Source organism: Carya illinoinensis, chromosome 8 (assembly GCF_018687715.1).
Source record: "Carya illinoinensis cultivar Pawnee chromosome 8, C.illinoinensisPawnee_v1, whole genome shotgun sequence".
NCBI classification, from domain to species: domain Eukaryota; kingdom Viridiplantae; phylum Streptophyta; class Magnoliopsida; order Fagales; family Juglandaceae; genus Carya; species Carya illinoinensis.
The window spans coordinates 9,302,775-9,591,132 of record NC_056759.1 but is presented as its reverse complement, the minus strand read 5'-3'; the positions used below and the strand labels follow the sequence as shown (position 1 = coordinate 9,591,132).

Here is a 288,358-nt window from a genome sequence, read left to right as displayed (position 1 = left end):
GGAGGATATTACAAGTAGAAGGATCATTGCTTCAAAGGGTGTATAAAGCCCAATACTTCCCAAAAAGTGGTCTATTTGAAGCTGGCTTGGGGAACAATCCCTCTTATGCATGGAGAGGAATATGGGAAGCTAAGAAGTGGTTAAAATCTAGTTGTAGGTGGAGGATAAGGGATGGAAAAACAGTTAAAATCCAGAAGGATCAATGGATACCTGGGCATAAAATTCTATTTACTACTTCTAATGAGATGCGAGTAGCTGATGATGAAACAGTGGATAAGCTGTTGAATGGCCAAACTAGGTGGTGGGATGTTGAAAAAGTCAGAGCTCTATTCAATCTAAAGATAGCATAGGCTTTCTGAAAATTGTGGTATGTCCAGATGCTCAAACAGATAAATGGATCTAGTTTCCAGAGAAAAGTGGATGCTTTAGTGTGAAGAGTGCATACAGGGTGTTTAGAGACAGAAGTATTGATAAGTCAAGGGAGAGCTCGAGTTTCTCTAGACACAAGACTCTTTGGAAAGCTGTTTGGAAGATGCCTTTACCCACTAAAATTAAGGTGTTTGCATGGAGAGCATTTAAGGAGGGACTTCCTACACAACTTAACCTTGAGAAGAGAAGAGTCAAAACAAAAGGGAGTTACTGTTTTTGCAAGGAAGTGTTGGAAGATACTTCTCATGCTCTTTTCTTTTGTCTTGAGATCAGAAACTACTAGAAAAAAATATGTTCCAATTGTGCAAGATTTGGATCATAAGATGCCTGTTGTGGAAGTTGCAGCTGCTGTAAAGGAAAAACTACTTTGTTTTTACTGGCATGGAGTTTCTGGTATAGGAGAAACAAGATGGAGATAGAAAAAAGTTGCTCTAATCCTAAGCAAGCAACTGATTATGCTTTAACTGTGTAGTTTATGTTCAAGGGGGCCCAAGAGTTGCAAAACTCGAAAGTCAAGGAACTATGCTGCTGGAAACTACCTTTTATTGGCTTCTTAAAGTTGAATGTAGATGGAGCCATGTTCTTTGACAAGCACAAAGCAGGAATTGGGGCTGTTTTGAGGACTGAAAAGGGAGATGTTTTCTTGGCAGCTAGCAAAATTGAACATGAAGTAAATAAGCCAGAAGACAATGAACTCTTGGCCATGTTTAGAGGCCTTCAAATATGTGCAAACATGGGAATCCAAAGATTGATCTTGGAAAGCGATAGCCTGCTGATGGTCAATGAAGTGAATGCAAGCAAGGCCTCCTTCTCTGTTTTAGGGAATCTAGTTAGGGAGGTAAAAAAGCCCAGGGCTCTATTTGAGGTATGCTTGGTTCAACATGTAAATAGGGCAGGAAATGAGGTGGCACACAAATTAGCTAGGAATGCTTGGAATGTAGAGAATATAGATATGTGGTGGGAGAGTGTTCCTGAGTAGCAACACAATCAAGTCATGATGATGTCCTTTAAGGACTATTAAGAGTATAATCAAATGCTTAACTTTATATTATTCTGGTAGTTTAACATGATATTAGAGCAATGATCTATCTAAAGCTTGAAGCCTAGCTCCACTCTCTACTTATTTATATGTGTATGTTGTTCCTGATTAATTTATACAATGTAATCATGGCCACTTGGCCGGGGCTCTTGCTTTGACAATGTAAATGACTATAAATGGAGTAACTTTAAGAGATGGATCATATTAAGATCACTCATTTTTTGGAGTAGACACATTAACTAGGACACTTTAAATGGTGTGTTTGTCTAGATTTATGCTATGTTATCATAAATCTAGACAGTTTACTAACAAGCTTCAATTTGCTATGTTATCATGAGTTACTTGGCTCGAATTGCATCTTAAGGCAGGCATAATAGGGGACAACAATAGAGTTGAGATCATGTGACTTGAAGTGGTGAACTAATCACCGTGCATCCTTTCATTTCCTCAGAAAGAGTATCATTGATATCTTCCTTTTCAGACCATAGATTTGCAACACATTTTCATATCATTGATATCTACCTTTCTCTTTATTTGTGTTTCATTGCATTTCAACAATTCTGTAATTTCGCCAGTTGGGCACAGCCAACTTGTAATGATGCTCTTGTGGAGATGTTTCAGATTGAATATGTGGGAACTCTTCCTTATGTCAGCTGCATTCCTTCCCTTCTTCACCACCGACTTTCCTTCCTCAAGTGATCAATTCCTGGTACTCTCCTCTGATGGACTGTACCAGTACATTAAAAATGAAGAGGTAGTTGCCCATGTCTCTTGGTTCATGGAAAATGTTCCTGAGGGTGATCCTGCACAATACCTCATCACGGAGCTTCTCTTCCGTGCTGCCAAGAAGAATGGTAAATTGATTAACTTACCAGACCTTTTCATTTTGTTAGCACTCCATGAAAGCTTAAAACTGGATTATACTTATTTTGAAAAAGAAAAATGTAAAGTGTTCGGCAGGACGACCGGAATGGAATGTACTCCCCTTCAGTTTAACAAGCATGCATTGCAAGGTAACACCTTGCTTTTGTGTGACCCACAAAGCACATTATTTGAGAGATAGAGGTGATACACCATTTGAAGGGAGCAGAGAACATTGACTATCAACAACTTTGTATGTTAACAATACAAGACCTTCCTCAAATTGTGCCACGAAAGAGACTAATTGCGGGAAAATGCCAGGAAAGAGAATCTAAATTGTAGAATGGTAGAAATCATAACCTACCTGCATTCTCTTTCTCATTATGATAAGTCTTCTGATGATTGTCTGCAGGAATGGATTTTCATGAACTACTGGATATTCCGCATGGGGATCGACGCAAATATCACGATGATGTTTCTGTAATGGTGGTTTCACTTGAAGGAAGAATCTGGAGATCATCTGGATGGTTGTTTAAAAATTACACACACACACACACACAACACTCTTTTGGTTCCTGTCTGTCTCGCTGATGCAGATGGACAGCACCATAATTATCACCTTCAAGTACTTCGAATTGTTTGTGTACAAATCAAGACCCAAATTTGTAGCTGAAAGAATACCAACGGTGATCGGATAGTTCATAGATGGTGGCGATAGCTGAGTTGCATAATCATAAGTACAAGGGTCCAAATGGGATAAATTCTACTAAAAAAATGTAAGAATTACACAGCTTTCAGGCCTTTTTTCACTTTTATATAGGATGAATAAGGTGAGAAGGAAGAAGACGGAAAAAATGTTAGAAAAGTTTCATTCTTTATAATAGCTGCACCTTTCCCTTGGAGCATTCTCCTTGGAATAGCCATACATAAATAAAATGCTTCAAATGGCTATTAGGAACAAAAAAATAGGCTGCATTGAATTAGTCGAATTGTAACTAGAGTTAATTTTAGCTACACTATATCCAAAACAAAAGTCATATTTGACTGATACTTTAGAATGATCAAATCTATATTTTATTACTTTTTCGGAACCCGCTCTCTCTTTCTCTCAATATTCTCTCAACCAACTACTTCCGGTTTCTTTCCCTCTAAATTTCTTCAGTCTTCATCTACTCCATTGTTTTGTTGTCCATCTAAATTTTGCTGTCCATTCTCTCTATCAAATCTATATTTCGTTGTCCATTTTCAGCCTTCATCTGCTCCATCCTTTCTTTCCCTCTCATTATCTAAAATGGTAAAATATAATAAAATTAAATAAATTTAAATTTAAAAAATTAAATTAATAATATTTTATTATTATATAATGAATAAATAGATAATCTAATGTGAAGATTTGACGTGAATGGAATAGCCAAAACCAAATTCATCTCATATTATTATATTCTTATATAATAAATAAATTGATGATCCAACATGGAGATTTGATGTAAATGAAATAGCTAAAACTAAATCCATCTTATATTAGCTTAAACAAGAATTTGGCTTTGGCTATTCTAACCAAAATGCTCTAATATAATAAATTTTGAAAACAATAGATATACAATCCTTTTTACAATTTTTTATATAACTACGTTTTGAAAAAGAGGTATTTTTATAAATAACTTATAAAATAATATCACTTTATATAAATATTTTTTATTTTATACCATAATTATATAAAGAGTTGTAAAAATAGTGTATACTCCTAATTTTTCTCCAACTGCCTTTTCTCTTTAGTGGGTAGTGTGCATTATTTAATTGATGTAGCAGTTGGCATGGCACCGAGTCTCATCGTTATAGCCTTTAGTGTATATTAAAAGTAATGCTTTGCTAATCTCTACATTTTTGGACTTTAGAGGTCTGTTTTCATCGTTATAGATATTCGTCACATTTTCACCGACTCTCTCTCTCTCTCTCTCTCAAAAGAATCTCCCATGTTATTCGTCACATTTTTTCTTCACCTCTATTTTATCTAATTATCACTTTTTACATTTTTCTTCTTCATAGGTATGATATTTTGGAATGCTATGATGCTATATCCAGGTGGAGTAATGATGCAAATTACATTCCTATCCATTCTCATTCCACTCTCCTATAAATGATATTTACGAAGTGTGTAAATTACAATTGCTGATCAATTCATTTAAAAAAAGTTAGTAAATACAGAATTTACATTAATTAAAAAAAATTAATTTTTTCATATATAGCGAACTTTACATTTTTTAAAAAAGATTGTGCATACGATGCACACTCTACGACTGTATGTAGCATTACACATTTATGATATCTCACATAGAATTTTTACAAAAAAGTCCAGTAAATTATCACCATGGTTATGTTTATGCCTCTCTCTGTGAGCTCACTTCCAACAATTGCAGAAAAGGGGATCGACCCCATTTAACAAATCTGTTGGCTTGATTAAACACTAAAGTTAAATCCAGTGGGGAAACTTAGGTGAACTAAAAGCATCCGGTTTGGATCTTTTAAAAGTTTCTATACAGCTTGGAGTGAAGAGAGATAAATTCAACAGACGAGCCTCTAACATTTATAACTGCTCGATTGAATTTTTAGAACAAAATTAAATGCTAAATAAATAACGTACAACCCATCTTATGTGTATATCTTTTTCTCTACACCCTAGAGAAGAACCATCTAAGTTGGTAATAGTTTTGTCCATCTGAAAATCTCACATACTGTATATAAATTTCACATAGATTTTTTCTCTAGTGTATACAACCATCTTCGGCAAGTTGGGCAGGAGCTTTTGAAATTTGCTATCTGTTTTTGTGACCTTACCATCAATCTGCAACCCCATCTCATTGAATTGGAAAAGATGTGTTTGGTTTCAAGTTATGTCTCACTTTAAAGTTGTGTCTTGAATAGCGAGAAATGTACGCTATTTAGCCAGCCAGGCATGCAGCTTTTCCAAGCTCCATTGGTTTGATTTGTGTGTTAGTTTGACAAACACACATCTACAGGCCGTAACAGGAAAAAAAAAAAAAAGCCCAAAAGTGTAAATATCTAGTGACTTTCTTCTTCACCAACTTCTTTCACCCATTCAAACTATGAGAAAATAGTTTCTGTTTGCGTGTTCATTTGGAAATTGCTTGGAATTTAAGTTGAAACCCTGTTATTTATGATCACCAGTGTTAGATGTGTATATAAATAGAGCAGCAGGCTGTTCTTTCTCCATATTCGAACCAAGCATTCTACTCACTTTCTTATCTTAGTTTAACCAATACCTCAGTCTCCTTTCAAGTCATTTCCAATCATGGTGGCAAACGTTCTTGCATGTCTGTTCATCTTTGCTGCAATCTCCAGCTCTGTGGCTTACGATCCTGACCCCCTTCAGGATCTCTGCGTTGCCGATCTAAAGTCAAGTATGTGATTCATTTTAAGTTCCTAGACCAACTGTACATATTGTCGGGATGGTTCTTTTCATGAAATGCTATCTTATTGTCCTTGTCATTCGTGCAACAGAGATAAAGGTGAACGGGTTTGTATGCAAGGACGATGCAGAAGTCACGGCAGCAGATTTCACCTTCGCTGGCCTGGCTAAGCCAATGCTCATCAACAACTCGTTTGGTTCAGTCGTAACGACAGCCAATGTTATGCAGGTTCTGTTCATTTAAAGTTTAGACAATTTTTATTTAATGCAAAATGTGGAAATTACAATTTGCTTTCACTACAACAAAAGCAGCTTTTTGCCATGGTTGAGAGTTGTCGAAAAAGGCTACCATCCAGTCGCAATCAGTTTTATCCCACCAAATTATATTCGTGGGAGGTTGGTGGCATATAATAAGTGGGGAAAATTTTATTCTCACCCTAAAAAACTTTCGTGGAAAAAGACTAATATTTCCCACGAAAACAGTTGGTGGAAAAATTAGTATGGTGTGGTGGCAAACGCTATTTGGATTTATTTACCGGTGGTAAGTTAAATTCTTTTTTTCACAACGTGTGTTGGTCAGGATATATCTATCTCCCACGAGATCTTTCATGGAAATAATGGTGGCAAAAAGATATATGTAATTATATTTTCTAGTTACAGTTAGATAATTGCGACTAGCTTCGTGGTGCCTATACAATCAGAACTTGGTTTCTGATTGTGAAACTCCACTTTTTTCCACCACACGATATGATGGGTAATATATGTTTAGTGTCAAAACCAGTAGTCCGAAAAAGGTATGTGCCATGTTTGACAATCGTGGAACATAATATGGCAAAAAATACTTCCCCATTGGATGCTATAATGACAAAAATCTATTTTAGACAACTAGTTTTGGTGGCAATATATTCACTACCCATTCAGTTATGTTTTGTCAAAATATTATTGGCCATTGGATGCTATAATGACAAAATTCTGTTTCGGACAAGTCGTTTTTCTGGCAATATATTATTACCCATTCTGTGATGTTTTGGCAAAATAGCTTGTGCCCACCACTTGAATTCATTGGAAATAACTCCATTCCATATATGAATTTAGTTTCGAATACGCTACATCCATACACACTGGTGGTGGGAAAAGGTGAACATGGTGGAAACTAGGCATAAAGACCCCAGTCAAAACTCGTGGCAAGAAATTATTATCCATCTGTCATGTTGTGCAATTAAATCTTTTCACATCAATTATCCAACATGGGAAAATCATTTTCTAGCTAAGTTTGCCATCCCTGCAAAATGGTGGCAAAACCGAGTATTATATATACCTACTTTTTGTGACGAAATGGGAATATGGGAATAACCTGTTTACATGTTGAATATATAAATTTTACAATTCATAATAACCATCACTTATTATCAAAACCCCATTCACAAAATCCTGTTATCCCAACACATTCAGAATCCAAGTATATACCAAAATCATGTTCCCTATTCAGAATCCAAGTATTTGGCAATTTCTTGCAAAGAAACACATACAAATCATACACTTATCCATTAACTTCCATAATAACCTGTCAATATACTATATATGAGCACATTCCCAAGATATGGAAGAAATGCAAACATCCATAGAGACACAAAAGGAGGCATGCAATCTCCCAACTGAATTACAGTACCAAATGGGTTCAACCTGAAACCTTAATGTTAATTCATCACAAATGAATTCAAGGCCATGAAACCTACAGTTTGCTTTACAACTGATATTCTAAGTACATCAGTTTAATGACTCTTTTAAGGATGGGATGAAGGACATATTCACGGATCGTCTAAGCATGAATCTGATCTGCATTTCAGATTGTCGTGGAACCAACATGAGGGCATTCTGCCTGTTGCTCCAGAAATTATCAGTTCTGTTGTCACCTATTACAATGAAATAGATAAACATTTTATTGTCAAACAATATTATATATACTGCATGCATATTACATGACATTACTTCAATGTCATGTCATAAACAAATATATCAGTTTCCCATATACATTATGAAAGCCTGCATCATTTAATAATGATGCCCCATTCAGCCACAGATTGTACAAATGTATCATCTACCTATAATTAATCATGAATGTGTTGCCAATATTATTAAGTTGATATTCCCATACATGTACACTATATTATTATTAGCATTACAAATTTGCTAATACTTAATATACTGCAGTAGAATATTCTGGTATATATGCAGCTGCTATAGCTGAAACCACACCAATATTATAAGGTTTAAACTGATGTTTAAACCTTCAAATGCAGAACAAAGTTGCTGGATTAGAGTAATGTACTATGTGCAGCTAAACTGGTCTATAATACCAACACATCTATAGGTATTCCCATCTACCATCTCCTACATATTAGGATATGCAAGTATATCCTAATTTTCTTGGGCCTGAACAAACAAATTGAAAGGTCATCACAACGTTGCACAAATTTCAACTTTGATTGCCTTCACGGCATTTTTTTTTTCACTTTTTCCCCACAACCCAACTCTGAAATGTAGTGATTTCAGACCCACCCACAGGTTTTGTTCCCATATATTATGACATACTGAATTAGTTGACATACACTACTGAAATTTACAGAAACTGTAAACATTTATATTACATATTATATAAATCACTAGTCCTATGAGTACTTTATTAGGATATGATCTGTAAACTGTCCATTCACCATTTTCCATTAGGAAACTGATGACTCCATTATACATAATATACTGGAAAATGTTTACCGAGTTTCCTTATAACCCACTCTGTTTCATGAATTGTAAAACCTGAGTTAACAAATTTCATTTCTATTTTCCTGTACATTAAGATGTTGCCCTGTTTATGGTGTCCCTTCCAGGACTCTTGCTTTTTGTTAAATAATCTCCAAGTATTACTAGGCAATTTCTAGCTACATTAGGCTGAATCCCAAGAAATTACCTTTCATCTGAAAATGTGTTAAGATCATGAACCATCCCCCTGCTCTACCATCGACAATCCCTGAGGCTGAAATCCCAGCCTATCATCACTGCTATTGAGCCTGTAATTTAGAATGGAAGGGACAACCAATCAGCATATATATATATATATATTCTGTTTACTCCCATATATGCAAAGCAAAGAAAATACATGTACCTTTTGTACCATATTTGTTTCAGAACTGAACCCTTGAACACTAGACAAAATACCAAGCAAGTCAAAAAGTTTACCCATCATGCAACCTTTCCTGTAACTATGTTATAAGATAGGCAGCCTAACTATTATGTTACTTGACTAAAATAACAGTACCTTAGGTATGTCTTAGCTTCGAATTTAGGAAGTTACATTATAGTGCTCTAAACTATCCACAAAATTAGTTAATGCACAAAAAACCCCCTCCACAAAAAATTGATGGTATAAATCCAGCTAATCATCCAGCTGAGTCTCTCTATGAGACTCAGTACCGGAGGGTAAATCAGTGTTCCGATAGCTCATCAATAGCTTCTCATGCTCTGAAAAATTCCTCCTCAATTCTAGGATATCAGCCATCATTCCATCCAGTTTACTTTTGTACATTTCAGCATTGCTCTTGTTCCTTTGATTCTCCTCCGAGAGACGAATGAAAGCTCTACTCTTCTGCATTGAAGGAGATGGTTCTGGAATCACCATGTGCCCCATACCAGACGTGTATCCAGATTTGTTGCCCAATACTTCTTTGAAGATGGTGGAAGCTGCTTCTTCAAGATCCTCGTCTGACTCTTTCTCAGCTAACCTCTCCATCATTAAATTCTGTTAATGGCACGGGAAGAAGGAAAATTATCAGCAATTGACACCTATTGTTGATCCAGCATATATAAATATCATAATTACTTGAAGAACCATCAGCTTACGTAATTGAGTTCAGTAGCTTCATTTATGAATTTTCCTTTCCGTGTTGACCAGTGGGTATCCTTATAGAAGGCCACCATATTTTGCTGCGTCGGTCGCTGAAAATCGAAGAATGTTAGTCATGAAAATTTGTTGCTACACTATTAAATACGTATAACTTTGTTATAGTTGAGTATCACAAACCTTCTCCTCTAATATTCGAATAAAGGATTTGCGACCACCGGTATGAGCAACCTTCAGCTTTTGCCTATTTGAAATGTTTCTCTTGGACTTCTCCTGCATTTGGTTTTGTGAATATTAGTTTTCCTCCTCAAAATTGTACATCACTTTCCTCAAAATCAGACATAAGCAACAAATTGAAAGTAGATTCCCTGAATGTAGCAATATTGAGTGCCTAAGCTGAACTTATAATTAATTTCATGGCTGCAATTATATTTATAACCTGAAAGTTAAACAAAAGTCCAATACCTTGAATGCAGGACTTGCCCACCTTTCACATAGTTTTTCCCATACTTGTTTGTCCACCTTGTCTGTCCCACCACGTAGTGCCTCTTCATGTGAGGCATATTTATTATACACTTTGTGTAATGCATAATGGAATGCATTATACTTGTCGGCCAAATGGTTTACAACCATCTCCCGGTGGTTGTCTTTTGTCCAATCCAGTAGAAAATCTGCCTGCATTAAATATCGAAAGTGTTACATGAGTTTGATAACCATCATTTGAAGAATAATCTAATAGAGTCAGCAGCCAACTTAATTGCATGATGTTTATTAAAAATTAAACTCCTACCCTGACACGGTCAATCAGCTCTTGCTTTTCAGCTTCGGGTACATAACTCCAACTATTATGCCTCATGTCAGCATGTATTTTAATGATGTCTGTTAGCCGGCCAGTGAATATGGATGCATTCTCGCAAGATGGCCCTCGATGACCATCTTGAATTACCAGAGGTATCTTGCCCACTTTCCTCATTCTTTCAAATAGTGTTCCCTTCGCAGGCCCTCGGCCTCTTTTCTTCCTAGGTGGATCTACATCACGTCCTCAATTGATTAGGATAAATAAGACATTAATTCAGGTGTCGTTTATATATTGAATGTTTAATGTCGTTGAAAATGATTTGATAACACATATATTCAGTTAATCGTTTATTTATTAATGACATACCTGTATTAGTTTGCCCCTCTCCAACGACATCTCCACCCATAGCCTCTTGTGCGGCTATGGCTCCTATATCCTGAGTTTCATCATTTGTATCCGGTTCGTCCCGCAACATGGTTTGAGGAGGCAAGGGCGCTTCTGTTATTGGACTGCGACATATCTCTACTCTACCTTGTCTGATTCGGCCCCCACGAAACTTAATAGCTCTCACCATCCTTGCCTTCTCTGCTAGGTGGAAAAAGCTTCTGTAACATGAAAACACAACCAGACTAATACACATAAGTTTCCATTATTTAATACTGTCCCACAGCTCAACAAGTTGTAACAGCTCATAGTTCAGGCTATGAGCTTGAATGCTGGAGGGAATTAATTTTTACTACCATCTAGCCATCATGATGGTAGTATATCCAGCCTAATCACAGGGCTCTAAATAAACCAATTCCTACTAACTAGAAGTAGGAATTAAACCACCCTTTGGAATGTGTAACACACATCTGAAATAACATCATCAATGACATTTGTTAAAATGCCCCTGACCATGTTCTCCCACCTGCAGAACCCACATAATTATTATCAACAACACCCCTTAGAACATGTTCAAGCATTAACTCTTACACACAAAAAGAGTGGTTGTCACTCTTTTTGTTATTCACATCAAAGTGCAGTGTTGGCCTTTTAATGGGAACTAGAAGGCCAACTTCCTATATTCTGAAGTTTGGACTTCTATCCCAGCCTTACGCCAAAATGTACCCCCTGGTTTACATTTTAACTGTATAGTTATGTTATTTAGTGTGGAAAAATTACCTAGATGCAGTGTTTAAATGGGCTTATTCCAACTGCTGTAGGTGGAGGAGAAGCTGCTTAGTTGTGGCAACTTGTATGGTATCCACTATACCCACCAGTAGCGACTAGTGGGCCTTGAAAAATTTAGGGATCACTGGCATTTTTTTAAAAACAAAGCTGAACCACATGGACTAACTACAGCTTTGGATATTGTGTTAGTCATATCCAACAACAAACATCTTACAGCCACAAAGTCTTGTGCATGTGTATTTTACAATCCTAAAAACAATACCCCAAGCCACTATCACTTATAACCCCAACACTATTTCTGCACTCATGTGTATTTCTGGGAATTTTGGACCCAAACCCTGGGGGTACAATATTGATGGATATTGTGAAGTATTCACAAATGATTTACCTTCTTAAAGTTTCTGCTGATTAATGGTAAGTGCCTTTCATCACAGATCTGGAATTTTTTTTCTTAACAGAACATTGCATACTAAAAGTCATCTCTACTTTACAATGTAGAGATGACTCATGGAATAGGTAAAACACCTTGACCTATATTAAGCTGATTTTCCTTTGATAAACTGTTGTACGAGGAGAAAACAGAATACTAACATCCAGGTTGTCTGGCATCTGTAACCACATCCATAGAAACACTCAAGCTGCCACGATGGTATGAAGAATATATGCATATATGACACTATTATTCCCTGCCGTACTGGACAGTATATTTACTGTCTTTTGACATCCTGGCAGTAAAACAAATCCCACTCTAACATTTTACCCTTAAAAACTCACTCAACCTAAAAATGCTTAGTACATTTACCCATGTCTTGACATGCTAGCCTTAAACCAAAACCCACTCTAACATCACCATACTTTTGTGCTCAAGTGGAATGGTAACACGTCAACAGGTTACCATTGAGTGTGTAAAACAACCATTACAAGAAGTAAGTGTTGACCTTTGTTAAAATCATTTTGAAGTAGTAGAAGTAGTTAAAAAGGCAGTGTTGGCCTTTGTTAAAAGCCAACAGAAGTAGTAGAAGCAGTAATCTGAAACTTTTTATGTACCTGGTTGCAGCTCCAACTTCCTTGCGTGGCAGAGAATGCTTTTGTGCTAGAAAACACTCACTTTTACACGGTGTGCTGTTTTTCTTCTGCAGTTATTCCAAGGTTTGCCAATGTTGTAAGGAGTTGGTTAGCAGCTCCACGAGAAGAATATCTCGTCCCCAACCACAGTTTGAGTTGTATCCTGTAAATCAGTTACCTCTCTGCTGGGTGTGTTAAGATATGGGAGGGAAGGGGTACGGGCAAATGTTTTAAGTATCTCTGTAGAGTCCTACTGCTGATACACAGTTTCCAAATTTATTACCACGTGTAAACCCCATGTTTTTTGGACTTCTGCACACAAAGCCTTGCTGTGGACCCCAGCTTTGTTCTCTGGCGCCATTTCCCACTCAAACCAGTCCCCCCACCCAATTTTATCCCGCCCAAAAGTTTCAGGATAATGTTCGAAAGCCACTGCAGCCAACTTTTTGTCCTGACCATATATCGTGTGGTCTACCACCTACTTGATAACCATCACGTACGCTATATATATAATATATATATATAACATATGGTATATACACCATATTTTTACAGGCTTATCAGGCATGAATGCCACCTATTATTTACAAAGTACGCACGATATATAATATGAAGTTGCATATTATATATATATATATATATATATATATATATGGCAATAGTAAATTAAAACAGATTATATCATAGTTAATTATATCATAGATTATATATGGCAATAGTAAATAGTAAATTATATCATATTATATATATATATATATATATATATATAAATCATAGATTATATATGGCAATATATATTGCCATAAACCTTCTTCTCCATAAAACAGATTATATCAAGGTAAATTAAAATCCATGTAGCAAATTGGTAGGCTACCATCCCACACAATTATATATTACACAATGTGAGAAACGGATACTTCCTGCTGATGCATCACCTAACATGCCATATATATATATACACTCTCAAATAGAAGGTATATTGCATGTATCCATATTTACATCTCAACTGTGAGTGGCCGACTTGGACTCCTTCTAGTGGAGGGTCCATATTTTGTGGTAGAATTATTTTATGGAGCATTAAAAATGACAATCATTTGCTACCTCAATCAACATGCTGCATAAGTAGATTTGATATTTTCGTGGCCAGGTGTTAGTGCCTCCTGACACTTTATCAATATATCATCATTGTCCCCCCATTCTCGAGACAATTCAGTTTACATCCCAAATATACCTATACTGTTATATATATAGGTATATATATATTTATATAACTGAATGCATATTGGTTAATGCATGAAAATTACCAGCCCTACTATATGACATTCTTAATCAGGTCGGATGTACATGTTCTTATCCTGGGCTCTACTCATTATACAGCAGGAGTGGATGGGCATAACCCTTGAAGCCTATATGTGAGAAAACAGAAACTCATCAATTTCATATGTGGACTCTAAAAGCTGGATTGTAGAATGTTGCAGTGAACTTAAATCTTTTTAAGTTCAGTTGTTGTGTTCCTAATTTATAAATTAGGAATCCCCATCAATCTTCCAACATGCACATACCCTACATGAGCTAAAAAACCAAGTTGAATTCCCAATGTATTGATCAACCTCTGGGCAATTATTAAGTACATACCATCGGGCCTTGAACTTTATCGAGTCGGCTAATATGTGCGAGTGCGGTGTCCCCAATGGTCTAACCTTTTGTGAGAAAACAGATAAACTTTCCACATTTCCCGTCTCAACCGAACCAATAAGTACATCACTATTGCGTTCGTCCCGATTATATTTCGTTTCTATATCATGGAGGTACATTGAGCAAAATGTTAGGCACTCGAGATGCACATATGCCTCCGCAATTGAGCCTTCAGGACGGGCTCTGTTGCGGACGTAACGCTTGAACTTCCCTAAATACCTCTCAAAGGGATACATCCATCTGTATTGCACGGGTCCTGCTAGTAGAGCCTCCTCTGGCAAGTGAATAGAAAGGTGCAGCATTATATCAAAAAAAGCTGGAGGGAATATCATTTCTAGTTTGCATAGAATGATGGGAATATTAGCTTTAAGACGATCCAATACAAATATGTTCAAAGTCCGAGAACATAACTCTTTGAAGAACCCACTCAACTCTATCAATGCTTGACGCACATCGGCCCGTAAGAACCCACCAATCACAACCGGCAGCAGTGCTTGCAAAAAGACATGACAGTCATGGCTCTTCATTCCACTGATCTTTCCGTCACTAGCATTTACACACCGGCCAATATTCGAGGCAAACCCATCAGGGAATTTAACTTTTGACAACCATGCACAAAAAGCCTTTCGCTCATTTACATTTAACATGTAGCAACCAAGGCCCATAGTTACACGATCGCCTTCATGTTGTAAGTGCAACTCTTTCCTTATTCCAAGGTTTGCCAAATCCCTACGCGCATTGGCAGAGTCCTTAGTTTTCCCTTCAATATTCAATAACGTTCCCAAGACATTATCGCATATGTTTTTCTCAATATGCATAACATCCAGGTTATGTCTCAAACCCAAGGATAACCAATAGGGAAGTTCAAAAAATATAGATTTTTTTGTCCAATTAAGCTGATTGGGCGTTCGTTTCCTCTTCGAAGTAGATTTACCAAACTCAACATGTGACAAAAGACTTAGTTGTTCAAGCAATTCCTCTCCATCGACTCTTGATGGTTGGAGTCTGTGCTCTTCAAACCCATTAAAAGCATTTTTCCTGCGTCTCCATGTGTGCCCTACGGGCAACCATCGTCGATGACCCATGTAGCAATGTTTGCGACCATATACCAACCATTGTGAATTTGTGTCAGATGTACAATATGGGCATGCCATCTTGCCTTTTGTGCTCCACCCGGAAAGATTGGCGTATGCAGGGAAGTCATTGATAGTCCAAAGTAGAGCTGCATGCATAGTAAAGTTTTGCCCACTGTACGCATCATAGGTACGAACACCCTCTTCCCATAACTCCTTCAACTCATCTATCAGAGGACGCAAGAACACGTCAATATCATTACCTGGTGACTTAGGCCCTGGGATTAGCAACGACAACATGGTGTATGGATCTTTCATGCATGACCATGGGGGCAAGTTGTAAGGTACAAGCAGTACGGGCCAAATGCTGTATGGTCTACTCATGTTATTGAAAGGATTAAACCCATCACTGGCCAAACCAAGTCTAACATTCCGAGGATCTTGGGAAAACATATGATGTTTGATATCAAAGTCCTTCCAAACCCTAGAATCTGATGGATGTCGCATGCATGTCGGATCGTCAACACGTCCATCTACATGCCATCTCATGGCCTGGGCTGTCTTCTTTGACATATATAGCCTCTGCAACCGCGGCTTCAGCGGAAAATATCGGAGAACTTTTTTCGGTATCTTTCGAGCGGAACTTGTGCTTTGCTCCCACCTAGATGCTTGACATTTCGGGCATTCATTGTAGGTGGCATTTTCCTTCCAAAACAAAGCACAATCATTCGGGCACACATGTATCTTTTCGTAACTAAACCCCAAGCCACGCTCCAAGCGACGAGCATCGGCATATGAATCAGGGAATAGAGCTTCCGGAAATGCCTCTTGCAAAAGCTTTATGACCATATCGAAGGACTTCATAGTCCAACTACCAATGCTTTTGATGTGAAGCAACTTCACGATGAATGACAACTTCGAGAACTGCTTACATGAAGGATAAAGTGGACGTTGTGCATCAGCGACCAACTCCTCGAAGGTAAAGTTTGTTTGAGTATTATAGGTGGATGGTTGATCATCCACATTCACATCTCCGTCCCTTTGCCAGTGACTTCCCATATACGAGCCATGACGAATGTCATCTAACATCTCGTCCAGATCATCTGGATATTCACTGAAATCGAAGGTGTCATCTGCTTCTTCATCAGACAAAGGAGTGGAAAGGAAAGGATCATCTTCTCCATGGAATATCCAGCATTGATAAGTTGGATCAAACCCTCTAAGAAACAAATGATCTTCGACAGTACGAATGGAATGGAAAACTCTATTCCGACATCTTCTACATGGACACCTAATCTGATCAGTGGTTGGAGTGTGCGCTACGGCCATAGCGAGGAATTGTCTAACACCTTCTTCATACTCACGGGAATGCAATCTATCATCAATATGCATCCAAGCCTTATCCATCTTATGTAGCTGACCAGATAGTAGAAAAGAGTTTGTTAGGTACATGAGGGAATTGTAGTGGAATAACAATGGTTACGAAACATATTATAGTTACATCTCATGTTTAGTGAGAGGAGTAACCATGAATGGCCTAATTTAGATGGAGCTAAATATCCAACATTAACCACACTACTAGACATCATCAATTTTCAGTATAAAGTCACAGAACAAAGAGCCTATATACACTCTCAACGAGTAGGCCGGTATTGCATGGAGGGAAGGGAACATGGGAAGAAGAAGATACCGTAGCACAATAGTCAGGTCTAACACTGCATGAACTAAATTCTAAATAAGTATAATGAGTGGAAGTAAAATATTTGAGAATAAAAGACTTCCAATTTATTGGTAGAATTTTGGGTTGGTAGGTCAAAGTGCAAGTATATTTTAATGGGTTACGAGGCTGAAATAGGCTACATCATTTACATGTTAGAAAGTCCCTTGGCGTAAATGTTTACTTCATAGCAATTTGACTGGGTTAAAAAGCTGAACCCAGATTAGGATTTTTACAAGGTTGGTGATTCAGCCACAGATATATTATATTCAGCAGAGGAACAAGATCAGCACAGATGCATGACTAGTGAATATATGTTGACAAGATAACTATGGGCACGACAGGAGAATCATATATGGGAATCTGGAATTGTATATATCAGTCCTTGACAAGGATTAATTTTCTCATGACTGATTTTTGTGTGTCCAGCACAACCACAGATTGAATATGTGTATGATAATCACCTAATCATACACATAGGCCGGTGAAAATAATGAGTAAGATTTAGGAAGAAATTTCAAATGGCTAACCCGGTTAAACCATCTAGTTTAACTGTATATTTTCAAATACAGGAGGGCAGGAAATGATAGTAAAGATATGTCCTCCAACTAGATGTCTTCAAATCCACCCAATAAAAAATTAAACGATGGCTCTGAAAAAGCAAGTAAAGCCAAGAAGAGGACAACAAAGACACAGAATACATAATATAACATATGTAACACAAATAAGTTTCATGAAAAAATTCAATGCCAAAGAGGCCCCTAATCCAAAACCTCAAAAGAAAACGCAAAAAACATCATGTACGTGTTACAACAGGATGTTTAAACTGGTCCATATAATTGCATCATAATATATATACTATGATTTAAAACAGCTACACATTGAACAGGGAACTAAACAGTTAGGCTGAATTAACAATACTGATGGGTATAAAATCACTCGAAATAAGATACAAGTATGTAAGCATAAACATATATGAGCAAAGAACCAATAAGTTTTGTGTGGTGGTTATATTATATACTTTCATAATGTACAAATGATAGAAAAGGCATACCATGATATATGCTTTGGGGCATATAGACCAGAGGTATTTGCTTTGGGGCATGGGGGTAATTAGTGACAAATATCATAATTTGTCCTGTCCAGACGCGTCAATCTTCCTCAAAAAGGGGCATGGATATATATGATATAATATTACAACTCTCAGCTGTTAGGTTCACTTGAAATAGTGGTCTTTTGGTGGGGGGAATTTGTCCTAAGAATAAGTGAGTAGTGGAATATGTTGTTATCAGCAATTTGAATACTTCCTAACTTTTGGTTCAAATAATTATATATCCATTGCTCAAATAATTACAGATCCATTGCTCTATCTAAATGCTCATGCACAGTAATTTTTCCACAGTTTGAACCTGAGATCAGTTGAACTTTGATTGCCTTCTTACATGCCCCCACACACACATATATGTTGGTTATATGTTGGTTGATATCAAACGCATTCTATATGGGGTAAAAGGTTAGTTATTATATGTGAAAGAAGCTCAAAAAGAAAAGGAAAACATAATGGAATATTCACGTCCGGACTATTCCAAGTACTGCACTAGTACGAGCTAGCTCAAGTCAAATAGCCAGAACTTAAGCAAAATAAATTGAATTTTGTGTATATATGGATCATGATCTTAGGGTAATAGTCGTTGCATGGTGGGGGCCCCATGGGTTTGACATTTCTTATATACTTGATATAGATGATGATCTAGCTAATCTATTAATTTATCTTTTAAGTGTTGGATGCAAATTCATGCTAGCACAATTTGCATTTGTGCTAAACCGTAAATATGAAGATAGCCTAACAATAATGGTAACCAATCTTGTTGGATAGAATCTTTTGACATACTAGATTGCCCACATTTCTTGGTCTCTTCACCTTACAGTGACGAACCCTAAATCGAGGCGGCCAGCTAGGTGGATGTGTGAGTCAGAAGAAGAAGATAAGAGAGCCATTGTATAATAACTGTTACCTATCTACAGAAATACATTATGGAGCGTGCATGGTATGTTTCAATGCAGATACTGCATAATGCTTTAGTACCTTCAGCATTTTGACTTCCTTTCTTTTAATGGGAAACAAAGGTCCGTCCATATTATATATTATATATAATATGGATTTCTGTCTCATTTACTTTTTGTTATTATTTATGTCATGGCTGCACATTTTCTAAAACTGCATCATCAGCAGGACATAGATATAAATAAACATTTTATTGACATCAACATCCCTAGGATTTAAGTTATGTGCTTATGTTTGGATTCAAAGGTATTACCAGACCCATATATATCCTGGGCCTGAACAACAGCCCGCTTAAATCAAAGATTTGAGCCGACCCGTTGTGACCCGTGTCCCAGCGCCATAGTAGTTCGTGACCCGACCCGACCTGATTCATTCGGGTCGATTTAAATCTGGGTTTAATTTTTGTTTTTTTGTTTTTTTTTTAACTTGTATACATCATTTTTTACTCTTTTAATACTCCTATTTCCAGCCCCTTTCTCAATAAATATTATATTCCATAGGCCACCATATCCCGTTTCCAGCCCTTTCTCAATAAACATTACATCCCAAGCCATCTATCCACTACATTACATTCCATTTACATAGGCCATATATAACATAAACAATAAAAATTAAACACGAATGCCCATATATATTATGATCCATTGAAAATATTCCAGCCCTTGTTAAATATATTCATGAACTAGAAATAAATGTGAATATAACAGCCAGCTGGTCTCACAAATCCCTAAACCAAATTGAATATTCTTAAAGAGAAATGAATCATGCTAAGTTTGTCATTCTTAAAGACAAAATGGAGAAATGGGTAGCTCCCTGTTCATGGCAGAAATAAGGAGCAAAAACACATACATGGACACATTTCCTTCTCAGAACTTTGCAACCCCCGAGTTCATATGCATAACAGTAATACATTATTATACATACCTAAAAATATGAATTTCTGTCTCCGCAAACGTAGAATCTGAGTTTTCCTAATTGTACTTGAGAATCATGTTATTCATACTGAATTTTATTACTCTTAGTTATTAATCGATGTGTGGTATTTTAAATCACTCAAAATTTAAGTGATTGACTTATGAAATCATTTGAAATGTTTTAACTCGGTCGGTGTAACGTTGATTATCTATGATTTCATCAGGGCTCCGTAAAATCATTGAATAAATCAGATAAAGAATCGTTTTGTGCACAAAGTAAGAGATAGTCAAGAGCGTGGCAGATGTAATTCACAGAGCATTTGCCATTTTATAATCAACTTCAGGGACAAAAATCTGCTCTTTGCAAATGCCATACAAAGATGAAATGAAATCCCCTACAATAAACACAAACCATAAATGAGCTAATGAAGGACTGGGGATGCATTCCATTCAACAATTTCCAAATAACCTCCCAGCTGAAATATTGCTGTCAACAAAACATGGTAACACAGAGAAACCATGTCCAGCAGCAGATCTACATATGCCCCCCCAAAATTCTCTGTTAATTCAAAATACAATTAACATCACAAAGTGTTCTAGAAACTTTTAGAATTGCCCACTGCATGCAGGGCTTTTTGCTTAATCAAAGTAGCTACTCTGATTAAGAGTAATCTGCCCTACACTGAAGCTCAATATTAGGTTTTTTTTTTTAACGCTAATCAGTTTACCCACCAGTAGAAGGATATTTGCAATATATGCAGCAGAGTAATTTTTCATGTTGGAATTTATAAACACTATCATTCTTCCATCACAGGGCAAATTACATTACACAGATTTAAAGTAAATATAAAAATTTACAAAATGCCAGAAACGGTAAGCATTTATATATATATATATAATTTTTTTTACATCATCAGACCACTTCATAGAGGAAGAAAACGAAGGGAGAATGGAAAAGGCTTACCGTGGCTTTTCTTTGGCTCCGTGAGACGCACACACTGCGGACTGATGAACTGGGTTCTGGAGGCTAGGGCAAACCGAGGGTGTATTTCTGGGAAATGGCTGAGTCGGTGAGCTTCAGGGTGGTTGGGGCTTCCGGGGATCTAATGAGCGGCGACGAGGGTGAGCTACGGCTGTGACGAAAGGAGGCCAAATTGTCTCAATTTGCTTATCACGAGTTTGGGGGACGGGGGTGGGAAAGGGGGTAAACGGCAATTGATGGCTTGCAAAATTTCATATTGCAGATTTTACAAGTTCGCTCGAGCGGAGGCTTTTGGCCGCTCGAGCGAATTCAGGCAGATTCAAACGCTCGACTGCCGCTCGACAGGGAGCTCGAGCAAGTTGCTGAAAAACGAAGATCGCTCGAGCGGAGACATTGGCCGCTCGAGCGAAATCAGGCAGAGTCGAACGCTCGATGTGCGCTCGATAGGACGCTCGAGCGAAATCAGGCAGAGTCGAACGCTCGACGCGCGCTCGACACCCCGCTCGAGCGAACATCGTATTTTGACAGATTTTAGGTTTTCCGCCGTGGGACCATATAAAAGGCCATTCTTCACTCTAGAGCCGCGGGTTTTGACTGGAGAACACTCTTTGGGAGAGAAAAACATAGCTAGAGGGATTCAAATCATTTGTTTTGGAGACGGAATTCCAATTTATTGCACGTACGTTGGATTCATACACGAGCACGGACGGGAGAAAGGCGTTGAATCGTTCTCTTGAGCTTTTGACGACCAGTTGAGGCTGCAAGGAGGATTTTTCAGTGTTTATTTTCTTCTTCCCATCTTCTCAGAACAATTATGGTGAATTCGTTTATGTTGAATTCCAATTCTAGTATGAGCTAAATTTTCTTCTTTCTAGGAAAACGATGTAACCTAATTCCGAACTATGCTTGTTTGTCCATGCTAATTTAATGCTTCTCTCTTTGTTTATCTGATTTATTCTGAGTTTAATGCTTCTAATTAACTGGTCATTGATTAGATGATTATTAATCTTGTGATTTGCTATCGAAAGAGGGAATCATAGGGTAGATCTTGGATATTTCAGCATAGGTAAGTATAGAGATCGAAAGACTTGTATGAACCTGTGTAGTAATTAAATCATTGGTCTTATTGCGTTCTTGATTATTTAATTTGCATACTCTTGTGTGAATTGATAAACTAGAATCACTTCCAATTGACTATCAAAAGAGGCTTTTGGATGAATTAGAGATTTGCTAATAGACAAAAGAGGTTTAATTTAAATTAGCTGGATGAGAAAAGCGTAGTGACGAATTATGGTGAAATCGATTTCCTAGAAGTTTTCTTCCCTATTGAATTTGATCTTCAAACATCAGTTTTACTTTCTTTGCTTATTTCTCTTGAGTTGATCTAGTTTTAATTGCTACTACAAAAACCTTAGTGATTCCTCTAGATAAAATTGAGATTAGCATAATTTTGGTATTTGGCAAGAGTAAGATACCAATCCCTGAGGACGATACTCTTCTTATTACTTTACTATAAAACTACGATACTGTGCACTTGCAGTTTTGCACCGGTCAGCAATCCAAGAAATGAAAAAAGTCTGCAAAATAAAACAGAGCTGTTATCCCAACGTGCGTAAAGTTAGTTTCATTAATCAGGTTTTGCGGCAACATCAACTCGTGGGAAAAGCCTCATACAAATGGTGGCAAATAACTTGTACTCACAGATTCATGTGCCTATCACCACGTGCAAAATAGCGATGATGTTTATCTGGTGGAAAAAGACTAAATTCTGACGTTAAAAGTTTTAAGCCACGAAGTTGAATAATTATTGGATTCTTTTTCCCGTTACAAGAAAATCGTGGCATTAAATGATGAAATTCGTGGAAAAAAATATTATTGCCAATAAAATATTTGTGACCACTGTCATCTCATGGTAAATGACATGTTTCGCTCCCATGGATTACTCTGGTGACAAATACACCACTGATTGCCACGATATTGTGTCGTGGAACAAGAACTCGTGGCATAAAGGTGCTTTTCTTGTAGTGTTTTACGGCATATTCCCGACAGGTTCCAGGCCTTAACACGCTCGGCGTGTCGCTGGCGCGCATTGACTATGCACCCGGCGGACTCAACCCTCCACACACTCACCCGCGAGCTACCGAGACCATATTCACTCTGGAAGGCGAGCTGTTTGTAGGCTTCATCACCACAGCAGACAAGCTCATCTCCAAGACCATCAAGCAAGGTGAGATCTTTGTGTTCCCCAGGGGACTCGTCCATTTTCAGAAGAACGTTGGCGACAAGCCTGCTTCTGTGATCTCGGGCTTCAATGGCCAACTGCCGGGCACCCAAGTCATTGCCACATCACTTTTCGCTGCATCACCACCGGTGCCAGACGATGTGTTGGAGATAGCCTTCCAGGTGGATGCCAAGGTGGTTGACGAAATCAAAGCAAACCTTGCTCCCAAGAAGAAGTAGTGAAAGAACTACGAGTATGGCCGCCCGTACTCTCTATATATATATACTGTGGACGGTCCCGTGAATAAGATATGTAATGGTATGCTATGATCTACCAATATGAGCAAGATATGTGACGGTCCTATGAATAAGAGACTATATTCAAATGCTATCTTGATTTGGCAACTTCGTTCATCAGGTTTTCAATGATTTCAGATTCAATAGTTGTTGTGGGATTAAGCCCTCTTTAGATTTGGAAATCATCTCATTTTATCTCATTATTATAAATTTTTTAAATTCACATATAAAATATAATAAACAATTCAACTTTTTTAAATTTTAAAATAATAATAATATTATTAAAAAGTAATATTCTAATAATATGTTATTTAATTTTTATCTAAAAATATCTTATCTTATCTCAATTGAATACAAACCAGTCAAATCCCCTCGTATCCAAACAAGAAATTGAGAATTTTAAGTTTAAAAGATTAAAATATGAGGGAAAATGCTATTTATATTTATAATTTTACTTATAAAACTATACGTGCTGATGCGTAAAGTTGTGAAAATCTTAAAAGTTAAGAAAAATCTTAAAATTGAAATTAAAAAGAAAAAATAATGATAAAATAATAATGTAACTCAATACATATAATATTATATATGAAATTGTATGCGCTTAAATATATATATTTTTCTACATTTGTGAACTTTAAATATATATTTGGTGGGTGATTTGATTGGACAATAATGACTTTAGCCTTTTTCTTAGATAAACCAATTGATAACTTGATGAAAGCTATCTAATTAAGAAACTATAGTTATTTTTGCCCTTTTAGTGTCATGTCAGATAAATCAGAATATTTTGAATTATAGGTTAGATATGCGCAAGTTCATGAATAAGAGGATTTCAATATCCAGTAACAACATTTAAATTAAAATTAATGATCTTAATCTCTCTAATGGACATATATAGAATAGTTTTACAAATTAGAGATATATGTGTGTATAAAAGACAAGTATCACTGCTAAAAGCCTAATGAGTTAATGGCATATGACTCAATCCTCTAAATTAAAAACCTAGATTCGAAAGAATCGAAACCTCATCTCTTTTATTAGCAAAAAAAAAAAAAAAATTACCCCTTGATCTACGGTTGTGATGTCGCTTGTCGGGGATAATTGAGAAAAGTTATAGTAGATAAAGTGGGCCTGCATTAGATATTGCAGCCAGCCGAGATCCTTTGAAAGTTCAAAGGTATGGCCGGTCTGGAGTGCCCAAGTTCTTTTTCTCTTTGTTTTTAATTTTTTATTTTATTTATGTTTTTTGTTTTTTTCTATTTTTTTTTTTTTTCCATTTAAAGTTTTATGTTCAGATTTTATTATGTTTATTCATCCCATGCTGGACTCTTCTAACGACTGAATTCTTTTTCTTTTATAGATCACTTCAACTTACTTCAGAAGGTGGTTATTGAGATCGGAAACTATACTAACATTAATGTATAAATGAAGATCACAACTTTCCATTAATATATATATATATATATGGTTGGGTTTTCACTTATCAGGGGTTTAAAACAAGTTATGGTAGGTGAAATGGACGAGCTCTTGCAACTTAAAATCTTTGAAAGTTCCGGTACTCTTAACTGAGTTATGTTTGGATCACGTCAATGTCACTTCAACTCATCTTAAATTAATTATTAATGAAATATATTATTTTTTTAACTTCGTATAAAAAATTTAAATTTATGTCAACATATATATTTCATATATTCAAACACACATCTTAACCTATTTATATATAAACACATGCATTTCAATATAAAACAGTATCATCGATGTTGAGACCGCTGGCTTTTACCATAGTCCAATCTGCACCTACTCTTAATAAATAAAAAATTAAAAAAACAGGGTGTTAGACAGCTAGCGTGTCTTTTACTTGGCATCCGGAAAAGGACCACTTGGAATATCCAACATCCTTGTACATATCTTGAACCTAACAGTCTATGATCACACGTTGCTGCTACATCTGTAAAAGAGTTTTATAAAAATAAAATTATAAATTATAAATTAATGTGTCTCTCTGATATATTTTATAATGAAATGAAATTAACAATGTTTTATGAATTTATTTTTAAATCAAACAAGTCTCATGTCCTCAACATTTAAGGCCTAATGTGGCATTATATATAACCTAAAAGGTAGTTGGAGGGTATAGTTAAAAAGTGGAGTTTCTTTTTGAATTTCTTGCCATGGAAAATAAAAGGAGTAGTGCTAGCGTATCGCTCAACTTTGACTGCAGGGCGTGTTCGTTAGCACAAATTTGTCTTCTTCTTATTTTTTTTTTCTTTTTTTTATTTTTTTACATTTTTTAATATATTTAAATATTTTGAAAAAATAAGAAAAATCTATCAATGTACTAAAAAACGTTTTCTTAATCATTAAATAAAAAATTAAATTAAAAAATTTATATACATGAACGATAAAAATGAGAGGATAAATTCAAATAACATACTAGCATTTTTCAAATAAAAAATAGTAGAAAATTAAACGCGACATTAAGTATGAATATGACTGTATTATACATACGCAATGCATGTACGTCTCAAATTAAGTAGCATACAATATTCTACTCTTTTCGGCGTACAACTCGGTGGGCTTCACAGCAAAACTCAGCCACAACCCAGCCAGAATTCTTTATTTTTTTTTTTTTTTTTTCCCTTCCTTCTGAACTAAAAGGGGAAGGAAATGTAATACATAGGGAGGAAATTAACAGCTAGCAGAGAAAATCAAACAAATAGGGAAGGATATATATATATATGCTTTTGTACCAATCATCTAGAATTGAACGTTGCTGGTGAAGGACTGCCCAAACTGCCAATTGGAAGGCACCACGTTGAGAGCTGTGCGAGTTTGTCCATTGCTGGTTTGGACTCTAAACGACAAGCTCTGACCATTAAGATAAATCAGGCTCTGCCAATTGACGCCCCAGTTTCTTGACATGGTTTCCCATTTGTTGGTTTTAGACCCTTTGATCCAAACATTAGAGATATCTCCAGCTCCCCCTACGTTGGATATCAGCACTAATTCGAAGTAATCTCTTCCATTGATAGTAAATCTGATGCCTCCACTTCTCCTGCATCCCACTCTGGTAAACCCAAATAACCAAAAATTAATGATATTTACATTATATTTTTAATGCTACTATTCATCCTAATTTATCTTGTCATCTTCGGCTGCACTTGTGGATATGACACATGCATGGCAGCGTGATTCGAGATGACAAAATTATATATACAAGAAAGAGAACATTCAAGGTATAAAAATAGTACTTTCTCAAACAAATTAAGATGGCGCATACTTCCTATACAAAATGGGTACGATCCCAGCCTTGTATATGGCAATAGTCTCGAAGGCAGGCTGAGACATGTCGAAGTGTGGCAGTGGAGGGTTGCACCAGCCGCCATTGTCGCTGGGGAGGTCATAGTTTGGAGGACAGAAGTTTGTGCCGGTGATGGTAATGGAAGTACCCCTGAGACACCACTGGGGAACCTTGGTTGCGTCGCACACTATCTGATAGCACCCGCCGCATGACTTCCCATCGTTGAACAAAGCCGTGCTAAGAGCTGCAGTTTTTATGCCATAACCATCGGTGTTGAGATTTCCATAACCGCAGGCACCTCCTGATTATCATATTAATATATAAAGAGAATTGAAAACAATAAGCTAGCTGATTTTTAAGCTCTAAAATGATGGGAAACAGAGAATTAGAAAGCAGTTCATTTCTCAATATATATATATAAATATATATATTTATATATATTCACGTTCGTACCCATTGTTCCTGAAGCATCACTTCCGCCGTAGAAAGTTGCATGGGCTTGCAGCCAAGCAGCCATTGTTGATGTGAATTTTGTGGCGAATATACCCAGAAACAGTAGAAAACTAGCCAATACATGGAGCCTTTCCATTCTCTCTCTCTGATCTCTCTGAAAGAATTAAGCACCAGCTTTGATGCTGAAGATGCCAGAGTCCTTCCTTATTTATAATCGATGTACGTTTAGGGACGGCTAACTGAGAAGAAGTCGTTATTATTGGGGGAATAATTTAGAATCATGCATGCGTTGACTGAAAGCAGTAATACTCCATTGATTTAAAAATGTTGCATATATTCCTTTCATATAATAAATAAATAAATAAAGTGAGACGATCATCCAAATTCAACAAATATTGCTAGCTGCTAATGCAATACTCCCGTCGGTGTTCATGCCTGTGTACATCTTTTTAGAGGGATTTATCGACGAATTCTGACAGTTACAATTGATGGGTACGTTAATTCTCGTTACACTTTACCATTAGTACTGATTATTAGGTTGGGTTTAGATGTTGAGAAGTATTAAGATATGTTATGAATAGTAATAAAAAAAATAAGTGAAAAATAATAATATATTCAATAGTAATAAAATGTAATGAATTGTAGTAAAAAGTAAGAGAAAATTAATAATAAAGTAATGAATAGTAGTTGAGTAAGTTGAAAAGGATTGAGATACTCTCAACACCCAAACACACCTGATCAATCTATGTCGGCATGAATGAAAGCTAGAATATTTGAAATTATTATGATTAGGAGAAAGTAAACTCAAATGTTCAAACGCGAAGAAATGAAATCTGAACCCTTTTCATATGATCGTTGGCTTCTACTTTCGGCCTGTGCATGCATTTACTCGTACGTGATCATGTCAACGTTTATCGAGGCACCAAGCACCAGTACTACGCGGGGGACAGCCCTACAAAACTTGACACCGACACCGAGCACATGCATGAGCTGTTGCTTTTTTTTTCCCTTAATTTGTGTCGGACTCGAACATGCATACAGAGAATATTCGTGCGTGCTTTCGATCGGAAATAACTCTTAAAGTACAGCTGTTGATCAGGATCATCCGTGGTACGTCAATCGTACCTTTGAGGTGCAAAAAGAAATGCAAATTTCCAAGCATTAATATATTATATTAAAACTGTTCAAAAACAAAGTCAGAATTTGTATGCTTCCTTTTAATTATGGTTGTAGGGAACATGCATATGTAGCTAATCCACATGCAACTGCCGTGTCTTGTTTATCAAGAAATTGCATTTCAAATGAATAAAAGTGCATGTGAATGCGGAGGATCGAAGAGAATTTAGGAAAAAAATGGAAGTCAGCTCTTATACGTAGATGTGGGATCAAAACTTTGACATGTGTAGAGTACCCATATGTTATGGCATGTCTTATGGGGTGGACTTCCACCCACATATACATGGCACATGGGTGATGCAATCAATCCCTGATGATCATCACGATATACATTGACATGATTTATGCACATTTATATAATCGTAAAGTACTCTTTCTAATTTTATGACTTTTCTTTAAAAAGAAAATTCTATACACTACATTGTCATCATATTTTCATTCTATTAAGAAAGATGCGACGTATTTATTACTATTGAATGATCATTTATTGGATGCTTTTTTATTATTAATGGTGATAAATGTGACACATCTTATTTAGTGAGATGAAAATAAAATGGTAGTGTGGTATATATATAGTATTACTCGTCAGATATTTCAATTCACCACTAATATAGGAAGAATAATGAAATTAAATGAAAATGATGCAGCCCGTTCTTAAGTTTTCTTTTAAAATTTTGTTGTAAATAAATTATTTAACATGATATATCAAAACATACAATAATCCTTATTCGTTTGCTTATTAAGGCAAGTCTAATATTCCACGCATGAGAGAAAACATTAGCATAGAAATCAAATGACTAAGTTTAAATCATCTTATCAACTTAAAGTTTTCAAGTTACAAAATAGTAATTCCCTTTCAAAAAAAAAGTTATAATATTTCAATTATATCAATATTTTCTTAGAAAACCGCAAGTCTTGTAATGTTGGTATCAATAATATTTCGACACGTTATTTACCATGCCTCGTGTAAAATTTAGTAAATTTGATTTTTTTAAAACACTTCAAAACAAAAACAAATGATCCTTGAAGAATAAGATGACTTGGGTACGTAAAACAGTTACATACAGCTAGCCTCAGGATAAACTCTTACTCCGCCATTTGGATTGCCAATTTTACCCACCAAAATCAGTAAAGTTGTACGCGTGATTTGGAAGAAGCCAACAAGAGGGAAACTAAAGCTGTGTTTGGATGTTAAGCTGAGTTCTTTATAAATAGTAATGAGTTGAGTAAGTAAAGTGAATTATGTGGAACCCATCTAAAATAAGTTTAGATATGTTTGGATATTAAGATGAGTTTATTACTATTTATGAAAAAATTAAAAAGATTGTAAATCTCACGTATAAAGATGTATTAAGTTGAAAAAAAGTTATAAGTCCCACGTGTAAGGAAGTTTTGAGTTGAGATGAGTATAATAATTTGAGAGTTGAATATTTGAATGTTAGACTCAGATTAAAATTAGACTGAACTGAATTAATCTCAGCTAAATCTTGCAACCAAACGGGACCTAAAGTTAAAAACATAGATGGAAGTAGCTTTAGGAAACTCAAGACAGCATGGTTGAGGCTTGATAATTAGAGATGACAAATGATCGTTTATGGCCGTAGTCTCAACCATTTATGGAGTGGGAACTAACACATCATATTTTACTCGATGGTTTAAATTTGTGCATATATTTACACGTTAGTCAGCTGGAAGTTGAAACTTGAAACAGATTCCTTATTGGTTGCAAATTGGAAGGAGAAACTATGATCCCTTGAAAAGTTAAAAAATGTATGGGAAAGGTGATAGAGATAATGGGGTCTCTTGATATTGAATGTTGCCACGTATTTAGAGAGGCAAATTAAGTTGCAGATTGGTTAGCTAAGAATGGAGCACGAGTAACGACAGGAGTACCACAGCTTTCGGTCAGCCCCTTGAGAATTCAAATGTCTAATGAACATAGATCAGGCTGGATTTCTTGCTTTTGGAGTTCACTAAAGTTTGGATTTGTTTGTAACCTGTTTTTGCTATAGGACAGAAATTAGTTTTTATGATGCCTTGGTTTTGGATTGTTCCATTTGTAGCCGCCAAGGTGTCCTTATAGAGACTAATGTCTTTACGACTCAGTAGATTTTGGTTTTAATGTTACTGCTAAAAGGTCCTTAGTTGTAACCACTGTATTCATTTGTCATAAGTGAAGATTTGTTAATAAATTAAGGGGTGCCACCTCTTTTTGAAAAAAAAAAAAAAAAAAAAAACCTCCCCCTCCCACCGGAAGAGGATAGAACGTAGATGTTTGTTTTACTGGTAAGTTGGTGCAGCCAACTTACATGAATCTAAAATATCAGCATTATTGCTATAAGCGTGAAAATCATTTGTCTATTCTAAGGTTATTACATAGATGTCCAAGTTCAGGTCTTGCATCCATCCATGACGTGAATTCTATCTCGGCCGAAGAAGTGCTGTAAAGGTAGGACCTGAAGGTGATGAGTAAAAAATAACGCCTGCAGGATGGAGGAAAGCACACAAATCATGCAGCAACACTAGGAGAAAATACAACAAAAGAATTCGTTTAACCATAACAACATTATAAGAAAAGAAAAAGAAAATTATCAGTATATAAGCTAACACAAACATTAAATTATATCCATTCTTGCACTCAAAGTACTATACCAGAGACATTTTCTACTCATCCCTAACATGACCTAGGGAGGGTGGAAAATTAGAAGCTATACCCCTCAGATAAAACGTGGACAATTTGTGACTGTCGATGGAAAGTGAGGATAACTAGATATCATTCCACTTGAAGTGCTTTTGGATTGAAGACCACAGATTTTTTTCTGATATGTTAAAAATTGGGTATAAAATCCACCATGGAAGGTGAGGAGCCTTAAACATATGTGTGGTAACAGGTAAGCCTGGAGTTCCCGTCCCTGTCAGGGGAGATGCCAACCATCTCTTCTTTCTACGAACATGAAGACCACAGATACTGCTAACCACATCTAGTAGTCAAACCAACAAAACACATCTCAAATACTCAACAAAATTTCTACTGTATCCAAACATAGCAGCACTAAAAACCGATGCTCACTCTTGAGAAAAGTCATCAGGTGCTGCCATGCAAGATAAGCAAACCATATCCGCAAACCACACACTCAATTAATGATAATTAATAATGAGTTCTATGATCTAAATAAGCACAATGTACCCAAAGAAAGGGCTGTTAGTGAAAGGGGAATAGTTCACAGAAAGTGGAATAGAACGAGCCAGCCAGTGAATGCCGTTAGACACAATTGCTGAGGTTTATCGCTATTGAAGTTCGTCGTGTTTCAAAATCAGCTTCAAACAGAGATGGGAACTAAGAAGACTCAAATGTCCTATTAAGTATGATGCAAAGGAGGGGAGTGACAGAAGGGACATATTGAAAGGGAGGGGGCCTCCTTTTGCTCATGAAGCCTAAGACCCTATCTTGGAATGTGAGGGGGCTTAATGATTGTAACAAGCACCTTCACATAAAATCTTTATTGCGGACATGGAAGATTGATATTGTGTGTTTTCAAGAAACAAAGTTACGTTTTATCGCTAGAAGCATCATTCGGAGTCTATGGGGGTGTCCTTTCATGGGATGGTCTTACTTGGCATCTTTGGGAACTTCAGGTGGTGTTCTTCTAACGTGGGATAGAAGAGTGGTGGAGTTTGTCGAGGAGCGTATTGAGAATTTCTCAATTTCTAGTGTATTTAAAAATGTTGAGGATGGGTAGGAGTGGTCTTATGCAGGCACTTATGGGCCAAATTGGGATAGTGATAAGAGACTTCTTTGGGAGGAGCTGGTGGGTTTATATTATCTATGGGATGTGTCGGGGTATATGAGTGGGGATTTCAATATTACTCGCTTTCCTAGGGAGCGATCAAGGCAACCTCAAATTTCCTTGGCTATGGAGGAGTTTTTTGAGTTCATCTTTGACTTGGATCTCATGGATCTCCCTCTTGTTGGGGGCAAGTTCACGTGGTCCAGTAGTCGGGTTGGTCGCGATTGGATAGATTTCTTGTCTCTCCTTCTTGGGAGGCTCACTTTCCAGAGCTGTGTCAACAGCATTTGCCTCGAGTTTGTTCAGATCACTTTCCTAGTTTGCTGGATTGTCGATAGGGCTGCAAACAAACCAAGTTGAGTCAAATTTGAACAAGGGTACTCGAGCTCAATTAACGTTTTTGCTCATTTGAACTCACCTAGAACTTAAATAAAACTCGAATATCCTTGTTTGAACTTGGTTCATTAATCATTAATGTTGTTCGAATTCGACTCGAGCTTGAACTCGATTTTTTATTTTGAAATTTCTGGATCTTATCTTTTGATTAAAAATTAATTAATTAATTTTACCAAAAAAAAAAATCAAGACATGTTTTGAGTTTTTTTTTTTTTTTTAATAAGAGAAAAAATATTATTGATCTAAAAGAAATATGCATAGACCGCATACACAAGAAGTATACATAGTACACCTAATATAATCTAAGAGCGATAAATTAAAGAGAGGAAATCATGAACGTCGTCCCCGTTTAGTACAATAGCAGAAAACCAAAGCATTAAAGTGTGTAGAAAAAAGTTCTTTAGCTCCACCCTAGTGCGTTCCTTGTCCTCAAAGCAACGCGCATTCCTTTCCAACCAAATACACCACATGATGCACAACGGGATCATCTTCCATACAACTGCTACTTGATGACAACCTTATATCTTCCTCTAGCAACCCAACAGATCCACCACCCTTGCAGGCATAACCCAAGCTACTTCAACCCTGTGAAAGATCTCATCCCACAACTCCCTTGTTACCTCACAATACAATAAGAGGTAGTCCACAGATTCTCCATTTTTTTTATATAAATAACACCAATCCATAACTACACAACCTCTCTTCCTCAGATTGTCTGTGGTCAAGATCTTCCCAAGAGCGGCGTTCCATACAAAGAAAGCAACTTTGGAAGGCACACATGTCCTCCAAATGTTCTTCCAGGGGAACTTTGGATGATCTTGTGTTGTCAAAATTTGATAGTACCCCCTAACAGTACATTTCTTGTGGTTATTAGACCTCCACTTCAGTTGATCATGTTGTGTCACAAAGGGCCCCATGGAGTATAAGAGGCTGAAAAAATATGCAACAATAGGTACTTCCCAATCATGGAGGTCCCTATTAACAAGGATATTCCACTGATGAGAATCATGAGAAAGTAGTAGCATAATCTGCTACTGAAGCCTCCCTATTAGTGGCAATACGATAGAGAACCGAAAAGGCTCTTTCCAAGGCATGCTCTCCACACCACACGTCCAGCCAAAAACTAATTCGGTTTCCCTCTCCTGCTACAAAACGAATGTGTGTTTCAAAGCAAGACCACCCCCTCCTTATAAACTTCCATAAACCCACTCCATACCCCCCCTCTCACTTCATTGGAGTACCAACCACCCCAAGCAACTCCAAGCCTCCATGTCTAGCATCGATAACTTCCTTCCACAGTGAACCCCCTCCAAATGATATCTCCATAGCCATTTGCCCAGTAAAGCTTTATTAAAAGTTTTCAAGTCACACACTCCCAACCCCCCATGAAGCCACTGGATCACAAACTGTCTTCCATCTAACCAGGTGGAATTTCTTCTCTTCCCCCAAACCTCCCCATAAAAATGTCCTAAAGAGTTTTTTAATCCTGTTCCCCACCCTTACCTGCAAAGGAAACAAAGATAAAAAATACATGGGTAGGTTAGTGAGAGTGCTCTTAATAAGCCTGAGGTTGCCCCCTTTCGATAAATACACCCGTTTCCAACTAGCCAATCTTTTTTCTATCTTCTCCACCACCCCGTCCCAAATAGCTCTAGCCTTAAAAGTTGCTCCCAACAGGAGACCCAGATACTTCAGAGGCAAGGAAGACACCTTACAATCTAGTAGACTTGCTAAATTGAGTATGTTCAAAACCACACCCACCGGTACCAACTCAGACTTGTCAAGATTCACCTTAAGCCCCGACACTGCTTCAAAGCAAAGTAACAATGCATGTAAAGTTTGGATCTGGCTAGTGTCTGCTTCACAAAACAATAGAGTATCATCTGCAAATAAAAGGTGTGAAAGGGTAATCGAGCCACCAGAACCATGACCCACTTGAAAGCCAGATATGAGCCCTCCCCTCACCGCAGCCTGTACCATCTGGCTAAGGGCCTCCATAACTATAACAAATAGGAAAGGAGATAGAGGATCTCCTTGCCGCAAACCCCGAGAACTATCAAAAAAACCAGCAGGTGTACCATTGACTAGAACTGAAAACCGGGCGGTAGAAATACAATGACGCATCCAAGCAATCCATCTATCACCAAAACCGCACCTCCTAAGTAGATGTAGGAGGAATTCCCAGTTCACATGATCATATGCCTTTTCCATGTCGAGCTTGCACAGAATCCCTGATCTTCCCTCTCTCAATCTATGATCCAAACACTCGTTTGCAATAAGTACCGAATCAAGAATTTGCCTCCCACGAATGAATGCATTCTGAGGTTTAGAAATAATAAGATCCAAAACCGGGCTTAACCGGTTGGCTAGCACCTTCGAAATAATTTTATAGATTCCATTAACCAAGCTTATCGAGCGAAAATCCTCTATGATCGAAGCCCCGTGTTTCTTGGGAATGAGAGCAATAAACGTTGCATTAAGAGATTTTTCAAACTTTTGAAAAGTGTGAAATTCCTTAAAGACTTGCATAACATCCTTTTTTACAATGTCCCAACAGGTATAAAAGAAGCCCATAGAAAAACCGTCCGGTCTAGGCGCTTTATCCTTGGCCGTACCAGAGATGACCTTGTAAATCTCTTCTTCCTCAAAAGGTCTCTCCAAGACACATGCATTCTGAGAATCAATAGCCTCAAAAGATAAGCCATCCAACTTTGGCCTCCAATTAGCCGATTCTGTGAGAAGAGACTCATAATAATCCACAATGTGATTTTCTAACTCAGGAGGAGAGGATAGCACCTGGGAACCTGAATGTAGAACCTCAATAGTGTTACTGCATCGATGTGAATTGGCCACTTTATGAAAGAACTTTGTACACTTATCTCCTTCTTTCAGCCAAAGGGCTTTGGATTTTTGACGCCAAGAAATCTCCTCCGACAACAAGACTCTCTCCAAATTTGCCATAGTCGTGCCCTTCCTCACACGCACCTCCTCTGAAGTATCTCCCAATAATTCCCTTCCCTCTAACTCTTGCAATTCCTCCAACAGGTTATTCTTCTGGTTGTCAATGTGGCTATAAACTTTGAAGTTCCACTTCTTCAGGTCTAATTTCAAAGCTTTCAACTTACATGCAAGAATAAAACTTGGAGTACCAATGAACTGATATGATGACCACCAAGCATGCACCATCTCTGCAAAACCCTCCGCAACAAGCTACATGTTTTCAAACTTGAAGTACCGGCGTCCATTGTGAATGCCCCCACAATCCAATAATATAGGAAAATGATCTGAACTGACTCGAGCTAACCGTTTCTGGCATACCTCTGGAAAGTGGGCTTCCCAAGAAGGGGACAACAAAAATCTATCCAGTTTTGACCAAACCCGTCCGTTTGACCACGTAAAGTCTCTTCCAACTAGTGGGAGATCCATGAGATCTAAATCAAAAATGAACTCTGAGAACTCCTCCATAGCCCCAGAATTCCGATAAAGTCCAGATCGCTCACTAGGAAAGCGAGTAATGTTAAAATCACCACCCATACACCACGGCACCTCTCAAAAAGAAAATAGTCCTGACAACTCCTCCCATAGCCTCCTCCTATCCCTATCCACATTAGGACCATAAATGCCCACAAATCCCCATTCCCACCCGTCAACGACATTTTTAAATAAAGACGCTACCGTGTATTCCCCAATACATTCCTCACTCGCCTCTACTACTCTTTTGTCCCACATCAATAACACTCCACATGAGGCACCCAGAGAGGCCAAGTATGTCCAGCCCACGTATGGACATCCCCATAAACTCCGCACAATTTTCCTATCAATGTACCGCAACTTTGTTTCTTGTAAACACACCAAATCACCCTTCCACATCTGCAACAATGATATGATACGAAGGCGCTTATTGCACTCATTAAGCCCTCGCACATTCCAGGTAATGATTTTAGGCTGCATGTAAACGACTATTGCCCCTCCCTTTCGATCTATGCCTTCAACCGCTCCCTTCCTTCACATCATACTTTATAGAACAAGTTAAGCCTTTTAAGTTCCCTATCCCGCTTTGTGGCTGACTTCGAATGGCTATCTTCGATTGCCACTAGGAGAGCCCTGAACTGTTCTGTGTAGCCTCCAATAGAGATGCCAACAATGGCTTGTATTTCCTCCACCTTCTTAAACACCCAAGAAGAGGAACCACTTCCATAAACTGGATTGGGGGGAAGAGTACATAAAGGGGTTATCTCAGCCCCATCCCCGCTGGAAAAGTCACTGTCTGTTAAAGCCAATTGCATATTCAAGGTAGAATCTGAGACTGAAGAACCAGATTCACCTCTATGTGCAAGCAGAATTTTGGCTTCCCTACTGCCATCGCTCAAACTTTTCCCCTCAACTCCACCTAGTTCACGGACTAAAAGCCCATCCCCCACCCCCCCCCCCCCCCCCTTTTCCCCTCAAAACCACCTATATCAATATATACAGGCTCTGTCAACAACCCAGAGAGCAAAGGGCTCCCCTCCGACACATCAAATGGCCCAGAGGGGATGACAATGCCTTCATCCACCTCCGGCGACATTTTCTGTGCTATTTCTGACAATAGAGAACTCGCCAGCGACAAGTCGACCCTACCCAGGCTCGATTCTAGACCTCTAGGCTCTTCCGGCACACTGTACGACGTCCCAAAACTCACCGGCGACGCTACCCCCTTCGGAAAAATCTCCTCATCCAACTCCGGCAAAGTCAAAGTGGTCCCTCACGAATCTGAACCGCTAGAGCCACTCGGATCTAACCCACAAACCCTCCCCGCCGCACCATCCTCCATCCCACAGCTCGTCGGTGGCACCATTTCCTTCGCTGGTGACCCTAACCCATTGCCGACGGTGGTCGCTGAGGCCCACTCGACGATGAAGGGTCATCTGTGCACGAAACGATGGCTCGGTGACTCAGCCCCGCGTGGATCTGTTAAGGCTGGGGCATGTGCGATAAGCTGGGCCTGTCGCTCAGGCCGCTTGTTCCCTTCAGCCATTTGCAGCCAAGCCCTTCCCTTTAAGAACTATCTCCCGGCGAGCCAGCCCACTACACGGGCCTTCTAAATGACCTAGAAAAGCATCACACCTCCCACGCATCACAACGCAACATTTTAATAAGGCCATATTAGACTGTAGCGAGCTTACTTGTTTCTCCATCTCTGCAACTACTTGTAGTAGCGTTTCCATATTTTGCCTCGACATACCCCTGCCATCTTCTGCACAAAACTGATCTTTTCCCATAAGAGAAGATCTCCTGCCATCTCTGCATTTTTTGGAGCTCGAGACAGCACCTCCTTGTACGATAGGGGTGGGTAACCCTGCGACGGAGGAAACGATGGCTCTGCTTGTCTTCCTCTGTTTTACCCCCCCGAACCAGAGGTTGTTGCCGATAGCTCCTGCAGTAAATCCCCAAAGTTCTTCCATCCTACCCCATTTCTCCCTTCTGGTATCACTATCAAACCCTGACGCTTTACTTGACCAAACTCTGATAAGGAGAAAAATCTCCCAAAGGCAATTTGCTGCTTCTACATCACCAAAACCTTATGCCCATTTCTTCGTGTTCTGGCAAACTTTGAAGGCCCCCCGTCAGTTATACCTTCCCTAACCATGGCAGCCATCCACCCCAGAGATACTTGGTCGAAAGAGATGTAGTTCACTGCTCGACAGCTACTCTCTGTGCATCTCCACCACCTCTCATTAACCTTCTTAAACTCGAAGCACTTCTGCTCTATAATAATGTTCCTAATCAGCCTCATCACTAAAACAACTAATTCTAATTCAGAAACACCAACTGGACTTACAACTACAGAACACCAACCAACGTTAACATGATTTTAGCACCTTCTGAACTAAACCTTGTTTTTTCTCAAAGTGTACGCTTCGAATTTATTTAAGGAGTGGAAAGGTGAAATCATTTGTATTCGAGAATGAACTAGAAGAGATGACCACTGACCCCTCAAACATTTAACTATTCAACCAAATAATTTTGATTCAAAATTCTTATGGTCTAACTTTTTTTATAAAAATAACTTATAGTTATAAATTAAAAGAATAATACACAAGATAAATGTAATAAACTAAACTATTTAATACATATAGATAATATAATAAATCAATAGTTGTAGTTGAATAATATATTATTATACAAATTATCATACACACATTTTGGGAACTTAACATATATATATTAAATAAGGTAAACTATAAATAAATTAATAATATATAATTAAGTATATAAAATATAACTAACATGTAATATATATAACACATACATATATAAAACATATTACAAGCTTCAAAACAAGCTCAAACGAGTCAAATTGAGCTTATACGAGTTTTGTTCACAAGTCTAAACCGACTCGAGTCAAGTTTATACGAGTTTTTCTCATTTAATATTCGAACCTATATTAGTGTTTACGAACATCTCGTTTATTAAATAAACCGAGTTCGAACTGAGTATGTACGAGCCGAGCTCGAGTTGTTCACAAGCTACTCTGTTCATTTACAGCCCTCGTTGTGGAGATATTCATGGGGGATGCCGGTATTTCAAATTTGAAAATATGTGGTTAACAGTTAATGACTTTGTAGATGAGGTTAGAATTTGGTGGTCTACTTATCAGTTTACAGGCACTCTTAGCTTCATTCTTGCTGGTAAGCTTAAGGCTTTGAAGCATGATTTAAATAAGTGGAATTTAGAATTTTGTGGGAATGTTGACATCAGAAGAATTCCCTCATAGAGGAGTTGCAGGTTCTAGAGGGTAGGGAGGTGATTGGAGATACCTCTGAGGAGGTATTGTTAAGGAAATATTCGGTTGTGGCTGAACTAGAGAGGGTATTTTTGGAGGAGACTCCGTGGAAACAAAATCGAGGGCTCTTTAGTTAAATGAAGGTGATAAATGCATGAAGTTTTTCCATAAAATAGCTAATTCACATTGGCTAAATAATGCTATTCAGAGACTTCATTCAGATAATCATGTGCTTTCTTCCCCCTCGAAGATTGAGGATCATATTGTGCATTGTTATGAGAACCTTCTCATGAAACCGGCTAATTGGAGGCCAAATCTCGATGGGTTGATTTTTGAGTCTCTTAATCCTCAGAGTGCAAGTGGGTTGGAAAGACCTTTTAAAGAAACGGAAATTTATCAAGTGATTGGTGGAATGGTGAAAGATAAAGCTCCGAGACCGAATGGTTTTTCTATGGGATTCATCCAAGTTTGTTGGGATGTTGTGAAAGAGGATATGATGCGGGTTTTTCTCGAATTCTATTCTTTTAAGAAGTTTGAGAAATGCCTTAATGCAACTTTTATCACTCTCATCCCAAAGAAACATGGGGCAACGGAAGTTAAGGATTTTCGTCCTATAAGTATTGTGAGTGGGGTTTACAAGATTATTTCGAAAGTTCTAGCTAATCGTTTGAGCACGATTGTGGATCAAATTATTTCCAAACCTCAAAAAGCCTTGGTTCGGAAGAGACAAATTCTTGATTCAGCCCTCATTGGCAAAAAATGCTTAGATGGTAGGTTGAGGGAGGGAGTTCCAAGCATTCTATGAAAGCTTGACATGAAAAAGGCATATGATCATGTGAATTGGGAATTCCCTTTTTATAGGCTTGGGAGGTGTAGCTTCGGCGATAGGTGGATTTTGTGGATTTGGCATTGTGTTACTACCCCTCATTTCTCAGTGCTAGTTTAACCCTAGATTTTTTAACAGTTTTCGTGGCATGAGGCAAGGGGATCCGTTGTCTCCCTTTCTCTTTGTTATTGTTATGGAGGCACTTTATTGAATGGTGGAGGTTACCGTTGGGGGAGGTTTTTTATCCAAATTCTCGGTGGGAAATGGTATCAACGGTTCCATCATAATTTCCCATCTCCTTTCTGCAGATGATACCCTTCTTTTTTGTGAGGTGGGTCGTGGTCAGAGTCAAGCTTTATGGGAACTTGTTATGCTTTGAAGCTATGTCAGGTCTCAAGGTAAACCATGGTAAGTCCGAGATGGTTCCAGGGGGTGTGGTGCGTTGTATTAATAGCTTGGCGAGTTATTTGGGTTCCAAAGTGGCTTCCTTGACTATGAAATATTTGGGTCTTCCGTTGGGGGTGACTTTTAATTCTAAAACCATTTGGATGGGGTTGTTGAGAAAGTTGAGAAAATGTTAGCAGGGTGGAAACGGATGTATTTATCGAAATGGGGTATACTCACTTTAATTAAGAGTGCTCTTTCCAACATCCCCACTTATTTTTAAACTTATTCCCTTTGCCTACAGGGGTGGCTAATTGAATTGAGAAGTTATTTCGGGCTTTCTTGTGGGGTGGAGTGGGGGAGGAAACTAAGTTCCATCTTGGTAATTGAAATAAAGTTTGTTCCCCAATTTCTAATGGAGGCTTGGGGATTCACAAGAGGACATCAATAAAAACCTTTTGGGGAAATGGTTATAGGGGTACCACTTGGAGGTTATTGATCATCGATATGTGGAAGTGCTTGTTTGGGCGGGCACGCTGGGGGGAGAAGGGGGGGGGGGGGGGGGGGGGGGGGGGGGGGTGATGTGGGGTGTAATTATAATGAAGTGAGGGGGGGTGTATGGTGTGGGCTTATGGAAATTCATTAGAAGGGTTTGGAAGAGCTTTGCCATTCATATTTGTTTGTTAGCTGGTGAGGGCTCTGATTCAATTTTGGAATGACGTTTGGTGTGGAGATCAGGCTCTCTAGAGGGCTTTCCCAACTCTCTATCGCATTGCTTTGAATCAGGATGCTTCTATGTCGGATTTGTTGGCATTTTCACATGGTTCTCAACAGTGGGATGTTCTATTTAATAGGGATGTTCACGATTGGGAAATGGATATTGTTTCTGAATTTTTCAGTCATATATACATTCTATGGGAGGGCCAACGGTACACGGGGATAGGATGAAATAGGGGCCCAACGGGAGCAAACGGTTTACAGTGAGATCTTATTACAAGATATTGGCATCATATGGTAATGTTCCTTTCCTGTGGAGGAGTATTGTCTCGGTGCCCTCTAAAGTAGCTTTCTTCGTATGGACTGTCTCTCTTGAGAATATCTTGAGCATAGACAATTTGAGGAAGCAAGGCTCATTGTTATGGATTGGTGCTATTTGTGCAAGAAGGATAGGGAGTCAATGGATAATTTATTACTGCATTGTGAGGTCACAATAGTGTTGTGGGATGAGATCTTTAGAAGAATTGGTGTGGCGTGGGTTATGCCTTTGAGGGTGGTGGATTTATTAGCCTGCTGGAAGAATATTCAAGGCTGCCCCCAAGTGGCTGCAGTTTAGAAGATGATTCCTTTGTGCATTATGTGGTGTATTTGGTACAAAGGAATGACTAGTGCTTTGAAGATGGGGAGCACACATTGGAGGAACTTCGGAACATTTTTGTACACCTTATTGCTTTGGTTTTCAACCATTGTGCTTAATGGAACCAATGTTCATGATTTATTGTCTTTAATTTCTGGTTCCAAGAATGTATTTAGGTATTCTTTTGTATACTTCCTGTATACACGGGTTTCGCCTGCTTCATTCGTATCAATAAATTTTCATTTACTTATAAAAAAAATAAAATTAAATAAAAAAATAAATAAAAGAATTGCTGAGGTACATGAACTAACCTTAAAGCCTTAATACCCATATCCATAAGGTAAGCTCGGTGTTCGTCATCACCATTTGGGAACTTCTCAAGTTCCTTACTGTAATAGAGAATATCATCTCGTAAATGCCCTGCACCCCCACACCTTTAAAATGAAGGAATAAACTTAGAGACATTGGTTAAAAAAAACCGATGAATAAATTGTGAAACGGAAAAATATTGAAACTAAATTACTGGTCCTTTTGTACTGTATTACCCCGAACGATAAAAATTGTCACATTCCATCCCCGAACTACCAAAAAGTTGCAACATACACCCTCGTTTATATGTGACCATAAGATGAAAAAAGATTGTCACATGGCACAATTATGACTAGGATTTCAAAGGGTGCACATCGAAAAATTTTGTCGTTTGAGTATGCAAAGTGGTAAACTCGATAATTTTGGTGTGCACGGTGAAGGAAGATAGTTCAAGGTATAAAGTGTAATTTCAATGACAGCTCATTAAAAATATAAAATAAACAAATCCAATTGATTGTACACTCAAAGCAAAGAAGCAGTCAATCACAAAGACATTTTACCTTCAGCAAACCCCCCCCCCCCCCCCCCCCCCAAAACCAAAAACAAAAAAAAAACAAAAAAAAAAAAAAAAGGTGGAGATTATATTCTTCATTGTTGGCAAGTGAGATTATGTTCTTTACTAAAATAAGGAACTTGAGATGTATTAAAGAGGAATATCACAATGTTTTCCTCGCTGGTAGTATTATAAGGAGATTATATATCTCATGTTCCCAAGAAATTATATACCTTTCAATAATGATGTCAACATCTGCTTTGCTTTGGGGACCATGCACAAGTACTCTTGTAAGGCTTAGTATGTCACGGTAATCACCCATCTCGTGAGCTTCTGCATCAGAAGCTTGAGAAGGCAAGTTCTCTTCATTCCCAGAAAGTAGTTTTGTATCAACAGATGACTCTGGAATTTTAGATCCAAAGTTAGGCTCTGTGCTGAGTTTAATGCAAAGTATTGCCATCGCATATGCAACTCCTCCAAACCCGGTGTGTGATACAAAAAGGTGACACCCTGCAGTACTACAGAAAAAGTTACTGTTAATTATATTTCTTAATTAAATTAAGGAAAGAGTTAATTATGCAGCTACCTATATCAGATATTATGCAGCCTAAATAGAGAAGTGCCAAATTAGTGACCAGTCACCGCAGCTGGTGTAGCAGTCTTTGGATGGGCAGGCCCTTCAAGAGCTACCTTATTACACTTACAGTTAGGAACGGAAGATCCAGGGATAGACTAGCAAACCAACACCCGCCTTGAGAAAATAAAAAAAGCTTTTTTTTAAATTTAAAAAAAAAATAAAAAATAAAAAACCATCCAAAATTCATAAATCTCAGTCATTCATAGTGGAAAGATAAATCCCTGATCATACACAAGGAAAATTTGCAATCTTGGTATGTAAAGGTCATCATTGTAACAATCATATCAATATTTTCTCCGTAATGCCCAGGTGATCTAACCTTGAATGGCTGTCATTTTTGTGAAAGGAGGGAGAGAGAGAGAGAGAGAGAGAGAGAGAGAGTTTAACCTAAGGCATTGTTTCATAGACAAAATAAAAAAAGAAACAAAGATATGAAGGATGGAGAATTGGAAGTAAAGAATTTTGGATTGGATTTTGAGAGAGGTCAATTAATAACATCATCTGTAAATTATACCATGACGAAGCAAGCTGTAACAGAATTTGTTACTACCATAATCTACCACCGATCATTTCTGGCCATAGTGCTTATAAAATATGTGTTAGGTCTGAATACTCACTCATTGTTATAGTACTGGATTGCATCAACATCAGAAGCTAAAGCATCTTTTTCTCTAGTCAATGGTATTCTCCTATATGTAATATTATAACCCTCATCTTTCAGAGCAGCATATACTTCAGCAGGAGTCTTCACGTTATCTGCTAAAATGTTTTCCCAGTATCCTATAACACTGGATTGATTTATTACCGGGTTATATTCTTCACGATGCAAAAGCATCCGTCCACCAGACTGTCTGACCTCGGATAATATATCTTCTTTTAGTCTTGCCTCCATGTGTTCCACCTGAGTAAAGAGTAAGAGGGAAAACATATTGTGGCTTAATGACTCGTTTATAGGATTGAAAAAGCATTCATGGTGACATACCATTGGCCCAGTGATTCCCACATGCTTGAGCATATCAACAGGCTTATTTAGCTCTCTTAAGATAAATGGTGTGCCATTGATGTAAATAACTGCTTCTTCTCTCAGATCCGTTAATATTACTTTAGGAGCAACTAATCCTTCTGGTTTAGGCTTGGCACCTAAATATGCTAACATCTCTTTTGCCCCAGCAATTGTAGGAGTTGCCATGCTATGCACAGGGAATCCATCTACCTGAAGAATGGAAGTTTCAGCCTTAAAACAGTGTGCAAACCCATCACATTGTTAAGTTGATCTCTTGACAAGCACATCATAAGTTAGTCTTATGGAAAAATTTGTTTTCAAATATGTAAACTGGAAAGTTAAGTGGAATGTTTTTACCAATATCTTGACCTGGTCCCACCAATAAATTGAGCCGAGCGGGCCTTTAGCCAATTCAAGGAGGTTCATGGCAGCAATTCTACAAGTATTGCTCAATCCACAACATATCTTCATGTGTAAGCAATGTTCTGCTAAAAAGCTTTAGCTCAAATATTGCTTTCTCCCTCCATAATAATGGGATGGGAGGTGATTTTGTGGGTCAAAGACCTAGTACAAGTTTACATGCATGTGTAACTTTCCAGTTAAAAAATAATGTGCTTACACACTTCCCTTAGTCCAACATCCGAAGTGGATAAAAACAGGACAATATAAGAATGTCATGAGATGCCAAAGTTAGCACACCCATGTGAATACATGAAAAGGGCAAATTTGATTAAGATGATGCAACCATATCCAGTGAAAACTAATAACTGCATAAACCAAAGATTTTAGCAGAAAAAATTGCATGACTAAGGAAAGGTGAAAATTGTATTGATGTGACAACTCAATTAGTTATCCTAAAGCTGAAAGCTGGGAGGGTGGGGGTGGGAGTGGGGGAGCTGAGAAAAAGGACAAGGCAAAGGATAAAACTTAGTAATTTTGATGAATTTTTTAGTTAATCCCACAAACTGAAAGCGAAGGGAGAACCTTGAACCACAGAGAGAGAGAGAGAGAGAGAGAGAGAGAGAGAGAGATGAATGAGAAAGTTGGTGGCACTATCACATCAAAAGTGATCCCAAGCCTTTAATTTTAGATATGGCTTGAAGGCAATATATTTGGAAGAGTAAAACATATAACACCTTGCAATCAGTGAGGAGATCATGAAGTCCAAAGCTAACATTAATAGGTTCTTGTGTGCTGTGTAGTTAGTAGGCTTTCATCAGCAAAACATAGAAGAGTCCAAACTCCAAGGAAAATGAGTTGAATCAATGGCTTAGCAGTCAACAAACCTATCAACTAAGCTTTCAGCGACGAATACCTTGGTTCAAATCATTTGCTGGTAAGGCACAGCTACCAATACCATGAGCTGGAAAAGGGAACATCTAATATCTGGATTTCATTTATCAAATTTTTTCAAAATATGAAATGATTAACCACTACAAGAAAAGATATTTGCACTTTGGGCATGGATTACCCATGCAGGAATCAAGATTCCCTCCAATTCACTTCACATCAAAAAGGGACGTTGAATGTGCATATAATACTAAACGACCAATTTAATCAGAAAGGAAGTTCCCATGGACCAAAAATGAATGTATTCCTAAAACTTGTGAGAAATGCTTATTCTACTTAGCATAATGATCCTGTACGTTCACATTGGAGATTTTCTTGTTATCTCAAGGGACAACAAATTTAATGATACTACTTGTTTCTGAATAATTATATACCTTGTAAACGTGTGGTGCACCATGAATCTGTATGTGGCTGGAAGTTCCTTGACCAGGAAAGAAATACATTTTAAGTATAGAGCCTTTCCCTAAAACAGAACCATTACGGGACTTAACAAGGGCATCCATCACCGCATCACCATGTTGGGACTCCTGTGGTACTCTCAAGCCCTCCTGAGTTTAAAATCATAGTGTGCAAGCATATCCAAGTCATTAAAAATAAAATGAGATAAAAATAACATATTAACAAAAAGAATGATGTTAAGAAACACAATATTTATTTATGGAGTCTCTGACTCTCCTCGCACAATAATAAATGAATCACCCTCAATAAATAACAGAGAACTTACAGAGATAGTGAAAAATCGCCCTGGTCTTAATCTTATGCTCCATTTCATTGCTTGGACCTCTGGTCTCTGATGCAACCAATTCTTAAATTTCATTCTGGATTCTCCTTGCCCACAAAACCCATCAAATGCTTCACTTCCAAGATATGCTGCAAAAGCAATTAAACGGAAGTACCGCTCCAAGTACTCAGCACCACGGTTCAATGCAAGCTTCCTTTCCCTAGGTTCAACATGCTGTTGATTGAATACCTTTCTATATTTCAGAACCGCTTGTCGTATGTTCTGCAGCGCAGAACATCTATCAATAATAGCATCCAAGGCCTCTCGGCACTCCACCCCATTATCAAATAATCTTGTTATGTTCCACAACAAAAGGATGTCATTTATGCCAAAAACCCGACCTTGCTTCTTTTCAGATCTTACTTTTGTAGTACAGGAGGTTAATTCAGCAACGCTACCTCCTGCTTCCTCACCACTTGAAGTACCACCATTCTCCTCTTCATTGGCCATATCATCACGCAAGATTTTTATAGGTCTTCCATAATCAATTCGAAGTTTCAGAAGGCAAGCAATTACTGTACCAGTAGTTGTCCTTCCTCTACCCATCTGCCAATATAAAAACCATATATAAGGTGAATAAATGAGAAGAAAATTAAAGAAAAAAAAAAGGTGGGACACACACACAGAATTATATGAACATCTAGATGCCCATGTAAAGCAAAATGAAATTAGAGAATGAAAACCTTAACCTGGCAATTGAAAACAAAAGCATTATCCTTGGAAGCAGAAGCAATATTCACTGCCAGTGTGTCAAAATCAGAACTTTTGGGAGCTTTACCATCAGTGATGGGCACGCGGGCATATTTTATGGGAAAACCATCAGCCTCCAAGTTTTTGAAAACCTCAAGTGGTGTCTGAATAGCATCAAAACTCACATGCTCCCAAGCATCAATTATCTGTCCATCATTTGTTTCATGAATAACCATTATAGCACCTCCATAATGTTCAGCTTCTCGAAGGATGTCTTCCTTTAAACGAGCTTCCATTCTCTCGACTCTCTCACGATCAATACCCTGAAAGCAGCCATAACCATTGCAACTTCACTTACAATAGAAAATAAAAGATGGTATTCAAAACTGCTTGTAGAACCAACAAAAAACAGGTGCATTTCAAACGAGAAATGTTCTGATGGTGTTGAATTCTATTTCTATCCTCGCCATGGATCTACAGGTTGAATCATGTTAGTTTTCTGGGACTTCCTTCAGAAAATAGACCCCAGAATATAGATTATTGGTCTTGTATTCGAGTCACGTAAGAGTACGTCCTTTGAGTCTAATGGAGCTAGGTGAGAGTTGGAAGATCCATATTTGTGTGATATTTCCATTACTAGAAACTTGCTCATCATTAATGTAGGTGAAAATCCAAAATGTATCTTTATCTGCTTATTTTCCTGTTATCACTAGTTATTTACAATTTTTATATTGGCCATTTAAACCCCAGATCTTGGGCCTTCAACCAGGAGCAATGAAAATGTTGGAGACCAACATGTTCTGTAACCTATTGATTCATTCATTTAACACTTCAAAAAGTCAACAACTTTTTAGTTTCCTGATGTAGCTTTTCTACTTTTTAAAATAGATGGTTTGTCATTGAGACATTATAAAGGAGTAATATCCATACTAGTGTAACCACACTAATTTGGAAGTGTCTACTAATAAACTCAACTCAGGGAAAGTGCTAGCCACATATGAGCTATAACCCCAAAAGAACCATTCAATTGAAACCTCCCTATAATCACTATAGAGCCTAATTTCACCTAGTAAGTAGTAAATATGGAACTTAGCATTCACGCAAATAATTATAACCTACCTACTATATGCAGATTATTCATATTCCCAATGTGTTACTGGAGTGTTACAAGCTCCTTATCTTAAATTCCTGACAAGAATGTCAGGGGCATGTTAAGCAGTGCTCCAGTTTCATATGGCCGGCCATATTAGGTAGCTCTAATACTATATGTAACAACCAGATAAAGCGCTAGCCATATCTGCGCTATAACCCCAAACAAACTAGTCAAAGTTACAAGTTACGTCTCTCGGAATTGTTATAAATCATATGCATTTATCCCTCCCAAATAACATGTGATCTTATTCACCACCCTCTTATACTTAATCAAAGGGATAAAAATCTCTCCACTTTGAATATTTGACGTCCTCTTCAGTCATTAAGTTATATATAGCACAGCTCAAGTCCCATACCCCATACTTCTGGCTGGGTTTAGTTTTGATACCTATGTTATGACCAAGGGAAAGCACTAGCCACATTTGCACCATAACCTTAAAAAAATCAGTCAATTGGAAGTTTCCCTAGAATCACTTAGGGAAATTATTTGCATAGTCCTAGTGTGTGCAAACCTTTTTTTTTTTTTTATAAGTAATAAACTTTATTGAAATGAATGAAACTAGGCAGAGCCCATGTACACAGGAAGTATACAAGATGAGACACCTAATTACATTCTAGAAAGCTGAAAAGAAAACAAAAACTCATGATCTCTCTCTTTAATACAATAGCAGAAAACCACTGAAAAAGAGAAGACACAAAAAAATTCCAGATATCCCCCACTGCTCTTTCCCTGTTGTTAAAACATCTGTCGTTTCTTTCTATCCATACACACCACAATAAGCACAATGGTATCATCCTCCAAGCCGCATCCAGTTGAGAGTTATTATGATTTCTGTTCCAGCAGGCTAAAACCTCCACCACCCTCTTAGGCATAACCCAACTCAGCCCAGCTCTACCAATCCATAAAGATATAGAAATGAAAAGACCGTGAAATTGAGAAGCATTAGAGAACATAAAGAACAAAATCACATAGAATTAGCTCAAACCCGCTTCGCAGCATTGCCTGAACAATTGGAATTATTTCTTTAGGCCAACAAGATGCAGCCTGACAATACACTCGATGTAAATAAACAAATGGAGAGCATGTGGGAAATTAAAGAAGCAAAAGAGAAAAAAAAAAAAAAAAAAAAAAAAAGAATAAAATCATGTAGCCTAGCTCAAATCCATTTCATGGCATTGCCTCACCCCTTGGAATTATGTATTTAAACCACTCAAATGCAGCCTGACAATACAGACCAAGTAGATAAGCAAATGAAAAGCATGTGAGAAATTGAGAAGCAGAAGAGGATATAAAGAACACCTTAGCTCAAACCAATTTCAGGGCATTGTAAGACCCCTTGAACTTATTTATTTAGGCTACGCAGATGAAGCCTAACAATAAACACAACATAGAAAAACAACTGAAAAGCAAGTGGGAAATTGAGAAGCAGAAGAGAACATAAAGAACAAAATCGCGTAGCCTTAGCTCAAACCCATTTCATGGCATTGCATGTGGAATTATTTATTCTGACCACGCAGATGCAGCCTGACAATACACACAATGTAGATAAACAAATGAAAACCAAGGGGGAAATTGCGAAGCAAAAGAGAACATAAACAAGATCACAAAGCCTTTGCTCAAACCCATTTCATGGCATTGCCTGACCCCTTAGAATTATTTATTCAAACCACACAAATGCAGCCTGACAATACACACAAAGTACATAGGCAAATGAAAACCATGTGGGAAATTGAGAAGCAGAAGAGAACATCAAGAACGCCTTATAGCTCAAACCCATTTCATGGCATTGCATGACCCCTTGAAATTATTTATTTTAGGCCACCCAGATGCAGCCTGACAATACACACAATGTAGATAAACACATGAAATGCATGTGGAAAATTGAGAAGCAGAAGTGAACAAAAAAGAACAAAATCAAGTAGTCTTAGCTCAATCCCATTTCATGGCATTGCCTGACCCCGCAGAATTATTTATTCAACCTACACAAATGCAGCCTGGCAATACACACAAAGTAGATAGGCAAATGAATAGCATGTGGGAAATTGAGAAGCAGAAGAGAACATAAAGAATGCCTTAGCTCAAACCCATTTCATGCCATTGCCTGACCCCTTGGAATTATTTGTTTAGGCCATGCAGATGCAGCCTGACAATACAAACAATGTAGATAAACACATAAAAAGCATGTGCGAAATTGAGATGCAGAAGAGAACGGAAAGAACAAAATCACATAGCCGTAGCTCAAACCCATTTTGTGGCATTGCTTGACCCCTTGGAATTATTTATTTAGGCCACGAAGATGCAGCCTGACAGTACACACAACACAGATAAACAAATGAAAGCATATGCGAAATTGAGACGCAGAAGAGAACAAAAAGAACAAAATCACATAGCCTTAGCTCAAACCCATTTCGTGGCCTTGCCTCACCCCTTGGAATTATTTATTTAAACCACGCAAATGCAGAAGAGAACATAAAGAACAAAATAGCATAGCCATAGCTCAAACCCATTTCATGGCATTGCATGGGCCGTTGAAATTATTTACTTAGGCAATGCAGAAGCAGATTGAAAATACGCACAATGTAGATAAACAAATGGAAAGCATGTGGAAAATTAAAAAGTAGAGAAGAACATAAAGAACAAAACCACAAAGCATTCACTCAAACCCATTTCATGGCATTGCCTGACCCTTAAGAATTATTTATTTCAACCACACAAATGCAGCCTGACAATACACACAAAGCAGACGAGCAATTGAGCTAATGCAACAGTCCAAGTAGAAAAAGAAACTTTAGACGGTGCACAAACCTTCCAAATGCTCTTCCACGGAAAAAAAAAAAAAACATGCTGTTGGGCAGACAACACCTAGGACCCACTTGAAAAAACCCACTTTTTCATGGTGGGTCTCACTTTTTTCAAAGGGACTATGTGCACACCCTAGGACCATATCTAGCATTACCACTCGAATCACTTATAAAGTCAGTTTCACCTATTAAATAGCCAATGCGAGACTTAGCACCCATGACTACTTTTATAACCTAAATAAAACATATCCACCCATAAATAATAAATAAAACACAATAACAAACTTAACATAGACATAGCATAAATTATAGATTGTACCGTGTATTCCCGCATGTTTTTATAAGGTCTTTCAACCTCACGAAGTACAAATGGTTTTCCATTGATGTAAATTACAGGTTCTTCTCTCATGTTGTGCCACAAAACAGGGCGACCACCTTCAGAACTGCCAATCCTCTGAATAACTGATCGAATTCCATCAATTGTTGGATTTGCCACCCCATAAACTGGGAACCCAGGAACTTCTCTAAAATTAGGCGCACCCTCCACTCTCTCTGGTAAACTTTGGTTTTGACAACCAGGACAATGGTCACTTTTTAGAATAGTTTGACTCCCAAGGACCTCTCCATTTCTCAGGGCAGCAACTACACCCATCTCACGAGGGCGGCTGTCATTAGATTCAGCAATCTTCATCAGTGATGGCTTCAAAGTTGCATATCCAAGTGCTCCCATTGGATCTCTCCTGAGCAATCTGCAACAATGCATAATCACAATTAAGAAAAGGAAGTTGTTCTAAACAAGAATCTATCTAAACAAAAGGAATCCATTGAAGACAATTTATCACAACCAGATATCCATCAATTATTCGATAGATGCTTTGTACAAGTGATAGGAAGACTAATTATCACGCAATGAACTCTAACAGGGTCAATATTATTCTGTATACACCATTATGGCACATACACTCTCTGAAAACTTTATTTATTTTACCTGCGAATGATGCTATACAGTTCTGGCCTTGCTCTCATCCAGTCAGAAAAAGTGCTATGACCAAATGAACTAGAACGGAGAAATTCTCTCTCTGAATGAATATATACAGCAAAGCATATAAGAAAGTAGTATCTTTCCAAGTATTCCACAAAAAATGAAAGTGACGCCTCCCTTTTCATCTCATCTGGTTCACGCAGAATACTATTGCGATAAGTGGCAATTGCTTCACGTAAGTTCTGTGATTTGATTTGAAGAAACATTTAATATGACATGAAAAATAAACCTCACAGCTACAAATAAAATATTGAAGCAGCAATTAAGGCAACAAGATATGATAGGAAAAAATTATTTCAGAAAAACCACAAAATTAGAACACGAACTTCCAAACTATAAAATAAAGAAGTAACATTCGAGAATCAAACCTGCATTGATGCACACTTGTCAATGACTCTATCCACCTGTCTTTTCCCTTCAACACCACCCTAAAGACATTTTACTATTGGTAAGCATTCAAAAAATAAAAAATAAATATTGATCAAGAGCAACAAAATCAAATGTCAAATACCTCTAATACCCTGATCAAGCTTCTTATGACTGCATATTCTCCTCTACGAATTGCCTCTTCTGAATTTGGAAAATGGTCAACAACATTAGGCCCCAAGTCACAAACTGTCCCAACGGAATTGGTTCTTGGAATACCTGTTTCATATAAATACAACTTACACCATTAAAAGATGTTACCACCATAAGATGTGGAAATTGGTTAAAAATAAAGCACAAAAATTAACGGTGCTACCAGAAGCTCCAATTCGGTTAAAATATATCAAAGTTGCAATCACCATCCCAGTTGTAGTACGTCCACGTCCCATTTGACAGTTGAAAATGATCTCTGTGTTTATGTCAGCTTGAGAAATTTTATGAACCTGAAAACAGAATGAAGAAAATTAATCCAATCCAAAAAACCCCATTGAACTGGTCCTTAAGTCAAACCCCAGAATGAACTAACCATAAATGAAATATTCTATCACATAAAGGTGTCCAACAATGTCAAAGAATACTTAAAAATAAAAAATAAAAAAAACAACATCAAAGAATCATCATTGCCTCACTGAATGTATTCAAATCAAATGCCAATAGCATACCAACAAATATCTTTTTATATATTTCTTTTTAAAAATAAATACAATTAATTAAATAGAGTGCAAGAGAGGGCACAATACAGGGAATAGTGTTACAAATTAACACTTCCAGAAATAAAAAGAGGGGTTCTCCCAGGATTGTGAATGACTTTTTTATTTGTAACCTCCAAAATAAGTTACAGTTTTTTCCCAATTTGACACTACATTTTTTAATTTTTTCCCCATATGACAATCCGTGGCCAAATTACAAGTCATTCAATGCGGCCTTGATGACTTTTGATTTCCAGATAAGATACACTATGTGAAGCCAACCAGAAAAGATAGGAGTGAAAAACATTGAATTTCCTGCTTTTGTTTTTTTAAATATACTTATCTATCCATTAAATGCAATGGTCTAGATAGGATTTCTTCGTTGCTGCTTAAGTATCTTGGTCTTTCATTGGGTGCCTCTCACAAATCTGCTTCCATATGGGATGGGGTGATTGAGAAGATCAAGAAAAGGTTGGCTGGATGGAAAAAGCTATTTTTGTCTGAAGGGGGATGAATTACTTTGATAAAGAGTATGTTTTCTAATCTTCCCACGTATTTTCTTTCACTTTTCCCTTAGCCAGCAGGGGTTGCAAAAAGAATTGAGAAAATTTATCGCAATTTCTTATGGGGAGGTATAGGAGAGGAAAAAAAATTTAATTTGGTTAGTTGGAACAAGGTTTGTCAACCAATTTCATGTGGAGGATTGGGGGTGAGAAAGATAAGGATGTTTAACAAAGAAATGGCTTTGGAGATATTATTTAGAGGGAGATGCTTTATGGAAGAATGTTGTTGCTGTAAAATGTAGGAGCGGGGGGGGGGGGGGGGGGGGGTGGGGTTGGAGAGATTGGTGTTTTAGTTAAGATAGAAGAGCATATGGGGTGAGTTTATGGAAGTTCATTAGGAAAGGTTGGGGGAAGTTTTCGAAACATATTACATTTAATATGGGGGGAGGGAAGATGATTCTTTTTTGGCATCATATTTGGTGTGGGGAATCAGCTCTCAAATCTGATTTTCCCTCTCTTTTTAGGATTGCAAGGGATCAAAATGCTGCTGTGGCAGATTATTTCCAACATACTGATAATAATATTCTGTGGAATGTTGATTTTATCAGAGGTAAATGACTGGGAAGTGAATGATGTTTCTGACTTTTAGGGAAGAATTTATAATTCAAAAGTGATGCAGGGAAGAGAGGACAGTTTACTGTGGGACCATGCTGGAAAGTCCAGGTTTTCTGTTAGTTCTTTCTATAAGGTGCTGACTTGTCATTCTGGTCGTGATTTCCCTTGGAAAACCATTTGGAGAGTGAAGGCTCCTACTAAGGTGGCGTTTTTCAGTTGGGTGGTACCTCAGAAAAAGCGGTATGTGCATTGCTGATTGGTGTGTCATGTGCAAGAAGGATGGTGAATCTGTAAATCATCTCTTTCTTCATTTTGAGGTGGCAAAGTCTTTATGGTATGAGGTTTTGAGTCAGACAGGTTTATATTGGGTGATGCCAAAGGAAGTAGTGGATATTCTAGCATGTTGGAGTGGTTTTGAGGGAAGGAAATGTGTAGCTGCCAGATGAATATGATTCCTTTGTGTTTAATGTGGTGTATTTGGCTGGAAAAGAATGAGAGATGTTTTGAAGACAAGAGTGTCCTCTCAGAGAACTTCGGAATTTTTTCTTTGCTACTTTATGTTTGTGGGCTAGGATTTTCTTAGGGATGATGATAATGTACTGAATCTGTTTTTGTATGTTCCTGCTTCTAGAGTGTAGTAGGTATTTCCTTTGTATAGTTCCTGTGTACTTGGGCTGTGCCTATTCTTGGTAATAAAATCTCTTATTAATTATCAAAAAAAAAAAAAAAAATCTTTACTCTATACAAGTCTTTTGACAATCTAGACCAAGCAATATTTGATGGTTAAGATCCTATGATGTTTTCAATTTCTGGAGTCTGCTTATGCTTTTAAGCATTTTGGTTTTTTTTTTTTTTTTTTTTTTGGTTGTTGTTGTTATTGATAGGTAAGCATTTTGGTTTGATTAAAAAACATAAGCACAAAATAGGAAAACACAAGTTGCATCCAGATTCTCATTGACATGGGAACAAGGCAGTAAAAGAATGAGTCCTATTACTTTCATTCACTTAGGTAAACTTGATCCAAATAATGCATCAAATATAGCACAGAGGAATTAATAAAAAGAAAAATGGGTGACTTGTAATCCCATGCCAGCACGTACTTCACAAATTAACTTAATCTAAATCTTCATTCAATGTAAATATTAAAACATCAAAACTCACCAAACAATCAAAATCCGCCTCCTTTGGTGATTTTTCATCAGTTACAGGAACACGTTCATAGTCAACAAGGAACCCCTTTACTTGCAGTTCCTCGTACACCTATGCCAAGGTAATAGGGTTAAATAACTTTAGAGAAACACGAGGAAAAAAACCTTTCTCCTGAATCTGAGATGAGTTCCAATGGAAATACCTCCAATGGTGTCTTTACAGAATCACAAGACACCGGTTCCCACTGGTCCACCATATGACCATCTGGTAGCTCATCATTGACAAGGATTTTATTTCCGTATCTGTTTGGTCAGATGCGTGAATAAAGGTTTCCATCATCCAAATCAGGAGGAATACATGGTAAGGATAACTGTGAAACATATGTATGACAACATAGATGCTACAGAGTGCATCAATAGAATGTACCTCGCAGCTTCCATCAAGATATCGTCTTTCAATCGAGCTTCCATTTGTTCAACTCTAGCCCTGTTGATTCCCTGAATAACATTAAGAAGTCACAATCAAGTTTAAAAAATGACTTAAATTACAGTAATGATTACTTTAGTTTTGCTCACAAACCTGCATATGCATGCGTGTGTATACATCTATCTATCTATGAATAAATGGGTACCATTATATGCAGATAAGTGATACCTAGGGATATCCAAAAAGGATTTCATTTTTACTTGTTACGAGTTTGTATTTTGTAAGCCTAGTGAAAGGATTTGCATGCCCATATGGTAAGCCTAGTGATGGCATCCTACCCTCTTCTACCCCCAAACCATCACTAAGTGCACCAACTCTAAGGTACATTTGGTGAATGAGATTGGATAAGAAATTCGCAAAACTTCTTCCAATTTCCTTCCCAAACATCACTCAAACATAAAACACTTTTCAATTTCAAATCTTCAAGTGTGTACTACCAGGACCTCGGTGAAGAAAAGTTTTCTCTTTTCCCTCTGGTGGGTTTCTAGTGCTTGTAGTGGAGTGTTCGTGTTTGTTCTTAGGGAGATATGGGTACTACGAAGCAGGTAGTTATTGAATCTAAAGTTTTTGAGGTAGTAAGGGATGGTAGGTTTATATTTTTAACTAAGAAAGGATGAAAGGTGGTGAAAGAGATTAGGCTGGGGCTAGGTTCGGTAAGGTGGCTCATCATAGCCCTGGAGGACTGCTTGAAGGTTGGGAGGAAGGAGTTCTATTCTGCACATAGAGAAGGAGATAGGGGCTTAGTTGTTCAGCGATGCCATAACTCAAGAGGTAGCTTCATGGCTTTAATGGAGTATGGTGGGGGTGGGTATAGGAATTTCTTATTCATACTAGAGGATAGGGAGGGAAGGGGCTGGAGGAGGTTGGCAGAGGTTATGAGGGAGGCCTGGTAGTGCAGGTGGTTCGGTGTTCTAGCCACCATAGCAACCACCATTTCGGTCGTACAAGGAGGCTCTGCTTCCCCAAGGAAGTGTCAAGGGTTGCCATAACTCTAACACTAAGGCATGCTCGAGAGAAGGGGTACGCCTGCAAAGGAGTGTCAATACTTCCATAGGAGCCCAAGCAAGAGAAGAATGTGGCAAAGTGGATGTTGGTCTGAATGAGGAAAGTGAGTTGCGTGTTTTGAAAAAGATGAAATGTCAGATAGATAAGCTGCAAGATAATATTATTTGGATGATATGGTGTGTAGAGAAGAAACAAGGGATGGGCTTGGGTTTGGGTGTGATTTGTGGCCCAAGTGAGGTTCAAAAGCAGGGCGTGGATGTGTTGGGTAAGGCTCAGGTGAGTGGGCCTCAGAAAGGGAAGAAGAGCTGCGGGGGCCTTGAAGGAGAGGCGAATTGGAAGGGAAAGAATGTGGTTTATGGGCCGGGCCAAGTCTAGCAGGAGAAAGGCCAGTTTTAAACTTATCGGGTGTAGGGTGGAGCCCAAAATTACTATACAAGGCCCAACTCTTGGCCTGAGTCTTACACAGACAGGGACAACAACTTGTGGCAACTTGGATGGTGGTCCATCGAAGGTAGTACAACCGCTGGAAGTGGAGATGGGGGAAATCGTGGATGCGGAAGGTCTTGAATTGTGCATTTATGAACAGGAAGACTCGGGTGTGGCTCAGGGAGAGCTATTACTGCCACAGAAAGCTTCGGCAAGCATTGGGACACCTTTGGATTTGCCAACATCCTTGGGTCAGGCTCAGTTAAGGTGGTGTGATGCTTTTATGGCTCACGGTGAGCCCTTGGAGGGCGTACGAGTAGATCCTTTAGTTGTTCTGCAAAGTGGGGGCTCATCGGATAAGGGGGAGTCAGATGGGGAAAGCCAATTGATGTTTTATGATCCCTGTAATTACTCAAACAAGGGGGAGGAGTTAACAGGAGAGGATCCTACCCCTATAAGTATGATCCCTCCTACTATTTCTTTGGATTGGGTATTGAAAAAGGTAGAAGAATTACAGAGTTGTATGGGGATTTCGTGTGAGGGCTACAAAGATCAATTTAACACATTGATTATAGCCATTGAGGCAGGACAACATGGTCAGGGTCTAAAAAAAATAGGGAGTTGAAGAGGTTGACGTGATCCATTAATTATGACGGAAATGAGGGGAGTGCAAGTCGTGGTAGAAATAAGGGGAGGGCTGGAACAGTTGTTAAATGAAGCCAAAAATTCTGAGTTGGAATGTTCAGGGCTGAACGAGATTAATAAACGCCTTCGAATAAAAGCCTTATTGAGGTAATGGAAAGTGGATATCATTTGTTTGCAGGAAACAAAGTTGAAGATTATTAATAGAAGAATTATTTGGAGTATATGGAGTTGTCAATATGTAGATTGGGCATACTTACCTTCGAAAGGGGCCTCAGGTGGAGTTTTGGTTATGTGGGATAAAAGGGTGGTGGGGAACACTGACAAGTTTGTGGGAGAAACTCGGTGGGGTGTCTTTTTAAAAATATAGATGATGGTTTCTTATGGGCTTTTGCTGGGGTATATGGTAGGGGTGGGCAGGGGGGGCCCGCCGCCCGCTGCCCCGCCCCCGTCCGCCCCGCCTCAGCATGGGCGGACGGAGTACCCCGCACCACACATGCCGGGGCGGGGTCCCCCACCCCGCATGAAACACACTAAGCGAGGGCGGGGGGCGGGCAGGGCTCAACCCCGCCCCGCTTTTCCCCCGCCCCGCACTTTATTTTATATTTATATATATACAATTTAAAAAATATATATTTATATTTTTCAAATTGTATATATATAAATATATATTACAATTTGTTAGACTTGTTTACAAGACAGTTAAGTCCCACATTGCTCAAGTAAGACTCTTGTATGGTCTTGGAGTTCTATATAAGGTGGCCTAGGGTGCCCATGCCATTTGCAATCTTGTGAACAAGTCTCACTCTCTTGTGATTCTTGTGAACAAGTTTAACAAATTTAAAAATTAATAACATAATTTTTATGTTATTAGTTTTTAAATTATTATTATATATATAAATTTTAATTTACGATTTAATTATATAATAATTTGGGTCTAAAAAACATATTTTTAGACCCAAAATTTTTTTTTAAGTGAAGTGGGCGGGGGGCGGGGCGGATGGGGTGTTCGCCCCGCCCCCCCTACACCGGGGCGGGGTGATGGATGGAATTTCCATCCCCCACATATGCGGGGGCGGGGTGCGGGGGCGGGGTGCGGGGAAGGGGTGCCCCCGCCCCCGCATATGCGGGTAGCACCCCTAGTATATGGTCCTAACTTGGATGGTGAGAGGCAGTTGCTTTGGGATGAGCTGGCTGGCCTAAGTGCTTGGTGGGAGGCTCCTTGGTGTATTGTCGGGGATTTTGATGTGATAAGATGTTCCATCGAAAGATCAGGGGAGGGAAGACAAAATCAAGCTATGGTGGATTTCTCGAATTTCATTTTTGAGTTAGGTTTGATGGGCATACCTTTAATGGGAGGTGAATTTACTTGGTCTAATAACCTAACGTGGTCAAAATTAGACAGATTTCTCATTTCTCCCTTGTGGGGGCTACAATACCCAGATTTAAGCCAAAAAAGGCTCCCCGAGGATATGCTCTGATCACTTTCCTGTAATGTTAGATTGTGGTGGTATTCAAGGGGGTAGAAGGCCGTTCAAGTTTGAGAATATGTGGTTAAAATCGGATGGGTTTGTGGAGTTGATTAGACAATGGTGGAATTCATACTTATTTGAGGGCAATCCGAAAAATATATTGGCCTACAAGCTGAAAGTTTTGAAGAAGGATTTGAATATATGGAATGAACAGGTATTTGGAGATGTAACATCACAGAAGAAGAGCTTATTTCAAGAACTACAAAGCTTGGAGGGTGTAGGGATGAGAACAACCGAAAAGATCAAGTAGTTTATGAACTTGAACAATTGACCCTTATGGAGGAGATCTCATGAAGGCAAAAGTCAAAGGCTTTGTGGCTTCGGGAGGAGGATAAATGCACAAAGTTTTTTCACCAAGTCGCTAATGCACATAGGCGGTTTAATTCCATTGAGTCCATGAACATAGATGGTGGTGCTTCCTCTGATCAGGTTGTGATAAAGGAGCATGTGGCTGGTCATTTTGAACATTTGTTGTCGAAACCGCATGCATGGAGGCCTACTATTGATGGGTTAGACTTTGAGGCTATTGATCAAAATAGTGCGGCTTGGTTGGAGAGACCATTTGAAGTGGAAAATGTACATCAAGTTATTCGGAAAATGAATAGGGATAAAGTTCCAGGGTCGAATGGCTTCACTATGGCTTTTTTTCAAACTTGTTGGGAAGTGGTGAGGGAGGATGTATCGCTGGTTTTTCAAGAATTTTTCACTTATGGAAAATTTGAGAAAAGCTTAAATGCTACTTTTATTGCTCTAGTCCCTAAAAAGGCCGGTGCAATAGAGGTCCAAGATCACAGGCCAATTAGTCTTGTGGGCAGTGTGTATAAGATGCTTTCAAAAGTTCTTGCCAACAGGATGAGCACGGTCACGATGAAGATTATTTCTAAGTCACAAAATGCCTTTGTGAGAAGAAGACAAATTTTGGACTCGGTTCTTATAGCTAATGAATGTTTGGATAGCAGGATCAAGTCGGGAGCTCCAAGTATTATAGGCAAACTAGATATAAAGAAGGCATATGATCATGTTAATTGGGATTTTCTTATATATATATATATATATATATATATGCTAGGGAGATGTGGGTTTGGAGAAAGATGGAGGAAATAGATGAGGCACTGTGTGTCAACGGCTCGTTTCTCGATTTTGGTGAATGGACATCCAGTAGGCTTTTTTAACAGTTCAAGAGGACTACGCCAAGGTGATCCATTATCACCCCTCTTGTTTGTTCTAGTAATGGAGGTGCTAAGTAGAATGGTGTCGACTGCAGTAGAGGTAGATTTTTCTCAGGTTTCTCTGTGGGAGATATCCACGGCTCTACCATTATTTCTCACATTTTGTTTGCAGGTGACACCTTGCTATTTTGTGAGGCCAATGCAGGGCATATACAATCTTTGAAAGCCATCTTACTTTGTTTTGAAGCAGCATCCGGGTTTAAGATTAACCTTGCTACGACGGAGATGGTTGCGGTTGGAGATGCATACAATATTAGGGGTTCGCTAACATTCTGGGTTGTGTGGTTTCTTCGTTGCCTTTGAAGTGCCTTAGTCTTCCATTGGGGGCTCCTTTCAAAGCTAAGTCAATTTGGGAGGTGGTGGTAAAAAAATTTGAGCGAAGGCTGGCTGGGTGGAAAATGTTGTATTTATCTAAAGGGTGTAGATCACACTTATCAAGAGCACTTTATCAAACCTTCCAACATACTACCTTTCTTTATTCCCCTCCTCGCTAGCAATACATTGAGAATGGAGAAAATTCAGCATGATTTTTTGTGGAGTGGAATAGGTGATGAGTTTAAATTCCACTTAGTGAGGTGGGACATGGTTTGCTCCCCTTTGAGAGACGGTGGTTTAATGTGAAGGTTTTCAATAAGACTCTATTAGGTAAATGGTCGTGGCGTTATAACTATGAGAGGGGGTCTTATGGAAATGGGTGATTGACACAAAATATGGTAGTGAACAGGGGAGCTGGTGTTCTAAAGAGGGCAGGGGGGCTTATGGAGTGGGGCTATAGAAGTATATACGGAAAAGCTGGTGCTCCTTTGTTAGTAATACTCGATTGTGGGTGGGGGATGGCAGTAGGATCAGCTTTTGGAAGGATGTGTGGGTGGGAGACACGGCCTTGAAGGAAGTTTATCCCACGATTTTCTATATTGCAATGGAAAAAGAAGCTATGGTGGCTGATTTGCGGGTAATCAATCAAAGTTCTTAGGAGTGGAACATTAGTCTCACTAGTGATGCCCATGATTGGGAAGTGGCTATTTTGATGGAGTTTTTGAACTTGATGTATGACACTCCTATTGCTGCCACAACTGAAGACTTGCTGGAATGGAGACCCTCAAGGAAAGGGAAGTTTTCAGTACGCTCCTTTTATGACTCTATTACCATACAACAAAGGCACAACTTCCCTTGGAAGAACATCTGGAGGAGTAAAGCACCAACCAAGACTGCATTCTTTGTCTGGACAGCAACTCTAGGGAAGATTTTGACCATAGATAATCTAAGACAACGTGGCCTTATAATCACGAATTGGTGTTGTTCGTGCAAAAATAGTGGTGAAACGGCGGACCATCTACTTTTACATTGTGATTTTACCTGAGATATTTGGAACTACTTTTTTAGCAGAATGGGAATAGCATGGGTAATGCCGGGCAAAGTGGTTGAACTATTAGCCAGCTGGAGAGGGATCACTGGGACACCTCAAATTGCAGCCGCGTGGAAAATGGCTCCTTTATGTATTTTTTGGTGTATATGGTGTGAAAGAAATGATAGGCTTTTTGAGGATAATGAGCATTCCTTGGATGAGTTTAGGAGTTTCTTCTGGAAGACTTTGTTTTTGTGGGCCATTTCTTTAGATTTGAATGGTCTCAGCTTCCATGATTTCCTTGTAACTGTTTCTAGTTCTTAAATAGGTGTATTCACATGTATACGTCCAGTGTACCTGGGCTATGCCTATCTTTATATCAATGAGATAACTTATTACTTATCAAAAAAACTTTTTCATCTAATCATTACAATTTTTACAAACTTCAAAACAAAACACAAAAATCAATATAACTTTTCAAACTTCAAAACAAAAATAATATTAAACCATTTCTCTCTCATTTCCCAACCTTTTCTCTCTCATTTCCCAAGACTCAATAAAGCATCTTAACACAAACCATTTCACTACTATTCACAGAATTCTGAGATATTCCATGAGTCCAAACAAGCCCCAAGTAAATCAATAGATCATCTTGGTTTATAAACAATAACAGCGTAATGAGACCAAGTTTTAAAATGATATGGATAAAAGTGTCTCCAGTTGGAGCAGCATACAAATATGTCTATATGATGTATCTATGGTATGTATCGTGTACAAACATAGTTTATAAACTATAAACTAAAGCATTTTAAAATACTTGCAACACCAAGCCCCAAGCAATAGCATAAAACATCACATTCAAGCACTAGTAATTCCAGAATCTAATACCACAGCAACAAGTGCTAGCATGAAATTATTCATAGTCTGAACACAAAGCTACAAAGGCAAGAACTTAGAATATTGATGAAAAGATATGCCAATTCAGTTACCGTATACTCAAGGTTGGAGAAGGGCTGTTCCACATCACGCAAAACAAAGGGGCGCCCATTGATGTACACTACCTGTTGCAATAATAGAAATAAATTGGAACACAAGAGAGGGCCTATATTTTCAATGAGGCTTGGAACTTCAAAGTGACTAACTTCTGATTGAACTATTTTAACACAGGAATACTGTGAAATGTTCATGTTCTCAAATGGTTTCTTTTGGACTCCTGGAATATAAAATGAAATCTCTATCTAGCATCTGTACATCTGAGCCCAATATTGAGCAAAATTTAATGCTTTAAAAGATGACTGTCATTTGTTGAATTAAGGCATGAGCCAAAATTAACTATTGGATATTTCTAGGACGAAATTGTAATTGAAAAGGAGAGTTTCATGGTAACAGATGAATTTACTGGTTCCTCACGAAGGTTAATCCAAAGAACTTGTGCTTGCTTGCCATCTACTTGAGCCCCAATATGCTTTAGAACATTGCGGATTCCATCAATCATTGGTATTGCAACACCATGAACACGTAATGAGTCGGCCTATTAATAGGAACAATAAAATATAAACGAAGAAAATATGTACTCAGAGACATTAATTACAACAACATCATCTCAGAGCATATTACAAAGGCGTACGTCCACAGATACAGGCACTCCATAATGTGCATATGAATAAAACTTAGTCTTATGTCTAGCCAAGACCTTGTTAGACAAAAGAATACAACCAGTGACCTCAGAAAAAAGATAGTCACACACTTAAACTGACAATGATATGCGTACCTAAACTATTTCTTTATTTCATAATTGGGTTTTGACATTAAGAAAGATTGGTGGAATTAAAAAAGGAGGATAGATAAACTGAACGAGTCACAAATTGGTCGCTCTCAAGATGCATTTCCCGAGGTTATAGAAATTGGGTGGAAATCTCCAACATGTGAGTAATGGCAGTTTTTGAGGGTAAGATAGTGGTGAGGCACCAATAGAAAATGTAAAATTCGGAGCTATCAAAGAACATCTAGCATGCAGAGCATAACAATTAGCGGGCAAGTGGCACTTCAAAAAAGAAAACACTGCTCCAACTTTTGGGGAAAATAACAAATCGTTTTGGAAAAGAAAAGATGTCGTCCTTGGAGGGAACCGACAAGAGGAACAATTCGTGTGTTGGTTTGGATAAGACAGTGAAAATATCCTAGATTCATCTCAGAAAGTATATTACTGCAAAAGAATCAAACAAAGAAATGGAAACAAAATATATGAATAAATCAAAATAAGGGAAGAGCAACAAGATATCCAAGAAAATTTTACCAAAAGAAAGAAAGGGGGATAAACCTGACGATAATTGGGAGCACCGTCGATCTGGGGAGACAAGCGTTTGTTCTGGCAGCCAGGAAAATGGTCGCTCTTGAGAATGGTCTTCTTACCCAGCACTGATCCCCCTCTCAGCTTCATCACCTGCTCCGGCTCCTTCGGTATCGACATTGCGGTTTCCTAAACTTTCTACGCACCCGAACGAACACTTTCCACGGTTCTTGAACTACCCAGAATGAATAGATAAAAAAGAAAGAAAGGACAAGAAACTCCTAATTTGGGAAGTGATAGAGATGGATAGAGAGAGAAATTTTTCTGCTTATTTATCACCCATTTCTCTTCTACTTCTGTTTGTTTCAAAGCATGCGCACAGCAAAGAGTTCCCGACGGGTCCCGAGTCCTGACCCTTTGCAACGTGAAACGTACGTGAATATAGAAACAAGTCTTTATCTTTATTTCCTATCCTGTGATTCTGTCAATTAGCGTCTGCCCTGAATGTTCTTTCCACCCAGCCTCTGGATGCTTAACCGCCCATCACCAAGTGCCACCCCTCCCTACTTTCTTTCCCTTTTGACTTTTCTAATTTCTTTTGAATTTTTTATAAAATCTCTCTTAAATTATACCTCAACTGATAAACATCTTGTAAAAGCCTTTTTATATTTCAGCTTTTTATTTTTTTTTTCCAGTTTTATTTTTTAGTTTCTGTTAATAATATTTTTTACCCTTTTTCAAGGGCTGATAAATTGACCAAAAATTGTGATTAACCCACAAAGTTATTATAGTGATATGTTTTAATGATAGAGCACCAAAACATGCAGATGATATGATATACATGAAAATGCTTACAATCTGTTTATATACTCAAATTTATTATTTATAATTCGGTGTACTTGCTTGAGATTTAAAAAAAAAAACCTCTTGATTTTTAAATTTTTATACTAATTAATGTGAAATGTTTTTATACCAGTGATGTGTTTAATATGTCAATGAACAAGTTTACAGACATATTTTATAACTGAAAATTATTATATATACAAAGAGATTATATAAAATAAACTCACAAATTAATGTAATTTTATGAAATTCATTATATCTATTTTTAAAATCTAACATATCACATCAAATCATATTAATTTATAAATTTATTTTTATATAATCTTTTTATGTCTAAAGTATTTTTCTTTATAATTATATTTTCGTTAACAATTAATAGTCATGCATTTATTAGCAAACCCTTATCTTGAACTAATCCACCAAACATCTACAAAGCATAATTAATGCATGCATAAGTATTATGTCTTGACAACTTTTTTTTCAATTAACAAGACACTACAAGAAATTGCTTATTTGCAAATAGTCATTTTTTGTAGCAAATGAGTCTATTTTCAACACAAATAATCCTTTTTGTGGCAAACAACTGGTCACAAATACCTGTTTTTCTTCCTGTGAGACAACACGTACAATCTCATACTAACATATTAGGGATGTATATTCCTATTATTACCTCCATGACTTTTCCATCTCTTTTTTATTTCTATAAATATATGACCTAAAAATGCTACATATATGATATATGTATGTATGTATGTCCCATACACATTACAAGAAATTTTTTTACATATAGTCAGTTATTTACAAAGAAAATAACTATTTATTACCAAAATGAATATATTATCATCGCAAATAATTATTTCTGCAGTAAATAATTTTATTACAAATAATCATTTTTATTGCAGTGAAGTAAGTTTTGTGTTGGTTATTTATACTATATTGTACAGATATACCGCCATTAAATGGGATGGTGACCTGAAATTTTAGTTTGGTTTAGAGGTATTCCCAATCTCAAGATCGATCATTGCTCTTGGATCGTTTAAAATCAATGATATCGTTGATATTCTCTCTTTTAAATTAAAGAGATCGAGCAAAACCACAATATAAAAGATTAACTACGTAATTGCTGCATGCTTGCATGGTTGGTTGATATGATCCAAGTGCTTCGCGATCACCCTAGCTAAATTGATCATTCCCAGCTTGATGCATGGTGATGATGGCTTGATATATATTTATATATATATATATATATATGCTTTCCTTTTGGGGTCATAGCTCCTAAAACAGTGCTCAACTGCTCTTTGAATTTCCTCATCACACGCGTTCCGATGCTTTGGATTATATATGCCTGCATGCATCGCGCGCTTCTCCATCCTATATCACGCCCTCCATACCTTTGAGTACCTGTGTATATATATATATATATATATGTTGATTGGTCTTTTCAAATAATATTATTTTAAAAAAATATTATATATACAAAAAGATTATATAAAATAAATTTACAAATTAATGTGGTTTTATAAAATCTGTTATATCTATTTTATAATAATAATATCTTTACAATTTGATGTATCACATTAAATCATATTAGTGTGAGTTTATTTTTATATAATTTATTTGTAATTAAAATATTTTTCATTATTTTAATGTGATTTTATTGGCAATATTTTCTCAAAAGGGATCGATGCCTTTATATAGGGGTTAACAAATAAACCGCTATCCCGAACCGGCCGATTTAACCGACCCGAACCGACACAAAAAGCCCGAACCGTTCCAGTATTCTTCGGAAGCGGAAATGGCCGCACCCGTTTATGACCTAATCGAAAATTACCCGATACCCGTTTCTCTCACTCTCTCCCCCTTGCTCATAAACCCTAGCAAGCAAGCATTTGTCGAATACATGATGATCTGAAACCAAATGGAAGCCACTTCAAAACAAATTCGCAAGATCTCAAATAAATACAAAACAACTGAGCCCACGTATTTCGGTGACCGTTAACGACAACGAGAAATCCATGGATGATTTGAATCAAGGGTTTTTCTTTTTTTTTTAATAAACTGCAGAAACTCTAATGGGTCAAACGGACACTCAAAGCCCTACAAATACCATGAATAAAATACAAGGTACCTGCCATGAAACAACCCACATCTCGCCCTCCTCATCCCAACTGTACAACCGAAGATTACCATCGTAATCAACTGTCAATCTTCTATGCAGCAATTGCCCGTAGTCAGCTAACGAAAATTTATCGGAAGAACTAAAGTTCCCGAAGGAATCAAGCACTAGTATTTTAACTGATGTTGTACGCGAACCTTCCAGCTTGCCAGTGAAGAACCCATGGCCTGAACCAGTAAATACTGAAAACTTTAGCCCTATCATAAAGAAGGCAGAGTACATTATCATTATCGAAAAGAAGCTTGTAGAAGCCAGGGGAATGTTGGTCTGGGTTCGGCTTGAAAGCGAAGAAGGTGAACCGTTTGGGTTTGGGTTCGGGTATTTGAAGAGAGAAGGTGTGAAACAAACGTATTATAGCATACCAAATAAATTAAAATGGAAAACCCGAAACAAAACGGATCGGGTAAACGAGTAACGGGTAACGGGTAACGGGTCAGGAAAGCCATATTCGGTAGTGGAAACAAACGGGTAGAGTTGGAATAATACTAATACGGTCCGGGCCAGGTCGGGTGAACAGGCCTACCTTTATATTTGGAGAGAGAGAGAAGAGCTGGTAGTACCGATGATGGCATTGCAACAGCAGGCATGCAATGCAGGAATGTATCACATTCATTTCGAGCCAAGCGAGCACGTCCTAGCTAGCTAGCAAAGCCGGCCTTCTGGTAATGCAAAATTAGCAGCGGACCTCCAAGAAGAGGCTGAGTTTTATGAATTTCTCCTCACCATTAACATCGTACAGGTGAAATTAAAATACTTGAGACGATGCATGAAAGACGTTCGATCTCTAAGGTCGGATATCATATTTCTCCCCCAATCAGAAAATTCATGTCTTTTGATATATAGGATAGTATATAATCCCAGAAATCATATTTAATATAATCGGGCCTGCCAATTAGCAGACTCTATTGGAGAAGATTACATGTCATGAGTTGCAACGTCCGAATAAATAGGTTTACCAATCTATATTGCATGGAGATTCGTTCAATACGAATTCAGATGATACAATAATTACAGTGAACGGTTCCATAACTATAAATTTAGATATAATTTTATAATTTAATATATTAATTTATGAGTAATACTACTTATTATTTTAATTATCGAAATCTTTACAATATCTTATAATGTAATATTAAATAATTAAAAATTATATTTAATATTAAATCATAAGAAGATGAGAATTAAAATAATAAATATATTTTTTCTTAATTTATAATTTTATTTTTATATAAAACATTTTTTATTCTTAACATTTCTCTCAATCAAATCAACCACGATTAGCTATGTCAAAACCTGGGTGCATAACAAAATCACGTCATATCAAATCAATTTATCAAGTTGAACTCTTCATTTACTCTAACGGCATGTTGTTGAATTGGTTGTTAGCATATCTATTAGCTTCTTAGACTACTTTTAAAAGTATACGAGGTATTATTCAGAATATTTAATTATTAATTATTATTTATTATTTATTTACTATTATTATTTAATATTCTATTTTTTTTTTATTATTCATAATTATTCTCAATACTTTTTACTATTCAAACACATCATGTTATTTAAAAAATACTATAATTATAAAAAAAAATTTATAAAATTAACTTTATAAGATTTGATATAAAACATTAAATTATAAAATTATTTTATTATAAAATAGATCTAACATATCATATAAAATCACATCAATTTATAAATTAACTTTTATAAAATTTTATTATAATATTTCTCATATAACAAACTCTTTAACCTTAATACTCTAATTATACTTTGAGGCTAAGCTTGGATATAAAAATGTTTCAACTTATTTAATCACATTATTATAATTTTTTTAAATTTACACATAAAATATAATAAATAATTTAATTTTTTTAAATCACAAAATAATAATAATAATAATATTAATATTACAATTTAATATTATTATTGTTGGAAGATTTTTTTCAAAAATATCAGCCCTACCCAAGTGGATGCGGCGTCTAGCCCAAAGCCGGGGCGAGGCTCATTTGACTCACGATAGCCTATATGCGGGATTTCTAGCCTCAGGAGAATACGGGTCAAACCGACAGGCAGGGTGGGCTATGATTTGAAGAGCACCCGGTCCCCTTTTACCATGAAAGAAGCAGCAAGCCACGTTAATGGGACTCTATGACCTAGCGCCCCTTCCTGGATACCACGCCACATTAAATGGGTTCTGGCAAGAGGCACATCGGTGCCAGAGGAGCAGGGCATGGGTCTCCAACCCTAGGGGCAGGTATAAAGGCCCCCCCCGAACGCTGAGCGAAGGTAACAAAAAAAAAAAAAAAAAACCTGATTCTAGAGTTTCCCATTTTTTCTCATACTGACTTAAGCATCGGAGACTCCATCCAGCTGTCACCTAGCCGCTGGATCTCGGAGTGACTTTGTGTGTACAAGTAACAAAGAAGCCCCAAGCTCCCGAGGAGCCCGCCTCAAAGGCATACGAAACACGACATTAACAGTTAGCGTCGTCTTTGAGATCCAACAAATTTCAAAGTCGAACGTGTCCTTCACACGCCTACAAGAGCCCACCCTCGGAGGTTCCAGATGTGTGACTAGATATTGAAGGGAGGTGACGACCAAGAAATGGCCGCGGAAGGAAGGTGATCAAGGGTAGCAAGGATGAAACTGCAAAGTGAAACGGGCAGCTAGCTGGGAGGTGCTAGAGGGGGGAGTCCAGGCCACTTTACCAAGCAAGGAGGCACCCCGACCCCACCATCGAACCTAGAGTGTGCCCCCGTCGAGGGTGATGCAAGAGATGAATCTACGTTGAAAAAAGGCGAAGGCAAACGAGCCATTAGAATTAATTCTACTTTATCATAACTGAACAGACACAACGGTCAGGGTAGAAACAGGGATCATTGTCGAAGTAAGGGAAGTGCTACAACGATTGCTTTTCGAGCATCGAGACATCTTTGTAGATATGTTGAGGATCGATCTGGCCGTCATGCAACAACATCTAAGTACGGACCCCAGGGCTAGAGGGTGAGGTAGAAGTATAAGAGCTTCAGCTCAGAGAATAATGCTGCCATTGCGCTTGAGATTTATACGAGAGGCACGCTATCCGAATTGGTTGTCAACGTGGTGTCCATCAAAAAGTATAATGGTAAATGGAAAATGTGTGTAGACTTCACTAATCTAAACAAAGCATGCCCCAAGGACGACTTCCCACTCCCCCGCATCATCCTCATTGTAGACTCGACAACCAGCCACCACATGCTGAGTTTTATGGATGCTTACTCGGGTACAATCAAATCCGTATGTACGCTAGCAATGAGGAAAAGGCGTTGTTCATCACCCACAAGAGGGTTGTACTATTATATCACCATGTCGTTTGGCCTAAAAAATGCAGGGGCTACCTACCAACGACTAGTCAATCAAAAGTTCAAATCCCAGATCAGGAGGCATATGGAGATGTATGTGGACGACTTGTTGGTCAAAAGCAAGATCCCAGCGCAGCACTTAAAGGACATTCGGAAAGTTTTTGTTGTACTACAACAGTACAAAATGAAGCTGAACCCCACCAAATGCAGGTTCGGGATGGGGTCGGTGAAGTGGCTGGGGTTCATAGTGTCAGAAAGAGGAATTGGAGCCAATCCTAAAAAAGTAGATGCCGTCTTAGATATGCCTCCTCCCCGAAGTAATAGTGAGGTGCAGAAGTTTGCCGGCAAGTTAGCAGCTCTCAACCGATTCATATCACGGTCAACAGATAAATGTTTGCCTTTCTTTAGAGTACTGAAGAAAGCCCACAATTGGAATGAGGAATGTGACGTGGCATTTGCCGCGCTTAAACAATACCTAACCAACCCCCATTGCTTAGCCAGCCCCAGTGGGGAGAAACATTAACCCTTTACCTGTCTGTCTCCCCACATGTGGTTTTCTCGACCTTGATGCGAGAGGATAACAAGGTCCAAAGACTAGTCTATTATGTGAGTCAAGCATACAAAGGAGCCAAAGTCAGGTACATCCAGGTCGAACAACTTGCATTTGCTCTGATAATAACTACTTGCAAGTTCCGACCATATTTCCAGACGCACCCGATTAAGGTTATCACAGAAGCCCCCTACGAAAGACCTTACAATGGCAGGATGCCTAAGATCACCTCATGAGCTGGGCAATGGAATTAAGCAAATTAGACATCAAGTATGCCCCCAGCGCCTCCTTAAAGAAGCAAGTATCGGTTGACTTTATCGTAGAATTCTCCATCTTCCCTGACAAAGGAGGATATGCATCACCTATGAAGCCCTGGCAAGTCTTTGTTGACAGCTACTCTTATTGGGCTGGAGGGGAAGTGTGGATACGTATCATCACTAACGAGGGAGAGGAACACGACTAAGCCTTCAAGCTAACATTCAAAACCACTAATAACGAGGTGGGCATAGGATATCTGGCGATACCTGAACGACAATGAAGTACCCGACAACAAAGAAATAGCAAGAAAGACGAGATACCAGGCAACGCGGTATACCATAGTCGACGAAATGCTATACCGCAAGGGGGTACAGTGCCCCCTATTAAGATGCATCTCACGCGAGCAAGCTCAACATGTACTGGCTGAGATACATGAGAGAATTTACGGGGACCATGCCAAAGGGAGGATGCTAGCAGGGAAGGCAACACGAGTTGGGTATTACTAGCTATACGCTCTGAAAGATGCTGAAGAATACGTGCAGACGTATAAGAAATGTCAGGAGTACGCGGGGATCATCCATTGCTCGATAGTCTCTCCCTGGCCATTTGCTCAATGGGGAGTCAACCTGGAGGGGCCCCTTCCCCAGAGGAAAAGAGGGGTAAAATTCGTAATGGCGGCGGTGGACTACTTCACCAAGTGGGTTGAGCCCGAAATGCTCACAACGATTACGACTAATAACATTACTTGCTTCCTATAGAAGAGCGTTGTTTGCTTGTTCAGGGTGCTCTACTACGTTGTGTCTAATAATAAAAGGCAGTTCAACTCAGATTATCAAGATTGGTGCCGAGACCTAGGGATCAAGTTTCTGTACTCTTTCCCGTGACATCCCCAATTGAATGGTCAAGTGGAAGCTACCAACAAAACTTTGCTACGATACTAAAGAAGAAGTTGAACGATCGAAAATGGACATGGGTGAAAGAACTCTCGGGCGTCTTGTGGGTCGATGTTGCAAGCAAGGACGATGTTGTAGTTGTTTCAATTTAACATTATATTATTCTTCCCATGAGAACTTTTTTGCTTATGAATATTGAGGAGGAAGTGATAAAATATAGGTTTTGAATATGCCACCAGGGCATTAAACTGATACCAATCAGGCACTAGTTGCCCAAGAATAAAGTTGTACTATTGAAATCATCATATTAGCAAAATCTTATCCTTAGATTACTATGATGCAATTGTCATCTTCAAGGTGTAAAATTATCACTTGTCCCAACACATAATATATTTAATTAAATAAAATCGAATGTAGAATCAAAGTTCAAATTAGGATCTCTGTGCCGATACCATGTAACATCACCATTTGTCTCAAAATTTTAAGCTGATGGAAATAAATAAATTTAATAATTTATAATTGTCTTAGCATGGGATACAAAATTGTTGGCGCCAATATGTGTTTTTGAATGTTCTACTTCGAGTAAAAACAATGGATCCCCACGCGCTATGCTACTCTCACAGCTAAGATGGCTTATGTGTTCTCATATATTATGGTCATTGTTAGTACAGTAACCTTACACCCATTCTCGGTCTAAGGCACCCATGCTTTTCTTTGGCTACACTTCACTCTATGCTTCCACTCAGTCTCTTGACTATTTGTCCCTTGCAGCTAAACTCTCCCTCACTTTCTTAGAATTTTCACCTCATTGTTCTCCACATCCCTTTATCAAACCATGTCGAGAGGATAAATGAATACGGAGCTTACTGATAAGAGTTGGTGGGTGACCACTCCGATAATTAAGTCAGTTGGAAGGAAAGAAGATAAGAAGATTGGAAAGAAGAAGTGAAATGAAAATAAAAAGTTATGGAAAGTGTCTCACATTGCTTTGGCTCTATAGGGTTTTGTAGTAGTGTTATAGCCATGCACTTTGTGAGGTTACTTTGGAACTATGCATGCCTTGGCGTCCCATAGGGTCCTCTAGCTATTAGTCTTGTTCTCCATTGTCGCCATCTTCTTCCCTTTTACTTAGGTTCCATGCCGCACCATTTTTGGATTGTCCCTTTCAACATGTCCCTCGTCTTGCCTTGGTGTATTTTGGTCTTGGTCACACCATTCGTTTTTCTATAACCTCACTTTTTATGTTTCATTTAGTTATACATATGAGATAATATGAAAATAAAATAAAATTTTATTAGAAAAAAATTTTATAATACTATTTTTGTTTTGATATTTAAAAAAATTGAATTGTTTATTATATTTTATTTTGGAGTTTGAGAAAGTTGTAATGATTAGATTAGATGAAATGAAATAATATGATTTGTGAAAACAAATAAGGCTGAATTACCTTAGACAAAATCATACATTAAGAGTCCGTTTAGAAATATAATTATTTTAAAATTATTTCTTATTTTTTACAAATTAATTAATATTATTTTACGAGATATTCTCTCAGTATCCAAATTAGTCATTCATTTTTATTTTTTGTGTACTGTAAACTATCAGCTCCAATTGAATGAAATGTTCGTACGAGCCAGTTGACTATGATTAATGGTTAGGGATAGGGTTATTATATTCTTACGATTTATAGTGTAATTGAAGTTTTTTTTTTAAAAATTTTTTTAAGTATTTTTTTAACATACTTAATCATTAAGAAAAAAATAAATAATTATATAATTTTATTAATAGTCACTTTTTTAACCATCAAGTATAATAAAAAAGAAAAAAAATCAAATACAAAAAGAGTTATAAATATTACATCATTAATTCAATCATTATCCATGATTAATACTACAAACATTGAACGACAAGATCAAATAAAAGGAAATGATAGGAAATGAACCATGAGTTTACCTCTCATTTTGATTGTTTATATATTTAATGGTTAAAAAAATAACTTTTAATACTCAATTTGGATTGAGATTTGATCTCAACTCATCTCATTTAATTATTATAATTTTTTCAAATTTTTACACAAAATATAATAAAAAATTCAATTTTTTTAAATTCTAAAACAATAATAATATTAAAAATTAATATTTTATTTAACTTCATTTCATCTCAACTCATTATTCAAACCTCATATATCATTATCATTATTTTAATATATTTTTCTATTTTTTAAAAAATTAACAAAATGTGAAAGAAAAAAAAAATATATATATATATATATATATACAATTTATATAAATGAGCAAACCCAATAAAAAGGTTGCAGTCGAATAAAAAGGTTGCAATACAAACGAGGAGAGAAGGGTTCCCGGCGGCCGGCTAAAAGCAGCTAGGGCCCAGGCTCATGGAATGTCGAAGATTAAGGAAACGAAAATTGAGTACTTTCCAACCAGTAAAGACTTACCACGTTGCAGTTGGCGGTCAATGTGTACAAGTCAATGTGTAACGCCGCCCCTTACGGTCAACGAGACTTCCCAACAGTTTCAGAATATTTCACATGAGTCTTGTTGCTCCCTTCCTATCCGTCCCGTTTTCTTTTGGCTGTCTAACGTATTTCATGTATTATTAACGTTTTTTTAACTCATTTAAGAAAATTATATTTACTTTAAAATTTTTCTATTTTACATTTTTCTAATCATTTTATCTAATTTTGACAGATAATTGGAAAGTTATTTGCTTTTGTTTTTTTAATTAGAATAGTGCAAAATATATTTATATTTATATTTATAATTTTACCTATAAAATTCATTTTAATAGTTTTTTTTTTTAATTCAAAATTTTGAAATTCTAAAATTTTCAATTTTTAACATATAAATAGATGGTACATCAACACTTCATTTGGATACAAGAACCGTTTCATCTCATTATTATAATTTTTTCAAATTTCTATATAAAATATAATAAACAACTCTACTTTTTTAAATCTTAAAAGAATAATAATATTAAAAAATAATATTCTATTCAATTTTTAACTTTTATCTCAATTTATCTCATCCCAACTCATTATCCAAACTATTCCTTAATCTTATATAACAAAAAATTATAAATATAAATATTATTTTCTTTAATTTTATATTGTAGTTTGTGAAAGCAATTGTGTGGAATTTATTTTATTCTTAGATCTTTTTAATTGGATTTAGATAAATAATTAGGCCTTGTATTAACGAAAATTTGTTTTAGTACTTAAAAATTGTACTTTGATTGCTAGTGAACTAAAAAAACCTCAAAATTCTTTGACACTAAATATAAGATGAAAGAGTGAGATTATCTTTATTCTAAATATAATAATTCTAAGTCATATTTATTCATATATATTTTAAATAAATTTATTTATGTGTTAATTATTTAAAACATATATTCTAGAGAAATTCTGCATATAAGTCCTACTCCACACACTTCCGCTTAATTAATATGTGAATTGTCATTTTTATCATTTTATTTTAATACTTAAGGTTTGTTTGGGATTGCGTTAAAAGTCCTGAAAAGTATTTAAACAATCTTAAAAGCTCTTTAATAGAAAAGTTAGGTTGTTTGGATATTACATATTAAAATACTTTTTAATCTCAAAATAAATTTAAAAGTACATTTGAAGAAAAGTAGCATTTTAATATTTTTTCTCAAACGTATTTTTTTGAACAATGTGAAAAGTAATTCAAATTTTAAAAAAACTGTCAATAAATGAAAATACCTATACAATTTTTAGATAATTACAATTTCTAAACTTTCAATAATATGGTTATAATTTTTAAAAAATCAAATAATTTCCATTTTTACATCATAAATTATTTTTTAATTTTTTTAAACAAATATAAAATATTTGGAAGTACTTTAGATATATGGTTACTAAATAATAAATAATTTTTTTATACTAGAACTTACTACTTAAACTATAACCTATAAACCCTAAATCTATAAACTTTGTTTTTAACAACAATCTCAAATATGTACTTAAATATGTATGTTTAAATAAAATAATAATAAATTATGTATTGATTAAATATTGATTAAATAAAAATACTTTATATAAGAATTTTTTAATATTTTTCATGTATTAAAAAATTTTAAATAAAGAGCACAAGTTACAACGATGGATAAGATAAAGTTATAAACTACGAAAGATTGTTTTTTTTTTCAAGAAAAAAATGTTATTCTCGATAGAAATTTAAATACCTGCAATTATTCGAGATGACAAATGTGAAATGCCAAACCATGGAGTCAAAATTTTCAAAATAAAAAAGGTGATGCACCCTTTCAAAGACATCCATTACAGTGAATTAATATTTTTCAGGTTCTCTTTGCTGTGTCTGTGTACAGCGTAGTTTTTCAATTTCTGGGTACGTTTTCTCTTGGTCTGTGAATCTCGTTCTCTTCCGGAGGAGGTGGACGGGGAGGAATTTATATCTGCATATAATTTGATCGGCGGATCGTAAGAGGGAAGTCTTTGAGATGGTGAAGGAGACGGAATACTATGACGTACTTGGGGTCAGCCCCACAGCTACCGAAGCCGAGATCAAGAAAGCTTATTACATAAAGGTGAAATCCAATCTTCCCTTTTCGTTTTTCGCGTGCTGTTCTATTTTCTTTTCTACGCTGTGGTTATTTACTGGCTATCATTTTGCCCCCATCGCGATTTTGTCTAATAATCAGCAAAGAGATGTTTTTGGTTGATTCCATATATTATACGCAAGTTTTGAGAGATTACGAAATCTTTTGAGGATGTTTTAAGTTCATTTATATGCGACAAGTTCTGAGACATTACGATATCTTTGGTCGCCAGCAATCCCATTTTTTTTTCCCTTACCGATCATTCCGTACAATACAAGGTTGATGCCCTAAAGATGAATGCCTAAGATATTATTGCCTTGTTTATATGGTGTTCTGGGCAAAATATCCGTAATCGTCACAGTCACACCCTTTAACGAGGTTGACTTCCCCGCTACCGTTTCCCCCCGCTTCCCCCGTGTTTTTTACCCTTTTCTTCGTCTCTGTTTTTGCCCTTACATTGCACTTTTCTCTCCCAGCCTTTTTTAGCACTTTTTCCATACAAGAGAGGCAGCTAAACTATCCGAGGAGTTAGTAGCGTTTAAAACTAAGTCCAATGACTCTCTAGTTCATTTAAAAACAATGGACTTTTGTTAAATTGCCTAAGGGTTTTGCAGATTTCATCTGTCTTCTGCCTTTTATCCATCTTGTTTTCTGGCCTGAAGTTGTGTCCTGCCGCTTTAAAGCGTATGTCCCCTTATGATTCTTTTATTCTGTTAATCTCGTATACCTCTGTTATACATTTGATTAATTGGTAATTCAACAATTACTAAAGGCCCTCCAACATTAACTAAAGACCCCTAATGAAACTTCCTTCACTTTTTGAATGCATGACCGATTTAGTGATCCCTTCCATCCCCTAGCACTCTCTGCAATGATTTTTGTGGGTACCAAAAATAAGGAGGGGATGTAAAGAAACTTTCTTCAATTTGGTCAAAACTTTGAATGTACTGGAGTTGCAACAAGTACTGTCGACATAAACTTTATGTGTTCTTTTCATGTCTAGACTAATGGACTCCTGACATGCTATGCAGTGTTGATGTCCACTAGCTAGAAATGAATGGATCTGTAGCTCATATGGATTATTTTTCTTTCTTGCTTGCAGGCACGGCAGGTTCATCCAGATAAGAATCCAAATGATCCTCTTGCAGCACAGAATTTTCAGGCAAGATTTTCCTTCTTGCTTATTGAATATTGTATTTTATCAGAAATGCTTAAAGTTGTGTTTTATACAGCCATGGAAAGATACAAAAGCTTCTGTCTCAACGGACTAATTTCCAGGATTAACTTCCATGATTCCTTCCCAAACCAAACATGAATGTCGTGATTCATTTGCCACTCACTCTCAGTCTCTTCATTTATTTATAGGAAATATAGTTATTATTATTGTTATTTCTCAATAATTGAACTTGTCCTGTTACTTATAATTGTAATCAGAGCCTCTCGTCCCTCTATGCATATTCAACATGAAACAATTGACTGGTTTCTAATGTACTACAAGAATTTCTTCACAACGATTATCAAAAAGAATTTCTTCCCAAGTCTCCTGACAAAACAAACAATCATCAGTAATATTGGTGTTTTTTATTTTATGCTGATATATAAAAGTAACATTACTAGACAAAGTCCAATGTTTGCCTAGAATTTAAATGGTATGGCTTTGACCATTGCCATGGTTTCACAAGCCAAAGCGAGTTTATTGGCACCATCTTTATTTCTGTTGACACATATAGATCTCCTTACTTTAGTATGAAAACAATCCAATATCAGGACTGACACAATTATATTGTTTTTCCTCGATTTTCTTCCCCCTGTTGTTGCCAATTTAATACAGAAGCTACAACACAACTTTTTATGGAGCTGGTTAGGTGAAAAGTTCAAATTCATAGTTGCTTTTGTTACTTTTTAGAGGGAGCATTGGGAGTTCAAAACTTGCTTTTGTTCAATTAGGTCCTTATAGGGAAGTGGCTTTGGCGTTACCAACATGAGAGGGAAGTTCACTGTTCGATCCCCCAAGGAGAATGTTAGCTTTTTCTAGAGCATCGCATGATTTAAAGGTTGATGTCTTCGTAGTTCAATCTCTTCTACTCTACTAGATTACAACCAGAACGTGTAGATTAGATTCTATGGAACCTTTCCAAGAGAGGGAAGTTCACTGTTTGATCTTTCTGTCATGGCTTTATTGCCTCAGGCTAACAACTCTTTTCTTTGAAGGATTATTTGGTGGACCAAGGTGCCTTTGAGAGCAACCTTTTTTTTTGTTTGGACAGCCTCCTTAGGGAATGTTGTCACCATTGAGAATATATATGTATTGTATATGCAAAAAGAGCAGGGAATCTGTAGACCCAGCTTCATAGAGTTGGGTTGGCTTCAATTATGATTAGAAGAATAGTAGACATCCTTGCCAATTGGAGAGGATTAGATGGTAGCTTGCAAATTGCAGCGGTGTGGAAGATGGTTCCGATCTGTCTAGTGGTTGGAAATGAGTGATTGTATAGTAGGTATTTCCTTTGTATACGTCCTGTGTACTTGGCCTTATGCCTATTTCTTGGGAATAAAATCTTTTTCTACTTATCAAAAAAAGAAATGAGTGGGAGTGTAATACACACTCCCACATTGTTTAGGAGGGAGTTTTGCTCTTTGCAATGATTTCAAGGAGCTCCAGTTGTAACTTTGGCCAGTCCATTTAGAGTATGGGCCTAAATGTGGCTTGAGCTTTTCTTTGGTTGTTACAGAGAAATTTTGAGGATCGTAAACAGACGATCAAAAGTTTGAAATTTTATTTTTCAATACTCTGTTCCTTTGGGCAGCTGCTATAGATTTTAATGGGCTGAGTTTCCATGAATTTTCTTGTCTTTCTTTCTATTTCTAATTAGGTGTTCTTTTTGTGTCCCATGTACTTGGGCAATGTCTTTTGCGTTCATCAATAAAAATTTTAACTAGTTATTATTAAAAAGTTTTAAAATGTCTATAACTTCTAGAAAAAGAACATTAGGAATGTTATTTTGCAATCTGGAGATTTTGAGTAATGGTGCTAATTCCCAAGTTCCTTCTAGTCTCATTTGGTTCTAAACATATAGTAATATTTATATTTTTCATTCATTTGTATTCAGGTTTTGGGTGAAGCTTACCAAGTATTGAGTGATACAGGCCAACGGCAAGCTTATGACTCTTTTGGGAAATCAGGAATCTCAACGTTAGTTTCTTGTTGTTAATTTATTGATAGATGAAATTCAAGATTGATAGTGTCTGTCTCCCTATATGATGTAGGTAGATTGTAATGAAATTGTTGTTATGTTTAAATATAATTTTTTCTAATATATTTTGTGGTTCCCTAATATTGCAGTGAAGCAATTATCGATCCTGCAGCTATCTTTGCGATGCTTTTTGGCAGCGAGCTTTTTGAGGAATACATAGGCGAGCTTGCAATGGCATCAATGGCTTCACTAGACATATTTACGGAAGGGGAACAGTTAGATACTAAAAAGTTGCAAGAGAAAATGAGGGTACGAGTCTACCTCATCAATTGGGTTTCTTGTTATTATTTTATATTATCTTATACTGGACTTCTCGTTACTGTTTTGAAAACGTGAAGTTGGATGGTTAATCGCGATGGAAGTGAAAATGCTTCAACGAAAAAGAAGGCCTATGGAGTTTTCTTACACTAGAACCAGTGATACAGTTTACCTTTTTCTTCTCTTAACTTTGCTTTCAAAACTGGTGGTTCTTATACAGACATCTAGGTATAGCATATGGTTAGATATGTGTCATGCTCATGATCAACCCTATTAGTGATGCACCATCAAGGTGATCTTATTATGGCATTGAGATTGATGCTTTGGCATGCCAACCTCAACTTATTGACCAACATCATTGTAACATCTCAAATCATCCTATTCAGGAACATACTCCCAATAAATATTATTGGCCACTAGGATAAGCAAAGTATGCATGCAACTGCTAATTGATGTTTGGGACAAAAGATTTATGGAAGTAATAGCAACATGAAGATCAAAACTATTCAATACTGCATAAGATTGAAAACACATGCTTCTATGGATTGTTGATCCCATCTATTTTATGCTCTTTTACCACCTTGTTGTTCTTAGGGAGTTATGCTTGCTAATGGTTATCATTCCAAATGTGAGAGGAGAAAGATATAAGATTGGTTGGGGTATAAAAGTAAGGCATCCTCCTAATATAGGCCTTGTATGTCTGGATTCTGGATGAGTGTGGATTGTAATGGAACTCTGTCAACATGAGTATCTTTTTGACTTTTTCTTTTTATTTTTTTTATTTTTAATCGGTCACGTGAGTTTTTTTTTTTTTTTTAACTATTTCAACCTTTCTTCTAATTGATGGTTTTGTCTTTAATTGTTGGCATATGAGCTAAGTTCAGTGGACGTTCTCTTTTGTTTTCTTGAAACTTGCACATTTAAATGGCAAGGAACCCATGATTTCACATCTGCTATCTTGGGGGTGGTGGTGGGGAGGTAAAAGGTTCAAGTTTGGTGTGGTGTTTGAGTTTTATCTACCAATACAAGGGGTAGGGGTAGTATGGTATTAGTCATCTTGGGTGTGTGGTAGTGACGGCAGCAGCAGCTGTAGTATTAGTAGTAGTAATAACCAATCAATTAATCAAGTGTTGTTTGTTTTATGCTCATTCTTTTTTTCCTTTTTTTTTTAGCAAATTCCTCATTTCCACAGGTTGTTCAGAAGGAAAGAGAAGAAAAGCTTGCAGAAATACTGAAGGATCGACTCAACCAATACATACAAGGAAACAAAGAGGAGTTTATCAGACATGCTGAAGCTGAAGTAGCAAGGCTATCCAATGCAGGTAATCCTTCTCTTTATTCTTTTGGAAATCAAGTTTTTCTAATGTTCTTAGCATTATTCTGTCTGAAAAGTTGCAATCCAACTAGGTATGCTTGAAAATTTAATCAGTAGGTTTAAGTCAGTGCCCTTTTCATTATGAAAACTAAACTTTCAGTGAGTATGAGTAATGAGTTAGTCGATGGGGACCCCTCAAATTATGGTATCTGACCTGGTTTCTTATCTTTGTATGAAGTTTTTGGCAAGCTTTTAATATTAGCAAGCATTTTGTGCAGTGGCTTATGGCATATGAAAAAGATCAAATTTTGGATATATCTTGTGCAATTTTAGTCTTTTGGTGAATGTCCCTGTATATAAATGAATATTTACTGACGATTCTGATCCATTTAGTTGTCTTTTTCTACAGCTTATGGTGCTGATATGTTGAATACAATTGGCTATATATATTCAAGGCAGGCCGCTAAAGAGCTAGGGAAGAAGGCAATATACTTGGGTGTACCATTTATTGCTGAATGGTTTAGAAACAAAGGGCATTTCATTAAATCCCAAGTAACGGCAGCAACAGGTTAGTGCATATTGCTAGTTTTGACCCATGATGATATTTAGTCCTGTTGTGATGGTGTCTTGAAAACTACCCCTTGACTCGATCCTTCAGGTCATATCTGGCTTAATATTGAACCGGTGGAGTTGGTTTTTTGTTTACTTATGGCTGCTATGTTGTTAGTAATTTATCATTGTCTTGAAACCTTAGATCTAGGCCTCATCACAATACATTGGTAACTTGGTCTCCACTGCAGTCAAATCAATGCACGGCACCTTCCTTGATCATCAATTAGGATGTACAGTTGTGAGGTGGTATTTATTCAGGGTGTTCTTAGTGTGTATTAGCTGTGTGCCTATGCTCTCTCTGTCTCTCCTTGTGATTTGTGTAGGGGGAACTGTGTTGGGAAATATTTGCATACAACAATGAATTGGATTTTGTTGCTGGTGGCTTCAGGTGCAATTGCCTTGATCCAGCTACAGGAGGACATGAAAAAGCAACTGAATGCCGAAGGAAACTATACTGATGATGAACTTGAACAATACATGCAATCTCACAAAAAAGTGATGATTGATTCCCTCTGGAAGCTCAACGTAGCTGATATTGAGGCCACTCTTAACCGTGTTTGTCAGATGGTGGTTTTTTTTTCTTTTCTTTTGTTTTTTTGCTATAGTAGTTGCTGTATATGGCTGAAACTGAAGTAAAAACTTGGTCAAAGGTGGTTTAGTGAAATATGTTCATTGTTTACTTAGGTTCTTCATGACAACAATGCCAAGAAAGAGGAGCTTCGTGCACGAGCAAAGGGATTGAAAACTCTTGGTAAAATCTTCCAGGTACTTCCCTGGTGCCTCTTCCACAATTTCTTGGGGTTAATATAAAAGAATCTTCATTATTGATGACTAACAGAGACTGTGGTATACATATAGAGGGTTAAACCAGCCAACGGGAATGAGAGTGAAAACATACTAAATGGTGCAGTACATAAATTGAGTGGAAATGAGTCAAACAATGATGCTTCTTCTCCTAGTACTTCACCAAAATCTTCAAATCCTGAAGAGCCATCTTTATCCACATGTCCACCACAGGTACCTTTCTATGTTTCTAATAAGATCATGAATTTTTTAAATCACCTCAACATTTCACAGGTTCAATCCCAAACGTGACTGAGTTGTAGTACCTATAAAACTAACTGGATTTTTCGTCGAATTTCATGAATAAGCATGTCAACTCTTTAATACCAGCAGATGTTTTCTTTTGTGACATAAGAAAGCAATAAGTTGTCAAAAACTGATTTTGGCACAAAATCGGAATGATGGACACACAAGAAACTTTGAATAGACTACAGAATCCGGCATAGCTCCCATCAAGTAGGCAGGAATAAACTTCTGTTACCATATTAGGTAGCTGAAAACTTCTGTTACTATAAGTTGTAATAAGACTATTAAGGAAGAAAAACAAAAACAAAACAGGAGAGCACGGAGAGTTAATGATCTTTTTAGTATAGAAAATTTACTCTCTATGCTCTCATGGAGTCTACGACAAGCACCAAAAAGCTCTTTGTTTGTTGGAACTTATAATTCCAAAAATCAAATAACTGAAATCCAGGGTGAATTTGGAAGATCGTGATTAAACAAACGCCCTCCAGATGAAGACAGTTGCATTGGCATGGATGGTGCCAATATACATAGGCATGAGATGAACACCCCCCACCACCACCACCACAACAAAACAACCGTCTTCTCTTTTCTTATCTGTATCACTATATCATCTTTCTCTTATGCTTTTTTCCCTCTCCTTTTGGAACAACTGGAAAATCTAGAGCCCCTATGTGGAGGCCCCCAACTTTGGAGGCTCACTCCCAATGCCAGTGGCACCACCCGGGGCATCAAGACACTCATCAAAAGGCAGGGATTGAAGGTGGAAGAAGCTTCATATCATATGTGAAATGCTTGTGATGTATAATGCTTGTCATATGTATCAATGTTGTGGTTGTATGAATAGCTCGGAAAAGCACATCCCACCTCTGGCCGAGTGCACATGCTGATGCTGTTATGTATATCAATGGGAGACAAATAATATTATATGGATATAGGAGGAGATGGTTGTCGAAGGTAAGTGTTCTTTCTTTTCATTTATCACCATCTGGCTAAGTTTGGCTGGCCAGTTATTGTGAGTTTTTATTTTATTTTATTTTATTTTATTTTATTGATGAGGAGTCGTTCTTGTAGTTCGGTTTCACAGGTTATAGTTTAGTCATTTTGGATATCAATGTGTCACCACCCATAATTTAGACACATTAAAAGCGATTTTTTCCTTCGGGTGAGAACAACCGAATGCGTGTATATATATTTTTTTTAATTATTATTTTTATATATAATATATTATTTTATATAGTAATTGTATAAGTTAATTATGTAATTTTCAATCAATGGATTATCATTGACCATATGTATAATGAAATTATTTAATATTCATTTACTATATATAAAATATTAAAGAGATCATTTAATTTTATTAATCATATATAAAATGAAAAAAAATGTTCATAGATTGATAGCTAACTGTCCAGTTCGTTAAAACTAATAGACAGATATTTATGTATTAATTAATAATTCTCAGAAATATAACTATAAAAAAAATGCATTTTATTTAAACTTTTAAGTAAAAATATTATTTATTTGAAGTGAGAATGAAATGAATTGAATAGGTCCTGAAGGAGATACCAGGATCTGAGAGGATGCGGTGAGAAACATGAACACGTGAGGAAGGGGACAAATAAAAGGAGGTGGCGTCAATTTGTCTTATTAAAATCATGACAGAATTGTATTATATAAATTCGAATGAAAACGATATCTATAATCAATTACACAAATACAATTCCTGACAGAAGAGCGGACAGTGCCGGTGCCAGCCTGACTGCCTGCCACGTGGACTAAAATCCCGGTGGGCACAAGACAGATCAATTCTCGACATTAATTTCATTTTCACGACATGCTTCCCAATATATTATTCTATGCATCATTTCTATACAATATATTATATATATATTTTTTATTTTTTAATAAATATATAATATACAGATAATAAATAAAAGAATCTAATTAATTTAATAAGAATGAAAAAATTAAAATGTATAAAATATATAATATAGAGATGATAAATAGCAAAGTCTTAAAATTTTTAACATCTATATTATTGTGTAATATTAAAAAAGAAATATCACAATAATATTTAATAAAAATAAACGCTCAAATTAACTTAATTCGAGATGGTATATTAGATTGTAAAGTTATTTTTATTATAAAATAAATTTAATATATCATATAAAATTATGTTAATTTATAAATTTATTTTTATAAAATATTTTTATAATTGCATAACCTTTCATATTTATATTATTGTAAGATTGCGTTAGTACAAAATAGAAAAACATAATTATTTTAGAGTAATATTACCAAGTTCTTGTCTTATTATATAAATATGACACTTTTTACCACTGTGAATCTTTTTAAAAAATAATTAAAAATAAAAGGGTAATATTAGTGATGAAAGTATAGTATGTAAATTTAATTTAATTTTTTTTTCTTTTTTATTTTAGTTGATGGGGACAAATATTTACATTAATAATGTGTGAATAAATAGGAATAACGACAGGTTTTTTTTAATAGTCGAATTTCAAAGAAACATGAGTGATTAACTTGAAAGGGAAAAAAAATAATTTAATATTCAAGAGGAAACACCGAAAAAAGAGTGGCTCTACAATAACGACTAGGAGCTCGGTTCCCGCTAGTGCATTATATATATATATATATATATATATTTTCATATGTATTTTTTTAATATTTAAAAAAATCACAATATTTTTTAAAAATATTTCTTTAATCATGAAGAAAAAAAATTAAAAAAAAAATCTCAACTACAGCTCCCAGTAGGAAGAATAGCATTTTTCATAGAAAAATAAAAAATAAAAAAGCACAAGTATTATTACCATGGTAAGTGTGGATTATCAAACATTTTGTTTAGATGTTCATCTCTAATTATTTATAAATTATAATAAAATAATTTATGAATAATAATAAAAATTATTTATATTTATAAATATTAGTAAAGTAAATATTATTAAAGTAATTAGAAGTAGACAGTATTAATACCATTTTATAGGAAGGGTAGTGATAGGCTTACTACCTTATTACTATCCATCCACAACTCAAGTATATTACAAATTTTTTTATTTTTATTTTATTTTTTTAAGTATTTTTTTAACATTTTTAATCATTAAAAAAAATTTAAAAAATATAATTTTATTAATACTCATTTTCTTAATTATTAAGTAAAATAAAAAATTAAAAAAAAAATTAAATATAAAAAGAGTAATAAATAAGTGGTAATGGAGAAGTAAGTATACCATTTTCCTTACAGGAAATACAGAAGGCGTATGAATGGCGTCGGCAAGACAGCGAAAGGGGTAGGGACTAGGGAGTAGAGGGCTGCGTGCGATCGATCGTGCGTGCTTCCTGCCGACTGTCGCCTAACGCACAATGGGTTTGGAACATGGAGGGTAGGAACTAGGAAGTGTGAAAAGTGAGAAAAAAAAGCTGTGAAACGGCCCCTCATCCCGGATTTCCCCCCACGGTTTCCACCCCCTTGCTTGCTTGCTTCCTTCCTTCCTTCCTTCTTTTATTTCTTTTTTTAAATGTACACAGTATTTTCTTTTTGGGTATAATTTGAAGATTCTACCCCGAAGATACTTTGATTGTTATCATTATTATTACTATTTCGTTTTTAATTTTGAAATTTCAATCGGAAGAGAGAGAGGGAGAGGGGCAGAGCAAAGAAGAGGGAGAAGTAAATTTGGTACCAATATCATTATCCTCCTGTCATAATAATCAATCATCTTCTTTTTCCTCACCCAGTTTCGGTGGTCTGTCTTCGATCTGCTTTTTTGTATTTTATTTAGCGGATCTTCGTTCGCTTCCTTCTCTCCCCGTACGTACAGCTTTTTGTGATTAATTTGAGAGAAGGAAGGAAAGAAAACGACAGAATGATGGACAATGAGAAGAAGTTGTCGCCAGTTTCCGATGTCGGAGCTTGGGCCATGAACGTAGTTAGTTCCGTCGGTATTATTATGGCCAACAAGCAGCTCATGTCTTCCCACGGCTATGCTTTTAGCTTCGGTTACTCTCTATTTCTCTCTTTGTCTCTCTCTGAATATTTTTCGCTTGTATTTTTCTTTTATTTTTCCGATGTTTTAGATCTCAGATCTCCAACCCCTTTCCTTGCCTTTCCCTCGCGTTCTTCTTGGTTTTCACGCCCTGGCATGTTTCTCGTGCTAATCTACTTTTCTCTCTCGCTCTTTATCAACGAAAAATTAAATACAATGACGATCCCTTTCATTTCTTTCTCGACTTTGCTTACGCTAGATCTCCTGTTTGTTTGTTTGTTTTGGAGTGTCGCGTGTTTCTTTCAGTTGAATTTCAATTTGTTTGCAACCTGATTTTGCAACCAGTTCTAAAAATCTACGGTTTCAGAACGCCAGGGTCTTTTGTTTTAACCCAGAGAAGAGAACATGACCACCATTCCTACAATTGCGATGTGATTAGTACCACTTAAAAGGATTTTTTACGTCTTGCTAGTTAATATTTACCTCTATCACGTGTTGGGGTTTTTCAGCGACGACTTTAACTGGGTTCCACTTCGCCGTCACCGCACTGGTTGGTCTGGTCTCAAATGCCACTGGTTTTTCTGCATCAAAGCATGTTCCTATGTGGGAGCTTCTCTGGTTCTCAATTGTTGCCAATATGTCTATCACGGGGATGAACTTGAGCCTCATGCTCAACTCAGTCGGATTCTACCAGGTATGGATTGTCAACCCTTTTCTCTTTAAGATCTTCATTCTGTAACAGCTTACTTGTCTTTTGTGTACATCAGCTCTTTGATCTAAAATAATTCTAATCAATCTGGACAAGCCATGACTAACCAAGAGAGTTTGTCATCGTTTATTTTCTTTTGTATCCGTAGTCTATTCAGAAGAGTGTATTGAAGACATAGGATGTTGTATTGATTTTGGGGTAGTAAGTCTACCGCATCTTTGGATGCTTTTCTCACCATTGCCCGGCCAGTTTTCTTCCTTTTGTTACCTAATAATCTCTTTGTTTATGCTGCAGATTTCAAAACTTAGCATGATTCCAGTGGTATGCGTGATGGAGTGGATACTCCACAGCAAGCGGTACTCAAGGGAGGTCAAGATGTCTGTTGTTGTTGTAGTCATTGGTGTGGGTGTTTGCACTGTCACTGATGTGAAAGTTAATGCCAAGGGTTTTATATGTGCCTGTGTTGCAGTTTTGTCAACATCTTTGCAGCAAATTGTGAGTATTTTGCTAATTTCACTCAGTTTGCCTTAAATATTTAAATGTTTCTCCAAAGCTGGTAATCAATCTAACTTACTGTTCTGATTGTTTATGTTGTATCATTGGTTCTGTCCTTTTGAGCTGTCATATTTTCCTTTGTGTCTAATGTTCGATCCATATCCTGAATCGATAGTTCATGGGGTTTACTTAACTGTAGAAACTTTTTTCTTTTTCAAATTGAATTTAAGACTATAAATCAGATTACCTTAAGGCGTCCTGTTACCTGATGAATTGTCAAGTATTGCTTTCTTTCCATAAAAGTCTAATATTTAATCTGGGAGTGGAAGATATTGGTTAGATGCTGTTGACTATACAGTTAAAAGATAAGAACATGACTAGGTTACGGGCAAGAACTTATTTTTGAAATTACTTATATTAGAGAGAGAGAGAGAGAGAGAGAGAGAGAGCGTATCTGGACTTGTATAATTTGTTCTGTCAGCACTTTACATTGAAAAATTAGATGAAAGGAATCCATCATAATGATTTCTTTTTGGGCTATGAAACTTATTATATAGAGATACATCTATAGTTCAATAGTCTTTGTGGACATCAACACTACTTCATGTTTAAAACAAACCACTATCATGTTCTCTGATTTTTTTCGTCTTTTTGTTTGGTGGAACAGACAATAGGTTCCCTGCAGAAGAAGTACTCGATTGGGTCTTTTGAATTGCTGAGTAAGACGGCCCCTATTCAAGCTGTCTCTCTCCTTCTTTTTGGCCCATTTATTGACTACTACCTTAGTGGCAAATTTATAATATACTATCAGATGTCTTCCGGTGCCATCGTGAGTACTCTTTACTTTTTTAAATTACAGTAGTCTAATTGTCTAATTACTCCTGTATGTCTTCATGTATATATCTTTGAAAGAAAGATCTTTTAACGTGTCTAATGACATGGCATTAATGTGTGCAGTTATTCATACTTCTTTCATGCTCCCTAGCAGTGTTCTGTAATGTGAGCCAGTACCTTTGCATTGGGCGCTTTTCAGCTGTTTCCTTCCAGGTTTTAGGTCACATGAAAACAGTTTGTGTCCTCACACTGGGATGGCTACTCTTCGATTCCATGATGACTATGAAGAACATCATGGGGATGTTCATTGCCGTCCTTGGCATGATAATTTATAGTTGGGCCGTGGAGCTTGAAAAGCAGTCAAATATGAAGGCACTTCCCCATTCGAAAACCAGCATGACAGAAGAGGAAATCAGACTTTTGAAGGACGGGTTACAAAATATTCCTGTGAAGGATGTTGAACTTGGCGAGTCTAAAGAATAGCTTGGCCTAGTTTTGGCCAGTAAAGAGGAAGGGGGAGAGGATATTTCATTGGGGGAGGAGGATAAGAGTTTATTTATGGGGTAGGGAATACAGTTATTCTTATGCGTTTCAATTCATTTTAGTATGTATTTTTTTACCCTTTCTGGCGGCAAGACTCGAGAGTTCATCTGCCGACCATCACTCACATCCATCTTAGAAATTGGCTTATGTTCCTCTATTTATTTCTTCGGGTCTTCTAAATTATTTCTTGTTGTACCTGTATGTGCTTAAGATCTGGAGATAAATTCGTCATGAGACATTTGAAAGTGTACAATCCATATCTTAATTGGATGCACATAATCAATCTGTTCAGTATCACCTTCTATCTATCTATCTATCTATTCTTTGTCGTGGTGAGTAGCAAAGATGATTTTGTGGAAAAGAGGAGCCTGGGATTCTTGAGACTTTTTAAAGCTTCCCCTGTAATTTTTGGTTTAAAAATAATTGCAGAAAGCAGAAAACCAGAAGGAAAAAGAAAGAAAGAAGGAAAGCTAATTACTTTACTCATTGTATTTCAATAATTTATCAAATGGTTCTTTCCTTCCGTCACTCGTGAGGCCGTAATCATTTTTTGAAAAAAAGAAAATAAATACGGCGTCCATTTCACTTTTTTTTAAAACGATTGCATGGTGTTAATGTACTCTATGACTATACGCTTATCACAAAGAATATATCACTCGCACCTAAATTTTTGATAATAATAATAAGAAAAAAAAACTAATATTCAAAGTTTTTTTTTTTTTTTTAAAGCACCATCTGAAGAAAACTGAGATGTCGATTGTTGAGTATTGAACTATTTCCTTTTTTTTGTATGATCATTGTCATGCATCATTGATTGTAATTTTGGATTTCTTGGAAAATGACGTGAAGAATGCCTCTTCCACTCACAAAAGAAGCCAACATCCTTTCTAATTTTCCTCGAGGATAGGGCGGTGATGTCTTGGCAACTGAATGGATCTTTGAAATAATGATAAGAACCTTAGAAAGTGCAGAATATTTTATGACATCTAATTGAAACTAATATTTTATTTATGTTACAATGTCGTTTTCCATCTTTTTGAAAAGCTCTAATTGATTTACTTGAGGGGTAACGCCATGATTAAATGATCAACCCTTTAATTATATCTTTGGGATACTTTCACTCACTTGATAAGGATCCTCACAAATCAACAACTTTTAAATCCAAAAGGAATGATGTGCACTTCATACCAAATCCAACATCAGACATCTAAAGTTTTTGTTTGGGGAATGAAATTTGATATCCATTTTCGATATTCTTTCTAGATGTAATTGTTGTGTTTATAGGGGTGAGTGTTGATTCCCTTGGTTAGTGATCTAGTTCTGCTGGTTGAACTAACTGACCGGTTGACGAAATCCAATCGCCGACCACCCAATATAGCCAAATTGGGCAGAACAAATAGAAGTTTGTCAATTTTGATTTGGTTGATACATTGGAAAAAAATCACCATTCCAACACCCATAGGTCATTGATCCTACTAAAATCATTGAAAATCCCATTTTGTACATCCAATCCTTTTATATCTAAACCATCAATTTAGACCCCCAAACCACTACATTCCATCAACTTGCACCCTCGGTCTCCCTCATCCATTAACTCAGCAAAACTGTAAACTGACGATAATATACGACTTTGACTAACATAATTCTGCCACTTCATTAAGAATAATTTTAGTTTTATTTAACTACCCTCCATTAGATATAAAGTTAGAAAACAGTAATATAAGAGTTGTAAATTTATCATTTTCCTTGCTTGAAATTAAAAAAAATGTCCTTCGAGTGAAACATTTTCGGCCCATGATCGGGGCGGCATATAACCGAAGAGCATGCATGGCAAACATTTGTGGTGAAAGACATGCAAAGAACATTATGATCGCATAAGAGATTTCGATTGAACACAAAATGACAACTTTTGAGTTTTTTTCTTATACTTTGATGGTTCCATAACACAGCTACATTTAGAGGCAACGGTAACAAAAATGGCGAAATGAATAAGATCCAGCATGCAGAAAACTGTCCCAGAAGTTTTAAGTTTTGGCTTTGTAGTTACAACTTACAAGCAGCACGACATGGCCACTTTTATTGAGAATCAAATGAAAAGAGAAAAAAGGAAGCGAAAGTGACCCGTGTGAATAAATAATACACAGCAGCTGTAGTGTGAATTGCAGTACCTCTTCCTGTATAAATCAAACTGAATATAAAGAATGAAAGGAGAACACTGCTGTAGCTGGTTTACAACAGTCCTCCCCACCACCAATCAACAGAGCCAAGCTCATCTTTGACCTGCTGGGTATTTCCCTCAAATGAAGAGAAGGAACGAGGAGTTGAAACGAGGCATCCATATCCATACACACAAGTAATCTACAGCTCGCAGACCCCATCACACCAAACATATTTTCTTGGTTGTATCATCAATCCAAAAGATAAATTTCTTTGAACTATCTTCGACCATTACCGGTCCAAGGAGCAAATGCTCTGGCTAGTTACAGTCCAATCCACATTCTTCTAAAAGTGGACCATCTGACTTGGCCAAGAACGGATCGATTCGAACCCACAAGAGGGAGAAGATGGAAGCAAGCAAAATTGACCAGACAATGATAATCGTGGGAGTCCTGTTCTGCCTGCCTAGCAGACCCTTTAGGAAAGGATAGAGATGAACAATCACCCAGAAGGCAAAGAAGAGCTTTCCAAAGAGAGGCCCCCACGACTCATACCCATTATTTATTGCATTGGAGACTCCTGCAACCACACCGATCAGGTTTATTATTAGCAGGGTTGTTGGTGGAATGAGCAAGGTGGTCCACTTAAATGCATACAGCTCTGAGAATGCTTCATCATCCCCTGCTTTTGATGTCACAGTGAAGTTCGTATCCACACCAGCTAAAACCTTTAAGAGCCCCTGGAATACAGCAAATAAATGTGCTGAAACTCCTCCAATCACCCAAAACTGCTCATTTCTCCACCACTCATCAATACCAACTCCACTCCATCTCATTTCCAGTATACCCGTTGCAAAGATACAAATAAAAAGAGACAGAAACCACAAACTAGCAACGTTGCTGAGCTGCAATATGAACAGAAATAATTAATTTGCTGCATATATTCTCGAGGGCATGTTATTTAACATCATAACAAGATCAATTCCTCTAAAAAATCAAACATGTAGGACTCATACCTCAGGAGTAATGAATTTTCCTGTGAGCAGGCACACAGCAGGTAGAGTACAATAAGCAAGCAGAGGAATTGATGTCCATGGATATATAGTTGCATTTATATAAGACAGGCGCTCTAACCACTTCAAACCTCCTCCATATCCATACCAGAGAGGACAGTGCCTGCTCAAAAATATTTCAACAGAACCAAGTGCCCATCGAAGGACTTGATGTAGACGATCAGAAAGATTAATGGGAGCAGATCCTTTAAATGCAGGCCTATCAGGGATACAATATATTGATCGCCATCCATGGCAGTGCATTTTAAAACCTGTCAATATATCTTCTGTAACCGAACCGTAGATCCAGCCGACCTGGATTGTAAGAAAATCTCAGTTGAGACAAATTCAAAGGCCAAAGGGATAATGTCAATTGAAAATGAAAGCACATGAATCCAAACTCTGCCATTACCTCTTTTCCCCATTCAGTTTTATCTTCATAGCCACAACTGATGACATGGATGGCTTCCTTAAGCAGAGACGCTGGGCTAGCACTTTTCAGTGTCCCACCGTCCTCTAGCAGAGTAGATGCAACAAACACAGAAGATTGTCCAAACTTCTTTTCCAACTTCTGCCCAGGCATCAGAATAAATTTTTCTCCTTCAACTCCTGCATACCATCTCTTCCAAGTTATATCTAGCAAGATAATTGAGCCTGATGTACACTACTCATAAATAAAAAATAAAGTATCGAGCCTGATGTACAGTAACATGATAATTAATCTTTGGAGAATCTATTGTGATAGATATATTAAACGTGACCAAGAAAATTCACCCATTACTTGGGCAAAGGATACAGAACGTTTCATTAAACCTTTAATCTCACCCTGACACAAAAAGAGGCAGGTTGCACATGCTACTCTTCTATTATGTCCATCCAAGACCTTACTATTTCAGAAAGAGTGAATATGGATAGGGTGAAAGATTGTCCTTTGCTTTGCACCTTAGAATCAGGTGAAGCATTTTGGTAGAGCTTAGCTACACCAACTGGTCATGTGCTACAGAGAGGCTAAAACAATAGTATGCAGTGGGCACTGGGTGGCAAGGTGAGACCTAATTTTAATAAGCTAAATTACCTTCAATGCCCTCTTCAATACCCTCCAAAGCGCACACAGGTGCAGATGCTCCCAAACTAGAGTTTTTCTTCTTCATATCAGATTTAGGTTTGTTAGTCTTCTTCTTCTTCCTTTTCCCAGAACAGCAACAGCACCACTTAGGCAAACAGTTGCATGTCCTTGTTGGTGGCTTCTTTACTTTAGGAGCATCAAAACCATAGAATGCCTGCCTTCTGAAGACACAACCAGTCCCAACATATATTGGTCCTTGGATGCCATCCAAACCTTTCATGTTAATCTGAAATGAAAGACTTGTGCATTAGTTTTTGCATAAGTAGATGAACAAAGAAGACTGTGTGCTTACATGTTAAACTGCAGATGAAATAGATTCAGTACGAATGTTTATAAAGTGGATGCTTACATCAAAGAATACAGTGTTCCTGTTAGCGTATCGATCATGCCTGTCAATACCATCAAACCTTTGTGGGAACTGTACGTAGCACACCCTCTTTCCCAGTAACGGATCCATCATGAAACACATTGCCTCTCTAAGAGCCTTACTATTGTTGAAGTAGTGATCACAATCCAAGTTCAACAGATAAGGAGCATTTGTCAGCACAGCAGAGACTCTGACCTGTTTGACAAATACAGATCAAATTGTAACCAACCAAGGGATTGACCAAAAGGTGCATGGTGTCGAGAGAAGGCTTATTTCAGAATATTACCAAAGCATTCATTGCTCCAGCCTTTTTGTGGTGATTAAACCCAGGTCTCTTTTCTCTAGAAACATATACCAGGCGTGGTAATTCATTTCCATCCGTGTCATGCCCTCCGCTTTGGCCAAGAAACACCTATGAAGGATTGCACACACGCTTTAATACCAGAATAGGTCATAATGATAATTGTACCATACGAAAAACTAAAACTCAGGAACCTGAATCATCCCAGGATGATCCCGGACATTATTCCCAGGCCACAGAGTCCCATCCTGCATTGTCCACCCTTCTTCTGGGACCTTTTGGGCCTTGGCAACCAAAGCATTGATTCGAACTTTAAACTCTTCATACTCTCTCTACAATGTGAATGAGTGAAAGATTAAACATTTGCTTGGCAAGGAGTAACAGGATAAACTCAATGTGTCACAACTTATTACCTTCATTGCTCTCCGCTCCTTTACAAATGATGCAAGCACCTTATCTTTAAGGTAATCCATCTTTTGAGCAAAGTACCATTCTGGCGCCCGTGGCTCAATGTTGAATTTCTTACAGAAAGGAACCCACTTCTTTGCAAACTCGGATGTTTCTGACAATGCCTCAAATGTCAGCATAGCAGCACCATCATCAGAAACATAACATGAGATCTTGTCAATAGGGTAGTCCACAGCAAGGATGGAAAGAACCGTGTTTGCTGTCACCAGAGGAGGTTCTTTTAATGGATCAACAGTACTCACAAATATGTCAACCGGAGAAAGTTGAGAAGGTTGGCCTTCCTTCTCATACCTGACACACACAAAGGACATTAGGGATGCAAATAGTGCCAAAAACTAGGACCATAATAATAGTTGCATGAGTAAAAAGTGGTCAGTTTCCTTACCTAAGTGACAACCTATCAAGATAAGTTTCCCTGTCAATAGGGAGCCACTTTGGGAATTGATCAAGAATCCACGAAATTCCAAACCAGATCTCACATATTACAGATATAAGCCACAATGCATAAGCATCTTTTACAGGATTCATAACTCGATAATGGAAGAAGAATCCAAGAACAACAAGTCGGATTATGATGATCATCCGGTAAGGGTTGATTTGGCTTGATGAAATAGGCATCTTCCTAGACAATGGTTGTCTTGCCTCGTCCATGCTGATCCACAAGCAACAAACCATTAACTCCCACAATTAGCAGTCCTTGGCGTGTTAGCTATTTAAAACTAAAATATAGTGCAAGTCTAAGAGGATTAAATGTAATGCATTCATTTTAAACATCAACATTCAAATTTGAAAAGATCAGCGTCCTCAAAATTTAGCACTGGGCTAGAGCTCATTAGAGTTACAGAACCTTTTTTTCCTTTTTTTTTCATTTGCAGAGTTTTAAAGTACTTGTGGCCAAGTGATTATATCAGAAAATGTGTGATGCTAATTCTCTTCAATTAGATTAGAAAGGAACAAAGTTTCACGGGGCACGTACAGTGGTAGATCGGGGTCATCCCCATCAGGGTCCCAATCTTTGCCGGAATTTTCCTTCTTCATCATCTGCAACTTGTCTTGTTTTTGTTTCCAGCTCTCCATCCTTTCCTTCCAAGCAATACTGCCATATCCATAAGCAGCCAAATCTTTGGAAGGATCCATGGACCTGGGTTGCACTGCTAATTGGGAAAAATATTACGAAGAAAGGTCAAGCTTCAAGTCAAGTTATGGGAGAGTAAAGCTGATTGGGAATTACCTGGGAGGGCATGATCCGAGAAAGGAAGAGGATGGATCCGTTTGCCTCCGCCAACACCACCGGGGAATGAAGGAACCAAAGCATGTTGTTCAGGAGGAATATCATCAACCTGCACCGACAATTCTCTACAAGCATTAGAGCGAGAACGCATAGCACATAAGGAAATTGAATTCAAGTGAAGTCAATAAGTAATGGGGTGATAATGAAAGAAAGACAAAAGGTGAGGAGAAATTGAGAGTTTGAAGAACGAAGAGGGACAAGGAGAGAGTTGGTAATAGTAATAGGTACCATTTGACCGTTGGTAAGGAGAGGAACTAGGGGTGTAGAATGAAGGCCATGATGGAGATCAGAGTCGGAGGCACGGCCATAGTGAAGCATCGCATCGGCGGCAAAGGCATGGTCCTGTCTATTCCTCGCATCGAAATTGAATTCATTCTCGACGTCATCGATATCATCTTCCTCTTCATCCCCCTCGACTCTGGCACACCCTGCAATGTATGCCGCCCATTAAACAAATTATGCTACAAAATAGAAAAAAGTAACAGCAAATTTTCTAGAGGGGCTTTTTTTTTTTCTTTTTTGTTTTTTTTTGTGGGGGGGGGGGGGGGGGAGAGAGAGAGAGAGAGAGAGAGAGAGAGAGAGAGAACCCTTGAGACGCTTGAATCTGGTTTTGCACTGAGGGCAGACTTGGTTTCCTTCTTTGCGCTCATACTCGTAGCAAGTTCTACAGATGGGAAAGGCGCACTCGTTGCAGGCCACGAACAGCTCTCCGTCAACAGTTAGTCCTACGTCGTCTCCGCATATCTGGCAAATTTGTCCACTTAACTGTTGCAATGGCCTCGGCTGCACCACCACAAAAAGAAAAATCCATGTTTTAAAGTCTCTATCATCTTTCTTTCTCTTGCAAAAAGTGTGTTTCGTTCTTGAATTTCAACACTCAAAACAAAAGGCATAACGACTGAAAATAGTCCTATGTTAGATTGGGATAACCCAAAACCAGAAGAAGACGAAGACACAGGAGCTTACGCCAGATTCACCGTCACGGCGGATGACAACGAGTTCGTTCCGGTTGTGAGAGCCCGCCACTAATCCCGCACTCGCCTCCATTCTCGCTCTCACAAATCTCTAGCTGCTTATTTATTAAAGGACACCCAGATCTGTCCACGCTGCGATCTAATTCTTTGGACACTAGACTTGAGACTTGGGAGGAATCAAACCCATCAGACAGGGAGCAACAAATGGCATTTTCCCAGCAAGCAACCAAAAGAATGGTGGGGGGGGGGGGGGGGGGGTTAAAAGAGAGGCAGACCCAGTATCAGTGAAGCTACTCCCTAATCTGCACACCACCTGCCATTGATGTCCAAGTAAAGAAGCTTTCTTTTTACTTCCTCTCCAAGAGTAGAGCAGTCTCAGATTTCCTCAAACACGAAAAGTGCCACAGCTTCTTGCCTTTTTGTGGCCCTGTCTCTTTCTCTCTCTTATCATTCCTTGCTTCCCATCTCAATCAATATCAACAGCTCCTTCCCTTCTCCCCTTGAAAATAGAAAATAAAAACAGTGTCTTGTTCTTCCTCTCCTCCAACTCCAATTATTCGTACAAAAATCTTATTTTCTTATTTTAATCATTCGATTATAATACGCTCAAATAATCAATAAAGACACCCAGCTCATTAATTACTCCACAACTGTCTCTCTCTCTCTCTCTCTCTCTCTCTCTCCCTCTCTGAGAGTCAGCAAACCTTGTTTGTGCCACTCATTGCTGCTTTAGCATTTTCCTCTCTTTCCACCCTCTTTTCTCATGGAACACCTCCGCCGACACTCCTATAATACGCCAATTAACGCGAATACATTGCATTTAACACTGACAACTAATAAGATTTCCAGAACAAAGACCGTCATAAGGTTTTTTTTTTTTTTTAAGTTAAAAAGTAAGAACAGAACATTATTCCAGGAGCCAGGCTGTTCGGTTCATTCTTTGGAAATATCTCCCTGCCTCCCTGGTCTCAGTTAAACTACAATCCGACCAAATCTGATCCGCTCTGAACAAAAGTAACAAAAGTGTCCCGTTTCACATCTCATTTCTTTTTATAATTTCAGAATATAATATGGAGAAAAATAAAAATAATAATACATTTTGTCCAAAATTAACGGTTCAATGGTAAAACAGTGAATAATAATCCTTGCGGGATAATGATTATAGTCTATTTGTTTACTACTTTATTATCCTCTTATCATTCCATTACTATTTTAAAAGTTTTTGTTATTATTTTTTAAATATTTTTAGATTATATAAATTATTTTTCTTAATAATAAATATAAATTTTTTGTATAATAGGCTGTAAATTAATTGCGTTGGTGTTATTATTTTGAAGTTATAAAAGAATTAGATTAAAGAGATATTATAATTATGAGAAATACATTTTGCATTCGATAGATGCAGTTGGCGTGCAGTCGACTGTAAAAATGTAAATTAATATAAAACTTATATATTTTTTTTATTCATATAGGTCCTCTGAATATAAAAATTTATAATTTTATTTATTTATTTCATATAACCGATTGTATGTTAAGTGTATTTATCAATTGTATGTAACAAAATCTAATTATTAGAGAGAGAGAGGCTGCAGATGTGGACATAGACGGTCACGTTCCCAAACGCCAACTGTTCGTAATAGCTGTATTCTCGGACCCCCCAGAGGGGGGCGACCACGTGTTTCTCTCTCCACAATTGTTCTGTAATCTCTCTACTTTATTAGAGACTCTGGGGGGGACTTTTTTGACTTTTTGTTGTTTACTATTTTCCATTCTTTTCTCCTTCCGGTAAAAAGTAAAAACTGCCCCAAACATCCTTAAAAAATAAACACCCATTTACATTGCATTTACATATTAAGTTAAAGATTAATTTTTATAAATAATAATAAATTAAAATAATATAGTGAGTTATGTAAAATTTATCTAAAATAAATTTAGATATATTCAGATATTAAGATAAATTTAATACTATTTATAAAAAATTAAAAAAAATTATGAATTTCATATATAAGAAGATTTTAAATTCAGATGAATTTCGTAATTTAAGAATTGTATATTTTAATATTAGATTTAACTTAAAATTAGATTAAACTTGATCTCAATGCATTTTAATAATCAAACTAGCCCTTAGCTTGGAGCCTTTGAGTCAATCATTACTCTTCATCATAAATCATTTTATCAAAAACTAATTTTATTTAAACTTTTTATAATTTACTGTTCACATCATATAATTTAATTTAAAAATTTAAATTTTACAAATCAAATTATATCACGTGCATTTACAGTCAAATCAGCACGACTTCTTCCAATGGAAAAATATTGGAGGGTTAACTACTATGCTTTCATTTGTTTAGACTTCTTCTAAAGTTCTATTGATTTTTGTAGTGTATGATATAAATTATAAGAGTTATTTAAGATTTTCGGTTTTTTTATTTTCATTCCTATAAAATAAAAGCATGATTGAAAGAGTAATTTTCCCAAAATCATAAAAATCTATGCAAGGGTAATTGGCTTTACAACTGAGATTTCTAGGAAATTTTGTTTGATACTAAATGCATAATAAATATTATAGAATTTATCTTTTATTCGCATGATTCGATTAGCTAATTAAACATCCCCTTCGGCTCATAATTCCACAGGGCTTATGATTATGGAAAATGATGTATGCACAACATTTTTTTATAATTATGTTTTAAATGAAAGATAATTCTGTAAAACACTTTATAAAAATACTACCATTTTATAAAGGTATATTTATCTTATAACATTGTTGTGAAATATATTATATGCATATCATTACTTTATCATTACACATAGCAAATAGTCTTTAGTTTTATTGACCTAAAATCTTGCTATCTCTAAAGGAAAATGCCTGGGAGACGGAGAAATTGCTCCCCCAAAAATGGCTTGGTATTTGTTTTTTTTTTTTGGTTAAGGAATTGATTATTAATAAATTTATGTGTTTTTTTAAATATTTAAATATGTAAAAATAAATAAATTGATGTGATCTATCCAAACTATCGATACCAGTAGCATGACTCATTTTTAAAATCCCTAGATTCACCATGATGACTAGGGGATGATAATTTATATTCGTAAGTCGTGTCAAGTCATGGACATTTGATTATATGGGTTAACTCAAATGCAACCCGTTAAGGTAAGTAGACCATATATTCAAACCCTAATATAACTCATTTAAATAACAGATTGTATCGTGTTACCCTTTTTGATTCGTTTAATATTAATTATAAATGGGCCAATACGACACGACTTATTTTAATCTATTTCATGTAAATGGATAGAACTAATCTGCATAACTCATTGACATGATTAACATAATTTTACATAAAAGTTAAAATCTACATCTATTAGTAGTCACAATATCTATAATAAATAACAATAAGACTAACTACTAACAAAATATATCGATATTATTCACATTTTAACTTATAATAAAACTAATATTCAACAATAACAAATATGAACATGAGTCCAAAATAATAATTCTAATAATAATAAAATTATAATTTTGCAATAAAACTTAAATGTATTATTGCGAGTTGTTCCGTTTATTAATTATGTTTTAATAAGTCATTCTATTTTTATTCGAATTCATTTATATCAAACTCAAATCTATTAATTTCATATCATGTTTACGTCAGACTCATATGTTGTATCACACATTGACACTTATAATGATGATGCAAATGGACAGAACGAGCAACCCATGCCCCCGTTATAAAAATGTACCTATCCTAAGGTACTACCAGTCTACCACCGACAAAAGTGCAGACACAGTATATAATATGATAGGGTTAATTTAATCTCTATAAACTTTGCATATAGCGTATGAGTTTTAGATCGATTTTGGATCATACATGAATCAATCCTAATGGAACTCATTTAATTAAAAAAAACGTCAAACACCTTAAACCTAACCTATTAATTAAATTTATATTGAATTCATGTTGCGTTCGCAAATCATGTTAAAAGTTGTCAACCCTACACAGCAGTGCAACCATCAATCGTAATCATCACCAAACCCTAATCTTTCTTTTTCAATAGCAAGTATTTAATCTCAAGCATAAACATTTTTCTTTTCTTATTAGTTTCATCAAAGTTTGGTTGTTTTTAGCAATTTAGAAATTAAATGAACGGATGGTGTGACCGATGGTTTGATCAATTGTGTATTTTTTTTAAAAAAATTCTTAATGATTAAGTAAGTAATTATTAGTAAATTTATGTATTTTTTAATAAATTATTTAAATATGTTTAGAAAATAGATTAACAAAATTAAAAAAAAAAAAAAAAAAACTTTATGGCCATCTGTCCTACTATCTGTACCAGTAGTAGGACTCTTTATAAATAAAACACAACATAAATCTAAAGGTCGTGATCATTGACCAAGTGAAATAAATAAAAGGTTGAACACTTCAAATTGATCCGAACAAGCAACCTAGACTCTATATATTTCAAGTGGATGACTTGTCTCCTTTATATATAGTTACCAGGAAAGTTTCTTACACGTCTTTTTCTCTCTTTGGAGGTTTCATAGATAGAAATCACACACTGAATATATAAAGTAATTATATATAAAATATTAAAATACATCAACGTCGCGTAATTATTTAAAAAAATATAATTTATTATAAAAAAATTAATTTTTTTTATAAGTCTTACATTTTATTCAATTTTTTTTAAAAATTACATAATTTATAATTATAAATATCTTTTTTTCATATATATATATATAATCGGCATTTATTTATTTATTCAGTTAGCTATAGTCATTTTCTTTGGAGGGTCGCAACTAAAATGGATTCTAATTAAATTTCCTAAAATAAATTCCAGAAGTTATCTTTTTAATTATCATCCCTTGGCTGCCTTCTTGTTCGGCATCTAATAATTAGATGATAAGTAATAAATGATAAAAATCTTGCAATCACCTAATGTTAGTTAGAGAAAGATGACAAAAATAATAGTATATTATATTTATTTATATTATTATACACATAATATTTGATTAGTTCTAATCAAATGACATATCGTCCGTATCAAAACCTAATTTATAAGATAAATATAAGAATTTATATTTATAAAAAAATTATTAAAAAAAATATTTAATATTTTATCATTATTTATTATTATTATTATTTAATATTAATTAATATTTTATTATTATTATTTATAAATTATCTAAAATCACCTCACATGCTGCGGAGAACTCAAAGCCAAGTCAAAGTCGGTGAAAAGAATTGAAGTCGATGCTGTTGATAAAGCGGTATCGTTTGTATTCCTCCGTGTTCTGAACAGTCGGCAGAGACTAGAGGACAAAAGGACTTTGGTTGAGTTTGGTGGCACGTCGTTTGACCCCTCAATGTTCATAATTATTTATTTATTTTCCATCCATTAGCCTACTTCTTCATCTAACATTGTTTCTACCGAACGAATAAAATATCTCCTAAATATATTAATATAATATTAACTAATTTATATATATATATATATATTTAAAAAAAAAAAAACAGCTTGATTGGCAACAATCTGTATCGGTTGGGGTCCTTTGCTCAGGTTCTCTCTGTCTCTTAACCATATCATACGCGTAATGTAATTTAATTTTATATGTTAATTACTAAGTTTAAGGATGCAGCCAATGAGAATATTACACGTGGGTAGCACTAGCCCCCACATCATGGATAATTGTGACTTTTTCTTCTTTAATCTCTAAAGTGGAAAGCTTTAAAGTGAATTAATGCAATAGGATTTCCATCATTAAACTTCGAAGATAATGTTTAGGATAATAATAATAATAATAATTATTATTGGATAAATTATCCTGTAAAAATTGGAGGTTGTTCGTCTAAACACTTTCTTAAAAGTTAAGTAAGTATGGCCAAAAAAAAAAAAAGCAATTATTAATAAATTTATATATTTCTTTAAATATTTAAAAAATATTTTTTAAAAATATAATTATACTATAGATAGACGCCCAATGATACATTCTATACAGCCAAACAGTGTGATCCCAATCATGATTATTGTTTATCTTCTTGAGTAATTATACTCATAGGCCGGTTTAGTCTCCAACACCACACACCAGCTGAGTTGGCAAACCCGATCTCTTAAACACGGTCTAATCCCTCTCTACTCTTCCCTCTCCCCCTTCCAAAACCTAACTATCTTTATCCGTTCGCACCCCTCAAGAAACCAGGTAGAAGACTGAAAAATCTTCCACAAAATCCCTTCCTCCATCCTTTTACCGACTGTGACAAACCTGTCAACACCCCTCAAGACATACTCCAAGTGATATGAGAAACACTCCCACCCTAACTCAGCCGAATCCCCCTCTCCCATTGACACCATACTTCGAGAAAAGCTCTAACAAATCTGAGAATACCCACTCCCTTTTCCCGTCGACACCATCCCCTTCTCCCTGACCCGTTGACTACATCGTAGCAATTTTTTTCCTATTTGATCATTCTGATTTGATTTATTATGTAAAAGTTAGGATGAAATAATATATAGGAGGATTGTCTAAATTTACGTGTCATTTGATGCGATCAGGGCAAACAAACTCAAATGAATTGAAAATGATTGATTCCCCTGCATTGTTCAGTTGGGGTTGGTAAGAAAATGGCGGAAGGGCAAATTTGAGTGGAAGATTTGGGGGAGAAGGTGGAAAACGTGGGGAGTAGTATTCTAAACGAATCGTTTTGAAAAAAAAAAAAAAAAACCAACTCAACTAGTGTGTGGTGTTGGAAACTTAAAGCGGCTTATGAGTAGAATTACTCTTATCTTCTTTAATATTTTGAGCTTAAAAGTTTGAATTTATTTATTTTTATTTATAGAAATGGAGCTTTTACTTTAGAGTTGATGGGGGCAGAACGTGGGGTTGGCAAATGTGTGGTCTATTCGGCATGTGCTAAGATAGGGTATGCCTATTTCTCCATTGTTGTTTGTAATTTTCAATAATTTTTCTTTGTTAAGTAATGTTAGAATCTAACGTGTGTAAATATAGCATATTTTATTTGAAAAAATTAATGTGATATATAATTAAAAAATAACTTTTTCATATAAATATCAAATTTATTATTTTTTAATAAAAAAGCGTAACTGTACACGAGATTTATATGTCTTAAGAGTGTAAATATCATTTTCTTTTATTTATTTATTTTTGTTTTAGTGCATTTATATGAAATTTATTATTATTATTATTATTATTATTATTATCATTTTTTCTCTAGTGTGGACTTTCCGGTGTATTAAGTATTTTTGGTTTTTTTTTTTAAGTTTTCTCAATTTATTATAAGGTATATGTAATTTTAAAGTTCTACTATATACAGTTACTTTTGTGTACTTGTTATGCACTTTATTAATATAATTAACCAAAATTATTATTATATTAAAAAAAAGTGACTGAATCAATCACATTATTAGTGTGCACAAAAAGTACACAAAAATAAATGCATATAGAATTTTTGATAATTTTATTGTATATTGCAATGCATTTTTTCATAAATCTCATTTTTAACATGTACAAATTTTAAGTTTGGGACATGAAATGAGATATAAAATTTTCAATCTCATCATTATAAATTTTTTAAATTTTAATATAAAATATAATAAATAATTTAATTTTTTTAAATTATAATTTATTTTTACAAATCTTAAAATAATAATAATATTAAAATATAATATTTTAAACTTCTATCTAAAATAAAATCTTTTTATCTCACTCTCTAAACCCACCCGTAAGACAATGAAATTGTGACGTGTTTATCCCGTAAAGAGATGACTTTGACTCACGTATGAAAATTAAGACACGTGATTTCACTTTTCCCTTGTCTATTATAAAAAAACAATATACTAATTTAAGTATGGGTGAGGATAGTTATAATTATTTTATAATTTAGTTTAAATTAACTAATGTAATTGTAACATTTTATTAAAAATAATTTTAATTTTATATAAATACCCTTTATTTTAAGTAGAGTGATAAAATAGTTATAAACAAATTATAAATTTATCATTTTCCTTCTGAGTTTCTAATTTCACAAACAAGATCTTGAAAAGTTTGATGACTTTCATAAACACAGAAAATCATACCGTTGAGATGACACAAAATGATATATATATAAAATTTGATTGAATAACGTTGAAAAACTTATATCAGTGTCGAATTTTATTGTTTAGTGTATAGATTATATTTATTTTAGAATGAAAATAGATACACAATCTGACAAATTATATTAAACTTTCGCTATTTGATTAATTACATTAAAATATATAAGTTTATAAATATTTTTGTGTAAGATATACCTGTGATCAAACATCTCTCTCTCTCTTTTTGAGAGAAAATAAAATCACTTTCATTCAATAACTTCAACCATTACAAAACTTATCTTTCAAAATAAAAGAAGAGATCTCAATAGGTCCCTCCTCTATTCAGAGGAGCTTCAATTCTACCTTATAGCCAATTTGGCAACAGTATGTGCAACATCTCTAAGTAAATGAAGTGGTCCATGAACTTTGGGTAAATGAGAAATAATTCGTATCTTCAATCACTTGGCCCATCCAGTAAGTGTCTTTAGTTCCAGCATTTACAGCATCCAACATTGCCTTAGCATCCCCTTCAAAGAAAACCTACCTTAAACCTAGCTCTTCGCGCAGACTCAATGCTCTATTCATAGCATAACATTCAGCAAGGAAAGTTGAACGGTCCTTGTCTCTGGGTGCAATTAAAGCTACCACTAAGGTCTCGTTTGTTTTCAGAGATAAGATAAGATAAGATAAAATCTTTTGAGATATGTTAAGATGAGATGAGATAAAATGAGATTAGATAAAATATGTGTTTGTTTTTAGAGATGAGATGAGATTAGCTTGACTTTGTTATAGTTAGTAATATGATAGGACTCACACATACTTGTAGTACTTTTTATAATATTTTATTTATTTACGAATGCTGTAATTTTTTTCTACGTCTTTTTTTTTTGTTGCTTCCTTTCTTTATTTATTTACCAATGATGCATTTTTTTTTTGCTGCTTCCTTTTTTATTAACCATTTGGTAAATTTTTTTTTTCATTTTTTTTGCTTATTTTGTTTATTTATTTACCAATGGTGATTTTTTTTTTGCTGTTTCCTTTTTTTTAACCATTTGTTTTTTTTTTGCTGCTTCATTTGTTTATTTATTTACCAATGGTGATTTTTTTTTTCTACTTCCTGTTTTTTTTAACCATTTTGTCTATTTTTTTGGGCTACTTCCTTTATTTATTTATTTATCAATGGTGTAATTTTTTTAGATGAAAACTTGAGATCTTTTGAAATGAAAACTTGAGAAGAAACTTGAGATCTTTTGAGATGAAAACTAATAGATCAAAATGTGTGTTTGTTTTTATAAAACTTCTGACGGTACAAAAACTTTGAGAAGTTTTTAAAATTTTAGTTTTTAGTCACAAAAACAAACGAGACCTAAATCTCCATTGCAGCCCTTGATTACAATGTCAATTCCCACCCTTTCACTAATCTTTTCGAAAGTAGCATCAAAATTTGCTTTGAAACTAGCTGGCTTCTTCCAACACTATCTGTCTCTAACTACTGCTTCCCTCACAATACTGCTTTGTTTCTTTAGTTGGGATAATTTAAACTCTTCAATTTCATCCATTGCAATTTTCATAACTGTTGTTGAACTTCTAAATTTACCATAAAAAACAAAAGCATTTCTTCTAGACCAACCCTTATGGAAGATAGTTGAACCCAACTTGAGCTTATCTGTTGGTAATCGAGTATACAACTTAAAACATAACTGCATAAAATCTATAACTCCAGTATGCCATTTTTTAAGAGGAGGACTAACCTCTTCAGCCCAAACATCTGAAACTACGGGACAACTCCAAAGGGCGTGAACAAGTGTCTCCTCTTCCATGTAATAAATTGGACACATTCTACTCTCCACTATATTGTTATGGTTTAGATTAACGCGAGTAGGTGGAATATTAAGTGTTTTCCAAATCAACTGCTTCACTTTCTCCAGGACTTCCATTTGCCAAATCTTTTTCCATTGCTCATCACCCCTATCTGCACAAGCTAGAGGATTCCCCTCCTTTTTGTCCTTTTTTCATAAGACCCACAAAGTAAACACTTTTCACTTTGTATGCCCCTTTAGCATATTTGCACAGATTAATTTATCTTCAGCCCCCCTAATGCTAATGGGAATACTACAAATTCTATGAGATTCCTCCTTGTTAAAATCTGCTTCTACCATATCTCGTTTCCATAGCTTGCTATCTTCATCAATTAATGCAGACACTCTTGCTTCAACATCTAAAAAGTTAATGGGAGATTGAACTTTATAAATGAGAGGACTAGGAAATCACTTATCTTTCCACATTTGTATGTATTTTTCATTCCTCACCCTCCATACAGTTCCTCCTTCAACAGGTCCAAGGCTGACCACAAGCTTCTCTATATATGAGATGGACAGTTCCCAACTTATCCTCTAGCAATTGAGTCTCTCTTTTTGGGTTACACACTTACACTGATACGATAACATTTAATATTTGGTATCAAATTATCTTCATATTACCAATAAGGACAATCCTATTTAGCTTCATGATTTTGTTATCTCATTTTAATGTTTATTTTATTTAAAGATACTTAAAAAAATAGTTTTTTTTAAAAAAAAAAATACAATTACACTACAGACAAAATCACGAGGCTGAGTACAGCACCCTATCAATAAACAGTAAACACAGCTTTTATTGGATGTAGTAATTATGGGAGAAGATTGGTAGAGTTTTCAAAGGAAATGCTAATAATTATACGCTAGCTGTTTCCCATATAACATTGATCTTTATGAGTCTAACATTCGGGCATCGCTACACAGGCAATTAAAAATGGATAGTACCTATCATTACCCTATCATTATTTATTTACTATTCATAATATATTAATTTTTTTATTATTTTCTTTTAATTATTTTTTTTACATCTTTAACCATTAAAAAAATTTAAAAATATATAATTTTACTAATAATCACTCCCTTAATTATTAAATAAAATAAAAAATTAAAAAAATCAAATACAAAATAAATAATAAATAGATAATAAAATAGTAATAATTCTATCATTTTTCATTAAAAATCCTGTTTATTTGCTCAAATATAAATGATCTCATTTTATTTTATTATTATATATATTTTAAAATTTTTCTATAAAATATAATAAATAATTTAATTTTTTTAAATTTTAAAATAAAATTAATATTAAAAAATTATATTAAAATAATATTTTATTTATTTTTTAAAAAAATATTTCATTCTATTTTATTTAAATTATATAACCGAATGAGTCATAAGAAAGAAAATGAAAGAGCTGGCAATGGCATAACTTTACATCATTGGAAATAACGTCCAAAGTAATTTATGAAACGATAAAAAATGAATTAATAATTAAAAAAAGGGGACAAATTTATTGCTTTTCGACCACTAAATTAAGATTGTACCAAAAGCTTTATATGTTGTCGATCGATCTTCATGAGCATTTGCAGGTGAGGAGAGGAGAGGAGAGGCATATTCACGTGCTGCGTCGTTTCCAAGCATGTCTGTCAAGTCAACATGCGCCATAGATTTAAACGAGGAGTACTTCATGTCAATATTTGATTGTTGCCACCTTTTTCAGTCACCACCACACTGCAAATTGATTCACTTCTACCTCTCTTACCATCTTCCTTTTTCTTTTCTTATCATCGTTTAGATGAGTAATTATTTATTTTTTCTGAAATGGAAATGTTCAAAAGGACAATGAATAACATTTTTCTTTGAAAAATAATTAATTTACAACTCTTTTACAATTTTATATGAAATTGAAAATAATTTTATAAAATTAAAATTTATTTTTAATAAAGTGTTTGATTGTAAAATAGTTCTAAACAGTTATATGTTTGCCGTGTATTCCCTCCTCATCATCAAATTAAAGGGGAAAGGATCTTAGTTCACAATAGGGAATTGCACCAAGTTGTTAAAATTCAGAGTAATGTTATATACAGTTATAGAATATGTAAGCGTTGTATAATTATTTTAAAAAAGAGTAAAATTCACTATTAAAAAATTTAAAATTTTTTTTCATGTAAATCTTGTATTTATTTATTTTTTTAAAGTGATTATATAGCACTTGTATATTCACGATTGTAATTATCATTTCTCTAAAATTCAAAGGCAGAAAGAAGTGCAAACCAACATGTCCCAAACTTTAAACTTCAAACGTCCGAGTCATCTTTGCATTTGGTTCATTAGGTTCATCTATGGGGCAAGCATTGTTAATTGATTATACATATGTAAAAATAAAGTTACTTTTAACTATTAGAGATGAAAAGAGACTTGCAATATATTAGCTAAATTCAAATTATTTAACTTTCAGCTACAGTATTGGTAAATATAAATTCAAATTGGTTGTTATTGTTTAAGGAGTAAATGTTTATTTTATCACTTTATATTACTTCTTATTATTAATTTAATTAGAATACGATTACTAATTAACATATAATAGATAGAATACTAAAATATGATAAAATTAAATAATTATTAAAAAAATTAAATATTTTTTTAATTATTAATTACTTATTACTATATAATGAATAAATGAATAATCCAATGTGGAGAATTAATATGAATAATCAAAGTTAAATTCATCTTATTGTTATATAATGAAAAAATAGCTATTTCAATGTGGAGATGTATGTAAATAGAATAGCCAAAAGTTAAATTTATCTTCCATTCATCAATATTATTCTTTTAACTTTAGATAATCCATTGAGGATGCCCTTAGAGCATTCACATCCGTATTCCTATCCCGATCCTTATAATTTAACTTAAAATCACATTTTCTCAAAATTTTTCTTAAATTTTATTCATCTTCTAAAAACCTCCCACATCCCATTCCTTATCCATATCTCTATTCTATTAAATAATATTTCTCTATTCTTTTTTTATTACTTTTTTCTCTCTCTTTCATTTAAAATCTTCACTACTAACTCTTTTGTCTTATTATTTTTTTTTTCAAATATCAATTTCTATTAAATTTTTTTTTCGGTTTTGACTATCAAATACAATATTTTTTAACCAAAATTCGTATTATAAAAATAGTAATTTTTTTATTTAATTAGTGCATTTTCTAACGTGATGGCCATATTTTATTATTTAGTATTTTTTATCCGTTCTTTTAATGATAATACCTAGTCACGTATTGAATATAAAATTTCCACTCATTTTTTTAACGGTAACATTTTTTGTTTTTTCTCCAACGGTAACATTTTTTATCTTTTCTCAAACGGTAATTTTTTTTGTCTTCTCTCAAACGGTAACATTTTTCGTCCTATATGTAACTGTAACTTTTTCCTCCATAAATACACATATTGCTAACATTCACAGTCTCACAAACTCTTCTTTTATTTGATCTATAGAACCGAATTTCAATAGTCTCCCCTGATCTCCCACCTCTTTTATCAAATGGCTCGTATTTTCTTTTGCAAATTGTTGACATACGTATCCTCTGAAGATGATAGCAATGCTATTCTTAATGAGGAGGCCGATGGATAGTCATCGAGGCATTGTAACAATCACCAATGTCGTAAGTTTATTCGGCATGATCATATTCAGGGGCACGAGCGGCTGTTTCGCGATTATTTTGTAGAAAATCCAGTATATCCTTCGAATCTATTTCGAAGAAGATTTCGGATGAGCCGTCCCCTATTTATTCGTATTCTAAATGAGATAGAGTCTTACGAGCCATACTTCGTCCAGAGAAGAGATAATACCGGAAGACTCGGTTTATCTTCTATGCAAAAAATAACTGCAACACTTAGAATGATGGCGTATGGGATGACTGGAGATTTTATAGATGAATACATACGTATTGGTGAAAGCACCGCAATGGAGAGCCTCAAAAAATTCTCTGGGACAATAGTAAGTGTTTTTTCAGATGAATATCTGCGGTCTCCAAATGCCAACGATATTACCCGATTGCTTGTTGTAGCTGAACAACGAGGATTCCCAGGAATGCTGAGAAGCATTGACTGCATGTATTGAAAGTGGAAAAATTATCCCGCAGCCTGGAAATGTATGTACTCTGGCCATATCTGTGAACTTATTATTATTTTAGAAGCAGTTGTTTCATATGATCTCTGGATATAGCATGCATTTTTTGGTATGCCCGATTCACATAAAGACATTAATGTTCCAGAGAGATATTTTATTTTCATGGAGCTTACCCAAGGGCGTGCTCCTCCAGTCAATTACACAATCAATGACAATGACTACACTATGGGGTATTACCTTACTAACGGTATTTATCCCAAGTGGCGAACTTTTGTGAAGAAGATTTCGTTACCAATAGGGAATAAGAAGAAAAATTTTGTGAAAACACAAGAATCTGCAAGAAAAGATGTCGAGCGTGCATTCGGGGTTCTTCAACAACGATTTACTATCATTCGTGGACCTTCCTGAATGTTCAAAATGAAGGAGCTAACAAATATAATAAAAGTATGTGTTATTCTACATAATATGATTATTGAAGATAAGCGTGATGATAGTGAGAGTCTGAATATTAAGTATGATTAACTTGATGATGATCTCCCAGAATTGTCACGTAATCATACAACTGAGCTTACGGACTTTATCCAACGTCATCATCATATTAGAGACAGCTCAGCACATAATTAGCTTCAAGAAGATCTAATTGAACACTAATGGTTATTATATTTCCAAGATTAGTCGCGATTGTGTTATATTCTATTATTTCCACAAATGTTATTTTAAACTATGTTTGAGTTAATCTGATTTGCATTTGTAATTCTTAATGTTAGTAGTGATTATATTAATTGTAATCAAGTTTGTTGTCGTATTTCTTTGAGTATAATAATGGACTATATAAATGGTAATTTATCAAGATGTATGAATTTATTACATCCAATTTACTTGCACAAAAATATCAATTTATACTATAATCAAAAGTACAAAAAAATGACAATTTTACTTTTTTCACATATATCATTGTCCGAAACTAAATAAATATAAAATACAACCATATAAAATCAATCCGGTCCTCGGGCATGACTGCGTCTCATGATGATTTCCCTCTGGAGTTGCTCGAAATATAGCCGCTGCATTTCTGGCATGACACTCACATCCATCATCATAATGCGTCGATCTGATTCCTTCTTCGCAAGCTCCACTTTCTCAGTCTCCAACCTCAGTCTTTCGTCCTCTTGACGGATTTTACTTTACTCTTTTGCATCTTCAATTTTAATCTTCTTTGCCTCCAACCTCAGTTTTTCATCTTCAAGACTTAATTTTTTTCTTCTTTCTCATTGTCATACTCCATCTTCTCGGCTTTCAGGCGATAAAACTCTTTCTCCTGAGCTTGTGACTCATCTAGCATAGTATAGTTCATCTTTCTGAGTTGAAATTTTTCCTTTGCTTGCTTGCCTTGAGTCTTTCGTTTTCCTTTTTCAGCTTTCCTTCCTATTGGCCAGTCCAATTTGATAACTTCATTCTCTATCACATTCTCTGTCTCGAGATCAAAACTGAATCCTCTGTAACAGCGGAACATCGAGTCAGGGTCGGGGTCGGGAATAGAGACATCGTCTTCCTTCGCTTTGGATCATTTTTTGTGGCACGCCAAATCCATTTAGGTTGGTCCTTCAACAGGTACCAACAATACTCGAACTGAAAGGTGTATTTTTCTAACGATTGGTACATAACTTTAGCCTTGTCAAACTTACATGTAAACAAATAAAATCCATATTAAACCAACTTGCACAAAAAATAATGCGAACGTAAAATACTAAGAGTAACAAAATTCTACATTGTCTTGGTCGGTCATGCCACTTTGATTTAACCCTTCAATTTGAGCTAGTTTCGTACAAAATTTATTTGTAGCCTTTTGAATAACTGACCACCGATGTATTAGAGACTTTATTGTTCGCTCATTTGTGGTTTCTTTATATTGCTGAAGTACTCAAAGATTTTTTTTCCAAAGTTAGGAGTGTTTTTGATCTGTTCCCTGGACGGCATCAAAGCTGTAATTTAGCCATGCAGAGACAAGTAACTTTTCTTCTTCAGGGGTGAAGTTCGCACCCCTGACTGATTTCCTAACGCCGATAGGCTCGTTAGGGGGTAGGGATGGAGAGTCACCAAGAGTCATAGGAGAGGATCCACTTTGCCCACCGTAAGTGGGGTCGAGTTGAGGATCTTGACTAAGGAGGTTGGTGAAGTACATATGTCCAGGGTTTTGTGAATCCATCTCTAAAAAAATGTTTAAATGTTAGAAACCGAAATTTGGGGTCGGGGTCGAGGTCATTGGCTCAGAAACCGAATAGTGACGTCATGGAAATTTGGCTACCCACTCATGGCTACAATGTCTGGTTGCCACTACTTGTTGGCCGTCCGGGTTACCTAGCCATTGAGGGAATGAAACAAATTTTCTGTATGCGTGCCAAGTCCAAAACATCATCACAGCCGAGTTCGATTAGTTTCCACAAGCTAATTGATTTACAGCATAACAAGAAAACAACCACCAAACAACATGCAAACCATAAGAATTCAATAAATAAGAGCATCCCCATCCGGTCTAAATAATATGTTGATATATATATTTATAAATGTGGCTCAGAATGGTGTAAATATTGACAGCATGCGTAACAAAGTTGCCAAACATCAAATGGCTGCAAAACCCCACCCAAACTCCGATTGCCTTTTATGGAAAGTACCACAAACTGCAATATGTCCATCCGAGTGAGGATTACCTTGCCATATTGATGGGATCCCATTAACACTTGTGAATTAATGGCTACTAAACACCATCATCATTGCCTAATAATAGTCCCCCTTCCCCAACAGATCCGAAACACTGCAAATGACCCAATATGATGTTAATCACAACCTAATTAACACTTGCATGCTACTTAGAAAAAATAACAATTTTAATAATATATAATATGATATAATAGTTAGCTTTTAGGTATATTTTCCATTAAGCAAGGACCCCACGATAAAAAAAAGCCTAAAAATTCATTAGATTGGCAATAAAAAGATTATATATGCTAGATGCCAATGGACCCCACAATAAAATTGAGTTTTCTAGCAACAAAAAGGCTTTGAATCTGAATCTAGTATGTTGATATTACTCCATGAATATAACTGCATGTGCATCCAATTAAATAGTCCAATTTATGACATAATAGAGGAAACGAAGGTTGCATAAAAGGGGTAAAAAATAACTCAGGGTCTAATAGTTTAGCACAATAAATATTCAACTAAATTTAGTACTCTGAAAGTTGCAATTTATTTTCTAGAAATGTGACAATTCGGACAAGAGAGAGTTTAACATTAGCATTATTACTGAGATGTAGAAACACTCCCCTAGCAATATAAATAACAATGACAGAGCATGAATTTAAGGGTGAAACATTGATATATGTATTACTTCTAAAAACAAAATTTATTTGTTGAGAGTCTAGCATAACTAGAGCTAAACAACAATCAACAACCAAGTCTCATTTCAACCATCCATTACAACTAAGTTCAAAATGATAAAAGTTCCATATTGTCACAACTACAATGGGTCTGCATAGACCAACCCATTAAAATGGCATTCAAAACCAACAGATTTACAAGTATATATAGAATAGTAAACTTGGTCCAACAGAAGTTAATATAATATCCAATCAACCAAAACATATGGACTGAGTAGTCCTGAAAGAAAAGAAATGGCAATGTGTATCCAAGTGCAAAAATAAGGTTTAGATATCTAGCCCCCAATAGATAGATACTAAATTCACAATCTCACCCTACTTGGTACACCTAAATGAGATATCAAATATAAAAAAAGGAGCTAATATTGCACAGCATCAAGTCATAACATACATCACAGAAAATCTCAGTGCAGTTCCACCACAAAACTCAGTACAATGCCAATACAAGTTGAAGATTTATCAACTTGCCAACCCAGAACTGAAATATACAACTACAGAAACATGAGTTGCCAAAAAAGTCCTTGCTATTGCACAAAAAATTCCTTGCTATTGCACAAAAAATTCCTTGCTATTGCAGTGTTTTTGAGCAGAAAATTCCTTGCTATTGCACAAAAAATTTCAGCCCCAAAGTCCAACAACCATTTCGGTCCTTCAACAGATCCCCATCCCCATATGTAATCTCATAGCAATGGTAATCGAAACAACAAATTCAGAGCAACCCATAACCGAAACAACAAATTGAGAGCAACCCAAATTGAAGCAACAATTTCAGAGTAACCCAAATCCAAACTCAATAGATTTATCAACAATTTTGAGCAAGAATAGTTAGGATTTTCAGACTGTAATACATACATATTTGATCTATATTTTTCGTAAAAATCAATCTCCAAATACATGCAACCATGGAGGAAATCGAGTGAGGAATATGAAATGAGAATGCAGAAGCTCGGTGGCCAACCATGGAGGATCCCGATTGAAACAAAGTCCAACCATTTTCAGATGCCGAAACTCAAAATATGCAAGAGAGAATATGAGAATCCTGCCATGGAGGAAACCGAAAGGGAAGAAAATCACTTACAATCGTTGCGGACTGGTCCGATGGCGAGGGAGGAGGTGAAATCGCGAGGGGACCCAAATGTCCAGAGCAAAAACCGCGGGACAAGAGAGAGAAAATCAAATTTGGGGATGTACAGTCGATGCACAAATATGAGGATTTACTGTACAAACTGGAAACCCAAACCCCATTTTAGGGAATGGGATGGAGGAGCCAAATTGGGAAAAATTCTATAATTTTCCCCAAATTATAGGGAAAGTATCGGTATGTAGATGCTGATGGGGATGCTCTTAGAACCGGCAAAATGCATATTCCACAGTCCAAGTGAAGACATTTGACAGATAATTAATACAAAAAAATTGCATAATTCCCAACTTTAAGAATGTGTCATACTAAGCAACTCCTGTTACTAAAGATATCATGATCCATCTATAATTAATACTATCCAAAACTGCTATAATGTACTGTTGGCAGTCGATTTTTACAATCGTTGAAATATGCACAAAGATGGCCAGAACTCATGGCTCATGCTTCCAAAGTCCAATTGACGCTCCTTCAATTTTTATTATATTTTTTCAAGCACATATCAAGAGCTATATGGCAGTACTCTTAAGTAAAACTCCAATCATAACTACGAGTGGATAGATATCGGATTTTCGAAGTTCGTGAGGTATGTTGGGCAACCTTAGTTCATGATTTCATCTCAAGATGCTGATCAGATGTCTTGTTTGAGTTGTTCTGCTCCACTATGATGCGCGGCTCATCTATTTCCATCATATTCGATGCCTGAAAGTAACAAAAATTAATGCCATAAGGGAGATGTTGACTCGAGACTCTTTCCAAATTACAGACATTACATTGAAGCATGCAGGCAATGCTTTGTAATCTGAACTCATTCTGAGGTCAGAATAAATATATTTGTATATGCGAACATAGATGTTTATTATATTATTTTTTGAATCCCCCCGGGCCAGAAGAGAAAAAGAAGAAGAAGAAATAAATAGCTGAGATAAACTACCACTAGATAAATCATAAGCCAGAAAAGACATGTTTAACCTCCAGTAGCCTGACAATATATGTAATATTGGTAACTACATAGCGAAGCATATAATAGAACTTAACATACTGGCTCTATATGTTCAGGTTCAATGTATTCTCTCTTCACTCGACTTGGCAAAGGCTTACTGTGTGACAGAGAGACAAATGTTAGCTGTCTCGAGAGAATGAAAACCAACACATACACACACACAGGAAACTTTGCATACCAGTCGTCATCAGAGTCCATGTCAGAATCAGGATCCCATCTTTTATCTCCATCATCTTGATCTTCATCCACCTGAATATAAGCAACCTTTAACTTACAACATGTACAAGCAACAGAGCCACGTCCCACCATGGTGGTCATGGTATCAAATCATATCACAATAAAAGGTAGAGAACTTGGACAAGCACATTCATTCCTGATCCAAGATCAATGATGGTAAAATACACAGCTGGAAGAACCTAGAGAACTATATGATTAATATTTCCAAGATTAAGCTCTATAAAGTTATTTCCTTTCAGATTACCAGTTCAATGCGAGAGACTAAGATTATTTCTAGTTGACAATCATCGGATAGATGATAAAGGGCATAACACTTCAGTGTTCAAAATATAAACCCATTATAATGAAGGAAAAGAAATGAAAACAAGGATGTCACACACTATGACAATGTAATGACACAAAAGTTACAAAGACAAACCTCTGGAAGCTCTGTATCAGGTGGCCTCTCTTGGAACTGGACACTTGGAGCATGTTGTAGCTTTGACAGATAATCAAGGAGTTTTGCCCTAATCTCTTCCAATAACTGACGGGAGTTTTTGTTTTCCATGTTACTTGGAGCTACATGAAGAGTATATTCTGGACCAAAGTACTCGTAATATTCATGTTGTGGCATCTTATCATCAAGTTCAATCCCAAGGGCAACACCTGTCTGCTCAACAAATAGCATGATATATATCTATTTCAATAATGAGGTTTATCAAAATGAAGTAATAATTCTTATATAGGCCTGTATATTAATATGGGGTGGAAATTATAATTCAATACAAAAAATTTCTGCCTCTTGTTTATTCAAATGTTATATAGAATTTCCACTCAGAGAGATCCGGAACACGGCAGCAAGAACAATTTAATGAAGAAAACTGCATATCCAAGATTCTTAAGGGCCAAATCAAACTCCAAAACACTGATTTAAAATCAAACGAATTTTTTAGCACTGATTAAGTTTATTCAAAATTTAAGCTTTTCCATCACTCGCGTATGAAGGTTAAATAAAGGACACTCAATATGTGTATCGAAAACATACAATACCTCATAACACCAGCAGCGAGCAACATTTCGTATTGTATAACCACCTCCACCCAGCAATAGAAGCGGAACATTGAAAGATCTCATAAATCTGACACACTCTGCGTGGCCCTTAATTGAGAGATTGAAACACCCTAATCGGTCACCAGACAAAGAGTCTGCACCACACTGTAGAATCACAGCACCAGGCTTATAAACTTCCATCACTTTCCCTATGATTGGTTTAAACAAGGACTGGTAGCTCTCATCATCAATACCATCATCAAGAGGTACATTGAGAGAATAATACTTCCCTTTATCATAACCAACATCATGAATATCACCTGTACCAGGGAAATAGTCTCCAAATTTGTGAAATGAAACAGTCATGACCCTATCAGTTGTGTAAAAAGCCTCCTCCACACCGTCACCGTGGTGGATATCAATGTCCACATATAAAACACGCTGCATTCATATGAGAATGTAAAGCTATAGTCTGATCATTTGCAGAAATCAGTAGATTATATTGCACGCTGATAGAAAAATAATTTATCATTTGCAGCCCAAAATGAGCAAGGATTTTCACTACCTAAAATCTTAAAACTGTGAGCAGAATTCAAGCTGACAACTGGAAACATTAAAATGACTGATGATCATGATAAATAAAATGATTAATAGAACTAGTCAACAGCAGTCGCACAAACTTACACATAAGCAACATTCAATTCCTGCTTCAATGAAACAACTTGTTGTTACTCAAATTAGTTCAAGAACTGGTTGTTCACAGACAAAGCCAAGACAGAAGTTTTGCAATGAGAATGGCTGGTTATGAAACAAAAATCAAACTTCGTGACTGATTATGTAGTCCAAGAATTTCCATTGCACTCCAACAACCAAATAAAAAAGCAACTATTAGACTTGAAATTTTTGAGTTTTTATTGTTTCGGAATTTTCAAAAAATGAGGCTGAAGCAAAGTAGTGGAAGAGAAACGTAAAGTTCTTGCAAAGCAATGAGACAGACGAACAATGTACCACCATTAGTTAAATAATGTTGCAATATTAATTCACTCAGGGCCAGATGAGTAGGTTCTAATTAGACATTAAAACAAGAAAAAGAAGTTGCTTTCTCGTGTCAAAATTGAAAAAAATAAAGAGAGAGAGAGTGCGGCAGGGAAAGATAGACCAGAAAAAAGGCTTCTGCCACTCCTTTAAAGTTATAATAACAGTGTTTTTCAACCGTGAATAACAAGAAAGACTTATATGCATTCTACAGAATAGTTGGCCACCTAGTCGCTGGTTTCTCTAAACAGCGTGTCTAAAACATAACAAAATAGAAAGCAACTTCTTGCAGTTCTCTAAATAAGAACAACAACAATAATAATGGCATCAAATTTGACCTTGATGGTGTATAACTTCAGTTCACTACATTCAAGAATCAATGCAAATGAGTAGCAGCTCCAATGAAATTTCTTCACCAAATTGAACAGGGTGGAGGGTGTGTTCTTGGATTAATGAAAAAAGGTGCCAACGTAACCTACCAATTGAAAAAGGGAAATACTCTAGCCACAAAAGGATTACACAAAAGCAATCTCACAAACTGACGTTACTTGATGTAGTTCATCAGATTATAATATTACTTTTATTGTAAAGTAGATCTAACGGATTAGATGAAGCCACATCAGTTTGTGAAATTGTTTTTGTGTAATTCCTTTATGGATGCAGTGGTACTAATTGAAAAAATATAGTTAATCCCATTCTCATGTGCCATTAAATATGGAAAAATGACCAACCTCATGTACTTTGAGAAGCTCCAGAATTGCCAAGACAATATCATTCACATAGCAGAATCCAGAAGCCTCACACTTTTTGGCATGATGCAGCCCGCCAGCCCAGTTTAATGCAATATCAGAACCTCCTTGGTTCAATTTCACAGCACCAGCAACTGAACCCCCAGCATAAGTCTGACAGAATGAGTAAAGACCATCAAATACAGGGCAGTCTTCACCAACATTAAATCTCTTGAGCTGCCTCAGCTGATCTTGCTGTGTTTCTGGGGTGATAGCCCTTAGAAAGTCGACATAATCATCAGCATGGAACTTGCAAAGATCCCTATCTTTGGCAGGAGTGGGCTTCAGGACCTGCATATGCTGAAGCAATCCATAGTGGGCTAAGAGAGCATGTGTCATCCGAATCCTATGTGGCTTCATAGCGTGACCCTGTCCGTAATAATAATTTCCAACCTCCGGGTCATAGAAGTATGAAACTTTTCTCTTCACCCCGTCTGGCCCGGAAGAAAGGGAATTACCTCCACTTTCCATTAGTAGATCTGAGAAGAGGAGAATGATAACAAATGATGTCTTATATACCAGCAAGAGTCCAGACAATTAAATCAGAATCAACACACATTCCAACGGTCCACTAAAAAAACTAGCTGCAGTTGATTCCACTTGGAAACTTTGTGGAAAACGGATATATATATTTTACAAGAAAAGGCATCAAAGCGACAGAGCGTAGTGAAGATAAACCGCTGGTGATGATGATGATGATATTATTAATAATAATAGTAATAAAAAAATTGATTTGAAAATAGCGAGTGGATAAAATAATGAGTGTGACCGAGGCCAGGGTAGGTATGAGAACTAGAATGAAGGGCCTCCAATACCCTAAAATTATATGAGTGTGAGCAGTAACTCGATGAAAACGCATTTATGAGAGATGCGAGAGCAGATTCATCACTCCAAATTAATTACGTACGGGAAATAAATGGATCGTTAGTCCTGGATGAATGTTACATAATTAGACCTGACCCTATAAGCTAATCATTCAAAGAAGCAGAAACCATAAGAAGATGTATGCTAAAAACAAAATAATTAGTACTGAAAAGGAAAGCAGCACAACAATCTACGATATAAAGAAAATAGAACAAAAAATGAAGGAACAAAAAATTCTGATGTATCCAGAAACTAATTGAAACCAAAAAATGTGAGGCGGACAACAATAAAACCTGCATACCTATATCCCCCGACGGTCATTCAAAAAAGAAAGAAAGAACAAAAAAAAAAAAAAAAAAGCAATCTTGGAGAAGATGTGCGAACAAAATAAGATCTTTAGAAACTCAGAAAACGCAAAAAGAAAACGCATGTACATGCATACATACATGTACAAAGCAGATAGACAGCGTTTGTACTGCGAAGAAGGAAAGAGAAAGACCCAGAGTGGCGTCTTCAACTGTCTGTCTATCCTCTTTCGTACCAGTATCACCTGCTCGGACGAGTCTTGTTCTCTGGGACATTCATGTTTTTTTATTTTATTTTATTTTTTATTTTTTATTTTTATCTTTGAATCTTTGTTGATGATTCTAATTATATATTTTATAATAAATTTTTTATTAATTTAATAAATTATATTAAATCATAAAATTATTTTTATGTAATTTTTTTTTTTTATTACTAGAATATTTAAAAGGATCGACAATTTTCTGTGCCTTGGGTCCTTTTCTTTCCGGGGAAGAAAAGCAAGAAAAATCCTATTGACTCTTTCCCAGTAACTATCTTATTAAACATATATCATATATAATTATAAACAATTAAATTATTTGAGAAAATAGTTCATAAAAATAAATAATAGTATTTTGACTAATCTTATTTCATTTAAAAAATATAATTATAATTTATAGGTTCTAGCTTATACATCATTTATGACTGCTCCTGGATTTATCATATTCACCGTTTTATTTTTTTCTATTGTAATGCATTTGTTAAATTATTATTAAAAATGAATAAATTAATATTATTTTATATTTTTTCCCATTTAAAAACTTTATTGGTAAAAATATATTTTATATTTTCTAAAATTTATCTTGCAATTCCAAATTTAAGAAATTTAATATTATGTCTAAATCTAAAAATTAGAATATTATCATTAAATTCAAAGAATAGTATTGCTAGTACTATAGGACATCCTTAATTTAGAACAAATAACAATTATCTTCGTATTATTTATCATAATAATTAGTCAATCTAAATATTAACTTTGAAAATAATATTATTTTCGTTTGAAAAAAAAATAACAATTATTACTTTCGGATTTCAAATTAAAAATATATTTATACATTTTAAACATTTATTTTCATGTAGTTTTCTGAGATAATTAAAAATAATATTATTTATTTTATTCCGTTTATCATTTATAAGAAAATTAATATTATTATTTTGAAAATGGATAATTGTTTTTATACCAACTGGAGCTATGTGTTTCCTACTAATATTATAGTATAATTAGTTTTGAACATTCGATATGCTTTATATGTGTTCCATAATTTTGTATCTTTTGTTTTGTTTTTGTTTTTTTTAAAGTAAAATTATAACTATTTATAAAATTTATTGTATAGATTTATTACTATATTTTTTTATTTATCATATTTCCTATCCTAATTGATATGCGTATTGAAAATTTTCTTCTCTGCTATACTAATTGTAAAAGGGAAGGGTGTTAACGCCGCGTAATGACTTTAAAACATAACAGAGTATTATTAAAAAATTAATTTTGTTTATATGAATCTTATATTTTATTTACTTTTTTCAAAACGATTATGTATCAGTTACACAATTTATGGTTGCAATTATCTTTTCTTGTATTGATATATACTTCTATCTGTTAAATATTATTTATTGAGTTCGCCTAAAGAAAAAAACTTGCATAACTGTTTTTCATTGGAGTAAGACTCTTCAAGAGTTCATATTCCTCTAACGTACAAAATGAGAGATAGATAAATGCAAAGTAAATCCTACAATATTTAATGAACATTTAGTAAGTACCACCCAAGAGAGTTACCTAAGCAACAATCGATGCTCTCAGGTCAACTTTCATACATCTCTCTAATTTCAAACCCTAAAATTCGAACAAAAACACGTACACATTATATTCTCTCTTCTCTCTCTTATGATTTTGCCTTCAGAAATCAAACGAACATTTAATGCTGAGGTTGTATGAACTACTGTTTTACAATTTTCGACTAGTAAATGCAACAAAATAACGTACACACTCTTAAAAAGAGGCATTTGATCAATACAGAAACACGAACAACTGCATTGCTAGTCAAGTAAACAAAAGCATCAGTGTGATAACAAACAGATTGGTTGCAGGGACAAAAAAACCAACACATTAGAGAAAAGGAAAAAGAAGGAAAAACAGAAAGGAAGAGACGAAATCCTGAGAGAGAGAAGGGAGGGAGGGGCATGTTGTTTACCCCAATGCTTATAAATTATGGTACATAAAAGTATCAGATCAAAATTTACAATAACAGAGAGACACCGAGAGAGAGAGATGGCTTGAATGTTCTCCACTATTGATCTAGCCAACAGACCAAACACTGGCCTCTGTGTTCTATTACTCTACAAGCTACACTAATTCCTTTTCCAACAATTACATCGTCTCATTCCTTTTCCATGTAATATACCGAGTATTACATTGTATCGACGATGAATGAGAAGAAATGGGTAATAGATACTAAAATAAGTTATTTTGGCACGTAATGATCAAAGCACTTATAAATAGGCTATCACTTTGGACTGTTATAATTCCAAAGCCTAAGGCGATGAGCATATAGAGCAGGTCCAGCTACAACTTTGAAAATTAGGGTCTTCAGTCTCCACCTCAGGCCGTGCAAGCTTTCCTCCATGCCCATCCCACAAATGCTTTCTTTTTGGTAGGTAAATCTGAAAAATGCAAACATGTGTTACCTCTTATTGCCTCTTGGGGATCTTGATCCCACTCAAAAAGGACCAAAGCAACATTGATATTCTTTGCACGATGCACAAAAGCAATCATAACTAACAATCTGTAGTGCAGGCAGGCTATATCAACATGTATTTCAAAAAAATATGGTGAAGCTTTGATCATTTGACAAACTCTACATCCAAAACAATAAATTTATGGATTGGACAATAATTTTTAAAAATGGATGACTGCAGCTCTTAAGGGCATTTATTCAAGTCAGGATGCTGCAATGGTTTTATTTGTTTTATTAGGTCAGGATGCTGTCAAAAGTCTAAGCCCAGATTTCTATGATCATGTTATTTTGTTCCGGAGACCATTCTCACAGCATCTCATACTCTGAAAGGAAGCAAAAGAAAGAACCCAGGAGCTCCTTCGAAAAATTACTTCAAAACAAAGGACTCTCTATTGGTTCATCACAATCACTTGTCTTCAGCTTCAGGTCACAGGATGCTGTCGGGGAAAGAAGCTGGCGGAATGTCAGGTTTCAATGATCAGAATAAATCAGAAGATGATGCCCTATTCTAAAATTATTGCCAACATTATAGTTGTTATGCACCATTTGCTACACTATGCCTGGATGATGGATTCACCCACACACGAGCTCTCTCCTTTATCAGATCATAATCCTATGTCTAGAGCCTCTCTCTCTCTCTCTCTCTCTCTCCCTTTGTATGATAATCAAAATCCCTTTCTTCATAGAAAAAAGGTTATGATTATCATATAAAGACAGTTACAGGCTTTGGGAGATTAAAGCTAGTTACTGTAAATATGGAAATGCATTTACACAGAATGAATAAACATACCTTCAAGGTTTATTATCTATTCCCTACAAGAAAGCAGGATAGCAGCAAGTATGATCAAGGAAGATCATGTTGTAGGCCGTGTCATCGTAGATAAACCACGTCCTGCAGGAATAACCCCAGGAAAGCCTTCGTGTGATTCATCCTCACCAGTAATTTCATCACCAGCTTGGGCCCCAGCAACACCAATGCAGGAATATAAATAATTTTCATCTACTTTCAACTGATCATAAGCAAGGTATACATCCTCAATACTGGCAGCTTCATATAGTGATGTAAGATCTTTGATGCATGATATGCCCTGAGCAGACATCATCAGAAAGGCATAATATTAATCGACCATAAGAAATTCTAAGGAAACTTCAACGGCCATTGCAAAAAGGAAAAATTTAATTATTTAATCTTCAACAGCAAAATATCCACTTAATATCTACATTTATTGTTATCTCAAGGATGGAAGACTGAACAGATGATATTTTCACTTTACCTTCCTTGGAACAGAAGAAGCCTGTAAGTGAGCTAACAATCCAAGCCAATAGGCATTTGATTTGATTTCAGCTTCATGTCTCATGAGAAGTGTCCGTTTTGCCTGCAAATACAAAAGGCATGGACAAATTTAATAGAATATTTTATTATTTCAAGGACAAAGTCAAGGACAAAAGATAACAGAAGGTTTTGGGTTGAGATGGGTGCGTGGCGGCAGGAGGCAGTCAACAAACATTGAACCAAGCCACCCTTAGGAATGGTGATAACATCTAACCTTGAAAAGGTTCATTTCACATAGTTGTTACTTATCATGTGTTCTTCATCGGATGTTTATTATTTAAAAGATGCTGTTATATGAAGCAACACGAGGAGTTCTGGTAGTAACTAACCCTATCCAACTCCCTTTGGGTAATCTTGTTACTGTGTAAACCTCTGAGAACGCTCTTGCATGCCTCAACAGCTTTATGCACCTGGATATTAGTAACCCAATTTAATAAACAGACTGAAATGAAGGAAAATTATTTTATGCAGCTGTGTTGAAATAGACCCACACCTTGCCTGGAGTTGATGTTACTGATATTACATACCACCCCAGATTAAGCCTATCAAACAGATTCAACTCGAATGACACATCATATGTCAGTCCAAGAGAATCCCTGACTGTTGTAAAAAGCCTGTACAAAGCACATGGAATATTTTACACTTCCCAGTAACGATAAACAAATGTCTTCCATCATCACAGCTAATGTTAGATTAAATATCTTACAGCTAATGCTTCAGCTATGCAATTCCAAGTTGGGAAAGAAATTATTGGATGTTATTCTAATAACTAAAAAGAAAATTTTAATGGAAATGCATGGTTGTGCAGGAAGAACAACCTAGAGTTTATGACCTCAGCCAGTAGCCCCATAGTGATGCCAAAGAAAAGCGAATGACCACGAAGTTTTCTTTGCAGATGAGTCTGGACAGCCTTCCCCTCCATGTGCAGTTCTTCAGATTTTGACTCAGCGACTGCATAAGACATTTCCCAGCCATGAAACATGAATGGCTAATTCTGGACACAAAGGACATTTCTTACCCAACTCTACGTAGGATGCAACAACTCACCATCAGCTGTTGAAGTATTTCTAATTGACTCTAACAGGTCTTCACTATCAACTGTGAAACCCCAACGGTTTGGTGCTGGGCCTGCAATATATGCACATGCTCTCTCATCAGTGTCCTTCAAGAATACCTGTTCAAGACAAACAAAATACAAGTAGTCACATGGTTAAGGTATAAATTACAGCCACCTGACATTCACAGGATAGAAAAAAGGAAGAAGAACTGAGCAACACTATCAATACTTCAGATGCATCACAGACATTACAACGTCTAAAGCATCAACACATAAAAGTAAACTAGCTTTATTTCTCACTTGTTGAGACTGCAAATCAGATGGAGATGGCCGAAAGAAGATTGGGCTAAATTCTTGCGCTCTATCAGAATTTCTTGTAGCTCTAACTGTGCCCAGGTAATCAAGAACACAAGACTCAATCTCCTCCTCTGAGAAGTCCCCGACAATACTCACCTGTACAATGAAAACATGCACCGTTTACAAGATTGTAGTGATGTTCACATAAAAGATCCAGAAGTAAGTAAATATGCACCTCCATGTTATTGCCTACAAACTGATTCATCACTGCATCCTTAACAGATTGCAATGTCAAATTTTCTAGTGACGGTGGTGTAGGCTCCACAAAACGCTCATCACCATTCAGCATCGCTAACATGAGCTTGTGAGCAGTTGATCGTTCCAAGCTTTTAGGAATGGACCGATAATATGATAAATATAACTGCCTTGCTCTATCAAACGCATCATCGAGCCAGACACTATGCTGCAAACCCAGAAAACCAACATTAGGCATTGGACAGAACAAAAGCATTTTTATAACATTGCAAGTACACGGTTTCAGGAAGAACTCAAGAAGCAATGGTACTCCCCACCCATCACTACCCCTCCAGCTATGTAATTTATACAAGTTATTTTATCCTAAAAATCTTGCCCCTTGACTTGTAATGGTGGTTATTTTAGGTAAACCTGTCTTGTTTTGACAGAATAGAATGGAGGTGCAAACTGTAATTTCACGAAATCCTGTGCTTCTTTTGTCCCTTTTTGTTCAGTTCAATTTAATGAATAAACAAATTTTTTAGATTAAGATGACTATGAATCCAAATTACCAACCTCAATCTCCTCGAACACACATTGGGCATTGATTGTGACCCTTAAATTCCCATTGAAGACGAACAGTAATCAAATACTCAAAAAGGCATTCGCATGAGTTTAAGGGGATTGAGAGTTCTTATTCTTCTTCCGTTATGGGAAAAAAATGTGCAGCCCGAAACTTCTAAAATATTATTGACTAAACCACAACCGTTGAAAATTGGCTTACCTCCAGTACCATATGAAGTAACTGGAAAGCTGCACGCATGCCATTATCTCTTAAAGTAAAACGGAACTCCATGGAAATAAATTCCTCAGTAGACTCCAAAGAGCAATTTATTAGATGATTCACACAGAAAAGTTCTACCTGCAGAAGACATTAAACATTCAAGACATAAGCACCATAACAGGTGGAGGTGGACATTTTTTTTTCATAAGTAAAGATTTTATTCATCGAATGCAATAGGCGAAGGCCATGTACACAGGAAGTATACAAAAGAAACACCTAAATACATTCTAGAACTAGAACAACGAGGACAGCAAGTCATGGACTTCCCCACCATTAATTACAATAGCTGAAAACCAACTAAACAAAGAACACAAAAAAATTCCCAGATTTCATCTGCATTGCGTTCCCTGTTATTAAAACACCTCTCAGTCCTTTCAAGCCAAATGCACCACATAATACACAAAGGAATCATGGACATACCATGATGAAATATAAGCAAGATAAATAAACTGATGAATCTCTCACTCCTATGGTCCAAATCATTTACACTGGCAGGCAAATGACACCATCCATATTTAAAATAATAAATAAAATGTTGCCTCATATTTTCTAGCTATAATTCAAGTTATCTATATACTTATGACTTAATACACGTGAAAAATTATCTGGCAAAGTTATTTCAAGAATTTATAGTGAACTATCAAAAAATTATTCCAAGGGCAAGGAGCTAATCTAGCAGAGCTTTGTCTTATGTAAGGCAGATTGCAATTAGTGAATTCTATTTTGTTTGCCATCCAAACAAGCAAGGGATTAAGCTTCGAGAATTATAGTGGGGGATGACTCGACATATGATCAAACAAGAAAAATCTTGGCTCTGCCAATGATCCCCTCATTTTTTAATACAAAAATCATGAGTGAGAATTATCAATTTTCCATTTAAAACGAAGGGGAAGAAAAAGGTTTCATTACCTGCTCCCTTGAAAAGTCGCCAACACGACCACCCTCACTAAGAGTTCGAACACCCACAACAACAGATCCTTTTGACTCAGGACTTTCAGCTGCTCGTCCTCCACCAACTATAAGTCTCATTACACCTCCCTGGGCTTCAGTCTTTGAAATCTGTAAATGAACAATGACATACTCAGTGAAAGATGTCCATGAGAGAGGCTTGCAAAACTAGCAAGCCCCTTTTATTTTTTAATCTGACACTTCAAGGTGTTCTTTTATATACTTCCTGTGTACATGGGCTTTGCCTACTTCATTCGTGTCAATAAAATTTTCATTTTACTGATAAAAAAATAAAATAAAATAAAATAAAAAATCTGACACTTGGCGAGGGTAAATCTCAAATTTATATATTTTTTTATCAGTAAATAAGGATTTTATTGATAAAATAAGAAGCCAAGTACACGGGATATATACAAGAGCCACACCTTGGCATGACTGTCTAAAGATACAAGAAAATCATGTACATTCATGTCATTAAAGTCTATTACAATCAACCAATAGAATAAAGTGTGCAGAAAAAAAGTTTTAAGCTCAAATTTATATTAATAGGAGAAAACAAAACAACATGGTTCAAAAGAAAAACCACATTGAAAACCAAGGTTACATTCTTCTCGAAACATTTCTAAACACGTGCGCACAAACATAAGACCAGATGCAGTCACATAAAGGAACACTGAAATATAAGAAGTCAATTTCACTCTCAATGCTTCATGAGCAATTTAATATGCACATATCTCCTATATATAACCTTGTAATTTATGGGAATTCCATTTGAAAGACGACATTGAGTAATCCCTGTTTCCTTGTCATGCACTTTTGTAACATTTGTTTCTGGACTTAAAGGAATAAAGGTTGGGCTGCGTTGCAGCCTTAACTCCTGTAACTGTGATGAAGATATCAATTCTTTGGGCACCTCAAGCTGCTCAAAAAAGCAAAAAAATAAATCACAATTAAATCTACCTCAAAAAATAACTTCCACTAAACAGCTACTAGAAGTTAAAGTGGAAAAGAAATGAAGTTGACTATGAAGGAAACCTCAGGCTCAGCCTCTATAGGCTCATCTAGTCCAGATTTTATCGCAGCTGTAATTTCAGTTGGGGATATCTTGAACTCAGTTTCACCGATTCCATCCACATGCACTTTCTTTGGAACACATGCAACAATTGCTGCAGGAAGAGGTGTGGTGGCTTTCCCAAAGTCAGCAATATACTCCAACACCTTGGCACCAATAGAATTGACCTGCAGCATAGAATAATTTATTTGGAATTGAAAATATAGGATGCAAGATGGCCATGCAAATAGGAAACAAAGCCAAGAATAAAAGTGAATTCACTTTATGAACTTTCACTGAAAAACTTCCACCCCCCACCCCAACCACAAACCAAAAAAAAAAACACATGCACCCCACAATTACCTTGACAATGTATCACTTAACAATAGTTTTGCCAACAAATTTATTATCCCAATATATATATATTTTTTTGATGTCAGGGAACCTCTCCAAGGCAGGGTCCAGCAGAGTAAACCCTGGTCCCGTGCACCGCACCCTCAAAAGTTTCCCTACACGGAACTGGTTAAATCGCTGGTTTTTCACCAGGGGGTGTGGCCCCAAAGGATTGTTTACACTCATGAGGTGTTGAACCTTGGACCTTAGTAATATTATCCCAATATTACCAAGAAGAGAAACATTCAATATGTTCCAAGGAAACTAAGCCATTTGATTCCGGGTAAGATACAGAATTTAATTGATATTTGCCCTACAAACATACAAATTGATGAGCTAAGATGGCAAGTAGAGCTTAATATCAAACTGATGAGACTAAAGCCCATACCAAACCTTTTCATTCTTTTGAGTTGGACACAGTACAGTAAGTTCAAAGAAATTTTTAAAAATGTTGGCTGTGTGGCACTGCAGCAACCATTTAACTGGGTGAATCACCTCTCCATCATCATCAACCAAATCCTGGAATTCTCTCTTGGTCCCTCCCCATCCACCTCTTGCCTGGCTCTTTCTACCACTTCTGCACTTAATTCAGCCCCCCCCCCCCCCCCCCCCCCCGCCCTCTCTCTCTCTCTCTCTCTCTCTCTCCCCAACCAGGCTTACTCCGGCCTACTATTTCACAGGCCCTAGAGGAAGTAATTCAGACCTGATAATGTAAATCATCCTCAGATATGGCTAGGAGGCATGCTGTTTCAGTCAAGAAGTGTTAGTCTATGACAAGCTAAAAAGCGGGCTGGCTCCATCTCATACGTGCACTCCAGTAATGCATTCATGGATTGCGCCGGTGACCAGAAGTGCATCAGACATGTTTTGGAACCCTTGTACATTGAAAGTATACAAAACGATACACTTAACTATCAAGAAGAAAAAAAGGAGCAAATCTCTTTGAATTCTAGAAAGGTAGAGAAATGGGAGCTATTGTGAGCAACCATCCAATCATAAAGAGTGCTGAACATTGTGCCTTTTAGTTATATTGTTGTCCTTCACGGTCTTCAAAGGTCCGAGCATTGCGTTCTTGCCAAATGCACCACACTAAGCACAAATGGACCATCTTTGAAACCACTAAACTTCCATGGCTTCCACAAGGAATCTGTCAGCATGCAACTCCACCACTTGTGGGGCATGACCCACTTGATCACAGTTGAACATTGCTGCCCATAATTCACCATCCAGATCACAATGTAACAAAAGGTGATCAATGTTTTCCCAATTATGCTTTCACATAGAGCACCAATCTTTTATTACAATGTGTTTCTTTTAAACTGTTCGCAGGTGAGGGCAACCGTATCAGTTTTTGGCGGGATGTGTGGTGCGGAGATCATGCTTTGAAAAGGGCATTCCCGGCTCTTTATAGTATTGCAGCGAATAGAGAGGCTTCAGTGGCAGATATGCGTTTCTTTTCGCATAGCTCTCATCAATGGAATATTCTTTTTAATAGGAATTTTCATGATTGTGAACTAACTAGTGTATCAGATTTTTTCAGCTTACTATACTCCAAGGGAATGCCAACGACACGGGGATAGATTGAAGTGGAGGTCTAATAATAAGAAATGCACGGTTAAGGCGTATTACAATATCTTGATAATACAAGATCATATTCCGTTCCCCTGGAAAAATATATGGAGGTCCTGGGTGCCCTCTAAAGTTGCTTTTTTTGTATGGAGTGCTGCTCTTGGGAAGATCTTGACTACGGATAACTTGAGGAAGAGGGGTTGTGTCATGGTAGATTGGTGTTATATGTGCAAAAGAATGGAGAATCTGTGGACCATCTACTATTGCATTGTGAGGTAGCAAGGGGGTTGTGGGATGAGATTTTTCAAAGGATTGATGTTCCTTGGGTGATGCCCTTGAGGATTGTGGATCTGTTGGGTCGTTGGAGGAAGCTGCAAGGTTGTCATCAAGTGGCTGCGGCGTGGAAGATGATTCCACTATGTATCATGTGGTGTATTTGGTTAGAAAGGAATGCACGTTGTTTTGAGGATAAGGAATGTACAAGAGAGGAGCTGAAGAATTTTTTTCTCCACACACTATTGTTTTGGTTTTCTGCTATTGTACTAAATGGGGATAATGCTCATGATTTTTTGTCTTTAATTCAGCGCAGCTAGAATGTATTTAGGTGTTCTTCTGTACACTTCCAGTGTACATGGCTTATGCCTTTTTCATTCATTTCAATAATATTTTCTCTTACCTAAAAAAAAAAAAAAAAAAAAACTGTTTGCTGTAAGTATCTTACCTAAGGCGGCCACCTGAAACAGAAAAACGAAAAAAAAGAGAAAAGAATCCTTGAAGACACCTTGTTTCTATTAATACATTTCAAGGGAAATAGGGAGCCAATTGGAGGAATAAGTGCATTGAAGAAAGACAAGGCCTTTTGGATGGGATCCAACATATTTGCTCTTCATTGCCTCTTTTCCACCTAATCATGTGCTGATTGCCTGCTGATCTAATAAAGTTATATGATACACTGAAGTTACAGTGACTAGAAGTGCATCAGACATTGAATAGTGCCGATCTAATTATACCCTTCAGTTACAGATGCACAAAAGTGATTAGGATCAAGTAATCCCTTAAGACCTACTTTTTTTGGGAAACAAAAAATGATAAACTGGAACTTAAATTTCTTGCAGAACCTAAAATGGGAAGAAAGAGAGAGAACTTAATGGATTGGCGCAGCAGATGCTAATTAGTAGGATCATTACAAATGAAATTACCTCTTCAAGAGTAACTGTTCCAGCGACAGCAACCAAGCTCTCATGTCCTTGTCTCTGATCCATAACTGTATGGCCCAGTGCGTCACTCTCCATAATAAAATCCAAATTATCAACGGATGACACATTATCTATCAAAGCTGCTAGGTGTTCACTATCTTTTAATAATGCATCCATATAGCGTGTTAATTCACCCCTTGTGACACCAAATTCTTTCAGCCTTCGAACCTGAACCAGAACCAAATATTTCACAGGTTAGCAGTAAAAAAATTGCAAAAGAAAAAAAGAAGATTTTATTAGTACTTCCAACAGTATCAATGCTGCCACAAAATTACCTTCAACTAAAACAGGTATGCATTGATAACTACATCGAAGTGGTTATTGATGTCTAATGTAATAATACCAACTATTCAATGCTGAATAATATTTTGCAAATAAAGGGAAAGAGATATTATTTGTAAGCCAGTGTGTAAAACACACCATCCACATCACTTACGTAGGAACACACAATGGCGGAACTTCAGAATTTTTTTATGCACACTTTAATGCTTTGGTTTTCAGCCATTGTACTTGATGGAAACAATGTTCATGACTTTTTGTCTCTAATTTAGAATGTATTTAGGTGTTCTTTTGTATACTTCCTGCGTTCATGGGCTATGCCTATTTCATTCATATCAATATAATTTACTTCTTACATATATAATAAAAAAAAAACATAGGAAGATTTTATTTGTAAGATTCAAAATTTAAAATTTCTCTTCCAAATCAAATTATGGCATGTAAGTGCTTTGGTATGTGTGCTCTACACACCGGCTTATAAATAAAATTTTCCAAAGGAAAAAACAAATAGGTCTGATAACAACATCAACGTGCAGGCCCCTGCCCAACCTGGCCTGGTTTTAGGCCTGCACTAGGCCTTAGAAGAAAAATACCCCGGCCCGCCACCCTCGGCTCAATGAACAAGTTATTCATTTATTTTTGGAAGGGAAACACATTGAATCCCCTCTTGGATCTGAGATCCAACGCTTCTGCTAATGAATTTGGGACCAGGAGTGGCTTGTTGGGCATAATTTTATGATTTGCAACCTTTATGTAAAAGGAGATAACGTTGATCTCATAGTCATGCCAATATGCATTGGCATCAGCCATGGCCAGAGGATAGAGAATTAGAATTAGGGTGTGGAAGTTTTATATATCATTGGGTTGTATATCTTCAATAATTAATTATTTTTCTTCTTTGTAAATAAACACAAACCAGGATAAACTGGCTTGTGAAAAAGTTTCCAAGTATGGTGTCCCACTTGAAATTGAGCCTTAAATCTCAGTCCAAGCCTGCCCAAATGCATGCCAAGCATGGGCAGCTGAGTAGGCTGCCGGTCTATGATCAGGTTTAATGATAACAACCAAAAAGGATAGAAGAGAATGCACCCAACTCAACATATGTACATATTAGAGTGGGAATAATAGAAATATTGAACCTCTTGGACAGCAACTCTAATTGCACTCTGCCAATTCTTTGGTTCTGCAGTTACTGTAAGAGTAGTGACAGTGCATCCTTCCCTTCCAGAATCACTGTGATCCAATTCAACTGATGTGAATGGCGGATTTGAACTCTGAAATTTTACATGTGTTAGCTATACTTTTAGAGGGATACACAGTCTTATCAAAGCACAAAACAAGGTATTTGATAAGCACATGGACAAATAATGACTTAAGCAGATGTATGGTTCTTATTATCAGCTTGATTAAAAGTTTCCATTTTATGATTGCAACTTTATTAACTGGTTATATATCGTATTTTACTCTAATAAGCAAATACAGCTCACACATCCATTAGGGGACCCCATGACTACCAAAAAGTAAATCTCCCTAGTTAGCCATATCTTTATTATTCATTGTGAAGCTTTCCTTACAGTAAATTAATCATTTTTTGTCTGTATACCTGCATCAAATACTCATAGCTTAAGGAACAATCTTTACCAGGATAACTTAAAGAAGATGAGGCAAAATCCAGTGAAACAAAAAGGAAAGCATCACGATGAAAAACAAACTTTTATAATTAGAATGATCAGTGGCAAACCAACACAACTCAGACAGAATGACAATGACCTGAGCTTGCGATCAACTGATTCATATTAGTAGCAGGAACAATCATTGGGAGAACTTAGGGATTTTTTCTTTAGCACTTTGAGATTGTGGGCTAAAGTTTTTGTAATGGAAGATATTTTCCAGTTTCTGTTTTAGTTTTCCTTTTGTTCTTGGAAAGTAGTAGGTATTTCCTTTGTATACATCCTGTGTACTTGGGCTTATGCCCATTTCTTGCGAATAAAATCTTTTATTACTTATCAAAAAAATAATTCGAACCCACCTTGTATCTTGTATTAATCCGAAAATGCAAGGCAGACAGAAATATTCTTTTCATCAATACATTTCGCAAATCACCATACGTTTGAACCTTGTTCACCGGGATCTGCAAGAAATTAAACAATATAAGAACACTGGAAAAGAAGAGGAAGAGGAAGAAGAAGAAGAGAGATACAAGGTAATCAAATCCACAAAACATTTTTTTTATTGGCATCGGGTGTCTGGAAACAGCGCCCTGATTAATTCCAGGGGTGCATAGGCTCTTGGCAAGGAGTTTCCCGCAAGTGCACCTAGGGTAATTCAAGGGGAAAATCCCCCCGTCAGATGGCACCTAGGAATTGTTTGCACCCAATAGGATTTGAACCTTAGACCTGGAGAGAGAATACCACCAAGACCAAGGCCTTTACCACTTGAGCAAACCCTTAGGGGTTAAATCCACAAAGCATAAAATACTCATCATATAAACTGACACCAGTCAATTACTGAAGGTTATTTTTCTAAAACCGTTATATTCTATAGATCGTAGCAAGTGATTGCTTTATGTACTCAAACTTGGAATCTGTTGGTGCTTTTAAGTTTCAAATGTTAACTCAAATTACAATTTTTTAGTGTTGCTCTTGTACACTCCCCATGAAATAGGTGGCACCCCCATTTGTACTCTTATAACATATTTTTATCAAAAGAGACAAAATATAACCTGGAGCTGGTCCCTTTGCTACCCAGCATGTAGAATACAGAAGACACTGTCGTTCTAAAAATCCCTATTTGTAAAGACACCAAGGAACTGATCTAGGAACTGCAGATACTTAAAAACAAATCACACATGGCTACAGCCCAGCATGGTTGAATATGTCTTAAGATTCTTTTTTTCTTGGATTGCACCAGGTGTCCAGAACAAAGTCTCGACCAATCTACCAGGGTGCACAGACCCTCGGCATTGGAATTGAAATGTGCCATCGGCATTGAAATGTTTTTTTCTTATAAGTACAACATTTATTAATACCAATACATGTAGCCAAGTACACTGGATGTATACAAGAGAAAACACCAAAAACTAAGAACATCTTCACATAAATACCCACACCAATGGAAATGGACCACTAATTAAAAGAACAACTATTGATACCTTGCAGAACATGTTGATTGAAAAGTTTTGAAGCAGTTCATGCTGGAATATCTGTGGAAGCTTTCCATCTGTGCTGCTTCCAGGAAGCGACCAATTATGCTTAACTGGAGGGCGAACTGCATGCCTCTCTTTCTTTAAGATTTTGGATTGATCTAAGGAAGTAGATGATTTTTCATTCGATAAACTTCCGGCCAGCCCAGCTGAAAGCTTAGGAACGAGAAAACTGGCCATCGCACCAAATGCACTTGGACTAGGTGCAGAAATAGCTTCATTTTCTAGGCCAGTTTGCCCAAAGACAGCCTGCATGCAAGAAGCTAATTATGGTCAAAATTCAGGAGTAAATTAAAAAAAAATCTTTAGTCTGGACTCAAAAGTTACGAAAGATATATAACTGAATCTGTGACATACTTCAATCTGGCCAACTGTCTTTGAGATGTTATCAATATCCCCCACTATGTACAAGGTTGCATTTGCAGGGAAGTACCAACGCTCATGGAATTTTCTTATTTTATCTGCATCCCACTTCTTAATCTGCTCTTCTAATCCAATCGGGAACCTTTTACTCAGCTTATTTTCAGAATGTAAATGTTGTAACAACTGCATTCAAAAGAAAAAGGCATTAACATTATGACATAGGCCACTGATGTGAAAACATCGACCAGCTGAAACACAAAAATATACTTAATCCATACCTGGCAATCAACACGATACTCTATTGTATTCATCATCTGTAATTCTGAAAGAATAGCACGTCGTTCCTTTTCAACCCGAGAAGCGAGAAATTTTGGGTGGAATGCTATCTATATGCACAAATGAGATAAGGTTATTCATGCACTTAAGATAGGAAATAATTTAGGAGGGGAACAAAAGAAAAGCAACACGTGCACTGTAAGCATATGGAGGACACTGATTTTTCTTACCTCATTTAATGCATCCAGCACTGATGGAAGTAGATCTCCATCAGAGTCCTGGTAAGCATCACCACACCACAATCAGTAAACAATGAAAGCAAAGATTGCAACTTGTAAGGGCATGACAAGATATGAGTAAGTTGATCTTATACAAATACAAACGAAATTCTGCGTGTTGCTAATTTGACTTCACAAATTTGTGTCCCAAGGACATTGAATACAAGTACAGATTTTATGTTACCCTCCATCATTCCAAAAAAAAAAGGTTTATGCATTTGTTTTAACATATTTGATTGAAAAAAAAAAAATTGATAAAAAATAAGATAACAAATTAAATCAAGGAAAAAATGTACAAGTACAGCATATCCTGAGCTTGTATGCAGAGAAATGAAAAGAAGTGTGCAACTAAATCAGTATTCAAGGTCCCATAGTAGTAGTACGCACGATAAGATGAAAGGTATCTAAGGGAAGAAACCTTTGTGCTGGTTGGTGAATGAATGTGGAACACTGTATGGTGGAAATCAGTGTAAGCATTAGATCGGGCTCCTGTCCCAAGAAGTTTCTCACGTTTCTTACTTCCAAGGAAAGCAACATGTTCAATCATATGAGCAATTCCTTGCTCATCATCCTCCTCATCAATTGATCCAACATGTACTTCCATGTGTGCTTCAAACCTAAACAAGAATATTTCTACATAAGAACAAGCCAGGGGAGGAAAGAGATTCATTTGTATAATATATTTTGTTAGTAAGAATGGGGATCTATAGAAAAGCATACACATAGGTGAATCTTCCAATATGCTCTTCCCATAACTAAAGAGACAAACTTATTTCTTGATCATTGTACTTCAAAACAAAAGTTAGATTTGTGTACTGAACAATTCTTTTTAACTGCTATCTAATTTTAAGCTAAAAGTGGTACATTAATTGTTTTGTATGATAGATTGTCAATACATATTTGTAATTCATCCTCCCTTTTTCATCAAATTAATTCATGTCTTTCTTTCTAGCATTCATCCAAAACAACGACAGTTACAGTAATTAAAGCATATCATCCTTTTGATATGTAGGTTAGTTTAAAACCCAATGCTAATCACACAAGGAATCATGAAGATAAAATGTAACAACTCGTCCATTAGAAATAGTTCCTATCGACATCATTTTTAAACCATTGAAATTAAATAAAACCAGTTCGAAAAGTTACAAGAGAATAGGACTCATTTAGGGTCACTTTAACAAGTACAATTGGAGCAGATTAATTCATCAAAAGGAAGGTTTCTGAATGATAAAAACATAATATTGGAGTGATGGAAATGTTTTGGAATTGAGCATCAAGCTTTCTTTAAAAAAGGAATCTTGTAATGAAATTACTGTGTGATGTTGATACTTGTGAGAAGAGGTATAAAAATTAAAATTTCAATGAATATTTGAATAAATGTTTAGAAACCGATGGGAACCTAACATGTATTTATGTATGTGATGTGTTTTTAGAAGTTTTGACTAACTCAACTGAACTTCATATTAAGCTTGTGGCTTTTCAAAACCAGGAATTATTCTATCTTACCCGATCTTTACATGTGATCTATGTGTAAGCATTTTAGGTGTGGACAAACCATACCTATTTGGTGGTACTTTATTTGGTAAAATAAGATAACGCAATCCATTTTTCAGCTGCCCACGATACACTTTTGGGTGAGATGGAAGTTCAGAACTTAAGAATCCCTCTAACTCTGCTTGATCTATTTCAGGATAAGATATATCTAAATCTTGTTTCTCAAGGACATCTGGCCAGGCTGTACTTGCTGCATGAGGCTCATCTGGACCAACAGTTGCTTGTGGAAGATGATCATACTTCACCTGAAAAAGATATAGTGAGTACAAAATGTGAGACAAAATACTTGAAAGCAGGGGAAAGAAAAATGCCAGTACACTAGGCATCATCTTATATAGATCAAACACCTCTTTTCTTGCAGGGGAGAAGGTGCCATTGGACCCAAAACATATCTTATACCAGCCCTTCTAATGCACAATAGATGAAATAATCAATATAGGATTAGATACAAAATAGTTTCTGTTTCTAGAAGAAGTCCTTCACAGGCTAAAGCATGCACTCAAAATGCAGACACCCCCACCCCCAGTACAAGCTGATTAACGAACACTGTTTTGCAATTCAAGTAGATATCTCAGCAAGCTTAAAATTAGTTGAAAATTAGTTGCCTGGTAAAAATGGAGAAGTAATGATAAAAACAACAGCAAAATAATAATAAAAAGTAATCAGCCTAAGACTGAGGATAAGATATATGCCATACCATTCAGATAACAAAGCATACAGTTTTACCCAGGCAACAAAATGAGACTACAACAGTACAACTTCCTCCAGAAAGCTAGATGTTAATAACAAGTTAAATAAAATTTGAAACAAGTCACTTCCTGCAACTCAATAAATTATTTTGCTACTAATTCAGTTTCGTTGTTATTTCCAATTCCTGCCAGCATTGCAACTAGAATAGAGAAATTTCAACATGATTTCCTGTGGAATGTTATAGGTGAGGAGCTCAAATTTCACCTAGTGAGGTGGAAAAAGGTGTGTACACCTTTGAGAGATGAAGGATTGGGGTTCGTAATGCGAGGACCTTTAACAAGGCATTATTAGGAAAATGACTGTGGCGTTATAATAATGAGAAGGGAGCTTTATGGAAAGAGGTGATAGACATGAAGTATGGAAGTGCACGGGGGTGTTGGTGTTCTAGGGAAGGAAATGGGGCATATGGGGTGGGGTTATGGAAGTATATAAGGAAAGGTTGGTGTTCCTTTGCTAGTAATACTCGGCTGTGTGTGGGGGATGGCAATAGGATCAACTTTTGGCATGATGTGTGGGTAGGAGACAAGGTCCTGAAGGATGCCTATCCTATTATTTTTAGAATTGCTCGGAATAAAGAAGCTATGGTGGCTGATTTGCGGGTAATAACTAATGAAACACAAGAGTGGAACATTAGTCTTACTCGGGATGCACATGATTGGGAAGTGACTGGGCTGGTGGAATTTTTCAGCCTGCTGTATAACACGGCTATTGACACCATAAATGAAGATAAGATGGTATGGGGACCTTCTAGGAAAAGAAACTTTTTTGTGTGCTCTTCCAATGAGACAATTACCATGCAACAAAGACAATAATTTTCCTTGGAAGAACAGTTGAAGAAGTAAAGCACCTACCTACCAAGGTTGCATTCTTTGTATGGACAACAACATTAGGGAAGATCCTAAATATGGACAACCTAAGAAGACGAGGCCTTATAATCACAGAATGGCGCTGTATGTGTAGAAAGCGTGGTGAATCGGTAGACAATTTACTTTTACATTGTGAGTTTGCCAGGGAAATCTATAATTATTTCTTCAACAAAATGAGTATAGCATGGGCCATGCCGAGAAGGGTGGTAGAAATACTAGATAGCTAGAGAGGAATCATAGGGACACCACAAATTGCAGCCGTGTGAAAGATGGCTCCTCAGCCATGTGGAAGATGGCACCTTAATGTATTCTTTGGTGTATTTGGAGTGAGAGAAACGATAGACTTTTTGAGGATCATGAACGCTCACTGAAAGACTTTAGGAGGTTTTTCTAAAAGATTTTATTTATGTGGGCCGTCACTCTAGAGTTAAATGGTCTTAGCTTCCATGATTGTCTGGTATCAGTCACTAGTTCCTAAATAGGTGTATCCACATGTATACTTCCAGTGTACCCGGACTATGCCTATCTATACATCAATAAAATTCTTATTACTTACCAAATAAAAAAGAAAAAAAATTAGTTTCACCAATTCAATGACTGAAGCAACTCAGTGCAATCCTGGTCAACGAGTAATCATAATTCACTTATCTTCTTTCACCATTTTTTTAGGGGTGTCCATTATCGGCCACCCCGCACAAATTTTCTTTTTTGAGTGATTGCTTGGAAGCTTTACAAAAACCAAAGATTAAAAAAGAGCATCTATTAGTCATTGGCGCAATCAAACTGTACCCACAATATCCATAACATACGATCCTCTCTTCTTCTTTTTTCTTTTTTTCTTTTTTCAGAAGCTCTCTAGGGCAGGGACCTTCGGACCCACCCCTGCAAAATAAACTCTAGTCCTGTGCACCGCACCCTCGAAAGTTTCCCTACACGGAGCTGGTTAAATCATTGACTTTTCACCAGAAGATATGGCCCCAAAAGATTATTTGCACCCATGAGGTGTTAAATCTTGGACCTTGAGGGGAGTAGTACCCCAAGACCAATGCCTTTACCACTTGGGCCAACCCCTTGGGGTTTCCATACTATATAATCCTTGACAATACAATACTTGGTTTCTCAAGTTAATATTATGTGATGCAGCATTATTAAAATCAGAAGCTCCCAGTGCAATTACATGAGTTCATAGAACCAGTCCAACATCGAGAGGAGTCAATGAAGTGGGAGAAAGCTCTTGATTACGTATGATCGTCGAGTGCGCACACAAAAATATCAGTTGATAAGAGGATATGAGCTGTAATGTAATAGAATTAACTTGATGTGGCGTACTTACTGAAATATTGCCAATACTGTGCTTTGATATATGGAATGTTGATTTGTCAAGAAAGGCCCTTGGTATAGACCTTTTGATATTAAGATGAGATCTTCTGCAGTTGAGAGAGCAAGAAATGCAGGCGTTCCGTCCAGAAAAAGGTGCCTCGGTCACTGGTTCATTAAACATAGAAGTATACTGTTTCCGAGTATAATTCTTATTTCTGTGAAACCCCAATCTGCCATTACCAAGTTCATGGGGGTACCTTTCGTCCGGAAGGACACATAACCAACCAATTGAAAATGAATTATTATTTCAATTCCAGAATATAATTGGCAATAAATCGTATTTTTGCTGAAAATACAAGAAAACAAGCATATGAATATCGAAGGTAGATTTAAAAGGCACACCAGAAGCAATACTTGCGAATAGGATACGCCTATCAATTGAGAATTAACTATCTTGAAAAGGAACAAAAAAAAGTGAAGTAGAAAAACCCTAACGAATAAAAATTTGAGAGACGGGGAAAATAAACTTCAAGATAAAAAGAAAAAACATGAATACCTCCTGGTGGGAGGAAATAGGGAAAGATGGCGGCTATGGAGTCGGAGGAACGGCGTCGAAGGGCGAGGCAGAGAGAGGACCGAATTATAATGACCCCGCCTTTTGCAGTCTCTTGAACTGCACCACGGACCGATTTGAGGGGCGCCGCTGCTTCCCACCACAGAGCTTAACGCAGCCATTGCCAGATTGAAGTATTGAACGAACAATCTTTAAACACGATTTTATTGTGTTTTTTTGTAAAGAACAAAAAATAGAAAAGAAAAAGATTAATAGCCCAATAGGGTTTGGGTTGTAGCTGTAGGCTGTAGCATCCGGAGATGGAAATAGGCGGTGTGCAAGCGATCTGGAACAATCGACGATTGGCTGGTTAATGGTTTAGCTCTGGTCCGTGGGGCCTGCTACTTCTTTCGCAGATTTTTTCTATTTTTCTCAATTAAAGAAAATACAAAATTAATTAAAAACTAAAAAAATTAATCCTATATACATTCAAACGTTATGTAAATGGATCTTACCTTCTCTTTTTTATTTTTTTAAATATAGGGTGGGGGTTTCAAACCGAGATTTCTATTTAGAGAATTAGGTCATATTTGATCGTACCATTAGACTTTTAATACAGCTCATTTCTTTTAAAGAAAAAAATTAAATCTGTTTATATGAATCTCACATTTTTTTTTAAATACACAATGTATACATATTTTATAATTAAAAATATTATTTTTTCTAAAAAAAATATCTTAAAAATATCATTTAACCATTTTAATTATTTTAAAAAAAATAATATTACAAATAGTCATTTTTACGTATTTTTTATATATTTTATTAATATAATTGATTGAATTAATTATTTTTTAATATATAATAAAATATATAAAAATATATATAAAAATAACTACGTATAAAAATTTTGTTTTGAAAAAATTTTGATTATGTTGACCAATTTTTTATGTTTGTAACACTAAATTCTAAAAAACACAAAAATATAATTCAAGAGTTTTTAAAGGAAGGTGTTCTTACACGTTAGTACGTTACGTGTTGTGATTATTCGCCCTTCTTTATTTCTATCTCATGATACTTTTCATCATGAGAGGAGATTCATCACATGATACTTTTCATATCTCATGCTCACGCTGCCGCGATCGTAAATTATCTCTGATATTAAATAATTATAAATTATTTATTATAATTTAATTATAAATTTATCATTTAATATTACATAAAATAATAAAAAATAAAAGATGAATAAATTTTTTATTTTTATAAATATGATACTTAACAATGTGAAAGGTATTTTTGCTGGGTTTTAGCGAGGTGGGCCGCAACCTAGTGAAAAGCCCATTATAAATACTACAGTAATCGAATGCAAAAAAATAGTCATTTATGAGTTTATTTTATTAATAACTAAATACGTGTTATGCATACCGATCAACGGGCTAAATACTCCTACAACGCAAAGAACGTGAGGGCTTTGAGGTGGTGAAACACCTCCGATTGCTGGACCTCCTGAGGGTGAGTTAGGCCAAGCTCCGTGGGGGTGAAAGCATCCATTTCAATTCTATTGATATAAAAATTCATTTCATTAATTGACATAAATATCCTCAAAGAAAAAATTGACACAAATAGAATTAGTTTAATTATACATAATAGTTTATGATTAAAAAATAAGAGTAATACTATATATAATCATATAGTGAGCAAATACTGCATAATTATTTAAAAAAAATAAAATCTACTATTAAAAAATTAATTTTTTTCATGTAAATCCCGTATTTACTCTTTTTTTTCAAAAAAATTGAGTGTTACTTGTGTACTCTATAACTACAAATATCATTTTTTATTTCAATATTAAGTTAATAGTAGTGAAATAGTTTGAGTTAAAATATTTTATTTAGTTTTAAGAAATGAGAGGGAAAATTTTTGAATAAAAATATTATAAAATTAAAAAATTATTTGAATATAATTACTTAATATTATTTTTATTTTAAAATTTGTAAAAGTTGTATTAATTTTTATGTTTCGACAATAATTAGTTAACGATTAAATGAAAATATTAAAAATTTAAAATTGAAAAGTATTTTATATTTGAATAATATTATGAAGAAAATTATTAAAAACTCTAACCATTTTATTACTATTTATAATTATTTTACGACTATTTACAAAATTATTACATCTTCTACACTCACCCCCAAGTCCCTTACACATTTATCCACTAAATAATCTCTCTCTCTCACACACTTGATTGGCACCGTATAATGTTGCACTTGTAACATTTGGACTCATCTGGCACAGCATTAATATTTCCCTTCCTCTTTAGCCACTGCCGTCAAGTTGTCCATAAGAGACGAGGCGTGCCATGTATTGCTGCAAGCATTGAAAAATAAAATAAATAAATAAAATAAAATTTGAAAAAAAAAAAAAAAGGGTTGGGGGCGATGGGTTTTGTTGGTCTATATGGGGAACCTATTCAAAGCAGACTTCTTAACGTTTGGTGTAATGACAGTGTCAAAGTAGATTTCTTCCAAGTTAATGAAGAGTATATGCATGTATACAAATTGGCAAAATCATTGTTGGTAGGAGTTTTGAGGATCTTTTGCTTTTCTAAGATACATTATACAAATGAAAGCTTTTTTATTCTCTGATAGGGATAGGATAGTCGTTCATAAATTCTTGATGGCTAACTCCCTCCCAAACCATCCCAGGAACCATGAACATTCTTTCTTTATTGCCAAGTTCACAGGAACCATGAACATTCTTTCTTTCAACTGTTTATGTTTTTTTCAGCCTCAATTTTCTTGGAGTCAAAATCAGAGTAACTTTTGTTTCTTTTCTTGAAAAATCTCATCTTTGTGTCTATAAAGTATGTGTCTCACCATCGAGCATGATCAGTTAACTTGCAAGTGGTGTATGGTTGGCACTGGATGCCTATAACCACTTTGATATTTAAGTTAATAATAGGTAATAGATAATAATTCAAGAAAGTCATTAGATCGATTGAGAGTTATCTGTTACCCATAGATATAGATGTAGAGGTCCATTGGATTAACACTGTAAATAAATTAAGTTCACACGGTATCTAGCCGTTTTATGGCTTATTCCTCCTAGTAACAGGGTGGTCAAGCGGTCTATTGGGATGTCAATTCTTCAAGAGCAAGAGATCATAGTGGGTATTTGGGCTGCAATTAGAGCCAGGCCAATATGGGAGCCTCCAGTGCACCTTTCGACAAAAATGTTAAAATTACCTCTAAATAGAATGTCAAGAAAATCTACGGGCATGAAAAGTAAAGACCAACACCAAAGTAGAAAAAGAAGGGCAAAAACCTCTGATAAATCAAATTTGTATATCCTTTTATGCATCAGTCAGAAACTCTTTTTCATTAGCCTCACCAGTGAGTAGAAACTCAAAAAGTGAAGTCATCGAAATTTGGACTAAGGAAAACTTCACTACGATCCCAGTGATTACAAAGGCTCTAGCGGCAAAATTACCTTTTAAAATGACGAAACATCTCAACTATGCTTTTATCTCTTTAGTTGGAGACTCTCAGTTAATAATTTCTTTCATTTATAAATAGGAAGAGGTCTGGCAAATATTCCCAATCTCAGATGACATTGCAAACTGGTTGAAATCTCATGATGACTGAAGTTTTAACAATATAGATCAATCCCAAAATTGATTTACGTATTCAGTTGTGCAATGGGCAACTACAAACTCTTTGTTTGATAAGATTCTATTAGATATCATTCCTACTAGATATTGACAGTGAGAAATGTTGTTTTTGCTCGTTTTAGTCCCACACCGGTGGGAAATAATAAAGGGGCAGATTTTTGAGGTTATAAATAAGAGGCTTAGCCTCTTAGTTTAAGTGCACCAGTTGAAAGCTTATCTAGTAACTTTTGACTTTAGTTAAATTCTTCTATTAACTTTTTGTAAAAGGGAAAGAGGTGTAAAGTTAAAGTTTTACTAGTGGGGTAGCTTTGTAGGTGTGGTGATGAGAAAAATTGTGTGATTGCAATAATTTTTCACATAGTGAATTTCTTCTCTGGGTCTGGTGGTTTTTCTCCTGTTTTAGAGTTTCCACGTAAATTTCTTGTGTTGTTATTATTTCTCTATTTTTCTTGTTATTCCTGCAATGGTAGATCCTAGGGGGGTGAATTTGGAGGTCCAAATTCTCAACAATTGGTATCAGAGCCACTAGGTTCTTTTTGTGGGGTGGAGCTTTGATGTGGTAGTGTGGATACGTACAGTCTAAGGAGGTTCTGTCTAGGAGATTGGAAATTTTAAGTGTGTCCATTGTGACCCTCCAATCTTTTCTGGGAACTGACTTAGTGAGGTACTATTCATTTTTATAGTAAATTCATCAAAGCAATGTCAGGAAGTGGACCTTCAAATCTTGTCAAATTTGAGGTGGAGAAATTTGATGGGAGAATCAATTTTGGCTTGTGGCAAGTACAAGTCAAGGATGTCTTGATTCAATCAGGATTACACAAGGCATTGAAGGGCAGACCAACACATGAAGTCAGCACTGGTACTAGTGTGACTGGTGAAAGTAGCAGATATAAAATGAGCGATGAAGATTGGGAGGATCTGGATTTGAAAACAGCAAGTGCAATACGTCTGTGTCTGGCCAAAAATGTTCTTGCAAATGTGCATGGAATATCTACGGCAAAGGAACTCTGGGAAAAACTTGAAGAGTTGTATCAGACGAAGGGCGTCTCAAATCGTGTGTACCTGAAGGAGCAGTTTCATACACTGCGGATGAGTGAAGGTACAACTATTTCAGATCATTTAAGCATTCTCAATGGCATTGTCGCTGAACTAGAAGCTATTGGAGTTAAAATTGATGATGAGGATCAAGCTTTGAGATTCATCTGGTCTCTTCCACCTTCCTATGAGCACATGAAACCTATTTTGATTCATGGAAAGGAGAAAATAATTTTTTCAGAAGTTACCGTAAAATCTTTTCTGAAGAGAGAAGACTAAGTAGTGGAAGTAATGTTCCACTTGAGAACTTAGTGATGGTAGCAGCTGGAAATGGGAAGATGAAGAACTCCATGAAGAAGAAAGTAGTCTGCTGGGGGTGTGGACAATCTGGGCACGTCAAGAAAAATTGTCCAAGAGCTGGAGCAGGTTCGGCAAGTGGCTCCAAGTCAGTAAATGGAGATACTGGAAATGATGCTAATATTGTGTCTCTCCATGGAAGATTTTGCTCTTTAAAAAGAGACATGTACATCCTCATGGCATGTCGCTAATTCCCAAAGTTGCCATGATAGAGGATGTGTTAATGTTAGCGGGTCCACAAGTTTGCACACAGGCATTGATTTGGCATTGATGCAGGGTGTGTGGTGGAAATTCATGTCGATGGCTGATGAACTTCCAGGAAAGCCAAACGTGGAAGTTACACCATAATTTTCAGCAAAGTTGTTTTTCGACATGGGCCGAAGTGAAATGCTTGGAATTGGTTTATTCTAAGTGGGTATGCTTTTATGGTGAAGCATGATAGCGGAAGCTATGAAGATCTTCATTGAGGTGGAGTTTGGTTGTGGGACCAGTCAAAGTCGCAAGGTGGAGATTGTTGTTTTTTGCTCCTTTTAGTCCCACACCGGTGGGAAATAATAAAGGGGCAGATTTTTTAGGTCATAAATAAGAGGCTTAGCCTCTTAGTTTAAGTGCACCAGTTGAAAGCTTATCTAGTAACTTTTGACTTTAGTTAAATTCCTCTATTAACCTTTTGTAAAAGGGAAAGAGGTGTAAAGTTAAAGTTTTACTAGTGGGGTAGCTTTGTAGGTGTGGTGAGGAGAAAAATTATGTGATTGTAATAATTTTTCACATAGTGAATTTTTTCTCTGGGTCTGGTGGTTTTTCTCCTGTTTTAGAGTTTCTACGTAAATTTCTTGTGTTGTTATTATTTCTCTATTTTTCTTGTTATTCCTGCAAAGGGTAGATCCTAGGGGGGGTGAATTTGGAGGTCTAAATTCCTAACAAGAAAGATCCTCTTTATATGTTTGTAATACTCTTCTATAATATGCAAGCTTGCTTAGAAGAAAAGAAAAAATGCTAAGATTACATGTTACTCAAGAACAAGAAGCTGACATAAATGATCTTTATAAAGAAGTCATTTCATTGAGACCAATTTAAACTGTCATACGACAAACTGCTGAATCTACGTACATCTTCAAGCATCAGTTTTTACATTGATGGTGCCGTATAAACATCAACTAAAAATAAATTTGTTTTTTTGAAGTGTAAGGGAAAAAACCATTACACATAATAGCGCAATCAGTTCTCATCAGCAAATAAAACCAGTCATACCATACAGATGCAAAAACAGAGAAGAAAGAACTAGTGTTAAGAGTACTTACTGTATGGTACACATAAACTCAAAACTTCGTATGAAAGACTGGAAATTATCTCCGTAAGAGACAGACAGCCACATCCACAAACTAGGATTCCCAGCGTGGAATCATATATTTCACAAACCAACCTTAGCCGTGTCGGTCAAGAGCTCGGTTCCAGCAGGGTAAGACGCATAGACTTGATCAGCTTTAGAACACCCGGCTCTCGTTCTGTAACACCAAAAAACCCACAAAGCCAAAGAGCCCACAAATAGAAAAATGGAGGGAGAGAGAGAGAGAGAGAGAGTTTGGTTGAACGCGAGAGATTAACTGGAGGGAGAGACCCTGGCTGAAAAGTCAAAAGGTGATGATGCTAGATCACAGTTAAAACTTTTTTTCTTTTTTATAAAAATATATTTTGTTAATTCTTTAATCATTTAAAAAAAATCATAAGATTATTAAAATATATTTTCTTAATCATTAAATAAATTTATGAAAAAAAGACAATCCATGAATTTTAGGGATTTGGGTCTTACTGTCTGAACTATTATTTTATTATTATTTTTTATTATTTTATACTACAATTTATCATTATTAAATACTTTTTTATTATTATTTATAAAATATTTAAAATAACTTCTCTACTCAAACACAATTTTAAAAATATCTTTTATACGTGAGAATATCATTTTCCATAGTCAAATCAATGATAAAAAGACCAAGAACGAGAAAATTCCGGAAATATCGAGAAGGGTAAAGAAAAGACCACCGTACACGTCATCTGTCATCATCCGGAGACAGGAAGCTTCCCACACGCGCTGCCGCCGCTGAATATAAAGATACAACTGGCGTAGGCAGTCCGACAACTCTTGAGATAGGCAGTGAGCTCTAAAACCGTGTGCTTGCCATACATATCCCCCTATCTCCTCCCTCCCTCCCTCCTCCCTCCTTCCTCCCCTCCCTATCTTCCATATCTCAATACGTACGAACATCCATCCACCCACGTCTGTAACACGACTTTTCCTTTATCTTGTGCTAAATTAATTTAAAGCTTTGACTTTCGTTTCCAACTTCCCGTGTTCTGTCTATATATATACCAGGATAAGAAGCCAACTTACTTTCATTCAACTAAATTCCAAAGGTTGTGGTGTCAGAGTTCGAGCACTCGAGAGTTGTTTTTTCTCTAGTATTAACAGTTAGCAATTCAATCTTCGTCATGACCAAAGCTAAACACGATGCATCTTCTCCTTCTTCTTCTCCTCCTCCTTTGACGGATGAGAAGGATAATAATGTGACATCTCCAAAATCAGCTCTGGGAAAATTATGTCGCAAACTGTCTTCGAGAAAGAGTACTGAAAGGCAGCGTTCTCTTTCGGGTTCTGATTCCGAGACAACGAGCAAATTGATCTGCGAGCTCCAAAAGGTGTTCGACTACTTGGACGTGGATGGAGATGGTAAAATATCTCCTGCCGAGTTGCAAGGCTGCGTGACCACTGTGGGGGGCACTCTGTCCGTGGATGAGGCGGAAGAAACCGTGAAGTCGTCTGATTTGAACGGGGATGGGCTGCTGGACTTCGAGGAATTCCAGAAACTAATGGAGACAAGCGGTGAAGATGAAAAGAATGACACGCTCAAAGAGGCTTTTGCCATGTATGAGATGGAGGGGTCCGGCTGTATCACTCCCACGAGCTTGAAGAGAATGCTAAGTCGACTTGGCGATTCCCAGTCCGTTGAGGATTGTAAAGTTATGATCCGGAAGTTTGATCTCAATGGAGATGGCGTTCTCAGCTTTGAAGAGTTCAGAGTCATGATGCACTGATCCACCCAATATTGCTGCCATTCAGCAATAATGTTTCCCCTTTTCTTTGCACTTAGTTCTTTCTTGTCGTACATATTGGTTGATAAGAGATTTGATCAGTCTTACAACAGTGTATATATATATATATAGATTACGTTTGGCTTGAATTCATTCATGGACTGTTTCAGCACTACTCTTTATGATTCTCTTGCATTTTCCCCCTTATTTCAAGATACCGATCAACACTCGCACAACCAAAAAGGCGAGACACATAAAATTCCCACTTTCTTCCTACCTTTAGGTCCACCAAAGAGGAAAAATTGAAATGCTCAGACTCAGAGAGCCGAGAGGGATAAACATAAATAAGGAAAGGGTAATCAATTTGGATAGTGAGATATGAAATGAGATAATTTTATATAAAAATTGAATTTTTTTAATGTTATTATCGTTTTACTATTTAAAAAAATTATAATGAGGAAGTGAGATGAATATTTTTCAACCTGACCGAAAAAAGGTATCTCAATCCTAGGTAAGAAATACAACAATACCAGGTACCATTGAAAAGATTTGCAAAATAATTGAACACAAATTATTCAACAGGGAAACAACACATGGTACTTCATTTCTATGTTGAAAGTCAATCTTAGATTGATTTTGTCAAAAGTTTTTTCAAACTCCTGGGGGACACGAAATGCGGCTATCATGAATTGTAAAAATAAGCAATCTAAACGCCGCCACGGAATGGTCTGAATTCTTACCCACACGTCAGACAGACGTTGTAAAGTAGACAAATTAAGTACAATATTGTTTTGCATACACAGAAAAAGAAAATAAACAGAAACCTTTGGCATATTCAAGCCCCTATATTCCATTGAGTGTAACCACAACATTGCGTGGAGTAGCGTTGTCACGATGTTCACACAGCCATATCCCCTGAAGCACGATAGCAGAAAGAGAGTCTTAGATGGTAATATTGCAGGGAGAGGTCGAACTGCTTATAGAGCTACATACCATAGATGCTTTAGACATGACCTAATTCATGCATTCGTGCATGTGTTACCAGAGAAGAGGAGAGAGATGATAGATGGTCAAAATGAGGATATACATGATTGAAAAATGACCTCACTTGACACCTCTTTGTTACTGAAGGAGAGGAAAGGGATGAGGGGAACTGGGAAGGGAGGGAGGGAGAAAGAGAGAGAGTTGCCCAGCAAAAGACTATTGTCAAGACCTGCAGTGTTTTGTGGATGTTTTACCTTAGCCAAAATTTTTATGATCCTTTTAACACACACACACTTATTATATATATATATATATATTCCAGTGGATTAAAAAGCGAATTGCATCCTTACACTTGATGAAGTTAAGCCCTATACAGCTAGGTCCAGACAAATGGCTAACCTTGCCATTTACACCATCGGAACCATCTATCCTTTATGTGTAATAAAGGAAATATTTTCAGTTTTTTCGTCTATATCTTTGACCGAGCATTATGGTGAGAGCAAAAAGATCTCAACTAGGCTGTAAAAGACTAAGACATGCACATACAGTGACTCACAGCAATTTTTTCTGACCATCTTTATCACAAACCAAAGAATAAGAGGATTGGAACTGCCTCCCACGTATGATTCATTGATATTTTTCAATTTAGTTTTCTACTTTTCCCTTGGCTTTATCACTACAAATTCCAACATGTGTGTCCCAGAGCAACTAATTTCCATAAACATCATGTTAGATGAAAAGCATAGGAAACATCCACATGAAAATTCTCTTGGTCATTTATAACTTTCAGAGGGAATTGAAAGGGGTACTCGTGTCATATACCTGCCAGGTTCCCATGTTAAGCTGACCATTTGTAATTGGAACCCTGGATAAGAATGGACATAGTTAATTAGAAACCGGGGAGTTGGGGACAACACAAATTCAGAGTAAATAAACAGTTTTAACAAGCATGAGATCATCGCACGTCAGCGTGCAGCCAAACATTGAAGATTTGATATGGGCTGGCATATCATCTGGGCCTGCAGAAATTACACTACAAAATCAACACTCTTATACAGGGAATGTTATATATTAAATGAAACAGTAATCATGGAATTAAAAAAAAAAAAAACTCTAACATATGAAGGCTACGAACCTTCAATCGTATGTTTCCAAGGTGCAGACCTTCCCTGAAAATAGATGTTCAAAAACCACATAAGGTCATGTTAGATTACATTGGTTGCTGCATGACATACTAAACAAGACAAACATACCTCAGGAACTATCCTATTGAGGAATGTCTCTGTATCATCTCGAACATCAGAGTCGTAATTCTCATTGATAGTAAGAGAAGCGCTTGTATGTTGCACTAAAACGCTTAAAATAAAACATTAATTCCAATCAACTATATTGACACCGAACGTGAAGGGAAAATTATTATATGGGTCTTATATTACTTACGGAAGAGATGAGCAAGGCCACACTGAAATTCTGACAGATCTTGTGCAATTTCCTTCATTATCTGGTATTTCGAAAACAATCAGAAACATAAAATATACCCCTTTGCCTATATATACATAAGTTCCAAGCTAACATAATAAAGATTATCGTATTAGGAATTGGGAATACTTTGTAGACTCAAAACTAGAACTCCTTTTACATGTGAACGGGTGGAGAACAGACGAACAGTAGTTGGAAGGGGGAGCAAAATAATGGAATGTTCATATTATCCATTCCAACTAGGATGATGGAGGTGATGCAGTGATGCCGTATAAGTTCCCCTTCGGATACTTAAGTTTTATTTGGGCTGCAAGCTGTGAGAAGCATTTTTTTAAGTTGTAACAGGTCGGTATTTTTTCCCCAATTCTCGGTCAAGTATCAGAAAATCGGGTAGAACTGAAGACAAGATTTGATTTGAAATTCTCTATCTTTTGATAATAAAAAATAAAACTTTACGACAGGTGATGACAGGCTGTTTCGGTTATCTTGAGGTTGCGAGGGGCAGGAAACACTAAACACTATATGTAAAAAGTTCGGTAATATCAAACTCTAATCTGTTCGAATAAGGCAGAAATTCGGTCCCCAACATCAGAAAAATAAAATACTTAAAAGAGAGATTGGTTGGTAAAGAGGGGTAGTTTTGAGCGGCTATTTACTGCTTACTTCCACTATCGAGGAAACAGACAGACCCATCTAAGAGACGACAAGAAGCCCTGGCAGCGTATCAAGAATTATTCAATACGAAAGGGTCAATTAATCGGGGGAAGAATTCGAATGGTGCTATGGGTACCTTGGGGGTGATGAGATGACAGCCTCTTCTCTGGGGAGGCAGCGTTATGGTCTTCTGAGCCCACTTAGGAGCCGCCGCCGACATCGAACCCGGATCCTTTGCGGTGCTCGGTGCGTTCAGAGACCTCACACGAACGGGAGCCGAGAAAGGCTTGGCAGCTAAGAACACCGAGGATGTTTGCATGGGTTGCAAGCCCACCCACTTCCAACCAAGCAGCCCACGAAAGTTCCAGAGCTGGGGTGCGCTGAACAGAAGAGGCAGCAAGGTCAATACAATCGACAAACAAATGCTAGTCCTGTAATTGTAACCCCTGCCGCACATTACTTGCCTCTAGCAGTGAGTGTGGTGTGGTTGTACGTAGTAGTCAGCCCGAAACAATTTCAAGGGAAAATCTATGCAAAATTTAAAGAATTCATACCTTTTTAACTTTGAGCTCATTCAATATTTAAAATCTATATTGGATTTGCAATCATATTCTCTATATAATAATACAATATTATTATTTTTTATTATTTATATTTCTTTAATTAATTTATATTTTAACTACTTTTTTATTTTAATTTCATAATCTTCAATAACCTTCAACAATCATATTCATTTTTATTTTCACAATCTAATAATCCATAATAGAATAATCTCATGTATACATAAATGGTAAAATCTCATATGTAAATAAAGATCCCATTTGTACCATCCATAAAAATTCCATATCTATAATATAATAATCTCTATTTCAAAGTTAATCCAAGTTCAGATTAAAATTCAAACTTTGATCACTAACAAACAATGTCATGGCATGCTTTTGAAAATTCTAGACTGCATTTAGTATGTGATAATCAAAGAGATCTGGGTAGATACAAAAGTTGAAGAGACTTTGTATTCTTCTCCTAGACTCTCTATTTTCCCACGTTTGGGTGAATGGAATATTAAGTTCTTACAGTTGGCCATGGACACTTGGAACTTCTTTCGTTTTCATGGGCTTTGTGTGGTTTTCTGTTGTCCTTCTAGCTGAAAAATGTTTAGCTAGCATTCAAAGTATTGGAAAAATTCATCCTGGGTTCTAAGCGTCTCAGATGAGGTATATTGATAATGGTGGAAAATTCTTTTTATCAAACAACAGTCAATTTTCTTTTGGCTTCCACCCAACCTCAGATGTCACATTATTTCTACTGGTAATCAATCACACACAGAGTTCAAGAGTAATCCGGCCTGCCAATAGAGGTTCCCCAGTTGCAAATTCTAATAAATTTGTGTTCAATGAAAAGGGGAGTGTGTTCTTGCGAAAAGGAGATTGTGTTGTTTGGTCAGTAAAAACTGATGACAGTGGAGTTTCTGCAATGGAGAACGCCGCATAGGTGAAAGGAGAACTCGGGAGAGAGAGGGAAGAAGAAGAGCTGCGGGAAGGGAGGGGTGAAAATATAATAAAAAATAGATTTAGACTTTCTACAGTAGCTTTTGAAAAGAAGAATAGAATTACTCATATTTGAGACGAAAACAGTTTGGCTAATTCCATGTAGAACAAATGTGATGATATTCTTCAAATTTTGAAAATGAAAAGACATTTGGCTAAACCAATGCCATGCTCGCACAAGAAGAATCATTAAAAAAAGAGAAATGATATTTGCAGTCGTGGTTGTGTAAGCGACGTGCAGTCGTTTTGAAAAAAATGAATTAATATGGGACCTACATGAAAAAAAAAAATAACTTTTTAATCGTAGACCCTATATTTTTTCAAAGCGATTACACGGCGTTTGCAATTCCACGACTGTACGTAGTATTACTCTTAAAAAAATTACGTAGTTTAATATGATATAGTAAATGATAATTTTTTTATTGTAAAATAAATCTAACGTATTGTATCAAAATTTATAAGATAGTTTTTTGTAATTCTTTTCGTACACCTAAGATTTAAAACTTTGTTTAATATGATATAGTAAATGATAATATTTTTTATTGTAAAATAGATCTAACGTATTATATCAGAATTTATAAGCTAATATTTTGTAATTCTTTTCTTACACTTAAGATTTAAAGCTTTGTTTCAAACATGTTTGATGAGTCATGTTTCTATGCCTCACCTAAATGATTACTTTTTTTTTTTTTTTTAAAAGGGGTTGGGGGTTTTGAATCCAGATTTTCTAGTTAAGAGAACCGATTCATATGTCATTATGCTATAGAGCTCTTGGCACCTAAATGATTACTTAAATGCCATAAAATGGATTTTGTCAAATGGGGTCTGAATTAGAAAATGATCCCAGACCAGATTAAACATATTCGATTTTGGGTCTTACATTCGTATTCTTCATTCATCATTTTCTTTTCTTTTCATATATGTAAAAAAGCTACTTCGCTCTCTCTGTTGAATCTCAAGTAAATAGACAACCTTTTATCACTAAAATCAGTGACAACGTATTCATTTCAATATAACATCTTCTAATTCTCGTACTAATTGTCTCGTTGTTGCCTTTTCTTTAGGTTGCAGTCTTGTTCTAGCTCATATGCAGCAGCTCTACTACTCAGCAGGCAGTGCAACAGCAAACGCTAGCTTGATTAACCATGATCTGCTGATGTATTCAGTATTTGTATGCTAGACATATTTTTTGCTACCCAGAAACTTCTTCTTTTTTTTAAAAAAAAATTTTTTTGCACCAATAGAAAGAGCATTATCATAACTCACTCAGGGTTGGAGCTAAACCAGAATACAAAATTATAGGCAAAGCAAAAAACCATTTTCTCCATCTCAACGCACAGGTAAATTAACCAGCTTTTGCTAGCACTAATAAGCCTCTAACTTCCTTTAAGAGAATCATGAAACTGAAAATATTGATGAGTATATCCACTGGCTCCTGACTCAGCAAGGGAATCAGCAACCTTGTTTATCTTCCTATGTTCATGACTAATGTATACACGCATGCTTTGTCTCATGACTATAATCTCCTCCCACACATCCAAACCTAGAAACCAAATAATTTCTTGCTCACTTTTTTATGGAATGCTAATCCCCACAGTTCTCTGAAGGCTTCTCTGCTAAAGGTAAAATTATGTTTCATTGTGATGTACTGTCTGCATGTGCTGGTTTCTAGACTCCACAGACGCAAACATTGGACAAATTCTGCCATGAATTCATATCTTCAATTGCTGAAGCCATGCATGCCGTTACGGATGTGCAAGTTGAAGTCATGCACTCTGATGTATAAAACAAACTAGGATTCCCTTGAAAGTGAGATGTTGAATCGTTGATGACGTGGGTATCCGCTATGACAGAATTTCTTAAACCTTTTTCTACTCTCCTCGGCCATAGAATTTCCAAGGTGGATTGTGTCAGGTCGGCAAATGAATATTTGGAAGAAAGGAGACATCGAAGTACTTCCCAATAATCCCTACGACTTTGGCTCCGCTCCATTCCACTTCCTCATGTGCTCCGCGAGTCAATATTCAATAGGCCGCCTGCAAAGACTGATACCCCAAATCCTACGTAACACCAAACGCTTGACTGACTACCCTTAGTGCCTTCTTTTGGGTCAATGTATTTTTCTATATTTTTTAAATATGACTTACAAGCCGAGTGACTCATGGAGGGATGGATTATCTGAACAGATTCTTCTTTAATTTTCTGACTATAATTATAATCCCCCCCATAATGAAAGTGGCAAGACAGGACTTGAACTCCCCACTCTGCATTGCTCTCTCTCTCTCTCTCTCTCTCTCTCTCTCTCTCTTCTGTACCTCTCTGATTTGAGCCTTTAGAAAAGCATAGCAATCCCCTTTGGGAGTTGGCAGAAAATGAAGATGTCTAAACCCTACTTCATTTTTTGCCTTGTTTTGGTTGAGTTGCTGCGGAGACAACCACAGCTCTCCTTTGTACAAGGCCAACAAATCTACGTGGACAACAAGCAGCTCCATTGCGACAAGCACCCCAATTTCACGCGTGGCTTTGCATGCAACGGTTTCCAATCCTCGTGCCAAGCCTATCTCACCTTCCGATCCAATCCTCCTTATGACTCTCCGGCGGCCATCGGCTTGCTCCTGGGCACCCAACCCGATCTCATTGCCCAGGCCAACAACGTCTCCAGCTTCGGCACCATTCCCACCGACAAACAAATCCTCGTCCCCATAAAAAATTGCTCCTGTTCGGGTCCTTACTATCAGTACAACACATCCTACAGGCTGAACAGTACATCTGAGACCTACTTCATCCTCGCCAACGACACGTACCAGGGGCTGACCACCTGCCAGGCCATGACGGCTCAAAACCCATATGATGTCCGCAATCTGATGGTGGGGCAGAATCTGGAGGTGCCCCTTCGGTGTGCTTGCCCTACTTCCAACCAGGTTGCTACTGGGGTTAAGTACTTGCTCACTTTCATGGTCACCTGGAAAGATGACATTTCTTCTATTGCTGAGCTATTTGGTTTGGAGGAGCAGAGCGTTCTGGATGCAAACGAGCTGTCTCCGGATGACATAATCTACCCTTTTACACCCATTCTAGTTCCCCTCAAGAGCAAGCCCACTAGTATTCAGAGAATAGCCTCTCCGCCCCCAGCACCGCCGCCTCCCCAGTCTCCCCCCGCCGTCCCTGCTGGCTCTGGGAAATCTAAGAAACGATGGGTATTTGTGGGTGTTGCCATTGGAGCTGTTTCTTTGCTTGTTCTCTCAGCTTCCTCACTTTGGTTCTTCTGTGGCCGACGCCGCTACTTTCACCAGAAGGCTGCAACCGATCCAGTACTCCCAACTCAGGCAGAACATTTTAAGAATCCCCCGCATTCACCCCCTAAAAATTTTATTTCTACCGAAGGCGTGCGTTATGCTGTCGAATCCTTGACCATGTACATGTTTGAAGACTTGCAAACGGCAACTGGGTTCTTCGGGGAAGCTAACAAAATCAAGGGTTCTGTCTATCTTGGATCCTTTCGGGGTGATGAAGCTGTTGTGAAGATCATGAATGGGGATGTGTCGGGAGAGATCGATTTGTTGAAGCGCATCAACCACAACAACATCATCAGGCTTTCTGGCTTCTGCGTGCATGGCGGGAACACCTACCTTGTTTACGAACATGCGGATAATGGATCCATCAGTGACTGGCTTCACTCGAACAAGCATCAAGCATGTCCCCCTCTGACATGGAAGCAGAGGCTTCAGGTTGCCTATGATGTGGCGGATGCCCTCACCTACCTCCACAACTATGCCAACCCTCCCCATATCCACAAGAACTTGAAGACCAGCAACATTCTTTTGGATTCAAATTTCAGAGCCAAGCTTTCCAATTTTGGACTCGCAAGAAAAATGGAGAATGGAGACGGAGGATTCCTCCAACTGACCCGACATGTGGTCGGTACTCAGGGTTACATGGCACCCGAGTACATCGAGAACGGAATGGTTACTCCTAAGCTAGACGTGTTTGCATTTGGGGTTGTGATGTTAGAGCTCTTATCCGGAAGAAAAGCAGCCGCCGAGAAGGATGGACGAGATCGTGAAGACTCGCTATTTGCATCCATAAGAGTGGTGCTCGAAGGAGACAATGTTAGGGAGAAACTTCGAGGATTCGTTGATCCTTCTCTTGGGCATGAGTACCCTATGGATTTAGCTTACTCCATGGCCCAGCTAGCTAAAAGCTGTGTTGCCCATGACCTCAACTCTCGCCCCGCCATGCCAGAAGTTTTCATGGTTCTTTCGAAGATTCTCTCCTCCTCATTGGACTGGGATCCATCCGACGAGGTTGAACGTTCAGAATCAATTAGTCATACACGTGGCAGATAGATGGCATAGCTTATGATATTGCTTCACGAGATTGAGATGCATAATGAACTAAAGCAATTCAATGGCGTCAGGTCGTGCTATGTTGTAGTAGCAGAAGGAATGAAACTATTTTATATACTAATAATCATAATAATCAGACCCTATTGTATGTTTCACTCTTTGTATACATAATAGTATGCAGTTCTACTCATCAAGACTCAGATCTTTCTCTGATAGTTATAGTGATGGGTTTGACGATGGTTGAACCTTTATGTTAGTTACACAATTATATTCAGCAGAGGAATTTTTTAATTTTGATGGATCCATTTTCATGTTCTCCATCTGGATGTTGAGTTTCGAAAATCGTGGGTCATGATCAAGATTCTTCCATACACAGGCAAATAAGTGCATGTAAAATAAATGTGGTTTTGTTGCTTGACTAAACCAATAAAAAGTTCAATCAAGATAACCATAAACAGAGGAAAAATCATATTCTTGGCAGTAGCTAAAAATATGTATTAAAATATTAATGACATTAGTCTAACAACGAGACTAAAAAACCAAATTCATCAGCACGGTAACATTTGCTCACAGAATGTAAATGAGTAAATAAATGAGTTAATGTCACAAATTCCTAACATTCCGCGATGACTAAAACCCTATTTTTTTACAGCAGCATGCTAAAGTAAATGTACTATACCCAATCCATATAGAGATGGGAATCGGTAAGATTACATAGTCTAGAGGAATTAGAGTTTAAGCGCGCCTCTCCAACACAGTTTTATGCGGAGATAGAGAGCAACCGAGAAATTTTCAATTAGAGGGTAGTGATGAAGTTGGAATCTTAATATCCTACCTCCTACGCATCATACTATAAGTTTCTGCAAAATCTTCCAATATCTGACACAAGACGGGTTGGTATGAATTGCTCGGAGTACCCATCTCTCTGGACTCTGACAGAACTCAACGTTGGATGTAGAGTTTGGTGCTGATTTCGATTGTCTTGCGAGCAGATGCATTTGAAAGAAGAGTTCTGCGGGCCTCATTTCTGTGGAAACACAAAAGCACATCAGAAAATTTAATCCCAAAATAACTATTTAACTTTTTTTATCAGTAAATAAGAGCTTTATTAAAAATAGGCGTGGCCAAGTACACACAGACCACAAAATAACTATTAACTGCAGGCAGGATTTCATGTAGATGACATTGCCAATATGGCCACCACCGCATGACATATAAGGAGAAGAGGAGGTTGTCTAAAGAAAGACATCAATGCCCATATTGTTAATTTTTTCTCTTCTAGCATTTTTTTTTACAAGTACAAAAACTCTTATTAATAAGCTGAAAAGGGTGTTAGCCGGGAAGACGGGTAGCATGCAAAAAAAAAGAGTCTAGAAATTAATTTCAAAAGCTATATGGCATATTTCTACTGAACCTACACCTTGAAAGGGTCCACCTAATTATTATAAACACCGCATCACACTCCTGTACATCACAGAGGAAACATACCTGGTGGCCAAGAAAACCACTCAAGACGGAGGTTTCTCTCCCACTTTTCTTTAGAACCAAGGCTTCCCTCTGCCTGAGCCAGCAATAGTGAGACAATTGGCAGAGGAACGAGAGAGGCTTCTTGAGCTTTGGTGAGACTCTTAATAGCAAGTGATAGGAACTGTGAACCACACAACCGCCTGGCAAGCTCCATGCAGGTAGCACCTAACCCAAGAAGTTCAATATAGAAAGAAGCAAAACAAAAACAATATTATATTCCACGAAAGGGGAAGGGTAAGAGTCCCGATCATCAATAAGGATAAAACTGGGAAACATGATAACAGCACCCTATTAGGCCAAATGACGTAAACATGATCATGCATGTTAAATTTAACATGTTTCATGGTCAAGTTATCTTTCTAGTCAAAATTGTTTGAGTTTAGAACAGTGCATTTAACGCTTCAATGGAAGGCTCAAACCACATGGCTTATATTCCAAAAGGACTAGTCAATCTTTCAATTGGAGCCCATTAGAACCTTATAAAAAGTAAGTACTTCTCATTCCCAATCAATATGGGATCTCATACACCACCTTCTCCTTATCATATGGATTATCACAATCTCCCCTCCTTAAATTCCTGACATCCTTGTTGAGACAGTCAATCATAGTGGCACGGCTCCAGTACCACATTTCTAGTTAGGATGGGTTTTGATACCATTTGTAATGCTTCAATGGAAGACCCAAATCACATGGCCTATACTCTAAAATGACTAATCAATCTTTAAATTAGAGCCCATTGGAACCTTACAAAGAGTAAGAACTTCTCATTCTCAAGCAATGTGAGATCCCATACACTACCTACCCTTATCCTTATCATATGAGTTATCATAGCGCAATTAATAGAAAACATAATAGTCAGTAGCAAAAATGAATGCAGACAAAGTATGACAAAACAGAATCTGAAATGGATTAGTTACCATGACAGAAAACAAAGCAGCTCTCAGTACCAGCCAAAGAACAAGCTTGGTCAAAAAACTCTTCTGCAGAAAGGAAATCCTGGTTCCATATAGAAATCAGACCCCACACCATATTAAATATGGCCATCCACATATTCCATGAATAATTCCTCTCTTTTGAGGAATCTCTGAAGCTCAGTTCTAAAATGTTTGAATCAGTTTGCATATCATATCGTGCTTCCATAAATTTCAGACATATCCAACCAATCTGATAATCTGTCTTGAGTTCCAAGCATCTTGTATACTCTTTCTGAAGATTTCTAATATCACCTTCAGCAGCGTAGGCACGGCACAATTGTAAGTGTGAAAAGAATAGATAAGCATCAGGAAGCAAAAGTACTGAAGCAGTTTTGGCATGGTTGATGCAGCTAATTTTATTCCCAATTTGCAGGCTGATCTCAGAAGCACAGAGTAAAAGCTGGTAGTTTCTATAAGACATGTCTGTCGTTGAGTACAATCCACTGGAAAGTGCCACATATATTAGCCGCTCAAGGATAACACAGAGATGATGAGGAAATCTCTCTTCGCGTGCCTTTTGTAGAAGATTGAGTATAAGCAAGTACCGAAAATTAGGATTCCAGGGTTCACGATGGAAGCATCTGGCATATGAAAGAAAGAGCAGGGTATAAATATTTCTCTGGGAAGCGCACATGCTTATTTAATTACAAACTAAGAAGCACAAATCATAAATGAAACCATAAGCTGGTTTGCTGAAGACTTCTAAGCAAGATATTCTTTTGGAAGATCTAATAACTAAAAATATAAGAGAAATCCTGGGTGCAAAACAACATTCTTCCAAGAAAGCAAGGAATCTACTAAAGCTTTGTGAAGCCAATCATCTCACTGATCACATTATATCCCGCATCTCAAAAATAGTACAATATCTTCTGCACAGTAACCAGATCATATTGATTTTGAAACGCATAAAAACAGGTAGCTTCATTTAGAATTTTATGAAGAATGATAAATTGCAACAGAAAAATATATAAAGGCATAATAGAAAATGACGGTACTTTTGCAGCTGTTGAATAGCTCCAGGTTCATTCATGCAGTGGTATGTACATGTTGGAAAAGAAAACTTTGGGTTCTTATTGCCTATCGCATAACAAGCAACTGCTCCGGCACCAAGGATTTCACTCGCTGATTTTAAACCTTGATTTGGAAGGTCAAAATCAAGGTCTGGGGCATCTACATTGCAGCACCTAGTTGCAAGATGAGTATCATTCCAATCCGTACTAGAGAGCAGAAGATAACCAAGTAGGTTCCTGTTACCAGAAAGTTTGTCAGAAGATAATCTAAAATGAGGACATAAACACTAAAGATAATCATTAAGTTTGCAAAACAACATAATGTATCATAACACAAAATCCTAGGCAATTAAAAAAATATGCACATGAAACGTGAATAAATTTTTCTTGATAAGTAAACGGTATTATTAATAAGGATAGGCATAGTCCAAGTGCACAAGATGGTATATAAGAGATCAAACCTATTTAGGTTGTAATAGTGGAAACAAGAAAATCATGCAAATTTAGACCATTAAAATCTACAGCTATAGCCCAAAGGAATAAGGTACGGAAAAATAAAAATCGAAGCTCCTCTAGTGTCCGCTCTTTATCTTCGAATGACCGTTCATTACATTCTCGCCATATGCACCACATAACTCAAATAGAGACCATATTCCACAGCTTTGATTTGTGGAGCACCACCTGGAATTTTCCAGTTGGCCAATAACTCAACCACTGTAGTAGGCATCACCCAGTTTAACTCTATTTGACTGAACACTTCGCTCCACACAGCTCTAGCTGTCTCACAATATAGCAAGAGATGATCCACTATTTCACCAGCTTTCTTGCACATACAACACCAATTTGAAATAATTACTCGGCGCTTTCACTGATTATCGGTTGTCAAGATCTTACCCAAGGCCGTTGTCCAAATGAAGAAGAGTGCTTTGGGGGGCGCCTTATTCCTCCACAATCTTCTCCATGGGAAATGATAATTTGATAAAAATGTAAGGAACTTATAGAAAGAGCGAACCGAGAAGGTACCCTTACCTACAGGTTTCCACCACAGCTTGTCTACTATAATTTATTCATGTTTCACTTGTTTAAAGGAGGCCGGGTGACTCTAATCAAGAGTACTCTCTCTAACTTACTAACTTATTTTCTGTCTTTATTTCCAATTCTAGCTTGCATGGCAGCATGGATTGAAAAACTCTATCGTGATTTCTTATGCAGTGGGATGAGGGATGAATTCAAGTTTCATCTAATCAACTGAGATAAGGTGTGCAGGCCAATTCCTCCAGGTGGGTTGGGGATAAAGAACTTGAGAACGTTTAATCAGGCCCTATTTGGGAAATGGCTTTAGTGATATAATATGGAACCGAAAGCTCTTTGGAAACTAGTGGTAGATTGCAAACACAGCAACTTATGGGGGGGTTTGTGTACTAGAGAGGAGAATGGGACCTATGGTGTGGGGGTTTGGAAGCACATAAGACAAGGGTGGGGGGTGTTTACTCGGCATGCTAAACTTGTGGTGGGGGAGGGTACTCGTGTAAAATTTTGAAGGGACATTTGGTGTGGGGAGAAAGCTCTAAAGGACTCTTTTCCATCCATTTTCTGAGTAACGTGTGACCAAGAAGCTTCAGTGGCAAATCTCATGATTCGTTTAGGGGACCAAGTCAAATGGAATGTCACCTTTAGTAGAGCAGCCCAAGATTGGGAATTATAGCCAATATAATTATAGCCAAGATTGGGAATTCATGTCCAAGTGAAACATGAATAAATTATAGCCAATATAATTTTTTTTTTTTTTTTAAATTATAGCCAAAAAAAATTACTTATATTCGCTATACTTTATTCATGTTTCATGTGCATATTTTTTTAACTGCCTAGGATTTTGTGTTATGATACATTATGTTGTTTTGCAAGATAATTTTCGGTACTTGTGTGCATGTGCCCCATGTCACAGGTTTGATTCTCCCTTGGATCAATGTAACACCCCAATGGAAGGCCCAAACCATATGGCCTATACTCTAAAAGGACTAGTCAATGATGCAATTGAAACCCTATTAAAATCTTATAAAAAGCAAGAACTTCTCCTTCACAAGCAATGTAGAGATCTCATACACCACTTACCCTGATCCTTATCATATGGGGTATTACAATCTCCCCGCTCCCCCCTTAAATTCCCGACATCCTCACCGAGCCTGTCCGTTGTAGGTGGCACGACTCAGGTCCCACATTTCTGGTTGGACCCTGGCTCTGATACCATTTGTAACGCTCCAATGAAAGGCCCAAATCACATGGTCTATACTCCAAAAGGACTAGTTAATGATATAAATGAAGCCTCATTGGAACCTTATAAAGGGCAATAACTTATTCTTCCCAACCAATGTGAGATTTCATACACCACCTACCATTATCCTTATCATATAGGATATCACAATCAAACTGCGATTTAAGTGGGAGGTCATGGCGATGGGTTGCTATGCTAGTCTTTCCAAGGGTTTAGGTTCCATGGGTGAGTCCTAAAGGGAACGTGGGGTGGTTCGCTCGTCTTCAAAAAACAATTATAGCCAATATAAGGATGCCATCAGAAGCTCCTAGAATAGAGAAAACAAAAGGATTAGAACATACATCAAATTTGATCCATACAAAGTGAAAAGAAGATTTCATCAAGTTGCCGTCGTGAACGACTTTGAATACTAAATTTTCTTTTTTAATTCTCAACTTTGTTTTCTGATGCACTACATTTCTTGATTTAGCTACAAGTTCTTACAAGAATTCTACAGAAGTTCCCATAAGTTGAAGATAGATGAGCTTTCTTTATTAGCATCTTAGCATGCATGAATGAAAAAATATATAGTTTGTGAAATCTATTTACTGGGCAATGGCCTCAAAATATAAACTCCACTGTAATACATAATTTAGTTATTCATAAGTCGTTTGGGGCCAAAATTAAGACTTGCATAAATCATTATAATAGATAACTACCATATAGCCGAAAACTAAGACCGCAGTAATGAAGTGCTAATGAGTGTGTGAGTGCAGTGTGTACTAGTTTTGTCCAAGAATTTTTGTTACTAGTTTTCTGGATCATAGGTATGATTAATGGATCAACAACTTTTCAGACCATCAGGTTGCAGAAAAGTTGTAGACACTTAAGGAGTCGACTCAATAAGAATTAGACCAAGATGAACAAAGAGTGAATATGGTACTCAGATCGCAGTCACTAAACCCAGGACAGGTCTAAAATCAAAGCACCCTTAATCGCTGAATATTAGATGTACCTCAACAAAATACTGTTAGGGAACTTGTGAAGACATTTTTTAAGATGAGCAACTCCGCTCTGAAATCCAAGACAGAACTCTGTCCCATGTCTGATCTGCACAACCCAAAAGCATGTGCAATCTAATTGATAAGCCATCCCATAAATTATAAAAAGAGTAAACAAATAAAAATAAATAGAAAAGACCAAGTCAGTGTAGAAGGTTTAATCCAACAGATGGAATAAGAAACTCACGAGTTTACCAAGTGCTATCAAAAAGTGCATTCCAGTGATCTCTTCATGAGAACTAAGAACTGATCGGCTGCTTGAGACAACTGACTCTAGCCGATTAATTTGATCAAGAGCATTAATAGCAGACACTATAAAACTAATTCCTGAATTCTGAAAGAGTTCCTTTGGCATTTCCAGGATATTACTGATTACTGAATCCACTCCAGACATGAAATATAGCATTCTACATATGAAACCAACAGGGGCGGCCACAGATGTCTGTTTCATGGTAGAAATACTCACTGCCAGACTTCTCACCACGGAAAGGGCCAAGTCACATTTGCCAAGTTGCCATAAAGAGAAAGCATATATTTGCAAACCCTCCGTGTCAAGCATACCTTAAACAACAAGTATATGATATATCAGCTAAGTGAAAAAGATACATCTTCTAACATACAATTTAACAAAACCCGTCAAACCTTCTTTCTTCAAATTCTCACATTCCTGCAAAGCATCTTGAGCATTCCCTGCCTGCACCATATGAAGGTGTTAGCTAGTGACCCGGAGATAAAATGGATAACAAGATAATTATTACTATGATTGCAAGTTATTTTGAGTCAGATATCCACAACAACGAGCAGCAAAAACAAGGTCCAACATGTCTACCTTACAAAGAGATCTTGCCAAATTAAGTGATATATCTCTGGTATGAGACTTTGGGACAATAGCTGAAACACTGCTGATTGCACAGCGTGCCAATCGATAAGCAGCAACAGCAGATTGATAATCAAATCGTGCCTCACAAACCAGCCCATGTAAATTATGTGATTCAGGAAAGTGAGGTGCATGCTGCACAGCCTGCTTGATAGCTCCAAAAACCTGTCATGGTTTTTGATGGTGGTGTAAATTGACACTTTTTAAAGCATGCAACTCATGAGCTCTTGTTTTAGAACAACGTAAAACATTTGCTACTCCTACAGCTGATTAATCAGAGGTGGTCAAACCTGTGAAGATGAGAGATGTCCTGACAACAGAGCAAGCTTTGCAAGACCAATTTGGAACTGTGCAAGCTGCACAGGAATCAAGCTTTTTTATAAGAAAAAAATATTATTTATTAAATAATACAAAAGGCACAACCTGAGTACACAGGAAGATGCACGAGAGACACCTACTATGCGAAAAAAAAAATACAAGAAAATCATGTAAATTTAGTCCATCAAGCCCTTTTTACAGGACGAAAAACTTACAGGAATTGTCTGCACAGCTCTTAAGCAACCCTCAAAAGCCTCATCTGGTGCAAGACCCCTATAGAATGACATACATCTCGTTGTTAGAAAGAACTGTTCAGCAAAAAATCTAAATTAATCATGCATTTTACATACCAATGTTCACCGACCAAATGAAGATGATAACACCCCCCCCCCCCCAAAAAAAAAAAAAAAAACCCCATATGATATTAAGAATACCTAGCATGAAAATCAGCGGCCATGCCTGCCCATGGTAATGAAAGCGAAGGATCTATACTTCTAGCACAATCAAATGCTTGTTTTGCCAATTGGTTTGCACCCTCTTTCCGATAAAACTGTAAAAAGCAAAAATTTGTACCTTTATTTGAAAATATAGGACTTCCCAAACTGCGATCAATATCTTTTATTATACCGTATGATGCACCAAGCAATGGTACTCTTCTCATGTCTAATAGAGTTTTTTTAGTAAAATTAATATTAATAAGCATAGCCAAGTACACAGGGTGTATGCAAGAGAAAACACCTAGCTAGGAAGAAGAAAGAGATACAACGAAATCATGAACATTAGCCCATTAAAATCTAAATCCATTGACCAGAAAAAAAAATTGAAAAAGAATCTCCTGAGTTCCTCTAGCAAATGTTCCTTGTCTTCGAAGTTCTGATCATTCATTTCCCTCCAGTTGCACCACAAGAGGCACATGGGAACCATCTTCCATATTGCTGTAATTTATGGTATACCATGAAGAAGGGCAAGTAAGACTGGCAAAAAAATTAGGGTCACACCTTGATTTATAAGCCCTCAGCCAGTGTGCTCGGTTTTCACAGCTTACTTGAGAGGTTACCATAAAATAGCAATTGAGCATGGAATTATATTCCCAGATGAAACATTGACCTTAAACGATATATTTAAAGAAGCTTTCAACACAATACGGACCCCATAAAATGAATCTATGTATAGGACCTTCACTTGCATGAATGAGTGCATTGGCGACTCTTCAGCAATGTATCAAGAATAAGTTAAAGCTACAGAAATGTGACTGAACTTTGTGAGAAGGAATGGCAGCGGGTTGGGTAAATTATAACACATACAGTTGGATTTTTTTTTTTTTTTTTTTTGACTATTTGGTTTGCCTTAAGGTCATATGTCTAATTTGACTTTTTTTTAATTTAATAATTATATTAAATTAGGGTCTGGCATATGATTGAAAGCTGCTCACATAGTGTTCTACAGGATATGACAACAAAATGACATCTAATGCATAACAGCACATCCTCTTCTCGAGTAAATCACTTTTTGATGACTAGGAACCTTCCCAATGCAGGGCCCTCAAACCCATCCCTGGGACGTGAAGCCTGGATACACAGCCCCACCCACCAAAACAGAACTTCTTAAGTTATCACATCGTAAAATAAATGAATTCAACACATTAAATATCTTTCAAACAGATGTAACAGCATACCAAAATACAATAAAATACAATAAAAACTACTAATAACATGAAAATAAGAAACTATCATAATAGACAATACCTTCCCCAAGTATGCCCAACCCATAGCTAGAGAAACATCCAATTGCAATCCCCTGATTAAGGCATGTTGTTTCAATGCATTATGGCCAGAAAGACATCCCAAGGCCACCCAAAACTCACAATTGTCACCCTCAAGTAACAAGGCCCCCAAAGCCATCTTCTCCGACAGTTTCCTATAAAAAAGGACATCAAGTTATGAGAGCAAATCTATGGCAACATGGAATCACCTACATAAGAGCCAAATACACCAAGATCATACCAAGCAGTTAAGTTGTTCCCAGAACACTTATCCAAAGAATATATCAGATCTGCAGTTATTGCAATATCAGAATAAATGTTAGCTTGCCATGGGGCCAGGTGCAGAGCCCGCTGATAAGAACATTTTGCAGCTCCGGTAGCTAAACAGCAAGTCCGCTTCCAGGAAAGGATGGAAGTGTTAAAGGTTTCCGCATCAAGTTCTAAACCCTGGCTTTCCTCTGTCCAGGGAAAACACTTGGCATATGCAAGCTAACAAAAGAGCATATAAATAAGTAAGTCATCCCAGAAAATCATACATGAATTGGTAAACATCTTAGAAGAATAGAACCATGTTCTACAAATTGTACCAATGGGGAAAATCCAGGGTCAAACCAATTGATTATACCTGAATATCACCATGCAACTTCCAAATACATGATATATTTCCAGCCAAATGAGTACTTGCTATTGCAACAGTAGATGCCTCCTGCAATCATGTTGAAAATGTTTGTCTTTTGACATACTGGTATAGATAAGTTTTGTAGAATTTAAAGACAACTAACCTCTAATAACGAAGCTCCCCATCTGAATGCCCCCAAATTAACACATTCCTTTGCCAAACCAAGTAGCCCAGATGCAAGCCCATATTGTGCAGACACACTCTGAGGTGAAATCTCTAGAGCTTGCCGAAACTGCTCAACTCCCTTAATGCAGAAAGGCCACATACATGAAATTTCACACAGAATGTTGTAATAAAAAAAGCGATTGGACTTTAAATTAAAATAAATTTATATTTCCATGCACTATCCTATTTCATGGAAGTTGACCATCAATTTCACATTAAATGTCATTGGCCAGTTATGTATAAAATGATACTATGACCATCTCTTGCACTTCGTAAGTTATCAACTCATGCTGATTTCTGGAATAGTATGTGGTTCAGTTTCTAAACTTGATGGTGCAGCCAATGCATAGGTAAAAAGATAGCATCCTCTTTGGGAAGCCTTAAACTAATGCAAAACCAAAAAATAAGCTCTTTTATCCAAAACAGGTTTCCATGATAATTAACAAGGCCAATGATATTTTATCTTCTGTTATAATTTGTTTTAATAAATTTTTTAGATAGTTCTTTAATCCTTCAATTGCTAGTTTTTGGTCATAAATGTTGTCCTTGGCTTTTATTTTCTTATTAATTGTCTTATATAATTCATGAGACAACTATTATCTTCTAACAAGAAAATAAAAAGAATTAATCTATAAGCTTTTATGTGTGGGCTTTAAGCAGTTCAAATTAGGAATTTGCTCACTAATAAAGAAACAAGCCCTAATCCAATTAGGAAGGGTTGTGTTAGAATGGACATATATATTTGTCATTATAGTCAAATAATTCACATTTGAATAAAAAGAATTGAGTTTTTTTTGTAAGTAAAAGAATTCAGTTTTTTTTAATAAGAATTTTTTTTTAAGACATCCTGTGTGTCCTAGTGTAAGCTTTCTTTCTTTCCCTACTTCTCTTTTCCTAATTACCATCCATGTTGCTATTCATATACTTTTCACTAAACTTAGAATAGCCATCATATTTTTCTTTCTTTCCTTCCTTTGATTCCCAAACCACATATTTTCCCTCATTACCGTTTTGAAACCTGTACACCCAAGATTTTTCTCAAACTTTTGATGGTAGCTATCCCTTTCAAACTGACCTACGAAATCCAAATTTGCTGATGTCATGAAATTTCCAGTTTCCAGATTTCTCTAAAACCATAAACCGCCAACTATAATCGCTAAAGACAGCAATGAACCAAGTAATACAAACGGTGTCCAATGCCAAAGCCATCATAATGTCAACAGATAATTAGGTGCTAGCATGTGCTATTGTCGAACATAGCAGCACGAAGTTGAACATAGATGTGGTCGAAAGAATGAGATTGAAGTACAAAGATTTTCCATAGTGTGGCCAAATCCCATAGGAGAACTAATACTATTGAGATGTTGAATATAGATGGAGCCGTTTCCACGGAGTTTCCTGCGATTAAAAAGCATGTTGCTGGTTTTTTTGAACAGCTGCTTACCGAGCAGGTGGTGTGGAGGCCAAAGCTTGGTGGGTTAGCCTTTGAGACCATTGAGCAGCAGAGTGCTCTTTGGCCTTTGAGGAGACAGAAGTTCATGAAGTGGTGAGAAGGATGGTCAAAGACAAAGCACCTGGCCCTGACGAATTTTCTATGGGTTTCTTCCAATCATGTTGGAAGTTGAGAAGAAATGAATTAGGTGTTGTTTGGATAGTGAGTTGAGATCAAATAAATTAAGATGAAAGTTGAAAATTGAATAAAATATTGTTAGAATATTATTTTGTAATATTATTATTGTTTTGAAATTTGAAAATTTTGAATTTTTTATTATATTTTGTGTGAGAATTTGAGAAAATTGTAATAATTAAATGAGATGAGTTGACATCAACACTAAATCCAAGCAGGGCCTTAATGAAGTATTCCAAGAATTCTTCTCGGTTGGGAAGTTTGAGAAAAGCCTCAAAGCTACTTTTATTGCGCTTATTCCCAATAAGGTTAGGGCTTTGAATGTTAGCAATTATCGAGTCCTGTAAATGAGGTGTATAAGATTATCTCCAAGGTTATAGCAAACCGCCTAAGGGAGGTCTTGGGGAGGATTATTTCAAATGCATTTGTATGGGGAAGACAAATACTAGATTCAATACTAATAGCCAATGAATGTCTAGATAGTAGATTAAAATCAGGTGATCTGGGTATTTTATGCAAGTTGGGTATCGAGAAGGCTTATGATCACGTTAACTGGGACTTCCTACTATAGTTGCTTGGGAGGTGTGGATTTAGGGAGAGAGGTTTCTCTTGGATTAGGTGCTGCATATCTACAGCAAGGTTCTAAGTTTTGGTGAATGGCAGTCCAGTAGGCTTCTTTAATAGCTCTTGAGGTCTAAGGATCCTTTGTCCCCAGTTCTTTTTGTCATTGTTATGGAGGCGCTTAGTATAATGATATTCGCTAGGGTTGACAATGGCTTTAAGGCTGGATTTTCAGTTGGTGACACCAATCAAGGTACAGTTAACATTTCTCATTTGTTGATTGCAGATGATACTTTGATATTTTGTGAAACAAAATAAAACTATATTTGTGCTTTAAGGGCACTCCAGCTTTGCTTTGAAGTTGTGTCTAGTTTGAAAGTGAACTTATCTAAGTCAAAGTTAGTTCCAGTTTAAAACGTTCGCAATATCTGATTGATGCTAACACTCTTGAATGTAAGGTCTCCTTTCCCAAGAAATACATGGGCCTTCCTTTGGGGGCCGCTTTCAAGGCTAAATCTATATAGGATGAAGTAATTGAGAAAATTGAACATAGATTGGCAGGTTGGAAGAGACTGTATTTGTTGAAAGGTAGTAGGACCACACTAATTAAGAGCACTCCGTCCAATTTACCAACTCATTTTTTTATCTTTGTTCTCAATTCCAGAAAGTTTGGCAATCCTTTTTTTTTTTTTTTTTTTTTTTTATAGGTAAACAAAACTTTATTACTCAAAGAATAGGTCTAGCCCAGTATATACAAGAAACAGCCCTTTTAGGCATGCACAAGAGAGACAAGGAAATCATGAAGGACCATTCCATTGAAATCAACAGCTATGGCCCAATTACAAAGCATACTAAAAAATAAAGCCAACAACTCCTCTAGCGATCACTCCTTGTCTTCAAATGTCCGCGCGTTCCGCTCCTGTCATAAACACCACATGATGCACAGTGGGATCATCCTCCAAACCACTGATATCTGGGATAGACCTCCTATGTTGGGCCAGCAGACCAAGACTGTCACCACAGTCCCCGACATGGCCCAACCCAACTCTACTCTACCAAGCACCTCATCCCACGAAGCCCGTGAAATCTCACAACGTAGCAAAAGATGATCTACCAACTCACCCCCTCCCCCACACATATAGCACCAATCTGCTATGATAATCCTCATTTTCCTCAAATTATCAATTGTGAAAATCTTACCCAAAGCGGTTGTCCACACAAAGACTTGAGGAGGCGCCTTATGTCTCCATATCCTTTTCCAAGGGAACCGACTGTTGGAATCTTGAGAGAGAGCATTATAGAAGGAGCGAACCGAGAACACTCCATTCCGGTTAGGGACCCACTACAACCCGTCTTCTTGTAGATTACTTGGCTTCACAGAGTACACGAGACTGTAAAAATCCACAAAACTATTCATCTCCCAATCTTGCGCAACCATGCTAAAATTGATTTTCCAATAAAATTGCCCACCCGATATTCCCATAACATCTGCCACTGAAGCCTCTTTGAAGCTGGCAATTTGAAAAGAGAGGGAAATAACTCTTGTAAAGTCGCAACAACACACCAAATATCTTACCAGAATTTAATCCTGGTTCCACCCCCCAACTGAAAGCAGGTGTGCCAAAGAAAGACCATCCAACATTTTCTGATATGTTTCCACAACCCCACTCCATCAACTCCTCTAGCTTCTTTAGTACACCAACACCCCCCCCCCCCCCCCCCGGCCCCAAAAAAAAAATATTTGCACCCAATCACCCCTAGCCACAAGGCTTTCGGTTCCCGAATATATCTCCACAACCATTTACCGAGAAGTGCCCGATTGAAAGTCCTCACATTTTTAATACCCAAACCACCATTGGATATAGGACGACACACCATTTCCCACTTGACCAGATGGTATTTGAACTCTTCCTCCAAACCACCCCACAAAAAGTCGCTTTGTAGTTTCTCAATTCGGCTTGCTACTCTTGCTAGAATAGGAAAAAGAGAGAAAATAAGTAGGAAGGTTAGAAAGGGTACTCTTGATCAATGTGAGCCTTCCTCCTTTCAACAAGTGCATTCTCTTCTAACTCCCTAACCTTCTCTCTATTTTCTCAATCACTAGCTCCCAAAGGAGGGACGATCTTGCCCCTACCCTTAATGGAAGACCCAGATACGTCAATGGGAGGGAAGCTACCTTGCAACCTAACGAACGAGCCAGTTTCTATAAATTAGGCACCACTCCAATTGGTACCATCTCGAACTTGTCAAAATTCACTTTTAATCCAAACGCTGCTTCAAAACAAAGAAGCATCGCCTTCAAAGTCCACACCTGATTCTGATCTACATCACAAAGGATAAGAGTTCATCTAAAAACAATATATGAGATATATTAGTAATGCCCCTCTCCAGATTTCCAACCGAAAAACCGTTCGACATGCCATTACGAGTCAAATCCGAAATCATCCTACCTAGACCCTCCATCACAACAACAAACAATAATGGCGACAACGGATCACCTTGTCTCAAGTCTCGTGAACTAGAAGCCAGCTGGGCTACCATTTATCAATACAAAGAATTTAGCCATTGATATACACCATCATATCCATGACCTCCACCTCACACTGAAACCACATCTCCCAAGAAGATAGAGTAATAAATTCTAGTTAACATGATCGTATGCCTTGTCTATGTCTAGCTTGCAACTGATCCCAGTAACACCTTCCTTCATTCTACTATCCACACTCATTCGCAATAAGAACCGCATATCTCCCAAGAAGATAGAGTAATAAATCCTAGTTAACATGATCGTATGCCTTGTCTATGTCTAGCTTGCAACTGATCCCAGTAACACCTTCCTTCATTCTACTATCGACACACTCGTTCGCAATAAGAACTGCATCAAGGGTTTGCCAACTTTTAACAAAAGCATTTTGAGGCTTAGTGATAATCTTTCATACCACCTCACTAAGCCAGTTCGCTAGCACTTTAGAGATGATCTTGTACACACCACTCACTAAGCTATACGATCCAAATTGAGAAACACCATCATAATTTCCTTTGGAGTGGGTTGGAGGATGAATTCAAACTCCACCTGGTCAAGTGGGATAAGGTATGCTCTCTCTACAGGTGGGCTGGAAATTAGAAATTTGAGGGTATTCAATTGGGCTCTTCTCAAGTGATTTTTGTGGACTGATGTATGCGCAAAAAGAGTGGTGAGACTGTGGATCATCTTCTACTTCATTGTGAGGTTGCAAGAGCGTTATGGGATTATGTTTTCAAAAGGTTAGAGCTAGCTTGGGTCATGCTTGCTACTGTGATCGAGCTTCTAGCCAGAAGGACGAACTTGGGTAGTATCCCACAAATCATTGTTGTAGGAAGATTGTTCCAATTGGCATTCTATGGTGCCTATGGAAGGAATGAAATGATCAGGCTTCTCAAGATAAGGAGTGCTCATTGGAGGAGATTAGATTGTCCTTTGTTAAAACTTTATTCTATGGGCTAAAGCAGTAGATTTCAATGGCCTAGACTTTCATGATTTTCTTTTGTTTTAATGTCGGGGAACCTCTCTAAGGTAGGGCCCTTCGGACCCACCCCTGCAAAGTAAATTTCAATCCCGTGCACCACACCCTAGGAAGTTTCCCTACACGAAACTGGTTAAATCGCTGGCTTTTCACCAAGGGGTGTGGCCCCAAAGAATTGTTTGCACCCATGAGGTATTGAACCTTGAACCTTGAAGAGAGAATACCCCAAGACCAAAGCCTTCACCACTTGGGCCAACCCCTTGGGGTTAACTTTCATGATTTTTTTGTTTCCATTTCTTCCTCCTAACTAGGTGTTACCTCTTGTATATCCCGTGTATTTGAGCTATGTGTATTCTTATTAATGCAATCTTTCACTTATAAAAAAAAAAAATATTATAAACAGACCAAGTTGTGAAGCACAATGGCATAGCACTAAAATGAACACAAACAATAAAAAGGCTGAGATTTGATAACCAAAATCAAGTATGATGAACAGGACCTGATTTTTATAAACGAAACTTACCTTTTTAAAGGAACTGAGAGTCAAAAATATGTTTCCACTTTCAACCAATGCAAACATATTTGTACTGTCCAATTCAATGGCTCGCCCATAAGACTGTTGGAACACATAAGAAATTCTACATTCAACCGTTGAAGTACAGATAAAATATATAAAGGTTGAAAAAAAAAAAAAAAAACAAACACAAGAAAAGTTTCAATGTCATATAGTTATGCACCAAGAATCATACAACCGCAACACGGTATTCATAAGTTACAAGCACAAATTTACCGATAAAAAAAGGTTAGTTGCACACAATTTATATGATTTGAGTATAACAGAGAAATTTAAAAAAAAAAAAAAAAAAAAAAAAAAAAAATACAACAACAACAACAACACAAAGTTCCACAAGTTGTACCGATCTTAACAACAAGCATACTCTTAAGATGCCCACCCATCCCACACCCAGAAAAAGGGGCAAAAGCAAAAATGAAAAGAAATAAGACACAAGCACCTTGACCCAAAGCAGTTCAAAACAAAATCCTAAAAGAAATATAAATAAATGCAAAGAACCAGTGACAGAGTGAGACTATAAAAATGAAAGAAACTACCTTAATAGCAGCGGTAAACCTGCCCAAGCGCTGGTAGGCAAGACCCAGAGCCTAGAACAAGAAAAGTCTTATTGACATTTAGAAAGCACAACCAAAATCAATGAGAACATAGAAAATATACATAGATTTGCGCATGCATACATAGAAACATGTGAGCGTGCGTGTGCATGAGTGGAATATAGAGTAGTAGACATACTTGCCATAAATCAGCACAGGTAGGATAACCCCGAATGGCATGTTGAAGGCACTGTACAGCTTCAGACCATTTGTTTTGATGAAGCTGCACGTAACCCAGTCTCCGAAATGCCCAAAAAGCCTTAGGCGACTTTTCTGAAGCGTCTCTGCACACAGACACCTCCAAACTCTCCTTTCCTTCATTGTCCAATAAATCACACAAAGACTCCTATTTTTTGTTTTAATTTTTTTAAACGGGAATGAGTATGAGGAAACTGAACAACTATTATAAAGAAAATCAAAAGAAGAAGAGCAGTGTACTCCGGAATGTGAATCATCGGGGTTTAGAGAGACAGCTCTCTGATAACACTTGAGAGCCCGCTTGGCATCAACGGAGAATTGGGCGTAGTAATGGCCAAGAAATCTGAAAGCCGCAGCGTTTTGAGGGTTTAGTTTGGCCGATATCACGAAGTGCTCCGCCGCCTTCTCCTTCTCGGATTCTCCCCCTTTCTCCCACAACAAGAGTCCCTTTTTTCAAATAAATATTCGACAGGAAAAAGACATTAATCAGAAGCGCACAAATACGCGCATGCACACACAATCGTTGTTACAAACAGAATTATTGAAGTTAGGAGGATGGAATACAAGTTCAAAATGAAGAGAGGGGTCATCGGGAGACGCATTCACCGACTCCTCCAACCGTCTCAGAACAGCTTCTTCGCTTTCTTCTTCCTGTAAAGGAAAAAGGCCAGCACTATGAATAGAAAAACACAAAAAACTGACCAAAAAAGGAAGAAATTCAATTCAAGAGAACAAGGAAAGTAAAATGAGACCGATTCTCCCATTCGAGGTGATTGGAGACTCCTGCTAAGAACCTAAACCGCGCATATACTTTACTTCTCAGTCGAACAGAGCCGCGACTTGAGAAGAAAAACCAACTGGGGTCCTTTGTTCTTCTTTTCCTTCCGGTTCTTTTCAATCTTTTGAATGGCCGCTTTATAGCACACTCATTGCTTCAAATGAACCAAACCGATGCATTAACGTCTGGTTTGGTTACCGTTTAAATAAGATAAAATCAGATATTTTGTTAAAAATTAAATAAAATATTATTATAATATAATTTTTTAATATTAATTTTATTTAAAAATTTAAAAAGATTATATTGCATATTATATTTTATATAAAAATTTAAAAAAATTATAATAATAAAATGAGATAGTTTAAATTTAGATTAAAAAACAGAATCTAAGAAAACCATTAAGCAAAATTTGCTTGAAAAATTCTATGCACACCCTTTGTTTTATTTATGAAAAATGATGATGTGCAAATAAAAAAATAAATTTTTAATAATAATTATAATTTTTTAAATAATTATACAGCACTTATATACTCTACGATTATTTATATCATTACACTAGATTTCAATGCTAACCACTTCATGCGTCATGTTGCAGCCACTAAAATCTTTTTATCAATAATTGGGTCTTTAATTAATAATTTCATAATAATATAATAAAATAGTGCTATTAAATATAATTTAAAATGTGAAAGTCATGCATAATATTTCAAAAAAACAAAAATAGAATCTATCATTAAAAAAATAATAATCCCTAATGTGTTTTACTTTTTTAAAGACTATGCAAAATTTTGACAGCCTAAAACCATGCAAATAATTTTCAATAATAGAACTGACAATTTTGTGTATCTTGACCACATTCCATAAATGAGTAATTTTAGTTGATATCTTCTAATTCCTTGTTACGAGCTCATAACCAACAATCAGCCCTAATATTAATGAGTAATGTCCCTTAATTTATACCACTTATTTTATCCTCTTGATGTAGTGACACGTGCCTTATTAAAAAATTTAGAATATATATTCAAAACAAAATAATACCGGAAAATATTAAAAAAATTAAAATCTTTAATTTCTTCGACCATTTTTTTAATAAGCCATGTGAATCCACATTGTGGTGCCACATTAAAGAAATAAAATGAATAGTATAAATTAGAATACATAGTAACACTTTTCATTAATAGATCAACACCTTCAAATACTGATGGAAGAGACAAATTCTTAAAATTTCAAACCCACCAGAGGTTCCTACGTTTGAATAGTAAATTGATTTTAGATAAGGAAAATGCTACTATGCCACTTTCATTTACCCCCTCAAAGGAAAAATGCTAGTATGCCCCTTCCATTTGTCCCCTCAAAGTGACCGCTGGTCACAAAAAAAAAAATTAAATTTTTTTTTTACTTAGTGATTAAGAAAGTAATTTTAAGTGTATTGATATTTTTTTTTATTTTTTAAAAATGTTTCAATATATTAAAAAAATGTGAAATGAAAAAAAAAATACAAAAGGAGGCACGCCCAACGGTAAATGTTGAGCGGCATAGTAACTACGTCCTTTTAGATAATTTATAAATAGTAATGAATAATAATAAAAAATAATTATAAAATATTAAATAGTCTCTCCACTACTCAAACTAAAAGAATAAAGAACGTATTCTCAAATGGAAAAAATATTTCTAAATTTAATATAACTGTATTAATTGCCTACTTTTCTCATTATTTTTTAATAAGCCACGTGACACCACAATGTGCCACATCAAGAAAACAAAATAAATGGTATAAATTAGAGTACATGGTTAACATTTCTCATTGATAGATCAACACCTTCAAATATGATGGAAGAGACAAATCCTTAAAATATCAAAGCCACCAGAGGTTAAGGCTTCATTTGAATAGTAAATTGATCTCAGATTTGTGAATGGTAATAAATAGTAATAAATAGTAATAAATAATAATAAAAAATAATGATAAAATATTAAATAGTCTCTCCACTACCCAAATACAGTAACTCAAACCTAAAACCATAAAGAGCAAATCCTGAATGGGAAAAATATTACTAAATTTAATGTAACTGTATTCATTGCCTACTTTTACCATCTGTGTCTTTTGGGGTTGGGGGAAGGTGGGAGGGGATCATGAGGATAAACGATCTTAAGCAATCAAATGAGGTCTAGCCATGTCATTGTATTCTCTCTAGACAATCGTTCTTAGCTAGTTACTGTAATATGAAAATGACATTCAATCCAATAACATGAACTCAACTAGGAATAATGGGCAACTTCCAAACAACCTACATATGAATGTACAAAGAAGTGGATGGCCAAAATTCTGTGGTTTTTCTCTTTCTAATTACTCCTGTACAACTTGGCATTTTACACCTTATTTGGTTTAACGGAAAACAAACGATTTAACATCTCTTGTACGTACAGATCGATCAGACTGTTCTCGCTTTGGCTAATTCTCCGTGGATCACATATCGAAATGTTGAGCTATGTGGTAACCAATGGATGTACTTGTCCACCTTTCCCTTCATGTATTTTTTGATAGCCTTTTGTTGAACTTCTGGTAGATTCTCATATACTACCTCCAAGAGCTCATGCATGCTTAGTGACATATCCTTCGCATAGTAATAGAGGACTTTTGGCAGTAAAATCTTCATTTCCTTGTGGATACGGACCCTTGTTTGGATGAATTCTTCCTTAGCAAGTCTGAGATCCCGAAATATATTATTCGCTGTGTAGGCTCGAACCTATATTGAACAAGAAATGCAAATACATCAGACTACAACAACTGCACATGGCTTCAGAAGTTTCAGCACATCTTACTTTGCACTCTGATTACGGAATTAGAAAACATTAACAATTACATGTTTGAAGAAAAAACATACATACCACTGGATCAGAGTATGCCCCCGAACATAGCACAAAATGAACCAGCGGCTCAGGGTACTCTAAGGCAAATACATGTCCAATACTCCCGGTCTTGGATTTCCTTCCCGAATACAACAGTGTATGCAGCCACTGCATTCACATTGTTTCAAGGAAAACATTAGTTGTATGAAAAGAGCTTGAAATAATTATATGCCTTGCATTATGCAGAATGGGTATCCACTACGGTTGAAATCATACTAAATCAACATAATATGACTCAAATTTCCATAACACCAACAGAAATATGAAGGAGCCACAGCAACTGCAGATGGCTCTTCTTCATGTGCACCCGAGTGGACGGACATGCAGCCCTTTATAAGAAAGACACAAGACATCTCCCAGAAAAGGAGAACCGGACATTCATTGTGATATTCCCTTATAGAGCACAGAGCATTGCCCCTTGTTTAGAATTAATGGCCAACCATCCTTCTATTTTCAGGTCCTTTTACCAATTTGTACAAACCCACAAGCTCTAAGAGACACATTGAAGTACATAAAACTTTGATAGGTTGGTATAGAGGTCACATGCATTTTATTTGCATGATTTTTAAGTAAAAGGCATACCGGCGCTGAGCGGTGTGATCGAATTCCTAAAATGGAGCTTTGTATGTCTTGGGCATTAATGCAATGCCCACCCACATTGTACGTTGCCTGAAGATGAATGAGTTAAATTACAGAAATTTGTTTTACTTATAGTATATAACATATTAATAATAAAATTACGGTAACTTTCCTACCTTCAAAATGGAGGTATTCTTTATGCGATCAGGAATTCCATATGCCAAATATGCCTGCAATGAGAACCTTATAAGCCTCACCCAATTTCCTACTCTAGCCTTTTAGCACATGAAGTAACAAGAAAACAAATCGAATGACTGACAAATAATTACCAATTTAAAAAATATATATGATTTATGTTACTCAACTATTAGTACTATGGTAAAATCAGCACAGGGCATTACCAGAGGGCTGATCCTGTAGAACACGTGCAGGGATTTAGGCTACGTCTGGGCACTTAGATGAAATCATCTCATCTCAAAACTTTTCATAATTTCCTTCTCAAATATCACTCAAACATAAAACAGCTTTCAATTTCAGATTTTCAACTTTTTCATCTAACCATTACCTAATCATTACAACTTCTCCAAACTTCCAAACAAAACACAAAAAAAATACAACTTTTTCACATTTCAAAACAAAAATTATATTCAAACAAAATTTTAACTTTTTAATATTTTTATTCAACTTTTTTTCTCTTATTTTTCAAAACCCAATAAAACATCTTAACTCAAACTATTTCACTATTATTCACAAACCATTTCATTATTATTCACAAACTATTTTACTATTATTCATAAAATTATCATCTCATCTCATTACCCGAACATGGCCTTAGTGTATAAGTTTTACTGAGATGTTTGTCACATCTAGCTAAACATGATGAATGGCTACAACAGATGGGTCCTCTCCAATTCAGTCTAAGTGGATACCACCTATTTTATGTATAAAAAAAAAAATGGGTGTACTTTGGTCCTTTCACTTACAACACAATCTCTTTTAGAAATACAACGAACAAAACACCCTTGGTTATACACTAAATGGATAATATCCATTTCCAGTCAAATGGATAGGGATCCTATTCCGGCCGAAACCATCTGCTCCAAAAAAAAGAGCCACAGACCATCTGCAGTTGGTTTTGGCTTGTCAAGATAATACTTTTGTACAAGGTTTTTAGGGCTGAAATTAATGTAAATCATTTGAAGGACTCATTGTCAGATTGTCCCCAGCATTTCCACTAATAAAAAATTGTAATGGTGTTTCAGAGCACCAGCTCCTATTATAAGCTTTAGCTGAAGAAGTTAAATTGAGAGCCATACATGCATCACTAAGGCATTGTGAATATTTATCCAGAAAGCAAGCCTCTCCTCACGTTTCATCTTTCTTGGGTCAACCTTCTCGAGGCTTCGAACCAGTGACCTACACAGAATAAAAATGAATCAGAAAAGCTCTTGAAGGAATACCAAAACCTCTCTCTAAACTGCTGATCTGTTCTAATTTCTTCCCTTTCTCTGTATCATAGAAGGATGTGAAAACAACAGACCAAAGATCTGGATTAACATTATCTAGTTCACTAATCATGCTAGTTCACTATGATGAAGGATACGAGCACCACCTGAAATCTTGTAGCATTTTAGCAGCGAAATTGAAACTATCATCATCTAAGCGTATCTTCAGAACTTCTACAATTGCAGTATATGGTCCAGAATCTTCTTTTAACCCTTGAAGTCGACGGTGCACAGCAGCATCCTCATTGCCATGTGGACTCCAACTATCACAGGCATTCTTAGAAGAAAATATGCTTGAGGACGACAAGGATGAAACAGGAGAAGCCGACAAGCCTGAATGGATAGGAGGGTGGCTTGCAAGTTTGCAGTATATTGAAGATATGCATCTCACGATATCTTCAGAAAGTCTATCCGGAGAGCTAAATGTGTTATCACTGCATGAAGCAGCAAGGTGATCTGCTAGGCAGTGATGACCAGAACCAGCATTTTTCCAGTCCTGCAAGTTCTCACCACAGACAAATCTGTAACCAGATGCATAAACAGAAGATATGCATCTCACAATGTATACAGACAGTATCGCAGAACTTAGAAATTTATACAGAATTGTAAGCCTGTACAAACAAACTAGTTCTTTTAACCAAATCTAGGTTGCTAAGGGTGGATAATGGAGCCGTGTTTACCTTACTAGATTTTGATTTTAGACGTGCAACAAGACCCAGATTATCCGAATTCCCCCATCCTGTAGGGGACATTTTATCATGAATGACTAAACCATCTTTGGACACTTGTGGCTCCATATTATGATGCGGTTGATTAGATAAAAGTTTTGGTGATGATCCTATCTTGTATTGTAAATAGGATCCATGAGTATCTGGCAACGTGGGTCCATGCCCTTCAAAAGCTGTCCGATAGAGTGAAAGAAGATAACGCTCCAAATGCATAATTTCAACTTCAAGTGTTGCAATCTCCTCCCTCAATTCCGTGGAAGACTGCATTCCAGAGTTCAAAGGTCAAAATCAAGACAAAGGAAAGAAAATACAAGAGAATGTTAGACAAAGGTTTCATCTGGTGTTTGGGCATTGATTCTTGAAGATGGTAACAAATCATCAATAGTTCGAGCAGTGGTACACAATATGGTTTACATAAAATGGTTTACAGATTATGAATGAGGGTTATTTCCTCAGCAACAGATATATCCAGCCTCCGGTCCCAGCATGCGTGGAAGTTTTGGAAAATCCATCTGTTACTATCATCAGTCTCTTAAAGTTGGTATCAGGGTGTGTAAAAATATACAAACCTTCGGAGTTGGAGTGCCATAGGAAGGAATAGAGTTGTTTGAAAAACCCAATTCCTTATTGGAATCCCAACGCAGGGAAGCTTGGTCAGGTAATGATCTCTCGGACTGTACATACTGTGACAAAAGATGCATAGTAAAATTCCATGAAGATATCCAGCCACAAGAAACAAACAAAAACAAAAAGAATGCATGGTGACCTAATGGATTTTGGTGATTGAATCAATGTGAGTTGGAAGCTCATAATTTTCTGAGTCAAGATATCACGATTCATGGTACGTTAGCCCTATTTGGTTTCAATGCATAATGGCAGTTTTGTCTTTCATCAGCCAGTTGACACAGCCAAATAAAAGATGGAGCAGGTGCTAGGCTGGAACTGGGCCAATTGTGATCTAAACGCCTGGTCATGAATTTGGATATTTCAGCAAATATACATGACTTTGGGAAAGTTCATTGACATTTAACGTACATTTGCCCTAATATCAATACAAAGCAACATGTGGTTTGGTTCAGCATCCCAATTGAGTTATTTGGTCCTGCTTGTTTGTTAATGGGAGCAGGATACTTTCCAATACGAAAAAAATCCAAGAATTGGCACTGGGATAGCTGAAAATAAAAGTTCATCTGAAGCCTGATCGAAAATCCCAGAATCCAGATTTGCCCCCAAACATAACCTAAAGCTGAAGGAGAGGAGCTCTGTCGAGTTCCTCGACAACCTCATTAAAAACGTGAAAATAGAAATTTCTTAGAACCCTGGTAAAAAAGCCCTGAATCTAGCCCACAAACAGAAGTACACAACCTAAGCTGAAGGGGTAAGCTCTATTGAGTATTGAGCCCTTCAATAAACCAGTAGAAACATATCATACAATGTTAAGGAAATGAATCCCATATATCAGATGCGGAGAATATCCGAGGATCACTCGATGGGCAAGCGGGCAAAAATGTAAGGATACTTACAGGACAAAAATAGGATGATATTCTGGGTGACATATTTAGTATACTTCCGAGCAGTCCATTCTCAGGAGCACTACAAATAAACCAAAATGATAACAGTGGCAAATAGGTTACATAAATTTAAGCAATGGATTTGGACGAAATGCACTGGCAAAAAATGTTCAATCTTGGAACGCTTACCTTACAAAACTCCGGTGAGAAGGAGAGGCGCAATAAGGGGAGGAAGATCGACAATTCACACTCAGCATGTTCTCTTCAACAGAAACCACTGTAGAGCATCATCCACAGTTTGCATTAAAAGAAGGCAAAACAGTAGCAAGATAGAGACAGATAAGAGGAAAGGTGAAGCATGAGATAAAGATGTTGAGCTTGAAGCATAAAAAGGGAACGGCGCTACCTAGTCAAAAGCTGGAGGTACCAAAGCTCCATCACCTCCTCATAACTTGGAAAATTGTGTATTTGGAGAGAACTTCAACAGTTCAACTCATGCATATATCTTCAGCAAGTGGCTAATAGCAAGAGAAGAAGTGAACAAGAAGTCAAAGAGGCTGACAGTGCCAGTAACAGTAAGAAATGGGTACACGCAAAAACAATCAGTCAATGCAGTAGCAAATGCACTCTAAACAACTCTGACCAAAACCACCCAGAACTCTGATAACTATAAATTTAGGCTGAACAAATGACCCACTTTAGGACATGGAGTGGGTGTTAAGCGTAAACATGTTTCTTTGAGGAATGAACTGGGAAAAAAAAAATATTTGTGAGACATGAGTGATAGACTCTCAAACGAACAATATCTCAGAAAGTGGGGACGACCCACCAGAACCGGTTGAGTTGGTCATTAAAAACAACAATTATGAGTCATTGAGGAAGTGCAAATGTCATTGTCTGCCATAAACATAATTAAAGAAGAAAAAGAAAAACCAGAAGAATCATTAGATTAGGTGGGGGAAAGTAAACAGTTATGATTACAAACAGCTAAAAAGGGCGCAGGTGTTTTGGTTCTGCTACTCCATCCCCACTGCTCGTAATTAAATCCCCGCATGCATTCCACTATATTCCACCTCCAAGGCATTAATATACATCTTGCAAAAAAAAGCAAGTCTTTCTCTACAGAGTACAGAACGATTAATACAATAATTCTATCCATGCGCCAAAAATCAATGCCTATGGAGAATCCCAGCCTAGTTATGCTATTCTTTCATTGAATAAATCGGGAAAGCAGTTTGTATATCCATAACAGGGGGAGCACTGAGCATACATTGTACCAGAGAGATTCATGTCCAAAGGGTGAAGGAAAAGACCGCAGCAATGAAAATAATAATAATGCAATTTACACCCAGAATACAGCTGTTTCTGCAATGAATAGACCGGGCCCATCGTTAAACAAGATGAGATTCTATTACCGAGAAAAAGCCTACCTCTCTTCCTACTTCCTAGCTTAATGGTGGAATTCTCCTTTACACTGCTGTTGGCTTCAAGTGGTAGTACTAATGACGACGCTTATATATTTTCAGAGTAACGATTTGTAAAGTTTAAGATATACCCGTTTTGTGCAGTTTTTTTTTTTTAAACAGTAGATTCTACCATGAAATATAAAAGAAATAATTTTTTTAATTAAAATTCCCTTTTTTATCAAAGATATATGCAAGATTTGCATAATTTAAACTTTTACATAATAACATTACTCATGTTTTTAACTCTTAAAACTCAATAGGTGAAGGTAAGTGTTGAGATGGTGTCGGTCTGTCAAAGAAAAAGAAAGAAAATTACCAGGCATGATGGCCCATCAAGAGGAAAATGCAAGAAGGTAGAAGTTTCGGTGGTGGGAAAAAAAGAATCACTTTACGAAGAAATTGGAGGCAGCAATTTCCATGCACTCACATTAGGCATTTATTTAGTCCTTGCAACTCAAATCGTACTCTGTAATATTTTCGCTTTTATTAATCTCATTTATCAGAGATTCAGACGGTCTTTTCGGATCGGAGACACGTGCTCTCTTTCCTATTCATTGCTTCAACAAATCGACAAGGAGAAATTATATTTATTGAGAAATGATTTCCATAAGTTCAAATAAGTGTTGCGACGACCTTTGGAAAAATTTAGATGTCATTTTTTATTAAAATATAAATAAATAATTATTAATAAAACTTATTTTTTATAAGAAAATTTATATATAAAGTTACTCAATTATATTTATAGTCACATATTGTAAAAGTTCGGTCTACTTTTTGTTTTTTGTAATTTGATATGAAAAAATTATTGATGAACTTTACCTTTTTATTTAAATAAAATTTGTGAGATTTATATACTTAAAATTGTATTTAATATTATTTTAAAATAATTTATAAAAAAAATAAAGAAGGCTACAATGCCCCTAATTATATTGTTCACTTTATCTTATTGACAGGATACTATTATATAATGTCATGTAACTTATTAAGAGATATTGATAATGAAATGAAATGAGATAATTTTATATAAAAATCGAATAAAATATTACTATAATATTATTATTTTAAAATTTAAAAAAAATAAATTAATATTTTAAAAAATTGAAGTATTTATTATATTTTATGTAAAAATTTGAAAAAATTATGATGATGAGATAAAATATGATGGATTGAAAATGTTTATCAATTCAAACAAAAAAAAACACTAAAAATACAAACATAAAAATGATCAAATAAATTTACAATTTTAGTTTCATTTTTGTTATATTTTCGAACATCCATTTAGTTTGAATGTATAAATATATATATATATATATATATATATATATTTTAATAAGTCAGGTTGCATTACATCAATATCATTAGGCGAATGGTATAAGTATAGCTTAAATGATATAGTAGCAATATTCTTATTTATATATATTAAAGCATAATATAAATATAATTATAAGGTTGTACGTATTATTACAATTTATGATATAAATAAGTATGAAGAAATTGAAATGGAAAATAACATTTAAACACCCAATAATCTTAATCTGCAATAAGTTTTGGATTTTTCTATTTAGGGTGTTACTCATCATGAGTAATAATCTTAATCCAGAAAATGTACACTGTAGAAATTAACAATTTAATACGTTTAAGTAATGCATTGCCGACGAAACTGGCGCCATTCTCGAGGTAGCCTCGAGATTCCTAACCTCTAAATATAAAACCAATATTGCATACTGATCTATCACTCCATACATCTCATTCATTCTTTATTTGTCAATTTCTACTGATTTCACATCCCCGTCTGGCAATCTCAAATCCCCCTTGCTTTCTGAATCGACACTACATTTCTTATTTGTTTAAATCAACTGCCTTAATTATATTCTTTTGTTTTTTTCTAAGTAAATTACTGTAAGTTTATTGGTTGTTGTTTCTATCTAAGGATTTGAGCAATCGGTATCGGAAAAATATGATAGAACATGTTAATGCAAAATCTCCCCACCGCCCATAAGGGAAGGAAGAGCCATTTCCAATCGATGATGGCGACTCGACCCTCGATAGGTGGTATCTGTAGTCCACAATGGCGGTTCAGAGCGATGATATGGTATTTATATTTACATCTATTTCACTTAATAGAAAATAACTATAGAAGATATAAATAAAAATGTATACATATATATTTACATTATTCAACACAGAACCTATATCTATGAATTGTTTGAAGGGCAAATATACTATTTATATATTTTATTGTCTCTTATAATTTTTCGTATCTCACAATATAACAAGATCAGGATCTTTTTAACCAAGAGAAATTAAGAAAAAAAAATGGCATATCGCTTTGTCTGAGGTTGAAGAAGAAAGAGAAGTTGCTTCCGTATTAGTCCTAAATCCTAATTTTTCATATCTTAAGTCCCTTTTATATAGTCATTGGGAGTAGATAACACCAATCTTATGTCACCTCACTCTCTACTTTTCGTGTCTGATTCTCTTCCTCTCATTTCTCATTTTTCTATCATTTTTCTCTTTTTCACAAACACATTGCTTTGCCTTTTTGTCTTATCATCTTCCTTCATTTTTCTACTTATATAGTTATATGATGATGACCTTTTAATATGCATGGTTTGCGAATTTTATCCCTTTTAGAAGACATGAAATAAAATTAAAAAAAAAAAAAGGAAAAAATGAGGGACAGAAACTCTATGCCATTTTATCCATGAAAAAAAAATGTCATATCGCCTTGTCTGAGTTTGAGAAAGAAAAAGAAGTTGCTTCCGTCTTAGCCCTATATTCTAATTTCTCATATCTTAAGTCCCTTTTATATAGTCATTAAGAGTGGATAACACTAATCTTGTGTCACATCACACTCTACTTTTCATGTCTAACTCATTTTCTCTTATTTCTCATTTTTCTGTCAAGTCTCTCTTTTTCTCTAACACCTTGCTTTGCCTTTTTATCTTATCATCTTTCTTCATTTTTCTACTTATATGACAATGACCTTTTAATGGACAGGGCCTGCGAATTTCACCCTTTTTAGAAGACATAAAATAAAACAAAATAAAAATGGAAAGGAAAAAAAATAAGGGGGAGATATTAAGAGCATAAACTCCATGCCATTTTATCTTAGAAAAAAAAAATAGCATATCTCCTTGCCTGAGGTTGAAGAAGAAAAAGAAGTTGCTTCTGTCTTAGCCCTAAATTCTAATTTCTCATATCTTAAGTCCTTTTTATATAGTCCTTGGGAGTAGATAACACCAATCTTGTGTCACCTTACCCTCTATTTTTCGTGTCTGATTCCATTCCTCTCATTTCTCATTTTTTTTGTCACTTCTCTCTTTTTCTCTAACACCTTACTTTGCCTTTTTGTCTTATCATCTTCTTTCATTTTTTCACTTATATGATGATGACCTTTTAATGGACAGGGCCTGCGAATTTTATCCCTTTTTTAAGACATAAAATGAAATTAAAAAAAAAAACAAAACGAAAGGGAAAAAAATGAGGGAGGAGCATAAATTCTAAGAGCAACTTTTTTTATTATTCTCAACTATTTATTAATACAAATCATTAATATCTATGGATAAGAAAATTACATGAAGATGAGATAAAATAAATATATTCATCATAATGAAAATCAAAATCTATTGATTCAATAATGATAAAAATTAAATAAATTAATTATCAAGATAAATAGACTGATGGCATATGACCCGATTTTTTAAATAAAAAGCCTAGATTTGAAACTCTATCCCTATTTAAAAAAAATTAAATAAGTTAATTTGATTTGATAAGATAATAATCAAATCAAACTCTTAATCAGATATTATTTGTAACAAAATGTTGATATAGCCATCTAATATAGGAAAGAATCTAGGGTCATAATTGAGGAGAAACTCATTAGAAATGAGCAGTACTCCACGAAAATCAAATCAAAATACAACCATACTTTTTTTTTTGGGATCTATGCGAGGTCTTCTTTTTTGATTTATTATTAGCTGATGTATCATCGCAGTGTCTTGATCTTAATTCAGACGCAAATTGATTTCGATGATCGACTGTGTGGCTTGTAGAAATTAGAGCTCGACACTATTAATCCGACCACTCACTAATTGATGACTTTGAGCTAATTATTTTCAGACATAGACATTTTCCAACACTCCTATATATATATATATATATATCCTGTGGCCCTACAATTTTTTTGTTTTTCGATTAAAGAAGTGTTTTTTAATAGTGTTATAAATTTTTCTATAAAAATATATTTAAAAGTATAAAAAAATAATTAAAAAAAATATAATTATGCTTATTGAAATCCACCTCGTGCTACACCCTCTGTGGATATAGCACCGCTCATATCCTTTTACGCCTTGCATGCGTTTATGCTGTAAGACAATAATATGCAAGTTCATAACCTAAAAATATAATGATATATTTAAGTCTCAAATGTATAAGTATTATATAAACCTTTTTATAAAAAAGTGTATCATATCATATCATGAAAAAGTGTGAAAATTTACACAAGATTTGTACATTTGATACTTGTCCTTAGCATTACTCAACCCAAAATAGAGTAGAAGAGAAATCCGAAACAACATTCTGACCAGAAAGAGAGAAAAAAAAATGCCTTATACCGAAAAGAGTAATGCTATTTCCACTTATAGAATTCATTTTGCTTCATAAAAGATTCAAAATGGTGTCACGAGACTTATTAAAAAAAATTAAAAAGATTAAAAAAAATGGATTGACAAAATCTAAAACTTCGGTTATCCTTAGACTCTATTTTATTTTGAATATATCTTTTATGAAAAAAGATATTTATAATTATGAATTGTACAATTGCTTTATAATCGTTTTGAAAAAAGTGAATAAAACATAGGGGTGAAAACCGACCTCATCGGTGCGGTTTTTGGGTAAAACCGATGCCGACCGATGAGGTGAGATTCACCGGAGCAACCGACCGTAACCGGTCGATGAGGGGGAGGAAAACCGTCCGTATCTACTCCGGCGGTTCTCGGTCGGTTGTCGGTTCCTCTAGCGGCGCTGGTGCTCGGAGAGAGTAGAGAGAGAGAGAGTTACAGAGAAGAGAGAGAGAAGCTGTGAAACCCAGGTGAATCGGGGGAAGAAGAAGAAGGAGGAAGAAGGAGATCAAAACGACGCCGTTTGGTTTTAAATCCAACGGCGTCGTTCTACTTATTTTTTTTTTCGTTATCATAGATAAAACGGCGCCGTTTGCTTTAATACAAACGGCGTCGTTTATATGTGTTTTATCATAACAGAATCAAACGACGCCGTTCCACTTAGGTATAAATTAAAAAATATATATGTTTATGTTGTCAGCCGGTTTAGCGGTTTGAGCCGGCCTCAAACCGCGACCGAACCGACGAACGTCGGTTTTACTAAATTGCTGCCGACCGCCGACCGGTTCCTTGGCGGTTTCGGCCGGTTCCGGCCTCCGGTGGCCGGTCTGAGTCGGTCACGGCCGGTTTGCCGGTTTCGTGTACACCCCTAATAAAACATAAGTCCCATGAGAAAACTTAATTTTTTAATAGTTGACCTAACTATTTTTCAAAATGATTACATGACATTTATGCACTTCACGATTGTATGTAAAATTACTCATTTATTATTTTTTATATATTCATATAAGTCTCATATTTATTTACTTTTTTTAAAATGATTGCGCGGCGCTTACACTCTCACGACTGAAAATATCATTTATCAAAAAAGGGTCATGCTAGGCCTACCGACACATTGTCCCAAGAAGTATATTTCACTTATTTAATTTTTTTACTATTTTTAAGAATTTTTTAAAATATTTTTAATACCTGTTACAAATAAAAGATTGATGCAAGAAAAAGAAACTGAAATGAATAGAAAAACTCTTATTGAATTTGTGCCCTACCTCTTACATGTATCTCTGTTTTTATACAAGTAAGTAACTAAAGGTATATTGGTAAGCTAACAACAATTACACTGTAACAGAAATAACAAAATTACATCTAATTGAAAATTAATTATCTAATAGTCCCCCTCGAGATGATGTGTATATATTGTGCACATTCATCTTGGACAAAAGGGAGAAGAAAGAATTAGAACCCAATGGTTTAGTTAGCATGTCTGCAACTTGATGAGATGAAGAGATGTGCAAAGTTTTGATTATTCTAGCCTGCACTTTCTCTCTTACAAGATGATAATCCAACTCTATATGCTTGGTCCTTTCATGAAAGATTGGATTAGAAGCTATATGCAATGCAGCTTGATTATCACAAAATAATAATGATGTTTTGGAAAATGTTTGATGAAAATCTGCAAGTAAAGAATGAATCCATGTAATTTCACAGATTGCACACACCATAGACCTGTACTCAACTTCAGCAGATGACCTTGAGATTGTCTTCTGTTTCTTTGATTTCCACGATACAAGAGAATCTCCAATGAACAAAAACCAGAAACTGATCTTCTTGTGTCAAGGCAGCTAGCCCAATCTGAATCAGCAAATGCTTTGATGTGTATGGAAGAGGATGCTGAGAAGAAAAGTCCCTGTCCTAGAGCCTTTTTGATATATCTTAATACCCTCAAAGCAGCTTGCATGTGTGGCATTCGTGGTTGATCTAGAAACTGAATTAGGTGATGAACAGAAAATGTGATATCTGGTCGTGTGTTTGTAAGATATATCAATCTGCCAATAAGTCTTCTATAGGTTGTAGGATATTCTAATAACTCTCCATCTTCCTTGCTGAGTTTAGAATGAGTATCCATAGGAAAGTTTACTGATTTAGAACCAAGTAAGCCAGTGTCATCCAACAATTCTAAGGCATACTTTCTTTGACATATTGAAATGCCTTGTTTTGTTCTAGCAACCTCCATCTCCAAAAAATATTTAACAGGTCAAAGATCCTTCAGTTTAAACTGATTATTGAGATCAGTTTTAATAGTTTCCACTGTCAACATATCATTGCTAGCTAGGAGTATATCATCAACATATACTAACAAGGCTACAAAAACATTTCCTTCTTTCCTTGTGAATAATGAATAGTCTGACTTGGACTGCTGAAAACCAAGTTGAACTAAAGCTATTGTGAATTTTGAATTCCACTGTCTAGATACCTGTCTTAGGCCATAGAGTGATTTCTGCAATTTACACACTTTAGTGTCCCCCTTTCGAAGATAGCTAGGTGGTAACTTCATGTAAACCTCTTCATCTAACTCTCCATATAAAAATGCATTGTTAACATCAAGATGAATAAGATGCCAACCATGTATTGCAGCTAGGGACAAAATACATCTTACTGTCACCATCTTAGCAACAGGAGAAAAAGTTTCAAAAAAATCAAGACCCTCATTTTGAGTATACCCTTTTGCTACTAATCTTGCCTTATATCTCTCAATGGAACCATCAGCATTATATTTGATTTTATAGATCCACTTGCAGCCTATAGGAACTTTATTTGGTGGAAGGTCAGTGAGTTTCCAAGTATTGTTTGATTTTAGAGCAGCTAGTTCAAGAGACATAACTTCTCTCCAATGGCTATGATGTACAACCTGATGATAGAATTCAGGCTCTACTTGAGATGAAATAGAAACCCTAAATGCACGATGAGAGGTTGACAGTTTGGAATATGAAACAAAATCAGAAATGTTGTAAGGAGTTTTATAATGCTTACAGGACATACCTTCAGAAGAGTTGTTAGAGGTAGAAGCTGCTATATTACAATGATAATTCTGCAAGTACCCAGGGGTTTTATGCTGTCTAGTAGATTTTCTCAAACAAGGGAATTGAATCTCATCTTGAATATCAAGTTAAGGGGAAGAAGTGTTTGGGGAATTGTTAGGCTCAGATTGGGAAGGAATACTTGTTGAAGAATTATCTAAAAAATTATTAGAAGCAGCAATATTTTCAGATTGAGATGGATATGGAGGTTGAGTATTTGTAGTGGAAACTGTGTCATGAATGTATTGAGGTATGACAACTTGAGATGAGGTGGAACTGGATTGAAGGTTAGAATAGAAAGGAAATATGCCCTCTTGAAAAACAACATCTCTGGAAATGAAAAAAGATTTATTCTCAAGATCAAACAATTTGTATCCTTTTGTGCCAAAAGGATATCTAATGAATATACATTTTTGAGCTCTAGGTGCAAACTTAGACCTATTTTGAGTGAGAGTTGAAGCATAAAATAGTGAGCCAAAGACCTTTAAGGTTTTATATGATGGAGTGATTCCATGTAAAATTTCATGGGGAGACTTATTATTTAAAATAGGAGACGGAATCCTATTGATTATATATGTAGCTGTAACTATGCATTCACCCCAGAAATTTAAAGGTACATTTGATTGAAACCTTAAAGCCCTAGCTACATTGAGAAGATGTTGGTGTTTGCGTTCAACTATTGAATTTTGTTGTGGTGTTTCTACACAAGATTTTTGGTGAACTATTCCTTTTGAAGAGAAAAACTCTATCATGTTAAATTCTAGACCATTATCAATTCTTGCAGTTTTAATTCTTGTTTTGAACCTAGTAAGAACTAGATTATAAAATGATATGAATATAGGTCTTACATCTGGTTTAGATTTCATAAGATATACTCATGTTGATCGAAAATGATCATCAACTATTGTAAGGAAATATTGAAAATTATCATGAGTAGAAACTGAGAAGGGGCCCCATATATCACAATGTAAGAGATGGAAAGGAAAAGTGGCAGTGTATTTATGATTGGGAAATGACAGCCTTTTTTGTTTCGCTATAGGACATACAGAACAATGTTTCATTTGTACATCTTTATCTGAACAAACAACCTCTGGAATTGATTTAGAAAGTACTAGCAATCTAGATAGAGATGGATGGCCAAGTCTACAATGCCAAAGATGAAGTTTGGAGTCTATTACTGAATTAATATTTGGCAAATTAGAAAAGCTACAAACAGCATTAGCCTGTGATTGTTGCAGCAAATATAGACCAGCAATTCTTCTACCCTTCCCAATCATCTTCCATGGGGTAAGGCCCTGAATATAACACTCATTAGTCATAAAAATAAAACAACATTTCTGATGATTTGGTAACAGAAATCAGATTATAAGAAAAGGATGGTACACAAAGTACATCCTTTAGAATTAAGTTTTCAGATACTTGAACACTACCAATATGTGTAACTGGAGCACTGTCACCATTTGGAAGTTTCACAGATGAATTGACTTTTTGAGTGATGTTTGTAAAGAAATCAACAGAATGTATGATGTCGTCTGTGGCACCTGTATCTATGATCCAGGTGGTTTGATTGAATTTGTGACGACCCACTTTTGAGTGTATTTTCGCTGAAATGGTTGTTTTTATTTTAATTAATATATTAGTTTATTATTTTAATTTACATGCGTTTTAAAATTGGTTTTTAATTTACTTGATGTTGTGTTTTATTTCTTTTAGTTGTTTTGTGGTTTTTAATCTCTTTTCGGCGGTTTGTTTTATTTTCTCGGAGTGAGGATTGGACCTCATTTCTTTTCACATCTTTTTCCTTTTTCCTTTTTCTCTTTCCTTTTTCTTCTTCTTTCTTTTTTTTCTTTTTTCTTTTTCTTCTCCTGCTTTTCTTCCCGTGCGTCGACCCCTCCCCCCCATGCGTTTTTCTCTCATTTATCCATCCCGTCGCTGCCCCTTTGACCGGCCGGTTCTCCGCCGTCCGGCCACCGTTTGATACACCGTCACCACCATTCTCTTCCCCTTCCACCATAGATCATCCTCACCAATTTTCAGAGCTATTGGACCAGCCGTTAGCTTTCGAGAGCCGCCGGAAGTCGCTGCACCTGCTCTGTTTTTGCCCCTGTCGCCGGAATCTTCTTCAGCCCAGACTGCCGCCGTTTGGCTCGCCTCCGGTCTCGTTCGAACCCCCTCCCTCCGGCGCAACTTCCCACCAAATATCTCCCCCATCCGGCCGGCCGTTTGGCCGGAAAAGCCCTTTGAAGCCACACGGTTTTTCACCGATTCCGGTGCCGTCGCACCACCTCCGGCCACCATCTCTTCACAGCTTCTTCCCCTACCTCTTGCCGACCTAACCCACCTAATTTCGGCCCCGATCCATTGCCGGAGTAGCTCCCACGAGCTCATCTCCGTTCAGCCCCTTTTTGGCCTTCGACCGCCGTTTCCACCACCACCCACGGCCAAAACTCGTTTCCTTTAGCTTCATAAATATCTCAAGACCCTTCCCTATCAATCCCGAGCTTTGGTTTGTCCTCGTTCGAAAGTGGGTAATTTATTACCCACGGCAACAGTGTAAATTACACTGTTACGTTGCTTTTCCTCCGCCGTTTGCAACGCCGCTTGTTTTCTAAAATTGCCATATAGCGCTGTAAGTATTTTTCAAACCCTATTTTCAGATTTTAATATATATTGCTCATTCAATTATTTACTGTTGTTGGTTGTTGATTCCGGACTGAGTCCGAGGAGTTTCGGGGGTCGGATGGATGGAGGACGGAGTTGCCTGTTTATTTGATTTATGATTGTTGGATTATTTTATCATGCATTGTTATGGCATTACATGGTGCATGCACGTGTGTTTGTGGATTTATGTGAAAAGCCTGTGTATTGGCGTAAGTGTATTGCGGGTGCGTGTGTATCACGAGCCCAAGCCGGGATGGGTTATTATCTCAGTGGAGCTCCTCTGGTCACTCGGGAGCGGAATAAACTGAGTGATGTCCCCTGAGTTGTCGAGAGCGATGACGGGAGCGGGGCTAGGTGATGCTTGGCTACGAACGCGCCGGGCGTGGAACCGGGCATCGCCCTACTCACCGACTCCGTGGCCCTTCGCTGGCGAGGGCTAGAGGATGCTTGGCTACGAACGCGCGGGGCGCGGAACTGGGCATCGCTCGTTGGGTGTCACATGCGTGGTGGTACTCTACGGTGTGACACTAGAGCCAAGGTGTGCGGATGACCCCTAGGGGAGGTCATGGTGTATACGGTTAAAATTGGATAATGGTTTGTGAGGCCAAATGGGACTTTTGGCGTGGGCCAGATGGACTTCTGGCGAGATATTGGGCCGGATGGACTTCTGGCGAGATATTGGGCCAAATGGACTTTTGGCGGCCAAATGTGACTTTTGGCGTGTTTTTCGGAAAGGATATGTTTTTGGGCCAAATGAGATTTTTGGCGTGTGTGGAAAAAAAATTATGTTTTATGGGCTTTGTGCATTGGGCATGTTTCATGCATATTGTTTGAGTCCTATGTGTTTTTATCTGGTAGCGTTTGGGTTTACTTACCTGCGGAACCATTTGTGGTTCCGTAGCTTTTGGTGCAGGTGATGAGGATGAGGAGGAGGAGGCTGAGCCCGAGGATGCGGCTCCGCCGGGTTGCTGATGATATGTTTTATATTTGTTTAAAACTGTATTTGGGTTTTTGTAATATTTTATTTACGTATGTTTTAAACAGTTTGTATTACATTAAGAAAAAAAATTATGGTACTTAGTTATATGACTTTCGTTATCCGCTGCGTTTCCTTTTGCACATTTGTTGCCTTTGCACACACTTGACACCCGTCGATGGGATGGTGACCCGGGTTGTCACCATCCGGACGTCTCGATTTCCCCGTGTTCGGGCGTGGGGATTTGGGGGCGTCACAGAATTTGTTTGGAATACTGAAAATTGATAGGCATGTATGTGATGGATTTATACCTGCTGAAGAAGATAGCAGATTTGGATTTGAAGAAACAGTTGCTGCTTGATGATTGGATATTTGACTGTTGTGGATTAAAGCAAGTAGTTGCTGACATTCTTCTTGAGAGAAAGGCAGTGAATTTGTTGAATCAATGGGAGTACTCTCAGGTTGAATCATGACATGATTTGCTGTAGAAAACTTTCCTCTCTGTTGCTTATAATTTGGAGGATAGCCATGGATCTTGTAGCACTTGTCTACTATGTGATTGGTCATTCCACAGTGAGTGCATAACAATTTCTCTTTTCTACCTTGCTGCCTCACGAAATTCTGTCTTGGATTCTCTGGTTTCTTGCTCAAGAAAGCTGCTGTTTGCATGTTAGTAAGCCTTAAAGATCCAAGTTCTTGCTGTTTTTCTTCTTGAATGATTAAAGAAAAAACTTTTGTGATTGTTGGCATTGGATCAAGAATCAGAATCTGCCCTCTAATGTGTGAAAAATTGTCATTCAATCCCATAAGAAATTGAAGAACATGCTGCCTATGTTGATATTCTATAAATAATTTGACAGTTCCACAACTACAAGACTTCAAAGCCCCACATGTACAGTTTGGAATCTGATTATAGTCGAGAAGTTCATCCCATAGACATTTAAATTTTCTGTAGTAAACACTTACAGACATTTGGTCTTGTGATAATGAAGCCAACTCTTTTTGTAATTGAAAAATCCGTGGACCATTTCCTTGAGAAAATTGATTCTTCAATTCTTCCCACATCTCTTTGGCAGTAGTAGCATAGATGATTGTTCCAGCAATATCCTTCGATACAGCATTTAGTATCCAAGATATAATCATGTTGTTGCACCTCTCCCATGTCTCATGTAAAGAACTGGAACTAGCCGGTTGACTTATTGCTCCAGTAATGAAGCCGATTTTATTCTTTGCTTTCAATGCAATTTGCATTGATCTACTCCATGTATTGTAATTATCCCCTGTGAGGACTTGAGAAACCAAAATAGATCCAGTCGAATCACCATTCTGTAGATGGTAAGGATTCGCTGATTGATCAGAATTGAAGACTTGAAAAGAATTCAAGTTTGTCACCTCATCTTCTATTGCAGCGGTAACAGATAGAATTGAAATGAAACCCTAAATTTTCTTCACTAATACCATGTTACAAACAAAAGATTGATGCAAGAAAAAGAAACTGAAATAAATAGAAAAACTCTTATTGAATTCGTGCCCTGTCTCTTACATGTATCTCTGTTTTTATACAAGTAAGTAATTAAGGGTATATCGATAAGCTAACAACAATTACACTGTAACAGAAATAACAAAATTACATCTAATTGAAAATTAACTATCTAATAATACCCTTAAATATTTAAAAAAATTTCACATCATTATTAAATTTATTTTCTTAATTATTAAGTACAAAGAGTTAAAAAAAAAAAAGAAAAAAAGTCGGGACACATTGTCGTGGTAACGCATCGGAAGATAGCATTTTCCATAAAATAAAGTCAATAATATAACTGAAGAAAGTAGTAGCATTTCTCAAACCGAGAAACAAGAAGAGGATGAAACTCGCAGCATTTCTATGTTTTTTTTTTTTTTTTTTCCAAAAAAATTAAATAAATAAATAAATAATAAATAGTAGAATGTTAGTAACCTATCATTATCCATTTATAAATGCCTGGGATTATTCCAACGTATGTGTGTTGGGTTGAGGCTGGATGGATCGGTTTATCCAGAAATTTGGACATCCTATATATTTGCCCCGGATACATCAGCGTTGATTTCGTGGAGTGGTCCAAGTGGTTAGGAGGCCCATCAATTATGGGTGGCCCACCACATTATTTAGTCGAACATTCTCCCACATCGTAAGGAATTTATTTATGCAAACCGATCACAAACAAGCTGGCCCGCACATTTCTGTTTTTTAATGTGGAAAAAGGAAATTTTAAAGGGGCATACGTGCATAAAGACTAATGATATAAATCACACGACATGTATCTCAAAAATAATTATTTACTAATACTAAATAATTATTTACTTATTTAAAAGAAAATCTAAAAAATTAATAGATAATATCACATCATCAGAGAGAAGTGCATGTAGTGTGGGTGTAATTTGTAAAACAAAAATAATACTCATGAATATGCTATTGCTGTGAAATTATTTAAAAAACAAATAAATATAGGAATTGATTCACATGAAAAGAAAATAATTTTTTAATAATGAAGTACACTATTTTTCAAAACAACTGTACGATGCTGTATGTGGCTAGCACTACTCTCAAATAGATGTGAACTTTATGAAATTCATGTATTCGAGCGCGTCAAGCTTGAGTTTTTCATGATCTTGATGCATTTCATGTTCACGAAGAGTTCGTAATGTTAAAGAGAGTTCGAACTTATTTACGAGTTACTTTATTTTGATAAAATAGATTATATATATTGTAGTTTATAACTCTTTGTGTAAATTTCTACAAACAAATTATTTTGATATTTTGCTGATATGTTTATAAAATGTATATATACATATAATATCAATGATAAACTGATCATATCAAGTGGCTTGTCGGGTAATATTCTTTGTTTATTAACAACCCAATTCGATATTGATCCTCCAATTTAAAGAATCTCATGATTATCAACAACTCAAGGCGACAGGAACCCAAGCAATTTGATCCGTGCATGTGGCAGAGGAATGAAACCACCCGGCATACACCACCAAACACGGAGATGCACTGCACCCCTCTATACTATGCGAGACCTGATCTTGTTGGGTTGGACGAGATAAAAGCTGAATATATATACATATATAAGGTCGGATTTTGTGGTTGATAGCTAGTACTGTCAAACGTAAAGCTAGCAAAAGAAGAAATAGAAACAAAGGGGAAAAAGTTGGTGGAGCCCCTGTGTTGGTGAAGTGGCAATATAATTTACTCGTGTGCATGTCTATATCTGCAACGTCGAGTGTATCTGATTCATATCCACCTATTTTTTCTTCACAAAATATATATGTATGTGATCGATCGAGCTGACGTTCTCAATCCATTGAAGACGAAGATATTGGATGGGGGACTCTAATTTGATAGGGCGGGGGACACAAAACAAAGCAAATCAGACCAGGCATGCAGTACGCTGGAAGTCACTCTATATTTTGCTGCATGTAACAACATGCAACGACAGGCCAGGCCAAGCCTTTCGTAAATTAAAGAACCAATAACTTAAGGTCCAGTCAACATTACTACTACTACTCATCAATCAGATAATCACGGCCTCGATCGGATGCCTCGATCAACAGGTTTATGGATGTGCATGCATGGCTATAAAAAGAAGTAGCAGAAGAAGCCAAGAACAGGATGTAGCTTCACGTGTGACAGGACAGCTCAACTAATTAATGACGTTTTTTCTGCAAATTATCATACATATATACAGTACTTCGATCCCGGATCGATAGATGTTTGCATCACAACCACAAACTTAAGGCAAGACATGAAGGCTTTCCAGGTCAATTCTTCGATCGGGTATTATTCTTTTCTTGTGATGATCTTTCCATTAATTAGATCGACCCTCATGACCAGTTCGATCTATATATAAAGCTGATCGACCTGGGAAATATCATGCATTCCGTCACTAGACAGCAAAAGAGCGGTCAACTTAGGGCCGGCTACCTCTGAATGGTCGGTTTTACAAAGATAGGCCAACAAATTGATCAAATGATATTACGAAAAATGGAAATTTGTGATCAATATTTTACAATTAAAAATCGAAAATGAATACGTTTTAGTTAGAAATAATTCTTTTGATAGTAAAATATTAGCCATAAAAACTCAATTTTCTTGTAGTGATATATTATATGTACCCGTTTTTTATACATTTTATTTGTTGAAAAAACTTATTTATTTTCAGGTTTTTTTTTTTTTTTTAACACAATAGATCATAAGATTTAAATGCGTATATAAGGTTTCTATGGCTAAAATTTTAAAAATTCAACTTTGGTGCTGTGGATTTTTATGCCGAACTCTTACTACCTAGTCTTAATTAAAATTTAAGGATAATGATATACTTATTATATTCTTTTACAATTATTTTATTTTATTCTTAATTAATATTGATTGGTACGTACATTATATTTGTTATTCTTTTTAGGCAACAAAAGGGTGATCCAGTACTTAAGGACTATATCAGGTCAAAACTCTTTATCTGAGTGTGATCCCTATACAATTAGAGACACCTAGATAATCCTGTGATGAAAATAATGATTTATTTGAGGTGAAAATGATAGCTAGCTTTGTGGGGTTGGATGAGAGGGATAATTATTAGTGTCAACCTCGTGTAATAATGATACACCTATAATTCTTTTACGACTATTTTGAATCAATTAAAGCAATCATGATATTTTATTAAAAATAAATTTAAGTATTAAAAAATTAACAATATTTTTATAAAAATTTATATTTAATCAATTTTACGTATTTTTTTCCACATGTTATTAATATAATTCGTTGTGTATTAAAAAAATTAATATAACTAATTATATAAGTAAAATAAGAATACATAAAAATGATTATATATTACATTACTCATATTTCCATGCATAAAATAGTTATAATATGGTTGTAAGTGGATTATTTTTCTTATATGAGTATATTATATCACTTTTGAACCTTTGATTCTTAAGTGAGTAGTAGATCTAAAATTGGTAATTATTATTAATTTTCCCCTATAATAAATACAACATGCTCGCGGTAAGATTAAGGCATCATTTGTTTTCATAACTATTTTCATATTATCTAATCATTATAATTTTTTAAATTTTCATATAAAATAAAATAAACAATTTAATTTTTTAAAATTTTAAAACAAAAATAACATAAAAAATATATATTTTAATAATATTTTATTCAACTTTTAACTTGTTTTAACTGAATATTCCATATCATCTATGAAAACAAACGAGCATTTAGAACTCATGATATATATATATATATATATATATATGAAAGATGCTAGGCATGTTTGGATATATGCACAGATGGTACTGCTACATCAATATTATACATTAATCCTACATAAAAAATATCTATATTACACATATTCCCCTCCGGCAAATAATCTTCATTCTTCAATATGGTCAAGTACTATTTTGGGGTGGCTTCGGCCTTAATTTGCTGCATGTCATGTCCTGAGAAGGAATATGCTGAGCTCCTGGCCGGAGCTCCCAACCGGGTTAATCATGTGGAACGACTCCGAGTCATGGGATCCAATGACTCGCTCAAAGCCGGCTCTAAGGTACAAGAGTTCACCTCCATCCCCAGCTTCGACCTCGGACTTGTTGGCCGCCGCAGCAGGCAGGACTCCCGCTCCAACAGACACTGTCTGCATCTGTTTCAGCACCGCAGCATCGCTCGCCGTCATCTGACGCCTTATGGCGAACCCAACCTTCCTGCCGTTGCAGTACATGGACCAAACGGGCACGTTGAAGAGCGAGCATGAGCTGGAGTTGGAGCTCATCGTGGAGCTGGACCTGAGGATCTCCTTTTGTCTGTCGCACTCGAGCGCGATTCTTAGCACTCCGTGCTGCATCTCTCTGGCGAGGTAGGCCGTGGGGACGGCGAACTCAAGCAGGAGAAGAGGGGAGCTCCGGGTGTCGTCTTGTAGGCAGAAGCTGACACGACCTTTCCTGTAGCCGAAGAAGGTACCGGTCACGGTAGAGGAGGAGCCGAGAGTTGATTCGGTGTCGCTGGAGAGTGAATCCGACGGTTGGAAGCCACAACATGGAACCATGCACTCCACCAAGGACCGAAAGGATCGCCGGAACCTCACTTCTTTGCCACAGTCGACGGAGGTTGCAGTGTCCATAATATGCAGGGCATGGCCTCTTTGGCTTCCCAAGTCTATCATCCTCATGATCTTTGTGTATATGTTACGAGCTCAGAGTTAATGTGTGTGTGAGAGAGAGAGAGAGAGAGAGAGAGAGAGAGAGAGAGAGAGTAGGGGGGCGTCGGCCGGACTGTGCCGGGAGAAATGTCAAGAGTGAAGTAGATATAAAGCTAGAGCTATGAAGAAAATAACTAGGTATAGTGTAAGAAGATGGGGGAGGCCTAAAAAGCCAATAAATAAGCAAAGGAGGGGGCGCAAAAGTGACGTAAAGGCGTTGGAGAATGAAAGAGAGAGTGGGCCGAGGAATCGCGGGCAATAATTCTGCCCACGAGGGGCGTGCGGGAGGGTCCCATGCTTTGAACTATTCGGTTGTGTGTACGTGGCGTGCCTGATGCTAATCGTATGGTTGTATATAATTGATTTAAAAAATCTATTCATTATGTTTATAAGGTTGTATTAGATAATAAATTTATAAATAAAATATAATAAATAATTTCTAATCATATAATATAATGAGATAATGAGTGAAGATCATACCTATTTTAGTTATAAATAAATTTTATAAAATTAAATTAATAAATTAACGTGAAATATATTAAATTTATTTTTAAAAAATAACTTTGTACATTGGGGCTTGCAGCATTTCTTTATTTAAAAGAAGTAAGACCGAAAACAGGAGATCAGAGCATGAGGGAAAGAACATAGTAAAGAATATCAAATTTATAAAGTTTAGCCTCAAATGTCAGTAGAAAAGTCTTCCCCAGGCGAAAAGAAAGAATGGTCCAATAGAGGACTGGAGATTGGGAGGGATGGGCATGTATGAGTGTGAGTATGATGAGCAAGGAAGCACGCCCAAGGCAATGATTAGACCCAAGAGTCCTGTCTGTCCCACTTTCCTCCTACCCCAATAAGATACTAATATCATATACTAATATCATATGTTTATCCCATGATCATAAATAGTTTCCCACTGGATAGATAAAACGGGTCGACGACCAACTTAATGGTGAAAATCTGTCCTGAATGTTCTCGTATTTACTTTCACTGCAGGTAAGTTTAGTTAAGTCAAACAGCAAATCTTTATATAAATATATATATAAAATAAATCTACTACTCCACTCTATTGTTATGTTTTAGTTGACTACTAGTAAAAATTATTATTATTTTTATTTAATGATAAAGAAAGTATTTTTAAATATATTGATATATTTTTTATTTTTTAAAAATATTTAAATATAAAAAAAATTTAAAAATATACTAGCGATAACAATGAGCGGTGCTATTCAGCTGCCTAAGTAGCACCGCTCTTATATATATATATATGTATAAGCTGATAAAAGCTTTGATAGGTTCAGTTTAATGAATCAATAGTATTTCATTCTTAACCAAAGTAATTATAGGAAATATATATAGAAAAAATTGTTTTAATTATTAAAATTTTTTACAAATAAACTCATAAATTAATATGATTTAAAATGATACATTAGATTATACGTAACTCGAGAGAGCAATTGCATGATATATAATCATACCACTCATGTCTAAGCTATTCCCGTAATTAAGAGCTAATAGCAAGGGTATTTTAAGCATGAGCTTAAAAAGGCTATTATATATAAATGAAAGATTGAAGGATTTAATTTCATCTTCATTAAGTTCATGAGATTCTTGTTGATAAGATAATTACCTTGCCTTGGATACCTAATCATTGTTCTGTAAGACAGATAGCTAGAGATCATATGATGATAATGCCGAGTCATTTTGTGGAATGTTTATCGATCTAGTGTATTAACAGTACGTACTAGTATTAATGATGTTTCCATTTCTTTTTATTTGCTTTGATTTGTCAATTATGATAATGGTGTGTGCCAATTCCATTATATATCTTCGTGTTGAGTTTTACTATATACAGTTATTTTTACGTATTCCTTACAAACTCTATTGATACAATTAGTCAAAACAGTTATTTTATATTAAAATAAAGTGACGCAACTAATCACATTAGTAGAGTGCACAAATAGTTTATAAAAGTGATTGCATATAAAAATTTTGTTTCTTAAAAAGGTAACGTAGCAGAAGCATTATATATAGTTTGAAGAACTAGTAATATTGTTCTCTATAGCATATATGTTTTGTCATCACAAGTCATATATTAATATGGCACATTTTTCACAGTTCTATCTGTCTATATACAACGATCAGTCTACCAAAATCGTATATACTAGTAGAGATATAACTGAAAATGATAAAATTTGAAATGAATATCAAAGAGCATCCATCCTTTAGATCTTCACTTGTTTGTTTGTTTGTTTGTTTGTTTTCTCTATTGACAAATCGTCTCTGTTTCTCTTTCAAAAGATGATCTTGGCCCACCGCCCACGTTAGGGATGAAGAAGAGAAGTAGGTTTTGCACGCTTTGCATGCTTTTTTTTCCACCTTATGATTCAATATATGTTATTCCTGCTTCCATATATATAGCACTTAATACTTCCCACCGCCCCTTCAAGATTAAGTTAGCTTGAGTACTACTACTGAGTGCTTGGGTTTTCATGCTGATTATTGGGCATGCAATTTGCACATATCTCCATCATCTCCCAATTGGACCGACCACCTTTATGCAGCTCTCTGTGGGAAAAGCTGCCATGTCAAACGTTTTGTCGACTCATTCAGGCCGGCCAGGAAGAAAACAAAAAACATTAGGATCTCTCACATCCTCTTTTAAGTAGTTCTTTATATAAAGCAATGCTTTCCCTTTAGTTTTCAATAATTAATGGGTTGCAATCGTGTCATTTTCTAGTCAAGTTTGCTTGTGCTTTTGTGCTTGCTAGCTTGATTTATATGCGGGCTTGACAATCTACACTTCTATACCATCTGTATATATAATAGAAATCATGAATCATGATATATAATCCGAGAAGCACTGAAAAATATTGGTCATGCATGAAATATTGCTCAATACGTCTAAATTTGACGTATCAAATTAAGACACGCATGCTAATTAATTTTATTTTTAATAACCCTAACACTTCTCTAATACTAGATATTAAAAAATTAAGGCGAGCATAAAAAAGACTTCAACTCATTAGAAGATCGAGGTTCCTTAATGGTTGAATTAATTAACTACTCATATATGCTAATTAAACTATACATTTTCAATATATAACGTACGTGCCTTTCCATTCCACTATAGATTATCCTATATTATTTGTTTTCAATCATCTTTACCGATCATATATTTTAATTAGTGCTAAATGTGCCATTATAAGTGCCATGACAAAGCATACACACACACACATATATATATATAAAGAAAAATAATAGTTGTACTTTTGAGTATGCAAGTCTCATATAATTATTTAAAAAAAAATAAATAAATAAGAGATTTATAAGAAAAAAATATTAATTTTTTAATAATAAAATTTATTTTATTTTTAAATAGTTACTCCACGCTAGCTTGTATAACCTATGATTATATATAACACTTGTTTCTAATTTGACTTTGTCGTGAAGATCAAAGGATCGGTGAAACAAATGAATTAACCATAATCATTGACAATTAATAATGCCGTAGCAAATCATTCTATGGCATCTATATGTAGTACAAGACTATTAGTGTGTACGTGGTCATGACGGACAACGTACTCTAACACGCACGTACATAAATGTATACACGTGCGGTTATGAGAATGTTTAGAGTGAGGCACGGGCTACTTCGGTACAGCTAATAGCACTGATCATGAGGGGGACAAGAATAATGCTATTATGTAATTTTATTTTATTTTTATTTTTGACTGTCTATACATTTAATTTTTTTTTTAAAAAGGCAATATCCCCAGTACTGCTGCATACATGGTGTTGAATGAAGGGTTGTTTGGACTTGGAGCGGAGTTTGTTAGGAGATAAATAATTAACACCAGCTTGGGCTTCAATCCGATGGATAGTGGGGAACAAAAGTAGACCTGAAAAAACATGAACCTCTGAAAGTCTCGACCGACAATAAAAGAAAACAGTATTTCGTTTGTTTTTATAAGTGAGATGAGATGAGTTGAAATTAAAATTAAAAATTAAGTATAATTATATTAAAATATATTTTTATAATATTATTTTTATTTTAAGATTAAAAAATTAAATTATTTATTTTATTTTAGATGAAATTTTAAAAAAATTGAAATAAATTAAAATAAATTACGAAAAGAAACGAGATGTTAGAGCACTAGCTAACTTGATGTAGATTTTAAATATTTAGTGATTAGTTAAAAATTAAAAAATTATATATTTTTAAAATTTTAAAATTAAAATAATCAATTCAATGTCAATACTCTTAAAATATCGAGTAAAATGGTAGTTTTGTTGCAATAATAACAATAATAATTAGGAGAAATAAGCTGTCAACAAGATGGAAAAATCCTATTTTTATAATCTTATTTTAAAAAGCAATATATTTTTTATATATTAATTGAAATGAGAAAAAGTTGTAACTATGTTATTATTCTTTATTTTTTTATTTCGCGTTTGACCAACAAATCACATCATTTACACTTTCTGCCGGCAGATTTTTACAAATCCCAATATGGGACCAACTTTACCCATAAAAGGTTTTTCGTCGGGCGTGGAGACAAAATTAGCTGGATCACATGTTTACCGGACAAACTTGCTCCGTGGTCCTGGACAAAATAGTTTTACGCATTGTTGGGATTTAACTCATCTTTATCTTATTTAATTTTTATATATTTTTTTAAAACAAATATTATTAAAATTTATATTTTAAAAATATTTTAAAATTTAACTTTTATCTAGTTTCATCTTAATTCAACTTAATATCTAAACGGAATAAACCTCTTTTAAGTTTGTTTGGAAAAAGATATTTTTGATATTCTCATATTTTTTAATTATAATTTAAATAAAGTATTTGAAAAATTATAATAATTAAGTCCAAAAGCTGAAGATTTGAAATTATAAATTTTTAATAAAAATTCTATTATATATTATTCACTGATATTATGAAATATTCTTTATAAACGATCTCTTATTTATGGAGTAGTCTAGTCTTGTGCAAGTAAATTTATGCCAGGAGAGAATTGCCACAGTCAATGAAAAGATTTTATAAAAATAAATTTATAAACTAACGTGATATTATGTGACATGTTGAACTTACTTTGCAACACAAGTAGTTTTATAATTTTAGGTACCACATTAAGTCATGTGAATTTGTAGATTTACTTTTATAATATATTTTTGTGGCTAAAGCCGTGTGATTTATGTTTTATTTTTTTAAAATAATTATGTGGTGTATGAATGATAAGCAGAATAATTCAATTATTTTAGTAAAAATAAAATAAAATAAAAAATAAAAAAATAAATTTTAAAATATATAAGATGTACAGTGTAAGATGATCAGTATCGTCCTTATTTCTCGTAACAATACGAAGTTATTGGCTTTGAATTGAGAGGTTTGATTTGCTTAATTGAATTAGTTAAGTTGGACTTGACGCATATACGAAAACAATTCAAATCCATACAATTCCTAATCTCAACCAATAATATTTTAAACTCTGAATACGAACATAATACGAAATTATCAAGAGATCTAACTTGTTTTTATCAAAATGAATTGAATTTAGATTGATTTCAATACCATACAAACTTTAGTTAACGTGACATTCGAACGTGCAAAAACATAAAATTGTCAAGAAAATTTAGGTGTGATGTACCTAATTTATTTGAACATCGACTAACGTTTTTGTTTACTCTTCGACAGCTTTGGAGACTTTCACTCTTTCAGCAACATAGAAGAGAGAGGAGATTGATGTCATGTTTATCTTTTTCTTCCTCCTTTACGGTTTACAATCTGCCTTTTCAATTTTTGTTCTATTTTTTTTAAATAATTACGTGGTGTATGAATGATAAGTAGAATAATCTAATTATTTTAGTAAGAATAAAATAAAATAAAAAATAAAAAAAATAAATTTTAAAATATATAAGATGTACAATATAAAATAATTAGTACCATCCTTATTTCTCGTAACAATACGAAGTTAATGGCTTTGGATTGAGAGGTTTAATTTGCTTAATTGAATTAGTTAAGTTGGACTTGACCCACGTACGAAAACAATTCAAATCAATCAAAATGAATTGAATTTAGATTGATTTCAATACCATACAAACTTTACTTAACGTGACATTCGAACGTGCAAAAACATAAAATTGTCAAGAAAATTTAGGTGTGATGTACCTAATTTATTTGAACATCGACTAACGTTTTTGTTTACCCTTCGACAGCTTTCGAGTCTGGACTTTCGGTGGATTTAGGTGTTGAAAAGTGTTAAGGAGAGTTGTGAATAATAATAAAAAGTAAGTGAAAAGTAATAATAAAATAATAAATAGTAATAAAAAGTAAGTAAAAGGTAAGGAATAATAATAAAAATAAATAAAAAATAATAATAAAATAATAAATAATAATAAAAAAAATTAAAAAGTATTGAAGATATTTCAACGTCCAAATACAGCAGTCTTTCAGCAATAGAAAGAGAGGAGATTGATGTCATGTTTATTTTCCTTCCCCCTTTACTGTTTACAATCTGCCTTTTCAATTTTTGTTCTTTCCAAGGAGTTATAATATACATCTTCGAGCCCAATACAGAATTGCCGCTCTTTTTGAGATTGGACCCTTTTTTTAAGGCTCATTCAAGCCCAAGCCCAAGCCCATTTCAGTTGTACACTGCCACCAAAACCTTTCTCATATTACAAGCTCCATCGCTTGAGTTTATTTGACTTTTGAGTAATATGATTATTATTTTTAATTTTTATCATCCATAGTCATATTGTTTGATATTGAATACTCAAGCATTTATTTATTTTTTGTTTTCATGATTTTGGTCGATGTAAGGCTAAATTATTTAATAAAACAAAAGAATTTATAAACATCTTTGAGTTTAGCATGCAGGTTATATAGATAGTGGCGGAACCAACAATTTCTTTGAAGGATCAATTTTTTTTTTACCGTATACACATTTATGTAAAATAAACTGAAATTAAAAAAATCATAAAAACATTACTTCATGTAAAATAGGATCTCAATAATTTGTTACAATCACGTAGAAATAAGATTCTATAAGTACAACTCAATATATGTTTCTGATTTATGACAATAATATTTCATAAAATAATATCCATTTATCATTATTATTTGTGTAATGAAATATTTAGAATTTAATTTTTTCATAAAAACTATCAAGTGATATTTTTGAAGGTTATTTTTTATTATAGTGTGTAAGGTAATTATGTTTTATGTAAAATTTAGATATTTTTGTGACACATTAAACATATAATGTTATAATTTAGATCTTAAATAATTTTTTTTTATTGCTTAATGAAGTCTAGAGGATAAAACCTCTCAACTATTTTTCATAAAGATTATCAAACTTAAATGATTTTTTTTTGTATTTATTTCAATTTGGACTCCATACATTTAAGAAGCCTATTATTGTATATATATAACAAAATATTTTGGGATTCATATTAATAAGTTTATTATTTCTCTTATTAATTTTAATTTAATTTTGGTGAGATCACATCCTTAAAAATATGTATTGTATAGAAATTATACAAAATTTAGGAACAATAAGAGAAAAATTGGAGAGAGATATTTTTAAGAATATTGAAATTCTATAAAAATTTTAAGAAGTATATGGGGATTATAAATTTTTTGGGGGGCATTTTCTATATTTATAAAACTATATTGAATAATATCTTAGAATCTTGGGGTTATTTTGAATTTTTCATAAAACATGGCCCCTCAAGCTAAATGTGGTTCCTCCACTGTATACAGGTTCACGATCGAGTTTATTTATTGGATCAAACAATTTTCGAGTTTACTCGAGTCAACTTCACATGTCGTATTAAATATCATTGCAGCCTAGTCGTCTAAAAGCAGTGAGATTTGTTTCATTACATGCTCTATTGGTCTCGTTCTTTTATTCATGGATCCGTCACAAGAGTTGACGAGAAAAATCTTCACTTGTTGTTGGATATACATACACTTTATGGGCGAGAAAGGGGTGCAAGCGATTAATTAAGACCTCGATCACTTGAGATTCACGTGACATTGGACCATTAAAGGATTAAGCTACATTAAACGCACCATTTGGGTTCTGGAATAAAGTCAAGTACTAGTTGTATCCCTAGTCTAATATCAGGATCAATCCATAGAGATAAACCCTAGAAAAGCCTCAATGTCGGCATGAGAACCCAGCTAACCGTATCCCAACAATATAGGAATTTACAGAGATAAGTTCAAGAAGATATTCAGGCCATATGTGTACTATCAACGGTCGAATAGTACTCTAAAAGATAACATACTAAACTGAGCACTAAGAATCATGCCTAGCCTGAGACGGAGTTTCACTATGGTAAAAGTCCTTATAAATAATCTACTACTATTGAGATATAGATTCATCACTCATTAAGAAAGCTTTGACTCCTAAGTAATTTAAGTATTAGAAGCATCTCTCATTAGATTTTCGGTGTTTTCCCTTTCTGGTTACAAGTTATTGATTAATATTACATACAATCGTAGAGTACTAAATATTATATATATAATTATTTTGAAAAAAGTGAGATTTATTATTAAAAAAATTAATTAATTTTTATATGAATCTCATGCTTATTAATTTTTTTGAACTAATTACATGATATTTGCACACTTACAATTATAACTATCATTTTTCCAAATCATTATAGCACACGGCGTGTATACTTGAAAATTGCATCAAGCACGTGTGATGCAGAACATTATTGATTCAGTTGTTGAATATTGTAACATCATTCTCTACCCGTCACTTGAAATTTGCAATATCAGGTAAATTTATTTTTATGTTCATACTAAGTGGAGAATCCCGATCGAGTGGAATTGATGTTCTCGTTGCAAATGTGCATGGAATTTCCAGTACTATTCTTTTCAATTTCGAGATTGGCAATTTTGCACTTTAGCCGGCAATTAGAAGAAGCTGGCAGAAACTGGTAAACGACTTACTGTTCGACATTTACATTTGGCCACTATTAACGAAAAGAAATCCGTAGCAAAGAACGGCAAGAAAATTTGCACGAAAATCCCAGATTTTACAATATATTATATAGCTACAAAAATCACGCACACAATCCCAACCTCTATTTTTTTTTTTTGCTTACATGGAGGTGGATATAAGTATGATTCTTCTGCGGGGTAGTTTCTGAGCCTCAGAAACTGCATTATATACTGATCATAGTGAAGAAATAAATAATTTTAATCTAAAGAGCAGCAGTTCCTTCGTAAATGGTGCTCAATCTGAGTCTAAAGGAGCGAGCCGCCGTCTTCGTTCTTCTAGAACGGGATCTCTGCAACTTCCTCGCAGACGACCCGTCTTGAGATAATCCACTGCTCGGCTTGGCATCAACAGTTGGCCGTCTGTTATTCTTCTGCGACTCGAAACTTTTCTCATACCCAAACCGATTGATCTTGGTACTTTCGAAAGAAACCGATTGATAAGCCACAGTAACAGGAGATATACGGGCCTTGTTCTTCCGTCGAAGGCCGCTGTTTTTGGAGGCATACTTCTGAAGAGCAACGGCGGCTTTGACGGCCAAGGAGGCCATATCGGAAGCGGTCAAGCGCTGCCGAAGCTTAGACGAGGGAAGCACGAAGTAGATCTGGTCGGCCTGCAGTTGGTCCTCCGCATCCAAGGCCGGAATGTAGTCGTCGTAACCCAATTTGTCAGAACTGCAGATGAAAATGGACGACGACGACGAAGAAGAAGAGGAGAAGGAATTCTCGGCCTGGATGACCTGGGAGACATATGAAAGGGCGGGATATTCTCGGAGGACACCATTGACGGAGACGATCTTAGCTGTGGGATGATCACTGGAAGGCCAAGATTGTGTCCCACTGAACATCACTTGCGAGACGCAACCACCCATTTTAGGTGTTGTGGCGGGTGTCAAAAGACAGGTTACTAAACACTCCAGACAGGCGCAGAGACAGATGCGTACTAGGAAAATGGAAGAGCACTGGGGAATGTTCAAGAATCATCTGAGACACGAACCCAGTAGTTGTACTCTATATTAATAGGTCTCATGTTAAGGAAATAACTTGGGGATGAAGGCGGATGATGACGGAAGCGAAGGCGTCATCAACGAACTCAGGAGTCAGGACTCTGTTTTCGGAAGCTTGGGGTTCAAGTAGTCAAACTTGTACCGCGTTTCTTTATTTACTCTGATGTATGCTCTGATGTAACCATTTCAATGTAACGCCCAAATCTCGTGCCATCAATTATTGCTGCGCAACCTTGTTTAGATCCGAAAAGCATTTAATTAATTATATTTTATCTTATTATTATAATTTTTTTAAAATTTTTATATAAAATATAATAAATAATTTAAAATTTTTAAATTACTATTTAATTATTTTAAATTTTAAAATAATAATAATATTAAAAAATAATATTTTATTATCCTTTATATAAAACCATCTCTTCTCATTTATTCAAACTAGTTTGAATTAATTTCTTTTAATTTTAAATAGAAAAATAGGATTTAGGTCACCCTCAATCATGAATATATATAGAAAAATGATAGGATTGTAATTTTATATATTTTAACAAAATATTAAAATTAGAAAAATAATTTTTTAGCACTTTTGAACTGCTAGATTGTTAAATAATGTGTTTGAATTAAAATGAAAAAATTATTATTTTTTAAATGCTAACTGTGTTGACGTATCTATCGTTACTACTTGACACAAGTCAGGTGGCGGCAACTAACTGGAAAGCCTGGCCCATGACGCCGGCGAAACCGTCATCGACCGAAGCAGCTTGGGCCTTGGAGTTAAAGTCTTCCAACTTGTCATGTGTTTTTGTCTTTTCTCAACAGAATAACCCGTACATGCTTTTCCTGTTGGTCTATCTTTTACTTTATTATATGGGTGTAAAAGGTTTTTATTTATTATTTCCACCTTATAATTATATTGCAGCCTAGTCAATAGTATGTACAATTATGATAAATGATAATTATAACTTAATTATTTTTAAAAAATTAAATAAATACATAATTTAAAAAAAAAAATTTTAATAATAAATTTTATTCTTTTCTACGATAATATGTAATATTATTCAAATTTAAAATCAATAGTAACATAGTCCGAAAGTAACGATGTCCTAAAAAAATAGTAGCTTGGTAGTAAAAATAACTGTTATTTGAATCAAAGAAATTATTTAATTACAAACAAATTATAATAAATAAATTTATAAACTGATGTATTAAATTATAAAATTATTTTTATTTTGAAATAAATTTAACAAATCATTTAAAATAACCTTAATTCTTTTATCTCGATATCAATGATCACGTGAGATTGTTTAAGCCAGCCAGCCCATATGATCATTAAAGAGAACAAAATCCTTTGACAGATATTCATTCATTCACGGATAGGGGTACAAGTTTTTGTTTGGTCGTCCTGACTCTCGTGCTCGTGCAAGTTGCAACGTGCTGAAAGCAAGTCAAGTTGGCCGTTATACTTTAGAAGACCGGCCTCTACTCTTCACGTCCTCATCAAAATCCATGACCATTTTAAAAAGTACAGGGAAATTTAAAAAATGGTCCTTGATTAATGCCATAAACCAAGAACGGCCCGAATTTTCAAATAAGATATTATTTTAAAAATATTTATACTAGTAATTAGTTATATAAAATTCTATATGATTAATAAAATAATACTATATATCACGTTCATGATCACAAAATAATTTTATAAATATCATTATTTTTTATTCTAATTTAGATGGTAGGGAAAAAAATAGTTCCTTGATATATAAATATTTATATGGATGTATATTTTAAATAATTATTATATGGATAATTAAAATAGAAGATTAATTAAATAGGAAAATAAAACCAATTTAACAGAGAAAAGAGATAGCCACGTCAACGCTAGATCCTAAAAGTCTTGGCCACATCTACACTCTTAAGTTTAACGGTTGGTTTGGATACCAAACTCAGTTCAGTATATTTTATTTTTAAGTTATTTTAAATATTTAAACACATAAATGAGTATAGTTGAGGTGTGTATCTCAACTCATTATTATTTATAAAAAATTTAAATTAACTCAACTCAATATTTATATACAATTTTAATCATAAATGCATATATAAACCTTAACATACCTTCGATATTTTATTTACGAGTAGTGTTAGGATTAAAGTTTAAATAGATAAATTTTGTGTAAATTTCTTTTATGAATAAATAAACCTCATAATTAATAAAGAGTAATTTTTTTTTTACGTACTTTTTCAATGTGAATTTTACTTTTTTTTTTAATTATTTTAAAAAAGAGGCCATTATCCACAGTGGCAGCCACCCAGTAGGGCCGGCCAGTACCGTATCCCACTACTATATATGTTCCAAATCTTAGAGCTTCAATTCCCTTCCCCTCGATACAAACAATATTAATGAAGTGGTGCACAAGAAACAAAAGAATAGAAAATTCCAGAATATATATAGATCAAGAAGGGTGGCTGTAACGTGTACAACAGATCGAGAATGGTGATGAATCATACGTGGCAGTCCCTGAGAGGAGAAGTGGCACAGGACAGGACCATGCATTGCAAGAAGCAGACAAATTAAGCAGCCCTCCTCAACCACCTGCTAGCTTTTAGTTTGGATGATGAGTTGAATTTTATTCTTGAAGTAGACCAGCCAAACGTCGTGATCATCCCAAACGAAGTCGTAGTACTTGAATACTTAAGAGGTGCATGTTAAGCTAGCAGCAAGAATTACGTCACGACATACGAAAGTTTTTAAAGAGTTAGAAGCTGCGCGCAAGCAACAATATCCTTAGTTTTTGGCCTCAATAATTCAACAAATTATATTATATTATCGTCCTTTAATATTTGCTTGCTACCCAAAAACGAAAAACAGATAAGAAAGAGAGAGCTCAAATATGGATGGAAATGGACGGAGGAGAATGGAGCTGAGTCAGAGTTGAATACCATGACACGCAACCTTAGTTTCATATATATATATATAATCAAAGATATATCATTGACAGAGATATATATATATATATATATATATATATATTATATCTAAGAGCATCTGGAAATGTACTTGTCTGTGTTTCAATGCCCATTTTATGGGGGTTTAAGTACGACGTCTCTCCCAAACTTTGAATGATATTGACTTCCCTAGCTCGTAAAATCTAGAATAGTTATTTTTTCTTTTTTATTCATAAGACATTTATAAATAAATTATAAGATACAAAATACAAATTTGATAGGATGATATCCTTTAGAGTCTTTTCAAAACTAACACATATTATAATAAAAAAAAATAGAATGATCGGAACCAAACAAATGGCTCTCATCCACTTTTCCGACGATTTTAACAGATAAACAGGTTAACTAATATTATTACATGTTGCGTTATATTTTAAAAAGCGAAAGTTGTAGAAAGTCTATATTAATTAATCGAGTCGTATCAATATAGATTTTTTTATTTTATTTTATTTTAATCAAATTAAGATGCATTGATGACATGAGGTAATGAACAAGAGATCGGACAAATGGAAAGGATGGATAACCCTGCACAAAAATTGAATAAAATTAAAGGAAAGGATCGATGAAGCCAAGATTCTAGCCCCACATTAATTCCTAGCCAAGGAGAAGACCTTTAGAAGACGGATTATCGTGCTCCAAGAAATGGATTAGGGGAGGGTAGCTGCGCCAACCCCCGCATGGTGGGATGGGCAACCCCACCCGCCCATGTGGGGCTGGGGGTTAGGCGGGCCCCACCCAGCTCCCACCCCGCTAGGATATATATTTTATATAAATATATATTTATACATATTCATAAATATATGTACTATATATAAATATAATAATATGTATTAAATATAGTTTTTATTTAATATATTGTGCAAGTTACAGCCTAATTTGGCTTTTGAAATTTCTAATGTATCCTTGATTATGCACACTAATATTGAACAAAAACTATTAGCTCAAAATTGTCAATAATGAAAGCATTAATACAATAATTTAGTTACGAAGGAAAACTATTTGAAAAACTCTTCAAATGTAAAACATTACGAGGCAAATAAATTCAAGAAAGTCAATATTATTAATTAAGAGGATTACAAGTAATATGTTTACAAAACATTTGTAACTAAACACGTTTCGCTTATCTTCTACCGCAGTAGGTAATCAAAACCTCTGACATTTTCCAATCTTTTTCTTTTCAACTGGAACCTCCAGTGGTTGAACTCAGACATGCCAACTCCCCATTGGAGTATGCTCTCACTCAATATTACGGATTGAGCTTTTTGAAAAATCCTTATCTCAAGGATTTTCTCTTACTTAATCTATTGAAGTTCTACTCATATCTTCAAACTCTCAATACTTGTGAATATGTGATCTTCAAGTGTTCAACCCAAACCCTCATGCGACTCTTCTACAAATAGACAATGTTGTGATTGATTTAGAGAATGACTCTGCTGACAGGTTTATCCAAAATCTCAGTCAGATACGTTACTTAACGATTTGTAAACATCTTGAACTGGATCACTTCTTCTAATTCAAATCAGTTTCAATTTCTTCAATAAAGTTGGGTTTTTATCTCTTCAACTGACTTCTAGACTCGAATCAACATAGGACTCTTGTAAACTCTTATCTTATACTTTAAATAGGATTTGATAAGAGTTATAATTCGAATACTTATTTTTATCGGATACCCTCTTATTCAAAACTTATCTTTATCGGATGCATTCCTAAAGTCCCATTAAAACTTACATTTATCCATTATTCAAATTTAAATACAGGCTCATCTAATTTTAGCCAAACATAAATAACATTTACAACTTTTATATAAGAGATTAGGGAAATGCAAGAGTTTCACATTGCTTAAGTGAGACACTTGTATTGTCTTGACCTTCTATATAAATATCTCATATTAGTCTACATTAACTAATACATTATATACTCTTTAACAAATTTAAAAATTATGGTATTAGTTTTTAAATTATGGTTATATTTACAAACCTAAATTTACAATTTTATTTATGTGACAATTTGGGTTCAAAGATGTGATTTTGGTCACTCTTGGGTCCAAAAATAATTTTTGAGTCCAGTGGACCATGGACACTATTGGAGTGGGTGGAGGACCTGTTGGATGAAGGCTCTGCCCCTACATCTAGGGGTAGATTGCGGGGTTAAAATCCCCATTGCCCATGTAGGTGCAGGGAAAAGTCGACCCCATGAGCGGATAGCGCCCCTAAAATAGACTGAATAGTGACTATTAGAAGTTGCAACTAGTAGAAACTAGAAAGATATTGCGATCTATCTATTTTTATTGATTATATTAGATATCATATATTCATTTCTATTACCTAGTCCATGTTCTCGTTTAGGGAAAACAAAAACATTCTCATTCTTTAACAAAACACCAAATGAACATCAATAATTGTACCCGCGTAAGCCTCACGTATCGTCAAGGATGGCTGGAGGGCGATTGCTAGAGTTAATAATTCATTACGGCACAAAAAATCCACGTGCTATGTAGGCAACATAATTAAGCACCTCATGCACTGATCAAATGGTATCAATTTTTAACTCATCTAGTATCTATAAAATATAATTGGTTGATGAAAAGAACCTTTTTTTTTTAATCTTTCAACTCAAATACCACTTGGCCGGGAAGATGGATGTGGTTCTGAGTGCATCATCACCTTAAATCCACATCATCATCCTTACTTCTGAGTGCATATGAGTAATCGGCATAATATCAAGTCAAGGGTCACTAATCGTTCTTATCTACAAAACAAAAAGGAATATAAAATTCTATTATATGTAGGTGCCAACACTGTTTCAACTTTCAATCAGACCAAAATGGGTCCTTCCACGTTTAAACAATTAGGTATGATTGTATTCTCAAGCCACAGAATCTTTCCCTACATTAACCAAAAGTGGTCCGCTTTATGACCAAGAATATGAATCCTTCATATAAACTTACTTTTTAGTATGGAAGTAATGAACAAACACCATCTTAATTTATAAAGTCATATATACCTTTTACATTGGTTCCACATATCCATAAGTCAATTCGTCTCGAGTTTTAGTTGGAGTCCTACTACTGATACAAGTTGATATGTAAATCCATCGCTTGTGGTAAGACCTTTTTATGGTAATTGATCTAAAAGATTTCGACAATCTATGGTCGTGTGCGTCGGTGTTATCAAAGACACTTTTAAATAGATTTTTTTTTTTTTAATTTAAGATATTTCTCAATTCAAACACCACACGACATGCAAAGCATGTGAGATAAATCCTGAATCATAACTTGAAAGGAACAAAACAAACAAACTATATTCATATGCACCAAATATGTTGTCTACATATTCCATGAGGATGCCACTACATCTTTACAACCACCAAAGCCCAAATATGTAATCATCTGTACAAGGATAGCCTGATGATGGGCATTTAATTGACATCCTAGAATTTCTAGTTTTAGAGAGAAACCCCACAAGTAAATTACCCGAGATGTATATGAAGGGACCATTTCCTACTTCACAACCAAACAAGAACACTCCTTTCTTATCCAGTAAATACACAACCAAGTCTTATGAGAGTCTCAAAATGGGGGGGCTCGATGGGGAATACCCTTTCTTCTCCTGGCATTGCAGTGGTTGAAAATGGGAGGAGTTGCCGGAGAAATGGTTGTAGTGGAGTCATCTCCCGAGCAAGAAGACCTCTCTCCTCCATAATAGAAGTGAGCAGCGGCTGAAATTGCAGGGCTATCCATCATCATCATGCGGCTGAAGGGATGCTTCTTCCGAATTTTCTTTGGGGTAGTCGACTCCTCTGATTCTGACCCACCATTGAAGAAATCCCTATTGTGCTTCCCTCTCAGCGTAAACGTGAGCTCTGGTTCACCACGCCTCATTGCCCCAAGCTAAACAGACAATGGCGGTAAGGGCATTTTAACCGACCAAAAGGACGAAGATGAAAGAAACAAAGCACGTGAGAAAACAGGGCATCAGCGAATCTCAGCAAATAAATTATTATTCTAAGTAGTACTGTCGCCTTGGGAACTTCAAATAACAAACGAGTAATGACTTGCGGACGCTGAAAACAAGGAATCCAAGTAAAGCAAGGCAAAGAATTGATTTGGGGGACTTTCACAAAACGCAGACAAAAGTGAGGTACGATGTGAAAAGGTGAGCTTATGAAAGAGAATCACCTTGCAACCCAAGGAGCAAAATCTGAAGGAATCAAGGAGGCTTCTGCAACAGGTCTCACATGTATTCGTGACACCCTTTCCAGGCCTAGGCTGTGGCCGCTCATTCAGGAATACAATCTTTGCGCTGTTGATAACGTAGGTCTGAACACAAGATATGTCGATGTACTTCTGAATCTCAATAACCCTCACCACGTTGTGGTACGAGGACCGTCTAATCTACAGCCAACCAAACAGATGGATTTTTACAAACACATTCCAGCTGAAGAAAAGAAGCATGTTCTCCGTATAACAAGAATCAGAGAAACAAAAATAAGAATTGAAAAAACCTGAACGACGCGGTGATCTTTGTGATCGATCAAACAGTAAGAACATAGAGCATTTCCCATGCAATCCAAACAGAACATGTTGCATTCGCTTTTATGGGAATCTCCATGGATGGAGCAGGGAACGAAGTAACTTGCTCTCAGCATTGGTATTAGCCATGGTGGACTCAATTCATCGTTCCCCATTCGGCCTAACGGACTCACCTGATAATTCAACATAATAGTAATCAGGAGAAGATTACAGTGTAAAAAAGGAAGAACAGAAAACCAAGAAACAGAGAAGACAAATACCATGACTTTCTTATGATTGGCCCGGACAAACCCAGTGATATTCTGCTGCTGCTGTTGATTATAGATAGCGAGCCTTTACAGTTCTGTAAGAACGAATCAAAAACCTTCCAAGATTGAATCTACAAACACAAGAAAACAAATATTAGCTAAACAAGCAGAGCAAGCTGAGAATCCACCAGTACAGAGGAAAAAAAATTAGAAAATCACAAAGAAAAAGAAAAAGAAAAAGAAAACCTATAGCGGAGCTTCGAACTCAAAACCTTCTGAGGAAGAAAACTGAAAGAAGTCGCCGCCGAAGATTATTAGGGTAAACACAGAGTGTGTTTCTTTGCAGGAAAGCAGGGGAAGGGACTACTACTACTAGGACGAGATAACCCCGAGTGATGCAAAAATGGCTTATTTTATATAAGGCGGTCACTACTATAAAGTAAAATAAAAACATAAATAATACAAAATAATATTTTTTTGGAAAAAGAAAAATTGGAAAGGAAACGTGCCCACGTATAAAAAGACCAGCCGACTTTTATGAAGGGGCTAGAATTTAGACACCAATGACGAGATTCTCCCTTCTTTATCACCGTCCGATGATATCTATACTCCTCTCTCTTTTTTACCTCGAACAGCTTAGTCATAATATTTTTTAGAGCAATGTTACGTACAGTTATTTTTACATATTTTCTGTACACTTTACTGATATGATTAACTGGATTATTTTTTTAATATCCAATCAATCATATCACTAGAGTGCACAAAAAAGTACACAAAAAAGACTGTACATAAAATTTTTGTATTTTTTAAGGGCAGCTAGTCCTACCTGAGCATCTGTCATGTTTTGAAGTATTGCCAAGGTTTTTTTAATTCCGTTTTTGGTGGCGGTTTTGATTAAGTCACTGGAATAAATATCAGTATTATTTTAAAAGAATTTATATATAATAAATTAATTATATATAAAAATAATAATATTTATATAAGTTTTAAAATATTAAAATATATATTTATAAAATTCAATAATATATTTTAAGTTATCAGTCTTAACTATTTTAAAAAAATTATTACTTATTGTTAAGTTTATGTACAAAATACCTTTCATACAGATTACAAATAGATATTTAAATTTAAAAATATTCACAAATCAAGAACCAAACAGATTCGAACTAAACCCTAATATCCAAACAGAATCAAGATAATAACAAGAACAGAATAATAACAGGATTAATCACCAAGAAAATAGAGAAATAATATAAAGATAAAGCAAGAAAGAACAACACAACCGATTTACGTGGTTCAACCCTAATGGTCTACGTCCATGATAGGAATGGGCCTTAGAGCTTTATTGATAATCGTTGTCCTTCACAGAGAAGCCACAGAAACCACTCTCCGATTATAGAGCACACATCTCACTCAGAAAATCACAGATTTCCCTCCCTTACAGTGAAATCCTAGTTTCTCCCTCTCAGTTCTCTCTCTTGAAGCCCCTCTCTTAATCAGCTGAAACACAAAAAATGAATTAGGTTAACAACAGACTGCTTTAGCGATACATATATAAGACACAACAGATGGCTCTACGTGTACTGATCTTACGGCTTAGACTTGGCCTTGGTTTAAAGCAGCTTACAAGTCACGTGCTGGTCATGTGATCCATAGCTCAAACCATTAAAGCATCCATGATCCAGAACCTTCTAAATGTAACACACGATTAAGAAATGTCAGATTAAAACAATATAACAATTTATAAATGTTAATTGCCATACCATTTACAAATCTCCACCTTGGCAAAACATTTATTTGCCAAATTAACAATCCTCATCATTGGCTTATTCCTGCACCTTCCCCCTAATGGGGACAGACTCTAGACTCCATACCAATTAAGTTCAGACAGTGTTTGAACTTAGACTTTGGGAGTGACTTGGTCATCATATCTGAGGGATTATCCTCAGTCGAGACCTTCTTCACACCCACAACCTTAGACTCTATAACATCTCTAACAAAATGAAGCCTTATATCAATATGCTTAGACCTTTCATGGTAAACTTGATTTTTAGCTAAGTGAAGTGCACTCTGGTTATCACAGTGCACAAAAATATTACCATTATAAATACTTAACTCATTTGCAATGCTCTTTAACCACATGGTCTCTTTTATTGCTTCTGTTAATACTATATATTCAGCCTCTGTTGTGGACAAGGCCACAACAGATTGTAAGTGTGACTTCCAGCTTACAGCCCCTCGAAAAGCAGTAAACACATATCCAATTAAGAATTTCCTAGTGTCTATATTTCCTGCAAAATTAGAGTCTACAAAACCAATTAACTCACATCCTTTCTCAACACCCTTACCAAAACTGAGTCCTAGGTTAGTAGTGCCAACTAGATACCTAAGCACCCACTTAATGGCCTGCCAATGGGGTTTACCTGGGTTCCCCATAAACCTACTAACCATGCTTACTGCGTAAGTTAGGTCAGGTCTAGAACAGACCATTGCATACATTATGCTCTCTACCATGCTAGCATAGGGAATTTGTTGCATAAACTCAATATCAGAATCTGTTTTAGCAGCCTGATCTACTGAAAGTTTAAAGTGTTGACCTAAAGGTGTGTTCACTGGTTTCAAAAGATTCATACCAAATCTCTTCAGAACTTTAGAAATGTAAGTTTTCTGGGACAAGTATAAAATCTTTTCATTTCTGTCCCTTTCAATTTCCATTCCTAATATTTTCTTAGCAATGCCCAATTCTTTCATTTCAAATTCAGATTTCAACATACATTTAACTTCATCAATTAGATTAGTGTCTTTACAAGTTATCAGCATATCATCTACATAAAGTAAAAGATATATCATTATTCTCTTTTCTTCCTTGTAATATACACAGCTATCATAGCAACTCCTTTTAAAATTATTACTAATCATGTGTGTGTCAAACCTCTTATACCATTGTCTAGGAGATTGTTTAAGACCATATAAAGATTTTTTAAGTAAGCACACATGATTATTTTTTATTTTATCAGTAAAGCCTTCAGGGGGTTGCATATAAATTTCTTCTTCAAGTTCTCCATATAGAAAAGCCGTTTTAACATCTAATTGTTCTAAATGTAAATTTTCAAATGCTGTATACGCTAGTAGTAATCTGATTGAGCTGTGTTTCACCACAGGTGAGAAAATTTCATTAAAATCAATTCCCTCCCTCTGTGTAAAGCCTTTTGCTACAAGCCTAGACTTGTATCTAGTCACTTCTATCCTTGGTATGCCATCTTTCTTCTTAAAGATCCACTTGGATCCTATGAGTCTAACTCCTTGAGGTTTAGGCACCAGTACCCATGTTTGATTCTTATTAAGTGACTCCATCTCCTCATGCATGGCTAAAAGCCACTTAGATGAGTCTTTACTAGATATAGCCTCTTTATAAGATCTAGGTTCCTGGTAAACAACATCATCAATCACTGTCAAGGCAAAAGCTGTAAGATCAGCCTGTCCAAACCTTTGAGGTGGTTTAATCACCCTCCTCTGTCTATCTCTAGCCAGATTCCAAGATCTGGCTCCACCTTGACTTGTGTACTCTGAAGTTTGATCCTCAGAGTCACTGTCATCACCAGTTACAGGTTCAGGTTGGGTATTAACCTGCTCCACCTCAATCTGAGATCCCTCTAAGGGCTTGTCATTATTATTGATTAATTGTGGTTCTTGTACCCGAGCCATGTGTGACTCATTAAAGGTCACATCTCTGCTCATAATACACCTATGTCTACCAGGTCCATCTACCCAAAATTTGTATCCCTTAACTCCTTCAAGATATCCTATAAAAATGCACTTAAGTGCCCTAGGTTCCAGTTTATCAGTTTTTGAATGTGCATAAGCCACACATCTAAAAACTCTTAGATAGTCATATCTAGGAGGTTTTCCAGACCATAACCCCTGTGGGGTTTTAAATCCTATGGCAGAGGATGGACATCTATTTATAAGGTGTACTGCAGTAGTGACACCTTCTGCCCAAAAAGTTTTGGGCAGCCCTGAATTAGACAGTAGACACCTAACTCTTTCTAGGATGGTCCTGTTCATTCTCTCAGCCAAACCATTTTGTTTTGGAGTTTCGCTCACAGTCTTATGCCTAAGAATTCATTCTTTTTGACAAAACAGGTTAAACTCATTTGATAGGAATTCTAAACCATTATCAGTCCTTAGAGTTTTCAGTTTCCTACCTACTTGGTTTTCAACTAGGGATTTCCACTCCTTGAACTTTTCAAAAGTGTCACTCTTGTTCTTCAGAATATAAATCCAGACCTTCCTAGAGTAATCATCTACTAAGGACAGAAAATAGCTCCCTCCACTATGTGAATTTACTCTAGCAGGTCCCCATAAGTCAGAGTGGACATAGTCTAGGGTTTGCTTAGTGTTGTGGGTTGCTGACCTGAAACTAACCCTTTTTGCCTTTCCATAAATGCAATCTTCACAGAAAGGCAAATTTCCTAGGTTCTGTTTATTCAATAACTCTTGTTTCTATAACTCTACAACCCCCTTTTGGCTTACATGTCCAAGCCTCTTATGCCACAAGACAGATTTATTTTCTACAGTGTTCTGTACTGAAAAAGCTTCCCCAAACAGTTTTTCCAAGCAAGGTACACAACCCATTTTTAATAACCCCTTTCATAATAAATAAGGAACATTTAGTGACCCTAAGTCCTTCTACTTCAGACTTGAAGGTGCAGCCTGATAAATCAAGAGAAATTAAATTTCTCTTCAACTCAGCTATAAACCTGACCTCCTTCAATATTCTTTCAGTGCCATCATGTAACTTTAGTCTAACTGACCCTATACCCATGATTTTGCAGGATTTATTGTTTCTTAGGATTACATGTCCCCCCTTTAACTCAGAGAATGTTTCAAACCAATCTCTAACAGGGCACATATGAAAAGAGCAACTAAAGTCCATTATCCACTCTGTTTTAGAATCAACTTCACTCACTGTGAGTACCTCAGCACTCTCATAGCCATATAATACCACAGAGGCATCCCCTGCCTCCTTGGTCTTATTCCCTAGATTGTTTTTTCTATCAGGACAGTTCTTTTTGAAATGTCCTTCCTTGTGACAATGAAAACATTTAAAATGTTTTCCCTTTGATTTAGACCTAGATTTCTTGGCTTCACCCTTACCCTTCCTTTCTCTCTTTTCTATTCTACCCCTAACAGATAGCCCTTCCCCATGCTCTTGTTTTGCATCTCCTTTATTTTGTAATTCCCTATTATGAAGTACAGATTGTACTTCATCTAATGTTAATGAGTCTCTACCATACATCAGGATTTCTTTAAGGTTCTGATATGATGAGTCCAGAGAACTCATCAAGAGGATTGCTCGATCCTTATCCTCCACCTTAATATCAATATTAGCTAGGTCTAGAATAATTTTATTAAACTCATCTAGATGCTGTCCTATTTGTGTTTCAGGGGTCATCTTAAAGGTATAGAGTTTGGTTTTCTTGTGCAGCCTATTTGCTAGGAATTTTGTCATATACAAATTCTCTAGTTTCAACTATATTCCTACAGCAGTGTCCTCACTAGCCACATCTCTCAGGACTTTATCCCCGAGAGAGAGGATTATGGCACTGTGTGTTTTCTGGAGAATGTCATCTTTGACAGTCTCCTTGTCTTCCTCTTTCAAGGAGGAACCTCTTTTTTTTTTCACCCAAGAGGGCATCCTGAAGTCCATGCTGAACTAGGAGTGCCATAATCTTTATTCTCCATAACCCAAAATCATTATCCCCCATGAATTTTTCTATGTCAAATCTCATGGTCCCCATCGACCTAGGCTCTAGATACCACTTGTTAAGTTTATGTACAAAATACCTTTCATACATATTACAAATGGAGATTTAAATATAGAAATATTCACAAATCAAGAATCAAACAGATTCGGACTAAACCCTAATACCCAAACAAAATCAAGATAATAACAAGAACAGAATAATAACAGGATTAATCACCAAGAAAATAGAGAAATAATGCAAATATAAAGCAAGAAAGAACAACACAACCGATTTACGTGGTTCGACCCTAATGGTCTACGTCCATGGTAGGAATGGGCCTCAGAGCTTTATTGATAATCGTTGTCCTTCACAGAGAAACCACAGAAACCACTCTTCGATTATAGAGCACACATCTCCCTCAGAAAATCACAGATTTTCCCCCTTACAGTGAAACCCTAGTTTCTCCCTCTCGGTTCTCTCTCTCAAAGCCCCTCTCTCAATCGGCCGAAACACACAGAAAATGAATTAGGTTAACAACAGACTGCTTTAGCGATACATATATAGGACACAACAGATGGCTCCACGTGTACTGATCTTACGGCTCAGACTTGGCCTCGGTTTAAAGCAGCTTACAAGTCACGTGCTGGTCATGTGATCCATAGCTCAGACTATTAAAACATCCATGATCCAGAACCTTCTAAATGTAACACACGATTAAGAAATGTCAGATTAAAACAATACAACAATTTATAAATGTTAATTGCCATACCATTTACACTTATCTTCATAATGAACAAAGGAGTAAGAATTTGATTTTTAGTCTTCAAAAAAAGAGGATTAACAAAAGTTAAGAAAATAGTTTTTAGATATAAAAATTAGAGTGAAAATTATGAAAAAATTAAAATTTTTACATTAATTATAAAAATTTACTAATTTTAGCTAGTACACTAAAAATTGGATAATATTGACCAAAATGTACCAATACGGCCAATATTTGATCTAGTATGAAACACATATATTTTCTATATCAATCAATATTTCGATACGATAAATACTGGCCGGTACAGCATAAAGTTTAAAACATTGAGTATTACTCGTGATATTTGCAATTATAGATATCATATTTGCAATTACTCGTGATATTATGACGTGTTTACACAAATCATAACTATATCTAGTATTACTTTTTTATTTAATATAGTAGAATAAAAATGTAATATAATTTTACCATATAACTTGAAAAATGACGTGATTCAAAAATTAAGAAATAAAATAAAATATATAAATTAGGAACATAATAGTGTTACTCGTTAGAATTAGTAGAAACTTGAGCTACGTGATCAAAATGATCAAAGAGTTCAGTGAAATAATATTTTTCTTAATTGTAAATTTTATAATCCAAACGTGACCAAAGATGGGAAAAAATAATGCCTCGTGTTTAGTTGGTTCAATGTCCAAGGAGTACCCTAGATCCTCGGAGACATGTAAAAAACTATCGCCTATTCTGCTTAGATTGCCTTGTCCACGTCATCTTTGTCTCGCCACGTTGTTGGTCCAAGCACAAACCTTACGGCCACATCCTTCAACGATTCTTGGGGTACTCTTGTTTCACAATCTTGATATTTAAAGGATAACATTATATTCGCAGTCTCACGTTGAAGATACTTAATATGTTAAGTTTTAGAAAAATAAAATATATACTTTTTTAAATAAATTATTTTTCATCTATTTTATTTAAAAGATAAAGTTTTTATTTTTTAAATTTTATTACAAATTCATTTTTTTCTTTTATATATATATATATATAAAAAGTGGAAGAAATAATAATAAAAATAAAAAATTATGAGGCTGGGCTGTAAAGTGTGGGGGCACTCTCTGTAGAAATACGTAATGAAGCTTTTTTTTTTTTTTTAATGCTGAGTTGTGCTTATCCAATCCTCCCAAAATGTCACAGCAGCCCCTGTTGCCGAATCAGTGTTTGTCTCATTGTCGAAAAGCATTGAACTGAATCCTGCGGTGAAATATGTTTACTTCCAACTTCACCTTATATTGGGCCGACAAACCCTTGCTTGGCTACAAAAACTACTAGGACAGTGTGGTCTTGGAAACTGATGTAACCATCATTGGGCCTGAACGCTCACCCGAAAGAAACATATTTAGGCCTTTATATTATATAACTGTTAGGCGTGCAGCTGCTGCAAGAATCTACATGGTAAAACCTCCCTACAGAAATTTTATTTGTAGTCTCTAATTGAGGATAAGAGACTTTTTATTAAATGAAAAAAATATAATTTTAATAAAAATATTTTTATAATTTTAAAAAATTTTAAAGATAAAATTATTTAAACATGTATTATAATCTCTAAATAGGAACTGTAGGTAAAATTGCTCCATAAACACCGCCTCAACAATCTAACTATTTTATAATGAGCTCAACCACACCAGATTAAATTAACCCTAAATTCCTAAAAACCTCAATGTTAACTTATTTTTAACAAAAGTCCCGGACACCATTTCTGGAATACTGGCAGATGGTCATCACAAAAATACCAAGCAATAGAGCGGATTATTGTGAAAATGATGATAGAAAATTAAAAGTAAACATAAAATAAACAGATAAGCAATGACACGACATAGAATTTACATAGTTCATTAATATGTCTATGTCCACAAAACTGCAAATGATTTTATTATCTTAAGGAATGTTAAAGTACATTGGAGCAAAATTATAATGCTCAGAAAAACATATTGTTCATAATATATATATATATATATATATATATATATATATATTTATATTTATAGGATTGTATAGCGAAAACCCTAATGTGGCATACCTCTTTGAGTATTACCCACCCAACAAACCCTTATATGCTGACAATAACGTCTCACGACCAGTTCTATTTTAGGTGTGGGAAAACTGATTCAGGACACGAGCTAATATGGGCTAACATGGCAACATATTTGAATTTCTTCTGTAAGGTCGGTGTCGTTGAAGATGAAGAATGCTAGGATTACATGCAGATTTTTCTTAGACAACAAATTGATTTTTTTTATTTTTTTATTTTGTTATTACTTTCCAATTTAGAAATAGAAGTTATACAAATATAAATGGATTATATAAAAGTAAATTTATAAACTGACATGATTTAATGTGTTCTTTTATATTAATTTTGTGATAGAAATAAGTCTTTATAATCTAACATACTATATTAAGCTATGTCACTTTCTAGATTTACTCTTATGTAACTCATTTGTGACTAAAATAGTTTTCATTTAAGAATGGACCTCCTCCAATATTGTAGGAGTCAAGGATTATACAAGTTGCATGTCTCTGGAAGATACAGTTCTTCTACTGTTTTTTTTTTTTTTTTGGTTAATATAACTTATCAATTGGCATCAGAAGCCAGGTTGCACCTGGCCTAAATGGCGAGAGGTGAAGTTGAAAGCAATCACTCCAGTGACGCAGAACGTGGAGTCCCAACCCTCTAGACAGTTGTATGATAACAAAGCCAACAGGACGTCGAACAACGTTTCGAAGGTATTCAACGCATGCTATAGAAGATACAATGGACCATCACGGGTATTCATGTTGATGGCAACATTAAATCGCAATGATGGAGGTCGGGACCAACCATGTGGAGGTCATGGTTACACACCACGGCAAAGGTATCAAGCAGCCGATGACTTTCCAGTGATAAAGAAGTTCAAATATGTTGCCAAGTTTATTGCCTTGCCATGTTAGCCCATATTAGCTCGTGTACGGCACCGGTCAGCAATATGATTCTCTTGCTTCTTGTGAGTTGACAATATGACAATATGCATGCATGCTGATTAGGAATGCTACTGATCTCCACCCTACATTTTGTATCTTCAATCACACGTGTTGATATGTTACATTTCAAGCGGTTCATTGTATCAATCAATCACTTAAATGAGAATCACTTAAAATGTATTACGTAACAAATGTCACTGAAAATAATAAAATTTAAGACGGAGGATATTATAGGCATGGAGATTTCCTTGCAGACAGCATATTATTGGGGTAGGCTGGAATTGAACCCAAATGCAGTCATGGGCTAAGTCTGCACGTACAAAGGGCATCAGCCTCGTGAGAATTGAGATGAGCCTGGCATTTAGGTAGCTGGCCCTGGGTCCCCCAACGAAACATTAATGAACGAGTATGATATATAAAAGAAAAAGGGAGTGGATTCCCTTCTCTGCCATCTTATTCATGCGGTACTGCGAATGCGATTGTCTAGGCGTCTTTTAGACTAAAAATTTGTTGTGGGGGTCCCTAGATTCATCCCAAAAAGTAGCATGCCAGTCTTCATACAGCAGAGGTTGAGACCTCTATCTAATTTTAGGGGCATAAACAACATTATTATATATTGTTGGCAGACAAAATATATCATATATATATATAGAGAGAGAGAGAGAGAGAGAGAGAGAGAGAGAGAGAGAGAGAGAGAGAGAGAGAGAGAGAGAGAGAGAGAGAGAGAGAGAGAACTTGAGTTAGGTTGTGCTAAACCCTGCTTGAGTCTTGTACGTTTAATAACATCCAAAGAAAGACAGCAATATCACAAAACAAAGTTGTGTTCTTGAAAAACGACTACATCATCAATTATTAGTGGGGAAAGAATCATCTTGGAAGAGAGGAGGCCAGGGGTTGTTTCGTAGAAGCGAAGTAATTATCATACAAAAGTTGAGGCGGCGATTCACTGCGCTTAAGAAAAAAGAAAAATGTCTTTTTCAAATTTTTGTTGAAACTTCAAAGAAAAACAGACAGAAGGAACCAGTCATATAATATCTTTGACTACTAATTGTATGAAAAAATATATAAAATCTACTTTAGTTACTAATTCATGAAGATTTCAAGGTATAACAGATTAATAAAAATTTAAAAACAGTCGATAACGCGTATATAAATGTCTTAAAAAATGTACAAGGGAATCTCTTGCTTTTCTAGTTTGGTTTGTGTATTTCTTTGGCCATCAAAGGAATCACTCGTAAACCACAAAAACTGATAATTAGGCTTTAAAGACTCCTTTAGTCAATTTAAGTGACTAATGGCAGGTTAGGGGTATGGGATGAGATACAAAATTTTCAATATCTAATTTTATTATATCTCATTCCATCTTATTTTCAAACATAATTCAGAAACAAAATCTTTAAACTAATAATGACGATTTTATTCGAACTTTTAAATAATAAAAAACAATTCCAATTTTGTAAAATTTTCAAACCAAAATAATATTATAAAACTATATTATTATAATATTTTAATTTTAGTTTTTATTTAACTTTTTTTCCCTCCTTTCTCAAAACCCAAAAAATATTCAACTTAAATTATCTTACTATTATTCAAAAAATATTTTATTATTATTCACAAAATTTTCATCTCATTTCACTTCCCAGCGTAAGAAAGGTGTCCTACTAAAATATTTCATAAAATGCCATACAACTCAACATAGAGAAAATAAGAAAAGGCATATATGTGCACAATTACACAAACCCCTTCTTCCATGCAGTATCCTATCGAATTTAGTTTACATAAAGGAAAACCAGACGTCGACAGAAGGCTGCAGATCTCCTATTATTTATACTTGATCAGAATCGAATATATATTGGAACTCTGTTACGTGCTGTCGTTTTAAAAGGTGAATGCTTTGGCGGGAAAGGTTTGTTGCTGATCAAGTCACAAAAGCCATTGCCCATATGATTAAAGCCAAAAGAAAGCCTTGACTTTGGTGTAATGGTATCTATAATTTTCTCCAATTGCGTGTATACCCAACCTAGTGTTCAGTTCCTGATAATCTATTCAATCGGGAATCGACACTGTTTCTGGGCCATACTTGTATTCTCTTGCTTGTTTGGCAAGAGACACAACTCCATCAATGGTAAGAAAAATCCCTTTTTTTTTTCTTAGATATTATATAAAGGAAAATGATTTAAGGAGCGTGCAAGTCTTGCACATTTTTTAAAAAAAATAGGTAAGTCGGAAATTCATATGAAAAAACTCACTTTTTAAAAGTGGGTTTAACTTTTTTTCATAACGTGTATACAAAATTTGCACACTGCAAGATGGTATCTAACGTTACTTTATTATAAAATAATTTATTTAACTGTTGTACACGTATTTATGTGGATGGATTGAACAGTGACCTTTTTAATTATTTTGACCCGACTAAAGATCAATTCTAAAGAAAATAATCACATTATGTCTGTTTTATAGGAGTAATGTTGTTGACATAAAATTTTCGGATAATGACATCTTTACATTGATATTTAATATTGTTTTTATCTCTTTATACTGAGCCATCAAATTCTATTGGTAGTGAGTAAAAATACCCAGAAAAAATAAGAAAAAAGTGAAACATAGAACACAGAAGTACTTTCCCGTTGTGTTTACGAATTTGGTGAATTTCTTAATATTTCTTTTGTACAAATAGCATGCACATGCATGGAAGTTACTCAAAGGTGTCTTTAACTGGCATCTTCTTTCCTGTACACGTACAGTCTCCAGAATAGTGTCATGATTTTGTTGTATGACCAAGTAGCTAGTGTCTGAGTTTTCCTGCATATAAATATCTGTCCCCGTTTGTTTGCAGTTTGTGCAACAATTTCACATTAAAGGAAGGTCCCAAGTACATAGCCCTGGTGAGCAACAAAACCTTAAAACAGGCAAGGATCATTTCTCCTGAAAAGGTCTGCTTCAATGGAACTCCCTAAAAACCCTAGACCCACAACATTTGTACCCGAAAACTATCCTCTCATCGAATTCGCCACCTCCCCACAACTTATCTTGGGGGAAGAGATGCTTCATTTTAATCACCCACAACATCCTCTATCAAAACTGGACCTTCCAGACCCCTTTACCTGCTCGGGCTGCAAGGAGTATGGTGCAGGAATGAGGTTTACTTGCCGTCAATGTGATTTTCAGCTGCACGAGTTCTGTGCCCATGCTTCTCCTGATCTTAAGGGCCACCCTTTCCACTACCTGCACCCGCTTACTTTCTATTCTAAGCCAGGTAATGATCTTATATATTGTTTTGCCCAGTTCAACTAGGCTGATGATCATTCATGTCAATGATAGATCCGTTTTAATTTGGACTCATTAATTTTCATCCTTTTTGTTTAGGTAAAGATGGGAAATCTAAGTGTGATGTTTGTTTTAAACCCGCCAAAGGGTATGCTTTCCGATGCGGTGCCTGTGGTTTCCAGATGCACCCTTGCTGCGCGAGGCTCTCTTCGGAAACCAGCTTCTTATGCCACCCCGCGCATACCCTCAGACTTGTGCCCGCAAACATGACAGGCGTAAGTGGCGATTCTGGTTTCTTGTGTGGCTTGTGCAAGAGGAAGAGGTCAGGCCGTGTGTTCCACTGCACTGTTTGTGATTACCATCTCCATGCGGTTTGTGCTAAGAGTATGGTTAATGGGCTCTATGCCTATGGGATCAAAGATCTCGAAAAACCCAGCATGCTAGGGTCTGCCGCCCGGGTTGTATCTAAAGTTGTCATAGTGCTCCTTGAAGGGCTGGTCGAGGGTATTGCAGAAGGTTTTGGAGAAGTTTTAGGTGAGGATCTTGCCAGAGGAAGGGGCAGAAATGGAAGTAGCTAGAATTGAGGAAAATAATTAAGGAAAATATATTTTGGCTTGTTCTTGGAACAGGACGATATGCAAGTTGCTCATGATACCCAAGATGGATAAAAGTGTGGAGTGATCAGATCAGAAAGTGTACTATTATGATTGCTAATTGTATGTTTGTGTATAGTTCATGGGGGGTGTCTTTTTCACGCTGGTTCTGGAAAAGGTTCCCGCTCAATTAATGTGAAATAACTTAAATTGTCTGCTTAGCAAAGATGTTTGGAGTGAAACATTTTTTAACTAACATATACATTCTTTAACCAACAGATTTTCTTTTAATTAAACACCCCCCCCCCCCCCCCCCCCCCCCCCCCTCTCTCCCAAATACAAAATCTCGAGGTTTGCAAAGAATTCCCAAAAACCAAACTTTTGAAAAAATACCAAGACAAACTGTGTTTGGATGTTGAGTTGAGTTATAAGCTGAGTTTTTTATAAATAGTAATAAGTTGAGTATATGGAATGAGTTATATGAATCCATCTAAAATGAGTTTAGTATCATTTATGAAAAATTAAAAAATGTTATAAGTCTCACGTATAAAAATTTGTGTAGTTATAAAAAGTTATGAGTCCCACATGTAAGAAAGTTTTAAGTTGAGATGAGTTTAATAATTCATTTTTCTTGGAATTTATAGAGCTATGTACTAAGAATGACTGCCCCACAATTATTCTCGTAAACGGATAATTCACGCCCAGTCCATTGGAAAAATACACATCTAAGTTGTGAAAGTAATAAGATTCTGCATAAAACCCTTCCATTTATCATGATCAGCTTTATGGAATCCCAGTTGTATGACCCACCCACTAATAAATAACACAATGTTAATTCCTAATTCCCTTTTACTAATTTCCACAAAAGTTTCATCAAATGATGCATGCATATATGCTGCATTCTTACACAAAATTCAGTCCTAAAATCCCAAACTGATCAAGTCTGGTAGCGCCAACTTAGGTTAATAGTTCTTATAAATCAAAAATTCAAAGTTCTTTCTCCTTTTCAGCGAGCAAGAAAATTTACATTTCTGGCTGACCATTAAACACCTGAAGAGTATCACTTGGAGGTAAAAAAGCAGTATTGGTGGTCGGAAAAAGTGTAAGGTACCAATCCAATCAGATAGTGCTTACATCTAAGAAAAGAAACCTAAAATTAATGGGACCTAACACTAAAAAATATAAGCATATTTTAATGATTTTATTTTTGGAAAATTATTTAATATAAATTTAAAACCATTATAAATGGTACGTTAATAGCTCCATAAGCATAACTCCAAAACTACACGCCATCCTATTATCTACATGTAGAAGAGAGTAGAAAGCACATAAAAGAAGAGATGAGCAACATTCCAGGATAGCAATCAATCAGGCGCCATTTCAATGAAATTTTTGTTCACATTTCAGTGGAAAATATTACAATTCAAAAAAATAAGCACGTCCTTGAAAGCAAGTGGCTTAAATGTACAGATATTACCAGAAAATCAGACTGGCACAATTAGATAAATACTAACATGCCTCTTATTTTAAATAAAACTGAACAAATATTTCATTCACTATTTGCATCATATGATATGATATTGTCGTGTAATTCACCAGACCGATTAGCTTATAGAGACAATGTTACACTGTAAATGCCCTAAAATTATGATCCATGACTTGTAAAGGAATATAAAGGCCACATAGAATTTACCAAATTAAACCTCTTATGAAACTATACATGCTTCGACTTCTCTTTTTACTCGATCTGGGTGGGTCTCCAACACCTTGCTATCGTGCGGCTTTCCGCCCTTCCTCTGGCTTTTATCTCTACCAATGAAGGCCACACTTTAGAGGGTTCAGGAGCTGAAGATTTCTAAATTCCAAAGTCAAAAATAAATCACCTACTTTCAGCAGATACCGCCGGCATCCCAAATCTTAAGACTAGTTAGGAAGATGTTATATGCAGCAATTTCAATCATGTCATGCCTGAGCCTGGTCATAACTTCCTAACTTCTCAGGACTGTCTACACAACTCCTGTCCAACGCTTAGTTCTCATTTTCAAAAAGTAATCAGCATAACTCATTTTCATTCCAAAAATCAACTTAACCGATATCAAAATAGATATCGGAATCAACTTGCGCTCAACTGACCTGGGCAGCTATTTCCTTTGTCCAAAAGCATTTCCCCATTAACATTATATTGTGCCAAAACCCAAATTCTCCCACTTGAAAGGGGCAACCGAGCCAATGTCTGGGGAGCCACGCAAGAACAAGCAGACACAAACACAGACAGCAGCTATGGCAAGCATTGAATGAATGAAGGGGCGCTGAAGCAATCCTTGGGAAGCTGAAACCCTCATGTTGTACTTCCTTCCAACAACTGCACACCTGGCACAAGATCTGAGTTGTTTGACTTGGGTACTTATCTGATGCTCTGGCTCCATTGCCAACCGTGCTTGCTCTATCTCACTCATTACCATCACTGACACTTGACCATTCTCTCTGTCAGTGAGTTTACGAGCCACCAGCTTGTTGTAAGTGTGATTATGCCTTATCATAGCATAATCATATGGGGACTGTCCAATTGCATCAAGAAGGGAATTCCAGCAGTTCAATCCAATCTACAGGAGAAGGGGGAAACAAAGAAGGATTAACAAGAGCTAGTTCCAATTTTAATTGTATCCGTGAACTATTGTTTCAAGTCTATAAGTTCTGTGAACTTGTCCGGATTCAGCATTGAACTTTTATAAATGTTTCAACTTATTGAATTTAGCCATTATTTTTTTCAGTAAAAACAAATGTGTCAAAACAGCCATTATAAAATGACAAATGCTAATATGATAAGACATTTTTTCACACGCTGACATGACAATTTTTGGTTCTCATAAAAGCAGAGCCATAAGGAAACATACGACATATATTAGGGCCGCAATATTTTCAAATTATTTTATTTTTTATTTTTTTATAAGATCAAAACATGGCCTAACTTGTCACATCCCTATCAAAAGGAAATGTGCAAAATTGTTTACTTCTAATGGTATAATCAGTCGCAAATAACATTAAGTTGCTTCTATAATATATTCAATGAATTGGTGGTTCAAAGATGAAATTATTATATAATACATCATTTAAGAAACAAAATCATATTTTGGCTCTCATCAATCTATTATTGTTGTTAAAACTATTATTCAATGACCAGGGCAGGTCATCCTAGTATTATCAATCCCAGCTGCCAAACACTTCCCTCCTTTTACTTTTCCCAAACCGTGAAAAATCTGATAGTTAAAATTGATAGTTGTAGCAGTCCTAGTACCAATCACCACTACCGTCAGAACAATTATATAATTAATAACATCTATAAGAGTATCAGTTGTAGAATACCTCCAGTGGGTCGCTCGTCAAAGCATCTATTAGATCATCTGAACCTGATGTACAAGCAGCCAAATGTAGAGGTGTAACGCCTCCAGGCCCCACAACATTTGGTGGAAATATATATTTCTTGGAGGAATCATTACTGCTAGTAATGGAATAATGGATAAGCACATCAACCATCTTCCTGCACCTTCTTTTAACTGCCCGGTTCAACAGCTGAATCTCAGACAGTGTCTCCAAGGACTCCTTTGTCAGTACATTTCCATCAAAGTTTCTTTCAATCAGTATGTCTAGGAGCGTTCTTACTAAAGCACAACAGTCTCTTTCAACAGAGAACGTAAGTAAAAATTTGAGCCGGCTAAGTGAATAATCAGGATTCCCAAGCATGGAAGTGTTTCCCATCCTTTGGAATAGCCATCCAAGTTCATTCAAGAAGTGCAGAACTTCCTCCCTCGACTTTGGTCGCCGAAAATCATTTTTATTGTCTTCTGAAATGTCATCATATTCTTTTGCCTCCAAATCAAACTCAGACTCGAGAAGCCTCAGTTCCTCACAGATGGTTGAATTAGCTATTATCACTGGAAAACTATTGCCCTTGAAACCGTTTTCTACCTGCTCATAATATTTGTAAAGTTCAATGAGACTTTTCAAGGTGTCTGTTCATCTGAACAGAAAACTACAAATAAAAAGAAGAATTTATCAGAGCACTACCTCAATGAAAAAGCGACCGACACCTCCAGGAGATTCACAGTGAATTTTGAAACTGACCAAATTTATCTTATCATATGAGGTTCCTTGGCAGGTAGATTCCGAAACTTCCTTTGATATGTAACCACCCATATAAGTGCAATGAATCCTGCACAACTTGTAAACCAGCTCATAAAAAAGGGAATGTCTTAATTGAACATATCTAAAGCAAAAAAGTACACCATACTTACTTGGCTCCAGGATTGGAGAGATTTCTACCCTTCAAAAGTAGAGATGTTTCTTGCCCACCCACTACTGCCAAAGGAGATACCAAAATCAACTCTGGGGAACTCCATGTTCTCCAGGATTTGGATAGACGGATCTTTCCTGAAGAACAATGCGCAGATCAGGTTATAATCAAAGGGAGATAGTCCAAAATTTCTATTTCGTTTACAACCCATCCAAACGAAATATTTTTTTTTGTTACATTTATCCGGATGGCACATCTTTTTCTTTAACTAAAAATCTGGATTGTATAAAATCATAACACCTAAAAGGAAAAAGATTGCAAAATAAGGAAAATCCACATGCTAAAAAAAAATTCAGTCTACCAACCCATTGGTACTCACCATCTTTATGTGATGCTAATTGCCTGCCTGTGTTAATTATAAACCTCCCACTTCTCCAAAAATCAGAATCTGAAGATTGAACCAAAGTATTGACACGCTCAAGAAGGTTTTGTTCAAACTGCAAAGAACACATACACCCTGCAAGTGGTCAGTATGGTGGTGACATAAATGTTGCTCAGCTTGCATTACAGCAGTTCACTCACTTGTTCCCAGGCAGCGGATGGCATAGACACGTAAACTGATAGAACCACACAACCAGGTCTTATATAACTCTCCATTTCGGATGGACGGTTAGAGAGCCAACAGAATATCTACAAAACAAGAATAACAGTCAACAAAAATATTATTAAGTTTCCATGCCATCAAAATAACACAACGGGCAAGTGATACGATATGCCATAAACTCCACACCTGTGTCCGCAATGTCTCTGGAAAATGGCTCGGATCCTTGTCAAAAAGTTTAAAGATTATTCGACCAGTGCGATCCTGTTGGAGGAATCATACAATTATTTCATTTGGATGATAAATTAAATAAAATCAAGTTCAGAGAGCCCCAGAGGAACAATGGCAGTTATAAAGCTCAAACAAAATCCCAAGCAGTGCCTAGTTAGTTACCTGTGCATCAGAATTCAGACTTGGAGGTGAATGGTCAGACCCAGAAGAGATATACCCAGCTTGATAAGGAAAACTTGGAAATGAACCAGGCTCAGCTCCTGTATTTGATCCTCTGAACAGATCAAACGGCCTCTTACAATCAGCAGTTCTGCTAGCGACAACATTTGCATTAAGCCCTTGATTGATTGTCATTTTCTCAGGCTTCAAAGTTTCTCTTTTTCTCTGTATCGGTAACAGCTTTTGCACGGTAGGAGGAGAAGATGAAGGAGACCTCCCATCAATGGGATTACTGCTGTCGGATGAGAAATATTTCCTAGAAGATGCAAGTTTTGGAGGACTGTCATCTTCGGGTGAGGACCCAAACAGCTGCAGAGGTAAATTAACATGCACTTCTTGAACCTGGCCATCAGAATCTTCCATAGGAGACTGGTAACCGCTACTACTTCTCTCTCCTCCAACAGAAGGAAACTCTAAAGGTCTCTTTTGCAGATTGAGAGTAGTTTGGTCAGAGTGAGTAATCTTAGTTTTCTCACTGTCACTGCTCTGGCTGCTCTTTTGAGATGCTATTGTGAGAGCATCGGGATCAGACGCTGCTAGGGGAGCTGAAAGAACAGGAAGCAAATCCATTGTTGAATGAGAACATGCGTTTCCATTCAGTTTGATTTGATGTTCCGAAGAAGTATGATCCGGTAATTTACTATGCAAGCTTCCTAAATTGGGCAGCTTCGCCACGAGGTCTGGAGGCAAAGGTAATGAGTTTATCGTACTGAGTATCTGAACAAGATGGTCTCTATCTGGTATCGATGAGCAGCCGATTGTTTTGTCCTCATTTTTCCCTATGATTTTGAATATATAAAAATTAGCATAGAATCAAAAGGGGGCAAAAGGAATGGCATACATTTAGCCAGTCCCATTTACCTTGGGTACGAGCTATAGCAGCCAACAAGTTGACGACATCTAAATTCGCATTACTTGCAGTGTTGTCCCGGTTTCCAGGAAGTAAAAGCCGTCCTGTAACATCCTCCTGTTGGGTTTTCCTTCTACGGCGATTATGCCCATCAAGTCTACGCCTACAACTCCTCTTACCCTCATCAAACGCAGAAAGGAGATGAAACCTGGCAAAAAGTCAAACCAAGAAATTGATGTATAATGTTCTGACAAACTCAAAGCCCAAAATTAGATGGAAAACATGAGACTTTACAAGGAAACATGCACAGTCAGACACAAAACTAGATGGTAACCTGCTGCACTGCTGGCAGAACCTCTGCATCTGTTTGGCAACAAGGGCCTTGGTAGATTTGCTGTGAGCCTCACACACTTTGTGCCGGCGGTGATAGTCTTTTGCGTTTGACAAATCCTCCTTACAGTTATCAACCTGACACATGGGGTAGTTTCCGCCGGTACAGGGAGATCCGGACCGGACCTTTTTGTTTGGCCTCGACTGGGGCTCCTGCTCCTCCACAAACTTGAAGCCGCCACCAAGATTCAGCCGAAGGCTCTCGTCTTCTTCCTCCACAGACACAGACCGAGAGCTCTCTTTCTTTTTCTGCTCCGCTGCTGCTGCTGCTGTCGTAGCTGGAGTACCAAGTTGCAAATCCAGGGGTTTGGCCACGAATCTGACGCTGTCCCAACCCCAACCCTTGGCGTTCCAGTCATCCATGATATGGTTTTGAAGCTCTGTTGATGGTGACATCAATGGCGGCTTCGCCTGAACATTAAGCAGATCACGCTTCTTGGCCATCGAAAACCGACTCTGCAGTATCTGCGGGTGTATGAAAATGGGAGAAGCCACCTGCGGACCTGCCTCCTCCATATTTCTCCTCCTCTTCTCAGGAATTACTCTATATATCAAGAAAATGAGATTAAAAACTCGGCAAACGGAAATCCCATATCTCTTTCTGATAAGTACAGAAATAGGAATCTCTTACCAAGAAACAAAGCAAAAACATATCCAAAATAACAAACAAAAATCTAACCCAAAGAACAAAGACAAAAAAGAGGCTTGGAGTTCGCATTCCATGTTCTCGCCACCAATTAAAATGGTCACGCAAAGATTTAATATGCGGATTAATTGCAAAAACCCAGAGATCATAGATGCAGAAATTAATGAACAAATAAATACCTTCACAAAAAAGTGAAGTGAAGCCGCATGTCCTCAACCGGAACCGAACAAAAACCAAAAACAACAGTTAAAGTCGAACTCAGATCTAAGGTTTACAATTTTGGAAACCGAAATCTCAGAAACCATATATATATATAAACAAGTGGTTCTGAGCCTAGTATCAGGATACCTCCTAATCTCCGAAATCTAAAACTGATAATCTCAGCTAAATCAAATCCATCAGAGAAACCGATCTAAGAAGAACCTCGACCAAACAAGCGAGAAGTCCCTCCGCACCCTCCAACCATCTATTACTTTTTGCGTTGCAAACTTTTTCCACCCCGACCCTCCCCCTCGTCTTTACCTTCTAACAAACTCCTCCTCCACCTTTCGGCGTTGGCAAAAGCCGTAAATTGAAGCAAGATTGGGGCTTTAGTAGAGGCCGCCTGTGACCAACGAAGAATCTACGACTTTTCCTGTTACTAATTTAACTAGGATATATATCGAAAATCATATTTTTCCTTTTTCTAATAAAAAAAATTAACTTAAAGAAAGCGTTAGAAGCCAAAAAGGTCCTGAAAACATATTACGGACAACTTTTATCGTTTCCGTTCCGGTCACGTCACACGCCGGCACCACCGGTCCCGACGACCAATGTTATAGCCACCATATTCAACTTACGGTGTGAAAATAATCGACAGATAACATTGAAATTTTGTTAAAAAAAACATAAAAAAGATGTTCTCTCACGCTATAGGATCTTAAACCTGCTTTGTTGCTAAACTACCTTGTACCTACTTATGATGTACAAGGGCAGAAACTCAGCCTCCAAAAAAGTTTTTACTTGCTGTATTTTCTTAAATTATTATATTTGCAGGAGCTCATTTATAAGTAAAGATTAAAAATTTAAATCTTATATTTTCTCAATCAAATATCTATTTTCATAAAGAATCTCTCTCTCTCTCTCTCTCTCCCCTTAATTTTTCTTCTCTCTCCATAAGTTATTTGCTAGACAAATTGATACAAAGAAATGATTCTCTCATTTCTGCGGCTGTTTTCTTGAATAAGAGTATGACTTTGACCGATATAATGCTACCTCCTCCTCCATCCCCGTGGTTTTAACTTCGAGTATGAAATTACCGTCTCAGCATAAAAGAAACAATGAAGTACAAGTGCTGCGGAATATCGATATGAAACTACTGTATAACCACATGGTACTACAGATTCTTCATATCATTTAATTAACACTGTTTTTTTCATTATTATTGAAATTTTCATAAAACTGTTATTCCCACTTCCCAGTTCCCACATGCAAACTTTAATTTCTTTGTATTAATGAATTCATAAATAAATGATAAGAGTAATTCTTCTCATAAAATGGCGTTTGCGGTTTAAAAAAGTATACACAACTTACGCACAACAAAAAATTTTAAAAATGAAATTTCTATACACCATATAATTATCTCACTTTATCTTATTATATATATATATATAATATGACATATTTATCATCATTAGATGATCTTTATTATATTAAAATAATATTATATACCACACTTTAATCTCAATTTCATCTCATTATATAAACTGTGATATAAATATACCAATTATTTATTAACATAACTTGAAGCTTATGTATTAATGATGTCTTGGGTGTGTTAAAAAAATGTGTTTAATAGATTGTTTATATATATATATATATATATATTATTGGGCTGAAAAATCATTCATAGAAGTTTGCCAAAGGCGGAGATAAATTAGGGTGTAAACAGGGTTAGGTTTATTCTTGTTTTTTCCACCGTCTCGTCTCTGTTCTCCTAAATTTTGGGTTCTAGTTTGAGATTGTTGACTCTCCGCGTAGCATAAGGTACGAGTCATTCAATCAATCATCGAAAAAGCACCCGGTCAAGACGACATTTCTGAAATGAGATTCATTTTACTTTTCGACCAAAGAAAATTTAACAGTTTGTTTGGTATTTACGTTGGTAAATCACTCGGAAAGGCAATAAATGGTGGCCCATGTCAAAGCTTAAAATAAATACATTCAATGTTATATATTATTGTGTAATAAATGACACATAATTACTTAAAAAAAAGTGAGATTTAATATAAAAAAATAAATAAATTTTTTTTTATAAATCTTCTATTTATTTATTTTTTTCAAAATAATTATCGACACTCTATAATTGTAAACATTATTTATTATAAATTAAGGTCTTTATTTAACATTTTTTTCCTTTTTTTTTTCATTATTATGGAAAGAAATGAAAAATTGTTGTAAGCGTCATATAATTTCGCTCTCATTGTTTAGAAATTTTCATTCTACACTCATCTTTCCTATTTACATTGCTTTAATCTTAAGTCACAACTCTATAATCTTGCATTTTTCACTTGAGAATTGAGAGAGGATTATATATCACTCTTATCACACACACACAATTATTTGACTCTTATGATGTGATGGTGTGTGGATAATCACGAGATGTGTATTATTATTATTATTATTATTCAAGGATAAGACCATACTAAAATGGAAAAATAGTGAGAAAATAATGTGGATTTTAAATGTATGATAAAACAATTGATGTCCATCCATCCATCCATCCATGGGCATTGACATAAAGTATCACAAACAAAGGCATCGTTCAAGAGTACTAGAAATTTTGTCAAATGGGGAGGGTAGGGGGGACATGGGAGAGTGTAGGATTACAGGAGCGTGAAATATTATGATTCTTGGGGTGGATGCATGCACTGAAGGAGGAGAGAGAGAGAGAATTTTATGAAAGAAAACAGTTTGATGCGTGGGAACCAGCTGTATTCAAATTCATGCCCCCACCTTCCTTGCTTACATCTACTCTCCTCCCATTTTTAATTATCCCACGTCGGATTCGTTGTACTGTATTTGTACGTTTTCATTCTCCGCCATGATTTCTTCAGTACTTCCATCCTTTGTACTATCCCTTCTTTTCATCCTTTGTACTATCCCCTCTTTTCATTGCACCGATTGTTTTTCTCTAAGTTCCTTTTTTCTTCCTAGTAATTGTTGAGTAATAAATATTATATTGTTTATTGATAAAATCTTGAATATATTTATAAAATTGTAGTAAATTTTTTTATTTAAAACAGTTTTAAAAAATAAATTAAGTTGATAAACTTTTTTATAGTATCAAAATCTATTACAAGATAAATAGGCCTACACTATTATTCTGTGACAAAAATAAATAAAAAATACTGACATGAAAAAATGTATTGAGTAATAAATTTCACATTACATATAAATAAGGTCTCGAACATATTTATAAGGTTAGAACAAATTTTTATTTTTGCACTGATTTTATAAAGGTAAAAGTGCAAGTGCAACATATTTTTTAAAAAAATTAAAATTTATGATTAAAAAATTAATTTTTTATATAAATTTTATATTTATATGTACTATATAGCTGTAAATATTATTTCATTATATATATATATATAAAATATAAATAACAATGGTTTTAGAGATTTAAATACATATTACAATCAATAAATATATATATTTATGTAGATTGAAGACAACGTTACGGTGGAAGGTAAGAATAATCAAACCTGTTACGGTTAATTTTAGGGGATCCGGCTTGTCTCCGGTTGTAAAGTAACAGCACATCTCTTGTTATAATATCTAAGGCTATTGTTCCATCTTTTAAACAAAAAATAGCTTGTTAGTGTTGTGCTGGAGAGCCACATATTTTATTTATTTTTTATTTGTTAATTTTTGTCAAAATTTTATTACAAATAAATTTTAAATATCCTTATTTTTGCTATATTATTTATGTGTTGATATATAAATATATTATTTATTATAAATAGTAAAAAATAAAAAATACATTAATGTCTTCCATGCTGACACTTGCAAATATATAAATATTAAAAAATAAATAAATTTTGTCATCCACGTGGACACTTGCAATAACTTGACGCCCAACACATTACATCAAATATAATTGTTTTAACCAAAAAATAAAAATAAAATTATTTATTTAATTATTAAACACACTAATAATAATAAAAAAAACTGTTTATTTATCCATTAAATATAGTAACTAGTATAAAATATATTTATAATTTTTTTTCATATTTATATATAAACATATAAATAACACAATAATGGTCTCTTTAAATTTATTTTTATTAAAATTACAAGTACATTTTCAACATGGTTGGATTTAATTACTCCATTCAAATCTTAACAGGAGATGTCACGTTACTTTGCAACTGGAGGCAAGTCGGGTCCATTTTAGGGTATATTCGAGTCGAATATTTGATTAAAAATTATTTGCTATTTAAAAAAAAAATTATAAAAGAAAAATTCCAAGTCAAGTCAACTGGATCCGTCCCTTCTTTAATCACAAAATGCCCTTACGACCTGCTCCACCCAGTACAATTTTTTCTTTATTTTTTTATTCAAGATGAAATTATTTTAGAGAATTAATTAGTCTATTGGACATAATTTTATATATTAAAACGCATTAATAATTCTATGATTGAATTAAATATAGAAAATAATAGTTAATAAACGTACCCACAAACTCACTCATTGCGAACGTGGATCGAAAGCTCCATTTCCTTTCATCCCAAAAAAATATTTAAAGCAGTGTGAATGCATCGAAGTCGAATCAGTAAATATTATAAAATAATAATATTCATATAGTTAATTTTTTTATTTACAGTTATTTTTCGGAAAATAAAATAAAAATAAGTTTTTCATTTTGTAGGCTTGTGTGTGTTGTGAGCTTCCTAGATGGCACATCATTCACATTGCTGACTTTACAAAATTTAACTTGAAAAAATATATTTACAGTCGTGAGTATGTAAGTATCGTATAATTATTTTTAAAAAAATTAATAAATATGAGATCTAAATAAAAAAAATTAATTTTTTAATAATAGATCTTGTTCTTTTTTAAAGTAACTAAACGATAATTATACAATTTATAACTGTATATAATATTACTCAATTTATAATATTTTAAATTTTTAATTATTTTTACAGACCAAATCTATCCATGTCAGTTGTATGGAATGGTGTGTCATCTACACTAGTATGTAAATACAATTCTTTTCTTTTTTTTAAAAAAATATAATACGATATAATATTCATATTGATATAACTACTTAACAACACGTTTTACAACCACTTATGGTATAGTGTCACTTCATCAAAAAAATTATTTTATTTTTAATAAAGTTTCTGATTTTAAATAAATAAATTATAAAAATAATTGGATATCTATTGTTGTTATTCTACATATAGGAACTGCTAGAGTAACTGAGAGGTGATTCGGAGAGTTTATATCGAATAGTACAAAATGTATATTTTTTGTAATTTTTTTTTTTTGGAAGTATTTTTTAAGTCACTTTAAAAATTTTAGAAAAATCACAAACTCATAAATAAAAAAATAAAATAAAAGAGGAATCATAACTTTTATCAGGATGCATCATTTCCCTTCTACATATTATGTAATAAACCTAAATATCCAAGTAAGACATCCTCTAATGCATTTATAAATATAATTTTCTAAACACCGTAGAATATTGATAGTCTGTGTGTTTGAGACATTAAATATGTGAATAAAATATTTATCAACTCAACTTACTAAAGTTGACGATTATAATTATATATAATATATCCAACTAATTTAATTTAAACTCTTCTAAAATAAAAATAGATGAATTATAAAATATAAAAAATAATATTAGATATAATTTTAAAACATATAAATAACTTTCTCTAAAAAATTAATTTTGTTATATAATCTTTTATTTATTTATTTATTTATTTTAAAACGAGTCTAGTACAAATATTTATCGTTTCTCAAATTTAAAAGAAGGACACCCACCATGAAGGTGGTAGTATAGTTGATATGAGTGGGTATTTAAAATGGATTTTGATGTTGAGAAAAATTATGAATAATTGTAAAAAGTAGATAAAAAATTAATAATAAAGTACTAAATAATAAAAATATATAAAAAGTAATTAATAATAGTAAAAATATGTAAAAAATAATAATAAATTAATTAATAATAGTAAGAAATGCTAAGAGTATCTTAGTACCTAAACACAACCTTAATGACTTAAAATTCAAGAGTTCAAATAAGGACATAAGCTCAACTACTTATGACAATAAAACCTGATTTTTAAATCATGAAATGAGTTTTAAACTGGCTAAATATTTTAATGATAAGCTTATCCTTTAAATAATAACTATTACTCAATCAAATATTATATAAAAAGAGACTTATAATAAAAAGAAATTGCAACGCTGGCTAATTAACCTCTCATTTTAAAAAAAAAAAATCTAGATATAAGTATGATTACGTATTAATATATATATTAATTTAATGTGATCGATTAAAAAATAAATTTTATTAAAAATAATATAAATTTAAATTTTGAATATTTAAAAATTAATATTAATACGTGATTTTATTTTTATATTATGATAAAACTCAAAAAAAAATGAAAATGAATTTTATTACATACAAATAAAGTCGTATATTAATCTACGTGTTAATATTAATTATTTTTTATTTAAAATTTAAATTAATATTATTTTTAATAAAATTTATTTTTTAACTATTTATATTAAATTAATATATATATTAATATGCAGTTTTATCTACAATTAAATTTTTTTATCGAGTATACCGATACCATACGATACGACACGATGATTGAGGTTGGCGCGACGGTGACATTGAAAGTTGAAAGGCCAATACGCGTGGGTGTAGAGTGATGGAGAACCCAAAAAACAGAATCGGGCCAGCTGTAAGGCTGTGATTTGCTGATCTATTTTTTTTTTTTACCGAACTTTAAAGAACAGCATTCATGGACCGTACAATCGCACGTACTTCGTCAACGTGAGCAAGCGATCAGTCCCATCGTCCTTTCCAAGCCGAATTTTAGTAATGAAAAATTCTATGTGCAATCATTTTCGCGGACTCTTTTGTGCACTCCAGTGATATGATTGGTTGTGTATTAAAAAAAATTAATCCAGCCAATCATATCAGTAGAGTGCGCAGGGAGTGCACAAAAATGACTATATGTAACATTACTCTTTAATAATACAATTATAAAATAATTATTATTACTTTGTATATAAATGTATTCATTTAGAGAGTTTTATTACTCGCTATTTTCACGTCACATCTATTTTTTTATTCTAATTTTTATATAAAAATAATAAGTAGGATTTTTCTTTGAAATTATAATTATAAAAATAATAACTTCATTATTCATTATCCTATATATTATATTTATTTTTATTAAATATTTTTTAATTTTTTTATTAATTTATTCATTATTTATATACTACATATTTAATAAGAAAATAAATAAATAAAAATAAAAAATTTATTCGTGGGGAGTGATGTGAACTCCCATATGCTACAGGACAAATAGGTCCATAGCATTTATCCCATTATAAAGATTAGCAGAAATATTGATCTACAAGTGAATGAGTGTTAAAATATAATCTCATATTATCTGTAGATAAGGTCTTAAAAATATTTATAAGTAATGAGTAATTATCTCTTATGAATCGGTTTTAAGCGATGAATTAAATCCATAAATTTTTTCATAATAATCTTCCAATATTATAAAAATAAATAAATAAAAATGGATTGATGCCCTATGGAAGCCTTATACAATGTATCACTAATTTCTATAAGACAACGTAGGTTACTTTCTTATTTAGATGTGACTGACAAAATGATTACAAATCAAGCAAGTTTCACTTACCATTATTCAATTTAAACCCAAAAATAAAAAAAAAAAAAAAAAGCCTGAAAATAATGCATTGATTTAGGTGGCAAAGAAACGCGTAAGCTCTAAAACACTCGTATCCAACCCAAAAAAAAAACAAACCAAAAAAAAAAAAAAAAGGACATCCGAAGCAGTGACCATTCTTGGTAATTTTTTTAGTTTAAGGCATTATAATAATAAGATAAGGTATTTCCAAAATATTAATTTCTAAAATCTAGTTTTAAATAGTAAATTATAAGGCCTTTTATTTGTAATTCAGTTTCTAAAATTTGAAGAATTAGGAGGGATGGACATTAGAGGAAGCGTAGTAAAAAGAGAAGAAAATCCGATAATACTCAGATTACGGTGCATCCATTCACACAATCACGACTTATTTTATTTCATTTTCTTAATGACAATCTATTTTTTATTAATATTTGAGAAGGACTAATTTCTTTGGTGCACGTTTCATTGATAAGAAATTTTTAACAGTACACGTCTAATAATTTAAAAAAAAAATCTTTCAATCTGATTACCTAAGACAATGTTTGTACTAGGAATTTTTCTTAATGACAAATACTTGTGTGAAAACGTTGGTTAGACTTTAATCCTAAATTAATTCTTGTTCTTTGACTACAAATCCAAGAAAATACAAATACGTCCACTCAATACTTGCTCATGCATCCTATTCAGAAATGGGAAAGAGAGAGTTATATGATTGTCATGGTTATTCCAACATCGACCACTCAAAGATCTATTTCCCCTTAGCCTCTAAAGATCTATTCAAGTGGGCATGTTTGATTAATAATGATTTTGAGAGTCTTTATTATTGACTTTTATTACAACGGAAAGAAAATATGACCAATTATTTGGATTAAAATCTTTTTGGGTCCATTGATTTAAAAGGTGAGAAATACTTTAATTATAAATAGATTATACAAAAGTAATCTTATAAATTAAAGCAGTTTCATATAGCTCGTCGTATTTTAAAGTTATTTTAATTATAGAGTAGATCTAACAAATTATATAAAATTACGTCAGTTTGTTATATTACTTTTATATAATTTCTTTACGACTATAACAATCATCTTAAAAAATTATTTGAACAAGATTTTTTTTTTCTTTTGGGTTTTTAGGAAAGTCCTTTTAGTTTTTAATTTTGTTTTTAGAAAAACTTGGACAACCTGATTTTTAAAAAAATAAACACCAAACAATTTATAGATCTTTAATGGGTATTTTTTTATTTTTTATTTTTAATGTGAAGACAATCATAATAGCAAAAGTTATGTTGGTCAGGATGCTATCCCCTATTGTTTCCTACCACTCTTTTGCTTAAAAAAAAAATAAATTAAAAAAAAAAAAAAAAAAAAAAGAGAGTAGGAACTAAAATCCAATGGTCGAGATCATTACGCGGACAAAGCTCAAGGTCCAAAAGAGGTGCACATGCAATATAGTCCGTAGAGATGTACGGCCTGGCTGGCTGCATGTGTTTACATAAGGAAGGGGCTTGGAACTTTCATTTTGTACCTTGCAGCACTGTCTAACCCACTTTGATCGGCTCTTACATAGTTACATGCAAATTGACAAAGGAAATAGCCAAAGGAAACTAGGATACCATGTCCTTGAGATCCCTATGATTGATTAAGATTGTGTTCGACATGAATCGAATCGAATACCAGACGTTTACGTCTCATCTTTTCTAAACACGAGTCGAGTAATATCGTAAAATAAGATAAATGACATATATAAAATTCAAATGCTCAAGATTGGCTCTAACTCTTTATAAAAAAAGTATTTCATTGTGAAAAAGTATGAAAAATTCAACTTTTCTTAATGGATGTTACATTTTTACAAAAAAATTTATGCAAGACTTACACAGTTTAAACTTGTACCTAACATTACTTGTAAAAGAATAATAATAATTTTTTTTGCTAAAACTTTATGAAATTTCATATCATGCACCAACTAATTATTGCGGATATTAGGTTGCCTGATTCAACTGGATAAGCTGTATTAACTTCTAGTTTAGTTACTAGTTACATCTGATCTTGGCAAAATCCTTGAATCTAATACAACTATTTTTTAGGTTTTCTTAAATGTTTTCGAATATTTCATTCTCAAACATCATTAAAATATAAAATACTTTTTTATTTTTAACATTTTCATCTAACAATTACAAATTTATCAAACTAACAATGCAAAACGCAAAAAATAATACTATTTTTTCAAATCTCAAAACAAAAATAATATTAAAAAATAATATTAAAATATTTTTTAAACTTTATAATATTTTTATTCAACCTTTTCTCTTTCATTTATCAAAATCTAATAAACATTCTAACCCAAATAATTTCATTACTACTCATAGATATATTAAGATATTTTAAGTATCCAAATAGACTCTTAATTTCCTCCCATGTTTGATCTATGCATATCTTTTGAAAGATATACATGTAACAGCCCGCTAGAAATTCAATTGTGAAATTTCTATTAACTTTAGGAACCTCGTGAAAACCTCATAAGTTTTCACGAATCCATTAATCGTATAGGTTTTTGTCTAACTACATAGTTAGTGTTATTATTTACTATGGTATCATAAGTATATTTTTGATTATTGGAGATAGTTAGAAGTGTCAAAATGTATTATGGTTTGTGCCATTAGACTCGGAGGATTATTTAAAGTCTTATGGCGCAATAACATTTTTTTCATATTTTCGGACAAAACGTTTGTTCAAAACTGTAGATATTATTAGATAAAAAGAAATATCTTGAGGTAATTTTGTGAATATTATTGGGTAAAAATATTTTGAGTTGATAGATATTATTAGATAAAAATATCTTAAGTTGATTTTTTTTAGATATTATTGGATAGAATATTATAAGATAATCTTTTATAGATATTTTGGGTAGGAGAAAACTACACTCAACTCTCAACTCCAGCCTCATCTCTTCCATATCTCATCCATAATTATCTCCAGCCACCTCTCCCCACGAAATTATCTTCATTTACACTTTCCATTGAAAAAATATAAAACATTCTCTCTCGGACAGCTTTTAGGAGGTATTTTGCACGCCAATTTCGAAACTGTTGTAAGTGTTTTATCATAAAGTCTCCTTCATATAAGTTGTTCCTTTTTGAGTCTAGTTTACATGGATATATTATTTACCCCATTTGAAGATCATTTGGTCAGTCAAATATTGTATAAACTATAGAAAGGTTATTCTGGGAGATAAACTGGAGAATATGTTATAGTTTGGAGTTTTTGACCAAGCTAATGGATAGATATTGGTCCGAAATTTTTATGGAGTATTGTTAACATGTATATATGACTATTGGTTGAGGATTTTTGCATGATTAAAGGTTTTGATGAAAGATTTTCTTAGATTTAGAAACTTAGAAACTGGAAGAGGAAAAACAGTTTCTGTTTTGAGAAAGTTTAACTCTTTGGTGGTCTAAACCTATTCTAATGACTTTGATAATTTTATTGGAAGATCCTAAACATCTTATATACATGTTATATTATTATTTTGAATATAATTGATGTTAGTTTCAAAGATATGAAATTTTATGCAAAGAGATATTCAGATAAGCCAAAGTGTGGATATTCTTGGCTAAATTTATGTTTTGGTTAATTTCTAACCATGTGATCTTGAATTAGAAGCTTATATATGTTTTAGGACATCTTTTTAAACCATGTAATGGTTTGGTTTGAAGATCATATATTTATAAGTCATAGATCAAGAGATTTATCAAAACTAGTTGAGGAAAAAGTTTCTATTTTTGGACTAAGTGTAAAACCAAAAACTCCAAATGTTATTTTGTGATTTTGGTGACTTTAGTTTGATGATTTAAAGCATAGTTGATATTTAAGTTTATGACAAAATTTACATGAGGAATGTAAATTTTAGTAACTTTTGGAATTAGTATGCAAAATTCTTAAGTTATGGGTAAAACGGTCATTTTCCCACATGTAGAAAGTAAAATGAAAATTTTACTATTTAAGTTAGTATTTTCCATATTGCAAATTATTAGTGATTTAGTTCTAACTTGTAGAATCACTAATTACAGTTCCTCGTTATCGCACTTGAAGTTTTATAAGAAACTCGGAGATCGAGGTAAGTTAGCTTTTAACTTACTAACAGTCTACTGTGTATGTGTGCTAAGTAAAAGAATTACAGTGTATGCATGTATGTTATCATATATGTCATGCCATGCCAAGTTATCATGTAATTGTCTATTATACAGAATTTATTCTGTCATCAATTTTTATCTGTTACACAATATATTCTGTCATGTATTACTATACATTATAAATATGTCATGCTAAATATGTTGTCTGTTATATGTTATGCCATGTTACGAAATGTTACTATCTCAAGTTGGTTATGTATTTCAAATTATGTTCAAGTCACATTATGTTACGTCAGGGCTTCAGTCCTTTCATATTCCAGTCACGTTTCATCTTGAGTATATTCAGTTTATGTAAAATACATGGGGCCACAACAACTGTGGAATATGTATTTAACTGCATAGTGATGTATAGAATACATGGGGCCACAACAACTGTGGAGTATGTATTTAACTACAATTGTGATGCGTAAAATACATGGGGCCACAACAACTGTGGAGTATGTATTTTTCATGTTAAGTCAAGTTTGTGTAGAATACATGGGGCCACAACAACTGTGGAGTATGTATTTTTAATGTTAAGTCAAGTTTGTGTAGAATACATGGGGCCACAACAACTGTGGAGTATGTATTTTTCATGTTAATTCAAGTTTCAGAGCAAGTTCATGCTAAGTCAAGTTTCAGATCAAATTCATGTCAAGTCAAGTTTAGTTCATGATTCAATTTAAGCTATGTCAATTATGCTATGTTGTACGCTAAATTATACTTTAATTACTTATGAATTTGATTATGCATTTATGCTTTTACTGTCATACATGCATCATTAGTCTGTATGGAAGTTTTTTGTTAACTTACTGAGATTTGTAATCAAATCTCACTGTGGTAGTCCCAACTACCATTCCCCCCGAATGGTAGATCTTGTTACAGGACCTGAAGGAAGATCAGGAGCTGACCAACTAGATACAGTCGACTGAACGACGATGCGTCGTTAAGGTTAATATAGTAGTTAAATTACTACTTGTACGATGGAGTTGCATCTCCAGTACTTTTAGATCATAACTATTTTGGAATAGTTCTGTGATCTTAGTTATTCAATGTATCTTTATATATAAAGTATGTTTTAAGTATTTGGGATATTTTAATTTGGTGCATAGTATTGCTAAAGAAAAAAAATTATCCGCTGCGAATATTGCATAATGTTAGATGCATGTTAGGATTATTGCATCTTATATGTCATGAACGGGGGCAGGTAACCTTGTGTTGCATGTCTCGATGCTTCAAATGTCCGTCCAATCCCAAACGGAATTTGGGGGCGTCACAATACACACATTTATATTAAAAATAAATTCACATTCCTAGGGGTTTATTTTCGTATTAGCCTATTAGGAAGGTTTTTTTCCCTCATATTTCTTCTAATACTTGATAAGTTGCATTTGTGTCCAATCTCTTTAGGGTCCATACCTAGTATCATGACATGAATCCTTTGTACTGTTTCCATGATGCTAAGAAATGATATTTGAATACAAGGAAGATCATGAATCCTCCACAATGTGGGCATCTTTTCCACCCACTTCAATCTGGCTCTTAATTGAAGTCCCTACAGTCTTTCTATATATGAGTAGTCATGTTCACTGTGGATTGAGTTACGAATGATTTATCAATGATATTTATGTTATGTTTTGCTCCTTTTAGTCCCACACCGGTGGGAAATAACAAAGGGGCAGAATTTTGAAGTTATAAATAAGAGGCTTAGCCTTTTAGTTTAAGTGCACCAGTTGAAAGCTTATCTAGTAACTTTTGACTTTAGTTAAATTTCTCTATTAACCTTTTGTAAAAAGGAAAGAGGTGTAAAGTTAAAGTTTTACTAGTGGGGTAGCTTTGTAGGTGTGGTGAGGAGAAAAATTATGTGATTGTAACAATTTTTCACATAGTGAATTTTCTTCTCTGGGTCTGGTGGTTTTTCTCCTGTTTTGGAGTTTCCAAGTGAATTTCTTGTGTTGTTATTATTTCTCTATTTTTCTTGTTATTCCTGCAAAGGGTAGATCCTAGGGGGGGTGAATTTGGAGGTCTAAATTTCCAACAATTGGTATCAGAGCCACTAGGTTTTTTTTTTGTGGGGTGGAGCTTTGGTGTGGTAGTGTAGATACGTATAGTCTAAGGAGGTTCTGTCTAGGAGATTGGAAATTTTAAGTGTGTCCATTGTGACCCTCCAATTTTTCCTGGGAACTGACTTAGTGAGGTACTATTCATTTCTACAGTAAATTCATTAAAGCAATGTCAGGAAGTAGGCCTTCAAATCTTGTAAAATTGGAGGTGGAGAAATTTGATGGGAGAATCAATTTTGGCTTGTGGCAAGTACAAGTCAAGGATGTCTTGATTCAATCAGGATTACACAAGGCATTGAAGGGCAGACCAACACCTGAAGTCAGCACTGGTACTAGTGTGACTGGTGAAAGGAGCAGATCTAAAATAAGCGACGAAGATTGGGAGGATCTGGATTTGAGAACAGCAAGTGCGATACGTCTGTGCCTGGCCAAAAATGTTCTTGCAAATGTGCATGGAATATCTACGGCAAAGGAACTCTGGGAAAAACTTGAAGAGTTGTATCAGACGAAGGGCGTCTCAAATCGTGTGTACCTGAAGGAGCAGTTTCATACACTGCGGATGAGTGAAGGTACAACTATTTCAGATCATTTAAGCGTTCTCAATGGCATTGTCGCTGAGCTAGAAGCTATTGGAGTTAAAATTGATGATGAGGATCAAGCCTTGAGACTCATCTGGTCTCTTCCACCTTCCTATGAGCACATGAAACCTATTTTGATACATGGGAAGGAGAAAATAATTTTTTCAGAAGTTACCAGTAAAATCTTTTCTGAAGAGAGAAGACTAAGTAGTGGAAGTAATGTTCCACTTGAGAACTTAGCGATGGTAGCAGCTGGAAATGGGAAGATGAAGAACTCCATGAAGAAGAAAGTAGTCTGCTGGGGGTGTGGACAATCTGGGCACGTCAAGAAAAATTGTCCAAGAGCTGGAGCAGGTTCGGCAAGTGGCTCCAAATCAGTAAATGGAGATACTGATATTGATGCTAATATTGTGTCTCTCTCCATGGAAGATTTTGCTCTTTAAAAAGAGACATATACATCCTCATGGCATGCCGCTAATTCCCAAAGTTGCCATGATAGAGGATGTGTTAATATTAGCGGGTCCACAAGTTTGCACATAGGCATTGGTTTGGCATTGATGCAGGGTGTGTGGTGGAAATTCATGTCGATGGCTGATGAACTTCCAGGAGAGCCAAACGTGGAAGTTACACCATAATTTTCAGCAAGGTTGTTTTCGACATGGGCTGAAGTGAAATGCTTGGAATTGGTTTATTCTAAGGTGGGTATGCTTTTATGGTAAAGCATGATAGCGGAAGCTATGAAGATCTTCATTGAGGTGGAGTTTGGCTGTGGGACTAGTCAAAATCGCAAGGTGGAGATTGTTATGTTTTGCTCATTTTAGTCCCACACCGGTGGGAAATAACAAAGGGGCAGAATTTTGAAGTTATAAATAAGAGGCTTAGCCTCTTAGTTTAAGTGCACCAGTTGAAAGCTTATATAGTAACTTTTGACTTTAGTTAAATTCCTCTATTAACCTTTTGTAAAAAGGAAAGAGGTGTAAAGTTAAAGTTTTACTAGTGGGGTAGCTTTGTAGGTGTGGTGAGGAGAAAAATTGTGTGATTGTAACAATTTTTCACATAGTGAATTTTCTTCTATGGGTCTGGTGGTTTTTCTCCTGTTTTGGAGTTTCCATGTAAATTTCTTGTGTTGTTATTATTTCTCTATTTTTCTTGTTATTCCTGCAAAGGGTAGATCCTAGGGGGGGTGAATTTGGAGGTCCAAATTTCCAACAATTTAGATGGATGGGTCATTGGATTTTGTGAGAAGATTCTGCCTCCAACTCTAAAATCAAAAGTAACTGAAGTAGATGTTCTATGCCTCAAGCCCTCTTACTATTTATGATTAAATTGATGAAAATATATATTTTTTATTATTTAATTTATATCTTAATTCTCTCTCATGTATGAGTTAGACTCTCATTTAATAAATAAAATATTAATTAAATTAAATAGAATATAAATAGTCAGACTCGAATTCATGACATTTATTTTGATAGACTGATACTATATAAAATCAAAACTTATATAAAAAAAATTGGGTGCCCTATCTAAGTTTCGAATTCATAATCATTGATGGCAAATAATTCATAATCGCATCTCAACTATGCTGTGAAAAGACACATTGCATTTACACCGCCTTTGGAGGAACGTAACACTCGCTAATTATGGGGCATAAGAGCATTAGTAGTGATCTCAACAAACTTTAGCTAAAATTTAATTAGAAATTTTACTTTTATAAATTTTAGCTAACCATTTTTTATAACTCCAAATAATAGGTTGAACAAATCTTTCATTATTCTATTAAAATATTAATTTTTAACTTTTTATTATGTTAATTCTAATTGTAATTTGAATATAATTGTATTAAATATTATGGTTTCATAACAGTTTAATATTGTATTCACATCCAAAAGTGGAAAAAAAAAAGTAGACAGTTCAAAGTGGCGAGGATGGAAAAGAAGTAGAGTAGCATTTGTGTTTGTTTCCCATTATTTCTTTGTGTGGGAAAGAAGCAACGGCAGAAACATAATATTTTAATTGAAAAATAATATTTAGCTAATCCTTTTAGCTCAACATATTTGGCCAGCCATATAGTTTTTGATTAAAATTACTGTTCATTTGTTTATATTACACTTTATCTTACATTTTAGCTATTATTTAACTAAAATTTAATTTTGTTTACCCACTACTAATGCTATAAAGCTATAAATTGGAGAACGAGACTCGGTATTCAGAAAAAGAATGCGTATCCCTGGTCCAGTTTTAACTAAAAGCCTGATCAAATAGGCATAACAACGTTAAACTTTTCTATAACTCGTAATAAATTAGTCAAACAACTTTTGAAGGTCGATGGCAGTTGTTTCAATTTAGCTGAGGTTTGAAACTCCAACTCCCTCGTGATTCCTATAGTTCTCCGTATGGTTACATATGAGATGAATTTTTTTTAAAAAAAAATTAAAATTAAAAAAAAATATTATTATAAGATAATTTTTTAATATTAATTTTATTTAAAAATTTAAAAAAATTAAATTATTTATTATATTTTATATAAAATTTTATAAAAATTATAATAATATAATGAGATGAAATGGTTTGATTAACCAAACTGAGTGATTGGTCGACAATGAGTTATTTGAAGTCGGTTGACAACGACTGTGGAGGAATATCACACATTTCAAAACATTGAAAAATAAGTTGCTTGCATCCAGACGACAAGAAAAAATCAAACTAGTTTCTCTTTTTCTTTTTTCCATTTTTTTAAAGATTTCTATAACACGGCGTTGAAGTCGTATAATTATCAATTATTGAATATAAAATTTTAATAATATTTAATTAAATTAAAAAATGCTAAATATTACAATCTCATCCATAAGATGACATTAGCCATTAATCTTTGAGATTTTATTTAAGAGAAATAAATATTAATTCAAAAGTGATTAAAAAGATACCGCATTTTATATCATGGGGTAAAAAATGGATGAGAGGGTATCATTTTCCTTTTAAAAAAATAAATTAATCTGCCTAGAATTAGCAAAAGCAAAGTATTGGGCAAACAAACAATAATGTCACATTAAAAGCATCGTAACACTTTGTTTCCATAAGCATTTTGATAAAATGGCTCGAGTATGCATGCATATTTGTGTGTTAATGGTCGGCATGGTGTCATGCAAAGAGACTTGAAAAAAATAATTGAGATTTTGTTTCGTGGGGTGAAGCCAATTTGTCATTTAGGAATATTCTAGGACCAAAACAGATAGGATGTGAAAAAGGCTGGATGATGCATTATAACTCATTTTATAATCAACTAATGTCGAAATGTCGCCTTATAAAAAATACTACATTTTAGATTTGGTTTTCAAATTTCATAGAATGTCGTCCATTAACAACAGAACGTAAAAAGTATTGTATGTGTATCATTACTCTTCACTAAAATACTTTTAAAAAAAAATAAGAGAAAAAACTCAATGGAATGGAAGCAAATAGTTAAGAAATCATCATATTTATTAGTATAGTAATGGAAGCAATACTTGAGAAGAAAAAAATATTTGTTCTTTGTAAAAGCAATTATTTAAAAAAAAAAAAACCAAACCTATGTGGTGTGTGAAAGACAAATCCTGGGAAGAGCAAGAAAAAGAATAATTGCTTATAATTTATCTACGTAAATGTCTCGCCCAACTTCTATAGGGATACCTAGTAGTTAATAATGCTTCTTATGTAATTGATGAATACTTAGAAACCAAACCTTTGAAGCCCAAAATCAAAAGAGAAGCTGCTGTTCCCCACCAAGAACAGTGCAAAAACAATCAAAGCGGTTGGGAGTACCCACATCCATGGCTGCGTTCTTCTCTTGTTGCGGTTGCGAAGAGGCAGAGGAATTGATTTTGCCTTGCTGTGCTTACTAAACTGTGAAGGTTTTTTAGACCTCTTTGTTTCAGATTCCTTGAGATTTTCGGTTGGAGTTTCTGAGCTTGGAGCAGCTTCTTTTTTATTATCACCATCAGTAGCCTCTACTGCCCCTGCAGCTGCCTTCTTTCTTTCCTTCTTCCTTGCTCTCTTTTCCCTTTCCTGCATATAGACCACATCACATACCCATTCAACACATAAAGGCAAAGAAAGGCAAATGTACGTATAGCTGCGTAATGCCAGTTGAAGCCATGGAATGAGGAGCATCAGTAGAATTTACCTTCTCTTTCTCTTCAGCTTCCCTCTGTACTCTGAACATGGCCTTGGCTTGCGCCTTTTCTGCTTTTCGCTTTTTCCTCTCCAGAGCCTCCTTGGCCTTGGCCTTCTCCTCCAACAAATGTTGCTCCCTCAACTTGGCTGCTTCCTCTTCCCTTCTCAATTGCTCCATTTTTCTAGCCAACTCCTCTTCCTCCTTCGTTTGCTTTGGCTCTTCTTCTCTTGCCTCTTCAATCTCCTCTCTGCCAGAAACAGTTGCTAAGCCATTCCCCAAAGGTGCAGGTTTCACAGGCACTTTAGATTTAGTAGTTTGTTTCTTTTGCTCCACATATACCGTGAGGGGTTTTCCCTTCACCTTTTCAGTTTCCAGTTGTACAATTTGTTTTCCTTGTTCAGCAGCTGACTGTGGGGGCAAAGCATTGTGCACTCTTTCATAAACAATATTGGGAATTAAAGGTGGCTCCTCATCAGGACCAAGTGATCGGCCATCCAGCGTCCTCAGTCTCCTCAATGTACTCCTAGTGTTGCACCTGATGTATTCTTTCCGGAACTCATCGTTTTTGTTCCACAGTTCCATAACTTTCTCAACCTAAATAGCATATCTGTAAGTCCAAAAGTAAAGTTGTTTTACTAGAGAAGAGCAACAAAAGGACTGCACGATCCCACCTGGTTAACACAAAGTCTTTGAAGTTCCTCCCTCTTCACTTTTGATGCTAAATCAGCAGCTGCATTAATGTCATCCCTGTACTTCCGAAAGTGTTTGTTCTGCAGATTTAAGGAATAAGAATTTGGTCAATCCCTCTGTTCTGTTTCCAAAATTTACCTCCATATGTGAAACTTTTTGTCAACCTATAACATATGAGCACCCCTACAAGTCAACATGGGCTAAGGTTTTTATTGTGCTTTCTTGTGCCCCTTTTTTTAAAATGAGAATAGCTGAAAAATAGTAAGCAGATACTGACATTGACAACTAAATCAGGCTAGTGGAGTTGGCACATGATGGGAGAAACATTCATCTTTAAAACTGCAAGAACCAAACAAGACTCCACATCTCTTCAGACAAATTAACAGCTACAATGAAACAATGGAACATTATCTAAATGAAAAAACAACTTCAAACCTCACCTTTTTACTTAGGCGATCAAATAAGAATAACTTTAAAGTCTAAATAACTTTTCCCATCTATTCTTCCAGTCAAAAGGCCTTGTCTGCAAACTTTGCAGTCACCAACAAATAGATTCATTTCAAATTTCTCCTCCATCAATCTAATTAAGTATTGACAACACTTGACAAAGTAAACTGTCCAGCCACAGTTTTCTACTTCGAGCCATCTTGCTTATGCAGCTATCACACAATGTGTGTGTCAGAAAGAGAGAGCAAGAAAGAGATCATAATTGTAGCAAGCAATCAGACTTAACATGCATCTCCTGGATATACCAATCCACCGTAATTAACAAAAGCAGATGATATTTTTTCTAGTTAAGCCAGTATTTAATTGTTAACAATGCAGTAATTTTTGTAAGTGTGGCAGTAAAAGCTTCAAAAAATTTATAAAACATAAGATGTTTTTGCAACTAAACTCCTTGGAGGTTCTTTTGTTGATTTTGATGTGGCATGGATTCTTCCATGCATTGGCAAGACTATCTATTCTTTTGGTTTCAGATCTTTATACCCAAATTACATTTATTATATATGTGGAGAAAATCCAATTGACACCTAAAGGGAAATTCATATGGGCATATTATACATGTTATTTGACATCAAATAGAAGGATCATGCGAATACAAAACATATACCTTCTCATAATATTGTTTCTTCAAGCTCTGTAAATGTGCATATGCTTCTTGGCGAATGGCATCTGCAGCTACAAAGTGAGCTTGTAATTCCTTCAACTTTTCACTTTCACCATTGTATTTCTTTTTTGCAGTTTTAGTGACAGCTTCAGCTTTCAGAACATTGTCTCTAAGTATATCCAGTTCCTTCCTCAAAAGCTGTAAATACTAGAAAGTCAGATAAGCCTTTGAACCCCAATATAAAAAGAAGACTTATCTCATTGATAGTTTATCACAGAACTATCTTATAACTTTAAATATATAAGCTGTTGAAAATTAGCTGTAGATATTTGAAACTTGCATAGCTCATGTCACCTGATAGACACATAAAATTAAGAGATAATGAGAACAACCAGAAAAAAAGTACCTTCAAGCGTGCTTCCGTTTTCTCTTTCTGATCTAAAGCCTCCTGAACATCATCCTGCTGACCAATATTTGAAGAGAGCTCTGCACGATGTTGTTTCAATTGATTGATTTCACGAATAAACTGCTTTTCTTCTGTCAGAGGCAAGGTCTCATGTTGCATTGCATGTTCCATATTGCGTATCTTTTTACAAGTCATAAATTGAAAAATATGAGCATATTTGCTTTAAAAAAAAAAAAAAAACCTTAATTAGAGCAAATCAATTTGCCCATTCAGCAATCAGTGGAAACACACAAGTTAGTGCATACCCTGCCGTCAATGCCCTTAACGAATATTACATTCTTCAGTCTGTTAATCACAGATTGAGCAGAATCCATCTCCTTGCGTTTAGACTTAAGCAAGTCTCTTGCAGCTTCCTCTTCCAACAGCGTAGCTTCAAGATTATCACCATACTCCTTCAAAGTGACCTAATAGCAGGGGCATCACAACAATCTTGTAATAAAAAACAAAAAACAGATCCTCAAATATTGTAAAGTAATCAACAATATTCCTTACTCTTTTCATTTGGATTTCAGCTTGAATAGCATCCCGATTTCGAGTCTTCTCATCAACTTGTAGCTGAGCATGTGTGGTCTGTTCTCTTAAATTTTCGTCATCATATCTTGGAAGCCGGATCAAATAATAGAATGGCCTTTTCACCACCTCAGTATTCTGCCCTTCAAAAGCATCAGTGGATCCTTCTGGAGAAGGTGTTGAGGTTACATCGCAGTTAATCCCAGAAACTACCTCGGCTCCTTGATATGATGGTTTGCTCCCGCTATCTGTACCAGTAAATTTATCACCTCCATCTACATCTAGATCACAATTTAGTGCACTTTCAATCAAATTAGCAGATCCAATGGGAACCTTGGACTTGGATTTGATATCATCATCATCATCATCACAGGGCATATCCCTGCTACTTAGTGTGAGAGTGCTTTCAACTTCAGTCTCTGATTTCATGGACAAGTCATTTTCAACAAAACCATTTACATGGCATTGCACGTCTGTAGCAACAACAGGATGAGGCTGGCCATCAGCACAATCGACGGCCAACTTTGAAACTTCAGGTCCTTTCTTTGGGGCATCAGCTGGAAAGTCAGTTACCTTTTCTTTGGAATCAATGGCAACAGACCCAGTCTCAGTTTCTAATTTTGCATCATCAGCAGCATGGCAACTTGAAATGTTATAATCGGGCCCATTCTCGGCCCCCTTATTGGTATCCTCTTTTACTACAGTATCATTGTTGGGAACAGTGGGGGAACTTTCAAGAAGTTTATTCCCAGACATGCTAGGGGAAAGAAAGGAGTCCACATTTTGAGAAGAACCATTTTGTTCAGGTGTATTTTGAATGGCACCAACCAAGTCATTATTGACAGAGATCTCATAAATACCATTTTGATCATCAGCAGGTATGCAAACTCCATTTTCAACAGAGACTACTTCTGTGTTTGAACTCTGCTGCACGTCCACCTCAAGTTTCCCTGAGTCTGCTTCCACAGGAATCTCATTAGCAGCAGGCCCATGCTCAATATTCTCTTTTGCTGCAGTATCATTATTGGAAGAAGTAGGGAAACTTTCACCACTTTCAAGTACACTCCCGCACACTACAGGGGACTGCAAGCAGTCCACGTTTCGAAAAGAGCCATTTTGTTCAGGTGTATTTTTTATGGTACCAACTAAGTCATTATGGACAGAGATTTCTGAAATGATAGCTTGATCGTGATTGGTAGGCAAGCAATTTCCATTTTGATTGGGGACAACTTTCGTTTTTGAACTCTGCTCCAAGCCTGCCTCATGCTTCCCTGAGTCCGCTTCCACAGAAACCTTGTTAGCACAAACAAATGGAGGGGAGGGCAAGCTTTCAGCATCTTGAGAAGACCCATTTTGTTCAGCTGTACTCTGAATGGTCCCAGCCAATTCATTATTGACAGAGTTCTCTGAAATGATATCTTGATCAGGATCAGTAGGCAACCAATCTCCATTTTCATTGGAGTCAACATCCGTATTTGAGTTCTGCTCCAAGTCCACCTCACGTTCCCCTGAGTCCAATTCCACAGTAATCTCATTAGCAACTCCATTCCCACAACCAAATGGAGTAGAGGAGAAGCTTTCGGCATTTTCAGAAGACCCATTTTGTTCAGCTGTAATTTGATTGGCACCAAGAGATTTTAAATAATTATCTTGAGTAAGATTGATAGCCGAACCATCCCCATTTTCAACAGCGACAGGACCAGTATTACTCACTTCTGTTTCTAACTCTCTCTCAGCAACAGGAGAAGGAGAAGGAGCAGAATGTGCCATGTCTACCACAAGGTTCTCTTGTGCAGCATCTTCAAGAGGAGCCTCGTTGGTGTCTAATTCTGTTGCCACCTCCTGTACAAAATCATTTTGAACATCCATGCTAATTATATCCCCAGATTCGTGGTTTTCCTTGCCTTCTGTTGACAAATCAGGCTTCGTATCCTCCTCTTCTCCAGCAATCTCTACCATCTCGGACTCAGCGGTTGAGTCTAAATTACTATCCTGTGCCCTGCCATCATGGACCTGCATGGACGACTTACATAATTCAGACCCAGCAGCATCCGGAACCACAGGATGGGATCTATTAATCTGTCGCGCGTCCTCAGAGGACTCCTCAACCTTGATTTGCTCTTCAACCTCGAGCCGCTGGGGCTGTGGATGTGCCTTTGGCTCAAATTCCCCAACAGCTTTCGACCCATTCTCCTCCTCAGCACCATTGCTCCCTCTCACTTGCCCCACCTTAATTTCACGTTCGGAACCCTCTAAACCACCACCACCACCATTATTCTCGTTACAATCCCCATTCTCAACAACCACAACTTCGGCAACCCCATTGAGATCCAACGGCTCAACGTGATCGTTGGAAACAGAGTTGCTTCCGCCGACGAAAACGTAAGAGACGTCGACATCTTCCCTATCCGCATTGCTCCCACTGATAATCACAACCCCGTTGTTCTCTCTGCGCAGATCCTGGAAACTACCCTTTTCCTCAACGTCACCTTTTGGAACGTCACCAACACCAGACACGTCCACATCCGAGGTCATTGTTACAAACTAACCCCAGACCCCGCGATAGCGATCACACCACAACAACGCTATTGATGTTTTCTATCTCACATAGAATAAATAAAAATGGCAGCTAATTTGAGTCTTTTCTTTTTCTTTTTCTTTTTTTTTTCTTTTTTTTTTTTTATAATTTTAACGACCAAGAAAAAACAAAAACGAGTATAATTCGAGAATCTTATGGAACAGATAATCAAAACTTACATGGAACGAAGCTTGGAGATTCGAGATCCAACAGTTGCAGAAACAAACAGATCGAGAGCAAGATCAGTGAACCGGGAAGGCCAATGCGGAACAGTTGGAGCGAGGTTCTTAGGACTCCATGGATGAGACGAGAGAAATAATGGCGTTAAGAGACAGACAGATACAGATACACAGAGAGAGGGAGAGGGCGAGTTTCCTTCTTTCTCTGATCCTGGTGGCTCTGCTGTGTTGATTTGAACTCAAATTCATCCCATGAGTTTTCCTTTTGTATTCTTTTAATTTATATTTCTTTCCCTGTTTTTCCGTGTGGATTAAGATTTTGTCACTTCCTCATCAATTTTATTTTCCTATTATAATAATTTTATAAAATCTTGGATAAATAAAAACTAATTATATTTTCTCATTATTTCCATAAATAGTTTCACAATATTTAATTTTTTTTCTTAATTATTCATATTATTTTAATAAAAAAATTCAAACTTATAATAGAATTGCATAATAAAAACATCTCAAAGGTCAAATAATTTCGGATTACCAATCCCCACCGACATTGCCAATCCCATTTTGAGTCCTGAAAAAAATAAAAGACCTTAAGATCTTTGATAGAGATAGCCACAACACCCGCTCGAGAAGAAGTTAAAGGGATACCTATAAAACTTAAGAGAACATGATTTTTCTTGTTTTTGTTTGCTCCCCAAATCCAGGAATAGAATTCCACGAGATTCTCATGACTGATGATGTCACCATCTCGTCTACAAAACAAGATTTGTATTCGTGTTTTTAAGGATTTAAAATTCACCATAAATTCTCCGTAAAATTATCATTCGTTACGTTTATTTTCGTAAATAATGAGAAGGATTGAGATAAAAATTAAAAATTATATAAAATATTATTAAAATATATTTTTTAATATTATAATTATTTAAAATTTTAAAAAAATTAAATTATTTATTTTATTTTATTTAAAAAGTTAAAAAAATTAAATTAGATGAAATGAAATATATTATGAAAACAAACTAGACATAATAAACTCATTAACAATTATTATCTCAAATCTGTAATTTAAAATGATAAAGAGAGTGACATATAACATTATAGAAAATCTAAATATAATATTTTAAAGAATAATATTATATATAATGATAGAATATTTAAATTTTGTATATTTATTTTAAAATAATATAAAATATTTTCACACGAATTTCAAATTTATTTAATTTTTTAAAAAAATAGCACAATTTAAATTTGGCCACCTAGAGCGGTAAATCATTATTTCTTGGACTCTCAATGTCCTTATTTTTGGTATTTTGTTTTATAATATATTGATATGACATGTTTGGTGAGGAAGGAACAGGTTGGTTAAAGCATTTGTTAAGGTGGGGGATAGGGAATATGTAGTTTCAGAGAGAATTGTTGTCATGAAGGGTTCAACAAAATTCATTTTTGGAACTTGAGTAAAATGCGGAGGTCATTGTCAAAGGAGCCCCATAAGCTTAAACTCTGCAAAAAAACAAAAAAAAAGACCGAACTTCTCAGTGATAATTTAGGACTCTTAAACCGGACGTCGTGGCTGTTGTGATGAGGACGTTTGAGATTAATTTAAATATATACTTATCTTTAATTTCAATGATATCTGGTTGAGAGGATATTATTTTTAAGAATAATGCTAAATGTGACAGTGTATAAAAAAGTTTAATTTATATTTGTTAATACGAATCCCAGATTTTTTTAAAATTTTTTTAAAATACTGTTACATCTACAGATAAATTATATAAAACAATTTTATAAATTAATATGACACTATTTGATCTTTTAAATCTACTTTATAATAAAAATAACTTAATAATCAGATAAATTGTATTAAACTATATCAATTTATGATATTATTTTTATATAATTATTTTATGGTTAGAGTATTTTCAGAATGAAAGTATTGTTATTTTTTTCAGGTTTTGTGAAAAAGCTTATGTATATTAATAGTTAGATATTATTTTAGAGAAATTAAAGATTATTTGGGATCTAAATAAAAAATATATTTATATAAATAACCTATAATTATAAGTCTGGTATGATTGTTTTAAAAAAAACTATAGTAATATTATTATTGGAAATATTATTTAGTAGTAGACTTATCGATTACCTTCAAATGTTTTTTTCCTTAAATATTAAGAAAAATATTTCTTAACAATTAAGAAAAAAATAAAAAAATTATTTATTATTTATTATTTATCTTAACAGTTAAGAAAACAAAAAAAAAAACCCCTCGGTGCAAATGCTTCGGTCTGCCTAGCGTTTCTCTTTAGAAAAAAACGTCAGAGAGTGACCCAGAGCTGGTTCCACGTGTCCCTTTTTTTTAGTGGGTTGGTCATGTAAAAGAGGCGACCGACATCCTCCAGATTCAATGGATATTGATATATCACCATGGGAAATGGTAACATGACTCTATGGTTTTGTCCTTTCATTTTAATTCTTTGTGTTTTAATTTTTGATTAATTATTTATTTAATAATTAACAATTAATTATTAGTAAATTAATGTATTTTTTAAATATTTAAAAGAAAAAATATTTTAAATGATATGTTTTAATAAAACAAGACTATACTATTTATTATTTTGAAAAAACTGACATATTTATTTGGTTACTTTCAAATTCATTAATTTTTCGTTTCATTTTTTTTATAAATTCAAGCAAAAACTAAAACAGTTAAATCGATAAAATAATAATGCAACGCTCCATGTTGGCTCAGCCATTATCGTTGGGTGTTTCTTAATAGAATAACTCTTTTTAATGAAATAAAAATATTTTTTAATCTATTTTTGTATTATTAATTTTCCAAAACAACAAAAAATGGAAAAAAATATATTTTTAGAAGGAAGATAACAGCTGCATTGATTAATCTGGTTCTATTTATTTGGCTCAATTTCTTAATTTATATAACAACAACAATTTTTTTTTTTTTTTTATTGAAATAAACGTCAACATCTGGGTGATTTTATCTATTATTTGCTTAAGAACAAGAAGGAAAAGATAACTACCGCTTTAAAGAATGGCCTACTCTCTTGCTATCGTTTGTTGTCAATTGCATCAAAATCGGGGAATCATGGAGCTTATGCTACCATCCATGTCCAATTGTTTGCAAGCAGCTCCTTTTGCGAGGGATAGAATTCCTCTTCTTTTTTTTTTTTTTTGGGGATAAAATCTACTGCATTTATTAATAATAAATATTATAATCTTAACCTGAAATATATATTATAAGTCAACTATAACAATTATGATTGACATGGTCTTGTCCATACTGTAAATTTTTACAGACCACAGGCTGAAAAACATAACAACTCAATCCAAAATAGAATTATCAAATCACATCCTCTTTCGAATAACTCTATGGATAAAAGTTCAAGAAACAGGCTAAAATTCTTCTTCAAACTAGATAACCCATTTAAGAAATTATATTTATTAAGCATATGAAATGTACACGTTTTTTTAATTTACATATCATTTATTGAAATACTAAAAATTTAAGATAAAACTGATAAAATGAATTTGATACGTAAAATTATAAATACTAATTTTGATTCATAAAAAATTGTGTTATTCAATAAATACTTCAGGTTTTACGAATGATGCTCTTCATTCTTGATGTTATCATCCTTAGTCAAGTGCTTATTTGGCGTATTGTAACTTGTTTTGTGTATCAATCACTTAAAATATGTTATTTTGATAAGAAAAAAAATATCAGATAATGTTAGATATAATTTTAAAATGTGTGAATTTTATATATTATATTTAAAATAAAATAAAATTTACTATTAAATATATAATTTTTTTAAGTAATTCTAACGTCTATTTACTATTTTAAAAAGAGTGTATAGAGCTTATATAGGATTAGTATAAATAATATTTTAAAAAATTATTTTTTAATAATGAGCTTCGGCCACTTCTGAGCAAAGTCACTGTACGTGATTGTCCCGTCCGTTATACAGGCCCCCGACAAGTGATGGAGCCACCACACGTTATCTTCTTTGTTAGCGACTGTGATCTCTTTTTTCCTTCGATTTAATCTAATTTACATTTTTTTTAAGGAAAAAAAGAAAGAGAGAATTTGAAATAATAGCAATAAATCTTTGTTCATTTCCACAACGGCATCTATCTATCGTTTTCCACTCTCTATTTATGAATGATACGATGATATCCGATTGAGATTTGGAAAGGGATTTATAGTTATCAGGATCATAACTTATTGAATTTGTATCGGTTTTGTGTCAATCACGACACCTTGATTGGATATGTTGATTAGATAAATATCTTAATTAAATCTTAAAAGGAAAAATGCTTTGATGCCTTATTTTTAAAAGGAAAATGTCAATTAAACTGATAAAAGTGATAGATTTAATTTTTTTTTTATTTTTTTATTTAATAATTAAGAAAGTGAATATTAAAGATTTGATATTTTTTATTTTTTTAAAATATTTAAAATTGTATAAAATGATTAAAATAAAAAGATATTTTTATACTTATCGGTTCACTTCCATCGGTTGTGTATCAGTTCATGTAGCACTGTTCTTTTTCAAAGTGTTCCTAGTGTATTTTTTTTAATATTTAAAAAAATTACCATTAATAAACTTGTGTGTGTTCAGATCAAAAAGAAAATAAAAATAATTTTTTTTTATGTACAGTCACTTTTGTATACTCTTTTGGATATTCCACTGATATAATTAGTTGAATATTAAAACAAATTAATATAATTAATCACATTAATAGAATATATAAGAAATATAGAAAAATAATTGTATATAGTATTATTGAAAATCAAAATACACTAGGAAGCACTTTTGGAGGCATATTTGGAGGGCACCTACCTCTAAAATTAATAATCAAATCCTTACATATTTGGAGGCATGTTTTGATTTTATCTCCCACAATAATTACATAAATGATATATGCAGTTTTAAAATGTCTCGTATATTTGGATAAATTTGTGACTCAAATGAAAAAAAAAAAAATTAATAATGGACTCTACTTTTTATAAAAGAGTTTTACTACTCATAATTCGCACATACTACACATTACATTTATTTTTATTTTTTGTTTTATTTTTCTTAAACTAATTAAGTTCTTCCACTCATCATCTGTACATCGCACATTTAGTAAGAGAAAAAAATTAAAAAATTATATATGATGTGTAGTGTGAAAATGATGAATATATTTTTTCTTTATTAAATTAAGTCTACGATGCTTGTATACCACATAAGTGTATCTCTTATCTAATTCTAATTTCTATAAGATATGATTGTCCACAAGTTTTATTGGAAAACTTTTACACTTCACACCATTTACTTGGTATAATTTAATTGAATGATGATAAGCTTACTATTCTCTTATTACCCATTTACTACTCTAGTATATTTGAAATTTTATTTATTTTTTATTATTTTCATTTAAGTTTTTTTTTTTTTAACATCCTTATTCATTAAGAAAAAAATTTTAAAAATATATAACTTCACTAATGGTCATTTCCTTAATCATTAAGTAAAAATTAAAAAATTAAAAAAATAAAATGAGTAATAAAAGAGTGGTAGGAGGGTAGTAAGCATATCATTGTTCAATTTAATTTATAAGATTTAAATTTTAAAACTTGTATTGCAAATCAAATTATTGTGTATGTGTGTGGTATAAAAGTTTTTAAATGGAATTATTCTAATTATATAATCTTTGAGTTTTCACTAGAGTAATGTTTTTAAAATTTTGTTAGATACTGAAAATATTTTTGAACTGAAGTTGAAAATCCCAAATATAAAAATTGTAAACTACATAATCTTAAATAGTTAATTGTTTGAGATTATGTGGGCACAATTTATGTGTTTATTGGGGTGAACAATAACCGACGAAACTAATTGTCACCAACTAGAAACGATCATCGAAGTGTCAAATTGAAGGAGGATTGGTCGGCCAGCAGTTCAAAATATTAAAAATTGATGTCAATTGGTTTGGTTCCGTTCAAATTGGTGAACGAACCCATACAACATATATTTATTATTTTATTTTTATATAAAATGGCGTTGTTCTGTACATATGTTTTAGATAAAAATAATAAGAAACAATGCAACTTAGTTTAATACACAAAACGATATCGTTTTAGGTTTGAGTTGAAGCCTTAACCGAAGCTCCCCATCCCTCTTCTTCATTTCTTCACATAGCGGTCATTTCTCACTTTCTCTCTCTTGCTGACGTCGTTGTTTTTTTCAGACCTTTCTCCGTTGTGCACTGGTGAGACTTAACTCACCGACCTCATTGCCCTAATGTTGTCTCTCTCTACCTTGCATCACATCTATTTCTCTCTGATCAATTTGATAAGTTAAGTATCTCTCTCTCAATATTATCATACCTTCTTGAATTCTTGGTAAGATTGAAGCTCATTCATGGATATATTTGTGGGTCATTTTATCAATATTTTGAAGGATTACTTAAATAGAACTACGATTTATACAGCTAATCAAAGCCTAAATTTTGATAAAGAAATTATTGTCCTAGGGCCCAAAATCAATCGAAAATTGCCGAATCGACCATAATTGCTCCAAATGATTTTTTCTCCCAGTCGACAATTTTATAAGAATAAAAAGCTAGTCAGTTTGTAGTATGGTTGGGCTTCGATAGATTTAAAAAGCTCAAATCCGATCAAAGTTGGAAGCTAAGTTGGGCTCTGACTCCAACGGAGCAAATTCTAATTTCGATTAGAGTTGTTGAAGTCAAATTCGAACACCGGAGCTTAAGTGGAGGAGTTGAAAGAACGAAGAAAAGCAAATAGAAAACAAAGAATAGAAAAAAATAGCCCCAGCCCCCATCCGTTTTAACTTTATAAAATAAAGAATCCAACAAAATATGGAGGGCAACGGCAAAGTGCAAACCATTTAACAAAATGACAAACAACAGCTAAACTCATTTTTTTATTTATTTCCAAGAACAGAGGTGAAGTCGGTCTGACATGGCAACTCACAAACATAGAGGCGAATCGTTAGGACACCCTGAGCAATGTTACATATAGTCGTAAAATTATAAACGTCGCATAATTATTTTAAAAAAAAGTAGGGTCTACGATTAAAAAGTTAATTTTTTTTCATGTGAGTCCTATATTAATTCATTTTTTTTAAAGCGACTGCACGCTACTTGCATAACCATGACTGCAAATATCATTTCTCAGGCCACCCAACAGTATATAACTTATATCATAATATTTAGAATAATGCTATATATAGTTATAGAATATATAAGTGCGATACAATCATTTTAAAAAAGAATAGAGTATACTATTAAAAAATTAATTTATATTCATAAGGATCCCATATTTATTTACTTTTTTAAAATAATTGCATGACACTTATGTATTCATGATTACAACTATCATTTTTTCAATATTTAATATATTAAGTATAAATATTAGAGTCAAAATTTGAAATAGTAGTGTAAATATTTGAGTTATGATGTTTTATAGAGTTTTGGAAAAGAATAAAGAAAAAGTTGAGTACAAATATTATAAAGTTACAATATTGTTAGAATATAATTTTTGTTTTGAAATTTGTAAAAGTTGATTTATTTTTTCTGTTTTATTTGGAAGTTTGAAAATTTTGCAATGATTATGTAATTATTAGATGAAAAAATTTACAATTTGTAACTAAAAAGTGTATATTTGAATGATATTTAAATGTTGAGATGTGATGAGTTGAGATAAGATGAGATGAAATCATATCAACATCCAAACAACCCCTTAATTTTGTTTGGAGAATGAGATGAGAAATTTGTTAATAGTAATGAAATTGTTTGGATTTTAGCAAAAGAGATAGAAATGTTGAATAAAATATTGTTAAAATATAATTTTTTAACATAATTTTTGTTTCAGATTCTAGAAAAGATGAATTATTTTTTGTGATTTATTTGAAAATTTGGAAAAATTATAATGATTAGATGAAAAAATTAAAAACTTGAAATTTAAAAGGAAAAATGCTTCTCCCACCAAGAGAAATTCTCCTTTTTAAAAAAAAAAAAAAAAAACCTTAATGGTTAAGTAAATATTTTTTTAATATGGTTGTATTTTTTGTTTTTCAAAATGTTTAAAATGGTTTAAAAAATGTTTAAAGAAACACAAAAAATAAAAGTACAATTTGCATTATCGGTACAATGCAGAAGTCACCTTTCTAACCCTAGTATTGTCCATTTAAAAGTGTTTATGAGTGATGTATGTGAATAAAATATATGAGAATACTTGTGTACGCAAAAACAGACCTAGAAATGAATGATTTTAAAGAGATTGTTTGACCTCCAGGTACCTAACATCATCTGCAAGGATGCAACATACATCAACGTATTAAGTCAATTTAGTACGTAGTTTTTGAACTTTATTTGTATTCTACCTATATAAAATAAATAAATACCACAAAAAGAAAAAGAAAAAGAAATCAATAATATACAACATTAGCTAGTATGACTAAAAATGATCAAATTTATAATAAGAAATAACATATATTATGTGAAATATGTAAGCGTGGCAATGTTAAGCGTAGCTCGTGACCTGGACCATCTGTAATAGCTTTATAGGATATTGAGTTTTTGGAGAATAATGTGAGCTTTTATAGCCTAGTTGGTGGGAGGGGAACTCATCACAAGCAGAATGGACTAGAAATCAAAAGCATGCTTTACACCCACGTCTTAAACAGAATGATTGAAGGTTGAAATGCATAATGACTCCACGTCGACCACATGATGTTCTTGAAAAGCCTCGGATCATTTAGGGGCTATTTGGATATAAGAAATTGTTTAACTCATCTCATTTTATTATTATAATTTTTTTAAATTCTCACATAAAATATAATAAATAATTTAATTTTTTCAAATTCTATAATAAAAATAATATTATAATAATAGTCTATTCAACTTTTAACTTTCATCTCATCTCAACTCACTATTTAATTTTCAATTTAACAATAGTTAAATTGGGCGTGCATTATGTGTATATGTATTTGTGAAATCAGCTAACTTGGTGTTACTTGTCTATGAATATGACTTGTGTTTGGTATTGTAAAGGAGATATGAGAATGGAAGTTTAATATTTTCTTGAAGTGTAATATTTTCAAAAAGTGTAATATGATATGTAAAGGGGGTAAATCAGATATTGTCACACAGGACTTATTTTCTTCACGTGTAATATTTTCTTGTCTATAAAGGGAGTAAACTAGAAATGTAATATGATATGTAAAGTGTAAGATAATATTTTCTTAAACGTGGTTTGTTTCTGTATAGCCAACACTTTATTCACTCATGGTTTGTTTCCATTTACATTATATTCGTGGATTGGCTCTACTTCTCATATTGCAGTTTTTTTTTCATAATCTTCGATATAAGATTGCAGTAGCATGTATTTCTTTTATGTGTTGTTAGTTGAGGAACTTGGTGAGGACAAAGCATATATGAGTGAGACCATATTGGCCTTTGAACCAGAACCTTTTGCTGTATGTTCAAATAAATTAAGAAAGGAAAGCCTCACCCTCATCCCCTTTGTTCCCCTTTCAAGAAACCAGTCACTGCAACCCCTACTAACACCTGTAATCAAAAGCATTAAAACCAATTACACACCACATTTTTTTTTATTGTTTATTGGTTTATTCTTTTTAAATTAATTAAATTCTTCTACTCATTATTTATATACCAAACATTTAGTAAAAGAAAAAATAAATAAAATAAAATAAAATATAGTGTATGGTATGTGTGGATGATAAATAAAATTTTTCTTTAATAGAATATAAAATATATGTTCTTTCCGAATATTAGGACTGTTCATTTGGGTTGGAACTCGGGATAACTAGATTCCGGTTATGGTTAAATCCGGGCTGAAATTCAGATGAATCTGGGTCGGGTTTCGGAATTTAAACCCAAAACTCGGATTTAAAACCTAGTACCCGAGTTTCTTAAAACCTTTACTACCCGTAATTTCCCTAGCCGCCCCTCTCCCCGAAATCACTCTCTCTCTCTCTCTCTCTCTCTCTCTCTCTCTCTCTCTCTCTCTCTCTCTCTCTCTCTCTCTCTCTCTCTCTCTCTCTCTCTCTCTCTCTCTCTCTCTCTCTCTCTCTCTGCGTTTGCAATGCCCTAACCCCTCCTGAAATTATTCTCCATTTGATCTGCTGTCTGTAATGTCGAACGGTGGAAGTGCCGATAACTAGCAAAGGCTTTCGTATGTTTTCTTTCTTCTCTCTCTTGGGTTTGTTCTTTCTTAGCCGAAGCTTGAAACTATAAGGTATTTTTTGGGTTAGGTCTGTTTAGTTGAACAAAGGAAAAACAAACATTTTTTGGGTCCAATCGAGTATTGCGTCATGGCGAAATGCTTTGAGCGTCAAGGAGAATCGCCATACTCAACTCGTATCATACAGTAAGTACTCTAACATTAGTTCTTTCTTCTCTGTTTTTGCATCTGTATGGTATGGTTGGTATTATTTGCTGATGAAAACTGATTGCCCGATTATGTATAATGATTTTTTCCCTTACACTTACTTAAAAAAAAAAAAAACCACACAAATTTAGTTTTTGTGAATGTTTATATGGCACCATCAATGTAAAAACAGAGTTTTTATATTTTGTGGAGTATTCGGTTAAGATGTGTCCAAAATACTACAACTACCTTCAATCATTTTAAAAACAAGCTTTCGAAATTAAGTTCTTGCTCAATAAATGTGACGACCCCAAATCCCTACGCCCGAACACGGGAAAATCGAGACGTCCGGATGGTGACAACCCGGGTCGCCATCCCATCGACGGGTGCCAAGTGTGTGCAAAAGCAACAAATGTGCACGGAAGAACACGCAGCGGATAACGAAAGTCATAACTATTGACGATAATCAAGTCTTTACACCAACGGCTACAAAACCAAACATGGAAACTAAGGCAACTCAACCTCAGTCTTACCAAGAGCAAAGACAGCAGATCACACCAACGGACACAAAAGCTATACAAGGAAACAATACTCAACGGCTACAATCCTAATATAGAAACAGAGACCTAATTTCCTTTCTAAATTCCGATTGTATAATGACTACTCTTTTCTACACCTTTGTACGTGATCTATATAAATGAAATGGCTCTCTAAAATGCTCTCACGCTTTGTGAGACATTGTGTCGAACAGTTTGCATTCAATTGTCTTTATGGTATCAGAGCCTTGTGAGAGCAAGAGAGTCTTCCTCCCATGGCAGCTATTTCCCTATCTGTCAACAATTTTGTCACCCTCCGATTGAATCAGGGAAATTATCCCTTATGGAGAGAACAAGTAGTGGCCTTGGCCGAGAGCCAAGACCTCATGAATCAAGCCTCCGATGCCTTCCTACTCTGAAGTGGTGCCGTTGCTGCAAGGATTTGAGACTCGAACCCAGCTGCACGAGATGTACACGGCACAACAGAGTGCCTTTCATGCGCAGCAAACTGCACTTTTTGGCCATTCAACGGGTCAACATCGAGGAAGAGGAAAGTCCTGGTCTTCCCGTGGCCGTGGCTTCTCTCAAGCCACACAAGTGGCACGCCAAACTCCTCAGCCCAGTGGGCCCAGTGGGCCAAAACCTTTTCCGGCTCAAACTACACGGGCTGAACGTGACCCTAACCGTATACCCACTTGTCAAATATGTGGGAAACAAGGCCATACTGCGATTAAATGTTGGCACCGGTTTGATCATGCTCTCCAACCTGATGATATACCCCAAGCATTGGCTGCTCTGACACTTGAAAATAATATTCATGATACTGAGTGGACAGCTGATACCGGTGCTTCTGCCCACATGACAGGTAATTCAGGTATGCTTTCAAATTTACGTCAATATCTTGGTCATGATGCTGTTCTAATTGGTGATGGTAGTCTCCACACAATAACTCATATTGGCGACACAATTATTCAATTTGGTCATTCTTTTATTAAATTGAAAGATGTTCTACTTGTTCCGGACTTAGCAAAAAATTTATTATCTATCAGTCAATTAACCTCAGATTATCCTTATAATTGTGATTTTTCTGGTGTTGGTTTTTCTATTAAGGAAAGGGCGACCAACCGCACATTACTGACCGGCCGACGGAAGGGTAATTTATATGTGTTGTCCCCACCCCTTGAGGCACACTTCTCGAACCGCTTTCGCATTGTTTCTGAGGAAGTGTGGCATCAACGGTTGGGACATCCTCAAGCCTCTACTCTTCATGCTTTACATTCTAAAGGTCTTATTTCAGTTATTGAAAAAAATAAAACCAACTCTATTTGTGAGAGTTGTCAATTAGGAAAAATGAGTAAACTTCCTTTTTTACAATCTTCTAACAATATTTTTCATGTATTTGATAAAATTTATTGGGATTTATGGGGACCTGCTCCTATTTTATCTGTTGGTAAATTTCAATATTATGCATGTTTTGTTGATGCTTTCACTAAGTATATGTGGTTTATTCCTTTACGCAAAAAATCTGATTTTTTTAATGCTTTTATCTTATTTGAAAAATTAATTGAACGACAATTCAACAAAAAAATTAAAGTTTTTCAAACCGATGGTGGTGGTGAATTCACTAATCATCAACTAAACATGCATCTTCAAAACCAAGGCATTATCCATCAATATTCATGCCCTCACACTCCTGAGCAAAATGGTTTAGTTGAACGACGGCATCGTACCATTCGTGAACTAGGTATGACCTTACTTTTTCAAAGTGGAGTTCCTACACGTTTTTGGGTCGAAGCTTTTTCAACTGCTGTTTTTCTAATAAATCGTCTTCCATCTACTACTTTGGAATTGGAATCTCCATTTTTCTTACTCTATGGCCATCAACCTGACTATACCTCTCTTCGAATTTTTGGCTCAAAATGTTATCCCTATACTTGGGATACTAAACAAAACAAGTTTGAACCCAAAACCCTTCCTTGTATTTTTATGGGCTATAGTGACAAAAATCAAGGTTATAAATGTTATCATCCTATCTCTCGTCGTACTTTCATTTCACGACATGTTGTTTTTGATGAGTCCTCTTTTCCTTACAAACAACCTGGAAATCTTCATCTTCCTTCTCCTAACAATCAAATTTTATCTACCTTTATTGATTGGCGTTCTACTAATCCTATGGATGGTTCTAGTGCTTCCCCTATGCAGGTACCACTATCACCACCTACTCCCACCTCACACGAGATTGATCATATCCCTATTCCACCATTGCCCTTTATACCCGAGGCACCTCCTATTCCTACACCAAACCCTCCACCCTCCCCTACTCATACACCTAACTCCCCCCCTCCTCCTCACCCCATGGTAACCCGATCTCAAGTTGGGATCCGCAAACCTAATCCCAAGTATGCCCACTATCACTCTCTAATTGAAATTCCCAATGAACCCAAGACTGTCCGTTCCGCTCTTAAACATCCCGGTTGGACCCAAGCAATGAAGGAGGAAATTCAGGCACTTCATGCAAACAACACTTGGACTCTTGTCCCTCACCAACCACACATGGATGTTATTGGATGCAAGTGGATCTTCAAAACAAAACTCAAGGCAGATGGTTCCTTAGATCGTCTTAAAGCTCGCCTTGTAGCCAAGGGCTTCCACCAAATTGATGGCATTAATTACACTGAGACCTTCTCTCCTGTCATTAAACCATGCACTATACGGATTGTCCTCAGCCTTGCTCTTGTTCATAATTGGGATATTCGTCAGCTCGATGTCAAGAATGCATTTCTCCATGGTGATCTCCAAGAAGACGTGTTTATGGAACAACCTCCAGGTTTTATCCATCCGACTCTTGACTCTCATGTGTGCAAATTAAATAAAGCTTTATATGGGTTAAAACAAGCACCTCGTGCTTGGTTTGATAAATTTAGTAATTTTTTAATTGCTTATGGTTTTACTTGTAGTTCTGCTGATCCCTCCCTTTTTATTTACATTTCATCTCTAAGCACAATTTACTTACTACTTTATGTCGATGATATCATTCTCACGGGTTCCGACCCCACACACCTTACTACTTTTATTCATGTTCTTGGGCAATAATTTGCAATGAAAGATCTTGGTCCTTTACATTATTTTTTGGGTGTTCAAGTGACTCGCAATTCAGATGGCCTTACACTATCTCAGGCTAAGTATGCCCTTGAAATTTTGGATCGTGCTCAAATGAAAGATTGTAAACCTATGGGTACACCTATGATGCCAAAAACTAAAGGACTCACAAGTGATGTTCCCTTTCCTGATCCGGCTCACTATCGTAGCATTGTTGGAGCCCTTCAATATCTCAGTCTTACTCGCCCTGACTTGGCATTTAGTGTTAATTTTGTATCTCAATTTTTGCACTCTCCCAGTATGGCTCATTACAAAATGGTAAAGCGTATCCTTCGTTATTTGCATGGTACTCTTGATACTAGCCTTCATTTTAGTTCACATTCTACATTAAAACTTTGTGCCTTTTCCGATGCAGATTGGGCAGGCTGTCCTCTTACTCGTCGCTCTACTACAGGCTATTGCATCTTCTTAGGAAGTAACTGCATTTCCTGGTCTGCCAAGAAACAAAATACAGTATCTCGATCAAGTTCTGAAGCAGAATATCGTGCGATGGCCAGCACCACTGCAGAACTCACTTGCATTTCTTTTCTACTGCGAGACCTTGGTGTTACTCTCCCTTCAGCACCAATCCTTTTTTGCGACAATCTCAGTGCATTACACATGACAGCCAATCTTGTTTTCCATGCACGCAGCAAACATATTGAAATCGATTATCATTTCGTACCCGAGCGTGTTGCTTTAGGTCTCCTCCATACTCGACACATTCCAGCCTCTTCACAACTTGCGGATATTTTCACCAAGCCTCTTGGACGTCCTGCGCTTCAATCTTTACGGACCAAACTTGGCCTCATACTTCGGCTCAGTTTGCGGGGGACTATTGACGATAATCAAGTCTTTACACCAACGGCTACAAAACCAAACATGGAAACTAAGGCAACTCAACCTCAGTCTTACCAAGACCAAAGACAGCAGATCACACCAACGGACACAAAAGCTATACAAGGAAACAATACTCAACGGCTACAATCCTAATATAGAAACAGAGACCTAATTTCCTTTCTAAATTCCGATTGTATAATGACTACTCTTTTCTACACCTTTGTACGTGATCTATATAAATGAAATGGCTCTCTAAAATGCTCTCACGCTTTGTGAGACATTGTGTCGAACAGTTTGCATTCAATTGTCTTTAATAACTAAGTACCAGAATTTTTCTTAACGTAATACAAGCTGTTTAAAACATACATAAATAAAATATTACAAAAACACAAATACAGTTTTAAACCAAACATAAAGCATAGCATCAGCAACCCGGCGGAGTCGCATCCTTGGGCTTAGCCTCCTCCTCTTCGTCCTCCAACTCTGCACCAAAAGCTACGGAAACCAAAAATGGTACCGCAGGTAAGTAAAATCCAAACACTACCAGATAACAACATATAGAACTCAAACAAAATGCATGAAGTATGCCCGATGCACAAAACCTAAAAACATAATTTTCCACACACGCCAAAAACCCATTTGGCCAAAAAACACATCCTTTCCGAAAAACACGCCAAAAGTCACATTTGGCCTTTATCCCACTCAAACCATTATCCATATTAACCGTATGCACCATGACCTCCCCTAGGGGTCATCCGCACACCCTGGCTCCAGTGCCACACCGCAGAGTACCACCACGCATGTGACACCTAACGAGCGATGCCCAGTTCCGTGCCCCGCACGTTCGTAGCCAAGCATCCTCTAGCCCTCACCAGCGAAGGGCCACGGAGTCGGTGCGTAGAGCGATGCCCGGTTCCGCACCCGACGCGTTCGTAGCCAAGCAACCCCTAGCCCCCGCTCCCGTCGTCTAGCGACAACTCAGGGGACATCACTCAGTTTATTCCGCTCTCGAGTGACCAGAGGAGCTCCACCGGGATAATACCCCATCCCGGCTTGGGGTCGTGATACACACGCACCCGTAAGACCACTACGCCAATACACAGGCTTTTCACACTTAAACAAAAACACACGTGCATGCACCATGTAATGCCATAACAATGCACAAAAATAACCAACCAACATAAAATAATAAAACAAGCAACTCCGTCCTCCATCCATCCGACCCCCGAACTCCTCGGACTCAGTCCGGAATCAACCAACCAGCAGATTAATTAATTGAAAGAGCAATATATATTTAAATCTGAAAATAGGGTTTGGAAAATACTTACAACGCTATATGGCAATTTTAGAAAATACGAGGTGTTGCAAACGCCGGTGAAAAAGCAACGTCACAGTGAAAATTCACTGTGGCCGTGGGTTGTGAAAAATCCACTTTTGAACGGGGACAAACTAGGGCTTGGGATTGATAGGGAATGGTCTAGGGATGGTTGTGAAGCTATTGGAAGTGGTGGTTGGCCGTGGGTGGCGGCGGAATCGCCGGAAAGAGGCCGAATTTTCCAAAAAGGAAAGCTAGCTCGTGGGAGCTGTTCCGGTGGTCGTTGGAGGCCGGAAATAGGTGGGTTAGGACGGCAAGGGACCGGTGATGAAGTGGTGAAGAAATGGTGGCCGGAGGTGGAGCGACGGCGGCAGATCGTAGCCAAAGCCGTGCGGGCTTTGAGGAGGATTTCCGGCCAAACGGCCGGCCGGTTGGGGGTGAGATTCGGTGGGGAGGTGCGCCGGAGGGAGACGAAGAGGATGGGACCGGCGGTGAGCCGCACGGTGGCCGGACGGCGGCGGTTCGAGCTGCTGAAGGTTCCGGCGTGAGAGAGAGAGAAGAGAGAGAGACCGGGGGGGCTCGAGCGGGAAAGAAAGAAAAAAAAAAAAGAAAAGAAAGAAAAAAGAAAAAGAAAGGAAAAAGAAAGAAGAAAAAAGAGAAAAAGGAAAAAGAAAAGGAAAAAGGGAAAGAGATGTAGGGAAAAGACGAGGTCTAATCCTCAGTTCGGGAAAAACAACACTAAACCGCCGCGAAGATATTAAAAACCACAAAACAACTAAAAGAAATAAAACACAACATCAATTAAATTAAAAACAATTTTAAAACGCAATTAAATTAAAATAATTAACTAAAATATTAGTTAAAATAAAAACAACTATTTCATCCTCCCCTCCTTAAAAACAAATTTCGTCCTCGAAATTTGCAGATCAACCACCAACTTAAAGCAAGCCACAAGAAAGCCCATAAACCAACTGTAATCAAGATTAAGACACATATCTTCTCTATTCGAACAAATACGGGTACTGCTCCCTCATGTCCGCTGCTCGCTCCCAAGAGAAGTCTTGAGCTAACGGATCTCCCCAAGCCACTTTAACCAAAGGTATCGTCTTGGACCTCAACTGTTGCTCCTTCCAATCCAAAATCTGTGACGGAACAGCTTCATAAGTGAGATCCGGTTGCAACTGAATACCCGCTGGGTCGACGAAGCGTGGTTCTTGCTGTCCAAAGCTCTTCTTCAGGGATGATACGTGGAAGACATCATGAACATCCCCAAAATAATCTGGCAAAGCAACTCTATAGGCGACGGACCCTACTCTCTCCAGAATCTGAAAAGGGCCGATGTACCTCGGATCTAGCTTCCTTTTCTTACCAAAACGCTTAACACCTCTCATGGGAGAGACTTTAAGGTAAACCCAATCACCAACTTCAAACGACAACTCTCTCCTCCTGGTATCAGCGTAACTCTTCTGGCGACTCTGAGCTACCGCCATTTTATCTCTGATGATCCGGACTTGGCTTTGCATCTCTTGAATTATTTCGGGTCCAATTATCCTACTCTCCCCAACTTCATCCCAACACAAGGGCGACCTGCACTTTCTCCCATAAAGAGCTTCATAGGGAGCCATCTGAATGGTCGCATGGAAGCTGTTATTGTATGCAAACTCGATGAGTAGCAAATGGTTTACCCAACTTCCTTGGAATTCCATGACACATGCTCGCAACATGTCTTCCAGGGTCTGAATGGTGCGCTCTGACTGGCCGTCTGTCTGCGGGTGATAAGCAGTACTGAACTTCAACTTAGTACCCAAAGCTGCCTGCAAACTCTTCCAGAACTGCGACGTAAACCTCGGGTCTCGATCCGACACTATACTCTTTGGTACGCCGTGAAGCCGTACTATCTCTTTGACATACAAACGGGTCAACTTACCCAAAGAGTCGGTGTTATTAACAGGCAGAAAATGAGTACTCTTCGTTAACCGGTCCACAATCACCCAAACAGAATTCTTCCGACTAGGCGTTCTCGGCAAACCCACTACGAAGTCCATCGTGATGTCATCCCACTTCCACTCAGGAATAGGGAGGGGTTGGAGCATACCTGTAGGTCTCTGATGCTCGGCCTTTACCTGACGGCATGTGTGGCATTTCTCCACATATAAGGCAACGTCCTTCTTCATTCCATCCCACCAGTAATTTTTCTTCAAGTCCCGATACATCTTTGTACTGCTGGGATGAACTGAATAAGGGGCCGCATGAGCTTCCGCCATGATCCGTTCTTTGAAATCTGAGTCCTTAGGGACCACTCTGCGATCTTGGAACCGAAGTATCCCATCATTATCCATGCTATAATGCAACGACCCTCGAGATTTTCTGACTCTTTTCCTGATGTTCAGCATATTCGGATCATTTCTTTGGAGAGTTTTCAATTCTTCAAAATCAGTTACCCGAATATCAAGAACTGAAGACAAAATCTCTACTTGCTGCGAACTCTCTATAAGGAGCCTTCTCATCCCACAAAGCAACGAATCCAATTCTGACGGCTCGGCTTCATCTTCCAAGTGTGACTTCCGGCTCAAAGCATCAGCAACTATATTAGCCTTCCCCGGATGGTACTTGATCTCATACTGATAGTCACTGATTAGCTTCAGCCATCGCCTCTGCCTCATATTCAGATTTTTTTGGGAAAACAAATGCTTCAAACTCTCGTGATCAGTAAATACCTCGCAAGCTTTCCCATACAAGAAGTGCCGCCAGATTTTGAGGGCAAAAACAATCGCAGCCAATTCTAGATCGTGCGTCGAATAATTCTTCTCATGGTCCTTTAGCTGGCGAGATGCATAGGCTACAACCCGTCCTTCCTGCATAAGGACACAACCCAAACCAAACTTAGACGCATCACTGAAGACTACGAATGGCTTATGCGGTTCTGGGAGCGCTAACACTGGTGCCGTCGTCAACCTGTTCTTTAATTCCTGGAAGCTTCTTTCACATTTCTCTGACCAAACAAATTCTGTATTCTTCCGAGTCAAAGCTGTGAGAGGTCCGGATAGGCGAGCAAAACCCTCTACAAATCTTCGGTAGTATCCGGCGAGTCCCAAGAAACTCCTGACCTCGCGTACTGTAGTCGGGCGCTGCCATGACAAAATGGCTTCTACCTTACTAGGATCAACAGCCACTCCGCCCCGAGAAATTACATGCCCAAGAAATTTAACTTCTTCCAACCAGAATTCACACTTGCTGAGCTTGGCGTATAGCTGGTGTTCTCTCAATCTCTCAAGTACCAGACTAAGATGATACACATGCTCTTCCACGTCTCGGGAATAAATCAGTATATCATCAATAAATACTATCACAAAGGAATCCAGATAAGGTCGAAACACTCGATTCATCAAATCCATGAAAGCTGCAGGGGCATTAGCTAACCCAAACGACATCACTTTAAATTCATAATGCCCATACCTCGACCTGAAAGCAGTTTTAGGCACATCCTGGTCTCTGATTCTCAGCTGGTAGTATCCCGACATCAGATCAATTTTAGAGAACACGGCTGCTCCTTGAAGCTGATCAAACAAATCATCTATCCGCGGGAGAGGATATTTATTTTTGATGGTCACCTTATTCAATTCCCGATAATCAATGCACATACGGAGGGTTCTATCTTTCTTTTTAACAAATAAAACTGGTGCACCCCACGGCGACGTATTAGGCTGAATAAATCCCTTCTCTACCAGTTCTTGCAATTGAGTCTTCAACTCTTTCAATTCAGTCGGTGCCATGCGATAAGGAGCTTTATGCACAGGAGCCGCTCCAAGTTCCAAGTCTATAACAAACTCCATCTCCCGAACAGGGGGTAGTCCGGGCAAGTCATCCACAAACACATCGGAGAATTCTTTCACAACTGGAATGTCTGCCAAAGACTTCTTCTCAGACGGCGTGGACACCATCTGCACCAAGAATGCATCCGCTCCCCATGCAATCTCTCTTCTTACCTGAATCGCCGATATAATTATCGATTTT

General features: G+C 35.6%; 20 protein-coding genes, 1 long non-coding RNA gene and 1 other non-coding gene across 45 annotated transcripts; 7 read left to right on the top strand and 15 right to left on the bottom strand.

Annotated features, from left to right (window-relative positions):
- Positions 1 to 5,528: 5,528 nt before the first annotated feature.
- On the top strand, positions 5,529 to 23,745 carry LOC122318208 (germin-like protein subfamily 2 member 4). The gene is made up of 3 exons (XM_043135409.1): positions 5,529 to 5,748; positions 5,849 to 5,985; positions 23,184 to 23,745. The coding sequence occupies exons 1-3, from the start codon at positions 5,640 to 5,642 to the stop codon at positions 23,592 to 23,594; spliced, it is 657 nt and encodes a 218-aa protein (XP_042991343.1). The 5' UTR covers positions 5,529 to 5,639; the 3' UTR covers positions 23,595 to 23,745.
- Positions 23,746 to 26,071: 2,326 nt separating this feature from the next.
- On the bottom strand, positions 26,072 to 27,827 carry LOC122319183 (putative expansin-A17). Its single transcript, XM_043137132.1, has 3 exons — positions 27,406 to 27,827; positions 26,932 to 27,253; positions 26,072 to 26,718 (listed from the first exon to the last, which is right to left on the bottom strand). Exons 1-3 carry the CDS (start codon positions 27,539 to 27,541, stop codon positions 26,409 to 26,411), a joined length of 768 nt encoding a protein of 255 aa, XP_042993066.1. The 5' UTR covers positions 27,542 to 27,827; the 3' UTR covers positions 26,072 to 26,408.
- A 3,058-nt stretch (positions 27,828 to 30,885) lies between these two features.
- LOC122318252 (paladin) lies at positions 30,886 to 65,294 on the bottom strand. 13 transcript variants are annotated; one of them, XR_006244769.1, is made up of 19 exons: positions 64,782 to 65,293; positions 63,861 to 63,992; positions 63,451 to 63,522; positions 56,223 to 56,293; positions 55,999 to 56,098; positions 55,809 to 55,907; positions 53,157 to 53,283; positions 52,926 to 53,059; positions 52,783 to 52,842; positions 52,361 to 52,596; positions 51,692 to 52,121; positions 47,418 to 47,741; positions 46,672 to 47,274; positions 46,322 to 46,495; positions 44,577 to 44,807; positions 44,212 to 44,495; positions 43,191 to 43,475; positions 42,407 to 42,515; positions 30,886 to 31,064 (listed from the first exon to the last, which is right to left on the bottom strand). XR_006244769.1 is itself a non-coding variant. In XM_043135457.1 (19 exons), the coding sequence occupies exons 1-19, from the start codon at positions 64,929 to 64,931 to the stop codon at positions 30,932 to 30,934; spliced, it is 3,768 nt and encodes a 1,255-aa protein (XP_042991391.1). In that variant the 5' UTR covers positions 64,932 to 65,293; the 3' UTR covers positions 30,886 to 30,931. The 13 variants fall into 13 exon arrangements, 7 of the variants coding, with proteins under 7 accessions (XP_042991391.1, XP_042991392.1, XP_042991393.1 ...); XM_043135457.1 differs by having other exon boundaries at positions 42,407 to 42,529; XR_006244770.1 differs by having other exon boundaries at positions 31,054 to 32,709.
- On the bottom strand, positions 31,410 to 31,535 carry LOC122274882. Its single transcript, XR_006228421.1, has one exon. It is a non-coding gene; the product is annotated as a U6atac minor spliceosomal RNA (small nuclear RNA).
- Positions 65,295 to 77,046: 11,752 nt separating the features above from the next.
- LOC122319210 (chaperone protein dnaJ 10-like) lies at positions 77,047 to 85,045 on the top strand. 3 transcript variants are annotated; one of them, XM_043137166.1, is made up of 10 exons: positions 77,049 to 77,393; positions 78,508 to 78,567; positions 80,516 to 80,598; positions 80,749 to 80,908; positions 82,110 to 82,239; positions 82,642 to 82,800; positions 83,233 to 83,411; positions 83,529 to 83,609; positions 83,703 to 83,861; positions 84,382 to 84,573. In XM_043137166.1, exons 1-10 carry the CDS (start codon positions 77,307 to 77,309, stop codon positions 84,400 to 84,402), a joined length of 1,119 nt encoding a protein of 372 aa, XP_042993100.1. In that variant the 5' UTR covers positions 77,049 to 77,306; the 3' UTR covers positions 84,403 to 84,573. The 3 variants fall into 3 exon arrangements, with proteins under 3 accessions (XP_042993102.1, XP_042993100.1, XP_042993099.1); XM_043137165.1 differs by lacking the exon at positions 84,382 to 84,573 and adding an exon at positions 84,596 to 85,045 and having other exon boundaries at positions 77,050 to 77,393; XM_043137168.1 differs by lacking the exons at positions 83,703 to 83,861; positions 84,382 to 84,573 and adding an exon at positions 84,596 to 85,045 and having other exon boundaries at positions 77,047 to 77,393.
- A 2,140-nt stretch (positions 85,046 to 87,185) lies between these two features.
- Positions 87,186 to 90,815, top strand: LOC122318889 (UDP-rhamnose/UDP-galactose transporter 2-like). The gene is made up of 5 exons (XM_043136623.1): positions 87,186 to 87,950; positions 88,447 to 88,631; positions 88,941 to 89,141; positions 89,809 to 89,970; positions 90,099 to 90,815. Exons 1-5 carry the CDS (start codon positions 87,818 to 87,820, stop codon positions 90,456 to 90,458), a joined length of 1,041 nt encoding a protein of 346 aa, XP_042992557.1. The 5' UTR covers positions 87,186 to 87,817; the 3' UTR covers positions 90,459 to 90,815.
- Positions 90,816 to 92,406: 1,591 nt separating this feature from the next.
- LOC122318442 (probable cellulose synthase A catalytic subunit 5 [UDP-forming]) lies at positions 92,407 to 98,902 on the bottom strand. The gene is made up of 14 exons (XM_043135789.1): positions 98,246 to 98,902; positions 97,867 to 98,062; positions 97,508 to 97,707; positions 97,220 to 97,328; positions 96,965 to 97,139; positions 96,374 to 96,640; positions 95,934 to 96,279; positions 95,715 to 95,852; positions 95,506 to 95,631; positions 95,202 to 95,414; positions 94,802 to 95,078; positions 94,139 to 94,335; positions 93,691 to 94,041; positions 92,407 to 93,579 (listed from the first exon to the last, which is right to left on the bottom strand). Exons 1-14 carry the CDS (start codon positions 98,324 to 98,326, stop codon positions 92,995 to 92,997), a joined length of 3,261 nt encoding a protein of 1,086 aa, XP_042991723.1. The 5' UTR covers positions 98,327 to 98,902; the 3' UTR covers positions 92,407 to 92,994.
- Positions 98,903 to 117,176: 18,274 nt separating this feature from the next.
- LOC122319157 (histone deacetylase 19) lies at positions 117,177 to 122,476 on the bottom strand. 3 transcript variants are annotated; one of them, XM_043137098.1, is made up of 7 exons: positions 122,318 to 122,476; positions 120,951 to 121,486; positions 119,185 to 119,625; positions 118,574 to 118,804; positions 118,097 to 118,167; positions 117,958 to 118,015; positions 117,177 to 117,617 (listed from the first exon to the last, which is right to left on the bottom strand). In XM_043137098.1, exons 2-7 carry the CDS (start codon positions 121,476 to 121,478, stop codon positions 117,522 to 117,524), a joined length of 1,425 nt encoding a protein of 474 aa, XP_042993032.1. In that variant the 5' UTR covers positions 121,479 to 121,486; positions 122,318 to 122,476; the 3' UTR covers positions 117,177 to 117,521. The 3 variants fall into 3 exon arrangements, with proteins under 3 accessions (XP_042993032.1, XP_042993033.1, XP_042993034.1); XM_043137099.1 differs by lacking the exon at positions 122,318 to 122,476 and adding an exon at positions 122,173 to 122,307; XM_043137100.1 differs by lacking the exon at positions 117,958 to 118,015.
- Positions 122,477 to 124,372: 1,896 nt separating this feature from the next.
- On the bottom strand, positions 124,373 to 143,741 carry LOC122319156 (stromal processing peptidase, chloroplastic-like). Of its 2 annotated transcripts, XM_043137096.1 has the most exons (25): positions 143,378 to 143,741; positions 142,835 to 143,078; positions 140,233 to 140,292; positions 139,892 to 140,130; positions 138,750 to 138,948; positions 138,284 to 138,331; positions 138,056 to 138,163; positions 137,772 to 137,960; positions 137,364 to 137,663; positions 136,242 to 136,343; positions 135,352 to 135,486; positions 133,877 to 134,101; positions 130,700 to 130,903; positions 130,413 to 130,583; positions 129,626 to 129,775; positions 128,657 to 128,794; positions 127,874 to 128,101; positions 127,642 to 127,794; positions 127,332 to 127,458; positions 127,103 to 127,235; positions 126,778 to 126,898; positions 126,614 to 126,694; positions 126,226 to 126,327; positions 125,742 to 126,039; positions 124,373 to 124,877 (listed from the first exon to the last, which is right to left on the bottom strand). In XM_043137096.1, the coding sequence occupies exons 1-24, from the start codon at positions 143,554 to 143,556 to the stop codon at positions 125,806 to 125,808; spliced, it is 3,870 nt and encodes a 1,289-aa protein (XP_042993030.1). In that variant the 5' UTR covers positions 143,557 to 143,741; the 3' UTR covers positions 124,373 to 124,877; positions 125,742 to 125,805. The 2 variants fall into 2 exon arrangements, with proteins under 2 accessions (XP_042993030.1, XP_042993031.1); XM_043137097.1 differs by lacking the exon at positions 140,233 to 140,292 and having other exon boundaries at positions 143,378 to 143,740.
- Positions 143,742 to 145,478: 1,737 nt separating this feature from the next.
- On the bottom strand, positions 145,479 to 149,875 carry LOC122318901. The gene is made up of 2 exons (XR_006244934.1): positions 149,735 to 149,875; positions 145,479 to 145,738 (listed from the first exon to the last, which is right to left on the bottom strand). It is a non-coding gene; the product is annotated as an uncharacterized LOC122318901 (long non-coding RNA).
- Positions 149,876 to 150,605: 730 nt separating this feature from the next.
- On the top strand, positions 150,606 to 151,676 carry LOC122318900 (putative calcium-binding protein CML19). The gene has a single exon (XM_043136643.1). The coding sequence runs from the start codon at positions 150,924 to 150,926 to the stop codon at positions 151,524 to 151,526; it is 603 nt and encodes a 200-aa protein (XP_042992577.1). The 5' UTR covers positions 150,606 to 150,923; the 3' UTR covers positions 151,527 to 151,676.
- Positions 151,677 to 152,123: 447 nt separating this feature from the next.
- On the bottom strand, positions 152,124 to 155,214 carry LOC122318899 (UPF0047 protein YjbQ-like). Of its 3 annotated transcripts, none has more exons than XM_043136640.1 (8): positions 155,195 to 155,214; positions 154,777 to 155,020; positions 153,948 to 154,008; positions 153,761 to 153,855; positions 153,643 to 153,676; positions 153,472 to 153,526; positions 153,330 to 153,372; positions 152,124 to 152,438 (listed from the first exon to the last, which is right to left on the bottom strand). In XM_043136640.1, the coding sequence occupies exons 1-8, from the start codon at positions 155,212 to 155,214 to the stop codon at positions 152,367 to 152,369; spliced, it is 624 nt and encodes a 207-aa protein (XP_042992574.1). In that variant the 3' UTR covers positions 152,124 to 152,366. The 3 variants fall into 3 exon arrangements, with proteins under 3 accessions (XP_042992574.1, XP_042992575.1, XP_042992573.1); XM_043136641.1 differs by lacking the exon at positions 155,195 to 155,214 and adding an exon at positions 155,105 to 155,188; XM_043136639.1 differs by lacking the exon at positions 155,195 to 155,214 and having other exon boundaries at positions 154,777 to 155,098.
- Positions 155,215 to 158,312: 3,098 nt separating this feature from the next.
- Positions 158,313 to 160,723, top strand: LOC122318065 (protein LYK5-like). The gene has a single exon (XM_043135194.1). It carries the CDS (start codon positions 158,560 to 158,562, stop codon positions 160,531 to 160,533), a length of 1,974 nt encoding a protein of 657 aa, XP_042991128.1. The 5' UTR covers positions 158,313 to 158,559; the 3' UTR covers positions 160,534 to 160,723.
- A 342-nt stretch (positions 160,724 to 161,065) lies between these two features.
- LOC122318063 (tetratricopeptide repeat protein SKI3) lies at positions 161,066 to 179,160 on the bottom strand. The gene is made up of 21 exons (XM_043135193.1): positions 178,966 to 179,160; positions 178,778 to 178,864; positions 178,454 to 178,660; positions 178,155 to 178,361; positions 177,959 to 178,009; positions 177,372 to 177,464; positions 171,096 to 171,236; positions 170,939 to 171,019; positions 170,555 to 170,802; positions 170,297 to 170,468; positions 168,986 to 169,101; positions 168,767 to 168,824; positions 168,524 to 168,589; positions 168,186 to 168,398; positions 167,999 to 168,050; positions 167,544 to 167,917; positions 167,311 to 167,405; positions 164,030 to 164,281; positions 162,978 to 163,615; positions 162,022 to 162,225; positions 161,066 to 161,560 (listed from the first exon to the last, which is right to left on the bottom strand). Exons 1-21 carry the CDS (start codon positions 178,975 to 178,977, stop codon positions 161,379 to 161,381), a joined length of 3,549 nt encoding a protein of 1,182 aa, XP_042991127.1. The 5' UTR covers positions 178,978 to 179,160; the 3' UTR covers positions 161,066 to 161,378.
- A 1,977-nt stretch (positions 179,161 to 181,137) lies between these two features.
- Positions 181,138 to 187,758, bottom strand: LOC122274195. Of its 4 annotated transcripts, none has more exons than XM_043083201.1 (12): positions 187,652 to 187,758; positions 186,628 to 186,739; positions 186,411 to 186,498; positions 186,234 to 186,303; positions 185,280 to 185,393; positions 184,663 to 184,971; positions 184,090 to 184,478; positions 183,794 to 183,893; positions 182,654 to 182,707; positions 182,481 to 182,567; positions 181,878 to 182,006; positions 181,138 to 181,735 (listed from the first exon to the last, which is right to left on the bottom strand). In XM_043083201.1, exons 3-12 carry the CDS (start codon positions 186,476 to 186,478, stop codon positions 181,421 to 181,423), a joined length of 1,635 nt encoding a protein of 544 aa, XP_042939135.1. In that variant the 5' UTR covers positions 186,479 to 186,498; positions 186,628 to 186,739; positions 187,652 to 187,758; the 3' UTR covers positions 181,138 to 181,420. The 4 variants fall into 4 exon arrangements, with proteins under 4 accessions (XP_042939135.1, XP_042939133.1, XP_042939136.1 ...); XM_043083199.1 differs by lacking the exon at positions 187,652 to 187,758 and adding an exon at positions 187,492 to 187,624; XM_043083202.1 differs by lacking the exon at positions 187,652 to 187,758 and adding an exon at positions 187,203 to 187,480.
- Positions 187,759 to 204,312: 16,554 nt separating this feature from the next.
- LOC122317987 (protein MIZU-KUSSEI 1-like) lies at positions 204,313 to 205,446 on the bottom strand. The gene is made up of 2 exons (XM_043135091.1): positions 205,297 to 205,446; positions 204,313 to 205,264 (listed from the first exon to the last, which is right to left on the bottom strand). The coding sequence occupies exon 2, from the start codon at positions 205,224 to 205,226 to the stop codon at positions 204,495 to 204,497; it is 732 nt and encodes a 243-aa protein (XP_042991025.1). The 5' UTR covers positions 205,227 to 205,264; positions 205,297 to 205,446; the 3' UTR covers positions 204,313 to 204,494.
- Positions 205,447 to 214,481: 9,035 nt separating this feature from the next.
- On the bottom strand, positions 214,482 to 215,147 carry LOC122274381. Its single transcript, XM_043083419.1, has one exon. It carries the CDS (start codon positions 215,145 to 215,147, stop codon positions 214,482 to 214,484), a length of 666 nt encoding a protein of 221 aa, XP_042939353.1.
- A 6,406-nt stretch (positions 215,148 to 221,553) lies between these two features.
- Positions 221,554 to 223,466, bottom strand: LOC122318034 (protein RGF1 INDUCIBLE TRANSCRIPTION FACTOR 1-like). Its single transcript, XM_043135158.1, has 5 exons — positions 223,305 to 223,466; positions 223,071 to 223,189; positions 222,783 to 222,983; positions 222,457 to 222,672; positions 221,554 to 222,168 (listed from the first exon to the last, which is right to left on the bottom strand). The coding sequence occupies exons 2-5, from the start codon at positions 223,071 to 223,073 to the stop codon at positions 221,848 to 221,850; spliced, it is 741 nt and encodes a 246-aa protein (XP_042991092.1). The 5' UTR covers positions 223,074 to 223,189; positions 223,305 to 223,466; the 3' UTR covers positions 221,554 to 221,847.
- An 11,850-nt stretch (positions 223,467 to 235,316) lies between these two features.
- On the top strand, positions 235,317 to 236,661 carry LOC122319035 (diacylglycerol kinase theta). Its single transcript, XM_043136899.1, has 2 exons — positions 235,317 to 235,836; positions 235,947 to 236,661. Exons 1-2 carry the CDS (start codon positions 235,524 to 235,526, stop codon positions 236,423 to 236,425), a joined length of 792 nt encoding a protein of 263 aa, XP_042992833.1. The 5' UTR covers positions 235,317 to 235,523; the 3' UTR covers positions 236,426 to 236,661.
- A 1,157-nt stretch (positions 236,662 to 237,818) lies between these two features.
- LOC122318364 (squamosa promoter-binding-like protein 14) lies at positions 237,819 to 244,563 on the bottom strand. Its single transcript, XM_043135647.1, has 11 exons — positions 243,848 to 244,563; positions 242,967 to 243,566; positions 242,644 to 242,840; positions 241,726 to 242,561; positions 241,522 to 241,596; positions 241,314 to 241,421; positions 241,111 to 241,228; positions 240,733 to 240,868; positions 240,506 to 240,650; positions 239,804 to 240,406; positions 237,819 to 239,043 (listed from the first exon to the last, which is right to left on the bottom strand). The coding sequence occupies exons 2-11, from the start codon at positions 243,536 to 243,538 to the stop codon at positions 238,618 to 238,620; spliced, it is 3,216 nt and encodes a 1,071-aa protein (XP_042991581.1). The 5' UTR covers positions 243,539 to 243,566; positions 243,848 to 244,563; the 3' UTR covers positions 237,819 to 238,617.
- Positions 244,564 to 262,017: 17,454 nt separating this feature from the next.
- Positions 262,018 to 268,378, bottom strand: LOC122318851 (calponin homology domain-containing protein DDB_G0272472-like). 2 transcript variants are annotated; one of them, XM_043136544.1, is made up of 8 exons: positions 268,102 to 268,378; positions 265,327 to 267,942; positions 265,080 to 265,238; positions 264,775 to 264,954; positions 264,372 to 264,566; positions 263,242 to 263,340; positions 262,580 to 263,164; positions 262,018 to 262,461 (listed from the first exon to the last, which is right to left on the bottom strand). In XM_043136544.1, exons 2-8 carry the CDS (start codon positions 267,877 to 267,879, stop codon positions 262,126 to 262,128), a joined length of 4,107 nt encoding a protein of 1,368 aa, XP_042992478.1. In that variant the 5' UTR covers positions 267,880 to 267,942; positions 268,102 to 268,378; the 3' UTR covers positions 262,018 to 262,125. The 2 variants fall into 2 exon arrangements, with proteins under 2 accessions (XP_042992478.1, XP_042992479.1); XM_043136545.1 differs by having other exon boundaries at positions 265,327 to 267,357; positions 268,102 to 268,377.
- Positions 268,379 to 282,150: 13,772 nt separating this feature from the next.
- Positions 282,151 to 283,182, top strand: LOC122274379 (uncharacterized mitochondrial protein AtMg00810-like). The gene has a single exon (XM_043083418.1). The coding sequence runs from the start codon at positions 282,151 to 282,153 to the stop codon at positions 283,180 to 283,182; it is 1,032 nt and encodes a 343-aa protein (XP_042939352.1).
- Positions 283,183 to 288,358: the final 5,176 nt, after the last annotated feature.

What these genes read in the sequence shown, in the direction of transcription:
- LOC122318208 (XM_043135409.1), top strand. Translation starts at nt 5,640, where the DNA reads ATGGTGGCAAACGTTCTTGCATGTCTGTTCATCTTTGCTGCAATCTCC. An exon ending in CGTTGCCGATCTAAAGTCAA is followed by an intron (nt 5,749 to 5,848) that starts GTATGTGATTCA and finishes TTCGTGCAACAG; the next exon opens with AGATAAAGGTGAACGGGTTT. An exon ending in CGACAGCCAATGTTATGCAG is followed by an intron (nt 5,986 to 23,183) that starts GTTCTGTTCATT and finishes TATTCCCGACAG; the next exon opens with GTTCCAGGCCTTAACACGCT.
- LOC122319183 (XM_043137132.1), bottom strand. Translation starts at nt 27,541, where the DNA reads ATGGAAAGGCTCCATGTATTGGCTAGTTTTCTACTGTTTCTGGGTATA. An exon ending in TGATGCTTCAGGAACAATGG is followed by an intron (nt 27,254 to 27,405) that starts GTACGAACGTGA and finishes TATGATAATCAG; the next exon opens with GAGGTGCCTGCGGTTATGGA. An exon ending in GTACCCATTTTGTATAGGAA is followed by an intron (nt 26,719 to 26,931) that starts GTATGCGCCATC and finishes TGGGTTTACCAG; the next exon opens with AGTGGGATGCAGGAGAAGTG.
- LOC122318252 (XM_043135457.1), bottom strand. Translation starts at nt 64,931, where the DNA reads ATGTCGATACCGAAGGAGCCGGAGCAGGTGATGAAGCTGAGAGGGGGA. An exon ending in AGGCGGATTTTGATTGTTTG is followed by an intron (nt 53,284 to 55,808) that starts GTGAGTTTTGAT and finishes TTCTGTTTTCAG; the next exon opens with GTTCATAAAATTTCTCAAGC. An exon ending in GCTTGATCAGGGTATTAGAG is followed by an intron (nt 52,843 to 52,925) that starts GTATTTGACATT and finishes AAATGTCTTTAG; the next exon opens with GGTGGTGTTGAAGGGAAAAG.
- LOC122319210 (XM_043137165.1), top strand. Translation starts at nt 77,307, where the DNA reads ATGGTGAAGGAGACGGAATACTATGACGTACTTGGGGTCAGCCCCACA. An exon ending in AGAAAGCTTATTACATAAAG is followed by an intron (nt 77,394 to 78,507) that starts GTGAAATCCAAT and finishes TCTTGCTTGCAG; the next exon opens with GCACGGCAGGTTCATCCAGA. An exon ending in CCAAGTAACGGCAGCAACAG is followed by an intron (nt 82,801 to 83,232) that starts GTTAGTGCATAT and finishes TGGTGGCTTCAG; the next exon opens with GTGCAATTGCCTTGATCCAG.
- LOC122318889 (XM_043136623.1), top strand. Translation starts at nt 87,818, where the DNA reads ATGATGGACAATGAGAAGAAGTTGTCGCCAGTTTCCGATGTCGGAGCT. An exon ending in CGGCTATGCTTTTAGCTTCG is followed by an intron (nt 87,951 to 88,446) that starts GTTACTCTCTAT and finishes GGGGTTTTTCAG; the next exon opens with CGACGACTTTAACTGGGTTC. An exon ending in AGATGTCTTCCGGTGCCATC is followed by an intron (nt 89,971 to 90,098) that starts GTGAGTACTCTT and finishes TAATGTGTGCAG; the next exon opens with TTATTCATACTTCTTTCATG.
- LOC122318442 (XM_043135789.1), bottom strand. Translation starts at nt 98,326, where the DNA reads ATGGAGGCGAGTGCGGGATTAGTGGCGGGCTCTCACAACCGGAACGAA. An exon ending in GCCGTGACGGTGAATCTGGC is followed by an intron (nt 98,063 to 98,245) that starts GTAAGCTCCTGT and finishes GTGGTGGTGCAG; the next exon opens with CCGAGGCCATTGCAACAGTT. An exon ending in CAGATTCAAGCGTCTCAAGG is followed by an intron (nt 97,708 to 97,866) that starts GTTCTCTCTCTC and finishes CATACATTGCAG; the next exon opens with GGTGTGCCAGAGTCGAGGGG.
- LOC122319157 (XM_043137098.1), bottom strand. Translation starts at nt 121,478, where the DNA reads ATGGAAAGTGGAGGTAATTCCCTTTCTTCCGGGCCAGACGGGGTGAAG. An exon ending in AGCTTCTCAAAGTACATGAG is followed by an intron (nt 119,626 to 120,950) that starts GTTGGTCATTTT and finishes ATATGAATGCAG; the next exon opens with CGTGTTTTATATGTGGACAT. An exon ending in AACCTGAACATATAGAGCCA is followed by an intron (nt 117,618 to 117,957) that starts GTATGTTAAGTT and finishes TGTTACTTTCAG; the next exon opens with GCATCGAATATGATGGAAAT.
- LOC122319156 (XM_043137096.1), bottom strand. Translation starts at nt 143,556, where the DNA reads ATGGCTGCGTTAAGCTCTGTGGTGGGAAGCAGCGGCGCCCCTCAAATC. An exon ending in TACTTCATATGGTACTGGAG is followed by an intron (nt 128,102 to 128,656) that starts GTAAGCCAATTT and finishes CTGGGTTTGCAG; the next exon opens with CATAGTGTCTGGCTCGATGA. An exon ending in CTTCTTCTGTTCCAAGGAAG is followed by an intron (nt 126,040 to 126,225) that starts GTAAAGTGAAAA and finishes ATGTCTGCTCAG; the next exon opens with GGCATATCATGCATCAAAGA.
- LOC122318900 (XM_043136643.1), top strand. Translation starts at nt 150,924, where the DNA reads ATGACCAAAGCTAAACACGATGCATCTTCTCCTTCTTCTTCTCCTCCT.
- LOC122318899 (XM_043136639.1), bottom strand. Translation starts at nt 155,097, where the DNA reads ATGTGCGGCAGGGGTTACAATTACAGGACTAGCATTTGTTTGTCGATT. An exon ending in GTCATCTCATCACCCCCAAG is followed by an intron (nt 154,009 to 154,776) that starts GTACCCATAGCA and finishes TCGAAATACCAG; the next exon opens with ATAATGAAGGAAATTGCACA. An exon ending in ATGTTTGGCTGCACGCTGAC is followed by an intron (nt 153,373 to 153,471) that starts GTGCGATGATCT and finishes ATTCTTATCCAG; the next exon opens with GGTTCCAATTACAAATGGTC.
- LOC122318065 (XM_043135194.1), top strand. Translation starts at nt 158,560, where the DNA reads ATGAAGATGTCTAAACCCTACTTCATTTTTTGCCTTGTTTTGGTTGAG.
- LOC122318063 (XM_043135193.1), bottom strand. An exon ending in GGTTTACCGCTGCTATTAAG is followed by an intron (nt 177,465 to 177,958) that starts GTAGTTTCTTTC and finishes GTGTTCCAACAG; the next exon opens with TCTTATGGGCGAGCCATTGA. An exon ending in GAGCTGTGCAGACAATTCCT is followed by an intron (nt 168,590 to 168,766) that starts GTAAGTTTTTCG and finishes ATTCCTGTGCAG; the next exon opens with CTTGCACAGTTCCAAATTGG.
- LOC122274195 (XM_043083201.1), bottom strand. Translation starts at nt 186,478, where the DNA reads ATGCTGAGTGTGAATTGTCGATCTTCCTCCCCTTATTGCGCCTCTCCT. An exon ending in TAAAATCAAAATCTAGTAAG is followed by an intron (nt 184,479 to 184,662) that starts GTAAACACGGCT and finishes GAGAACTTGCAG; the next exon opens with GACTGGAAAAATGCTGGTTC. An exon ending in AAAATGCTACAAGATTTCAG is followed by an intron (nt 183,894 to 184,089) that starts GTGGTGCTCGTA and finishes TATTCTGTGTAG; the next exon opens with GTCACTGGTTCGAAGCCTCG.
- LOC122317987 (XM_043135091.1), bottom strand. Translation starts at nt 205,226, where the DNA reads ATGAGGATGATAGACTTGGGAAGCCAAAGAGGCCATGCCCTGCATATT.
- LOC122274381 (XM_043083419.1), bottom strand. Translation starts at nt 215,147, where the DNA reads ATGGGTGGTTGCGTCTCGCAAGTGATGTTCAGTGGGACACAATCTTGG.
- LOC122318034 (XM_043135158.1), bottom strand. An exon ending in AAGATCACCGCGTCGTTCAG is followed by an intron (nt 222,673 to 222,782) that starts GTTTTTTCAATT and finishes GGTTGGCTGTAG; the next exon opens with ATTAGACGGTCCTCGTACCA. An exon ending in TTTGCTCCTTGGGTTGCAAG is followed by an intron (nt 222,169 to 222,456) that starts GTGATTCTCTTT and finishes TTGTCTGTTTAG; the next exon opens with CTTGGGGCAATGAGGCGTGG.
- LOC122319035 (XM_043136899.1), top strand. Translation starts at nt 235,524, where the DNA reads ATGGAACTCCCTAAAAACCCTAGACCCACAACATTTGTACCCGAAAAC. An exon ending in TACTTTCTATTCTAAGCCAG is followed by an intron (nt 235,837 to 235,946) that starts GTAATGATCTTA and finishes CTTTTTGTTTAG; the next exon opens with GTAAAGATGGGAAATCTAAG.
- LOC122318364 (XM_043135647.1), bottom strand. Translation starts at nt 243,538, where the DNA reads ATGGAGGAGGCAGGTCCGCAGGTGGCTTCTCCCATTTTCATACACCCG. An exon ending in CAGAGACATTGCGGACACAG is followed by an intron (nt 241,422 to 241,521) that starts GTGTGGAGTTTA and finishes CTTGTTTTGTAG; the next exon opens with ATATTCTGTTGGCTCTCTAA. An exon ending in ATTAGCATCACATAAAGATG is followed by an intron (nt 240,869 to 241,110) that starts GTGAGTACCAAT and finishes ATTGTTCTTCAG; the next exon opens with GAAAGATCCGTCTATCCAAA.
- LOC122318851 (XM_043136544.1), bottom strand. Translation starts at nt 267,879, where the DNA reads ATGACCTCGGATGTGGACGTGTCTGGTGTTGGTGACGTTCCAAAAGGT. An exon ending in AAACGGAAGCACGCTTGAAG is followed by an intron (nt 264,567 to 264,774) that starts GTACTTTTTTTC and finishes TAGTATTTACAG; the next exon opens with CTTTTGAGGAAGGAACTGGA. An exon ending in AAAGACTTTGTGTTAACCAG is followed by an intron (nt 263,165 to 263,241) that starts GTGGGATCGTGC and finishes TATGCTATTTAG; the next exon opens with GTTGAGAAAGTTATGGAACT.
- LOC122274379 (XM_043083418.1), top strand. Translation starts at nt 282,151, where the DNA reads ATGAAAGATCTTGGTCCTTTACATTATTTTTTGGGTGTTCAAGTGACT.